Source organism: Embiotoca jacksoni, unplaced genomic scaffold (assembly GCF_022577435.1).
Source record: "Embiotoca jacksoni isolate LCO1_2020_lvr unplaced genomic scaffold, fEmbJac1.0.p SCAF_16, whole genome shotgun sequence".
Classification (NCBI taxonomy): domain Eukaryota; kingdom Metazoa; phylum Chordata; class Actinopteri; family Embiotocidae; genus Embiotoca; species Embiotoca jacksoni.
The window spans coordinates 4,787,787-5,073,660 of record NW_027185296.1 but is presented as its reverse complement, the minus strand read 5'-3'; the positions used below and the strand labels follow the sequence as shown (position 1 = coordinate 5,073,660).

At 40.7% G+C, this 285,874-nt stretch overlaps 18 protein-coding genes and 1 long non-coding RNA gene across 28 annotated transcripts in view; 8 read left to right on the top strand and 11 right to left on the bottom strand.

The window, feature by feature from the left end:
• The window catches only part of slc1a6 (solute carrier family 1 member 6), a 12,489-nt gene extending 2,582 nt beyond the window's left edge, over positions 1–9,907 (bottom strand). The window contains exons 1-10 of the mRNA XM_069150414.1: positions 9,647–9,907; positions 9,433–9,506; positions 3,472–3,738; positions 3,215–3,352; positions 2,680–2,887; positions 2,156–2,198; positions 1,826–1,954; positions 1,555–1,739; positions 934–1,167; positions 448–642 (exon numbers count right to left, since the gene is read on the bottom strand). Coding sequence (XP_069006515.1) covers positions 448–642; positions 934–1,167; positions 1,555–1,739; positions 1,826–1,954; positions 2,156–2,198; positions 2,680–2,887; positions 3,215–3,352; positions 3,472–3,589 — 1,250 coding nt within the window. The 5' untranslated portion in view covers positions 3,590–3,738; positions 9,433–9,506; positions 9,647–9,907. The remainder of the gene's footprint in view (positions 1–447; positions 643–933; positions 1,168–1,554; positions 1,740–1,825; positions 1,955–2,155; positions 2,199–2,679; positions 2,888–3,214; positions 3,353–3,471; positions 3,739–9,432; positions 9,507–9,646) is intronic.
• Positions 9,908–13,284: 3,377 nt separating this feature from the next.
• Positions 13,285–21,032, bottom strand: tax1bp3 (Tax1 (human T-cell leukemia virus type I) binding protein 3). The gene is made up of 4 exons (XM_069150413.1): positions 20,748–21,032; positions 18,588–18,707; positions 16,915–16,992; positions 13,285–16,748 (listed from the first exon to the last, which is right to left on the bottom strand). The coding sequence occupies exons 1-4, from the start codon at positions 20,784–20,786 to the stop codon at positions 16,599–16,601; spliced, it is 387 nt and encodes a 128-aa protein (XP_069006514.1). The 5' UTR covers positions 20,787–21,032; the 3' UTR covers positions 13,285–16,598.
• An 835-nt stretch (positions 21,033–21,867) lies between these two features.
• Positions 21,868–27,025, bottom strand: hsh2d (hematopoietic SH2 domain containing). The gene is made up of 5 exons (XM_069149938.1): positions 26,873–27,025; positions 25,778–25,867; positions 25,506–25,671; positions 24,918–25,178; positions 21,868–24,232 (listed from the first exon to the last, which is right to left on the bottom strand). Exons 1-5 carry the CDS (start codon positions 26,998–27,000, stop codon positions 23,780–23,782), a joined length of 1,098 nt encoding a protein of 365 aa, XP_069006039.1. The 5' UTR covers positions 27,001–27,025; the 3' UTR covers positions 21,868–23,779.
• A 2,721-nt stretch (positions 27,026–29,746) lies between these two features.
• LOC138198785 (ras-related protein Rab-8A) lies at positions 29,747–36,142 on the bottom strand. The gene is made up of 8 exons (XM_069150412.1): positions 36,006–36,142; positions 35,443–35,503; positions 34,498–34,558; positions 33,983–34,060; positions 33,738–33,827; positions 33,570–33,635; positions 32,109–32,159; positions 29,747–31,997 (listed from the first exon to the last, which is right to left on the bottom strand). Exons 1-8 carry the CDS (start codon positions 36,127–36,129, stop codon positions 31,908–31,910), a joined length of 621 nt encoding a protein of 206 aa, XP_069006513.1. The 5' UTR covers positions 36,130–36,142; the 3' UTR covers positions 29,747–31,907.
• A 757-nt stretch (positions 36,143–36,899) lies between these two features.
• LOC138198784 (small ribosomal subunit protein eS27-like) lies at positions 36,900–38,467 on the top strand. Of its 2 annotated transcripts, none has more exons than XM_069150411.1 (4): positions 36,900–37,018; positions 37,447–37,555; positions 37,663–37,773; positions 37,881–38,467. In XM_069150411.1, exons 1-4 carry the CDS (start codon positions 37,013–37,015, stop codon positions 37,907–37,909), a joined length of 255 nt encoding a protein of 84 aa, XP_069006512.1. In that variant the 5' UTR covers positions 36,900–37,012; the 3' UTR covers positions 37,910–38,467. The 2 variants fall into 2 exon arrangements, with proteins under 2 accessions (XP_069006512.1, XP_069006511.1); XM_069150410.1 differs by having other exon boundaries at positions 36,900–37,027.
• On the bottom strand, positions 38,205–61,409 carry tpm4a (tropomyosin 4a). Of its 4 annotated transcripts, none has more exons than XM_069150406.1 (9): positions 61,175–61,399; positions 59,059–59,184; positions 44,374–44,507; positions 43,515–43,632; positions 43,310–43,380; positions 43,147–43,222; positions 41,999–42,061; positions 41,181–41,250; positions 38,205–39,572 (listed from the first exon to the last, which is right to left on the bottom strand). In XM_069150406.1, exons 1-9 carry the CDS (start codon positions 61,286–61,288, stop codon positions 39,490–39,492), a joined length of 855 nt encoding a protein of 284 aa, XP_069006507.1. In that variant the 5' UTR covers positions 61,289–61,399; the 3' UTR covers positions 38,205–39,489. The 4 variants fall into 4 exon arrangements, with proteins under 4 accessions (XP_069006507.1, XP_069006506.1, XP_069006508.1 ...); XM_069150407.1 differs by lacking the exon at positions 38,205–39,572 and adding an exon at positions 39,610–40,441 and having other exon boundaries at positions 61,175–61,409; XM_069150405.1 differs by lacking the exons at positions 59,059–59,184; positions 61,175–61,399 and adding an exon at positions 54,056–54,639.
• A 17,248-nt stretch (positions 61,410–78,657) lies between these two features.
• On the top strand, positions 78,658–109,109 carry LOC138198780 (disintegrin and metalloproteinase domain-containing protein 10). The gene is made up of 15 exons (XM_069150403.1): positions 78,658–78,842; positions 80,161–80,308; positions 80,526–80,644; positions 81,150–81,305; positions 86,121–86,206; positions 87,112–87,234; positions 89,191–89,283; positions 89,610–89,778; positions 96,775–96,938; positions 101,533–101,704; positions 101,816–101,960; positions 102,291–102,474; positions 104,813–104,912; positions 105,347–105,567; positions 108,119–109,109. The coding sequence occupies exons 1-15, from the start codon at positions 78,782–78,784 to the stop codon at positions 108,221–108,223; spliced, it is 2,046 nt and encodes a 681-aa protein (XP_069006504.1). The 5' UTR covers positions 78,658–78,781; the 3' UTR covers positions 108,224–109,109.
• A 217-nt stretch (positions 109,110–109,326) lies between these two features.
• Positions 109,327–115,738, bottom strand: LOC138198782 (lipoprotein lipase). Its single transcript, XM_069150404.1, has 10 exons — positions 115,497–115,738; positions 114,383–114,582; positions 113,876–114,055; positions 113,194–113,305; positions 112,839–113,072; positions 112,198–112,440; positions 111,746–111,866; positions 111,170–111,388; positions 110,718–110,825; positions 109,327–110,634 (listed from the first exon to the last, which is right to left on the bottom strand). The coding sequence occupies exons 1-10, from the start codon at positions 115,594–115,596 to the stop codon at positions 110,613–110,615; spliced, it is 1,539 nt and encodes a 512-aa protein (XP_069006505.1). The 5' UTR covers positions 115,597–115,738; the 3' UTR covers positions 109,327–110,612.
• A 10,378-nt stretch (positions 115,739–126,116) lies between these two features.
• On the bottom strand, positions 126,117–134,126 carry lpla (lipoprotein lipase a). Its single transcript, XM_069150402.1, has 10 exons — positions 133,898–134,126; positions 132,754–132,959; positions 131,968–132,147; positions 131,257–131,368; positions 130,381–130,623; positions 129,757–129,999; positions 128,895–129,015; positions 128,420–128,602; positions 128,194–128,301; positions 126,117–127,575 (listed from the first exon to the last, which is right to left on the bottom strand). The coding sequence occupies exons 1-10, from the start codon at positions 133,995–133,997 to the stop codon at positions 127,524–127,526; spliced, it is 1,548 nt and encodes a 515-aa protein (XP_069006503.1). The 5' UTR covers positions 133,998–134,126; the 3' UTR covers positions 126,117–127,523.
• A 9,741-nt stretch (positions 134,127–143,867) lies between these two features.
• On the bottom strand, positions 143,868–152,957 carry safb (scaffold attachment factor B). 2 transcript variants are annotated; one of them, XM_069150400.1, is made up of 21 exons: positions 152,689–152,957; positions 152,278–152,374; positions 151,188–151,252; positions 150,822–151,028; positions 150,672–150,731; positions 150,540–150,579; positions 149,324–149,723; positions 148,958–149,001; positions 148,741–148,850; positions 148,472–148,621; positions 147,662–147,735; positions 147,381–147,430; positions 147,175–147,254; positions 146,770–146,912; positions 146,351–146,456; positions 145,910–146,145; positions 145,619–145,796; positions 145,277–145,359; positions 145,079–145,137; positions 144,816–144,870; positions 143,868–144,669 (listed from the first exon to the last, which is right to left on the bottom strand). In XM_069150400.1, the coding sequence occupies exons 1-21, from the start codon at positions 152,839–152,841 to the stop codon at positions 144,552–144,554; spliced, it is 2,508 nt and encodes an 835-aa protein (XP_069006501.1). In that variant the 5' UTR covers positions 152,842–152,957; the 3' UTR covers positions 143,868–144,551. The 2 variants fall into 2 exon arrangements, with proteins under 2 accessions (XP_069006501.1, XP_069006502.1); XM_069150401.1 differs by having other exon boundaries at positions 145,910–146,106; positions 152,689–152,956.
• Positions 152,958–153,138: 181 nt separating this feature from the next.
• malt2 (MALT paracaspase 2) lies at positions 153,139–161,021 on the bottom strand. Its single transcript, XM_069149937.1, has 17 exons — positions 160,857–161,021; positions 160,297–160,448; positions 158,822–158,988; positions 158,283–158,413; positions 158,040–158,196; positions 157,767–157,954; positions 157,440–157,536; positions 157,203–157,253; positions 156,795–156,878; positions 156,478–156,681; positions 155,964–156,141; positions 155,795–155,869; positions 155,487–155,614; positions 154,801–154,950; positions 154,531–154,688; positions 154,211–154,348; positions 153,139–153,895 (listed from the first exon to the last, which is right to left on the bottom strand). The coding sequence occupies exons 2-17, from the start codon at positions 160,431–160,433 to the stop codon at positions 153,452–153,454; spliced, it is 2,487 nt and encodes an 828-aa protein (XP_069006038.1). The 5' UTR covers positions 160,434–160,448; positions 160,857–161,021; the 3' UTR covers positions 153,139–153,451.
• Positions 161,022–161,898: 877 nt separating this feature from the next.
• mrpl54 (mitochondrial ribosomal protein L54) lies at positions 161,899–166,070 on the bottom strand. The gene is made up of 3 exons (XM_069150399.1): positions 165,887–166,070; positions 165,312–165,468; positions 161,899–162,787 (listed from the first exon to the last, which is right to left on the bottom strand). The coding sequence occupies exons 1-3, from the start codon at positions 165,996–165,998 to the stop codon at positions 162,655–162,657; spliced, it is 402 nt and encodes a 133-aa protein (XP_069006500.1). The 5' UTR covers positions 165,999–166,070; the 3' UTR covers positions 161,899–162,654.
• Positions 166,071–167,952: 1,882 nt separating this feature from the next.
• Positions 167,953–170,554, top strand: fam32a (family with sequence similarity 32 member A). The gene is made up of 4 exons (XM_069150398.1): positions 167,953–168,067; positions 168,853–168,997; positions 169,914–169,967; positions 170,167–170,554. The coding sequence occupies exons 1-4, from the start codon at positions 167,994–167,996 to the stop codon at positions 170,233–170,235; spliced, it is 342 nt and encodes a 113-aa protein (XP_069006499.1). The 5' UTR covers positions 167,953–167,993; the 3' UTR covers positions 170,236–170,554.
• A 47-nt stretch (positions 170,555–170,601) lies between these two features.
• On the bottom strand, positions 170,602–172,681 carry fh (fumarate hydratase). The gene has a single exon (XM_069150397.1). The coding sequence runs from the start codon at positions 172,636–172,638 to the stop codon at positions 171,139–171,141; it is 1,500 nt and encodes a 499-aa protein (XP_069006498.1). The 5' UTR covers positions 172,639–172,681; the 3' UTR covers positions 170,602–171,138.
• A 1,045-nt stretch (positions 172,682–173,726) lies between these two features.
• Positions 173,727–181,613, top strand: hdgfl2 (HDGF like 2). The gene is made up of 16 exons (XM_069150395.1): positions 173,727–173,959; positions 174,500–174,576; positions 175,649–175,790; positions 176,223–176,405; positions 176,835–176,957; positions 177,041–177,109; positions 177,223–177,403; positions 177,559–177,643; positions 177,759–178,056; positions 178,161–178,294; positions 178,397–178,464; positions 178,627–178,697; positions 178,798–178,899; positions 179,318–179,474; positions 179,585–179,702; positions 180,469–181,613. The coding sequence occupies exons 1-16, from the start codon at positions 173,888–173,890 to the stop codon at positions 180,566–180,568; spliced, it is 1,980 nt and encodes a 659-aa protein (XP_069006496.1). The 5' UTR covers positions 173,727–173,887; the 3' UTR covers positions 180,569–181,613.
• A 316-nt stretch (positions 181,614–181,929) lies between these two features.
• Positions 181,930–208,750, top strand: ap3d1 (adaptor related protein complex 3 subunit delta 1). Of its 5 annotated transcripts, XM_069150390.1 has the most exons (35): positions 181,930–182,233; positions 184,861–184,956; positions 185,892–185,972; positions 186,249–186,329; positions 186,454–186,561; positions 186,683–186,812; positions 187,454–187,593; positions 187,793–187,866; positions 187,995–188,044; positions 188,446–188,495; positions 188,890–188,938; positions 190,693–190,838; positions 191,352–191,500; positions 191,622–191,852; positions 192,990–193,221; positions 193,362–193,507; positions 193,726–193,867; positions 194,280–194,351; positions 195,144–195,219; positions 195,394–195,593; positions 196,151–196,224; positions 196,576–196,599; positions 198,362–198,530; positions 198,759–198,902; positions 199,340–199,393; positions 201,533–201,640; positions 201,945–202,100; positions 202,532–202,579; positions 203,286–203,306; positions 203,715–203,904; positions 204,215–204,303; positions 204,829–204,914; positions 205,252–205,373; positions 205,606–205,685; positions 205,830–208,750. In XM_069150390.1, the coding sequence occupies exons 1-35, from the start codon at positions 182,138–182,140 to the stop codon at positions 205,923–205,925; spliced, it is 3,810 nt and encodes a 1,269-aa protein (XP_069006491.1). In that variant the 5' UTR covers positions 181,930–182,137; the 3' UTR covers positions 205,926–208,750. The 5 variants fall into 5 exon arrangements, with proteins under 5 accessions (XP_069006491.1, XP_069006493.1, XP_069006495.1 ...); XM_069150392.1 differs by lacking the exon at positions 196,576–196,599; XM_069150394.1 differs by lacking the exon at positions 199,340–199,393.
• Positions 208,751–209,409: 659 nt separating this feature from the next.
• On the top strand, positions 209,410–224,220 carry cdc34a (cell division cycle 34 homolog (S. cerevisiae) a). Its single transcript, XM_069150389.1, has 5 exons — positions 209,410–209,860; positions 218,966–219,052; positions 219,254–219,351; positions 220,697–220,831; positions 220,996–224,220. Exons 1-5 carry the CDS (start codon positions 209,678–209,680, stop codon positions 221,219–221,221), a joined length of 729 nt encoding a protein of 242 aa, XP_069006490.1. The 5' UTR covers positions 209,410–209,677; the 3' UTR covers positions 221,222–224,220.
• A 6,775-nt stretch (positions 224,221–230,995) lies between these two features.
• LOC138198769 (C2 calcium-dependent domain-containing protein 4C) lies at positions 230,996–238,362 on the top strand. Its single transcript, XM_069150388.1, has 2 exons — positions 230,996–231,104; positions 231,991–238,362. The coding sequence occupies exon 2, from the start codon at positions 232,039–232,041 to the stop codon at positions 233,281–233,283; it is 1,245 nt and encodes a 414-aa protein (XP_069006489.1). The 5' UTR covers positions 230,996–231,104; positions 231,991–232,038; the 3' UTR covers positions 233,284–238,362.
• A 612-nt stretch (positions 238,363–238,974) lies between these two features.
• On the top strand, positions 238,975–277,607 carry LOC138198770 (uncharacterized). Its single transcript, XR_011178299.1, has 3 exons — positions 238,975–239,041; positions 256,474–256,637; positions 277,407–277,607. It is a non-coding gene; the product is annotated as an uncharacterized lncRNA (long non-coding RNA).
• The last annotated feature ends 8,267 nt before the right edge of the window (positions 277,608–285,874 follow it).

The window sequence follows — 285,874 nt, the reverse complement described above, 5'->3', positions numbered from 1 at the left end:
AAATAGACTATAGAAAAAAAGGAAAAAAAGCATGTCTTGTTCAAGACTTGTGCAGTTGTATACGAGTGGGATGTTCAGTGGGTTGTACAATTACTTTTTAAAAAAATAATATAAATACTGTACAGAAGCAAAGTAACGAAACGCAAGTCACAGTGAAGATTTCATCAAGTTAATAATATGCATATTAAGTATACATGTCGGTGAACAACATTCATTGATAGATCCGATACAAAACCGAGGACGTCTGACGGATAGTTCACTTTTAGTTTTTTTTTTTTGTTTTGAAAAAATGTGAACATTGATGAAGAAATTTTCATTGTCTTTTGCAAGGCTGACCGATCACTTTTAGCGGAGAAAAATAATAAAGGTATGCTATGCTGCTTGGACCCCTAATAAAAAAAAAAAAATCAGTGGACAACCAAACTACCAAAAACAGAGAAGTGTTACCTGATGGTGAGAATCTGACCAAAGTTCAGGTCCATGTCATTGACTTGAGCGATGAAGATGGCTGCCACGGCCTCGTAGAGGGCGGTGCCGTCCATGTTGATGGTGGCACCGATAGGCAGAATGAAACGCGTCACTCGCTTATCCACGTGGTTGTTTTCTTCAAGACAGCGGAAGGTGATGGGCAGGGTAGCAGAGCTGGAGTGGACAAAAAGAGAGAGACACATAAAGTGCAACAGTGAGGTGAGCAGAGTCACAGGTTTGAATTCACAAAAGTGATTTAATTGCATCGATATGTTTCATGTGTTGTTGCATGATATATATGCTACTATTATGCACAGATTTATTGCCCACGTCTCATTTTTTCATCAATTTAAACAGTGAAATTCAGATGAATGAATGAACTGAATAGGATACAAATGTCTGATAAGCTTTTGTGGTCACTGTCCCATACACGAGTGTCTGAAGTGTGCAGAGGTTGCGACTCACCTGGAGGAGGTTCCTAGGGCTGTGATGAGCGCCTGCAGCAGACCACCGATGAAGCTGTAAGGGTTCTTCCTGGTCACCAGGAAGTAGATCAGCGGCAGGACGAAGAGGCCGTGGATGAGGAGACCCACAATGACTGATACGGTGTACATCCCTAGCTGACCGCCCACTTCTGCCACATTCTTCATCTCTACAATTTTCCCAGCGATCAGGAAGAGGATACCCACTGGAGCATACCTGGGAGGTGAGACGATGGACATGCAGGAGAATGGAAAATGTGGACAGAAATACAAAGACATTAGGTTAGTAAGAGAGATTAGGAACTATACAACTATTTAAATCCCTTTGTGTTTAATGTTTATAGATCAGCAAAATCATTAAATACTGTCTTTGGTCACAATCATAGACTACTCTTTGAGTTTTTCTTCAATCATGTCAAAACCTTCTCTTACCATGAAACAATTTATTCTCAGTTACAATATGTTTTAGAAGAAAGATGTTGAACTGCACATAAACTCAGAAAAAGTCAAAATATAAAAAAAAAAAAAAAAAAAAAAAAAAAAAAAAAAAAAAAAATGGTGACCAGCATGTTTTATCTGTTGAGCTGGAAGTGTCTTTACTGACCAGATGATGATGGCCACCAGCCTCATGATGGCTTCATTCAGGCAGTCAAAGAAGTCTCGAAGAGCCTGGCCCTGCTGCTTCATTTTGCCAATGACCAGACCGAAGCACATGGAAAACACCACCAGGCCCAGAGCGTTTACTCCACCCGAGGAGCCAGACACTGGTACAGTCTCCTCCACTGTTTCCTGTGGTGGGAAGGTAAAACATTTTACAGATATATATATTTTTTTAATAACGGTTAAACTTCGATCAGAGGACGTCTTCCACTCACCTGTATGGTGTACAGCACCCTGCTGAGGTTCTCGCTCAGGTTGGACTCGGTCAAGTTGAGAGAGTCGGTGAGGTTGAGGGTCACTGTCACGTTCCTTGTGTGAACAGTCTTCTTGTACACAGTTTTATACTGCAAGAGACATGGAAATTAAACCCAGTTTTTAAGCAACATAATAACACAGCGACTGAAAGCAAGGTGTTTTTACATGCTTTGTTCTGTCTTCGATGAGTTATCTTTGTGGTTGATTAAGTCAAATTTGGAGATAAAGAATGGGATCTAAAGTTTTGTTTCTTTTGATCATTTCTTCTTGTTTTTTCAAATGTGCCTCACCTGCTTGAAACAGGCCTCCACCAGATTGGGGGGAAACATATTCCTGGAATAAAATGAAACAAGAACAAGTCAGAGCAGGTTGAAATTTTGCAACACACTCTATTAATCAATAACCAGGTAATAATCTTCAAGAAAAATCAGGTCGTGCAACTCGTGTTGCGAGTTACATGAAAAGATTGAGATCACTCGTAACACCTCAATATGAAACTATAGCCGATAGCCAGTTATTAACTCCATACCTGACTAATTAACACATTGGGTCATATCTTGTACCTTTCAAAATAAAAGGTGTAGAAATCATTATAGTGTCATCTGTAAGGCTATTTCTGGGATAAAGCTGAGCTATTTTAACTGGTTAGTAGCTGTGGTTTCATATTTAGCGTACAGATACGGGAGTAACATCAATCCTTTCATCGAATGCTCGGGATTTTCCAAATCGTCGGGACTATTCATTTAAATATGAAATTGTGACTGCATGTTCACACACAAATGAGATGAGCCAGGTAAAGTTTCTGAGGTGTTACCTGACAAGATCTAGAAAAGCATCAGCAGCCTGAACTGGTTCAATATTTCCACTTTTGGACAGAGGGCTGTCCCTGCTGCCTTTCCCCGGCTGGATGGCGATGACAATCACGATGCCGATAAACACAGCCAACAGGGTGGTGACCATGTAGTAGACCACAGCATGCACTCCCATCTTACCTGATGCTTTGCTGTCCAAGGAGGAAATACCTGAAACAGAGAACATTTATTTGAGAACGCGGTCTTCTTGCTACAACTTTAGATTTTGTCAGTCTTGTTAATTCACAACTGAATAATGAATGTGTTCTTTGTGAACCACTTTGATTTTCCTCAAGGCTGCTACCTAGACATCCAAGATAAGATCAAAACGTGAATGCTTGCATAAAAACAATCTTTGCATAAAACTGCAGTCGTTATCAAAGAAAATTGCAAGATGGGGCTAAAACAAAGCGAAGCGTGTCCTAACTGGTAGCCGAGGAATTTAACAAAATGAAAATCATTTTAGGGTCTGACCAATAATCTAGTGAAGAAGCCAACCTGTGACCAGACTGGAGACGATGAGAGGCAGCACCAGCATCTGCAGCATTCTCATTAGGAGCTCCCCGGGAAAGGCAAAGTACTTGATCTCCCTCAGGGAGAGGTTGTGGGGGCGTAAAGCAAAGCCCAGAATTACACCTGGAGAAATATGTGTTCACATACACACATAAAAAAAAAAAAAAGCACAAAAAATAAAAGTCAAATCAAGTTAGAGACATTTGTGTTACACCTCCACCAGGTTTCTCTTCTGCGCTCACCCAGAGCCACAGCGGCGACGGTGAACAGAACAAACAGGTTCCTCTTGAGGAAAGCTTTGACGGTGTCCCTGCTGACGGAGCCCATCCTCTCCTTCATGCTGCTGGCTCTCCTCTCCATGGCCCTGCGGAGGCGCCTCCTCAAGTCTTCTCTGCCCGGCAGGGGTGGTTTGCCGGCGTCTTCGTTTAGGAAAAGACTCGCACTGTTGGGGGGTTTCTCGTTTATAATCAGCTCCAGCACCTGGTCCAGGAGGCAGGTCTCATGAGAAACTAGGCAGAAAGCGGAGGACAAGAAAGATGATAGTTTTTCTCTTATGCAGTGTCTGACGGGAAAAGTATGACATTTTCTTTAAAAATGAAAAAAAAAAAACCATAGAGAATGATCACAAACTTTGACATTGTCAGGCAGAGGACATCAGCTCCCCAGAAACAGATGTAAACTAGCTGAGAGTAAACAGACGGGAGAATCATATGAAATGAACCAGGGCTGCTTTATTTGAAAGATTGAAGCACCTTCTTAGGATTGCAATTAAAAACCATGTAACCGCTGGAAGGTACCAAATACATGGCAACAGAAAAGTCATAGTTTATCATACTGAAATTATTTTCCTAAATTCACAGACAATTTATTTTTTTCTCCGTGGTATCGAGAGACTAAATGGAACTCTTTGTATATAGTTATAAAACTATAACTTGGATCATTATTAAGCAAAAATGTCAACGTTTACTGAAATTTTAGCATTTTTTTTTAAATCTTTTTGATATCCCCTTGGGTAATGGCTATTTTTCACAAATTTAGGATTTGTAAATAATTAACCCACGATCTGAAATAATAGTCAACAGATTAATCAGTAATGAAAAATATTAGTTGCAGCTCAACTTCAATCTGAAATCACCTGAACTAGTTGGAGAAAGTCATTACTCCACCATAACTGCAAGTCTGCAATGGAGGGAAGTTTAGTCATCAGTAACAATAGAAACCATATAATTTCTCCAGTCTACTTTTTACTGTGACAAAAATATATAGGCCCAATAAAAGCACTTGATATTTGAACAACCTAAACACTACATGTAGAAGCACTTTTCTATGTATGAAACTAATGGTCATTTTGTCTGAGTTGTTAAGCTTATGAACACATATTTTGTAAAGACAAAAAAACAAATAAAAGTGTGTATATCAAAACAGAATATATGCAGAGTTTGATCCTCTAGCTTGTCTTCTCCCATAACTAATGTAAACAAACCGGGTAAACTTCAAATCCCACTACATAGCCCTAAATATGTATCAAGCTACAAGTGTAGTTCTGGTTCCCTAATCACAACTAAAGCTGAGTTTAATGATCACCTTTTTAAGAAATAAAAAACATAACAATTAGAAACAATAATAAAAAATATTTATACTGGCAGAGAATAACTTATTGAACAATTTATAGCAAACAGTAACTTATAATGAATCTTCAAACAGACAAGGAGCTCTACGAATTTCTCTCCAATGGCCCGAAGGATTTCACAGAAACGGAGAAAATTAAGAAGTTCCAATTAAAAAATGGTGATTTCATCCACTGCGTATTGTGGAACATGCATTTCTACATAACAGGAACAGACATAGTCAAAATATTGGTTTGGAGATTTCAGAATGCCGGGAGACAGATTGTCTCTCTAAAGAAATTTGAGGAAGGTGTCTTTTCAGACCTAAGAAATCTCAAACCAGGCATCGACGCAACATTAGAATGTCCACGATCAGATTTTCTCGAGTTTCTTTATAAAAACGGCTGCATCCGAACACAGAAAAAACAAAAGGTGTTTTTCTGGTACTCCGTACCACACGATGCACTCTTTTGTGATGCACTTGAGAGGGATCTGCGAAGAGAGACTAATTTGTATGCATATTCCAAGTACTATAGCAAGGGGAACTACGCAACCATGCCATTCAAGCAGTATGGACTGTATGTGCCGAACCAAAGCATGCAACAAATAAACAGTCAACCACTTCCTGCCAATAATGTAGGCAATGGTATGGGCCTGAGCAATCAAATGATCACAGCATTTGTGATCATTTGTAAGAGTTTAAATAGAAAAGAGTTGTGAACAACACTGGTAGTCTTACCGTATTTCCCTTTCCTCTTTGTGTGTGTATCACATGGCTGTTGGTCTCACTTCTCCTTATCTATCTTGGCTACAGAGCTTCCTTTGAACCACCCTCTGAAAACACCCTAAAAGTCCCACACTTAAAGAACAATGTCCGACCTGTTTTTTTTTAATTTTTTTAATTTTTTTTTATTTCACTTTATTAATACCCGAGGGGAAATTTCTTCGCTACAGCAGGGGGGCTCTCAGGGGGGAGCTGCTGCAGCAGGCTGCCACTAGCGCGGTGCCAGGTAACCTGACCTGAGGTGCATGTTTTTGGATGATGGGAGGAAGCCGGAGAAAACCCACGCAAGCACAGGGAGAACATGCAAACTCCGCACAGAAAGGCCCAGGACCGGATTCGAACCTGGAACCTTTTTGCTGTGAGGCGACAATGCTAACCACTGCACCACCGTGCCGCCCTAAATTATCTGCTTCACACCAAACACGATCACTGGGAGCTCACACACCTTTGTATTTTTATTCTTCCTGGGTGACTCTGTTTGCATCATTCTTGCCTATTGGTTTTCTTTCGTCTATTGTTCTGAGGTTCAATACATCCTACATACATTGTAAAAGACCCATTGTTAAGCAGGCAGTGGGATGATCCTGGATAATCCAAGTCAGTCGTTTACTGTCACTGGGTATGTGTGTGTGAGTGAGTGAGTGAGTGAGTGAGTGAGTGTGTGTGTGTGTGTGTGTGTGTGTGTGTGTGTGTGTGTGTGTGTGTGTGTGTGTGTGACAAGAACAAAAAAGGAAACAAATATGTAATGTACTTAGAAGAGTTCTGATGGTTCTATTTCACCATTTCTGACTATTTATGGATGAGATTGCATGATAAAGCAGATTATATCATGCAGTTCATTATCTGACAACAAAATGTAACATCATTTTCTGTGCATGTTTAGTCATGGAGCTCCATAAAAAAAACAAAAGAAAGATGAAACCTCTGATGGAATCAAACAGTGCAAAGCATCAGCTGATTAATAAGCATACAGTACAATGCCGTGCTTATATATATATCATACTGTTGGCTACAACATTAAAGCAATTATAACTTCTGCAGCACTGTTACTTACTACTGCATTATTCAGTAAAAGCAGCTTTTGAGCAAACACATTTATTAATTTATAAATATGATATTCAACAATTTATTGTAATTGGTGAAGGTAATTGTAGCATGAAAATGTCCCTTTTTGCCAAGTGAATTTGGTTGACCCGAAGCTGACAAGCAGACATGCGGCAGTAGTTTCCCTTACAGTATGATCCAGTCACGCCACAGCTGCATGAGCCAAATGAGCCGGACCAGAGCCAACCTACAACTTCCAGCTGTGGCTCATCTTCATTTTCCTTTTCTTTCTTCTCTTAATTTTAAGTTTACAAATTCTGTGTGCATGCATGAAAAACACTTGTTAAAAACAGCTAAATATTAATCGGATGTAATTTTCAAATGAGCAAAAATGCTGACAGAATTCAAAATTGTAATTGTCATATTCCTATTTTTTTTGACAGCCTGAGTAAAAGCTGCAGTTCCAGCTGTGTTAACCAATGCTTCACTAAAACAGCAAACATTGTATCTAATGTCATCAACTCTCAAAGCTCAAAGTGTTCAGTCCTGCTCCGGCAGCAGGCATCACTTTATTTTTTGACAACCCAAGCATGCACCAGCAGATGAGCAAGCCAGTGATAAACATTTAAGCATTGGGAAAACAGAAAGAACAGAAAACTATACTATCATAGGAATGGAAAGTCTCATTAACCCTGAGATGATCAACAGGTATTTATTTGATACAATAATCGACAAAAGGTAACAAAAATATTAAACTTTTTTGTCCAAAACCCAAAAAGCACACTTTGACAATAATACATATAACATCTGATAAAACATGAAACAGTAGAAAATGAACTGACTGTATGTCGAGCTGGTAGAAGGGCATGCAGTTTGTGAGGCAGAATATATTTCACACCTCAACAGGAAGCCACTTCAGATTACGATGTTAAAACATACTGGGACATCTCACGCAGTTGCAAATGCCTTTTCAATACTATAATATACCTTCAGTTTTTCATATTTCTACACGACAAATAAGTTACTCAAAAAGTTTATTTGATTCATGACCGTAAAACACATCAAAGTGCATACATGTCGTATTCTTCCATAAACGTACCACAATCCCGGAAATGTCTTATTTATGTTTTTTATTATTTATTTATTTATAGATAAATCCTAACTACTATCAAGTACTCTCCTCATAATCAAAGAACAGAAGAAAGAAAAAAGCTTTTAAGCTTTCCAAATTTCAACCAACTTGTCTCTGACTACTCACCACTCATGGTTTTAACGTCTGTGTCAGACAGTCCGATAGACAGAAAACACTCTCGGCTTCCCCACCGTAGACGGGAGAGTCGGGACGTCGTGTGTGTGTGTGTGTGTGTGAGCATCCAGAGTTGGGCGGCACAATGACAGAATGTCTCTGCTCTGTTCTCATAAGCAGACAGACATGAAAAGGCCTCTCATATGGTCTGACCTTCTCACACCTCCACTCACACAAACACACAGTACAGACAACCTTTAGCGGTCCATGACAAGTCCAAATCCATCCACGTCGTTTCCATCCTCTAATCCTCAACACTCCACACAACCGCCTTCTGCACGCGACAAGGCAAACAGAATTTTATACAAAATGACATATTGCTGTTAACAACAAAACAAACCAGACCAAAATCTTTTAAAGGTGCGCTCTTCTGATTTTCCACGTGAAGGTCAGTTTACTTGACATACAGTGTGTCACAGCCTGTGATGAGTAAACAGCTGTGATGGGTCTTCTGTGGCTCTTAAAGAGCTTCGTGAAGTCAGACAAAATAACCCTGATGATGTCATTAGGTCATTTGCTGGTTGGGCTGGGAAATGTAAAATCTTTAACACTGAGCTGCAGAACCTCTGCTCACTTCAACCCTCTCATCCCAGCGAATGAATGAAGTTAGCATTGGGAACATTTCAGTTTCAGGCAAATGTCCTCTACTCCCATGGGAGTGACGACATGCCAACAAGTAGTCGCGCTCGCTAACATTCCTTCAGGAAACAGAAACATGGAGTTGAAATAAAAGAATTTAGAAAAAGGTACATAATGTTACGCAATGTAGCGTAGTGTAACGTAGCGTAGTGTAACGTAACGTGATGCAACGCAACTTGTGCAACAAAAACATTATTTGAACCCAAACCAAACCAAATTGGGACTGAATCACAACATTAACCTTGTGTTTATTGTACCATGACGACAAAGGCCCGAACACATATCACTGCTAGCTGCCATTGATCAAATGACCTATTCTATTTTTAGGTGCGATGACGTGTTGGTCCCACAGAGGGCGCTTAAAATGCATTCAAATATGACATCAGGAGAAAATATTATCCAATCAGACCTGATTATAGCTGCATTACCTTACAGTTCATCCAAGGCAGCAGATGTGTGAACAACAGTCAAAGTCAGGGTTCTCCGACTTTACGGAAGACTTTTCGAAGTACACCTTTAATTTGTAATCATTCTTGCTATTTGTACTCACAACCCCATTAGCAGATAGATAGACAGATAGACAGATAGATAGATAGATAGATAGATAGATAGATAGATAGATAGATAGATAGATAGATAGATAGATAGATAGATAGATAGACAGATAGACAGATAGATAGATAGATAGATAGATAGATAGATAGATAGATAGATAAGGCTTTGCTTACAAATTAATAGTTTCATTTTTGCAACATTCTTATCAAAATGTATCAGCTACATGAAACTGGATGCAAAGAAAACACCAACTAAAAACTCAAGTTACCCTGTTTCAGCCTTTTGGTTGTGTCAAGCTGTCATGAAAAGATTGATCCTTCCGTCTTTAACTGGTGGTCTTTCCTGCAAAACAGAGATTAAAACTTCACACAATCTTCCCCACAACTTTCACTCTGAACGTGTCAGGTTTGTCTCTAAAGTGATCTCAAACACTTATCAGCAGCACAAATGACAGGCTAATTACAAATAAAAACCTTACACACCTCCGTCTGTCCAAGACGATGCTCACACCGTCCTCATGCGGATGTCTTCCTCTTCACCGCGCAGCCGATAATGAATCAGTGTTGCCCACCCACTGTATCTCCTCCTCATCATCCTCACTGTTAACTCCCGGTTTTTTTTTACTATGTTGCTATGGTGCTTTTTTTTTTTTTTGGCGTTTCAGTGAAGCCTCCGGCGAAGAGGAGCGCCTGGGAGGTCTGCGTGGGAGGAGAGGTTAAGGATTCTTCAGGATTGGAAAAAATGTATAATCAAGAAACCCACAGGGCTGTCCGTCCGCACCAGTGAATCCTGTGTGAAACTCTTTCGCAAACACTCTCATTTCATCATTAAAATAATGTCACATGTTGAAATAAATCGCCGAGTTAATAATAACACGTTTCATTTACTGCATAATAAAAGCTCCGCATTAAACCCATTTTACTAATTGAATGCTGGATTTAGCTCCCGGAGGATAATATACACTGGTTATTGCTATGACAACATGCATCTGCTCATTGCTGAACTCTGGGGAGCTCGTGTGTTTGTAACCCGGTGACATCCTGCTGCCCAGCTTTTCACTCTCACACCTACGCATCATATTCAGGGTCACTAAAGTTACATCGATATGCCACAAAGTGGAGGGGAAAAAATCTGCAACACATTTGGACAATTTTTTTTTTTTTTTTTTTTTTTTTTTTTATCAAAACACAGTCGATCTGTGTATCACTTAAAGGAAATGATAGTCACAGTGTAGATTTGTGGGTTTGCACAAAGACAAATCAGCAGAAAAAACTAGTAAATAAAATCATACAAATGAGCATACAATTAAACTATGGTGCAATTCTCATCAAACAAACTTGAAAGCAATATCCTTGTGTATGTTGAAGAAAATTTCAAAAAGAAAATTAGCAGACTTCCTCAGTCATTTTAAGAATTTGATATTTTTGAATAAAAGTTCGTGAACAAACATTGTAAGGCATTTCATTTTTTTTTTTTTTTTTCCAGTGTGTATTTAAATTTACTGTATACAGTATTGGATGTCTTGCTCTAAAATGTGATGTCAGCTGACACTGAAAGCAGCTCAATTTGAAATTTGATCTGTACAACAAGATCATCTCCAGCAGATGCCCTTTATAAGCTATCATGAATTTATAGATGTTTACATTTTAATTTGTCTGAGGCACATCGAGTGTTATTTGTCCACTTGTAGCCTAAAAGACAACAGGACGAACTTCATCTGAAAAGTAATATCATGTAATGGGATTGAAAGCTCCAGTATATCTACCAAATAGACCTCATGATGACCAGCTACTGTTTGCATGATGAAAAATAAGAGGAAACTTTTTGTCCTGATTTATAAGCCAAAATGGACGACAAGCTGTTCAAGTATGGAAAAAAACTCACAATCAAACAAACTTTATCTGCTGAGGGAGACAGTCTGATAACAGTTCAGCTCTAACAGCTACTAATGAGCAAAGCGGTTCTTTTTAGTGTCCCGAGTCACTAAAATCATGAATCGTTCTCTTGCAGCGAAAGGATCTGAGAAAATCTGAGCAGCAGAAGTGGTTCTCTACACTCTCATACAGACCGGCCTAATATTTAAAGTTTGGGTTTATCAGGAAAACTGATTATCGTGTGCCGACTCCGGGCAACATTAGCCCCTCGTTCACAAGGTGAAGGAGTGTATCCCTGCACTTTTAATCACGACTGACTAAGAGCTCAAATTAACTGAGAAATGAATGGATCATTTCAGGAAGGGATTCATCTCAATTTGTTCCCCAAAAAGATTTCTTCTTTTAAATACAAATTCTAGAACGATTCAGTGCTAAGAACAGCTTGTGATTAAACTGTTTTGTTTGTTTTGTTTAGCTGCAACATAATTTCAAATGGAAATATTGTTTTACGTCGTTAGCTTTCTTGTTTTGTTTTTTTTTACATGGTTTTATCGTGACATGTTCAATATCTTTGAAAACTTTGGCATCTTGGCTTTCACATAAACGCCTGAGAGGGTAAACAATGCTTGGTCCCACAGCAGGTTTTTAAAGTAAGCTTATAAAGTGCACCTAAATAATAATAATAATAATAATAATAATAATTTGTATTCCCATGCTGAGTTATTAACCTCAATATTCAATAATCTCACTATAACAAAATATCTAACTTCTCTGCTCTGTATCACCAGAATGAAAACACTGATAGCCTCTACATGCTCGCACATTTCCCACCATCACTCAGCCAAGCACCTCTCCAGGTGTTCAGTACTCCTTACATATAGGGATGAATCTGAGGCTGTGGGTTTCCCTCTGGGTCCAATCTGGTGTAGAACCAAAGTGATAGCAGCAGATTGCATCGCCATGGCAACACAATCATCTTGCCATAACGTGGGAGGCATGGATCATGTATGATCCATGTTTAGATAGTGTAATTATTCACCCGCCTCCGGGAAGGAACATTTATCTCTTAGTTATCTTTCAGTGGGTAGAAATTGATTTCTTCTGGTAAATTACAAGCCGCTCATTTTGTCTGATGCGAATTCAGAGCTGCATAGCTTTAGTTTAATAAGTGTGTTAACTTATACCCACTAAATAGACTGCAATAGATTGTGGTCACATTGTTATCAAACTAATTAATTAAGTGAGCGCTATGGCAACACAATTATGAGGAGGAAGTGTAATTGGTAAGTGCTGATTAAATCATTGCACACAGTACATCCTGTAATGTCGTTAAATGTTCATTGCTTCCACTTGTAGCTTTCCATTAGTTACCTAGCAACATGCAACGTGTTAATGTTGTGGTATTGGTGAGAGAAAACTAAAATTGTGAGTCTGAGCATTGGTCGAGATGTTTGTGCAAACCACATTATTGGCTCCCAACATGGTACAATATCATTATGATGCCCAGGTAAGTGGAATGGGGCGTGCTGCCCTCTGTCCCTGGAATACAAATACAAATAACACACACACACACACGCACACGCGCGCACACACACACACACACACACGCACACGCGCGTGCATGCGCTCATCAATTATTTCTCAAAGGGGGGATTTTAGCTCAGCGTTGCCCTAAATCGACCCTCTCCCATGATGTGACCAGGTGGTATTTTAAGATTAAACATTACACAGCAAATTCAGCTCAACTGTGTTTGGACCTCACAAAACAGTAAATTCAATGGAAGTACATTACATGACACATGTCATCAAGAAGCTAATTACTAACTTGTTGGCCACAATTACATGAACTAAAATGAAGACAATGAAATACATTAAAACAATATGAATTAGGTAATATTTAAGAGTATTACACAGTGAGTTGGTTTCCGCAAAATATTTTCTTGTTTAACTGAATAATGGACGGATTTACTCACCGAGTCCTGAGTTCAAAGGCAAGTGATTGGTTCCACGCTCACATATTTAGGAGATGAAAGTAAAGAAAGCTCTCTGTATCAAAATGCCTTGGTAAATACAGAAAGGTCAGGAAATAGATTCTTTGCTTTGAAATGTCAGCTGATTACTTTATAACTGGCAACATGAAGTTATTTAAAGGGCCTGTGGAATAAACAAGGTTTTGGGGAGGGGGAAAAATAGTTTGGATCAGACTACATTGTTGCTTTCAAAATAAAAAAAAAGAGAGAGAAGAGTTTGATTTCAGTCTTTTTATATCTGAGAAACATATAATGTATAAACTGTATTCAGTCAGATGGAAACCCTTTGTGCTTAGTTGCCAGTTACCTTGAACAAAATCTGCAGTCAAACAAATAATTCAAACAGAAAATATTGCAGGTGACACTTTTCACTGAATGGAAATTCTGTGAAGCAGTGGTTCCCAACCAAAGGGTCAGGAACCTTAAAGGGGTCCCATGATAACTATTAAGGGTCCTAAGATGACAGAGGGAGTCCCAAAAATAACTTATTAGGCCTCTAAAATACTTTAAAGGTCCCATGTTAAATAACATTTTATTTCTATTTCCTTTTTCATTACAAAGCAAGTCAAGGTGACACAGACACAAAGCAGCCCGTTTTGAGAGTGGCTTAACAGAGATGTACAATTATATTGAGATGTTTTTTGGTACTTAAAACCACAAAAGTAGCTTCTTCTGAATATCAATACAGCAAATAAAACTCCAGAAAAGTGTGAAATATGGGACCTTTAAATGATTTTAAAAGGAATAAAATCCCGCTTGAAATATACTGTTCATACATAATATTAGCACTAAGGCCATAATCCGTGATAAAGGGTCACTTGTAGCTTCATTTTAAGGGCTCACAACACAAAAAGTTTGGTAACCATTACAGTCAAGTATCAAAAGGTTATATTTCAAAATGGTCAGTTGTTAAATTGACTCCAACAATTATATATTTGATCCTTTAAGGCCAGTTCAGACCATAGATTCATGAAACAAACAGTTTAAAAACATTGCATCAAAAAGCTCCAGCAGCGTAAACTGTAACATCTCAGCTCAACTCAAGCTAAGTGATGGCATTTGCCTGCGACCTATAAAACATTTATTTTTGTTTTTGAAATTTGTGGATATAATAGTAATTTATTATGAAAATATGTATTAAATCTCTAAAACTCAAACTATTCTAAATGGCAGAACTGCTCCGGTAAAAGACTACAAATCATATCCAGACATAAATGAGCCTGAAAAGCCGGCAGCTACAACTGCTCTACAGAGAGTTGTTGCTGTGGAGATGGCAGGTCATCTCTCTGGTATTTTTCGTGTGAAATGGCAGTTTTCCAGATGTTGCAGATTGGCAAATTTCATGTAGTTGCAAGTTTTAACTGCTCTCAGCGTGAGTCTTTGGTCTGAACTTAGAATACAGCATGAAACATCTTTTAGGCAAACTGTACTGTTAGCGTGCTTTTATTGTTATGTCAGCACAAAGCTGTTGGCAACCTGTTTTTTCTTTGTTGATTTTACAGTGGATGTTTTATTTTGGAATTCAAATTTATACTTTACAAACTTGATTATTAGGGTAAAAAGGCCATTAATAGTGTACAAATCAGTTTTATTGAATACTTAAAAAACATTATTTTATAATCATTCATATAACAAAGAGAGCCGATAAGGTCGCACAAAGATATAAGATTAATATCATCATGTCAGTTTTAGTACTTATGCTTTTTATGATGAGTATTTAATCATTCCTCTTCAGTGTTCTTTAGTACATGGTGGATCAGCGAGGCAGGATAATCACTGTACTATTCCTGAAACCACATGGTCAGAATGGAGAATGGAAACAAATCATTAAACTTAAGTGTTATTCATTTAAAGCTGCTGTGTATATTCCCAGTTCTCTTACAACATTCGCTCTTGCTTGGTTCGGGTTTACAGTTTCGACTGGGACATTTGGTCAGTTACAACAAACAATGACAGTTTGAGACAATTTAAATGTAGCCGAATCCAGTGAGACGCTTCTCCTCCAGCAAAACAATCTTTCTCTTGTTGAATAACTGGGAGTGATTGTAATAATTGTGATGAAGCACATGTGACGGTGGCAAAAATGGATCCAGCAGCTGAAATATTGTTTATGAGGCCTAATTATTGTAACATGGAAATAATATGGAGTTACTACTCTCGCAGATGCAGAAAGAAAGCGTGTTACTTTCCCAAACATGTAAATAAAGCTGGATAAATAGAAAAGAATGATGAATCAGTAGAAGGATAATTAGTGCTAAACATTTGAACGCATTATAAAAAGATTAGTTTTTTTTCACAGATTTTACACAATAGCCCATACTGTACCATTATTTTTCTTTAAAGATGGAAATGATTCTAGACATTGCATTACAAATACTGATTGCTTGACAGTGTGTTGGCTTTAACTTTGGCTTTTGATGCCAGTATCTTGGCAGTAAAATATTGTTCTTTTGATAAAAAAAATTTTAAAAAAAGATATGAAAAGCCGATACAAAAAACAGCAACAAACATTTAAAATCCAACTTTGGTCGGCTGAAGGCAAACGCAATCCAAGATGTTTTTGAAAAAAATAGCCTAAACTTTGCATCAAGAAACAACACTATTGCTCCCAAAGAACTCCTCGATGGTGGTCGACTTCAGGAGGAAGACGACGGCTCCACAACCACTGAGAGTTCTGGGAGAAGATGTGGACATGGTGGAGGGGTACAAGTACCTGGGTGTCTCCATGACAACAGACTGAACTAGAAGACCAACATCAACGCTGTCTACAAGAACGGGATGAGTCGATTCTTTTTCTGGAGGAAACTTCAATCCTTCAATGTGTGCAGCGAGATGTTGGAGATGTTCTACCAGTCTGTTGTGGCCAGTGAACTGTACATCCCCGTAGTCTGCTGGGGGAGCAGCATTGGAGCCGGCGACACCAACAGACTTAACAAACTGGTGAAGAAGGCCGGCTCCATCATCGGCTGCAAACTTGACAGTCTGGAAAAGGTGGTGGAGAGGAGGACGCTGAACAAACTGTCATCCATATTGGATAATCCTGACCACCCTCTCCACCACCTGCTGCAGGGACAGAGGAGCACTTTCTCCAACAGACTCATCCAGCTCCGCTGTCACAAGGACAGATACAGGAGATCATTCCTCCCCGCCGCTATCAGACTGTCCAATAACTCACCCCTGGTCAAATCCATCACCCAACAAAACAAAACAGTAGTAAATATAGTCAATATTAGGAGTATCCTGAAGTTGTTTATTTTTTATTCCCATGCTAAATTCTCACAATGTACTTCTCTGATCAGCTACACCTGGATATGCTACAAATCTGAAAGGAAACCTTATAACGCGACGAGTCTCATTTCTGAATAACTAAGCAGAATGTTTCACCTAAACATCAGATGATCTGTGATTTTTTTTATTTTTTTTGCTTGGGGTTTGTTTTTCTGCATTGATTTAGTTATAAAGGCCACAGTGCAACCATCATCTAAATTTGGGGGAAGTCTCTGTACTGTACAGTAAGAAGTGCTGCTACATTACTGTCTGGGGCAACTGCCCATAGAGTGTTTGACAGCTTCCTCCAACGACTTCCTGGTTACCAGTAGACGCACCACATCCTCTCTCTTCTTTGTTAGTCTTTTACGAGCCTGGTCGTGAGTCATCATGGTCATATCCCAGCCGTTCACCTGGGAGGAAAAAAAGGAATCTGGATTTAGAAAAGCTGGAGGAGTTTTCTTAAACTTTGGTGAGGACTGAGCTGTAAAACCTCGAGGTAAGCACTGCTTTTGATGCACAGCTTCTGCCCGACAGTCTAGGAAACACAGTGCCATCTTGTGGATCGATCATACACACCTGCATTATTTTGTCTCCCATCTTCAAGCCCGCAATTTCCGCTGGTCCTCCTGCAGATATCCTGGTCACATAGATTCCCTTTGGACAACACAAACACTGTCACTATTTCATGTTATCACAGCTGTATAACTCGCACACATGTCATGTTTAACAAAGATTATCCAAAAATCTAAAACGGACAGTAAAGGGGCAACTCAGAAATAAAATGATTACATTCAACAAATACAGAATATACCTGAAGTGCATTTTATGTTAGGAGATACAGTAGTTTAATACAGTAGCTATTTTTCAAACCTCAAATTATACTTACACTACATGTCCCATTTAATTAACCCATTGCTATTGCAAACCATGGTGAGCAGAAGCAGTGCAAAGTAGATCCCTCAGAGGATATTCTACATATTATCAGTATACATATATTAGATAATTATTTTAGTCCCCTTTACTGTAAGCTCAAGCTATCACAAACAAGTACACTCTGATTAAGCAAAGCAACATTTTGACTTTGGGGAAAAATCTACCACATCTCTGACAAGATGGTGTTACAACATATTTGATATCACAACATGGACAGTTGACTGTTTATTCAAGCATGTTCACAGCTAATAACTCAGGGTTTTGAGCGAATACAAGCACCTAAAAATCTCCAGCTCATAATGGATCTGTAGAGTCAGCAGGTAGGATGTGACATTGTGTAAAGAGCTTCCTTTTTATGAGTTAGATGAACCTGGTTTGTTCCCACCTGAGGCCACAAGTAACGTGTTCAGGCCTGCCCCGAAGTTGCAGCTTGACAAAGTACTGCTTGACTACCACTGTGCTTCAACACAAGAATGTGATCAGGAACACAAACCAGACAAAGTGAATGGAGGATTAAATACATCCTGCGATAAATCAGACGGTAGGTTTGTATTATAATTTTGTGTTTTATAATTACGATCTTGCAATCACAGTAATTAAAGAGAATTCAACCAATCTCCGCAATTATGGGGCTTGTAAACGAGCAAAATTCATCCAGTTCATTGCAATTAAAAAGTACTAAACAGAAGCTGTGCTGAAGGCATTAAAGCACAAATTAAACCTTTCCAAATAAAAGCCACTGAATCAAAAACAATAACTTCTCATTTACAGTCATCACGGCTTTTCAACCTCTCTTCTCATCGTCAAAACAAACTGCATCGGAAAAAAGGGCAGAATCAGAAGTGATGGGGGTTTGTGGGAAATGTTGTCTCATCATTAGTGTTAGTGGTTCCATACACGAGTTTAATAAGCATTTGTTGTTGTAAGAGACTGCACTTTGTTTTTGTACATACAGTACGTGTTCAATTAATATGATTTAACATTTTTATGAAGAAGTAGACAATGTATTCTATATTGCAGCCGCAGACTGTTTTATAAAGTTGTCACTTTTACAACTCAGAAATTCTTTTGTAACTTTCAGCCCATGTGACTATCTTTATTAGGCACTAGTTTAAAAAAAAAAAAAAAAGTTCTTTTTTTTTTCTTCCCTCGATTGCAACTTCAACTAATTCTTGCAATTTTACAGAAAAACAACAACATCAACTTTCACAAACTGCATCACAATTTTGGACAAAAGCATGTTCGCTTGCAACAACCACAAAAAAGCTACTTGAGGCATTGAATTACAGTACAAGACACATTTTTAGTAAACGTACTTTATCAGTCTTGTCCTCGGAGAAGGGGTTCTGGCCGGGGTCCTGATCCATCCCTCCTCCGATACTGAAGCCCAGGATCAGATTGTCACATTGTCGCAACTTCTTGATCTCAACTCGTTGCTATTTGACAGAAGAAAACAAAACCAGATGCTCACATGTCCCTGTTCGGGAAAACGGTGGGTAGGGGAAACACATTTACAGACAAGTTCCTATACATTACTGATGAGAGAAACTCTGGCTCTGTGAGAGTAACAATTAGATGTAATGGTGCAACATAAAACCATTGCTTCCTTTCACAGACAACAATAACACAACACCTTCAAAAACTCTTAAATGCAGTTTTTATTAATTACTGGGCCTATACTTAGTCCACACTGGGACAGAGAAACCCTCACGGGCAACCGCGGCAATCTCGAGTATAGCAGCTCGGCCGGGCAGGAAGTTTGTCAAGAAAAAAAAAAAAAAAAAAAGACAAAACTCATGTTATATTGAAAATGTTCAATATAAAACACCGATGTGAAACTCCTGGTGGTAAAAAACCCAACTAAAAACCTTTACTACATCACTGTCTATCCCCCGCAGTCTCAATTTGGACAAGAAATTCATTCTCCTCCTGCAACAAACACAGTATGTGAAGTAGTTACGCAATAAATAGGAGGATTCATGTTTTTAATGACTAAAACACAGCAGGCTCTATTAACTTTGTCTGTAGGCTGCAGCACAAAGAAATGACGACACTGACCACAAACGGACGGAAAAAAAAAAAGAAGCCGTATAACAATGTTCACCCACAATAGAAGCACAGAAATCAATGAAACATGGCAAAATGAGGAAGGACGATAAAACGGGCAGACAAAACGCTCCGAGTCTGACACGCCGCTGGTGGGCTATGAAGCCGTGCAGAGGACGGAGCAAAGTCGCATCGCACACGCGACCTGATGGACACGTCTTCAGTGGAAAATGCGGGTTCGTCGTCACTGTGATTATAGTCTGGAAACTAAAGTCACTAAAGTTGTTCCAACAATGGTAGTGGTGATAGTTTCAGTTGTCAAAGCTCTACGCAGATGGTTTCAATATTAACCCGAGGTCTACTCCCAGTGGGATGCAATGAATGGAGCAAAAATGTTAATGAAATGTGCCCAGACCCATATATGCACACAGGAAATTTGAGTGAGGTGATGGCAGACTAATCGGGCGTGGCTGGATGAATGAAAGAGGACTTTCAGGTACGATGCTGCCGTTTGTGTCCTGTGTGAAACCAACTTAGGGGCCTAATGTACATTAAAAACATTACGTAATGTTATATGTTGCTCTATGTCATATGTTGCCTTTTGGTTTCACACGGGACACGTATACAAGTACGTAACATTACTTATGTACCGAATGTAGCTATTTTAACCCAAATGAAAATCTTTTCCTAAACCTGGAAAAGTAGTTTTGTTACCGACACCAAACCACGACCATTACCCCGATGTTATTCATCTATTTATTCTTGTTACCATGATGACAGAGGTCCTTTACCCCTCTTTAAAATGATCAAAATGAACTATTCTGTGGTGTGATGAGGTGTTGGTCCAATAGAGTCCACTTCAAATGCTCATATCTCGTTTTGGGAGTCGGTGGAAATGGACCCATCGTGTCTTTTTTTTTTTTTTTTTTTGGGGGGGGGGGGGGGGGGGGGGTCACGCCCCTCACAAGGAACAACTCCGGCGCAGCAAAAACCCAGTGAACCATCTCCAGTCAGATCCATCACTACTCTGCACTGATCATAAAGCTACATACAGCACTTTTTGTTTTTACAAGGTTTTGTTGAGCACTGAAAGTCGACCAGGAAGACTGCTTCACAGCTGTGACGCCCATTTTTTTTTTTTTTTTAAAGTAGTCAGCCGTCGACGTGACTACGTGACTTTCTTTCTCACACGTTTCGATGACCAATATCCCGATGCAGTGATTTAACTCGTTATTTTGTTAAAAATAAATAAATAAAAAACAATAATAATTAACATAACTGACGTTATGTGGAAAGCTGCTCCCACGGTGTTGAGCTGAACAAAAGTTTGTACTGATACGGTTTCACGCTCATGTCGGACCAGCAGGCTGAACAATAGAGTCCCGTGTGTTTTTCACCCCCCGTGAAAACAGCCCGACTCCCAAACTTACCACCACAGCAGTCACCGGCTGACCAGGAATGAAAGACATCGTCGCACTGGGAGGTTGAGGCGAAGAAAGTTCAAACAACTGTTGTTGTAAAGTCGAGAGAAAGTAGAGGTTTCGACCGCAGGTCAACTTCACGGATTTCAATATGAGGAGCAGCAGACTGATCCCGAGCTGGATACCGACGGCTTCCCAAATTACGTCACTTCACCTCCCGTCTGTTCGCGTGTTTTACCCACCCTGGCAGCCGGGGAGGGCGGTGTTTACACAGCTGGCCATCGCCCCATTAACTCTGTGAAGATAGCGTACTATCCAGGGATTGTTGTTCCTCCTCGTGTCAGGTAGACACGGAGTGTTTCTCTTATCAGGAACTGGGAAACAGTGACCTCCTTCTGTGATCCGACGTGCTCAATTGCGTTTATTTGACAAAATATTCTAAAATATATCAAATAGCATGTGAAGAAGGCTATAATGAATCTGATCTAAGTTATTAGGCAAAAACAGCTAACATAATCTAAGCATGAATAGTGTGAGTAACTAACCTCCGTAATTTTTTTTTTTACTTAAGTAATCCCTCCAGATATGTTTTAAGAGAGGCTATACTTAGAATAATATTTGTGGCTAAAAAAAATAAATAAATCAATTAGCCTATCTTGTAAAAATCCTTAAAATAACAGATCTCTCTTACTTCACAGTGTATGGTCACGGGAGGTTTCAAGTTTCTGTCATACTTTTGTAAATTGAATTGGACCACGACTGACTTCCGAACTATTTATGATGTCACAAATCATACTTGTAGGCTCATCCATTGAAATCAGATTTTTAATGAGCACAGAGAAACTTCCCCTCTTAAGCAGTAGATGGTGATAGCAGGTTTTTACTTTTAAAGTCTGAACATGCATCATTCTGCACAGTTTTTGAGCAGGAGCACTTAGTTTGGTTGACTTTATGTTTGAGCTCAGTGATTTTATGCAAGCCCATTACTACCAAAACAAATTAATGAATTAAATAAATAAAAAAGAATTACAGAAATAAAATCATTAAAATCATTAGAATAAACATTTAAAAGTAGGCTACCTCATGATCTCGGTTCAAAAATAGTGAGATAATCATGGAAAGTGTCACTTTTTAATTCACATATGGTTACTTATTTATATTTTGTTTTTGTTTGGAGATTCTGTTAAAGCAGCAGTGGGACTCCTTAATTAGCCTATTTGTATTTCTGTTTAAGTTGATGTCAAAAGCATTTTTGCTCATTGGACAATGTAAAGCCAGTGAGGGAATACATTTGAGTGCAATTTTGTGGTGCTTTCTCTCCACTTTAGTTTTTAACATGTATTGTTGTTTTCTTTGACCATTAAAATAAAACATAATCAGGTTGTGAAAAATAGTAAAAGTTAAAAACTAGATTTCATATTGTGGTATAACATGAAAGACCTGATTTGCACTATACTCTTTGAGCACCTGATGCGGTTTACTGCCACTAGATGGCAGTCTATAATGATACAAATGCTTTCTATTAGTTTAAAAGAGAAGCCTCTGACCTGATTTTACTACATATGGTGTACACCACTAACATGAACTAATTCAGACAGAAATGACTGCGCTACAGAGGGATTGCCATGTCATAAAGGTTTCTGATCAAATCCAAGCAGATGCCGCCACAGCATTGGAAACTAATGCAGTCTGAACATTTTCAAGTGCTTTATTAGCTCAATTATTTAACAAAATTACATGCTTCATATAGTCATTGACTTAAATGTGAAAAATTGTAGCCATCACATGGTCTACATGCTTCCCAACCCTCATATTTACTATCAGTGTATGACAAAGGCATTCACGTATATACAATGAAATGTGTTTGGGGAATTTGACCCAACTGTATGGTCCTACTTGTGAAAGAAGTTTGACCAGTGTGTGGGTTTTTTCTCTCCTGCAGCTTCCTTGTCATATTACTGATAACAGATCTGCATCTGATGCTGCAGTATGCCTGCTGTATCCAAAGCCGCTGATATTTCTGATTTACATATGCTGCATGCAACTTCCTCATGCTACCTTTTTAGACTTCATTCAACAAAGAGGCATATAAAACATTAAACCTGAATTTAAAAGACTAAACAGGTGAAGATGGTGGGAACTTAGCGTCAGCTCAACACTAACTGTACAGATTTGTAACATTTTTTCTTTTTATGCAACAATATGTCGGTCTTAAATAAACAAATAAAATGAAAATAAAGCATATATCTCAATGGCACCAGTTAGTTACATGAAGACAGCGGTTTAATGTATTCTATAGTTTCTTCTCTTATTAAATACACATAAAATATTCCAAGCTCCTGAAAGTTAAAGTCAATAGTTTGATATTTTTGGTGAATACACTGGTTCTGATATCACTTTCACGTCTGTGACGTAAATATGAAGCTATATAACCGGCAGCCATTTAGCTTAGCTTAGCACAAAGATGGAAAACGTGGTGAAACAACCAGCCTGGCTCTGTGTAAAGGTAAAATAATCCACCTATGAGCACCTTTAAACCTTTATCTTGAAAGGACCATCAGGTTTCCAAGTCAAGATACAGTCTGCTGTATTAATCCCTGCAAAAGAGCAAGTTATTTGTACGCTTTGGTGGATTTATCAAGTAGATAACATACAATGTGTTGAGAATTAGTACATTTTAAAGGTGCTTTTGTCCTGATATTTCATTTGCTCTGAACACAGCGAGGCTATTGAGGTTTTATTTTGGTTTCAGTTTTTTTGGCTGGCTGGATACTTTTATCAGAAAAGCAAGCAATAAGCATATTTCACAAAATGAATTAGTGATCCAACTTTTTTACTTTCAAGCCTTTGTTTGTCAAACATTCATGTGAATATAGATCATGTGGGTTAAAACAGTGCATTGTTGCCCTGCGCTGCCCTACTGGGAGTGGATATGCACACTATCCCTCTTCTTTGGTTTGATTCAGTAACGTAACATAGTTCCAGGTGATACACAGTCCACATGGACATTATTTTCTTAAAGGTCTTCTCACCTCTGTGTATCAGTAACCTGGGGCAAAAGGTGGAGGTGGCAGGTACTCCTGAGGTAATACTTCAGTAGTCAGGCTCACATCAGTGCATGTGGAGGAAAGTGGTGAATCACCAAGGGTCTGCTCCCTGGGGATCTCCTGGTACTCGTTGTCAGTACTTCCCCTCCGTTCTGTTGCCTCCACATTAATCTCTGTGTATGTATTATCCTGCAAAGTGCTTCTCCGCTTTTGGAATTTCTTCCTCAGGTTCTTGAGGTTGCTGACAACTGACAGCTTTGCAGGGTGGTTGTTGGTACATAGTGGGTTTTCAGAGGTTGTGGATGCAGAGGGACTCTCAGGGGCAGAGACTGTTCTGATGCAAGCCTGGTTCTGCTTCAGAGGCACACTACTCCGTAAAGGGACTTCGGGAGGCTGGTTGGGTGGAGGGTTATCAGCTGTGTATCTCTTCCTGGTCATTGGCACCGACTACAGGTCATAAACATGACAAATTATATTTTCTAACAAGCGTTTATACTGTATGACTCCTCACACGTTAATGTTGAAGCTGCTGAAAACTTGGTTTCCAATTTTAATCTCAAACATTAAGGGATCCCAATATAATTAGCAACACTCAAGGTTAAATTTCGGGGGTAAAAATTATTTTATAATCGATACTTTAACAAGTTCAACACTGATATACTCAACTACTCTGCTTCATCTGCACTTTGTGAGGGTGTTTTGATCAGTGAAGGCAACACAGGGAAGCAACCCCACATTTCTAGTCAGATCTAGATTCAAAAATAGCTCATTGCTGATTGTGCATAAAAGTACATGACATCCACTTTTCCTATAACTGAACCCTGTCCCATTAAAACCTTAAATAAGTAACAGAAATAAAGAAATGTTTTCAGGGCCTTTAAATGTTTTCACTTTGTAGAAGATTTATAAGCAAACGTTTCTGTGATTTCAGTTCAAGCTATTACTCACAGAGAAGCCCAGCTTAGTCATCATGAACAAAGTCCCTTTCACTCTAAGATTTATACTTTAAATAATTTGAACCAGAATCTTATAAACTTCTGAGTTAGTGAAAACATTTAGAACCACTTTGATCAGAAAAAAATGTGGGTATCCTTTATTTAAGGATTTTTGAGTCTTTAATTGTAAGATTTACCGTGGCTGGAAACTGTGAGGTGATGTGTGGAAACTCATCTTCCAAATGAGGGTAAAGCCTGTTTGGTTGGCTGTTTGTGGACCAGACTGTGGAGTTCATCAGGTTGTTTGGTCGATAAGGGAGCGCAGGTGGGATGTTTTCCTCTGAATCTGGCTGACATATGGTGGGAAGCAGGGAGGTGTTTGGCAGCAAGCTGGTGTTGACCGGTGGATGTCTTTGAGGAAACAATAGTTCTGCGTAGTCGTTCTTGTCAAACGAGGACTTCCATAAGATCAGACAGAAGACAGAGAAGGTGTTGAATTCATTTTGTTATTGGTTTCATTGTACATGATGCACAGGTAGCTGACCAATTTGCAAATATTGTGGTTTTGAATAACAAATGTGACTGTTTCAATAAGAGCATGCACCATTAATGCCCAAAAAATAAGCAGTACGAATGTTTTATTGTAATTTACACAAGTAAATAGAGCTCAGTTTATTTCATACACTTAACAGCAGAGCTGCATAGAACAATAAATACACTTCAATGACCTAAAAACCACATACATCTTTAATGTATGCAGGCAGGAAACAAACACATTTCCTCACCTGACCACAAGCAATGGTCAGCAGCTGATAGAAAGGCAAGATGGGAGTCCTACGATGAAAGTCCACCAAGTCCTGCAGAAACCGGTGATGCCTGTTTTCCCCTACAATGATGTAATGGCCATCCTCCAGCACATCAATCATAAAATGTCTGCAGCGGTCCTCAGTACTGCGGAGTACACAATAAGTGAACGAAGCAGGACTTTGACCTATTGGACTGAGCGTGTGGGTGCGTACGGTCAAACAAAAGCTCCTTTCATCCTGCAAACACTCACCGATATGAGAGAGTGTAGCCAATCCTGCTCTCGCTGACTCTGATGAGGAAGTAGCCAGGAGGCTTGGACGAGAGCAGTTCCTCTGCCATCCTATACAAATTAGCACAAACAAAGGCCCCTTTCACACACACACACACACACTTTAATCTGTGAGGTTCATGAGGTGGGATTTTACATCAACTGCAGCTGGAATCATTTTTTGTTGTGACAATTTCTCCTGCTGATGTTTATAGCATTTGAATACAACTCACAACATTTTTTTCAAAGACATATCAGTCAAATAGAAAGGTCTGAAAAATACTGTGCATTATTTTCTAGTTAATAAATAAAATAGATACCCAGTACTCTATGCCAAATCACCCACATATGTCACACACTCTACAAAAGGAGAAATCTACTGCTTTAAATGAGAGTAAAGTCAAACATTAAAGAGGCTACTTACCTGACATATTTGTGATTAACATATCATAAGTAAAAGTGTATAATAAAGATTTTGGCCTCGTATCTGATGAAGTAAAGCTGTACATTAAAAGATGCAGGGGTTTAATGCTCAAATTCTATAGTCTTTTGTGATTTTGATTTTTTTTTTTAACAGAGCACATGTTTAAACAAGAAGCAAGTGTTTATGTGACTGTCTTCCTGAAAAATATGTCTTGCGTCCTGAAAATCAGACCTCCTGGATATTCAAGACTTTTTCCCGTTTCGACTTTCTTAAAGCATTATATTTTTACTCATTCCTTTCATATTGTGGCTGTATGCTATTTCATGCCTTATTTTTGTTATTGTGATGTAAATTTTGCTGTCCCGATGTCTGTCCCAGAAAGGAGCTACATAAATAAACGTTACTTTAACATTTTTACATTACTCTCCTAACCAAACATTAATATTATAGATAAGGTTGAGGAAAAACATCCCAAAGACGTAAATTATTGACAAAAATTATTTTAGAGCAATTGTAAACTTCAGCAGTTCAATAATTACTGCGTGCCGTGACGCTGCTATCTTGTCAGATTTTTAAAACATGACTATTTACATTCCTCTCTGTCTGCCACAAGACAACTGTAGTTGGCCAATGGCGATAGACTGTAAACTTACTTCCTGGAAATTATACCATGGAACCACTCTGGGACTAAACCGTTCCTGACCACAGACTGGAGCTGTGACTTTGTGAACCAGGTGACCGCATCATGCTGTTCTTTTAAGAACTGACTGCCCTCCATCATCCTGGGAAACAGTTCATTTATTCCTCTGTTGTGTCTGTTGGAAGAAAAAAAAAAAAAAAAATCACTGAGCACAAAGACATACAATTACATAATTTACATTTCTCTCACTCCATACATCAGATACATGAAGTACAAACATACAGTACAAACTACAGATGTCAGTAAATATCTCTTTTCAGTGCTCCTTGTTCCTCTTTCGGGTGCCTAGGCCTACAGTGAACATTAATCCACTCAAACCTGAACATAAAAAAACTGCCTTTAGCAAATCCTTTGCATTTATCATCACAAACATATAACAGGCTTTCCTTAAAATATAAGATTTTGCTAATTCGCATGCTTGCAGCACGACCACCTGTTGTATTAAATAACTGACGAAGATCTGTTTCAGTTTAGTTTGTTAATCAATCTTTAATTTGTTGTTCGACCTGCCAAGTAATGGCAAAAAAAAAAAATAGATTCAATGAATAAAAGCAAACCATGTAAAGGTCTCTTAATCAAGCATGGCTCAAAGCAAAGGTTACTTACCTTGGCAGTTCCGTGATAAAATGAGACAGCTGAGCTCACACCTGACAACCCCTGTCAGGAGGCGGAGACAAAACTCTACCCAACGAATGAGCTCTTTTAAAGTGACACACATTTGGAAAGTATGCTGTAAAGCCACATAATAAATTATCCAAATTGAGATGAAGTGTAGATGAAAATAAAACTGCAAGCAGTGACGTGCGGGCACTCGCACGGTGCACGCTGGCTCCCCAAGATGTATCTTCTCACCACGCCGGATGTATGTGTTGTTTATCACGAGATTTCAAGCGTCCTTTGACCCTAAACATCAACTTCCTGTGTCACGCCGAAACGTCAAACTTTGTCGCATTTTCATGGCTACGCTCTTCGACAAAGTCGAACGAAATTCTCAATATATAATCATCAACATGTTTAGGCTATTCTGACCCGAATTTAGGTTCATGTGATCAACCAGCTCGACGTAGCATGTGAAAGTATGAAAAGTGTCATTTCCAGTTGCCACCAGGGGGCGCTATGACAATGGTTGAATTTTACCACGCAGGGGTCTTCAGGGCCGGCCTGTTGTCATACATGTAACGTTTGGAAAAGGTCGGTCCACGTAAAAAAGATTTACAGCAACTTGTAGTTTCATGGCGAGACGCTCACAATGGCCGCCACGCCACGGACACACCCATCGACAAAACCAAATTATTTTGATAACTTTTCATCCCAAACATGTTAAGAGTGAACTGACTCAATTTCAAGTCGGTTTCAAATCTGTAGGAGGAGTTAGACACAGTACAACATGTGCGAATCACCAAAAATCATCTCAGCAGTGAAAATGAGGGAAAACAAAAATGGATTTAAAAAAAAAAAAAAAATAGATGTATGCATCCCGTATATACTTTTTGATTTTAGTTTGCAGATATTATTTCCCTCTGCTGAGATAAAAGCCCTCAGGATAATCTCCCAAGTGTTATCCAAAGGCTTCTACCTAAAGCGCCCTTTCAGATGGAAGGTGAAACACCTTGAAGAAACTCAAGCAATTTCCAGTTTCCTTCGGATAATACTTGACTGAACGTGACCTGAATGACCAAGAATCTTCACAGACACACACTGGCCCATCTGTCATAGCATGTGCAGTACATAATGGAAGAGATGGACATGACACATAACTTGATCCTAATTCAGGGCTTTGTTAAGCAGCGGTGTGCCTCGAAGGTCCTGTGGGAGGATTCAATCAACTCTACCATCGTTTACAAACTTAAAGAAAAATAAATCAAGACAAAAACACGGGAGATAGATCCTGAGGTGGAAAACACGTTTCATAGGTTTCCATTGGTCATTGTGTTTGGACCCCATTTTTCAATTTCATTATTCAAATTCTTCAACGACTTATCTTTATCAAATTATGTACCGTACTTTCCGGACTATTGAGCGCACCTGAATATAAGCCGCACCCACTGAATTTTAAAAAAAATAATTATTTTGAACATAAATAAGCCGCACATGTCTATAAGCCGCAGGTGCCTACCGGTACATTGAAACAAATGAACTTTACACAGGCTTTAACGAAACACGGCTTGTAACAAAAATAAAAAATAAATAGTGGTAAACAGTAGCCTACCAAGAAAGTCATTGGTCACTGTCTTCCTCCTCCTGTGCACTGAAACCACTGAAGTCACCTCCTTTGGTGTCGGAGTTGAACAGCCTCAGAATTGCTTCATCCGATGTTGGATCGTTTTCATTGTCGCTCTCGTTACTTTCATCCGGAGGCAAATTCCCCGCTGAGCTCATGCTGCCCTCTTCAACACGCAGCAGTGCAGCCTTTCGAAACCCGTTGAATCCATAAATTAACCGCATCGTCGTTTAAGCCGCGAGATTCAAAGCGTGAGGAAAAAAAAGTAGCGGCTTATAGTCCGGAAAGTACGGTATGTATATTAGGTTGGTTGTCTTAATATTACAGTAGGTTTCAGATAATACTGAATTTAACTTATTAGAAAGCCCTAATGAATAGAAATGTTTCATGTTTATATAAACATAATATATAAAATTGGTTTTGGATGAAAAGTGTCACCAATTGAAGAAACTCCAGTTTAGGACACTTTCTCTTTCAAATTCAAATATGACAAAAATAACAAAAGAAAAGTTTAAGGTAAACTTCCTGATATTGTTTTTCATATTTATCAGCTAAGATGAATGTGTTATTAAAAAAGCAAACAGAAGAATGTGATTACATTTTTAAGAATCTCATTTTTAATAAATCATCAAAAGTACACATATCTACAAAAAGTGTAGAGCAATAAGATTTATGAAACTACAGTACAATCATTGATCTTATTTACAATTGCTGAATTATTTAATTTATTCCACATGAAATCCACCAATGATCAATGAAAGAAATCGAAATTTAGTTGAGGAATGCTGAAGATACGTGAACACTGAACTGCCAGATTTAAAAGGGGAGCGAATTACAAAATACTCTGATCAAAAAGATAAATTTCCAGATCGAAACGATACCAAACTGAAGCCCACAAAACTCAAAATTTCATCGTGCCGAGATCTGATTTAGTCTGAGAGCCAGTTAACAGAAAAACTATGAGCAAAGACCAACAATGACTTTTTAAATCCACAAGACTCTCAGCACCACCAGAAATTAATTCACTCTCACTGTAAAACTTTTCAAATCAGATTTCAGTTCATTTCCTATTTTTATCCTCCGAACATCTCTCTGCAGGCAACGTTTGGAGTGACAGCAGAAAATAAAACAGCAAGGACCCTCTGCACATTTCTAATCTCAAATAAAGCTTCATAAATTACGTGTGCAAAGCTTTTTCCGTTTTTTTTTTCCACACACCCAGAATGCATAGTTCAGACGGCCACGACGCTTGGCCTAAATAATACAAGGAGAGCGGTCGGGGATGGGGGGGAGGGGGTCTGATGCAAACGTTTAAGAAGCAGTAAAAGAGAGAATATCGTTTTGATCAATAAGTAGGAATGTTCTGAAAAATAGGAGGGGGAATAATCTCTGAATCCCAGGCTCTCTGTGCATCTTCAACATATAAACTACTGAGGTTTCAGTACGCAGATGTTTTTAGGAAGCCCAGATCTGGAAATCTTGTGCATGAATATTCTTTGCTTTCAGTTAAAACTTGCAACAAACACAGTCAATACATGTTAAGAACTTTTTTTGTTTGTTTAAACAGAAAGGGGAAAAAAGAAAAAAAAAAAAAAAAAAGTGCATAATCAATAAGAACATAAAAGGTCACTTTGTCATTTTGGTGCTATGTTTTGTTTCACCCCATAAATACTGCTACAGCACAGCACCTATCCAAGGCCCAGAAAACAGTTGTGTACATGTTCCCCCATTGGAACTACAACAGGAAGAAGTACAGACACGGAAAACAATGATGTCATCATCGCTGCATAACTGACATGCCTCCAGGTGTTGGGTTTAGGTATTGCTACTCCATCTGTGGAGTTGCATGACTACTCATCCTTCTAACCACATCTCGTTTCTACAGTGATGAGGAAAGCACCTAGCCTTACTGCAACCGCGTGAATACTTGAGATAAATCATTTATACATTAGATTGCACATTAAAAGAGGAGTGGAATGTTTCAGCCGAAGAAATCAACAGAAAGACACGAGTAGAAAAGGAGGACAGAGGACATGTAAACCCCGGGGGTTGATATGATGAGTAAAATGCACTGACGTTACCGTTTCATAAAGTGAAACATAATCAATGATATATCTTTATATGATGCATTTACATGATGTAGATGTAAACAGAAATCTAGGCCCCGTCAGTACAAACATAGTACTAAAACAAAACAAAACAAAAAAAACAGGCTAAACTGGGATTGTAGTCTGATCACATCAGAGATGTAGGTGACATTGTTTGACTGATGGAGCACTTTAAATATTGAACACTGAGTGTAGTACTCTTATTCTGGAAGTATAATTTGGGCAGCTGTTGGTTGTAAGGAATGAAATAAATAAGACTTTACCAGGTGACACTGACAACATATTTGTAAAGATAATAACCCGTAAGTAAAAGCTAAAGATTGTGGGCAGAAAGGGTTCGATCGTTCTCGTCGTCCCACGAGGAGGCCGCTTTTAAAAGTGTATAAAATTTCAGGAATGAGGTTGGGGAAAAAAAAAAAAAAAAAATCAGATTAAGTGTAACAGAGGCCACAGTAGTAAGATCCACAGGTGTCAAGGGAAGACCGGTGAACCGAGGGAGCGGTAAACTTAGCTTTTTCATAATTAGATAATCACAAGACAAATCAGAGGGAGGAGGAAGACGAGAGAAGAATAAAACAGATATCAGGGTGTGCTCTGTCCAGTTCTGTCCAGTGGGGGACACAGTTAAGGCGATGGTGGATGCCGATGCTCCTGTAATCTCACAGCAGCGTGCAGCGGAAGAAACTGCTCTTCTTGGGCTGTTCTGTGATCTTTACTCCTTGATTGCTGCCCTGTGGGTTGTTGCCCTCCTGAAAAACACACATGCGTCAAGCCCATCAGATGATCACTGACACCACACATACTGTGACTAATGGTGCTAGTTTATAATCAATAATATTTCCACTTCTCTACACTCTTACCAGCTTCTTGTCCATTTTTGCTTTAATGTCTCTGGCGAGGGTTAAGAAGGCCTGCAGACAGAAACATCACATCTGATTAAACTGGGTAAATCCAAAGGTGCCACAGTCTCATAATATATACCCATAGTCAACCTGCAGGTTTACAGTGGCATTTCATTGTTACACTGTTAATTAAGCTTCATAAGTACCCCCCCCCACCCTCCCTAATTAAGGAAGTCTTAGTGTTGAGCTCATAATTTAGCTAGTTTTCTCGATAAACAAAAATCACAACAGGGTTGAAAAGTAGAAAAACCTGCCGGTCTTGGAAGTGTTTCCCCTTTTCAGTTTTCTCATTTCATTTTTTTCTCTTGTCTTTACTGAACACAGAAACACGTGACTTTATCATATAATATAACAACCATTGAGGTTTATGTCGTAGCCACCAGTTCTATACATTTCAACTTTGTATCTAAGAAATCATGATTTGTTTGGCAGTGAGTTGTTGACAAGATGCTGGATTCTATAAATGTTGGTGCGGGATTTAAGAATGAACTGATTTTGGCTGTAGATTGTGCTTCCAGTTTTGTTTTTAACATTACGACCCGTCTTGCCCTCCATTAGCAGCTCATGTGACACAGTTTGAAGATCGGTGATTGAATGCGGACTGGGAGTTTTACTCGACTTCTGCACATGGAAATTTTAAGTATACACACAAGCTTGTACCTTTGATGTTTTATCTAAGAAGATATTCTGTAATGTAATTGATAATTGTTAATGATGTGGACTGATGGTTGAACTAGGAGAACCTCACACCAATCCAAGTCAAACAAATGCTTCAACTGTAACACGTAAAAATTTCTAAAGGAAAAATTAATGCGATTTTTACTTCTGAGACCGGGTGCTCCAGCAGGAGTTCCTCCCACATCGAAACGCGATTAGAAAAAAACTTCTTTTGACCAGTTTAGTAAAATAATTAAAGAAATACTTAAATTGCAGTCAATAACATAAAAGAATAGGTCATAACAATCGGGTTCCCTCAAACAAAGACGTGTGCCTGGCCAAGAAATAGTCCCACACATAAATCCCTTAAAACTGTAAAATGTATTTGTTGCACTTTAATTTTTGTAGGCAGTAAACAATCTAGGTATGTTTTAATAATTGGGTATTAAGGGAACTTGGAGGAAGATTTTGTTCCCTTCTGATTAAGCCAGACTAGCTGTTTCACCCTGCTTCACTCTAAGCTGCCAGCAACATATTACGCAGGCTGATATGAAAGTGGTATCAATGTTGTTGACTAACTTTCAGCAAGAAAATAAATAATTTCCTAAAATGTTGAACTGTTCCTTTTATGACAAAGATTCTTCCTAGACATAAATGGTATCCTTTTCTACAGTCAAACAAATGAAGGAGCAACATTCGCTCCCTGTGGTGACACTTTTGTCTATCACAAATAAAATAACTATTGAAAAAGTGTGAACTCACATTCTCCACGTTGATGTTCGCCTTTGCACTGGTCTCCATGAATTTGATACCGTACTCCAGCGCCAGCTGTCAGCAGCAGAACAAACACAAAATCAGTGTCAGTGCTGAGTAAAGAAAATAAACACGAACCCAGAGAGAGTCAGATTCTGGATCACCCATCGTTCCCACCTTCTCTCCTCTGTCTTTGGACACCTGTCGCTTATCATTGACATCACATTTATTTCCGAGGACCATCCTCTCCACGTCTGATGAGGCATGCTGCAGAGAAGTTGTTGTCGTGGTGAACAGATGCTGGCAGTAATAAAATGTGCTGCACACTCTACAGCTCTTTGTAAAAGATCAGTAACAAAAATCAAACACTCTGAATGCACACATTGGTGAACAGAAAGAGTGGTAATGGTGTGAAGCTTTACCTCTTCTATATTCCGTATCCAGTTCTTGATGTTGTCAAAGGACTTCTCGTTGGTGATGTCATACACTAACATGATGCCCTGCAAAATTCATAGAGCAAAGTAGATTTCTTGCTAATTCCGGAGTCATTCCACGCAGACAAGATGTGTAAATTATGAGTCTAATGTGGTTTTCCGCTGCACATGTTGACCTTTATTAGTGACAAATCACATTATTTTGGAGCATCAAGCCAAAGCATAGCACTTGAACAGCAAAGGCAACACGGATTAACTGGGTTTCTAAATAACATAAACACTGGCATCCTGTTAAACCAGAACTAAAGGAGAGGCTAACAAAAACTCCACAGGGACGTACCGTATGTATTTCAGGTGTGTACAACATGAACATCAACAACAATGTGGGGTGTGGTGAAGTTAAAGGTTGATGCTGCAGTACTCACGATTTCCACTTCGCCCATTCAGTTCCCAGAGATAATCTGTGCTATTGTATTATTTGTCAGGCCGACAATGCAACTTACCATGGCTCCTCTGTAGTAGGCTGTTGTGATAGTCCTGAACCTCTCCTGTCCTGCTGTATCCCTACAAAGAAAACACATTTCTTAATATTCAGAATCTATACAAAATGGACCTCTCGACCAAATTTATCTCTTCTCATTGCTTTAAGGGTTATTCAAAAAGGCCCATTTCAATATAAATTTCACTCATGACTATTCAGGAAAGAGACTGGAAACAAGGCAAAAATATATAGGTGTATGTTTAGTAAAGTATTTTATGTATAAATGTTGATCTGAAAAGGAGCTGTAGTTGTAAAATGAACTACTTTACCTGTGAAATGTAGTAAAGTGTAAGTATATAGTAGCATCACATGGAAATACTCAAGTAAAGTACATGCACTTCTAAATTGCACAGCACTTGAGTAAATGTATTTAGTTACATTTCACCGCTGGTCACCGCTACATCCAAGAGGCACTTAAGTTTAAGTAGAGGACTCAGATGCTAAACAGGGAACAATTAATGACACGGCTCCAACTGTTCCTTAAACTATTAAAGACTCGCATGAAGCTCTAAAACAAGCAGTATCAACAGTAATAACAGTCGTATAATAATGCAGCCTAATACAGGAGTACTGCAGTAAACCATGACCTTAAAGGTATAATGTTTTGGAGAGGTGACGGTATAAATTAAACTTTCTCTGGAATTTGTAGTTTGTGAAACTGTTGGATTAAATGACATAATATTTAGAGGTGTTTCTATCATTTTATCTACTAACAGAGGGCCAGAATAATATTAGAAAAACCTCTAAATCTAAAGCAATGCTTCTCTAAAAACAAAAACATCAAACAAGGAAAGCATTGTAACCTTCGTAAAAGGCAGAAACAGTGCAGGCATGCTTTATTGTGAGACTGTCGTGGTCATCCGTCAGTCGTGCTGTCAAACAAACTGTATGTATTTGTCTATCTTACCATATCTGTAGCTTGATCTTCTTCCCATCTAACTCTATTGTTCTGATTTTGAAGTCAATACCTGAAGGAAAACAAAAAGTCACAAAATTCAACCAATTTTAAGGACACACACACACACACACACAAAAACAACATCAGTGTCGCCCAAAGAGACTCAACATTACACCGACATGGTTGGTGCTAGAAGCAGCAGAGTGTGTGGAGACAGTGAACTCAGTCAGTCTGTCAGGCTGCAGGAGCTCATTGAGGGAAACGACACTGAACCAACTTAACCAGCAGCTCTGTAGCACGTGAGCGCAGCCGGCTGTAGTTAACGTCGTGTTACATCACGTCTAAAGTAGCAGTTGAGGTATCCCACCACTGAGATCTTAACATACTGAGGGTCGTCTGCCTGTTCCAGCTGGTTTAAATGTCAGTAAAGAGCCCTCCGACCAGCCGGTCGGACAGCTTCCTGATACGAGATCAATGCTAGAAAAGTTAGCAACAACTTAGCACGACGGGATGGGCTGCTTTCTCCACCACTTTACAGCAAAGACAACACTGAAAACACGACTTGTACCCACCTATAGTGGAGATAAACGTTGAGTTGAAGGCATCCTCTGAAAATCGGAAGAGCACACAGGTCTTCCCGACACCTGAATCGCCGATTAAAAGTAGTTTAAACAAGTAATCGTAAGTCTTCGCCATGTTATTAACTAGCTTTACTACTGCGGATATCCCGCCCGGTGTGGAGAAGAAAAAAAACAACGTCACTGCTCGCGAGCCGCCTATTGGTCAAATCATCTGTCACTCTTCTCTGTCGTCGTGGCTCCGGAAGTCTTGTTGGGTTTGCTCGTTTTGAGATGTGTCGCCACCCGGAATTAAAGTTTTGTTTAATTAATCGTTGAACAAAATAAGTTACTAACTTGTTCTCAATAAAATAATAATAAAAATAAATTAAATAAAAATAAATAATAATAAGTCGGTAGTGGCGCAGTGTCGTCAATACAAAAGCAGAAAGTATTTAATGTTATAGGTGACAATGAGTCAGTTGCAGGGTGAAGGTAGTTTCTCTTTCTTTCCTTTTAGGAAGTATCTTATCAACTGATGTTATTCACTAGAAATAGTGTGACGGGATTTATGTTAACAGCATAAAGACATGTTGACGGTGTGTATTTATAAAAAAAAAAAATGAAACCAAACATTTTAGCATCTATATTTAAAAATAAAAAAAACACATTTGACTTTTTTTTTATTTGTATCCACGCCGCATAAATTACCTCTTCAACATCTGTCGTAGCTGTTACCAGCTGAAAATATTTAGGTAAATGTTTACCGTTTTTGACTTTTGTTTTGTTTCGTTGATAAAGTATTTACTAACATGTATTCAACATTGAAAAGTTCAGCCAGTACTGTCTATTTGCACCTCCCTTAAACACAGAAACCCCGCCTGCTCGGTGTCTGTTGGTACTTATATCTAAACGTTTATCAGACCTTACAACAAACTGGTGGCGCACTTGAACGCTGATCCCACACTAATTACGTCGTATTTGCTTTGGAAGAAAAACCTGGGTGATCTGAGTAAAACAAAATGCCTGTAAGTGATGTATGGTTGTTTTTTTTTCTTTTTCTTTTTAAAAATCTCTGGTTAGAAATGTTTGGACCTGAAGAACAGTTCTGATTGGCAGAAAGCTGCTTGAATAGTCTTGAAGTGAGAAATACAATATAATAATATATAAAAATTAAGGAATGAAAATAAGGATTAGAAAGGCTTATAACTGCACGGGGATACGGTATTAATTTTCCACAATATGGTAATACAATGTTATCTGTACATGTAGTATAGACCTGTTAGGAGTCATGTCTGGACTTGTCTGGAAATGGTTGTAAACTTCTTAGTAGTAAATCATTCACCAGATTGTAGGGTGAGTCAGGCTATAACACATATTGTTAAAGCTGTTATTACGTCACCGGTTAAATTAAAAACAGGACTAATGTTGAAGATTGCTCTGCTCTCTGTTGCAGCTGGCTAAGGATCTGATGCACCCCAGTTTATTGGAGGAGAGGAGAAGACATAAGAAGAAGAGGCTGGTGCAGAGTCCCAACTCCTACTTCATGGATGTTAAATGCATGGGTAGGCACTGTGGGCCCATACTGCACCACACATATCGTTTTAATTTGATACCGAAAGCACTTTTATGTTATGTTGCATATTCTCATTTATCTATAAACACTTCCCAGGCTGCTACAGGATCACCACCATCTTTAGCCATGCTCAGACAGTGGTACCCTGCGCAAGCTGCTCTATAATCCTCTGTAGGCCTGGAGGGGGGAAATGCAAACTAACTGAAGGTAGGGAGAACCTCACAAACTGTTATTTTATTTTGAGACAATTTAGTTCAGTGTTGAAGGTTTTTCTTGCAAAGAGATACTGAAATTATTGATTTTTGCCCATCTAGGCTGTAGCTTCAGAAGGAAACACTCATGAACAGTAATGTGCTGAAACACCCAATGACAGGCAGCAGAATGGACCGCTGAGCCACTCTGTCGTGAACCCCCTCTATTTATCTTTGTCTTGATCTGGCAGAGTGAAATCTCTCCCCCCCCCCCCTGAGATTAACCAAGAATCATTTACATGCATGCACATTCCTGTGTACTCTGAATGAATTATAGAAATGTCAGATGAAGACACGATGAAGCACTTAATGTAAATTGACTTTTGCTAGTTTTGTTGCACGAGTAAAATAAGTTTCATAATCATCAAAAAGTTAAATGAGTCATGATTTCTGTAAAACATTTATTAAGTTGACATGGAGGGGGTGGTGAATGAAAGTTTTCAAAATAATGGTCTCGATCAAACTTGAGGCGCTTTCCACGGCCACGGTATGAGATGAAACCACGATGACCATCACAAACAGAAATAAAATATTTGAAGAATTAATTGTCTGTGTTATGTGTGTTCTTTGGTCTTGAGAGTTCCCCTGGCAAAAACGAAGTGGTGTGGTGTAAATGAAAAATAATTAAAAAAAAAAAAAAAAAAATCAAAGCAATAGAACTTCTCACATACCTAACATTATTCTACTATATACAATAAGTATCCATGGTTGGTAAAACTTGACTGAGCTTCCAGTGGTTTGGGGTTTAGCTCGCTCATGTAATACAATATATTGTAAATCTAGTACATATTGGCTACATCAAGGCATATTGTTGGAAATGATCCAGATGTTATCAGTGGTCAGGTCAAACTTAAGGAAGGTACTACAGACACTATTCAGCTCTCAGGTTCTGCAGATTCCCACAAAGAAAAGATTTGATGTCAACCTCATGTTAATCAGAGTTTGGCCAAAGAGAAGTCAAATTTTAACTACATGTAAAGAAATCTAAAGCCACTGAGCAGCATGTGCCTTGATTGTTTATTTATGAATGAGACCTTTCCATCGGGCCACCTGTCCATCGTGCTATTTAAACACTAACAGATTTTACAAGGTACTGCTGAGAGAGACGGATTATTGAATCTGTTGATTTACAGCCACCTATAATGGTACAAAATGATGAGAAAAAAAAAACTGTTGACTAACTTCATATCACCACTGGGTGGCACTTCAGAGCCACACTAACTCAGACTGAGCAGAGCCCAATGCCATCTGTAGCCTATGTATAAAAAATATTCAGACAGAGGCAATAATGTATGTGCGCATAAAATGTAAGATTGAGCCAGTTTAAGTGGTTGAGTGACCAAATCTGAGGTTTCTTTGGGCGGATGTACTGCCAGTTCTTACTAAACAAGTGGTCAAAAATCATTTCTGGAAAGACTTTCTGCAATCACAGCTGGAGATAAAAAAAAATTTTAAAAAAAGAAGCAATGGGTTCAAAAATGATTTCCCATCTTTTAAAAAAGAAAAGAAAAACAAAGTTGTGCCTTAGAAAAAAAAAATTAAGGGACAGGCATTAAGTTAATCCCCCTTTACTTGGGAATAAAGATTTTACAGCTCGAAATGCGGAATGGAGTCGAACGTTTAATGGAATGTTAAAGACGATCTCATCCTCTCCAGCTTCCTCTCTGTGTGTTTATAAGTTGTTCAGCTCCAGCAGGGTCTGGTCCAGGACTTGGCACATGCCCAGATTCTCCTCTTTGGCATGTGATAGTTTCTCTGGAGAGAAGAAGAAACGTGACATGATGAACCCTCAACCACCAGCTAATAACACAGCTCATGTCATGCCAATTTAATGTCCTTAGAAGGTTTGTCAAACAGCCTCCACTCGGAAAACTGCTCAGTGCTGTTTTACTGGACAGATGTTTTGTATAACTACTTTGGTTAAGTTGTGCCACAAGCAAAAAAAAAATTCAACCACAACACAGTGTCTTTCATGCATAAGGTGCTGACTGCTAGAAGACAGTCAGTGGAAGAATACAGTATGGATTTTGTAGAGGACTGGTGTGCGCTGCACTGTGGAGTCATTAGAAGATCCTACTTTGTGTAAATAGTGTTTGTATCAGTAAAAACACACATATCAGAGCCTCTTAAATTTGTTAGATTTAAACCCAGGGTTGTTAAGGGTCACAAGGGATTGCAAACTGTATTAATTCACACCAAAACCAAAGTCTCACCAGAAGAGCTCACCTTGTATGACTGATAATCAGATGGAAAATGTGCAGTAGCAACCAATTGTACAATAACAAACTGTTTCTTGATTACATATTTGAAATTAAGTACTCAGCTGAGGCTACACATTATATTTGTACTATTCTGTTTTACTATTTTACACCAATAGTCAAGAAAAGAGACAAAAGCTGCAAAGTAGGGAAAAAAAAAGAAATTTAATTAATCATTGTTTGCATTGGAAGATTGGCAGAAGGCACATATGATCCGCAGAGAGGAGATGAAGAGTCAGAAAAGACAGAGGCACAGTGGAGGGGAAGTGAGAAGCAAAGATGTCTACAGAGATGTCATGTCATTGAGGGCATGGTCCAGCTCCTCGCTAATGGCCTTGTACTTCAGCTTCTGAGCATACAATTCATCTGGAGGTCAGAGGTCGACAGGAAGTACAGGCAGGTGGCAAGGACAGCAGCGACACAAAGAAGCCAAAAGCGGGACGAGAATGAGAGACAGATGGAGGCAAAGAGCAGAGGGAGGAAGGAGAAGACAAAAAAAAAAAAAAAAAATAGGTCAGCCTTTTTAAAGATGCAGAAATGCTTGGAAGAAAAGAGTGATGCATATCTAATTCAGCTTGCAGCTCTTTTGCTTTGTGAGCTTTAAGCATTTAAGCCCAATGTCTCATAACTCAGTTGCCGTTCATCAACTAAATAATGCCGACCTAAAAACGTGAGCACATTCTGTCCTCTTTGCAGCGCGGCTGACATGAAATATTTGTCCTTTGGAAACATGGGTATTTTATTGGTTTGTCTTCGGTGAGGAGTTTCCAAATATTTGGTAAAGAATTCCTTCTTTTCCACAGAAAATGTTTCCACTGATGCTGAATTAGGACACTCCTTCAGGGATCGGTCTCAAGTTGAACTAAGTGATTTTGCACGTTCATGTACTGGTGGTTCATCAACAAACACATCTCCTAATTTACTGAAACTGAATGCATCGTTAGGTGCAGATCATCTGTTGTTTAGTTGAAAGCTAGTCCCGCTATAGTCTGCATGAATATTTGTCTTCATGTTGCGTTTAAAAAAAACCCGGCATATTTTAGCACAACAACAAAAAAAGCTGTAAATCCACAAGATGTTAATGCGAGTGTTACTGATCTCGTACCTTCCAGGTCATCAATGGACTTTTCCAGTTTGGCCACTGTCCTCTCTGCAAACTCTGCGCGGGTTTCAGCCTGGCAAGAATTCAGACACAGTAAGTCAGCAGCTCTCAAAAGAATCCAACATGCAAGACTAGAATAGAATAATACAAAGCCTTTATGGGGTTTCTGAAGGTATTATAAAAATGACATTTTCATATGTAGGTGCATTTACATATGAATCTGATACAGAGCTGCTCAAATTATTTCCTACAAAGAGCCAACAACTGATCTGAATGGAGAATAAGTTTTTAGTCCCTCTCTAAAATGTGATAAATTTTGCACAAAATGGAATATTATAAATCTAAAATAAAACGACAGAATAATTATAACATCTATCTTTAATTTTCTCCATAGTAATTGTATTACTGTGCAGAAGCTATTGTCAAAAACATAAAGCATCCATATGCTTCTTTTTGGGTAACTATGCGTGAGCTTGTCAAATGCCGTGGCGTGCCAAAACAAAGAATGTGTGGGCCCCAATTTGGGCAGCTCTGATTTAATAAAACAACAAGCTAATATCATCAACTCGTGGAAATACAATGAGAAGTGGGCCATAAAAATGGACAGTGACCGTACAGTCCATTTTTATGGCCCATTTTTGGACATACGTGAAGGTCCCTTGTTGAATTTGATACACAGATGGTGAATTGTGATTCTAGTCCTTGTGTCTTTTTAAAGTTTCATAATTCATTATTTTTTTTACTATTGTATATTTACTGTACTAAAAATGTACACTATTTGCTCAAATATACCAAAGAGATTCCTATAAACAGCTTCTCACCTCCTTCAGTTTGTCGGTCAGAACTTTGATCTCCTCCTCGTACTTGTCTTCTTTTTCTGAGTACTGTTAACAGACAGAAAAAGAAGGAAACAACATTAGCAAATTGGTGTCAGAAACATAAATACATACTCACACTTGCATAATGTGAACACACACACACATTATCATCCAAACATTATATTTGCTCTATGAGCTTTGGTGCCACTCCCTCTAAAGAATGAGTGTAAGACAGGAGTTAGAGGCACGACACAGACAAGGTGTTGGCCTGGCCTGGGAACAAGTTGCAATGCCAACTCTAGCAGGTCTGACTGAACAAAGCAAAGGCACAGCAAATATTACCAAAGGAAAAGTAGTCATGTGGTAAACCTGGCATGCTGCTGTGCTGCATGTCTGTGCCTGGGGAGGAATGCAGATAACAGCAGGAATGTGCTGCAGGTCTCTACTAGTTGCTGGTTCACATTTACCCAAACACCTCATAGGGCCATTAACTCTGCGTATCAGTGGCTTATTTGTCATGTGGTGGATAAGTCATTGTGCAGGCATATATTTAAGCAGCTGCCTATCAAAGGAGTTCAGGTCTTGAACTCCTCCTTATGTTTTCATCCTAACCCAAGGGGAAAATAAATGGCTGTGTTGTAAACACAGCCTGATGATAGACAATTATAATGGAGGTAGTCCGAAACAATACTTTGGTGATGTGGTCTCCCTCCCCAAGGGTAGCTCTCCCAAATTACTGTCCACTGAGCCATGGGAGCAGCTCAAATGATAGGATACAAGAAGATGAGTGTGTGCTGGGTGCCAGACCTGCTGTTCAGTATGTATCGTTGTATATTTAGGTTGTTTGTGTGTGTGAAAAAGGACAAATGCAGCTTCATAAACTGTCAGTCTGCTTTGCCATAATAGGAGCTATTATAATAAGAGAATGAAGTTTTACCACTGATGCATTTTGACAGGCCAAAACATTGTGAGAGTCAGAGAAAGCATCTGGACTTGTCAGTACACTTGACGAACACGTCACATACTTATCTTAAACATTACTGGGGGAAACATGAAAGTTTAACATGTGGAAAAACTCCACAAATCCGGCACCTCAGAAAGCTAAAACAATAATTACTACTTGTAAATGTATTTCTGATATTGCCTCTCACCTTCTCAGACTGGGCTTCTAATGACTTCAGGTTGTTGGTCACATTTTTCAGCTCCTCCTCCAGATCACTGGCTTTACTGTGGAGAGATACCGGTGCATACTTGATGTAAGAGCGAGAAATGAGAGCATGTGTGTATTTTTGTGTGCGTGTTTCTTTGGTTTACCATTCTGAGAGCTCGGCCCTCTCCTCAGCTCTCTCCAGCTCTCCCTCCAGGATCACCAGTTTACGAGCCACCTGAGACAACAAACATTTTAGGGGGAAATTATTAGAACTTAAAGCATGAATAAAATCAGAAAAGTAGGTAGTTTAAGATCAAGTTAAGGAATTTCAGTCTTTCGCCTGACTAACTCACACTGTCAGAGCCTCACCTCCTCATATTTACGGTCCGCCTCCTCTGCGATGTGTTTGGCCTCCTTCAGCTGCATCTCCTGAATCTCCATCTTCTCCTCGTCCTTCATCGCTCGGTTCTCGATCACCTTCATCCCTCTGATTGGACAGAATAGAGTGAGAGAGAGAGAGACAGAAATACATAAATTTAAGTTTTTATCAGGCCATTAAGTTCTTCCTGATGAAGGCGTATGTAGGTCGCATCACAGTCATTTTTAATACATATTGCCATGGAGAATAATGTCACTGTAATTCAACACAAACTGGCCCCACCAACAGCTCATGTTTTGGATCTCTATGCTGTCCTTTTCTCTCTCTGCTCTCCTCTCACCCCAACCGGTCGAGGCAGTTGGCCGCCCACCCCTGAGCCTGGCTCTGTCGGAGGTTTCTACCTGTTGAGAGGGAGTTTTTTCCTTCCCTCTGTTGGAGGTTTTACCCCCTTAAAGAGGAGTTTTTCCCTCCTAGCTTATGTGGGAATTGTTGAATTGTTGGGTTTCTCTGTATAATGTTGTAAAGTTATGCTGTAAGAACTTTAATGTGTTAAGTGCCATAAAATATCCTGTGTTGTAATTAGGCACAATATGAATAAAATTGAATTGAATTGAATTGAACTGAAACCCTACACTGTGCTTTGGATGGTTTTGAAGAAGCTTTGCAATTTACATTTTGGATTGAGACCATATGCCACCCATGCAATGACCCTTTCACAAGATTTAAGTACAATACACCTGAAGCATCCACAGAGCACCTGTATGTAAACACCACAGAGACCAATCAGCGCCTCTACTACACGGTCTTCTTTTTCCTGATGCTTCTTTTATGTGAAAAAAAACAACTGACCTCTCGCTCTCATCTGCAGCCTTCTCCGCCTCCTCCAGTTTCTGCAGCGCCGTGGCCAGTCTCTCCTGGGCTCGGTCCAACTCCTCCTCCACCAGCTGGATCCTACGGTTTAGAGCTGCTACATCACCCTCTGCCTGAGAAGAAAAAAAAAAAAGAGGAGGGGAAAGAGAGAACTTTAGCCATTCATTCAACTTTAAAACATCCAAGCTGGTCTCTCCTCCCCCTCTCCCACCTGCCATAAAAAACTAAGAGAAGGAACAGACACAAAGAGGGCATTAGGGGGGAGAAAAGTAAAGAGTTCAACAAATAATATGAACAGAAACTGTAACATGTAGACTTTTTTTTTACTTATCTGTGAAGCAAAATCAGTTTACTTTCAAATTAGTGTAAAAATGAACACTGAACAATGTATATGAAGACCAAATCAAGCAGAGTGACTCAATTCTTTAAAATGAAAGACTGTAAATTCAGATTTTTTTTTTTTTTATGTTTAATTTGTAAGGTTTGCACAAATCTTTGGAAGGTCGTGTTGAAAATGTAATGAGAAGACCAAGACAAGATTCAAAGTTCATCGAGGAATCAGGTGTTCCCTGGTGACGGTTCGATGTCCTGTCTACACAGGCTGTATTTCCTTGACAACTACCGCAATCACGAGTGTCTGATACGAGGGAGTGTACCACAATGGTCACTGACCGAGTTCCTCATCTTATCAAAAGTTTCCACCAAACTGAGGAGTCATTTTTAACCACTTCTGTTGTAAAGAAAGAACATTTTAAAACATGATTATTTATTCTAGGAATACTCAGTAATCATTTAAAGGCCATTTACCCTCTTAAAGGGCGTTTTCACACTCTCTGTTCCCCTGCTTATACAAAAGAAATACATTACTGTATAGTTCAGATAAAAAATTAAAAAAAACGTGAGTATTTTTAGTGTTTCACCCATTTTTATCATTGGAAAGAAACTATGCGTCATTTTGAGGAAGAGGCAACTACACAAACACGTAGTACAATGTCCGTAGAGGACTCTTATTCTGAAAATACCTCTGATAAAAATATCTAGATACAATCACCTGAATGTAACCATAGTGCTGTGACAGGGAAATAGTTTTGCCATCATCATTCCGTCATGCTCATCCTCAGTCACTAACAGACTGAATCCAATTAAAGAACTGCAAGTGAGCTCAAATACTACAGTACAGAACAGTAAGTGAGATTCTGTAATCAGTTCATCATGCTCTCTGGGGTCGTTCATGTTTCACAAATCAATAGCTGATGAATAATACGTGAAATGGAGCCAGCTGGAGGTCCTCTGAGAATCTTCTGCAGCAGTGGGGCCTACCTGTAATAAACTGTCTCTGATGAAACACACTGCGTCTGCCTGGAAAGTGTAATCCCCTTTAATATGTGAAGATCGCAGGACTTTAGATCTGAATGAAACTTTTAGAAAAACTGAATTTCCGGTGATGGTGAATGGAGAATTGGGTCAAGTAGGTAGGACAAATGAGGTTCTTCTCATCTGCCCTTGGTAAACAAAGGCAGAGAGAGAAGTAAAAGAAAGCAAACAGACAACTATACAAGAATGTCCTCTGGAGGCCAGAGTTTATCCAAACAGCATTTCCTAGGGAGCCGCATTCAAACTGAAAACCAGTCCAACGCAGTGTCTTAATACAATACAAAGAGGCTGTCTGCTGTTATAATCTAAGACAACTAAAACAGCGACATAACTGCACTTCTGAACTGTTAGAAACCTTCACTGACACCCACAGTACTCACACAAGTTTACACCCTACTCTTAAAGCGAAGCAGCTGGGGATTTCTTAAACAAGCAGACTTTATTCTGTGTGCAGTTGCAGCGCTGCAGTTAGTAAGTCAGTGACTCATTACCCAGTCACTCAGGTCACTCAGTCCAGAAGTCAGTTTGCCAGTCAGATCAACAGTCAAAGTGTCTGCCATTCAGTTTACAGGTAGGTGAGTCGTTCTGCTAAACGTTCAGTGAGCTAAAAGCATGGAAAGTCTCTTTCCATGCTTTTAGCTAAAGAGAAAGGATTGTGAATGAGAAGGAAAAATAACACCACAGAGAAAGAGAGAGAACTCAATGAAAAGGAGTTATTAGGTCTGTTTATGGTGAGAATAAATAGACTTTCATACCAGTCCAGACTTCCATTCTGTCATAGACTCAATATTTCAGGAAATGAAAGCATGGTTTCCTGCTTGTGGGCAGCTGCCTCCAAACTTTTTTCTTAAATTCTCAAGATTTTATCCATCTTGTCTCCATCTCATCTTAAACTGCTTACTAGCCAGTCACTCTTTCCACCGCTCTTTCTCCCTCCCTTATATTATTTTTCGTCCTCTCCAAGGTCTCTTCCCTGCTGCACCCAAAACTAACAGGGGAGGCTACTGATACCAGACAGGAAATGTCTGTCTAACTATCGCTGACGTGTCTTAAAACAGCCAGCACTCAACGGAGGAAAACCTAAACCAACACAGAATGAATGAAAAATCATAAATCGCTCAAAACATCTTGAAATCTCATTAGCAGTGTCTCTTACACAGGTCTCTATCTGTCGACACTACATCTGGCTGGTGAGAAATGCTGCACAGAATTCAACCTGGAGCCTGAAATAACAGATATCGTTACTTCCTGTGTCCTGAATGAAGCAATGTGCTGTGAAGAATACAGTCTGCACACAAACAAACATGCTATTCATGTGCTTTAAGGTCAGCTACGCTGGCACATCAGACATTGTAAGGCACTTCCAGACACACACATGCTTTGCAAACATGCAAACCAGACACTCATTCTGCCAATCTCCAACAAATACACACACATAATTAACAGCAAGCAACTGGCTTGCTGTAAATGTTTACTGTCAAGTAACACACAAACACACAAACACACAAACACAAAAACCAAAGCCTTTGCAAATTCCACTGTGGTGGTCGTTTATCTCTGGTTACAATCGAATGTGTGAAACCTGGTGCCTTATCTGTCATCAGACTTTCACTATCAGAGAGGGGGGATCCCCATAAAGACAGAGAGAGCTTTGTGTCAAGTAAAAAAAAGCTCATGTGCGTGTGCATGCTCTCATGCCTCTAATTCATTGAGCCGTGACCAAAGAAGAGAAGAGTTTTTCCAATAAATCCTGAGGGTACTGCAGCTATATAAAATCATTTAACCAGGGTTGGTGCAGCTACGAGAATATGCAGAGGGTTTGGATAAAAATAATAAACATAACATTACATAGTTCACAAGGAGCAAGAACTAAGTGGAATGACAAACCTTTATTACAAGAATAGAGGCTAACGTCACTTTACAAATGAGGATCTTTAAAAAAGGTGACAGGAAGTCAGCTGCCTGGCACCTTCATTTCCTCCCTTTGATTTTTCTTTCTCTCAGAGCTGGTATTCTCTCTCCGTCTCCATGCCCCTTCCTTTAGCAACCACTTTACATTCTCCTGCCAGGGACGCACACTGCCTTATATGGTAAAACAAACTATGGGGAATGTTTGTGGTGGAGTGTCAGAAAGATTGTGAGGCAACGAGCACAGATGGGCATGGGCATGGGCGCAAGCACGCACCCATGCACACACACACACACACACACACACACACACACACACACACACACACACACACGAGCGCACACACACACACACATGCATGCACACACACGCACATGCACGCACACGCACGTTCAAAAGACAAGCAGTTGCCGTGTTGTCATCGTAGCTTAATATATAACACCAACTTTCTAAGAGGGGGAATGGTGTCAGTAACTGTTGTCCACTTAACAGCACTCCTGGACCAGTTCCTGCCCTGCTAACAGACATTTAGCTTCTTTAGATTCTTACAGCTTCATCCTCACGCTCATATCTGTACACTAAATTTCAAGCTACCCCCTGCAGCTTGTCAGTTTAAAGACAGGAAACAGGGGAAATATACAGCCATGCTCTGTCCGAAGAAATTTGCTTGCCAGCCAAACACACTATTTAACACATTATATCTTATTTGTTTAATCGCCATAATAACCTAAGTGTAAGAGGGTTTAAAAGAGCCTTGTGGTCTACAAACATAACATGTTAATTAGGGAGCTTATAGGGGCTGATTTTTGGTAGATTAAAGGAAGCTTACTGGCTGAAGCCAGTAGCTGCAAATGTACCGTGCAAACATGACAGTGCTCTTGATTTTCTCATTTAAAGCTCAGCAAGAAATCTGAGTGCATTTCCCAAAATGTTGAACCATTCCTTTCACAGCCTGTTCATCAGTAAGTGACACAAACCACAACACGTTGGAATACAAGGTTCTCTGATTGGTTGACGGCTTAATACACATTTGCCTCCACAAAGTAAACAGTCTCCAGCCTGACTTGAAGATACGGCACAGTTCTGCTGGGAGTGATATGAGAAATACCTGAGTGTATTAGATGTGTTAGAGACAGGACCAAGGACAAGTGAAAGAGGAATCTAATTACTGGCTGATTCCAGGACAGTGGGCTAATGAGCTGCACAATGCTGTTGGGGTTCAGGGTAAGTTATTCCTGACAGGGCTGCTCACTACTCTCAATGTGAAAGTATGTGTGTGTGTGAGAGAGACAAAGAGTGTCAAAAAGTATGTAATCTAATCCTATAAAAGCTCTGGCATGCAAACACAGCAGCATGAAGTATAAACCAGTCATTCATGCAGTATGATATGTAAAAGAAGGTCATTAACCACACAGACAAGCATCGCAGCGATATCTCACTGTGCTCAATGTAATTTGCCACCATGTACTCGGACTTTCTGAAGGATCTCTTCAGCTTTGAGTCTTCAGCTCAATGTGTCTAATCCTAAACAGAGGCTGATTGCAACCATTAAATAGTGATTTGCCCTTTCAGGAATCCACAAAACTTGCAAGGAACCAAGATTTTTCTTGAGATGTGACAGAACTGAGAGTTTCCCTTCTTGTACTTCTTTTGGTGGATTTTGGACTGATTTAAATACCTGCAGGTCAAGTAAACATCCTAGCAATAAAACTGTTTATGCGTTTGTTTCAAGCTAAATGAGCACCATTTCCTCCTCCTTTCACCAACACACAGGCAGCACAAAACTTCACTGAACTGCATCACTGAACCTCCAAGACCCAGTGGACTGCATTTAAAATGGTTCAAGTTCAAACACTACTGCATGCAATATAAATGCAACATAAAACTCTATTATTCACATTATAGCATATTTAGCTTTGCTAGCACTAACTGCTTGAACGAGATACCGCAACCTTGGCCTGCATAATCAGCGAAGCCACAAGCCACTAACATGGGAGTGTTCCCCTGAATGCCAGGGACTGCCAAAAAGTATCAGCATGTGGCAGTTATATTGGGAAAGTTGAGCTATTCCCAGGGAGAAGGTCCAAACAAAACAGTCAAACCAGGAAGTAATTCTTTCCACAGAATCTGGTGGAGACCGTTGGAGGCCAGGCAGAAAACTCCACAGCTCAGAAGCTCACTACAGACGACACATCTAGCTGATGTCGACAGTTGAGGAAAGTTGTCCGAATAACAAGCATTTTTTTCTGAATAACTTCCTGCAATTGACTTCCAATATGAGCTGTAAGTGCGGTGAAAAGAGTGCAGTATGTAAAAACAACTTCAGTGTCGACCAAATTCAATTTAAATGTAATTACGGTGCTTCAGACACAAAAACAAGGCAGCAGACATATTCTATATATAGAGACAGACAATTTGAGATCAATAGCTGACACGCATTGCTATACAAAAAAAATAAAAAAAAAACATGGACATTAAAGAAGTTTTAAACTGTCACTGAAGTTGTACACCACTGACTGGGCTCAACATTAAGTAAGTACAAAAAGTCCACCACACACTAATCTTCCTGTTGATCAGGGCTGGAGCTGAGGGACAGGAAGTGTTGGGAGTAGAAGCACAGGAAATGCTGGACCAGAGTCGGCAGGCGACATCCTGGGAGGGACAGTGGTGGGAGGGTGTGTGGGAGGATACCTCAGTGAAGGTTTGCGTCCAGCTTCCCTTTTTCATTTAGTTATAGAAATAGATCTGTACACTACAAATTGCATTTCAGCATGCTGTGTGCTTAAACACCAACTGTCAACATGGTAACTGTTTGTTGTGTGTTGACAACATGACTGCACTGAGCACAGCTTAAAAAATTTCAAGAAAAGAAACCGATATTTTAAATTCTGTACTTTTTATGTATCCTATCGATCATTTAAATAAATCTATATTTAGTAGAAATATGTCTGACAGAAGCAGAAGTGGTCTCTCAAATGTTTTTCCATGTTATAAAAAGCAGCTAATCTGGTTCATCTGTGCTGCTCACAGTTTACAGGCTCAGGAGCAAAGTAAATCTGATCATATTTGACCTGACTCTTAGTTTAACTGCTGTGAAAACTGAACAGCTCGTTGAGAATAATGGCTGTAAATATAAGACATCTAATGAATGCATCAACACTGTCTCGTCGCAGTGATCTGACAGAGCTTTAAAGCATTACTGAATAGTTGAGTAACATCTCCAGAAGTGTCAAAAGCACATGAAAAATAACATGAAGCAATTACTATTATTTTTAAGTGAGAGATGTGGCCAGTGTTTCTCTATTGCCTCCACATTTTCACATTCATTACGCTCAGCAAGGTTCCTGTTTTGATCTCCCTGTGCTCTGATGAAAAGAGTTTTTGTGCTGAGGAATAACTCCAGGTCGTCCTAATTATTCGCATATGGGACCACACTAACCTCGCCACACAAATGCATTGCTCTGTTTGACTTTGAGTGCACATGGAGGGAGAAATGTGGCATCTGAAACTGCTTGTACATGCTCAGTCTGAAAGGAATTAAATGGAAAAATTTGTTACAAAATGTAATACATCAATCCCTAAGATAAAGGAGAACTGTAGCTCTCCCCCCGCTTTGAGCTTTGATAAACAGTATAAAAATACTATAATGTAGCAGTAAGTAGATAAGGTCTTTATAAGTATTTATTGGTGCATCTGACAATAACTTGAATTCTATTTGTGAAGCATTCATAACTGGATGCTGGTATCTAAACTGATAATGGATGGCAACATAATATGAAATAGTTGAAATTATGTAAAGTATTAATGCTCGCAGAGGTTTCCATTTTATAAAGTAAAGTACAGTCATACGATATGACCTTTTATTTGCTAACTACATTAATTACGTGTGCTTTAAACAATTTGTTCTGGTTATACTGCTTATAAATGTCACATGGACCATTTGTAATGTAATAGCTCTAAGACACAAATATAAATTTGCCAGCCAAAACTCTGATGGTGCATGTTATGTCTCTCTCTTTTCTTTTTTTTTTTAATGGTGGATATACATCAACAATAAACTTTTTGATAAACAATTTTCAATCTGTAAATTTAGTTTTTTGTTCACAACTTTGTGGCTCTTAGCAGTTAGCACTTATGCCTTACATGTGATTGAAAACACTAGCTACCCTAGCTGTTTGTTTTAATTTTACAAAAAAAGAAGACAAATGAATACACTCTGCCAGAAATCCTACACAATGAATTTGCCCATTTGCTTTTCCCACTTCAATGTTTTACATTCAGTGTATGCTGCAGTTTAGACATACAGATTTCACTGAACAAAACACTTATTAGCCATTATATGAAGAACAGATATCATCCATCAAGCAATCACGACTAGGGCTGCCAATAACGATTATTTTCATTATCAATTATTCTATTGAATATTTCCTTCATAAAAATCAATCAGTTGTTTGGTCTTAAAAATGACAGATAATGATGGGAAATTTTGACCAGTGTTTCCAATAGACCAAGATGCAGCCTCAAATGTGTTGTTTTGTCCTGACCAACAGTCAACAAACAAAAAACATTTAGGTTATTATCATGGAGGACTGAAGGAACCAGAAACTATTCACATTTAAGACTGAATGTAGCTACAAGAAGCTGAAATTTAGCATTTTTTCTTAAAAAAAAAAATACACAAAACAATTAAGCAATTATCAAAATAGTTGGCGATTAATTTTTAGTCGACAATCAATCAACTAATCGATTATTGGACTGATTGTTGCAGGTCTAATCACAGCATCCCCATACTTTGTGTTCAAGTTACAATGCTTTATATATCACAATCATATAGCAACAAACAGACAACTATGAAATCAAACTTGCTGTACTTCTTTTAAAATAAAACGTACTGATGTCAGTATGTAAGTCCATATCAGAATGATTAGCCACAAGCAAACGCCCACTTGTCCAATTAAAAAGGTGCCCTGTTACCTAATAGGCAGTCTGTAACAAAGGGGTAAGTCCTACAGCAGGCCTTCTCCTTTCATGGACTCAGCTTCTATATCTTTACAGCCACACCTTCCCCACCCACTCTCCTTGAATCTCTCTACTTCTCCTGTCATTAAACCAGCTCCTATGCAAAGGATATGGCACCATAAGCCATAAAGCAGCACGTGAAACAAGTCAAGACTGTTACTTAACTGTACAGCTAAGCATTTTTTTTTTTGGTTTTTTTTTGTTGCTCCAGCCTATATCTTTTTCTTTGTGAAGTCATTAAACTCAGAGAGAGGCAGGTGACAGACATACATCCAAGCATCTACACATTTGTGGAATTTCAACAATGACTTGTGCTAATTTCAGCCAAAGTTGAGCATTGCTGAAACTGTTGAGAAGTGTTAGCTGTGTGCTGAGAATAGGGTTGTAACTAACACGTCTTTTGCTGACTTTGACTGATTAATCTACCAGTTCGTAGTCAGCAGACAACACAAAATGCTCAGAGGGACATATTCAAATTTCTTGTTTTGTCCAAAACCCAAAGACAATCTGCTTACTACCACAGACGACTGAGAAAACCAGAAAATAATCACATTTTTAACGACATTAAAGCTTAAGTGATAATCAGAATTCTTTCTTCTGTTGAGTGACAAGTTGACAAAGTGGCTAATCTCTCAGCTCTTGCTAAAAATAGCTTCTTTTTTTTTTTTCCATACTGCTCCTCTGAATCCCTAATAACAGAGGAGGCACACTTAACTCTGAGCCCTGCATTTTCCTATCATCTGTGGAGGCAGGGAGGCCTGATGGCAAGGGCTTCAACCAGACAGCTGCTGCAGGCAAAATACAGTTTGCTGAAGTGCCACTTCTAGATCTATGTCAAGATCTATGTCTTGACATAGAGTGTGAAAAGCTTAGGTTCACTATATTGTCCCAATAATTTTGTCAAATCCTTCAAAGCTGACAAAAACTGATTAATAAGTACTTACAATTCTAATTAGCATAAGAGTAATTTCTATGAACAATTAATTCTGTCGTTAATCACACAGATGAATTAAATTGTGCAAAATATATCTCCAATGCTGTCTACGTAGTCCACATTATTCACTAGTTTTACAACGGCCTGTAAACCAGACACCACTGAGCATGCGCAAAGACCTGCAGGAATCCAAACTTTTTTTCATTTGAGACCAACGCCTTGCATTGTGGCACAATCACGCCCGCGAATGAATCAATGACATCAACCGAGCTGAGACCTTTTTTTTTTTAATAGCCTGAGAGGTGAATAGGCAGAAGTTAACACCACCTAGTCAGCCTGACACGTGAAAAGCGGAGCGCAGCGGTGAAAGAGGAGGTTTTATGAGCGAGAGAAAGATGTGGAAAAAAAATAGTTGATTGTCTCACTTTCTCTCGGAGCTCCCGTTCACTATCCAGTTCTCTCTGTAGGACCTGAGCCCGGTCCTCTGCGTCGTCGGCCTGCTGCTGCAAACACTGAATCTTCCTCTTCACAGCATCCAGAGAGTTCACACCTGCCATTGTTTACTGATTTCTTACTTAATTTAAGACTACACGTAGAAAAAAAAAAATCAGTTAAGACTATCTGTGGGTTGTGCAAAAAAAAAAAACGTATGCTACTGATTCCTGCTTGTTTGGTCTATTCAGGATATAATAAAAAATAAAAATGACTTTGCTCGTTGATTTTTTTTAAAAAAAAGGAAAAACAAAATCGATCTCCGTCCGGGGCCAAAGTCTTTGGAATGTAAAAGGAGTCGTACAAGTGCAGCGAAAGTTATATAACAAGGAAGTGTGAGTGTCCAGGTGTTCTCCAAATGTTTCTTCTGCTCTGCTGCAATGAAAAGCTCATGGGCAGTATTGGAAGTTGTCCTCAGGAATGTGCGTAGCAGTTTTGGTCCGGACACTTGGAGTTTGAAGAGGATTAGAAAAGCTGAGCGGAGAGGAGAGCTGAGAGCGCCAGACTGTGTGCCGGAGGAGGAGAAAGATGATCGGGACGATGAGGTCAGAGAGGGCGGGGCGTGTGTGTGTGTGTGTGTGTGTGTGTGTGTGTGTGTGTGTGTGTGTGTGTGTGTGTGTGTGTAATAGCTTATCCCTGTGACCGATGTGATCACGGCGACGAGCAAAAGGAAAGCAAGGATGAATTACTTTCACTTATTGTAAAGGCACAGTGCCCATTGTTTAGTTGTCACACACAAACTTCAGTAAGTCCAAACTTGATTTGACAGTTAAATTTCCCCTTACAGTCTTATTGAATGTGGAGCTGGAGGCCCTATCACTGGCCCCAGGACCCTGGATCTGACCTGGCCCTGATGAAGGGTTTGAGTGTTTCCTCTCCCCCCCAAAAAACCAGTCAATTGTATTTAGTCTCGTTGTGTCGCTGACTTTAAATAAACATGATTAAAATGAGTGCAGTTTTGGAAAATACCCTGAATTAAGGTATCAAAATCTGTTTCGGGTAAGTCAGCGTTGTGTATCCCTTTCTGAGTGGTCAGATTGTGCTGCATGCTACACACATTATCAAATCTTTGGCTTTTCTTGGGAAATATTGGAGGTCATAGTCTTAAAACGCTGTTCAGATAAAACAAAGGGACAATCACTTTCCACTCATCCTCTCACCAAAGAAACATAACAGGTTGATTCCCACTGACTCTCAAAATGACACATTATGGCATTTGAAGCGCCCTCTATAGAAACAACATGTTCTCACCTGAATGACAGAATATATCATTCGACCATTGGACAGATTAGGCCTACCAGACCTTTTGTGGTCAAGGCCACAATGATAAGCATGTAATTAATGTTGTAGCAGTCGCAGTTTGGTTATGGTTTTGGAAACGATCACGGTTTATATCAAAACAACAACATTTGTTGTTACATTACATTGTGTAAAAAAGGTCAATGCTGACTTTTGTTTTTGGTCTCCTGGGTGAAAGTCAGTCCACCCAACCACCCCGACCTCCTCCCTACACAGACTTGTCACTCTTTATACTCCGTCTGACTTCTCCTTTGCTCCACTAGAGGTTTTTCCACTTCACAGCAGCTCATAAATATTCAATCTGTGACAACAAACGGAAAACAAAGAGGCCCTAAGCTGGAGTAATTATACAATATAAAAATATTTAGTTTTTAAATTCAGTGCATTATTATACTCCAGGTTTGTGGCTGAGCAGTTAAGTTTTTCTAGATGCATTGTGCATCATTTTACATGTACACATGCCAGACCCTGTCTGGTTAACAATTGTGGTGAGCTTTGTAATATTGACTGTATTTCAAATAAAGGAACGTGTGTGAGTGTTTGTTCTTGAAGCAAACAAACATCCTCTCCCTCCTGCCCGCTCGAATATGATGTGCATTGTGTGGGTGTAAATCAGATTTATGGTCCATCTTCCACGTTTCGCTGCCAGCCCTGCCTGTGTTTACCCTAATCGTCTCCTATTCACACAGTCAGCCTGAGAGCAAACATGTTGGGTGGACGGACGAGTAGGACAGCAGATTTCAGCTCAAATCAGGTTCAGCTCAAATTCAGTTCTGCTGTTCACAACAAGAGTCAGTCTCATGTGTCGATTGAGCCTCTCTCTCTCTGATTTGCCCCTTGCACCGGAAAAGCTGGAAGCATTGATTTCATTAGACACAGGAGTGTGGGGCTTTCTGTTTGCCTTGGCTGCATTCCTCACATACCAGAGCCCCCCCTGCCTGCTCTCCGCTTTCTCCGCCTGGCTGGCAACCGCAGACCAGCTTTCCTCCTAAATCTGCAACTGTTGCTGCTGTGAGTAGTGTTATCATTACCTGCACCAAGACACCACCTTTAGTTTTCTGCATCCTGTTGTAATATTGCGATCTAATTTTCCTAAAGACAGGCTCTCTCTGGTTTCTTGAGCTATAGTGATGAACAGTGATGACCTAAATATCACCACTGCTAGGTGCCTTTTTTTTTTTTTTTTTTTTTTTTTTTTTTTTTTCATGAATCATAACTGAGTGCTTTTGGACTGTTGGCTCGCTGTTCTGCTTCCCCATTCACTTCCAGGCCTCCAATCTGGTGTGAATTCAGATGTGTAATGACTTGACTGCTGCCTCTAATAAGTGACATGTGGAGGGAAAGTCATGGAGGTGGAGAGGAGCAGCTTTACTACTCGTGATGTTGGTGTCATTGTTACAGAACTTCACTGTAAATGTAAATAAATTTCACAGCCATCATCTATTTTTTTTTTTTACCAAAGCTGGCATTGCTTGAGTCCCCTTTCCACCCACTACAGGACACCCAAGAGTGGAGCTACACCTAGTCAGGCTCAAACCACAACTTCAACAAGTATGTTTTCCAGGGGCCCACTTGACCCACTTTACATGTGAGGCTTCTCAGAACTGTTCACAGAGTTTATTTAATCACTGTGTGAGGATAATCCAGCATGTCTCAACCTCCAACTCTGTGTCTCCAATGCAGGCACTTCCCTTCCCTTTGTGTAGTACAACCCTGCATTTCCCTGGGATATCCTCCATGAAACTCAAACAATACCACATCTTGGTGGAAGGTGGGTGAGTTTTTTCTGCATGACACTTTTCTCTCTGGGGTCGATTTGCTTTGTAATCTTGTTAAAATGACTTCCTGGATTCTGACTTGTTGTTAGCAAAATTTTATTTTATCTTTATCTTGGACATAATTAATTTCCTAGAACTTTGATTGGCTCCGACTTCATCTCTTTCATTCTTTCCCTCTCTCTCACGCACACAACAGCTATGCAAAGAGGAGTGCCAGAGGAACAACCACTGACAGATATATAGCCCTGTGGTTTGCGGTGTTGGCAACAATCTAAAACATGACCTGCAGCTGATTAGCCACAGGACTGTCAGTTTTAATGTTCTGCAACATTTACTGAATAATTATTTGTGTACACAAAAATGTTCTCACAAATTTGAAAATAGTTTATGAGATTCACGCAGGATTCTTCAGTGATGGAAAACCTATTCAGATCTTTCCTTAACAAAAAAATAACAAAGGTTTTTTTTTTAATAACCCTATCTTCATGTCTGCTTGATGCCAGCGGGTCAAAGCTACATTAAGGCCAATTCTTGATTTCCACATTTGCTGACCAATGCAAACTTTGAACGCGGACAGTGGACACATGGTGCTATTCAAACTACAATTTAAGGTATGCGTTGGTCTGCTACGTAGATGCGAGTTGCACAGTAGGTGAACATAGCACAGGACAACTCAGAGCTTCCCACTTTGTTTCAGGACCATCGATGAAACGCATGTAAAAATCAAAGCACCTCCACAGTCGAGCCGATTATCTCTTCACTAAGGTGGAGGTGGGAGCCTTCGGTCATGAAAGTGTTTGTGGCATTGAGGGGAGTTTAACGTCATCTGTGTGCTTCACTCTTTTAATGATTAACCAAAAAGGATGTGACACAGCAAATGTTAAAAAAATAATAATAATAATAATAAAAAAAAAAAGCTTCTTATAGAGGTTAACATCCATTGTATTCCTGGCGCATTCGTAGTCGGAGCACTTGGAGTGTGTACAGTCCACGAGGTTACAAATGTCAGGCCGAAGCATGGACCCTAATTATTAACTATAACCGTAGTTATCACATTTAATCAAATGTAGTTGATTAAACACAATGAAGGGGTATAGAATGGAAAAACTCAGGGAAGGTACAAGTACCTCAAAATTGTACTGATGATGTACAGTGTTTGGGTATATATTTAAGCCATCTGCAAAAGAGTGAAAAGCAAAATGACATATTTGTATTTTTGTCACACTGGTGTCATATAAAGCCTGCATCCATGCAAACTGTAGTTGTTGTCCAAACGAACACAACATACATTTAAATAAGTATAAAGATCCCTGAGAAATGACATGAATGTATGTTAGACCTGTAAGATGAAAACCGATGTGTTGTGATAATGCTCTCTGCTCTGGTTTGCTGGTTTGCAGGACCTGAGTGAGTGTGTGTGTATTCAGTGTGTGTGTGTGTATGTTTGGGTGAGGGATTACAGTTTAACCATGTGCTCATCTTTCAGGAGTGGGTGCACAGGAATGTAACAGTCGTCTCTGAAGTGCTCCAAATCATTCGCATTGGATCAAAGTGAAGCCACAGCTGGAGCAGGCTTAGAAACAGTCCAGCGGTGGAGTAATGGGCCGTAGTTTTCACGAGTGCCATGATAAGGTGTGTGATTGTGTGTGTGTGTGTGTGTGTCTGTGGGCACACGTGTGGGTCACAGTCAGAAAAACAAGTAACTGATGACAGTAGAAGAGGCCTCTTGTCAATATTCAGTCTCTCAGTGTGAAACAGTGCTGCATTGTTATTTTACGTTTCATTTCACCTTTTCGATCAGGTGATGTGAAACTGAGTAGACTGTGTTCGTATGTGTGAGTGTGCGGCCCGTCACTCACGTCGGCAGCTGTCTTCTCAGACAGTTCCAGTTTCTCCTGAGCATCTTTCAGGCCCTCAGAGAATTTGTCCAGTTCATCCTCTGTCTGCTTCATCTTCTTCTGGAGGTCCAGCAGCTCTTCCTCCATCTGCAACAGGAAAGACTGTTAGTTCTATTGTGTTCTACTTTTTCACCCAACACATCTCCCCACTTTACCCCGCTGGGATTAAAATTGAGTGTGAGATGCCGTCCTCGTTACTGCTAACGTACCTGTTCTGTTCTGTTCTATTCTATTCTATTCTATTCTATTCTATTCTATTCTATTCTATTCTATTCTATTCTATTCTATTCTATTCTATTCTATTCTATTCTACTCTACTCTACTCTACTCTACTCTATTTTATTCTATTCTACTCATCCAAACTGTTTTGACAGTGTTGGGTTGTATAATTTCGTGGCCTTTGTCAGAACACCGACAGAATTATTTGTTGAAAACTTCTCTTAATTTAGATTAATATCACTCTAACAAAGATAAAAGGATTGTTCTGAACCATTCATTATTTTTACTCTTACAACTTTCACCAACCTTAAAAAAAAGACTATTGAGTAAAATGTTGGATCAGATCCTTATAGTATTTTGTTTTGTTATTGTGTTTGTATTGTGTTTAACTAATGGCTCAGTCTGACAGAAGGTTATTGAAGCCGAGGTGTTTAACGTCAGGCGGCTGATAAAGCAGCGGTGACTGATTTGAGAGTCTAATCGCGTTTATGATATCTGGGAACATTTAAACGGTAATGGTTTACTATCAGTCTCCCCTGTCAAGAACGCTGCTATGCAGAGCCTAATCCTCTTTCTAATACACATACACACATGTGCACACTCACAGGGTTAAGTGCTCCCCCAATCAGTGTTCCCCTCTGAGCCCATGAAGTACATCTGATAATCCAGCTGAATTCCTCTCTGCCATTTTCTCCTGGTGTCTAAAAATACAGCTGTTATCTGTGAGAACACACAGTCACCTAGAACCAAAGGTCTGATATGTGTGTGTTTATTCTCCCATTTGTGTGACTACATGTGTCTGCATGCTTATTATGTGTGTGTTGTCTCCTGTGTGTTGGATACACCTGTCAAATATGCTTCATGACGGACGTTCACTCAAACAGATAATCCATTAACTTTCTTTAAACTGTTCCATTGGGGGGTGGATGTTACCAGATTTTCCTCTAATGAAGACCGAATCCTGATCCTGGCTGGTACCAATGTGAGAGTTAGTGATGACCTCTCTTAGATTTCTCTTTGAGCCTCAATGTAAATAGCTCTAATACTACTGTTCCTGTTCAGCCTTTTTAGTATTTGTGGATTGTGCTTTTTATAAAATGGTGCTCTAACTCTAGTTTGCTGCCATAAAAACCCATGTTTATGTGATTTTGTGCATCAATTAACCTGCATGATCGAAGTTTGTGTTTGCAGTTTGGGATGCTTGGATTTGTTCTTCCACTAATGGTAAACTTTAGCTGTAACTGCATTATTATCTCATGCAACACAGAAACTAAAGAGAGTGTTGCCTCAGCTTTTAGAAAACACTGAGTTTGTGTGTTTCATTTATTGTCACAAACATGTGTTAAATTTGCCATTCAGGCTCTGAGCCACTGCCAAAAAACACTCCCAGAACGTTCAAACATTTCCCAGCAGTGATAAGTAAACCAGTAAATTGGCTGAGGAGAGTAATATAAATAAATGTGAGAGGTGTTTACAGGCTGTTTCCTTCAAGTTATGTCTGGTATGGTATCAATGTTGTGATTAGCTTAAGCATTGGATAAAGAGAAAAGCCTTTAAAGAAAAGCACATGGGCTCGTCTTACACTGTGAGTGTGGTTATTTCTTTTTACATGAACAACTTTTTAATTTAAGATCTATGTACTTCTCCAGTTGCAACTAAATAGTGAGTCCTTAAACTAAAAGGTACTAATTTGTCTACTGCCCATCATTTTAACCTATACATGTTAAGTAATATACATTTCACATTTAGGTTTTTCAAAACTAACCAAGAGCCCCCTCCTCTAAATTCAATTTCTTGCATATACACCAGCATCACTTGTGACCCATCTGTCTGTCTCTATCTCTCTCTTTCCCCCCACCTGCTTGCATTTGTCCTCTGCTGCCTTCTTGTCCGTCTCTGCCTGCTCTGCCCGGTCGATGGCGTTCTCCTTGTCCAGTTTCAGCATCTGCATCTTCTTCTTGATGGCCTCCATGGTGGCTGCTTGTTCGGATTAACTGCTCAGAGATGTTGAATTGCACTTTCAAAAAGTCTTGCCTCCTGTCGTGTTGAGATGGAGGAGGTTCAGCCCTGCGTGCACTACTGGAGAGAGCCAGAGTCCAACAAAGCTGCAGAGAAACAGAGACAGACAGAAAGGGCGAGACAGAGGGAGGGAGACAGAAAGCTGTGAACAGAGATGAGGAGCTGAACCCTATATGGGTAGTTATTTAAACTGCAACAGAACCTGCCCCCAGTCTCTGGTGCCCCCTCCTCCTCCCTTGTTCTCACCCCCCTTCCCTCCATCCATCCTTTCTCTCCATCCATCTCCTCTCTGTCCATTCCTCCTTTCATCCCTCTGCTCACCACTCTGCGTCCACTCCATCCCAACTCCCTGACTATGACTCTCTCCGACACGTACTCCACCCTATCAACCCCCCCATCCAAGCTCTTTCTGAGGTATGGTCTGGCTGCTCCGCTCCTGTCGCTCACTCTGCAACCGTGGCTGATCTCCTTATTTGGATTGCTGTGTTTCCTCACAGAGGCAGAGAGCAGACGGGCAGGTCCTGTTTCCACGTTTAACCTCCTGTCAATGGCAAACAGGAGCTCACACTCGAGGCCTTTAAGAGTGTGTATATTAGACAATGAGAGAGAGACATTTAACATAGAGGGAGGGAGAAACTTAGAGATACATAAAAGAGGATAGAGAACGTAGGAGGTAGAGTTCCCATGTTGTGATTTTGCTGTCATCAGAGGCATTAAAGTTGGAGGTGTTGCCCTCTCCGAGTCCACTATTATATTGAGGAGACTTAAACTAGTCAAACAGAGACTCTGATGCTGTCTGAAAGAAAACTATAAAACAAGCTAGCATGGAAAACAAATGCAAACAAAGCTACTTAAGGATTATGAAATGAGTCATATTTTTTCAGGGATTCGTCTGTGTCATTCAGTCATAATACTCTGCAAGGTAGCATGAAGGTAAAACTTTGACACTCTGAAAATGTGTGCCTCGATAATGGAATCACAAAGGTCCTTTTAAGTCCTTAAATGTGTCAGAAGTTGTGAGAAGATACAAGACACTTTGTGAAATTTGAGCTCTGAGTTCTGCGCACCTGATATTTGAGTTTGATGAGTGAGGGATGAAACCAGACTGAGAAGTAGAGTTCACGTGAACAATGGAGACCAGTGTCCACAGTTGCTCATAGACAGAGAAGTATGCAGGAAGATGAACGGCCCCGAAGTGAGTGCACCTGTGAATATGAATGTGGGCACACACGCAAACGTTGATTTGCATGGACACATAAATGTGTTCCCCAGGACTGGATGGCACAATTTTAGTCAACCTATTGTCCTGAAACTACAGTGGCACTACGAGTCAAAACACAACCGTTCACAAAACACGACAACAATTCACAACACTTCTTGTTTATGATTGGACAGAACTCAAGACCCCTTTTCTTTCCTTTCAGATTATGTACTAGTGCAAGTAGTATGGGACATACTACTTCAGCATAAAAATGTGCCTTGAACTTTGACCCTCTTGGTCATATCCGTCACAATCCGCGACATTTGAAGTAAAAGAAAAAGGATACAGTCAAGTGACAACCAACAGTGACGTCACCCACTGGTTTGTGAACGGCCGTTACGAAGCTTCGAGTTCAGATTTTGGCCGTCGCTATCATGTTAGTTCAGAGCGGTGAGCAGGAAGTGACCATATTTTGATGACACGCCCCGAAAAACACTGCTTTTTGAGGCCTATTTCCTAATTAATGATGGGTTATTTTCAAATGGACTGCCACAAAACCAATAATAAGAAAATAATGTATTGACTTCATATTTCACGAGACAGGTTGAATGGTAGTCCATGGAGCCGGAGGCTTTTTAGAGCCAACCTCTAGCGGCACTTGGTGGTTTTGCAGCTTTAAGCACTTCCGCATTGGCTTCATATTTCAGACCTGGAAGCTACAGCCACTTTTATATCCATCTGTAGATGCAATTGGAACGAGTACATTTCCTGTTACTGCCCCTTCTTCTTCTTCTTCTTCTTCTTCTGCTTCTTCTTCTTCTTCTTCTTCTTCTTCTTCTTCTTCTTCTTCTTCTTCTGCTTTTTCTTCTTCTTCTTCTTCTTCTTCTTCTTCTTCTTCTTCTTTTTCTTCTTGCAAATTGCAACCAGTTGGCGCATTAGCATCACCAACTCCATTGGAGACTCAACCGATTTGACATATCTTCCTTTGCACAGAGGATTGTCAGTCATAACAGCCAGAGAAGCATGCTGGACTGCATTCTGCAGAATAAGACCGGATGGTACGTCACTTCAGTGGTATACACCTGCTATGTACTGATCCTTGGTGGTATCCTTTTACACCAGTACATACGATGTAGCCCAAGCTGATATTAGAGTTACGCTAAGGTAACAAAGCTAATGTTAGCCGAGCCACCATACCCACACTGACAAATCAACATTACGTTGGCTGAAATACATAAGGGACAATACTAGACTTTTCACTAGACCTCACTGTCCAACTTCAGCTGCTGCTTGTACCTCCAACACAAACATTGGAAACGTGCAGTCAGGGGTGAAGGTCTGTTAAAATGTATTAAAAACCTATTTATTGTTATATATGTTAAGACTGTGTGACATAACCACATTATTTATGCAGACCTTTTGACTTCTTCACCTTCTTGGTTAGATCCATCCAAAAACATCAGGCTTTTATTTAGAGTATCTGTTTTTTTTTTCTTCAAAGCATCCAACATATGAAACTTTTCACTTAATAGGGGAAACTCCTTTCATTTGCATCTTACTTGTAACAAATGATTGATGAGACCTGTTTGCATGTGTATTCGAATGCAGCGTTGTCTCTCAACAGCATGAGTATCTAATTGTTTGAATATAGTAATTGGATAAACATCCTTCGAAAAAATAACAGTAGAGGTATGAATTGTCTGCGGTCTTTTTCAAAAGAAATCCACTGAAAATTAAGGAGCCGAAGTCTTCTGCTCTGCTTTGTGAAACGGCAGCTGTAAGTCTCTTACACATACTGTATGAATGTCACCATGTTCCACCCAGCCGCTCAGCGAGCAATTCAAGAGTGTAATTTAGTGTCTTCAATATTTTCTCCTGATGTTCCAAATATGCTTTCTCTTACTGCTGCTCAGCCACAGAAATGCTGCGGAGGGGCCCAGACTAAACAAGAAGATATTTAACAAATGCAAAGTGAGTAGCCAATGGAAGAGGATGTTTCTCTCTTATAAATGATGAAGACCAGAGTATGCTGGGGGGAAGCAGTCAAGATGGATGACTTTCTAAACTGGTGATCTTAAGGCAAAGCCAAACTGACAGGCATCATGGTTTTTCTGCAATTAATGCTTCAGTCCCTCCATTAGAACAAGAGGTCTTCTTTGTATGTGTGCGTAAGTGAACTTCTGTGCCTCTAGGGTGGAAACATACCTCATGACTTACCGAGACAGTACACCACCTGGACTCTGGTGACACACCTCTCTCACACACACACACACACACACACACACACACACACACACACACACACACACACACACGTGTGGCACATCTTCTCCGGAATTTTTTGTCTGTACAGGCGGAAGCACGTTTCCTGTATGACGATCAGCTTCTGTGCTGCCTGCAATGATGTCATGACCCCCCCCCCCCACCCACACACACACCTCACCTTCCACACACACACACACACACACACACACACACACACACACACACACACACACACACACACACACCTTCTCCTCTGACATTTGTTTGATGTTTGGATCATAGCTAACCAGTCAGAGGTGAGTTTGCATGTCAGAACTTCTCTTTGCTGTGGGCCAAGTAAAGCACGTCATTGTTGCTGAGTCATGGTGAAATCACAAACATGCACACACAGCTTCCCAATGTGATGTCAGAGTACACACCTTTCACTTTCAGAAATTGCAGATTTATGACTGTATAGTGTGGCAGGTGTCCTGACGGATGTGTTGATATGCACAACGTGAATGTAATGAATCTCAATCTAAAGGACAAGTCTGTCAAGTTTTTGATTGATCTCAATTATTTCCACCACCTTTACAAAGATACTCCAGCTCAACAAGTCTATAATCGGAACACAATAAGTCGTGCGTTGACAAAGAGTTGTTGTTGGGCCACCTGGAGACTGAACCTGTAGCTCAAGTTCAGGTGGTGAGAATCAGTGAGCATAAACAGGAATCTGATTGCTTGCATGTGAAGTGGTGAGATCAGGGAGTGGGGACGTATTGGCTGCGCGCAACATGTCTGACTTTACTTTCTGCAAATCTAAAAATTACAATTGACGTACACTAGGTTGTATTTTCTACTCAGTCTTCATGTATCCCAACCTCAGCATTGTCAAAATAATCTATTAAAAATATTAAAATAAAGTTAGGCTCAATATTGAGATAACTAGCCTTGCAGGTTATTATGATTATTGAAAGTGTTGTTACACCATGGACCATTACACACTCTCTGTGAAATTTGTATTATGCAGAAACTTCCTGTGTGTTAAACAAGTGAGAACATCCCAGAATTTATGAATGTATGAATCACACAAATACCTGCAGAGGAAAAACAGGACAGACAGAGACGGATAGAAACAGACAGCATAGAGACGGGAAAGGACATTATTTTGTAATATTTACTCATTTGTTGCTCACAAGATACATTAATCAGCTAAATAATATTTTAAAATGTTTGGAACCATGACATGCCTTGTTGTCTTTGATAATTTAACCATTTTCAAAACAGTTCTTAAAGATGTCCTACGTATCTTATAACAAACAATAAAAAATAAAAAACAATTTGAAATTGCAGAAATAAAAGTAGTAACAGTCTGTCCATTCAATGAATCCAGTTTCAGTTTGCAGATGTAGACCTGTCCAGCTAATGATTGTAAGCATAATTTTCCAAATGATGTCGATCCCATTAGGAGACCACCAAAACATTTGAGGTTGAAGATCACTCTCAGCACTTTCTGTTCCCTATGCTGTCAGTACAGCTGAAAAATTAAGAAGTACAACTACAAGTTTTGGTGACTCCACAATCCAACACTATTTTGTCACTGCATGAAGCAGTACTTAATTATTTGGAACAAATTTGTTATTACACATAATGTCTCCTATCTGCTGACCTGTTGACCTTTCATGACCGACCTTTGGACATACAGTACTGTGCCCTTAAAAAGTCCACCATCCAGCCTAATATCTTATACAGTATCAACGTTGTGGTAGTAGTAGTAGTAGTAGTAGTAGTAGTAGCAGTTGTTAACAATAAAATGTGTGTGCTTTGAATATAAAAATATTGGTCCCTGCAGCTCTGATTTAAACTGAGACTGAGACTCGGACTAATAATGCCTGTGATCATACATTCATAAATGCAGACAACAGGAAAGAGATCAGTATGTGATAGTAATGATTTCATGCTGACATAGTGATGACACACCAGCTGCTGACTCTGACCCACAGTTCATCAGTGCAGCCTGGTTTACAGCACTACAGGCCTTATAAGGACAACTTCCCCTCTGACTCCTTTACTATCTGACTGACTGACAAACAAAATAACAAGTCCACTGTTTGGAGGGAGGATGTTGTAAGACGAGGCATTCAGTGACTTCAGATGATCTGAAGCTCAATGAGGTTGCGTTCATTATCACCGCTCCACACGTCTTCCCTGTCATTAATGCCTCTCGTTTATTTCCTGTCTCCTCCCCCACTTTAATTCCTGACAACATTTTCCATTCTTTCCCACTTCCTTCTCTTGCCTGCTTTCTTTACTTTGTGTCTCTCTCATTACCTTGTTTTCCTGTGTGACCGTGTTTTCACCTCCTGTTAAGTAAGGAGGTCAGTGTTGATCTCACACACATGGACACACACACACACACACACACACACACACACACACACACACACACACATCTGGCTGTAGCTGGATTGCACCACTTTGCTGTGAGTGTAACAGGGAAGGCGTGTGCGTGTAAGTGGGAGTGACTGAAACAGGCAGAGGGATAGAGGATGAGGATGGGCCCGGCCTCCAGCTCCACAGTGAGAGAGAGGAAAACCCTCCCACAGGAAACCAGCGCTCCACTCGACATGGCCTTTTATGGTAAAAAACTTCCCAAAACCCTGCTCACTAGGGAATTTGGCAAAGATATAGTCACATTTAAAGCTACAGAGGGAGCTGGTAAACGCAAGGAGGATGCCTGTGAGTTGGGAAGGACTATGAAAAGTGAACAAAATAAAACTTTCATTTAGAAACAAAACTTTAACAGAAGAATATCTCAGAACATCTCCCTCTTTTATTTAGATCGACTATGCATTAAGAGTCCTGTCATTTTCATACTGTGTGGTTAGTTATAACTCGACTTTACATAATATTTCACGATCTGAATCTTTAAGGAAGAGTCAGTGACCTGCTGCAGCCCAGTGATGAGAAACATGCACATCGACTGTCTGCTGTCTGACTCATGAAAAGGAGTGTGGGAAATGGACCCCAATGCATTTCTTCCACATGGGAAAATGATCAGCACTCTAAATGAATTGTAAACAAAAGATGCATCAATAAAGCCATTTTGGGACATTGCTGTGTATTGTCAAGAGAATTACAGAAGTTCCTATAATGTTACTGAAGGTTGTTATCTCTTTAATTACAACAAAATCTGTACATTTGGATTAAAGATCTCCAACACTACTAATGTTGCTCTACTAGAAGAAGGCTGGAGAAGAGTTTTAGTTGTCGACAGACAGAGTACGAGCTCTCAGTTAGTCAGTTATTGGACATGTTCACAAACTGACTGCTTCTATGTTATGATTTGCAATTGTGTAGGTTCATTCAGCTGTGTGAAAAGTAATAACCTCTGTACATACCTATTGAACTTTGTGTAGTTGTAATTCAAATGTGTGTGTGTGCTTGTACTAATCATGTTGTCGGGACATAAAATGGGGTTTACACAGACACACTGTGGGGACCTACCTTCCTTTTGGGACAACAAACAAGTCCTCATAACCTGAACCACTAAATGTTAGTGAAAATACTTTTGGTTTAATGTGAGGGTACGGCTTAAAGTTAGGCAAGTAGTGGTTATGGTTAGGGTTATAGTAAGTCTGCAGGAAATTAATGTAAGTGAGTGCAATCTCATCTGTAGTGATGGAAACATGACCTTATGAGTGTGTGTGTGTGTGTGTGACATTTTATTGTTTGACTCCTGCTCCCGGCACTGCCCCAAAGAGGCCATGACAACATGTCGACTCCCTTGGTTTCATTTATTGCTTTTACCACCAAAAAGCACTGTGCGTGCGTGTGTATGTGTGTATGTGTGTGTGTGTGTGTCCCTGCTTTGGTGCTACCTCATCTTGCCCTCTGTTATCTGGCCCAACATTTGCTGCTTTAACATTGCTTACAGAGGATGTGTAAATAAAGGTCTGTGGTTGAGTGGCTGTCCTGCACCAGTTATTCAGAGTTTTTATCACCTCATCACACTCATTCATGAGAGGAGGGTCTGACAGGGTGGAAGGAGAGGAGGGGAAATATAAAGTAGACCTTCTCTGATGACTGTGAACAGAGGAGATCTCAGCTGGTACCCGATATGGTGGACAAGAAAAGGTTCAGAACCTGACATGGCATCCATCCATTTATACCAGCTTTATCCTGAACAGGGTCACGGGGGACTGGAGCCTATCCCAGCTCACTTTGGGCAAAGGCAGGGTACAACCTGGACAGGTTGCCAGTCCATCACAGGACCAACACATAGAGACAAACAGAAACAAAGACCATTCACACTTAAGGGCAATTTGTAGAACCACCAATTAATCTGAGGTGCATGTTTTTGGATGGTGGGAGGAAGTCAGAGTACCTGGAGAGAACCCACGCGGGCACAAGGAGAACATGCAAAGTCCACACAGAAAGGCCCGGATTCGAACTGCAACATTTTCACTGTGAGGTGACAATGCTAACCGGTGGACCACTGTGCCGACATGACATGACATTTGGTTCATAAATAGAGGTAAAAACACGTGTTTAACCACTTTAACTAATGAATGAGTTGTGGTGAGTTACTGCATAAATGAATGCAGGATGTCTCATGAGTTCCGCTAACTCGGCTTAGTTAACACTCACATTAAAACTTGGTTTGAACTTAAAAACAGCTATAACTGACTCCAATTCAATCTTCTTTCAGTTGTTTTTGGGCTCATCTAACTCCTGAGGGAAATATCTGGGTCTTTACCATCTAAAGGCTCCACTGTGTTCTCCTACTAGCTTTCAACTATGTCTGTCTGCTATTTGGGGCTTGAAAGTTGAAAATAACAGTCTGTTGCTGCTGGAAATGATGTTGATGATCAGTAAGAAAGGACCAAAACAGTAAAGCTGCAGCCTGTAAGACCAGAACAAGTAGCCATAATGGGCTCTAATTCTGTAAAGAGTTGGTATAGGGACAAACCTTTGTGGGTTCATCACTCGCACAGTTTTAGAATAGACCTCATGTCTTTTTAAAAGGTGAAGTATCCGAGGGCGAAGCTGTTACCATTTAAACAAAGCAGTATTACAGAGGTTATCTAGGTGCCACACTTAAGAGCCCATGCAGGAAGAATATATGACGTTATCCGACATTCATTCTACTGATAGGCTGCTGATAGCTGCCAGCATAGCCCATTTAAGTGAAGCATGAAGTGCTACCACTACCAACATAGACATAAGAGGTCGAAGGTCACCATATTAGTGATCCACACCCTTCCTGGATTAAAAATTAAACAAAAAAAAAAGGAGACAGGGAGGTGTGGGGGGCTAATAAGGACTGTGAGAAAAGTCACAGTCCTATGCTGCCAAATCTCTCATTAAACAGAACAAATCTAACAGCTGCTACATATTTACTTTTTGAGTCAAGCTCCTTATCCAGACTCCAGTCTTTATTCTCCTTCTTGGATAAGCTTCACATTCAACAACTCATCCAAAATACTGAAGCCTTCCTCACTCTCCCCAGTCTTCTCACCCCCTCCTGTGCAACATCCACTCACATCAAGGCTAAATCCTCATACTGGAGGAACTCACCCAAATGTGCAGACCACGGCCAGCTTTCCTCTCTGGCGCTGCGTAGGCTCGGTTTGTGACTTCTGATGGTGGGCTCTTCCTGCCCACCAGCAACCTGGACTTCACACCACCCGGCCTGGTCTGAACCTGGGCTTCACTCCACCCGGCCGGGCCTGAACCTGGGCTTCACTCCACCCAGCAAGGCCTGAACCTGGGCTTCACACCACCCGGCCTGGTCTGAAATGTTCTCCCTCCTGGTTTCCCAATGTGGTACCGGACTTTCCACCCACGGCAGGGCAGAGGAGGGACTTCTTTTATACTTAACTTAACTTAAAGATTGTTTTTCTTTCTGTTTGCACCAATGTCTTTCTGTAAAATCACATTTTCCAATATTCCAGTCTTTGCTGATTTTTCTCTTACTTTGTTCCTTTTTTCCACATAAGTTTCCAAAGTTGTTGCTTCTATCCACTGTTCATTTTTACACTATGTGTGAGTATGTGTGTCTGGTGGACTGAGAAGAGGTCCATGTCCTTTTGTTTCACCCACATTGAACATATGGTTTCATTTAAAGACTAATGGAAGGGGGTCACTTGTCATCAGCAGTAGAAACAATCCAGGACACACCAAAAAAATGTATAGGTTGTATATCTTGCCATCATTATCTTGAAGCATCCCAACATGTCTCAAAATCATTTTATTTCATTTCAACTATATATTTTTTTAGCTATAGAAGAGATAGACAAGTACCACAAGGTTATACTTTTGTTGAGTCACACCCATTCTCCCTCTGTCCCTGGTAGGAAATACCGCTGGTTTCCATTTGTGGGGGTGTCCCCTCCTTTCATCACTAGTGGCTCACCAAGTGAAAGGCCCTTTACAAAAGAGCGTGAGCAGCTCCCCCTTCTGGTCTTGGCAAATGTCACAATGATTAAGCAGAGCAGCAGCAAAAAGACCCTGATTCCACCGATTTCTTTGAGGTTGTTTATATCTGACATTATCATGCGCCTGACCACTTATGACTGGATCTCCCTTCCCCTGATCTGTATGGAAATGAACACATACCACATCACGTAAATACACAAGTTATCAAATAAACAAATCAGTATACTGTAAACTGGAGGAGAGGAGTTGAAGCAACAGGTATTGAACACAATGGAACCTCACTTTAATGTGGCAGTATTTTTGAAATGTATGACATATTTCATGTTTAAATGCCTGAACACTAGAGTTTCAATGTGGCCCAGAACGCATTAGCGTTCACACTGGTGGACGAATGTGGCCAGACGCGTCCCAGACCCCCTTTAAATGTGGTCTGAGCAGATCAGTTACATTAGCACACGTACTAACCGCTTGTGATCACCCAGGATGGATGTTTATGTCAAATGTTAACTTCTTCTTTGCTGCAAGTGGAATCCATGTAGTAATACAGAGCAAGTACAGTATAGTCTTCACTCTTAGAGTTCAAAACTATGAAAACTAATGAAGATCATTGTTACAGCAGTCCAGTTTACCTTTTAAGAAAGTTACAGTTTACTAAAGTGCCATTTATTGCAAACATGCACTTTTTTTCCCACTCATTTATTCAAATTAACATCCCAGTGCCACTGCCTTTTTCATGATGAAAGGAGACCTTAAAGCCGACTTAATAATATGACCCCCTTTTTTTTTTTTTACCCAAAGACCTTTTGACCTGTCACTGTAGCGAAGGCACAGGTTTAAATAACAGAAAGACTTAGCTCCATTTAGCTGCAGGATGACATTGTGTATACTGGTTCATCACAGTAGACAGCTGTTCTGCCTACTGTTAAAAAAAAAAAAAAAATCTCTTTTGCATGCCTGATCATTTGACAAAGAAAATATATCCTTGACCAACTTGTTCAATATTAGATTTTTTATTAGTTTGTCTTACACGCACCAAAGGAATACTTCAGACGGGGAAATTCAGCCAGATGGTCAGTGAGACTGAAATTTTTCCTTTAGATAATTTAATCTTCTCAAAAATGATTCTGTGTCTAAAGCACCAATAAATATGGACTACAATGGTTGAATTGTAACCAAATTGCCCATTAAATTATATTAAAAGACAAAAAAAAGGAGTAAAATAAGAAACAGACTGAAGAGCTGCATCTGGTGGCAGGATATGAACAGAGTGGGTGGAGGCAGAAGCCACTTATATAGGCAAATCTCAAACCTTTATGCAGGGACCCTCAATTACTCATCAGGGAGCTGCACCTAGAACACAAACATGTAGAACACACACAAACACACACACACACACACACACACACACACACACACACACACATGCACACGCGCGCACGCACACACACACACACACACACACACACACACACACACACACACACACACACACACAATTATACATGACAGTTTGTTTCGCCACTTGCTCTGCCAGCATTCACTCATTCAAATATCACAGTCAGTAGTCACAACAGCTTTTTTTGTCAGAGTTTTAAACAGTACTAAAAACCAGAAGGTGTTGAATTTGTATTTGATTAAAAATGCTTACAGAAGAGTAAAAAGCAAAGCACTCAGAAATCAAATGCTTGGGTCAAAAATGTACACGTATGGTGACTTTGACAGTGATTGATATTATTTTATCAAAAAGGCAAAGAATATGTCTTGTTTTATGCCATCAGTGAAGAACTCATCTCTAGAACGGTCATCATCCATGCAAATAAACTTCTCTTGATTGATACTGATGAAAGTATCACTGACAATGAATACTGAGTCCTAGATGTAGGTGGATGCTGTGTTGCATAACAATAAAATAAATGTTCTCTTTTGGAAATAATTGTGTAGCAAAGGATTAACCCTTGTGTTGTCTTTGGGTCAAAATGACCCGCAACTGTGTTCAACCAAGTTCTATTTTATTTTCATATTTTTTGGGATCATTGGTGACAAGGAGGCTGTGAGGGTTTCTTTAAAGAATGATGACCAATGATCCCAAAAAATATAAAAATATAGAAATAAAATAGAACTTGGTTGAACACAGCTGCGGGTCATTTCGACCCGAGGACAACAGGAGGGTTAAAACAAATTTTTCGTAAAGCAAAAAAAAAAAAATCATCAAAATGTTTATACGACCTGGGAACAGCAGAGCTAATAATCTGGTTTGGTCATTTCTCTTTTTTTAATTAAACTTTGTTTGTTAAATATTTCAATATGACACAGACTGTAATGCATTCCTAAATGTGCCAAGGTCACTGGATATGGTTGAATATGGATATGGTATTTGTTCTTATTCAAGAGCCATATTAAATACAGTTTATCACCATATTAGTTTAATGGGCAGAGACTGTTCCTATTTCTTCTGATAGCAGACCTGCTGTTGAAAAGACCTCGTCTGCCCTTTTGTTTTGGGTACCTGTTAATGTCATGACTTTGGGTTCTGAGAAGACAGAAAACAAGATCTATGCAAGGTCTAAAATCTACAGAGTCTGACTAATCTAGTGAAATAATTTGAGATTTAAGATAGCTTAATTGTTTTTAAATGTCCTTTTCTTTTGTCTTTTTTTAATGGTTTTATGTAAAGCACTTTAAATTGCCTTCATGTTAAAATGTGCTATACAAATAAACTTGCCTTGCCTATGCAGCATTTGGTGTTTTACAAAAAATCACTAGTATATTGACAGTGTTCATATAGGTAAGTGAATTAAAGAGGAAATAATGGTATCAAGATTTAAACAAAAGAGGCAGTTGAACCCACAGGAAAAGTGAACAAAAGCTGAATCTGAAAAAACAACAACACCTCATGCAGTTTCATCATGTTTATGCTTTGTTTTCAAAAGCTTTCTGTAGGGGGAGGCATTGCATTGCAAGTGGACCGACATCTGCAGTAAAAGCAACAAACATGATAAAAATGCCATCAAATGACCTCCATTTATTTTATGTTAGCTCATAAGGAATTAAAAGTACTTTTGAAAAAGAAAAAAAAGCAACACAGCATAGAAACAAAGAAATTGTTTTTTCTTTCTGAAACAACAATCTGGATCCACGTTGAAACATTACGTGCTTTAAAATAGCTGTAATGTTTCATGCTAAGTGTTTCAAAAGTAAAAGAGGTCACTGTTATGTATGTAGATCAAATTGATTATCACAATGTATAAACCCACAGTTATTCCTACATGCACTGAATGTCACACTCTCAGCTGTCCAGGCGAAGACTTCAGATTACACACTGACAGAGATGGATGGCAGCTTGCCCATCTGCTAGGCTCAGATCTATGTCAAAATCTTGGATACAATGCACTTATTATAGAGTATGACAGACTGGACATTGTGCTGTGCCTGCACATAAAGAAAGGGAAAGCCGTGGCCCTTTGTGAATTGGGTCAGGTCTGTGAAGGGGTTAACACTTCGCTATGTCAGCCGAATGATGTGATTTGATAATTCCCATAGCCTATGAACCCTTCGAGAACCAAAGAAACCTGCTAAGGCCCGACAGTCCCACTAATTACCCCATGTTTCTTTGTCTGGCACAAAATACCAGACATTTGTAGGGTCAGATTCAATGTCATGAGTAGTGTTGGTTTGAATTACCCTGAAAGGCAACCAGAAACCTCAGTGAAATAATTTTAGTGAGGCAGCTCAAACTGAAAACCTCACGGGAACTTCACATCCTGCAACCCGAAAGGAAAAACGAGCATGAAACCTGAATGTATGTTCCCAGAACTGACAGGATCAATTAGAGCAGTGAGGCCTGAAGATAACTTATTTTTCATTTCTCTTTGTGAGCATACATGCAAGAGTTTGCCATTCATGTGACAAGAACTGAGATCCAAGCATGTAGGAAACACTTGGGACGGATTTATTTCACATTTAAATGCCTCCTCTGTGTCAAGAATCTGGTGTTGTAGCTCTTTAAAAATCTGCAAAATAAGGTGGTCTTTGAACCTGTCATGAAATGCTGAGACCAAATCACAACAATCCTGGAGTAACCTGTGCACACTTCAAAATAATAGTAATTAAAGGAAAAGTAAGGTTCCACTAAGCCTTTTCAGAAGCCTTTTACTGGTGCACACTTGCAAGAAGACTTTGAGCCTGTAACTCGTGGGTGTGTCTAAGTGTGTGATGTCATGGCTTGGATCCTCATGATTCCTTCCTGACCAATCAGAGGGAAGCAGGAGATTTTTTGGAAGGGAGGCTGTCGGTGAATGATTAAAGGATGGGGGAGGATGAGCTCAAAACCAGGCTGTAAAACATTGACCTGTTGGAGTAAGTTAGTGGTGATGGTGTAGTATGTTGTCTGTAGTAGCGTGCCAGGCCAAGAACCTGTCTGCAGCTGCCCGAGTGTGGAATCTATCAGGCTGATAGGGCTGGACAAGACCCAGCTGTCTTAATCCACTATTGTTGACAGTCAGAGTATTAATAATAGTAATAAACTTTATTCACACTATCAGAAATGAAAATGACAGTGATTTAAGAATAAATCATCTAAAAATAGATAAATGAATAAAAACATTTAAAAAAAACTTCATTAAAAGCTGTTTAATTAAAATGAATATTAAAAACAGGTTTAAAAGACTATGCTTCGTTAGCTTACTTGATTCCCAATACAAGGTTATTTGCTCCACCACCCTCCACTGAAACTTTCAATTTTATTTATATAGCGCCAAATCACAACACAGGTTATTTCATGGCACTTAACACATCAAAGTCCTTACAGCAGAACTTTACAATATTATACAGAGAAACCCAATAAGCTTTGCCCTGAGAACTGAGAGCAGAACTGGTCAGCAAATCTGAATGTACAAGCGGTGGTGTGAGGGGTGAGAAGGTCGATAATGTAACATGGGGCAAGACCGCTCAGTCCTTTAAAAACAAGCAATATAATATTAAAATCAGTTCTGAACACCACGGGTGACCAGAACATTAAGGTGGAAATATGGTAAGTGTGCTCTCGTAAGAAGCTGTGGTATTTTGCACAAGTTGGAGGTCGTTAATGGATTTCTGCGGCCAATCATGAATTACAGTAATGCAGATGACCAGAGACAAAAGCCTGAATGAGAGACAGTGTATTGTATTCATAGCTGTAATAGATCAATATGTTATGTCACTGACTTTATGACAGTCAGGTCACATGTGTCAGAGGTCAGGGCCCAAATCTTGTCATACCTCCTCAAAAGATCAAAGTGTGTGAACACACTGTAGTCATAAAACTTCAAAGATTAAGTCAAAGGGACCCCCAAGAAATAAAACAGAGCTATATATTACATAAACAACTGTTTAGACATGTTACTTTCAAAACTTAATAAATAAACAATATGTCTCCGTACACACAGCAAACACAGAAAAGTCTGTAACACTAGGAATACAAAAGATGCAATCATTTTTGCAGAAACAATACTGACATGGAACAATATCCTATTTGGGTAAACAAACAAAGAAAGAGATTATTTTTAAAAACACATCTGCTTAAACTGAATAATTGAACAATCTGGAAACCATCTTAAACCCATCTGATACGCTTGACTCTGAGGAGCTCCAGGATGTTCTTGGAAATCCTCCTTAGAGCTCTGTGACAGAAACAGAGGGTACAAATCACTGAACTTTTAATCAACACCAGCGTTAGAGAAGAGACAAGCTAATAGTATATGATCAAACTTTACCCCAGAGCATTATTTCTTCACAGCTTCTCAGCTCTTGTGCTTGAAGCATCTCAAACACTCAGCAGACGCAAAATGCTTGACTCTCATTTCTCATGGCACTGATCAAATGCACGAGGATTCTTATTAGTGTAAGACAGGAATGGCACAAAATTATTAAGTTATGTAACCTAATAGTGAATCCTTGGGATTCCTGTTAAACATGGAAAAAACAACCTGTGCTCAACCACCATCACGGCAAACCGAACTGTACTCGAAAGGAGAAAACGACACTTTTGCGCATTTGTATGTCAGATATATCCATATATGTTTTAAGAATTTTGAGTATTTGGGCTTTTCAGATTTTTTTTTCTGATCAGAACCACTTTTGACAACAGAAACAACGTCACTGTCAATGTACTTTTTAGTCCTTTGATCTAAAACTCATAGTATTGATTATTTTACAGAAGAAGCTTCTTTTTCAGATGCTGTTAAGTGAGAGTTCGGCCTCATGTGGGAGCAACAGTTTTCTGTGGTAATACTTCTGGCACAGCTTCAACTTTGCCTGCTATCTTGACTGTATATTAAATATGAGTTCAGGGTCCAATGAACTGCTGCAGCACAGACTCCTGAAGCATGTTCATCTCTCAGCTGCTGTCTATTTCTTATGCTGCAGTGCTTATTCAACTCAATGTAAAAACACATACAGATAAGGGGAAATGATGTAATATTCTCTATATAGTTTTTTGTTTCGCAAACAGTTGCAAACATGCTGCTATTTCTTCATGCAGAAGTAAAATAGGTGAATTTTATTTTCAGAAACAAAACCTTTGTTTTAATTTGCCTCATTTGCAGGTCATCTGATGTCACATTTCCTCTTTGTATGTTTTTGTTCCTTAAATTTCTAAAACTGTCACACTTTGTTGAGAATGAGGCTATAACGCACCTTTCACACAGTGCGAGTCACAGTGTGAGTCATGAAAATGATAGCTGCTTTCTCATATTTAAAACTTTTTTCAGCACTTTTTCTACTACAAAGCTTCATACTCACTCACAGGACCTTTTGATAGGATATTAAAAACAATTAATCATAGGTCAAGTATTTTTACCCTTGACTTATATTATCTATGACAAATAAATGTTTTTTTTTATATGTTACACAAGCACACTGTCTCTGAAGATGCATCACTTGTCACTCCGTCACCTAGTTTGGTGAACACTTTGATGTTTCAACAACTACATGGATTCTTTTACATGATCGCCAGAGGATGAAACAACCTCACAGGGCTGCAGAAGTCTTGTTCATCACTCTTAACCCATAAAGAGTTTAGTAAAACAACAAACAACTTTTTCACAAATATCTTGCTTACTTTCTTGCGCCAAAAAACAACTATTGTTACTGAGTTGTTGGTTACTGAGCAACTTCTTTTAAGCAAATTAAATTATAACATTGAATTTGATTCCTATATTAAAAGGTTTTTACACTTTAAGATGAGTTTATGTTCCGATCACTTTTCATCTTTCCCACCCACTCTTACTATTTCAGGAATTGATCATCCTCCAACTTTATTTCAAAGCTTTCCTGTAATTGCGCTGGTGACTCCTGGCTAACATGCCAACAAACAAGTCTGAATGTGCCTCTCCATCATGTCAGTGTTCATATCTGCATGCTGAGTTCTGGCTTGAACCTTCTAACTAGTTACATTCCAGTGTGGGAAGACCACAGGTACGAGGCTGGTGAAGAGAAAAGGAAAAATGTAAAGGGAAAAGAGATGAAAAAGAAAGAAAGACGTGAGAAAAAGCGAAAGAAAAAATAGTGAAAGGGAAGGAGACCATGGGGGTCCAACACTACTGGCTACTGCTGCTGCTGGTCGATGGAAATGAATGGATTACAGGTAGTGTGGAGGTGGAATGTGCTGATCTGTGTGTGTGTGTGTGTGTGTGTGTGTGTGTGTGTGTGTGTGTGTGTGTGTGTGTGTGTGTGTGTGTGTTTGTGTGTGTGCCTGCCTTTCTGAAAAAGAGGTCTTATCTCACACGGCACTCTGAACAAGTGGATTGTTTGTAGTAGCCCTGTGTGAGAGTCAGTCCACCTGGGTATGGGTGTACGTGAGTCTTTGTGTGTGTGTGTGTGCGTGCGTGCGTGTGTGTATTTGTATGTTTGGTTATGTTTGGGAGCTCTGATAAACTGGCCTCTTCTGGGCTCGGACATGTTTCAACCTATTCTCTCAGGAATGCTGCAAAAAGGAGCCTCTATGCAAAACTTGCCTCCACTGTAAACATAACATTTGTCTCAGTTGCGATTAATGATATGCACTCACTTATTAAAAGATTAGTTTAGCTAGATTCACACAAATATAACAACATCATGTACAGATCAGTTAAAGGGGCAGTCAAAATGTGGTTTGATGTTGCCAAAAGGATAAAATCTCTTAAAATAGTTTGGGTTGAGTTTGTTGGGTCCACTATTAGCATGAATGTGTTTCAGCAGATTTCATGTCAATATGATCCTATGTTTTTGTATTTTTTTTGTTTCCCAAGTAAAAATAAGTCCAATGAAGAATTCATAGTGCATTTGAAAGATTTACCATTTACTGTATAAGTATCTCTGTTCTCTACAACACTGAAGAGTATTTTAGATAAGCAGCAGCAACAGAGAAATACAATAGCTGCTTGGAGTAAAATTAGGACGTTAGAAGAGGAAACAGAAGAAGTGATTATCACATTAGCACTGAGTAATGGAGTTAAATATGGTTTTGATTTTGTATTTTTCTGTCATTTTTACAAAACAAACTTTTACATGTTATCCGTATTTTGTTCGGTGAGAATATCCAGTGAGTGCAGGTGGGATGGTCACATTAGTAAACAAATATTTAACTATGTATTTACCATCAACGTGTGCCATGAATCTTAAAAGAAAGAAAGAAGGTGAAGAAGGTGTTGATCAAAGAAATTGTTTTTTGTACTGCCATCTGAGGATCTTATAAGTATAGCAACATGTCATCTGTGTAAAAGCTTATTTTTTTGGTTTGTGGAGCTGCAGCAAGTGGTTCACAAGACAATATATATCCCAACAGAGATGAGTAACTATAAACTTAGAGCACACATTCACCAGTGACATCTCTGGAGAGGTAGTTCTACTGTGGAGTAGAAACACTTAGATTGTTTAAAAGCTTTGCCTTTGTCCTCTAACTGGAATGTCTTTCTTTCCACCAGGTGCTGTGAGCAGCATCAGTCCGTATATAAAGCATTATGAGGGCTTGTCGTACGACAGGGAGGATCTTCACAGGAAGCACTTGAGAGCCAGGAGAGCCACACAACCTCAGGAATACACACTGCATTTGGATTTCACTGCTTTTCACAGGTAAATTCACAATTCTCAAATTTACAACAGTATAGCTAATTATATATTATATTTTCTGTTTGCACAAAATCTTTGTACCTGATCCTAAACATATGTCACATGTCAGCCATGAGTTAGTTATTAGTCCATATTTGCCATATGATGATATATCTACTGTAGTTAACACTAGAAAGCATTTACCACATCTGTAAGGTGTTTGTGATTCTGTTTCCTTCAGAACTTTCCGCCTCCTTTTGAGACAACACGCAGCAGCATTTTCAGAAAATTTCACAGTGGTCAGTGAAAATGGTTCCGCAGCTGTTGACCTCTCCCACATATATTCAGGAACACTAGAGGGTGGGTATGACAGGAATAACCGGCCCCCTGCAGAGCTGGAAACTATCAACCTCTCAAGCCTTGGGCGATTTTTGGGGATATTTCAACTTTAAAAGAAAATTCCCATCAGAAACAGCTCTACAACTGTAATGCCAAAATGAACAATATTAATAACTGATAGAGCCTTGACCTGGTGCAGGGACCTCCAGGGTTAAAATCATTTTTAGTCACCAACCATTCACAAGCTTTTTTTTCTGGCTTGGATAAAACCTTTTGGATAAAGACCTTGCTTCAACACATTTCAGATTTCTCAAATTAAAAGAAACAAATAAAACTAGATTACATTTTATTTGTTTCTTTGCTTTCTATCTTACCTCAGATCTCTGTGTCTCTGCCTCCAATCTTCAGGTTTCTCTCAGGGTCCTATCTATTCACTCTATCGGTCTGTCTCTACTTTTCTCTTATCTCTGGTCATTTTCATTCATTCAACCCTGACAATGTTATCTCTCTCAATCCTGTCTTGCAGGTGAATATGGTTCAGCCTGCCACGGCTCTGTCTTACAGGGTCAGTTTGAGGGAACCATCCATACAGACAACAGGACGTATCACATAGAGCCGGTCCATAGATACACCAGCAACCCAACAGATCACCACTCTATAATCTACCACGAGGATGACATGGGTAAGACTACTTTATTTCTTTAAAAGGTTGTTTCAGCACTGGAGCTTCATCTGGCTGTATATTAACTGCTCCTAAGTGTGCAGGTTAATTGTTATCAGGAGGTTGAAAGTCTCCAAATGACCTACCATAGCCTCAGCTGGTTTTTATGGCGTTTTGCATACGATGAGAAACAGTACAAACAGAAACTCCTTGCTCTCCTTCAACAGTTTGATCCACGGCCCTCTTGGCCGTCTCACACAAAGATAAACAATCACAGGAAAACACCTGTTATTAATTCCCATTCCTCTTATCTTATACTGTATTTGCACCATAGCACCTGCAGCCTCCAGCTCTAGTTCAAACTCGGGTAACAAGGGGTCAATGAACCTTGTAGTATGAGAAGAGTTATAATGTAATAGAAGAGCCTATTTACAGCCCTAAACGTGTGGTGAGGCCCTTCCTGCTTGGGCACTGGCCAAAGGAAAGATAAACCGAACATGGCATAACTTTTGTAAGAGGAGGAGTAGGAGAGATGGGGGCTAAAGTAAGGAGGAAGGTATGAAGGTGAAAGAAGAGTGTGAGAGGATAATGGGGTACAGTACAGCAGCATTTGAATAACCTGTGGGGAGAAGGATGTGAGTTTTTAAAAGGAAAAAGAAGAGCACCATGTAGAGGGTTTTGCAGGTTTTGAAAGCCTTGGAGACAGTTTTTACGACAACAGAATAAAATGAACTCTTAGTTCACTTACAGTTATTATTTCTATTTGGCAGTCACCACAGATCCGTCCAAATTTGTGTGTGTGTGTGTGTGTGTGTGTGTGTGTGTGTGTGTGTGTGTGTGTGTGTGTGTGTGTGTGTGTGTGTGTGTGTGTGTGTGTGTGTGTGTGTGTGTGTGTGTGTGTGTGAATGTGTATTTCTATCTGCGTGTGGCTCTCTGGCTGCACGTGCACATTTGGATCGGTATTAGACTAATTCCAAGAAAGCGTTTTACTGGAAACATGGTGCAGATTGTAGCAGAACCCCCCCGGGGTTTATCCTTAAGTCTACACACAGACTCAGTGGCTGCCTTCCTCCCTGCTCCTCCCGCCATTTCTTCAACCCCTTTCAAAGCCGTAGCAAAACTCTACATTAGATAGCATTGATGCAGATAACATCCTGTGCTTTCATTCACAAGCCAGCATATCTGCAGGAAACTGTGAAAGATTTGGCATATGATAGTTCAGTAAACAATCAATGGTTCCATACAAAGTGGTAAATTAAGACACGAGGGGGTGACATAATGCGTCTACTTCTGTGTGTATTTCCACTTCCTGTGGTTGTTGTCTGGAGACAGCAAGGGTTGTATGAGTACCTTTCTGTCCCCTGGGGTACTGGATGTCCTGATGTCTATCAGATCTGGGACACAGGTCAGGCATTTTGCAACAGATACAGTGAAAGAGGGGCAATCCAAAAATATAAGTTTCCTCACTAATCAAAATCAGCACCTGAGTTTCATGTTTTTGTGATCAGTGGGACGTGCGCATGAAATTGGACTTGAGCAGAGAGCGCACATTACAATTTATGTTAAACTCAGAAGACTAGTAACAACGACCCTTGAACTGCTTCCGCACCAATGAAACAATTAGCTAGGAGAGGTGTTTTGAGTGACATTCGCAGTTTACAACCGAAAAAGGTGCGTCAGGTCAGGAGCACAATCAGAAGGGTTTTCGTTGACATTGGTGGAGTTTTGCGCCGTTAATTCGCCATTCAGGGTCAGACATTATCGAGTTCAATGCATGAGTTTCTCACCTGCAACAACAGAATTGTTGGTCTAAGACAACGTTACTCACCAGTTTTGACTCCCTGCAGCTTCTGTTCCCCAAATATTTGACACAAAAGTTAAAGTAGGCTCTGCTCAAGTTTCAGGTGCACAGTGAAATTGCAAATGTGCACATACCAGTGCTCACAAAACTAAGTGTACCTCAGGTGCTGATTTTGATCAAGCGAGTAAACTTACAATATTTACTCAAGATTTTATAGCTTCCACCAGCTCCGTGCACGTCACGGTGCTGCAGTCCGTTCATGTGCAACAGGAGCAGTCTCTGAACTTTCTGATTTCCTGTTGAACTGACATCATAAAAACGATCACAATCAACACTTTATACAAAATTAAGAACATGATTGTAGATACTGAATAATAATTCATACATGTTAATGGTATTAAGAAAGTTTTAACATAGTTACTCATAAACTCAGAGAACTACATAATTTGAGGTGGACCAGTTGAGTAGTAAACACTTTGCTGCCTTGATAATGTCAAGATGAAGTAAAGTCATTACTGTCAATATGACAAATTAAAGGTTCAGTTTGTATGAATTGTCGGGAAAAGCAGAACATAATATTCATAATTATGTTATGTCTGTGTTTGTGTCCTCGGAAGCATATCCAAACATGTGCGTTGCTAAACTTGTTTTCCTTATTTTTTTACCTTATTGACTTTCGCTCTTGACTAGGAGTGGGTGTACATCAGTTTTGTGTGTTAATTAGTTTGGTCTGTTTTATTCCACCCAGATTTATACTGTAAACAACACCTTCTGAATTCACTTTCAACTGTTTGTTCAGGGCAATCACATCAGTCTGAAAAGTGTGTGTGTGTGTGTGTGTGTGTGTGTGTGTGTGTGTGTGTGTGTGTGTGTGTGTGTGTGTGTGTGTGTGTGTGTGTGTGTGTGTGTGTGTGTGTGTAGTTCATGTGACCTTCCCTTTGAAGTTTCACACCACTATGAATGAAGGGTAACTATTAACTTCATACCTCAGTGAGATAAATTAAGAGCAACAAATATACCCACTTTAATTTAATTGGAAACCTCTTAATGTTTAACTTTTAAGCTTTGACAAACTAAAAGTCAACAGTGACCTCAGGGCAACAAATGGTGGTGACCCATATAGGATAGGATATATATAACTATGCATAAGAGCAGGAAGTAAAGTCGTGTGAATGTAAAGTGATTGTGTCGTAAGATTTTGAGCTGATGTGTCACTCAGGCAAACTATAAATGTTTTATTCAAAGCTGTAATGACACTTTAGGCTCTGCCATAAGTTTTCTACATTATGCTTCAGAGTACAAGTGGTTTCCAACAGCTGCTGGAAATGTGAGTCTGGGCTGAAAGTGCTCTTGTAACTGATTAGAAAGTGGCTGCGATCGTGCTGACCAGTCAGTTGTCTTTGCTTTTCAATCGGCAAAAGATTAAACAAGCAATTTCTTTGCAAGTTTGTCTCAGAAAGATTTATCTCTCGTAGAATAACCCAGAAGAGTGAGATGCATCGACAAGTTGAGAGAGAGAGAGACAGAGAGAGCGAGCACGGGCGAGTAGCAAAGATCTGGAAATAATTCAGTGGGTCGACGTCTGACATTTAGGCCCCTATATCCACTCCCACACCCACTCATGCCATGTGTAGAATGAATTACAGGCTTGTGATTGGCTGAGAGAGTTTTGTTGGATGGTGTGATCCAATCATGTGTCGCTGTCTCAGAGTGGGCCCATGTCGGATCCACAGAGACTGAGCTGGTGACAAAGTGTTTCACACACACACACACACACACACACACACACACACACACACACACACACAGTCACTCTCTCATGCAGATGAAATGTGAAAGTGATTATTATTTCATGTGACTCTACTGTAACTGGAATTCGTTTTTTATTTTGTGCGGTTGTGAAAAATCCACTGAAACATGTGTGCATGACTTTACATTACATTTACATTTACATTCTGTTCCTCCACATTAATATGCAGACTCCCCACGACCCCCGACCGCACCTCTAATACACTCTGTTGCAATACGAGGTCCTTTTGACTTCTTGCATTTTTGTGAAACTCTGTGGCTTTCTCAGCGCACCATGATGGGCCAATTCATGCAAATGCCATGCCTCCCATGAAGGCAGTCCCTTCATAGTTGCATCAGTTGGAGAGAGTCAGCCGTCCCAGAGGTATTGCAAATCGCAGACAGTGATGTTGTTTTAGTGAAATCAAATCTGCGGCTATCACAGTGTTTCCACAGGCTGCCCCCACGGCTCACACTCCAGACCACTGTGCAGATTTCCAAATGTGGGCCCTCTGTTTATAAAGTGTCTGAGAATGTGAATGTACATCAGCCCATGTTAGTTGCTGCTCACTTTAAGAGTCAACCTCAAACTAATGCACTTGTTGTTATAGACTGTTCTTTATGTGAAATTGTTAAAATGTAAATCACCGTTTAAGTCTGAGAAGTGAAAACTTCGGTTCAATAACCTTTCATGCTGCAAAATGCCAGAACTTGTTGAGTTTTGTGAAATCTTTGGTTATGATTAAATATCTATTGACTCTATGATGTGCCGGCAGTCATTTCAACAGTCTCCTATGTGGTAAGAACTCTATTTGCCAAATATTTCCCATATTTTAGCACAGGGTTCGGGTTGGCCCCAGGGATCCGCTCACTCGGGGAATGTTTCAAACCTCCTTTCAGCTGGAGATCTTGAAATATTCAGTATCTCTTCCCCAATCATTGCCCCTGGTTAAGCACACGTACAAAGCAACACATTAATTTCAGCACAAACAGATCAAGATGTTTCCAAAGACCAGACTGTGGCCCTGAACCACATCGCATCACAGTGTTGGTGTTCATTTGTGAGCTCATCTTTCACAATGTCTTGTTTGCTCCAACAAACAAATCCAACCTCATTACTGGACACATACGCACTGAATGAACATGTTCAAGGACAAAACTGCTCATGGCAGTGTTTGCTTGGCTGTAGATTAAATGTTCTACAGGTACGTGGATGAATCCAAATATCTGTGTTTGTTTTTGCGTAGTGCTGCCATACATGACATCTGGCCCCGATGAATTCTGTGGTACAGAACATCTAAACGCCCTCACCCAGAGCCTCAGACCCAGTCAGGTAGGACAGTCCAGACATAACCTCAGTGAGAACACACAACACAAAAAAAACCATGTAGACACTCTGCTTTATTTTCTTTTTCTGTCATCACTTTTAAGATTTCCTCCTCCGTAGTACACTTTATAGCCAAATAACTGCAAACCCATAAATGACACTTGGAGGAAATTCACTAATGTGTCTGACTCATCTGTTATAACTGATTTTTGATCCCACTCATTCATTTCGCCACTTTTATTGAGCCTGTTACATCACCAAAAACAAATTTCAGATTATAATTCCACAGGGGTGTTAAAGCACTCACAGAAAACATGTCAGGGAAACAAAAACATAACATGATAGTGACCTGCTAAAAGTTATGCTGCTTCTTTACAGACGACCTCAACTGTGTTGTAAAATCATAAAAACAGCTCCTATGAACATCTGTTGCATGTATTAAGCTAACGTCCCCCTTGGGCACCCTGTTAATTGTTAACCTTTGACCAACTGGGTGGTGGTCCCAGTATCTATTGTCAACAGTGGATGTTGGGACATTGGTATGGATCCATTTTTAACAACATGCCTGTCGGTGGGGATCATTTCCACCGTTGCATCATGAAATTGCCTGAACAGATGTTTTTCCCAACGGAGTACAAGTCGTGCTCCTGCTGTAACACTCTCATGGGGACACTAGTGCCAGCGGATACTCTGTCAATGTTTGCTTTCAGACTTTCATGTCTTGTAATGTTTGATCCAATGAGCTTTGATCTCATTGTGTTCCATATACAAAATAGGGATAGATTGTTCCATAAATCTGATCTGAGATTGGATTACTTTCTGGTGATTTAGCAGGTGACATCATGGGTCAGATCTGCCTCCCATCAGTCTCGCTCTCTTCCCTCTTCATGTCCTTGCGTTTTACTCCACAGGAGGTGCCAGTGAGCCGGTCCAGGAGAACAGTTGATGAGTCAAAAAACACCTGCTTGCTCCATCTCCATGTTGACCACCTCTACTACAAAAGGTTCAAGTCTGTCGAAGCTGTTGTGGCTCAGGTGATTAGTTTATCTCAGTTTAAGGAGACACACTAAAACCCAAATGTGAAGTACTTAAACCCTTTAGCTGGAAGTAGAGCTCACAAAATATAAAAATAAGTTATTATTTTAATAAAAGGCTCAGTACCTTCAGGGTGAGACACAGGACGCATGTTTCAGAGCATTTTCCAAAACATTTCCGGTGTCATGCAAACATCCAGCAGGAGCATCAGATCACCTGATTTTCTGTCCTCTTGGCTGAGCTCTGCATGCTATGTTTACAAACCTGTCCCTGAATTCAGTGTCCTAGATTTTGGGTACATGGTGCTGCAATTAAAGTGTCCTCGACCTAATTCTCTTCACTAAATCTTGAATAAACAAATAACTTCCTGTGGGGTTAGATTGTTTCCTTCATCGACTCAAAACTGAATAGACTTCAAAACAACTCAAGCATCAGTTTGCACTATATATATATATATATATATATATATATATCTTTATTATTTTTATTTGTGGGTCAAAATACTGCCAAAAAAGAGGATTGATTACAGAGTTTAGGCTTGTTTAATGCTGACTATCCCTTTATTTCAGTGAACTGGCCTTATATCACTCAGTGTGATCTCAGTTTGTGTCTGACATCAAATATCCCTGAGAATAATTTCAGGAATCTTATTCTAACCTCCTATTAGAGGCATTAGGGTGGCACGGTGGTGCAGTGGTTAGCATTGTCACCTCACAGCAAAAAGGTTCCAGGGTTCGAATCCGGTCCTGGGCCTTTCTGTGTGGAGTTTGCATGTTCTCCCTGTGCTTGCGTGGGTTCTCTCCAGGTTCTCCGGCTTCCTCCCATCATCCAAAAACATGCACCTCAGGTCAGGTTACCTGGCGCCGCGCTAGTGGCAGCCTGCTGCAGCAGCTCCCCCCTGAGAGCCCCCCTGCTGTAGTGAAGAAATTTCCCCTCAGGGATTAATAAAGTGTATAAAATCAAAAATCAAAAAAAAAATTTCCCCGGACTAAGATTTGGTCAGAACTGAAATATCTTTTGTCCCGTCTTGCTATAGTGACCAGCATCTAATGACTGACAGGAAAACAAGTTGTCTTGCAGTAGAGCCTTATTTACCATTGAGATATCCAACGATACTAAATAAAAGACCAAGCTGTTGCTGCTCAGAGGCTGAATAAAGGGCCAAATGCCAGGCGCACCCAGCTGTCATGGCACCGCACACGGCAAAAGTGGGGACCTTCGTGCTCTCCGAGAACATGGTGTCACATAGAGTGCAGACATTTAGCCAAATAAGGCTCAGTGCCAGGTGTACTGGCCTGGCCCAGTGCTCAACAAGCAGGAACAGTTCTTCCCCTCAGTTGTGACCCGCAGCTCCACCCTCACCATGAGGCAACAACTGAAAAACTGCCATGCCAGGGACACGCTGGAGCTGAGATGTTAAATGGATATACAGATAGTTGAAGTTTCCTACAAATTTACAAAAACACACCCTGATTTGGAGTGTTTTCTTGCATTCATTGAACTCCGTGAAATCTGAGGTGCCTTTTTGCATTTATATGTAAAACGTTTGTCCTTTGACCTTATTAGAGCAACAAAATGGCTGTGACGGCTGACCATCAGTGAACTCATTACATTCTGGGTCAGAAGCTGACTGTATTGCTTCAGAGCTATAACAGTGATTTAAGTGTCTGTGTTGAAGTTTTTCTGTCTCAACAAATATTTAGTCACAGGGGTTAGTAGGTCACGAGATGGTATCTTTATATTGAGTCGAGCCAGAGAATGATGTGAATTTTCAAATTCCTTTAAAATAAAACCAATGGATAGCATTTGTTTTTGGATTCTGTATTTGATAAGAGATGATAAGAGCACAATGTTTAATCTTATCTAATTATTTTATTTTCTAAAAGGTCAGAATCAGAAGATGTTCGTGATGATATATCTAACTGTTTTCTCATATAAACTTGCGTCTTTCTCAGATTGCCTCCTACATGCGGGCTGCAAATGACATCTACGACAAGGTGGACTTTGATGGAATCAAGCTGATCAACTTCAAAGTCAAGTCCCTCAGTGTAAGCTCCTTGTGCCCTGAAACAACGACACAGTTGATCCAAATCTTGGATTGACACACTTCAGATGCAGATCACTGATAACTCCTTACAACCAGTAATCCTGCCTTCTGCACGTTCAGGTTTAATTCAAAAACATGTCATGACCGCCTTGTTAAACTGAACAGATGGTTTTGCAAAAAGCCTTCAAGTGAGATAATTGGGATAATGCATCAGCTGTGCCTGTGTGTCTTCTTCCTTTAATGAGAATCAAAGTGGGACAGACTGTCAGCCCCAAAATTAGTTTAAATGATTGCTAACTCTTGGTATTTCTATCTGTCTCTCTGCAGGTGATAAACACAGAGGATAAAAATGATCCTCTGTATCCTCTTTACATCGGGCCTGAGAAGCTGCTGAGTCTGTACTCAGATACCAACTGGGGCAACTTCTGCCTGTCCTACCTGCTCACTGACAGAGACTACAGCGGTGTGCTGGGGCTCGCCTGGGAAGGAAAGGCCGGTGAGTCACTGTGACACATGGGTAAAGAAATCACAAACTCACACATTCAGATAAGCAGCACACAAAGATATGCAGCATGGTGGCTAAGTGGTTTGCACAGTTGCCTTGCAGAAATGAGGCGGTTAGATTTAAATAACAAGGAATACTTGTATGCGCTTTACTGAGTCCTGGTGCTGTACTGTGGGGATAAAGATATAACTTTGCTCTGAGGATGATGCCAAACAGCAAGCTGGATAAAGAAGAGTTGTGAGACACTTCAGCTGTTTAACTATTGGATATGACTCTCCTGTATCAGCCCTCTGAGTATGATCTAAAATATGATGAATGCCGCAAATATTTTACATGTTAGACATGTAGGTTGTTGTTTTTCCCTGTTTCTAGTCTTTGTGCTATGCTAAGCTAATTGCATGCTGCCTGTACTGTAGCTATAAACCGAATGAAGAGATTAGTGTTGATCCTTCCATGTAATGCTCAGCTGGACAGCAAATGTTTATTACTTTAACCAAATTTAACTTCAATATAACTTTTACCAACGACAACAACAAAACATTATAATTAGTTAAAGAAGAAATTGGTAGCATTGTTACTTTTTTTTAGATGTTAATAGACATGACAATATGTGTATCTAATAGATAATGCTAGAGTATCAGTCTGTCTTTATGCCTGCAGTATTATGAATTCAAAAGGGGTACAGTGTTTTGACAGTGCATAGAAATGTAAAAGATTGTGTCAAGAACGTCTGCCAGGCTAAACAGAAATGTGAAACATGTGTTGGTCCATGTTAAAAACATATATAAAACTTGGAAAATTAAATGTTTTCCTGCTCTGCTTCTCTGTGGGAATCACTGTTGATCTGTCAAAGCGCAGCTCCAACTCTAGCTCCCAGGACTCCCTGGGCTTGACATGACAAAAGCTTGCCTCCGTTCAACACTCCTACACACACTCACAGTTTCTAGAGCCGTGTGAATAATGTGACCCATAACCGAGGTAAGCTAGGAGTCATGGATAGTGTAGAATCAGCTTGAACTGAACAGCATTGGCATTGACAATAAAAATAAGGCTTTTGATGAAAAGTAACACATAGTAAAATTCAGTAAAACTTATATCAAAATATCAAAGCAGGTGTAAAAACAAATGAGTAAAATGTCTGTACTTTATTAGTGAAGTCAATTTTTTCAAACTGAAGTAAAATTGGATTCAAGCCTTATTTGGTTTTCCTGGATTGAATAATGTTGCGGCACACTGACCTGCAGGAATCAATTTAAATTTGTTTTGGTCGGAAAGATGTGAAAAGCAAAACACGAGTGGACCCCTCAATTAACAATCCTCAGTGATTTGCATATAAATCTGCTTTCCCCTCCACTGCCGCCCTCAACAGACACCATGATGGAAATGTTTTTCTTTTTTTCTATTATGACATGACAGTTTAAGAAAAAGAAGAGAGACAAACAAGCAAGTACACGACATCTTTTCTGTTGTTTTGTTTTCTCTTTTTATGATGACCATCATGTCCTCTGAACTCCCTGTTCATTTTCTATGATGTACCTGGATTCGCTCATACTGTTCAATGACCTAATTACACAAACTGATCAATACAAGCAGGGGGAACTAGCATTAAGCCATGTGACTCTTTCCTAACGCCAGCCAGCTCTGCTGACAGAATCTGTGTGTGTTGAGTATTATTGTTGTGCTGGAAGAAGTTTGACATATTGTCGTAGCGTGAGGTTCTTGCTGCTTGTTTCTATGACATTGTCTCACGCAGTTTTTGATTGGCTAAACTGAGGGGTGTGAGAGCAGACCACCATAATGACGTGATTAGGGTAGAATGAACCTTTGACACACACACACACACACACACACACACACACACACACACACACACACACACACACATCTCATACGTCTTAATGAGGATTGGTGACTGCATTCCACAGCCTGATTGCTATGGTGATATCTCACCTGAGAGCCCCCCTCCACCTCTCTCCCTCTCACCCCACTACCCACCACCCACACACACATTGTGGAATCACAGTGGCAGTGACATTGTTGTGACTTTACAGACTCATGTCATTGCCCCGAACAAACAGCAGACTGGATAATGTTTGACCTCCAGAAACAGATACACTGAACCTTCACATCTCCATAACCTGCTTACTCCTGTTTATTAGTGGTCTTGGGTAATAAAAGGCCTTTAATCACAGCACAATAAACGTAAAGACCTCCTGCAGCTACAACAGAATGCTCCATGCACACATATGTAGATATATGCAACCCCCATCCACCACACCAAACTCCTCCTCCAACCCCTCCATGTTGTGTTAGACCTCAGTGGAGGATTGGGGGTTGGGCCCCAGACGCCCCGCCCCACTCAGGCTTTGAAACCAGTAACTTCTCCTTCTGAGATAATAATTTTCCACACAATATGTTTGGAGTTGTGGAATCTTTTACGGTGGCCCAGAGTGGTCAACGCACTGCCAAAGAAAACACATGGAAATGGACAAAAACAAGCAAATTAAGAAAGAAAAGCTTAGAAAGAATGCTGCAAAGTGAGGAAACACAAGTGAATACATACACACTGAAGGGTTAACTGCACATACCTGTTAACAATAAGTGTGTACCGTTCGTGTCAGGGCGCATTTATCACATACCGTTTCCCCTTTATGAACAGGTGTTTTAAAACTAATTTCTGTTTTACTCGCAGCATTTCTGTACTTGGTTACTACTTTGCTGTATTTTTGTAAAAATTGCACTTTCTCCTTCACCGATAAATATTTCCAGGTTGGCTGTTCGTCCCATTTTCCTGAACGTGATATCTCAATAACACTTACATGGAGTTTCTTCAGATTTGGCACAAATTAACTCAATGGTGAACTGGTTAGGTTTTGGAGGTCAGAGGTCAAAGGTCAGAGTCCTCACGTCCATCGCATCCATTGGTTCCATTCTAGTGATCGGGTTGCCCCAAAAATGCCTCGAGGGATTTTCTTTAAACTTGACATGATTGTTCACTTGGACTGAAGGATTGGAAAAGTACTTAATGGATACCTTTGTTAGTTACTTGAAGCTTTGAGCTACAAGTTTGAATTAAAACTGCAAGCAGTGATATGCGGGCCCTCGCACGCTGCACGTCGGGGATCCGGCGGGTAGCACACGAAGGTTAGCATATTCCCAATCTTCTCGATCTTGTTCCTTATTCTTTTTTTTTTTTTTTTTTTTTTAAAAGGCTTTTTTTGGTGGCTTTAACATCTTCAAAAACTCATGAAAGTTGGTGCTTCACGCATGTGCAAAGTTTCATGAGGTTTAGAACATCATTTGACCTTAAACATCAACTTCCTATGTCACGGCAAAACATCAAACTTAGCCGCATTGCCCTGGCTATACTATATACTCTATACAATATATTTTTGGTGTATGACCTTTTTCTGAACTGACATGCATGCCTCAAGTTACTTCTCACTGTGAGAACAGCTGTAACCAGTGCACAATGAAAAAAAAAAGTCTCTTTTGGACTTTTTTGTTTGAATTTTGTATTGTTGTTGACCTTTGGTTTGGTATTAGTATGACTGCATGTACCAACCTGAACCTTTGTGGCTTACCTTTAGAGGGACTCATCCCCTGTGAACCATGTGGCTTACCCTTAGAGGGACTTGCACTCTGTGAACTGTGTGGCTTCTTAAGGGGACTCGCCCTCCGTTAACCATGAACCATGTGTGTTACCTTGGCGGGGCTCAAACCCGTGTCATGAGATTGTTTCCAGCTTGGAGTTGGCATCGTAGACCGCTGGACTATCTTCTGTGCCAGAGGACAGGTCCAGAGAAAGTGTTTCACGGAGTTCACTCAGAGCGTCCAGTGACTCAGCCGGTAAAAGATTCTACTTCACCATGGTTGCTATTAATGGTTCAGATTCCACATTGGCCTGTTGATGGTGATTCAACATTTAGTGACTGATTTGTCTGCGTCAAATTTGGTCGCATTTGAATGAATATTTATGGACGGTGGAGTTATAGTTTGCAGTGAGCCAAAGGTTTGTCACAATGTAAATCCTGGGAAGATAGATGGTTAGTGCTGCTGCCTCTCAGCTAGAAGGTTTGGGGTTTGATACCCCCCTTTGTCATGACAAAATAGTTTTTTGACTTTGAAAATGCCTGTCATTTTTTTAACATGCTATAGCATAACTTTTGTGTCATTTTTTGGCCGCCACGCCACGGGCACACCGATCGACGAGAACAAATTATTTTGATAACTTTTAATTCCAAACATGTTAAGAGTGCACAGACTAAATTTCGAGTTGGTCCAACGCACTTTGACGATAACGCACAGGCTTCTCAAAGTATCATCATCAACATGTTAAGGCTATTCTTACCAGAATTTAGGTTCATGTGATCAACCAGGTCGACGAAGCATGTGAAAGTATGAAAGATTTAATTTCCAGTTGCCAGGAGGGGGCGCTATGTCTATGAGCAAACATGACCATACAGATGTCTTCAGGGCCAAACTTTTATCAGGAAAGTAACGTTTGGAGAAGGTCGGTCCATGTACATAAGGTTTACAGCAACTTGTAGTTTCACGGCAAGAAGCTCAAAATGGCCACCACACCACGGGCACACCGATCGCCGAAAACAAATTAATTTAACAACTTTTCATCTCACAGGTTAAGATGGGGCAGTTAAGATAGGACAGAGAAAATTTCAGGTCGATGCGTCAAAATCTGTAGGAGGAGTTTGTTAAAATACAACACGTACGAATAGCCAAAAAAGGCAACTAAATTCAAGATGGCAGACTTCCTGTTGAGTTGACATAATGGTGCGATGTAACTTTTTTGCAGTGTAGGTGTGATAAACATGTCCACCGATTTTCGTGCATGTACGTAAATGTAGCCTTTTCCCACATTTCCCATATTAGTGCCGGTGACGTTTTCTGAGAACTCTGGCTGTTGTTAGTGCACAGTGTCTGCTTTTGCTGTTAAAGGTGTTATTTGGACACTCTGACTCCCCCCACTTACAGTAAGACAGGAAAGACTGTCCCCTTACTATTGTTTGTTCATATGAAACCCTGTGAAGAAGTGTTTGCTTGTGTGTGTGCTTAGTACGGCGTGTCTCAATGAGTGTGTGTGTGTGTACCTCCACATGTTTGCCCATGATGTTAATTGATACTGTATGACCAAACTTTTTTAAGGGGTGTTTCTGAAGAAGAATAAGTGAGTGTCTATGTATATATAAATATATATATATAAATATATACACTATATGCATGCATTTTTCCTCTGATGTTGTGACCCAGAGGATTGTTTGTTCCCCCAAACTTTGTTTATCCACCGAGTTAATAATAGGAGTCTTTCATTACGGCTTCTTTCTTTGGCCAGGACGAGGAGGAGGGGACAAAATCGCAGGCCCTCCGCTAGTGCTGCCAAAACCCACAGCACGGGCCTCCAAAGGGACAATCTTTCTAGGAAATCCAGCTCCTTAAATAACCCATCAGGGGGGCCATTTTAGGTCAAAACCAATGCATCCAGAATTCTTGATTAACGTGGCTCGGGGAGTCTCCCCCAGCAGCTTAGCATTTAGCCGTGACGGGGACAATAAATCAGGACTATAATAAATTTCATTTCCTTCTGCATTTTCCTCTCGACTTTAAAATTCTCAGTGAGCTTCCTCATTTCTGGCAAAAGCCCACGTGACATCAAATACTAAGAGATGAGATACTCTCAGGTTACTGTATCGTCTATCGCTCCTTCATGTAATATGATGGGAGAGTGACCTCATGTCTTTGCTCCCAATACTTACAGCACCCTTCTTGTTTCTGTAGTAGCAGAGATAGGTAGCCCTTTAGTTTTTGTTTTTCAAACTCCAATTGTCCCTGACCATTCCTGGACGTCACACTTACGCCCACTGTGTAACAAAAACATGCTGGTTGGAGATCCAGATGCCCGCAACTGGTTATACCAGTCCTCAGTGACATCTGGTGAACTCAGTTTTCTTCGAAACGGGGGCTGATATCTCTAGCAGATGTGCACCTCCCAAGCTTCGCCCCCAAAACTGGTACAACTGACTACATTGTGTAAGAGGCATTACATAAAACTCATGTGACTGCTGAGACCTCCAACCTGAACCACACATGGCCACACAAAGGAGGGAACCAGTGACGAGACAGGACATAACTGATTAAAAAAACTTGGTGGTTGCAAACATTTCTTGGGTTATTAATAATTTAAGGAGGTCCTCCAATGTTCAGTGTTCTGCTGGGTTGTTTTTTTTACCTGTATGTGCTGTGCAATAAGAAGAATTCACACTGTGAGATGGCACGGCTTTGATGAATGACATAGGTAAACTACAGGAACTAAAATCTTACTTTAACCCATCCGCTGTCTTGCCTCTTTATTATAGGTTTACAGCCTGACCAATAGGACTGGTTGCTGTAAAACTAACTGGACAGCTGGGAGATGATGTCACAGCCCTGCCATCCATTGATGTGAATCTGGCCACCTGTTTGTAATTGTAGGTATAGCTTTCAGGGTCCTTACATAACCAGGGACATTATGTACAGGCAAATGAGACCATTGCAGGCTGTGATGGGAAACCTGGGGAGCTCAGCAGGTCTGCTGCTCTGTCTGTCTGCACCTCGCAGACCCAAAGCCTCAGAGGTCAATAACACTACAGGAGCAAAACATTGTTGGTTTAAGGTATTTCGAGAGGCACAAGGTCCCTTACGCAACCACACCGCACTATGGAGTGACAAGGAGACATGTTTTCATCAGGTCTGCAGCTTATTTGGGCCTGTAGAGTCTGCATGATCGAAACTGTTAATTCAGCAGGATGTACAGTATGTGTCATCATGAGGCATTTTAGATTTTTAACAAAACCTATCTTTATACCGCCTTCTTGCAGTGCAATGTATATTGTAAACAAAGGTTGTAAACTATATAAACAACGAATTGTGAATACTTTCAATGAAAATCTAACTTCTAAAGTCCATGTTTATCATCTATTTTCTGTACTTCAGGTAACTGGGGAGGAATATGTTCCAAGCCCACCACCCTCCGTAACGGCCAAACCGCCACCCTCAACACAGGTCTGGTTACAATTCAGAACTACGGGCAGTTCCTGCCGCCTCGACACGTCCAGCTGACCCTGTCACACGAGCTGGGCCACAGCCTGGGATCCCCGGTTAGTAAGCATCTTAAAATTGTATTATCTGCACATAATCAATTATGATTATTAACAATCACTCAATCCACATCATTATTTAATTTGCAATACAAATGATACCAGCAAGAACAAGATGATTACAATATTGCATGCTATTATGATCAAGTTAAACCATTTGAATGAATATTTGCTGTATATAGTTGCAACTTTCTTGCAAATCACAACGTACTTCAAAAGGGAAAATCTTTACTAAATACAGAACAGTTAAACAAATTAGTTACCCGACTCATTACGCTGCTTTTTGGTTAGATGCCTTCAAACAATTTTAAAGTCTCAACTCTCGCATGTCACAACTTCTCTATTTAACAAAGCCAACTAAAACCTGGAAATGAACATTTTTGTTTCAACCAGCAGTCTGCCAATGTTTTGGAAGTCAAGAGCTAGCATTAACTTAGCCCGAGTGACAGCAGGACTCCACACACCTGAACAAAACCTAAATTTGCCAGTCGTTAGGCTTACTGCCCAGAGACAAAATGTTGAAATAACAATGTGCAAAAGTGATGCAACTTTTAATGTATTAGATTGCTCATGGCTAAAAATACATTCATATCACCCAAACTGAATGCTGCCATCGTTAATATCAGGAACACCTGTGATTTTCTTTCTTTCTTTCATAAAAAAATTATCTGAAGTGTAAAGTGTCTGTTTGTTGGACGTCTGATAAAATAGGTCATCCAGAAACATGAGGAGACTTTTCTTTATACGATTTGTACTTTTAATGGGTTCAGTGAATTTCGAGGTGTCTGTTAAACTTTACCAGTTTCACCTTGGATCCTTTTCCTGTTTACTTCAACATAAGACTATGTGGGTTGTGCACTGAATAATGATTCAACATGTGTTGCAGTGAAAGGAGTACTTTCCCGTTAGCGTTGGAACAAACCGTCAGTGAATGATTCACTTCTGTGGGCATTAGAGACCTTGGTCCTTATTGACTGGTTTATTCTATATAGACCTCTGGCTCAGCCTCACAGGAAAATCTCAAATAAGGGAACAGGAGGAGCTCTGATGTCACTCACTTTGTGACCTATGGTAATTCTCAGTTTATTTTTATATGCAAGCCCTGACAACCTCTAACACGACCACAATAATAGCGCACAGCTCACTGACACACTCAGATGCATGCGCCTCTCGCCATGTGTGACGGCTGCTAACACCTTCAACCTCTCTCCCACTGCACAAAATGCCATCAGCACTCGTCAGACTCTTTTCACCCTGCCCTGTTATTCACATTTCCACAGACCAAAGAGTCCTTGGACACGTTCTTAACTCTCGTGTTGTCCTTGAGTCAAAATGACCCGCAGCTGTGTTCAACCAAGTTCTATTTTATTTTCACATTTTTTGGGATCATTGGTGACAAGGAGGCCGTGAGGGTTTCTTTAAAGAATGATGACTAATGATCCCAAAAAATATAAAAATATAGAAATAAAATAGAACTTGGTTGAACACAGCTGCGGGTCATTTTGACCCAAGGACAACACGAGAGTTAAGCAGATTAGTTCTGCTATGTAAGACTCTGGAGGCTTTATATAAATCAACTATGCTAAGTTTGCCTAGGCTATGTCCCTACTCCCGTCACAGGAGGCATGTCTCGTTGTTTCCAGGCCGGACAGGCTGGAAGAAGCACATAAAGAGATTTGACTGAAGGCTTCACCTGAGATGTGATGTATTTTGGAGTAAACAGATGGGGTGGTCTGTGATGCAGTGTGAAGCCTGGGTTAAAAAGCTGCCATGACCTTTGACTTACTTCCCTTCCCAACCATGCATCTGCACATTGATTTTTGAAAATATTTGTTTGCTCCTTATGCACTGCTTTTCTTGAAACTGCATCAAGGGTATGTCTGTGGTGACAGCATCTGTAAAACCACTACAGGTGTTTAAAAAGTAAACAGGAAGTGAAGGAAATGCACAATGTACAGCGCACTGCTGATATTCACAAGTGTTTCTGAAGAAGTGCTGTCTTCAACAATTAGCTTTGCTTTTCCTTACTGCTTGTCATATGTTGGCAGCAATAAAGTAGGTAGCTACAGTTCTGGTGTACAGTAGTGCCTGTTTTTTGTTTTAATCTAAAGTCGGCCATCCTTTGAGCTGAGACACCACAAAGTGGTTTAAAACAGTGGAAACAATTCAAGTGGTCTGTCGAAAATAAGGTTTGCCAACCAAATGATACCAAAAAAAATTAAAAAAATAAAATCACTAGAAATAAAAATAAATGTTATATTTAAAAGGAAAACAGTAACATCTGCTGTGTCACATTGCCCTGCCAAACCCAGAGCTGCAGATACTGACAGTTATGGTGAATACTAGGATTAATCATCCTAGTTTATCAAACTAATAAACACCAGATGCAGAAATGTCCACGTGAACAATATTCATTTCAAGTCTATGCACTGGTCTCTTAACTCATCAGAGTTGGACATCCTGAGAAGATGAGTTACAGAGAACGAATACAAAACAAATACAGCAAGAGGAGCCCTTTGTTCTGTCCTCGACGTCTCACATGTGGAACACAACATTCCTCTTCAGGGACGTCAGATTCCACTGAAATCTTCTGATTTCTTAAAGATGCTGTAAAGTAGAAATTAAAATGAGTTTTAAGTTCATCACACCACATAAGTATGGGTTGTTAACTACCCATCCAAATTTTAACGAAAAAAAAACACAGACAAGTATTTTGTCTTTAGGCTTTGAAATCGTGAGAAAATCATCAGTCTTCTCTGCTCTGAGACTGTGTGGGCGTGGCCTGAAGGAGCTGAAGCTCCGCCCACTCGCTGGAAGGTGTTCAGTGTCCTGTATGACAGTCCTGTGGCTGCAGTTCTTTTCCCCACTAAGCGGTCCGTCTGACATCCAACCTCTCTTTATGCATGATGTCCCACTGGTACTCTGTCTCTCTGGTGGATGGAGCAGCCTGCTTTGGGAAAACAGAATAAAATTAGAATTTATTTGTCCAATGAGTGAAACATACAGATGCATATAAATGAAGCTTGTCCCCCCTGAGCTGTAACACAGGAATAAAACTGGACACCAGAGACAGCAGACAGTGAGACTCCAACTACTTCTAACGTAGCTGCATTACAATAGTGGAGATAATAAGAGAGGAGGACTTGATTTAGTTCTGTAACGACTGCAACATGCACAACGCTGCATTACATCACATCAATTCATTATATCACGTCAATTCAAACTTTGAACCTGCTTAGGTCTGCTGAAAGTCTTTCTCTTCCACTGATGTCCCTCCTCCTCCTCCTCCTCCACCTGCTCTCTGCAGCCTCCTGCACATGTAGTCGGGCTCGTTTATCCGGACCGGTACCGGTACATGTAACCGAGAGGGTCGGTGATTGTGACGTTACACCGGACTACAAAAACAACAACCCTCATTAATCGGGAGGACAAGATATCCTCTGGTCCATGTTTACCATCACCCCGAAACGTAAAATACAGAGTTACATATATTATAGTTCCTTATCGGAGCTTTATTGAGACGCACAAAATAATCTGCGGTTATCGGAGCATTTTCCTCTGAACTCTGCTCGGCTACGAGCTCAATAGAAGATAATTAGCACATTAAATACCATTTCATGAAAATACTGTTATTCTACACCGAGTAAAATCACGTTAGGGGTTTGCACCGCAGACTAAATATAGCAGAGTTACCTCTGGAAAAGTTATCTAGTGTAATTATAACAAGCACACAGAACTTACGCTGAGTGGTGAACTGCTGGTGGCGGCAGACGGCGCAAACTGCAAACTGTTTCAGACATGTATTTACATTCATGTTACCATCCTCTCCGGTTGGTCTGATGATAATAATAATCTATATTGTATAGCACTTTTCAAAACTTGAGTTATGAGGTGCATCACGTAAAGTAAGACATTAACACATATCTCCAGGGATCATCCGCTATGATTTACTCTCGAGAGGCAGGATTGTACGAGCCGCGGGGCTCTGACGAAATTCTCGGGCCTGATATGATGTGCAGGCTGCTGAACAGTCGATGGAGCGATTGGGTACGATGTTGCCAACGTGTAATCCCGTGTAGTGCAGTTAGGATTACAGCACAAATTCTGTTTAGATTAAGGTTTTACTTTACAGATGGAGTGAGGTCAAGGCAGGATTTTCCTTCCGAGCTCTGCATTGTCTGAAATGTTGCTGACGGAATCGGATGTGATGTTGATGATGAACGGAATAAGTGAACGGCACCGCGCTGCGCATCACGAGGTCTGAAAGGCAGAATGACGATATTTGAAGAAGAGGGCTGACAACTGATTGGCTCGAAAGCGCGGGCAGAGAGATCATTGGCCAGATAAGGTGACAACAAGAATATGAATGAGTGACTTGACAGCGTGGGAAAGCGGAAGTAACGCAGAATATAGCACAGCAGGATTAATTCAGAGGTGGAATCAATACCATGACGTGACATTAGAGATCTTCCATATTGAATTTACGTAAAATCGTCATTTAATTCCCCCATCTGTGATTAAGACAGACTCAAATCGATTTGGCATTTGCTTCCACCTTCACAAGAATATTTCTGTTGTTTTCTCCATGTTTCAGCATGATGAGGGCGCTAATTGCGGAAACCTCGGCTCTACCGGTGGAAAGGGCAGGTACCTGATGTTTCCTCATGCCACAGATGAGGTGCGTGAAAACAATGATAAATTCTCGCCCTGCAGCATCAAACACATCAGTCAGATCCTGAAGCTGAAGAAGGATGACTGTTTCATGGGTGAGGCACAAACAGCAGTCGGTGTTGCCTTCAGAGTTTGGACACCGTGAATTAGTCACCGTGAACAATTTATCTTGTGTGTTTACCTGCATGTCTGTTCATTTTGGTCAGTTAGTGATCAGCCCATCTGTGGAAACCAGATTGTGGAGGAAGGTGAGGAGTGTGATGTGGGTCACAACGACACAGACCTCTGCTGCTACAGTGCTATAGAGCCTGTGGAAGTCCAGTGTCGCCTCAAGCCTGGTAAAGCCTGCAGGTACTGCACACGTAAACACAGAGTATACACAGTGTGGATAAATGGAAAATTCCCATTTTTAGTTGAAGGAGAACTAATGATGCTGCATCTGTAGTCAGATTTGTTTTAACATTTATGGCTTTGTGTTTGTATTTTAAGTTAAAAATTCGTTCTCACTTGCATAATGTTTAATTGATGTGCCCACACCCCATTGTTACCAACCTTTCATCTGAGCTATTTTGTATATTTGATCTTCTACGTGTGGCTTTGCTTTGTTTATGTGTTGCTTTCATGTGTATCTGTCATCCCGACTGTATGCGTGTGACGTCTTTCCACTTGTCCATCCATCAGCCCGAGTCAGGGCCTGTGCTGCGGTCGGGACTGTGGGTTTAAGCCAGCGGGTCAGATGTGTGATGAGGAGACAGACTGTCAGAAAGACAGTGTGTGTACAGGCCTCTCCCCGCTGTGCCCCGAGCCGAATGCCAAGGAAAACCTCACCGTCTGCAGTCAGGGCACACGCGTGTGCCTGAACGGGGTGAGGCAGACACATCCACCACACCAGAGAGTGACTCAGTGAGTTTCAACTCCATTACCCAACGAGGCAAAGTTTGCAAGTTTACAGCAATGTTACAGTCTCATCATGAAGTTCATTTAGTAGCTGTTCTGGTGATTTCAATTACATCAGGTATTCTTTGGCAGCACATCCACTTCTTTTCAGTTGTAAACAAACATTTTTAGGACTTAAAAGATCCGCTTGAAATATCAGCTTATCACCAGTTGACGACCTGCAAATGTTTGCCAACCTCCACTGGTTTCACCTCGCTGCATTGCTGTAGAAGTGGACTGGAGGAAGTGTGTATCAGTACAGTGTGACATTACTGGTAGACAAGGTGCAACACAGCACACGTGTCTTAAATATATGGGCTACTGAGGGCTTATTAAACCTACCGGGCATTTGAAATACAAACATGTTGAACAGTCTTACATTTCCAAGAACACAAAACCTGGTCAACAGAGGTCGCTAGTTGGGAAATAAATGAGAAGCACTGGATGTGACATGAAAAAAAAAGGCAATAAAGTAGAGCACTTGGGTACTGCAAAGGAGGCAGTGGAAGAAAAACTCCCAACAGCCGCCCACTATGTCTATCAAAATGATTAAAAAAAAACAACCTCAAATTAAAAAAAAGAACTGAGCCCAAACAAACAAAATAAAAGTTGGGAGTCACTGGGAAGTAGAACTGAATAGCAATTTGAGGCAGGCTGAACAAAGAAAAACCATCAACACATCAAACACACAACAAACCAGACAGTCAATTAGAGATGTTGACCGCCCAGAGACACACCAAACTGACCACCAAACCAACCTCTTTATAACCTCCCAGCCAGGCTGATTGGCACCAGGTGACTACAAACATCACAGGGGCAACAAATAGCTCCTGATTTGCAAAGGTGAGTGAGCCTGTAACTTGGATCTCAGGATCCCTGGGCTTTCTGTTTTTGTATCACCTCGCACAAAGTAACAATCCTCTGGAGTCAATCAGACGATTCACCATCCACTCTGTGCTCACGAGTCACTTTACTTGAAAACAAATGGACCAATACAAGACAGAACTACTGAGGAAAGATCTTTTTGAATCCACTCCATAAAAGTTTCATTTTGACCATTTTCTCCAGTGTTGAAGACAGATGATACACTATACTCTGAGGAGGTAAGCAGGGGAATTCATTCCAGCTGCTCTGGATATATTACTCTCCAGATGTGCTAATTGTGGTAACCCCTGATGACCTGAACATGAAACACAATTACTGGAAAAAGCTTTTGGGGGTTGATGTGGAAAATGGTATATTCCAAGAAAAGGAATCCAAAAATGAAGGAATGTGTTTTGGTTACAGTTTTCAAATTGATTGTAAATCATTTCAGCTCGCATTGTTTCCTTCACTGAACCACATGAACAGAAAAGAGCAAAACAGATTCCTCTGACTAAATAAACACGTTCAGTTCTTCACAAACTGGAAATGTATTTCAGCCTTTGATAAAAAAAAAAAAAAAAAGAAAACGTGTGATGCAGATTACCCACTTTAACAAGTGGTGGCCAAAGATTTAACTGTTAAGATTCAGTCAGTAATTTAACATTTTGAACATATGAACACATCCTAAACCATATCAAATTTGAGAAAAAGATAAGGCCAAATCATTTTTATAATTTTTTAAAAAGTGTGTTGGAGGTATCTCAAGTTTTGTTCAGACTGCAGGCAAATCAGAATTGTTTCTCAATTCAGATATTGAGGACAAACTGTCTGGACTGCTATTTGCAAGGGTGCAGATCAGAAGAAATCTGATTTTAGCCACCAGAGCATCTGGACTGAAACCCATCTGTAGGAATCCAATTACAAATGTATTTCAGGAACCACCTCCACATGTGGTTGTTTTTTGGTGTCCAGGCTTTCCAAAATCAATCTGGATACAATCCGGATATGACAAAAAAAAACCTCATTTAAACTAGCAGTAAAGCCGAACTTTCTCAGCCTTATCCAGAACTGGTGTTTAAACACAGTTTATTGGTTGTGATTTAAACAGGTGCATTTTATTACCAATAAACGTTAAGTCTTAAGAGTGACCGAAGCTCCAGCTGAAAACCCAAGTTACCTTCTAATCTAGTTCATATTGAAGTATCAACAAAGTGAATACATATATGGAAGATCAACTTTGACTGGGTTCATGCAGTGTTAGCATACAGCTGGCTTCCAGATAGCTCTTCTTTCTCAGGTACTATCTCACTTTTGTATCTCTTTATTCTCCCCCAGCCTTTCTTGTCTCATCTTCATTTCTTTGAAGTCCTCTTCTTAATGAGGGTCTCTGGTTGTCTATGCAGGTCTGTGCTGAGTCTGTGTGTGTGAAGCACCACCTGCAGCAGTGTGACTGTCCAGGAGACTCCATGAAGGAGAAATGCCACATGTGCTGCCAGCAGCCCGGTAACCACAGGCCCATGTGTCCTCCTCTACTGAGGAATGCATTTACACTTTGTGCCCCCACGAATCAGCCTGTGTCAATTTGTACTGAGGTTACCCTTCCATATTATTGTTTTCCATTAGACAATCTCAAGTCCTTTGTTTGCGAGAAATGCGATTTACAATCCGCTGCAGTGCTGGATGTTTTGGTCCGTGTTCAAGACACTGCAACTTGGCAAATTCTACATATTTGCTTCAAAGACTCGAACTTTGATTCTATTTTGTCAATTTTCCCGAGTGCCATGCCACCATTGAATATATATACAGTACATCTGCAGTATAATGGCATGTCACTCCGTAAACTTGACTATACAGTATGTACTCTATACGTGTGTGTAATATCTTTAATCTTGAAACTTCTAATCTAATTTGACATTCTTTGTGTGTGTATATGGCAGATAAGCCTGAGACGTGTGCCAGCACCACCTCCTCCGTATTGTCTCGTCACTTTCAGAGAAAAGCGTTGCCCCTGGTGGGCGGTGCTCCGTGCTCTGGGAACCGAGGATACTGCGACAAATTCCACGTTTGTCGCCTCCTGGATGCGGACGGCCCCATCGCCAGACTGAAGAACTCCTTTCTCCATTTGGTTGACTTCGACGACCTGGCAGAGTGGATGAAGGTGGTTTCCTGCATTAAGTAGATGACACATACATAAGATAACAGCGTTAATGATGGCAGATGTCACCATAAATCTGAAGAACACTTAACATGGATGTTAGGTTTGACCCTAGATTTGACCCTAGGTTTGACCCTGTATCAGCTGTTTCAGCTGTTTCAGCTGGTACAGGGTCATTATTTGTTTGGGCCAAATAGATGAGAAGACCGATTTGTAATTTGAGTGTGTTGGTTTGTGGAACAACAATATAATAATAATAATAATAATAATAACTTTATTCATATAGCACCTTTAAAAACAGAGTTTACAAAGTGCTCTACAGAGAAGCAAAGCATAGTCATACGTAATGTCAATACCGGTAAACATTTAAGAAAACAGGAGGCAAAAAAGACCATACCATTAAGGTAATGAATACAAGAAAACCAAACAAATAACCAAAATGAGCAAATGGAATAGAAAACAAACAAATAAATAAATGAATAAAATAAACAAACAAAAACAGGGGAACAAAAGAACTGCATAAAAGGACGACATCACTTAAAAGCAATTCTATAAAAATGGGTTTTAAGAAGTGATTTAAAAGAAGTTAATGATTCTGCAAACCTTATCGCCTCAGGTAGGTCGTTCCAAAGTCGAGGGGCCCTTATGGAAAAAGCACGGTCACCCATGCCCCCATGGACCCATGCCGGTACTGGACTGTCATGCATTTGAAGGCTGGGGAACATCTGTTCACCATGTCTATGCCAGATGTTACAATATATTCAGATCTGATCCGGCCCAGTCATTCTTTGCTGTCAGGAGGTTAAAGAGGCAAAAGTACAGACAGCAATATGATATACAGAGTAATAGTAACAGGGAGAGGTGCAGGTGAAAGGGTTTATGGTAGTCAGGTTGGTTTATAAATTAATTCATTGAAATGTAATGACTGTGATTCAGTTCTTCTTTCATACTAAGAACATTTCTGTTACAGCAAGACTGTATCTTCAATAAATCTGCTTCATAAACATGATTACAGTAAAAAAAAAAAAAAAAAAAAAAAAAAGAGGGAAATAGCATTAGGAATCATAGTTTTTTGAGAGTTTTGATTTCAGTCAGAGGCTGAGCTGCAACGCAAAGACACGATCCATGCATCCATCTTTACAGAACTAATGTGCAGTTGTTACGATAAACTTCTGCAGACAAATAAACCAGATTTGTGCAAATTATACCCGATGAAAATTTACTGTCTGAACACACATCAACACGTGTAAAGTTGGAATCTCAAGCAGTAAAATGCACATTTATGAATAAACTGAATAATTAAATTCATGACTCTTCTCTACTAGACTTATCATAATACTACATTTAAGCATTTTCAGCTACCACTAGAGGTGCTGCACAGCAATGTATTACTGAGCATGTCCAATCTAAATCATGTGCCGAACGTTTAGGCCAGTTGCAAACGAAGAACACTGATGATGCACCTTAAAGGGACAAATGTGCCACTAAATGCATCCATCATGTTTGTTGGGCCTAAAAGAGACACAATGTAACTGTGTTGTTAATGAAAGACACACAGTGTACATCTAATGTATATTGTGAGAGCCCAATTCATCCTAAAAAAAAACATCCCTTAAGGAGATTTTTTATTTTTTTTATTTTAAAGAAAAGTTACTGTCTTGTGGTGGACTATTGTCACATAATAGTGCAAGAGTACATCTGTTTTGATCTGATTTCAATCAGTTTTTCATGTTAACTTACAGATGTCTTTTAGATTTGCATTTCAGGGACAGTGCACATTAATCAGCGCCACTGTAAATGTTTGGTTTTTTTAAACAGTCCCTGAGCCACATATTAAATTAGAGATTACGATGTGAGGACAGAGCAAAATGTTTGCCCAAAGTTACATCCTCAGCTCAGAGTGTTTGTTTAACTTTCTGTCTCGATGTTCAGCTGTCGTCACTGTTTCAATTGTATATAGCTGCCTTTGAGGTAAAGTTTCTCATGACAGCATGGAGAATCAGGAATGTACATTTGGGTTTAAGAGCATCTCATAGTTTCAGCCATCTGTCTCAGTGAAGACCGAAATGAGCCCTTGCATCATGAATTATTGTGTTGCTTCACTACAAGCGTGTTGACTTGATCTGAAATGAGAAGGTTGTGGATGTGATTAATTATTAGGAAAGCTTCTTCAGAAAACATTTAATTGGTTATGCTTTTAGCTTCTTAAGAGAACAGACATGGAAATTGTACTTAATGTGGAATATTCATTACAATAATGTGTTAGTAATCTCTTCAGTTGTTAAAAGGCACACAGTGTACTGAACCTGCTCTTGTTGAGTTTTTCTATAACACACGATCAAAACAGTTCACGTTTGTAAGATCACTGAAGACTATATGACACTAATAACATCTGTGTATTTAAAGCTCCTGTAGGGGTTTAAACTAAACTCTGTGTTCACAGACCGCATCACCTGCTGTATGTGGTGGACCTTTGGAGTTGATAGACACGATTGTTTTATGTTTATGTTTTGATCCTTAAAATCTTTAATATATTTTTGTTCACTCTCCACAGGCTCATTGGTGGGCCATCCTGCTTGCTATACTGACGCTGTCTGGAGTGATGGGCTGCACCGTCTGGCTCTGTGGCCGCAAATTGGACACCGATAACTTGGACTGACCTTTGAACTGATAAAAGATGCCTTTATCTGGGATTTTGAATTGCCAAGGCCACATTTATTCCACATCTCAAACATTCTGTGAGCTGCAGGCGACTTGGAAGACACTCAACACCTGCTCACTGCCTCTCACGCTGTATTGTTAGCTGATATCTTTCTACGTCATCGTGGTTCTGCTGTTTCTTTTCTTTGTGCAAGTTGCCTGTTCACATTTCAACAAGCAGTGACAATCTCCTGTAATTCATGTGTTGTGGAAAATTTTGCTGTTGCGGCCAACTGTGGGTCAGTGAGATCCCCTTCAAGAGGGGTCACGTTCCTCTATTGTGACAGTACACCCACGGCAATTTAAATCCATCTGTCATGCAACGACTCAAACGAGCTGAGCGTGTTGGAGCTTGAATTTCAGCTTTGATGACTGTCCAGCTTTCCATCTCAGTGAGACAACTGCAAATTAGTGCTCAGCTGGACATGACATTGGAGTATCTGCTGTTATTCGCAGGTTTACAAAGTTAATAAAGGGACGAATAAACGTTTGTCATCTCAAATAGTAACTGTTTACTAGTAAATGCAGCTACTGTATTAAGTACAATTTTGAGCTAGTTGTACTTTATTTGTACACCACTACATCTATTTAACAGCTACAGAAAGAACCTGACTATGATTCAGAATGAAAAAAAAAGCATATAATAATCTTATTTTATTACAGTGCAATGCACTGTGAAGATCAAACTCCTGGTTTCAAACCTTTTGGTCTTCTGACCCTGTACAGTTGTTTACACAAGTATTGTGATTCAGTCTGGGTCACCTTGACACAATCAGCCAAATGCACTGGCATCACAACTGAAAGGAAATTAAGCAACAGCACAGCTTGTTTTGGGTTATGTACAAATTCACTGCACTTTTCTATCAGAACCAGCTGTGAGAGTTTAAACTGTTGAAACTGTTTAGATCAAACACGCTTTGCTTTGATAAAAAAGAAATTGAAAAGTGGAACAAACAGCCTTGAGATGGTAAATGTGAGTGATAATGGTGAACATTTTTGTTATAGAGTAAGGAGAGGATAAAAGAAATTATCATGCTCCACTGTCAGGCTCAAGATGACCTCTCAGATGTCAGGTTTGGTTTATTAAAGACACAGTACAGCGACGTATTTACAGCTATGTACAAAGGATTACAGAAAGGCACATTTTACAGATCCATCCAGAGGTGAAATATATAACCAACAGTGCTTCAAACTACAAATTCTATTATCTGTATTATGGTATTTACATACATTTACTGTACAAGCAACTTGATTAGCAATCTCTTCCCCTGTTTTCAGTGCAAAAGTAAAACATTTCCACTTTTTTTTAAAGAAGATAAAAATGAAGTCACAATGATTACAGTACCGATCTCTAAAAAGCTGAGGTTTAGATATTGCTCACAGAACTGGAAATGTACTTGTGAATATAATAGCATTAGTAAAAAAAAAATTTTTGAGTTAGGGACAGAAGAAGTTGCATTTACAAAGAGCACAACACCATGAAAACACTAGTATTAGCTGTCTTCTACCTCACACTGAGCATCACATACTCGTTAAAAAAAAACAAAAAAAAAAAAAACAAAGCCATATAACAGAAGAATGCCTGGCACTTCTTTGAGGTGACAGCTTCAAAGTCATATGTCATCTTACAGAGGTGTAGCAGTAACAATTGAAAACAACAGCTTTTGCTGGTTCATGGGCCTCACACTCACGGAGGTGAAAAACAGCAAGAAAAGCACAGAAAAGTTCAGTTTGCAACAGCTTACTTTTGACCACTGTTTACAGTAAGGCACACTGATACAGGTCCCACAGTCACGTACAGTGCTGGGAGCCACAGTGGTGAATGCTCGGTTAGGTCATGCACTAGTTAGAAAATACAAAAAGGTGAATATATTGTACCCTATTGCCTAAAACACCTTAAGAAATTCACCTGTTTTTCTGAGGTGTCAGTTTGCAGGACATTATCTTTCACAGTGGTAGCTTTAAATACAAAGTTTAACTTGAGGTATTTTACACAATAGGACATCAGTACTTCCAAAGCCAAACATGATAAATCCAGTCCTCAGACCGCTCAGTGTGAGAGCATGAGCTGAATACATCCATCTATCTGGACAAAGAAGATCCACCAAAGATGACACCATTGTCTTTTAGTACAACAAAGAAGTTACAGTTACGTGTCATAAAAACGGCTTTTTACAAAATATATTACAGTATTCACATACACGTTGTTTTAAATACCATACATACTTCTGTTGATATATACAAGGTGATAAAGGTTTTATATATTTGATAAATTTACAGGAGTATAAATTATCTACTAAGTGCTGAAATGGTCAGAGGGGCATTCAACAGTATCTTCCTTTTCAAGGTCAGTAGTTCTCCAGAGTTACTCTACAGACAAAACCAGGTATATTGTTATTTATCAGATGTAAAAGTAATGAAATATTAATAAAGTAAAGTGGAGACTAACATACCTTTTTGGGGCTCGTTTTGGGTTCATCCTCCACGCATCCTTACATTTAACAAACGTGACTTCCTGTGACAGGTTGTGAACATCGGGGTCTTTTACACAGAACACCAACCTGTAGGAGAAGTACAATTCATTTGAATGAAATCCGAGTAATGGACACGTTTTGGACAGATTTTGACCACAATTAATGGGGTAATTGATTAACTGGCCCGAGTCTCAAGGAAACTCATCTAACAGTGACGCTTAAGAAACAGTCAGGGGTTAATCAAATCATTAGGATCCCTCCTCTGGGCACAACGAACTCTTATGGGGACCCATTCTTCTATTGGAATATTTCAGTCTGAACCAATTGACAGACTGTAATTGCCAGGTTACAAGTAGGACTAAAGATTTAGTTCTGTTTCTGTAAATACCACGTACATAATTTTCTGTCTTCGTCTTTACAGTGCAACTTACTTTTGCTGCGTCTCGCCGGCTCTGATGCGGATTTTGTGAAACTCCATGTTGGAGCTGTCCGAGTCGCCGGACCACCAGGAGGATACCATCTTCAACATGTTGGAGGCAGACCAGCCGTTTGTCTCCTCCCACTTAAACTTCAACATCAGCAGGTCCCCGATGTCTTTTTCTGTCACCAGCAGGAACGAATGCGTCTTATTGGTCATAATCTTCTCCTTCCTGTAAGGCATGCATATGGAGGAAAGTTAGTGCTCAAGTGCTCTCTTGTTTTATTGAGCAAAGACTTCTAAAGTATGCACCGTAAAACATGCCAACACAGTGGTATAACCAGATATAGTAAAGAGCCAACTTTACTGTATTTCTGTGTGTGTGTGTGTGTGTGTGTGTGTGTGTGTGTGTGTGTGTGTGTGTGTGTGTGTGTGTGTGTGTGTGTCCATGGTTATAAAACTGTTTATGGTTTCTATCACGAGCTGTTGAATTCTCTGCCACTGTTGCAAAACAAATTGTATAAATTGTAAGCTGCAAGTCACGGTGCAGTAATTCACTTTTATAAATGATTTTGAACTTCTCACTTACAGCTTAAGCTCCAGGTTTTCAGCCTCTCCGTTGGTTCCGTGCAGTGAGACGGTCAGTGAAGGCTCCATCTCTGAACTATTCACCTTACTGGAGAAGTGGATCTTCAGCTGGTAGTGGTAAACTGTAAGAGGAAGCAACAATAGGCATCATTTAGGAAACTTAAAACATGCGTGTAGGTTACTGTAATAAAACGCCTCCAATTCCGTAGTTTTATCAAAATGAATCCTCATGTAAACAGACTTTTGCATCCAGAGCAACCAGAATCTGAAACTCTACAGACCTCAGAAGGTCTTCATTTCCTTTTTAATCCCTTTTTCAAACATTTCAAAAGATGTTTTTTCAGTATTATACATTGGACCTTGTTTTTGTAATAATATTAGCTCATTTGGCTATGACCAAGTAGGAAAATATTGCAATAGTTTTAGTCGTTTGTGTTGATAAAGTCTGCTGACCTCTGAAAGGCATGGAGGCTCGGGTCTTGGTGTACATCTGAACGTCGCGTGCCCTGCGGATCTTGCTGATGTCATAGCCCACTGTGTTGCAGCGGCCTTTGCGGCAGCTCAGACACATGCCGCGGTCGAACATGTCATTGCTGCCGCACCTGTAGGCCTTGGCCGCTTCCTGCTCGTTCAGCAGCGAGTCGATGAAGAGGTGGATCGAGCGCTCATGTTCGCATTTCACTGCGTCGGTGATAGCTGATCAGAAAAAAGAGGAGGATGATCAGACACAGATAAAATTTCAAGTTCTTGGCTGAAAACATTCTAGATAAATGTTCACCTGCCGCCTAAAAAAGAACAATATTTTATCTGTCCTTTTCTCCGCCATGTTTACTTTAATGTCCGAAAATGTACCTGTAAAGCAATCTAAGTACTTCAGAAAACTATTTTCTATTTAAGAAGTGATTTATAGGTAATTCAAACAAAACAAATTATTATTCTCAGTATAAAAAAAGTCCCAAAATACAATTAAGAGTACAAAAAACAAGAAAAAAAAAAGTTGCATTGTTGTTGCATTCTGAAAACACAGTATAACACAATTTTGCACGTTTCGAGTTGAGTTAATCAAAGCTTCAATATTTTAGAGTTATTTTTACCAAATAGCCCAAAGTTAGCGATCCTCTCCAGGGCCCCTCTGAGGTTGCAGCCCGGCTGGAAGCTGCCTCCGTTGGGGTAAATGTCCACGTGGCCGACGGGCTGCTGGATTCCAATGCTGAGACCCAGGGAGCCACGTGTGAAGGTGTGGAGGACATCCACAAAGTGAGCATCATCTGGGGAGAGGCGCCGGTGGGCATGCTCGCCCTCAAAGTCAGGACCGGCTGGATCCAGACCTTAAGACAGAGAGGAGGAGCATCGCCAGATAGTTTATAGTCAATTAAACAGTCAAAAACGTAATCATACACTGCTTTATTAGTTTGTAAGATGTAGCATAAAATGGTCCCTTTTGTTTACCAGTTATTCTTCCGACTTTATTGGTCACATGGCTGCCAGCAAATCCAGCCACATGAGCTCCAAGGCTGTAGCCAATCAGGTGGATTTTGTCAAGAGGCATGTTCGTGGTTTCCTTTTAAATGCAAGTTACAGAAAACAGCATTAAAGAAGTCAGTAAAATATAAGATAAACTAAATAAACCATTATACAATAAACAACCTCTGATTTTGGAAGATCTTTTTTTTTAAGATAGGGACACATTTCTTTACAAATTGACTGGGGACATGGAAAATAATGTCACTGTGGAACACAACTGTATTCATGAGCTAGTTTAGCAGATGAATTAGAACAGTACTGTTTTATAATAATGTAAACTATATTATAATGATTAATAAATTATCTATAAATATTTTGGCTTGTTGTAAAGAGGAACAACTGGTGACTCTCCATTGTTTTAAAATACAGGTGGAAATAACTTTTTACAACTATTTTTTACAGTTCTAAATCTTCTAAATGTCCCTTTTGGTCCCAACAAGAGATCATTCAAACAGCAATGAATGACAGCTACAAGCTTCTACCAAGTCTGTTTTTTAATTAAAAAAATTTTTTAAAAAGGGAATTAAAAACGGTCTCCTCTTTAAAACGAACAGTGATGGGTAAAACACTTTTAAATGAAACCTCTGAGGTTTTGGATCCCACTGACCTCGATCCAGTCGATGAAGCGGGCGATCTCCCGCCCCACTGCTTTGGTTTTCTGAGCTGCCACCACATAGTGATTCTGAGCCGAGTTGAGCCAGTCCACCACGATGACGTTTGCCGTCTGCTCTCTTTCGTACAGCGCTGATACCAGCTTGGGCACCCAGCTCTCAAACATCCCACTCAACTGTGGAGTTGACAGTCAAAACATGAAACTTACAAGGTGACATTGCAACAAGGTCAAGTGGATACTGACACTGATAAACCTCCAATATCCACAATGTCTGAGCCCCCTCCAGATAAACTTTACAGCACATACTTTGGGATTAACTACAACCTACTGCTGCCTGTCAACAGCAGCTGATGAAGTGAGATTGGTCAAACGTGGTGGCATCAGAATTTAGTGAAATACAACCAGTCATAGGTGTTTTTTTTTCCTTTTCTGTGGCCTAAAGTGAACAAAGCTCCAGGAGGGATTTTAAAAGCAGGGCAAGTCACAACAGGCGTTGCTCACCGTCCATCCGTGGATTACTAGGAAGGTTTTGGAGGTGCTGTTGAAAGTGCAGGCAGCCAGGGAGTCCGGTCTGCCAGGAAGTATGTAGCACAAGTCGTCATCGGGATGGGATGGTTTACGGAGGGAGAATTTGGCAATACTTGCGTTCTTGTTGTCATCCTTGTGGTCAAGCAAATCTTTCAGAGGGTCGAGGAAGTTACCTGACAGAGAGATTAACCAATTAGCTGCATGATTTACAAGGACATTTTTCTCTTTAATTAACATTTAAGAAGAGCTGAGAAGAAGACGTTCCTGTGTCTCGCTGGTGTTTCTGTCAAATGTGTAAATCCTATCTAATGTTCTCAATGGGAGGTCTGAGACGCTTGACTAGCTAAATGAGTGACTGGCTGCAATAAGCCTCGGCCCCACGGGGCCCCCACAGTAAATGAGCCTCCACCTTAGAGAAGATCAGTGCTCAGGGGTTACAGGGGTTCACTTGGTCGGGACTGAGCTCCATAGAAAGCCCTGCGGGTTGTTCCCAGCTTTGTTCCTGCCACCTCACTGACTATAATCTGCCCAAATTTCAGTGGTCCTGAGACAGTCAGCTGACTCAACCCAACTGGGGGTTGTGCTGGTTTTCGGAGTTGGGGGTTGGGTGGTGGAGCTAAGTACCACATAGACATGCAAAAAGGATTACAGTGAAAAGTTGGAGCCGTTTAGGGGCCATATTGTAAACATAAATGCACATAATCACACTTAGACAACGGTTTCTTTTAAGATGACTTATTTCTCTGAATGTTTTCTGCACTGTGCACCTCAAATGACCACTGACTCTGTCAAGAGAGTGAAAAACCAACATTTTCATCTGGTCTCTCAGAGTGAATAGCAGTAACAAAGTTGAGTATTGGCCAAAGAGCACAAAGACGAGTTTAGTCATAGACACGTGATCTAAAGCATGTCCTATATACCCTTAATGTTATTGGCAGAGTGTAAACTACACAACATCCGGCTCGGACAAAAGCACTGCGCATACATTCAAACAGAGAATCTCCACCGCCTGTGTCTGCAGACCGCACAGTGCTCCAGAGAAGTCTGCTGATATCGGAGAGTAAAAGAAGTTCAACTGTAAACTCACCAAAAATAGAATCGGTGAGCTCTTCTTCCAGAGACGTCACATACTGCACAGCTGCGTTCAACACCACGAAGTACAGAAACCGAACTCGCCACGCTTTCATTTCTTTTACAGCGTATTCCTTTTAGAGAAAATGCCTTTAACAGTTAATCAGATCAATAGCGCACACCGTAGCCCGAGAGTGAGATATTCCTCTAAGAATAATCCTGCGCGTCCTGTTGCGCGCACAGCGCTGATGTATCTGAACCACCTTGAACTGGCTGCGTCTTAAATAGCACTTGTGAACTTTCTGACAAGCCATTGGCTGCTGACCCCCGGGCGGGGAATGGAAAGTATGGGTAAAGTAAATCATTACACTGCTTTATGGGGAGAGTTAGCAACACTGGTTGGCAGTGTGCTCTCATTAAAACCAGTAGACTGTTCTATTTGTGTTCTTAAATTAACTCAATGTATGTTTCTACCACATAACTCGCCAAACATGAGGAATTAATGAGTACTGCATGATGGGATTGTTTAATGGTTTTCTTGTGTGCCTATACGTTTGTTGACTGTCTGTGGTAGAAGAATTATTTGTACTTCTACTAATACTACTCAATGAAAATACTCCTCTACAAGTAAAGTACTGCATTCAACACCTTACTATAATAACAATATGAGCATTATCAGCTAAATTTACTTAAATTATCAGAAGTAAAAAATGTTCCCTGTCAGTGTTTTATGATGTTTTTGGATTCATATTACTGCTGCATCATTGTGTATTTTACTGCTATAGCTATTTAAGGTTGTGCTAATTTGACTTGTTTTATATAGGCCTATAGTATTGGATAGTTTAATCTGCAGTAATGCATCATACTCTACATGTTCATAGTGTCACATTCAACAAGGTCCAAAAAAGAACCATAAAAAAACACCTAAACCTCCAGGGGTTGATTAAGCTATAGAAAAGAAAACATTTACAACTTATAAAGGAAAACTTAATCATGTTGCCTATTGAAAAAAAGTCTGAGTGATTTAGGCTGAAGCAGGTCACAAGTGTTGTGCACAGTAGCAGACAAACTAATATACCTCACCGGTCACCTACATGGCTGACTCTTCGTTACATACCAGGACTCAGGCAGCCATAAAGACTTGAGGGGCTTCCCGGGGGCATTTTAGGGACTCTTTTACTTCGTTTTGGCATCAGAAATCAGATGAGTGTGACACAAACTCACAATTATAAATTACAACTTCTGTTCCTGAGTTAGGACATTATTAACATCCAGAAAAATGTTTTGAAGTTGATGCAGTGACGTTCTCCTTTGAACATTTGAATATGAAATGCCATCACTTCACTATTTTATCTTATTAAACATTTGCGTGAAATTTTGTCATAATTCTGTCTTAAGTCATGGCCACAAACATGTTTTGCGGGGTCACAGTGGCCTTTGACCTCTGACCATCAAAATCTAATCAGTACATTCTTGGGACCAAGAGAACGTTTGTGCCAGATTTGAAGAAATCCCCTCATGTCATTCTTGGGATGAGAAAACCTGAAAACATAAAGCCTCTGGTTGCCGCTGTTGGTGTCAAGAAGGCAATCGTAACATTGTTTTTCATTTTTAGGCAGTGTACATTTTTTCAATGATTCAGCTAATTAGTAAAATTTCTTTAAATGTTTTTTTCTTTCAAAACTTGTCTCTTCTTTTGTCTTCACTCTCCAGCTTCAAAGGACTGACACAGTTTGTTTAAGGTTTATATATAACACTTGTATTTGTTTTGCTTAGCATACTGCATACTCATCCTTGGGTGCCGTTTCACAAAACCTAGATAATGGTTTAAGCCGGGATTTTCCAGGTATCATGGTTTAATTAAACCTTGATTTGGTTTCACAAAAGCAGTTGCACATACATTACCATGGAGATTTATTCTGTGAAACTAGCCTGGTTCTGACCAGACAGCTATGTTTACTTAGTCCTGGTGCCTTTCAGTCAGTGTTTACTCTGATCAGAAACCTATTTCTTACAGTTATTCCCTTTGACGGGAAGTTTTGCGAGAAAATAAATAATAAAAGAAATTTAACTTTATGAAAACTACTGTTCATATTATTCCTTGAGGCTTCATAAATATTTTATTACACTTTTTGAGATGATTAGAAATGGACAATAAAGTTGCAAAGGAGTTTTAAATTAAGTCATGAAGGTAATAAAGTATTAGAAGATGGTTGTTTCTCCCTTTACAGTCACATGCTCTTGATGACGTCATCGATGATGAAATGCATACGGGCTTCCTGATGGAAAAAGGTATTTCTGGACAGGTCGGACCCCTCGATTTTTCTTAATGACAGCCTGCATGAGCGTTCCCGAGATTCAGCCCCACAGAGCACCGAGCCCTGACTGTCCTACAGATAATCTGTTGTCTGATGTTTTTCTTTATGCAGCAGAAGATGCTGAAAATCTGAGCAAAGCCACTATTTGTCGCTCTGTTAAAAGGTGTATTTGGCATTGAAACAATATTCTCACATCTTCATCATGTTTCCACATAAGTATGTGCTATATTGAGAAGGATTTTTACTAAATCGCAGGTACAATGAATTACAGATTACGCACAGAGGGAGAGAGGGCTTTGTAATATTCATGATGAATAATACAAGTAACATTAACTTCCTCTGCTCACTTTCAAGGCATTAATAACTGATAATTTGAATCAATAACTCCTTGAATTATAGAATTATGACCATTTTATTTATAGGAAACTACGCATTCGGTCAGTCCACTATGTCTGCCACACCTTATGACGCTCCTTAATTAAATCAGCAATGTTCTCTTTCACATATTGTCCTTTTCCTCCTTGTATGCTTCCATTAAGAGCAGTTTCTCACTGGGATTTAAGCATGTAACACATATCTTTTCAATTTCACATCAGTGAATCTGTGATGTACCTCCTGGTCTTTTGAAGACGGACGTAAATGCGCATTTATCCAGATATATTACACCTGGTTTGAACGAGCCACACCTGATCGCCCAGGCTTGGCAAATGTGAAACAGATTAAGCCAGGATGCTCTGACTGGGCTAGATCAAGCCTGGCTTTCCTCTGTTATCCTGGATATCTTAATTCTGCTTTTGTGAAACAGGCCCCAGGAGTTTCTGGGAGTAAATTCCTCAATGATGTAGCCTAAAGGAAGAAAAATTCTATTAGCTGTGCTCCACTTATTTTGTTGTTACATTATGGGAAGGATATTCTTTAACCCAAGTTGGATAATAAATCCTGACTCCTCTCTGAACAATACAATGCATAGTAATGTTGAAGTAGAAGCAGATGATACAGTTAAAGTTACACAGCATTCAATTCATGTTGTTGTTACCACTATAGATTTTTTCAAAGCCTCATCATATTTAACTTTTCATTTCTGTATAATAATGTAGGAAATGTGAAAAATGTACTCCTTTACAAGTAACAATGGCTGTAACAGTGTTCATTAATCGAGCAATCAGTGAAGTTTTTGGCTGACTTGATCTGAATTTGGCAGTCAGCACACAGCTATTATACCAAATTCTTAGTTTTCATTACTTCAAAAACTTTTACCTTTGACCTATCGCATAGAGCATTTTACCAATCAGGCAAAGTGAAATGTTGTTACAGGACACCTTCAGATTATGTGCTCATATTCAGGCAAGAGTTGTTGGCTTCACAGCTGCTGATTTGTTGCCCAAAACTCCAGCACAACATGCCAAGACAATCTGGGCAGGAGGCCGATGAGGTGATAGTTGAAGCATTACAAGATTGTTGCTGTGAAGGTCATTTGAACAGTAAAGTTTGCACAGTGACACTCACTACAACAAAAGAACTGACTCTGTAACCAAGTATCAGCTAACAGTGTGACAAATCCAGAGTGATTCAAGCAGAATAAATGTAAGAAAAATTGAAATGTTTTTGAATAGCTTTGGATAAAAGCGTTATGACCAGAACTCGACCTCGAAGAGAATGTTGAGGAAGTAACAAAACAAATTCACCCAAATCTTATACTGAGTAACCCAAAATGCCAAGAAAAGGCTACTGACACATTTTTAAAGTAACAAGTGTTCAACAGCAATATAACAACTAAAAGTGCAGAAATGCATGCAAGTAATGTCAGGGACTCCAAGGACAAGGCAATATAAAAAAAAAATTTTTAAAAAGTCTACACTAACTAGAAAATAAACAGCTCAATTGCCCTGCAGAAACAGAAGAAGCACAAACAAACTGTAAACTAAACAAAAGCAGCACCAACACAGAGTGGCCAAATGGACAGGAGCTCTCGTAATGGTGGTTGATGTACTGACAATCAAATGAAGTTCAGGTGTGAGAGATGCAAGCACACAGAGGGGCATGGAAAACCACAATGACAGAGACACATACAACGTAAAAGGTATAAATCCAGTTACTGCTAATGTCGCTACAGTTTTAACATCCATACAAAAATGACCGAAGTTACCTGATAGCACTGTATAAAACAACCTGTTATTATTCAGAATAAATCAACTTTGTTTGTAATGATAGACTTTTTATAAGAATATACTGTTTTCATTCTTGATTATAGTGTGGTTTTATGGATTGTGACTCTGATAGGTTTATAGGTCCAGACTAATATATCACATGTATTCAGTGCCCTCAAATTTCACATGATCAATCATGATCTCCAGAGGATCAATCTTGCTGATCTCTTAGCTTTTCTTCCCTCTGCAAAACACAATTCTAGTCAAATTGTCACGGGAGTTCAGGATAGGACCCAATAGCAGACACAGGATCAAGATCAGGTACAGATCCGAGGCAGGCTGGTGGAACAGCCGTGAGACAGACGTGCAGGAACCAGAGGCGGGACTCTGGGAGCAGCAGGCCTGATCGACTGTGTGGTTCCCTTGGTCCAACACAGGATGGCAGGCTTATGTCAACTGGGTGATCTCCGCGTAACGACACAGAACGGCTGGCAGGGTTGACGGCTGGCAGGGTTGACGGCAGGCTGCGAGCGAGTAGACGCAATGAACCGACAACCCAGGACTGCAGGACCAGGGCCGATACAGTGCCAGGTGGCAATCAGCAGGATTGCCAGCAGCTCTGCAGATTGATTAGGGGCGTGGCCATGGGAGGTGTCTGCAGACAGGAAATGGAGAGACACAGACCAAAACAAAAAGCACATAGCACACCACAACAAACAGGGGAATGACAAAACACACCTGAGAAGGAGATCAGGGAGACAGCAACAACACACAGGGTCAGACAGGGATCCTGACACAAATCTCCACAAGCCTCAGCTGCACTTTGTGTTTACTGCTAATTGGAAAATCTTGTAAACAGCCTAAATTAAGATGGTTTACCTATATTAGGCCCACAGAGCAGCTAACATGACTGTAGACTCGGTAGCATCTGGTTACATAAAGATATGTTTTAATGTTATACGCACATAAGTTATTGCAATTCCAGAGACACATCCTTAATAAACATTATTTTTCGTCCAGTCTGGCAGATTTGCAGCATCTGAAGTCTTTCTTGATTTGAACACAATTAGATGCTGTTTCAGCCAATCAGGCTCCAGAGGTCTGCCTGTGTGGACGTCTTCACTACTATTGTGAGAAGCAGCTCTTTACAGTGAATCACAAGGGTCCGTTCATTAAAAGATTCCTTCACTGAATCATTCAGACAACACCCATGTTCACAGGATTTACCTGATGTTGCTATTTAAGAAACCTTCAAGCTGCTAGACTTTATCGGAAAATAACATCATGCTGACTGTATGAGGTAAAACCTCTAACTCAGTATGTCCCTGCTACAAAACATACAGCCCACAGTGTGATGAAAGCTACACTCTTCCTCATCCTGTAACACACATGCACACACAGTCGAGATGTTGCTCCCACAGCAAACCATCTGGCTTCAGCCACGGTTAATCTTCTATGAATATGACAACATTTTCCTCGAAAAACAGTGACAGCATTTGTTTTCCCACCACAGCCACTGCACTCCTCGTCTTCGAAGGGGAAATACTCGGCCCTGTTGATGAGAAGTTGATGAAGAACAGAGTGTATCAGATGCCAGGGAGTCATTCCTGTATTCCCAGTGTCCTATATTTAAGTACATAATGAGAACCTGAAAAAGGCCAACTCTGTATTCACTTAGTACAACATGGGCGATTGTTGGTTTAGGTTAGGGGTTAGGTTCAGGCATAAGGGTTGAGCTGGGCAACATAGCTACACGTCTGATGCCAGACCTCAACAGCAGACATTTATTGGTTCCAGCTGATGGAAAGACAGCAAGCACTAACTCAAATGTCTTAAATGTTATGTCCTTCCAAGACTTCTTCCCTCAGCCTATTTCTAGGAATGGCACACGATCACGTGTTGCACATGTCCCGATCCCAAAAGATTGAAGTGAGCACATGGAATAAAAAAAAAGTTTTTTTTTCATGTGTTTCTTACGGTTACTTCACAGGGAGACTTACAGCAGTTAGAGAACGGTTTGATCCGGGCAAAAAATGTGGAGGAAAATATATTCCTGGTAAAATTTTTAGATTGATAAATCCAGAGTTTTATGGTCTTTTAGTTTTCTTGAACGCATTAAAGCATGAGTCTCTTGTGTTTTGATTTACTAATGATCTGAAGTCAGAGTCAGGCGGTATGTTGGTGGTCAGCAGGTCAGTGCAAGCAGCAGGGCAGGTTTGAAAAAGTAATCTGTGTGGTTTTCAACAACACATGTTCACAACCAACACAAAGTCATGTGGGATGCAGTGTTCACAACGAGAGAAATCTTTTATCTGTTTCTTACTTTTTCTTTCTTTTGCAACTGGCATCCAAATTCCTATCAAATTCTTTTTTTTTTTTTACTCCTCTTTTACACTGCTTTTATTATTGAAAGATATAGGAGGCATAAAGTCTTTAAAACTTCATTAATAAGGTTATTAATATGGGTTTTACATGGCAAATTGCATCTATTGACCAAAGGGGATGAAATTATGTTATTTCCTTGTGACAGTATTAAAAACATGAACTCATGATTTTTACAGAATATAGCCAAAATGTCCCAGAGATCTTTCAGAGTTGATGTGATCAAGTATTGTCCATTTTAGTAAACAAGGCATTTACAAACAAATCAAGTGAACATTTTTGTTTGGAAGATGTTCTCAATTGAGGATCTGATCAATTTTGAAAATTAAAACAGCTGTCAGCTGAGGGTTGTGCGATTCTGTGCTAGGTTATGTTTACAATAATACAACATATATATATGCCATATCATATTACTTATATATAGGTCGTATTATCAACTATTAATCCTAAGGGGTAGACGAAAGGCTGTGTTTGTGAATGAAGGTGTAGACAACAGGGTGTGGTTGTGAATGTGTGAATGAGAGTGAAAGTACTGTGCCAAACCAAAAGGTCACAGGGGGAGGTCTGCAACCTGTGGGGTCGCAACCTGTGGTTCTTTGAGGCATTAACAGGAACAGACGGCTGTCTGGAGGACTCCAGGGGGTGAAGGAAGACAACCACCACCTCCACCAACCAACAAAGGACACATCAATACACATGACTTTTTGGTGTCTGTACTATAAGAAGACTGGGTCAGGGAAAGTCAGGAGATCAGACTTCGTGAACTGACACACATACTCTGTTGCGGTCAGGGAAACATAGTCTGGACCCAGAGCTCTGTAAACTGATTATTCTGTTGCTGTTAAATAAATATCTTGAAGCCTGACATATTCTCCTATTGCCTCATTAAAGAACACGCAGGACTGGGGGCTGACACATATTGGCTTTGTACTAGCAGGAGCCCAAGTCCAACAGGGTCAGATTCGTCTTTAATACTCCAAACCACTAGAACAATCTAACAAGATGTTAATGATAATTTTTCACTTCATTAACTTTGTCGTGATCCAACTGTTTCTCAATGCCGCTCCTCCTTTTCCACAGCTGACTGGGAATCTCTTTCAGGAACAAATGCACACACTCAAGGAGTCCACAGATACAACATGCCGTTTCGTTTCACTCATATTACGGATTGGTTCACTGTTGTGCAATATGTTTAGAATTTTTAGCAAAACTGGCTTAGTGATAACAACCAGCTATAATCCTGTACAGGTAAAACATGTTGGGAGTAGGCTGCAAAGCTGTGAGGTAGTTCAGTCCTGCAATATCAATAACAATCTCATTAAAATGTCTGGCTATTGACCACTGCTCATTTAATTCTGTGTCTGTTTTTATCGTAGTGTATCGAGGTCCAGATGTAGTTTGAAAATAGACATTTGAGTGAACTCATAAACTTTTGGGTTAATGTGCGTATGTGGGTGCTGAAAGTATAATTTAGACCGGAGACTCAGGACCATGCCATTGTAACCCACTCTCTTCCCAGGGCGTCATATATTGTCATTGCCATCTCTAAAATACACACAAAGTGCCTGAGGTGTTGGCACCAAAAACCACATGAGCAATAGACTCACAGTTTCAGTCTTTGCTGCGATTATAGTCTGGAAACCTTGTTTGCATTGACGTTCAATCAGCCTCTCTGAGGGTCGACCAATCGGCAATCGGTCTCAGCAGTTATGACATTGGATTGAAGCATTAAATGTAGTTGCAGCGGTGGTCGAGTTTCGGACAGTTTCTGTTTCTGTTTCGGCTCATATGGTGGTAAATGCTGATTGGTTTAATTTAACCCAAGGTCTACGCTTATTAAGATGCAACGAAGGGGAATAATTGGGGCGTGGCCATCTCTGCAAAGATCATGATTTATGTTAAATGTGATATGGTTCAGTAACGTTACGTGCGTGATATAAGTTACTTCACATACATTATGTAAATAAAGTAAGTAACGTATACTGTCGTACTTAACTATGTTAAACTATGTTAACTTTTTCTTTCTCACAGAGAGGGGAAAGTCCTAACATCCTCCCGACTTTTACTTCGTTTCTCCTTCTACTTCATTGTTGACCCCCTTCTTCGACTTTAGTGGTCACGGTGCTGACGCCAACCGGCACCTTGTGTGTATCTCTGTTGTCAGTGGCTTTGACAAAACTGCAATATTTGATGGGAATGAGAGCAGGTTGGCTATTGTTGGCACGCTAGTATACTATGTGTGTATAATCTATGCTATATTGTATAGCTGAGGCTGATGGGATAGGTCAAAATTACAACGGTCAACTGGTCTTAAAACTTGACACAAACATGAAATCATTACTAAAGTCATAGAAATGTATCCACTGAGGACATGAAGTGTGTGGAGAAAATTTCATAACCATCCATCCGATGGACATTAACATATTTCACACTGGAACCAGATCACATTGTTACTAGAACGATGCCAGTGATGTGGTTAAATGCTGGTTAACATATGAAGTGAATATGTTAAATCAGAATATTGAAACATGTCTGCAAGCACTGAATGTAAACATCAAACGACTTTGGACGTGTCATGTAAAAGAAAGGATTTTTTTCACATCTGAAAGATTCATGCAGTACATTGTGTTCTGGTAAGACACAATTTGTGCAAATGAAAATGTGTTAACACTGAAAACCCCACAAGGTCTCTTTAACTCTCACTTAACACTGAGTTTTGAAACACTCCCATTTTAGAACATGACTCTAAAATTGTTTATAGCTTCATAAAACTTTTTACGAGACCATGCCTGTGTTTTCTATCATAATCCAAAAAAATCTATTCTATTCAATTAATCCTTAATTCATGAAAATGACCAAACTTTGATTTGTTCCAATTAAAATGTTAGCTCCATGCAATTTAGAATCACTAATCACTAATATTTAGAAATATTGCCGTTTTAGCGATATAACTAATAAATGTATATATATATAATATTTTATGTATTATACGGTGATAAGTCCATGATCTGCCATCAGGAGCAATGGGACAGAGACTCTCACTGGGCACTTTATGAGGAATAGTGTGCCAAGAGAACCATTAAACCACCAACACCAGCCGGGAATTATGACAGAAAGGAGGTCGACTTCACGGATTCAGATTGTCAACTCAAAATTCGGACCCTACCATCTGAAGCCTCAGCAGAAATGGAGATTCATCAGATGTCTTTAACTGTCCAGTTTTGCTGAGCCCGTACAGATTTCTTGATTGATAGGAACCCAATGTGGTTTTCTGCTGCTATAGCCTGTCCCCCCGTCAAGGTGATAAAGAGTGTAAAGACTGTCACAGTCAAAGTCACTCAGACCATATTTTTTTCCTATTGTTGTGTGAACACTACCTGAAGCTGACCTGTATATGCATGATTAAACACATTGCCCTTCTGCCACATTTGCTTGGCTGATTGGATAATTACATGAATTAACAGGACTGGTTGCAGGTTTTTCTAATTAAGTGCTTGGTTGGTCTGTGTGGAAGTTGCTCACGGTTGCTGTGAGAACAACTTCATCATCCAACACAGGGATGAAATAGAGCTCAAGAGGTCAATTCGATTTATATACTATATTTTTTATATTTTGTACTTTATTTTTAAGTATATTTCTTCCTTTCACCACAAATGCTACCATGTCAGGTGATGTTAAACCCTGTGGGATATTCTCAGTTTGACAGGTGTTCAGGCATGTTTTCCCACTCAGAGGTCTGAACTTTCCCACTTCCTAGTTGCTCGAGAACGCACCAATACTTAAGCATGATTATAGGAGTCCAAGGCTTTTTATTAAATGTTAAGTGACAGCTCCAACTGTAACAGGTCTACAATCATGATGGTTTAATTATTTAATTATTAAGTAAGGAATATTGTGATATGTGGTTTATTTCTTTATTCAACCGTCCTGGGCTCTTTCTTTAAACAATCAGTTCATAAACGTTGATGTACAGCTGGCATGGAGACCAATTTAATTGATCCTCCCAAAGCCTTGTGCATAAACACACAAAACACTTCAATTATAAAAATACAGATGACAATGGAAGCCTGCCAAAATATATTACAGCTTCATATACAAATATATAAATGTACAATCAATAAATACAAAATGAAGCATTCTTGAGATGTATTATGGCTATCATGTAGGCCAGTTGATCAAAAACTACAAAGGCTTGCATGTTGATTTTTTTTTTTTTAAAGCAATTTTGTAATGTTTGACCTTTCAAAATAAGGGCATGTTGTAGACTGAGCTTAGTCAGTGAGGTAAACTGCTTCAGATGAGACACTGATAACCATTCATTAAACTATTAAGGAACACCTAGCCAATAGAGAAACATTTAAAAAGTGATTGCTGTTCATTTTCAGGAAAAATGAATGTCTAGACTAAAGAATGCATATCCCTATTGGAGTGCAATCTTAATGACCTTAACATCTAAATGGCTGCAGGGGACAGAGAGTATTTTAAAGTGCCCAGTGATACAATAACCAACACAATCAAAGAACAAGTAAGGCTTCAAGAGATCAGATATTAACATATTACTCAAGAAAATACTGATACTGATTAAGGTATTTACAAAGACCGCTGTGATTCTATGCTCAGTAGATAGTAAATGTTTCTTTGGTCCCTGTCGATTGTTGGCAATTAGTGGTTAATCAAAGACAAACATTGGGCACAAAGTTGTCATTTTGTACATTGCTAAAACAAAGATGTGCCTAAATGATGCCTGTCACTCTGAATCATTTCTGCATTAATAGTAATCCAAGTTCACATAGGCACAAAAAAACACATCAGTTCAGAGCTTCAACATATATCAAAGTCGGTATAGGATACAAAAGCATAAACAATGATTAGTAAGCAGCAAAAGCTACTCAAAGTGTAAATTTGTAAAAAAACAAACAAAGGTGAGCACATTATGAAAAAGACACCTGTAATATTTTCCAGCAGCAGAATTTGCAAAGAGACTGATTTTGAGGCCTGTGGATGAGGTTGTATTGGTCGGCACTGGGAGGTGAAGAAAAAAAAATCATGAAGATTCAAAGAAAAAACAAAAATACAGCATTCATTACGTGTAAAGTTATTTGTGAAAGGCTTTTCCCAGTGTTGCTGTGTGCTGTCCATCTTTGGTTTTGTATTTAGTGATGGATGATGCGCATGGTGGGTGATCCAAGTGCAACTTCAAGCATCGTTCTGCCCAAAAAGACTGCCCTGCATTTTAAGCTTGTGCATCCTGGAAAGGAGAGAGGAAAGAGAAGACAAACAGTGAGCAGGGGAGTTTCTACTTGTGGTAATACAAAACAAGGCTCAAAGGACAGTTTCCTTCGTCTGGTATTGTAGTCATTGTGTGGTGTGCCTCACTCGAGTTAAGCCAAAAACGATATGGGATGAACTGTATTGGATATAGAGCGTGATTTTTTTAATGATATAGAATTTAGAATAATTGTAGCAATAGATATATTGTGGCTTAATGTGAATTTGAATATATTTGGCCCCTTTTATAAATCATTTTTAAATGCAACAATTCATTCATTTCAGCAGAGACATGTCCAGGAATATAAAACATATATAAGACTTGACATGGCTATTAGCTTGTAGGTTGAGGGAGCTACCAAAAGGTGAGTTGTCGTCAAAAGCTGCTCTGTATTTCTGTGGTTGAGGTCTGATTCATTTATTTCTCACTCTTCCTCGTCCTGATCTGTCAAATTGAGTGATGAAGGTTTTTGAGTTCTGTACCTCTGTCGATCACACATTCACAAAGCCGTGGTCATGTTTGGTTGAGCCATTCAACGCTGAAGGATTTTGTTTAAACTAAGAATGCTTGAGAGTGACATGTTTTTAAGTGACTTACAGTTTTTCTTTCCGGTTTATGGTCTCTTCTTTTGACTTGACAAAGATTCCATCTTCTCCTCCCCTGACGAGGTAAGCAAACTCTCCTTCCTTTGCACTGAAGATCACCCTAAAGTCACACAGAAAAAAAAGCCATTATTTTAAATATAATTAAGCTTTTACAACCACATGACTGTAGGACATAAATGTTTTGTTCTGTGTCTCTGTGGCGGCGACTAAAAACTTACTTGGACTGAGTCTCTCCGGACTTGATGCGAAGTTTTCGGACGTGAAACTTGCTGCTGCCCCACCAGTCCGACCAGCTGATGATCGCATCTTTCTCCCAGCGCAGCTTCACGATCATCAGGTCTCCGATGTCCACGTCGGTGGTGATGAGGAAGGACAGAGTGGTGTTACTGTTCAGCACCGGCCTGCAGGGTTCAAGGAAGAGAAACATTCAAGTTCATCTGCTCAGTTTGGACTCTCCTGTGAATGGAGGTCATAGAGGCATCCCTGGCATGTGTGCGTGTTTAAGGAAGTGTGACATATGCAGCATAAGTGACTGTATGGTCCTTATTTAGAACCAGGATCAGTGTTGCAGGTTGGAAACCCTATTGCTGACCATCTGTTTAATTTTTCTTGTAGTCTACGTGTGCACGTCTTTATGATTATGGTTAAATGTGATGGGTGGAAGAAAAAAACTGCACCGTTTGATGTACTTACAGGACAAAAGAAATGTCCTCCTTCTCTCCGTGGGTCCCATACAGGGAAATCTTCATCGGCTGCTCTGTGAAGCTGAGCTGATCCTTGCTGAAGAAATGCGCCTTCACTTGGTAGTGGAAAACTGTGAGTGGGGAGGAAGCACACAGTTTTAGACTTTGCACACTGTCTCTCAGAATCACCCATTCCCAACAACTCTTATCTCTCTAAAGTTTGTTCAACATAGGAAACGCAGTGATGTCACCTTCACATTTCTCTGTTTTCATGTGACTGCATTTAAACACAGATTTGTGCTAAATCCCTGCTGGTTTCAGTCGCACACCCTCATAGATCTAGCTATGCAACTCTACCATGTGAACATCCTTCACAACATTTCTAACAATAACACTGTGGACTTGTGCCAAACTGTAATTCTTCAATAAACTTTTCCATTGCTCGTGTAACACATGCAGAGGTGTCGCATTTCCTTAGCATTCCCTCCAGCCACCAAAATACCCATGACCTCCTCTTGTCCTGACCCCCCCTCCCCCCCCAGTGCTTGCTGCTTGTTGTACATTTGCATTAAGTGTTGCAATTTTACTGTCCACAAATTGTGTGTAGTCTATTTGTACCAATACTAACTGTATTAACATCATTTCCAGTTCCAAGCAGCCACATAACAACAGTAGCCCGTACACAAGAGGATTAATTTTATTATGGTATGTGCATGATCTAACTAAATTCTCAGTAATCCTCAGTTAAGTACATAAATCCAGACAGATTTTTCTGCAGTGGTTCAGTGTACGTCATCTCTTCTCTTGCTTTGCAGGGAACACAGAAACTGCAAATTTCCAAGTTATCAAATGTCCTTTTTCCTGGCATTTACCTTTGTAAGGCATCATGTCACGGGTCTTGAGGTACATCTTTGCGTTACGAGTCGTGCGGACCTTGTTGATGTTGTAGCCGAGCTTGTTGCAGCGGTTCTTCCTGCAGCTCAGGCACAGCCCCTTGTTGAAGGCCTCTTTGGAGTTGCAGCGGTAGGCCATGCTCTGCTGCTGCATGTTCAGCAGAGAGTCGATGAACAAGTGGATGGAGCGCTCGTGGGAACATTTGACAAGCTGGTCCATATCTGCAACACGAAGAGCAAAGAAATCGTGAAACTTGTCTCTCCGATGACGTTATGCACACCGGGGGAATGACTTCCTCGTGTCTGGCTTTTTCACGTTTTCACACATGGTGACCGAATGCTAACCCAGAGTGCATTTCTCACTTCGTTCTGCTTTGCTTAGTTAAAACACAACAGCTGAGGGAGTGAAGCAACAGAACATCAAGCGAGACTTTAATCTCTGCTTTACATTGCGAATCTGAAGCTGTGCATGTTATGACTGGAGGCAAACATGCTTCAAGACTGTAAGCTATCACCACAACATTTGCAGTATTCAAATTGAAACGTAAGCAAAAGCAGAAGTGCAGTGAAGGACAAACAGCAGGAAGGGGTTTTATTACATACTCTGGAGGCCCTTGATCCCTTCTAATGCAATCCCCAGCAAGGTATTCTGGATGTCACAGCCCGGCTGGAAGGTGCCTCCGTTGGGGTAAATGTCGATGTGACCCACAGCTCTCTGGATGCCGATGCTGCGATCCGGGGAGCCTCTGGTGTTGGTGTGCAGTACATCCACAAACTGGGCATCGCCTCGGGACAGAGTGCTCTGTTCGTCGGCGTGCTCGAAGGTGGGCCCGGCAGGATCCAGACCTGGGTAGAAAAAGAGCCGTGGAGGATTTGTTTTTATTCACTGTGGCCTCACTGGGGAAGAAGTACATGGAAGCAGACACTATCACTTCTACCGACTGCTTTATCGACAAAATTGTAGATTAAAACATTTGACTAAGTGCTTGGTTCGGCCTCTTTCTGCCGTGTGCAGCTCTGCAGAACCACTGAGGCTCAAAAACAATGTGAAATTGATTGCGGGCTTTTAATGGGCTGCTGCTCTCAGATCACAGTAAACACACCATTATTCTAAGCAGGTCAGAGAGATTTCAAAGCTGGATAAACTTCATAGTGACAAATAGGGGGAACAGGCACCGACTGGCTCACATACAATGCAGACCTGGAATTTAACGACTGACAACATTAGGTTTCAGTGGTGTGTTGTTTTCAGGCACATGGCTGGAAAGAGAAGTGTATGGTATGTTTACATGCATTGTCTCTGAGACTAAACGTATTTAAAAACGGCCGGTCAAAAGATCACGTTACACATGGTTATAACTGCACTGATGTATTTATGTGAAAAGGTGCACGTTTATTTAATTTACTCTGAGAGATTTAAATTAGATTCAACCAATCAGAGCTGTGAGCTGATGATGATCCTTTGGTTCAAGCTCTCACCTGTTATCCTACTAATTTTATGGTCGGTGAGATCTCCGGCAACTCCAGCCACATGTGCTCCCAGACTGTAACCCAGCAGATGAAGCCTCTCCCACGGCAACTGCAGCTCTTTCTGAAAGGGAACAAACAGGTGAGATGAATATATTACAGGCCTCAGAAAGGTTTTCCTGCGGACTCGCGGGCCGGATTGCAACTAAAAGTAGGTTGTACCTGTCAAAGCTCTGCAGCACATTCCCTCAAGTCTTTATAGAGTTTGGGGCAAAAAAAAGGATTATTTTGTGTAATTTTATGCTTTGCCAATTATTTGCAAACTTTAAACCTGGAAGTCATGTAAACAAAGAACAAACACATAGGAGCATTACTCATGCCAATGTCCATATTTGCCCTGAAGTGGTTCAAACAAAAGTGGCACTCCCCTAAATACTGAACCATGTAGTGAGAGATAGGTTGCTTTGAGAAGCAGACGCTGCCATAAAATGCTTTTATAGGCATTTAAAATCATTACCAGTAGGAAAACATATCCACAGAAGCACCGCTGGATATAAAAGCGTTACGTCATGGGCAACCAATTTCACACTTTGTTCTAATGTCTTTGCCAGCACATTAACAAGTCATTTGGTTTAGTCATCCAAAAGCAGAGGGCCAAATCCACTTGTTCATATCTAGGATGTGAAAAATGTGATCCAGCTGTCAACCAGGGAAAACACTCACTTGTATCCAGGTGACAAACTTGGCGACATCACGGCCCACTAGTTTGGTGTAGGCCGCAGAGGTAGGGTAGTGCTGGTTGGCGCGGGTCAGCCAGTCCACCACGATCACGTTGGCACTGGGCTCGCGCTCGTACAGAGCCGACACCAGTTTGGGCACCCAGCTCTCAAACATCCCCGTAACCTATAGAAATAACACACACAAACATGGTCACACGCGTGTGTGAGGTCAGCTGCAGTATGGCGTGATTTTTCCTGAACTTAGGCCTCTCTGTGTCTCCTGCTGGAGAGCAGCCAAGGCATCATCAGGTTCACATTTTACTGCATGACTGACTCTAAATCACATTATAGGAGAAGATGCATGGACTGTTTTCCCTGCCAACTCTCCCTTCTCAGCCTGTTTCCTGCTAAAAGTGTACTTATTGTTTTAGCCATCTCACATTACTATATGGATGATTATCAGTTCGGACTTCTCCCAAGATTGATGATCAGTTCGGTTGTGTTTCAACAGACTAAAATTGCTTTGGCAAAAAATGTTATGTTTATCCAACATATCATTCAATAAAATTATTTCAGCTGGTATTTGTGGTGTAATTTCATCACATCTTACAATAAATTTTATTTTGAAAGAAGACCAAACCATAACTGTGCACATAACCTTCATACACAACAGAATAATAGATACTTAACCAGCCAATAGAGACTGCAATAATACCTGTGATTTTTATATGATTTTCTAAAGCACTGATGATGACTTCATATGAAATGCAGCATGTTTAGTCTGTATTACCGTCCAGCCGTGTATCACAATAAAGGTCCTTGTCCCTTCATTAAACTGACACTCTTCGATGGTTTCTGGCCGGCCGGCCACGATGTAGCACATGTCATCATCAGGTAGGTCTGCAGTGCGCAGGGAGAACTTGGACACAATGTCAGTGTAGTCTGTGATCCATTCAGTTGTGGTCGGCAGTGGAGTGGCGGTGACTGTAGTGTTTACTGTCACAACACACACACAAAGACACAAACAAACAGACAGTGTGCAGTTGATTGTTAGATTGTTGTGGCATCACAGAATATGTAGAGGACTGCAGTCAGGTGAGACTCAGTGTGCTCAGTAATATGCACTCGGACAACAATCCTGAAGTAGTTGGAAATACTGATGTCCTGTTTTATTATAAATACATGTACTGAAGACAAAATAATCACTTCGAAATTAATCTGTTTACAATGAACAGCAAACTTTTTGTCATGCTGCTTTTCTCAACTCCATGAAGTGACAGCTAGTGTAAGCAGTGAACCAGTAAGGGCATAAAGCATGGCAGTGTCGCCCCCTTTTGTCTTCTCTGAATTTCTATCAGCACAAGTTTTATAATGGCTGACAATATTGTTTAGAACCAGGATTTAATTGATGAACATTCATTAAAACTGGATTTCAAAAAGTCACAATTCTTTCACAGAGTCACTTTTGTACCCTGCAAAATTAAATTAAATTGGAAAAAATAAATGAAATTAAAGTCTGAATGATTGTAGGCTAAGTGGGAAAAGTAGCATAATTTGAGGCCATAATGGTGTTTTTTTTCGTTATCGTATTTAAGATTCAAAAACAATGTCATTTAAAAGTGACTATACTTTTAAAAAAAATACCCTGTTTTTCAGAGTAAAAGTCCCCTTCCTTTCTTGTCCTTCCTCAGACAAAAGGCTTTGTAGCTGCGGCTTTTCTTCACGCACACATGGAGCTGAATGGTATGAAATGGGATGCAGACCCGCAGAGCTGAACTCTCAGAGCTTTTCACGGGGTTATTCTCGGTCAGCGCCCAACAACATGCATTCATTAACCTGCTACCTCATATATTTACTTCATCAGAGCTTCATCACTATAAAAATCTAAAACAATGTCTCTCAGAGGAGTAAATACAATCATAGGTCGGTCTTACCAAAAGCAGTGGTGGTGAGCTCAGGATCTGAAGAAAAAGTTGCAGAGATTTTTCCCAATATTATCCAAATAGCAAAAAAACTAATGTTTTCTTTTCCCATATTACAGAGAAGTTTTTTTTCTTGTATATCCTGAATAAAAAGTTCTCCAGCTGTTACTCGAACAGATATATATCCAGTCGATTATTTGAGACTCAGAACAGCGGTCACTAAGTGGTGTGGAGTTGTGGTTTCGGAGTGAAGTTTCTTATGGTCTGTCAAGTCATCTTTATGGGTGGCTCATTTGAATATTCAAACGGGATTGGCTCCAGGTCCGGGGGCGGAGACTAAACTTTGTCCCAGAAGAGGAGACCGTTCATAACCTTTCTTACAGGGACTGAATGCTCAGCAGGTTTCATTTACACGGTACGTACCATACGTGTCAGTTAGAAGTATAATTTAAAGTGATAGATTTAGAGGAAATTAAAGAAAAGTTGCCGGATTATGGTTTTCTCACCATTAAAATACAATGGTGAGAAAAGATTTCCGATCCTTTACTTAAGGAAAATTAGCAATACCTCACAGTAAAAACAAACAAGTAGGTCATTTACTGTAAGTATCAAAAGATGAAGCACGCAGAGCAGGAAAATGGGCCCTAATAGATATTAAATAGTCAGATACATGATATATTGATGTGTAAGAAGCCTTTTACTGTCCTTGTTTATCAGAGGGAATTAATGTGGTACACTCTTCGGTTGTTTGTTCAACATCAAGATGACATATTTGATGAAATTGACAAAAGTAATAAAATTAGTACTGCATATCATACTGAAAGAGTGACATCATGTGCAATATTAGTCTTTTAATATGATGTGTAATATTACATATATGACTTTTTTTCAAGAAAATTGCCATTATTACTACCATGGAAAAAGCGTGTACTTTTTCCATGATAAGTGTACTTATCTTTCTAAATTTATCTTGCTTCTACTGTTATTCCATGAGACACTGGTGTTAGTATTCCTTTTACACTTTTATATGTATTGCTCTATATTGTGTTTTTTTTTCTTATTGTGTTGTAGCTTTTGAGCGATCTCTGGCACAATAATTTCCTTCATGGTTAAAGTTAGGACTTTAATCATGAAAAATTAAAGATAGTGTGAAATGTAAAATTATGAAGCATCAATTGATATGGCTGTGAAATAAACATATAAAAGGTACAGTCGTGCCTGCTCAGCTGTGAAAGTAGAAGTATAAACTAATTGGATATACCCAAGTAAAGCACATTTTCCTCCACTCAAGATATTATGTCCAATGAATTTATGGTTCTGTTATTTGCAATTCAATTTTAGTTAATTTTATATTACAAGGATAATCTCGTGTCCTTGTGAAGTATACATTTTTCTTTCCGGGGAGCCCCGTCTACCTGAAAAATGAACAATAAAAAAAGACAATTAAAATATATATGATGCACTTTTCTCACCCTAAAAAGTCAAATTACCCCAACCCCTGATATAGCCCACTTTCTGTTAGATTCAAATTTGTGGTTGTTATGTCATATTGCAATCCTAAAAGTAAATGCTTGCATTAATGAGTTAATTTTGTTGATGGTGGTGTGGCTTTAAAAAACCCTGACTGAGGCCACTGATGCTTGTGGAATCCCCGACAGTCTGTGAATTAGATACTGAAATTCAGCCGCAGTTTTTGAAACAGCACCTCTTGAGGGTTCTGCTCCATTTGTAAACTGTCACTGAAAAAGATGCAGAGTAATTACATGCAGACCAAAGATGACGACAAAGATACACCGAGTACAACAAATAGACAGAAAGAAATAAAGATGAAAACAAAAAGAGACAAGAAACAACCACAAAAACGTGCAAAATGACCACAAAGAGATTCAAAATAAGTACAAACAGATGCACAACACCTTAATAAATGTGGAGATTTTCTCCTGTGCAGCTGAGGTAAGGGGGGCTTTTACATCCTTGGGGCCCAAGGATACATGTATCCCACATAGATCAGATAGATCAAAGGAGTGTGGGTGTGTTACGGAGCCCCCTTTCTCATTGGAGGAAAGGGGGTGAGCTGTCTGAAACTCACCAATGACAAAGCACAACTGGATGTCAAACGATACCACAGCGTCTTATCCCATGCCCTCTCACTGCTTGAAAAGTTAATAAAACGAATGAAAAGCACATTCCTGCTTCATATCAAGTCACTTAATGATAAAAAAAAAAATAAATAAATAAAAAAAAAAGGAGGACATGTTTACACACCCTGGGCACCCTTTGGGGGTCACTGAAGAAGAAACAATAGACAACTCAAAGACATGGTAGTTTCATGGAGGCATGTGAGAAATGTCCTTGTCTGAGTTTTATGATGATTTTCATGCCAAAACACCTGTGTGAGAATATTTTACACCTCTGTTATCTTTCCAGACCGATGGCAACAAACACCGACTGGCTTTTAACCCACATATCTCCCCAACATAATATTATTGTATTGTTTTCTGTGAGCGGAGGGTCACATCACGTTTGATATTGATGGTTAAAGTACCCATGTTTTTAAACATGATATACATGTGTGTTTTAAGGGAATTCTGAGTTGTTCATAGAAAGCTCCCCGCCAAGATGTTTAATCTACAGAAATATTCTTCTTCTAAATCTGTAGAAACACTGGAGGGCTCTAGGGGCTAGAATTACTGCCTTGAGTTTGTCTGCCTCCGCCAACCAGATATTCATGTCTGTGCAGTCATGTCATATACATTGTGAAGATTTTAAAGAATTTTGTCCAATAAATTCAATTCTGATAGAAAACAAAATTGTTGTTGCTGCAAAGAATAACAATATTTTCTCCGGACTCTCGCAATATAAAATCCTCAATTCAATATCTTAAAATAATATAATTTTATGACTTATAACAGCCACCAAATGAGTGAACCAAGACCCACTTTGTTGTGCTGAGCACTGCAATATTTTCAGAGTGAAAAAAATACTGATGAGAATCTTTTGAATCACCAAACACCCACGCTCTCTCTGAAATTAGAAATATATGCCTCTCCCATTTTCTTAAATGTTACTGATCTAGAAAGATGCTGCAGGCAGATGCTCCAAACTTGGAGGCAAGAGAGAAAATCAATCTCAGTGTGGGGAATGCATTTGATCCTCAGTTTTCTTGCAAGGCATGAGGACTTCGTGACAAGTAAAAAAAAAAGACATAAAAAGACCACGTCACGTCATAAAAGACCTACATTTCATGTACGATTGAACTCTAAAACTGTAATCAACTGCTGCTCTATTTTTGCTTGATCTAAATATAGCCCTCAGTTTCTTTTATCTTATAGGTTCAATTATATATATATATATATATATATATATATATACAGTATATTCCTGTGTATCTTTAGGTGTGTGTTGTGTGTGTGTGCGCCAGTGATTGTCAGGAAGGTGATGCTTATGGCCTAACCAGCCGGCCCAACCCAGCGATTAGGCAGAAGAGCAACGCCTATCCCTCCGCCTGTGATCTCCGTCTCCATCTCTGCTTCCACTGTGGTTACTGTAATTGACCCAGAGGGAGACACATAGTGATAAACAACAGGGCAGAAATGAATAAATATCCTGAATGAGTCATACCCAGAATGCACCATCAAAATTGTGTTTAGCTTCATGCGTGTTTTGTTTTTTAGAAAGAAATTGGCCTCTGTCAGCAGTTTGGAGGTCGTTAAGGATCAGGAATGTAAAAGAGGAATGTGAGATAAACAGAGGGACAGGTGGAGGAAGTAGCAGCTGATCAAAGACAGACATAAAACACAGTAATGACAAGCAGAAAGTGCACATTGCCCTTGTTTTCTAGCTTGCGTACACTTCCGATTTGCCGCGTTTTAATGTCACTCAGTCTCTCTGCACTCCAATTAGTTTGACTCTGACCCTGTCTGACTGCTGAGGAAATTAAAAGATCACTGCAGAGAGGACATAGAAATCCAGTTGGGGAGGAATTCCTTCACTTTCCTGTTGCTGCTCTTTCATCTGAAGCCCTGCAAACCTGAAGGCTCCACATTTGTTTCACATTCCTCTGTTCATGCTCTTTACATGAAAGCTCACAGCAGTGTTGAGCCACACGGACTCCTTCATAAACCTGCTGGATGTTGGCGCTCCAAAACAACTCGCAACTATTTAGAGTAGTGATTAATACTCTCCCTCTGTTTTTATATCTCTCTTGTCTTCTTTTCTCGCTTGTGTCCAGTCTTTACTCGTGTTTACAGGATTTAAACGTGCACTTTAGAAACCTTCACGCTCTGCAGGGGTAGTTACAGGTGTAACTTAAGTCCCTCTAATAACAGCATACGTGCTTCTCCGAAGTCCTTGAAAGTGAGACATAAACCTCATAAACATGCGTTTAAGCAGCCATGCATACTCACTTTCTCAGATACACAGCCCGAATCAAGTCCCCAGTGTAAACGTTTATTCTGATGACTCACTGAGAGGGACGAGTCTAGGAAACATTTTATTTTTTGGTTTTGCAGGAAGATGCAGCATAAATATTCTTGCTGGGCAAATTTGCAGGGGCCCCTTGTGTTTCAGAGAGGTCACACCATGTGTGTACAGTATGTGGTTTCCACACTACAGAGTCTGTTACATCCACAGCCATCAGACTGGAGAAGCTTCTGGTAACTTTTCATCCCACTGACCCTCCATCTTCTCCTCACGCTGTTCTCTTTTTTCTCATCTCCTCCATTCCTTCTCTCAGTACATCTGGAATTTTTGTTTCTTACATCCTCATGTCTGGCTGCAATGTGGTGGTGTGTGCGCATACCGAATACAGATTATTTGCTGTGTGCTGTCTTCACTTGATGCAGAACATATTGTTGCATGTGCAAGGCCACTCGTTCTGTTTTCATTGCCTCGTTGGTACTCATCACATTGTGTTCTACCGTATCTGAATGTTTCCACTAACTTTCAGTGCCATCTCTGTCCAGACACAACAGGAGAGGAAAAGACCTTCAGGAAACTCATCACATTTTATGTGTGGATTAAAAACTAAGTAGGAAACTCTAATTAGTTGGTACCACATTGTATTTTAAACCGCGACGCTCGTTCAGGAATCCATTAGAAGAGACACATTTCCTTGGCAGGACACAAAGAAAGAAAGCCACCTCAGTGGCAGTTAAGTCTTTTACGAGTCTCTAACTAAAGACACAATAAGGTCCTAAAAGAGCTGCAGAAAGACTCAGGGAGGAGACGTGTGGGTGTGAAGAGGACGGTATTTCATTCCTCTATTCAAGGGTGACATGAAGAGGCTGTGTTAAACACTTGTGCCGGGCAGTTTAATGAGGAAACTACTCGATGCATGAATTACGTGTGTGTATGTATGTTGAGATGTGTTGCATGGGATGTTTAGATGTTTAAGTTACATTAAGCTGTATGGTGGCGCGTGCTCCTTTTGTGAACCCTACAGTCCTCACTTTCCAGAAGGAAAAGAATCAGCTTTGCAAGAGGAAAATAACCTGCCATCACTGGGTCGAATTGTGTTATTTATGTTTTAGCCTTAAATCATGTATCAAGTGAAAAAGCTGATGAAATCGCTTTAATGGTACAGCTGTGAGCTTTTTTTTTCAGAGCATTTTTTTTCCTCCATCAAAACCCACTGACGAGGCATACGTTACAACTAGCGATGAGCTGGATGGAAGGTTAAGATAACTGCATGAGACCAGAAGGAAGCCAGAAACATCAACCTTCTCATATATCATGCTTGACATATATATGTACAAATTTTAAGGAAACTTTAATCCATAGCCAAACCCTTATAACTCATGAGGACGCTCTTCTCTGCTATTGCACAAGACTCGTGCTTGTAAATACAGATATAGTGTGTAAATGTATGTGCACGCACGTACTGAATGTGACTGCAGATTGATGACACTTCCTATGCTGAAAATGAACGAACACAGTGAAATATATGGGCTGCAACAGATGTTGCTGAAGCACACCTGTTTATTAATGTATAAGCGAGATCATATAGAGCTCACACTGTCCTTTTCACACCGCGTCCAGAACACAAATGCAAGCACGCATACATTACACCAAACTCTCACTGAAAGCCCCAATTTCATGCATGCATAAGCCGTTTTGCACATGTGTCTGGTTTATCTGTACATTATGAGAGGAATGCAGCCAACCATAAAGGCCTGAAGGAGTCCTATGTTTCACCCATGAAGGCAGCTGGTCACGCCAGTGTTCAGCCAGTTTAAAAGGAGACGTGGGCCACTGCGGGAGCAGTCTGGTCTAACTGGAGTTTCTCAAGTCACTGATGTCCTAACTCGGGAGAAAGAAGAGGTTTCATAACTGTTTGATTTCGACTGCTCCAGAGAATGCCAGCGTCTGGGTGGCAGCAGCGGTGAGATGAGGTCACAAATTTGAGCATGTATATGTTGGCCTTCAAATTTAAATGATTCTGTTATGTTGGAATCTATTTTATCTGAGTTATAGGTCTTTTTTATTTAATATTTGGTAGTGAGTATAAGTTATTGTGTATTTAGACAGGACTGGACAGGAAGTAAATTCATTTATGAAGCTTTTATCTCCTGACAGGATTTCTTCACACTGTAATCCCTGACAGAGGCCTCATCAGAGGAGGAAACAGCAACTTTAGCTGTCCTCTCTGCTGTCTGAGCCCGATGGTTTTGGCTGGCAGGACACATGGTTTGCATCACTCCTCTTATGCCACTGTCCAGCAGGCTGCCATGAGGCCTGCGTGTTCCTGCACGGGATGATTGTGAGAAGCTTGTTGTTTCAACATTGAGCAGGATCATCATGAGGGGACCTCATCCAGATGAGGGGTTTGCATTGCTTGTTATTAAACATCTGTCTCTGATTTCTTCCCAAATCCCCCCCCCCCCCCCCCCAAAAAAAAATCCTGTTAGAAAACAGTTTTAAGGATCATAAAACATACATATGATATGATATATACATGTGGGAGGCTGTGGCTCAGACGGTAGAGTGGGTTGAACACTAATCGGAAGGTTGGTGGCTCGATCCCCAGCTCCTCCTGTCCACATGCCTAAGTGTCCTTGAGCAAGACACTGAACCCTAAGTTGCTCCCGTTGTTGTACCATCGGTGTGTGAATGTTCTCCTGATGGCAGAGCCTTGCATGGTGATCTGTCTCAGTGTGTGAATGGTTGAATGGAAAAACATGTTAAAGCACTTTGAGACCAAAAGGTGATAAAGCACTATACAAGTACAGACCATATCATGACAGACCGTATCAAAGAAATTTCGCCTGCTGCAAAGCTGTATAGATATTTCGATGAAAGTGATTCTGGTGTATGGTTACATGTAGATTTAAAGGGGTACTCCACTGATTTTATACATCACAGTCTGTTTACAGGTTATGAAATGAAAATGGGGTGTGGGTTTAAAAGAAGTGAATTCAGACCTCTGTTGGCCACTATTCATTTCTTCTCCTGGCTGAAGGCTTCAGGTAGCCTCTAGTATCATAACGCAACAGTTATGCTGTCGAACTGCATTGTGGGTAGATGTAGGTACCAGTTTTTGACATGGTTCTGCTGCAGTGATTTAGATGCTTTACAAAAGAAGTCCTTTAAAATTGTTGAATTGAGTAGCTACTGGGTGTTGAAATACTTTTTTGGCCTCATTTTGAACTCTTATTGTTTTGTCAATTAAAATTGCTTTTAGTGGAATATGTTGTTTGGCAGGTCTTCTTGCGCTTCTTTGAAAAGAAATGCAATTTGATTTGACATTTCTTTTTAATCAAATGCAATTTTTAGGTGTACTTTTTTTTTATGGCCTGTGTAAGCAGTGCTCATATCTACATTTCTGCTTTTCTCTGAGGACTAGAGCGCTAAAGATCTGCAGACCTCCGTCTCCTCCTTGCAGGCTGCTGTTTGCTCTGAGCTCCACTTCTGTTGAAACATAATAAGGATGTTGTTTCAGCTTTGTTTTGCCCTCAGCAATCTGAGGAAGCTCCCGGTGGATCCACCTGTGGAGGTCTCAGGTCTGGAGCCTTTCAGACCAACACATAGATGGGCACTACATTACATTAAAACCCTGCCTTGGTTCTCCTGCTGCAGTGTCTCACATGCACTGTTTCTGCTTAACAGATGATAAACTGCCAAAGATCTGTCTGAAAACCGGTTATTGGATATGATGTGAATTCCACCATATTTGTCTGCTTCTCACATGCAGCCTCTGGTACCTGTTGTAGATTTCAGATTACACACTGTGCTGTAGCTCCACCCGTTATCACAGAACGAGAGAGACTCTTTTTTGTTGAATAATAAAATGCGGAATACAGCATGCTCGTAAAGCAGATAGCTGATCAGGATAGATAAGACCCAAACATCAGATCCATCTTTCGTTTGACAAATGCTTAAAAGCCCATGAACTTAAATAAATAAACCTCTGTGAAGGACATGAGCTAAACATAAAATATCTGTGCTAAATCAACAAGTTACAATCTCCAAAGAGACCAAAAATTTCTTGCAACAACTAAAACAGATCAAAGGCAGATTTTATTCACATTAATCACAAGTTGAACTTCCTCACCTGTTGACTCACTAAAACATCTGAGTTATATATTCGCAGCTGCAGACAGTGAGGCGTGTGTTTCGATGTAAGAAATACAGGAGAGACACAACAGTGTCACGAAGGATGCTCCAGTCAGAAGATCCATCTGAACAGACATCAGAGAAAATAAACAGTCATTTTCCAAAAGCCAAGAATCTGGGTGAATGATGTTGAACAGCACGGGGGTGACACCGAGGACCAGCGCTGCACGTAGGTGTGTGTGTGTGAGTGCATTCCTCTTACAATGACCTCTGTGTAAGTGTGTGAATGGGTGCTTACATCTCCCTTGTGTCTGTGAGGTGTTTGCAACCCTCTCAAGAGTCTGGCCAGTGTTTTCTTCTTCCCAGCAGGCTTTGTCTCGTTAATTTAAGCTGTTTGTTCTACATCTGGTCGACTATTTGTTGTTGAGAAGTGTTAAGTCAGGGTGAGAGGAGGCCCCGGTGGTGCATGTCCTGCTTTTATCCCCCAATAAACCTCTTCCACATGACAAGTCATGTCCTCTATGCCCCTGTCTTATCTCTCTTGTCTCCCTGCTTCCATTCATATCAGCATCCAGAGCACAAATGCAGTAACTGCAGCCCTCAATGTTGCTTATAGTTTACACTGTTACAGCAACATGCGTTACGGTTCATGATCATATTTGGGGTATTTAAGCTGTTTTTTGCACTAATTGCCAACTGTCAAACATACGATCAACCTAAAGCCATAATATAGAGATAGAAATGACCAGTTTGAGCTTCTATCTATGACGATATGATACCCTCTAGTGGACAAAATGAAAACATGAAAGAGAAAAGTGGGAAAGATTTTAGACCTGTACAAATATTTTGATGTTCTTAGATGTGTTTCCACACTAATCAGCTGTTTGGAATAGATGGTGTAGGGGTCAAGTTATGGGAATGTGATCTATAATCAAATCTAAAATTACATTTTACCAGCTAGAAATCCGTTCACACCAATGAGTACAAGATGAGTAAGTTTTATAAAACAAATAGGTAAAGAAAAGTATTAACTGAATATATTTGGCAGAAAGGAACAAAAACCAAGGAAAACAGTTCTGCATTTTTAAATGAATAGGAACTTTATGTACACTGAGAACTTCTATTGTATAGTGTCATAATAGGCTATAAATGTCACCGTAGCCTTTTTTTACTCCGAGCCAATATGAAGTGGACTTGGTGACAAAGCTGATGCAGTTTAACTGTATAAACAGCACTTAAGTATAAGTAGCTGCATTGACTACAAAAAGTTAATCACCAACACTGAGTCAAGATACTTTGTCTCAAACTTAAACTGCATTTTTAAAAAGGAACTTAACTGTCAAGAGCCTCTGAAAGGAACTTGAAAAAAGGTTTGGGCAATTTTAAACATGAGTCTGGGAGCATTTGTTTCAGTAACACCACCACAAAATGATGAAAAATCCTTTATTGTAATTTCACCCTATGAATTTTACAAGACACCATCTGTTCTGCCACTGAGCTGAGCATGGCATTAAAACAAGAAACACTGAACTGAAGTTAAAGGGGAAACATTTGAGTTACCAGACATTTCATTTGAGAATTTATCACAAATCTTGCTTGAAAAAGAAAAAGAAAAAGTCTTACCCATTTATACTCAAAATGTGACATTAAATTTAAAAACCTTTTCATCTGCAGTACAATATCACCAATGTTCTGTTGTAAAAAGAGTAACGTCAACAAGGAGCCTGAAGCTGTGAAGAAATGATTTGCAACAGAGGCTCTTAAAAGAGAACAGAACTCTTCCAAACCTTTCAAACAGACTGTGGTGCAGAAAGGAGAGTGGTGAGGTTATGTCCATCAACCCAGGTGTATAATAAACATCTGACTTTATTACACACAGCTTTGACACAACTCCTGACACAGGCCCATTCGCACGCACAAGACAGTCGTGTTAAATGAACAAGGTAGGACTGGATGATAAATACAAGGCAGCAGATCACTATGTCACGGGGAAAAAAATCTGCATTTCCAACAAAAATGGAAGGGAATTGAGGCAAAAAAGAAGTGTTTTTAAAAAATATACAAAAAATGGTCATATCCTTTAAGACGTGACCACCTGAAACAGTCCCTCGAATCAGTAACGTCGTCCAAATGCTCCACCCTGCAGCCCGCCGCCCTGCATCAGCTGGTTCTGTCTGTTCAGAGCGCCGGAGAGAGACTGGGAGGTTCCCGTGTTTATGTAGCCTCCACGGCTAGTGACAGAAAACACACACAGACACACAATCACTACTGTTGTAAAAAAAAAAAAAAAAAAAAAACGAACAAAAAACAACAATACTGCTGGCTGATCTTATGAGATCAAGTTTGAAAATAGACATCAGCATCATAACCTACTCACCCTGCCATTCCTCCACGCGCCATGTGGCTCTGGCCTGGGATGGCACCATCTCTACCTGGAGGTGAAAAGCTAAAAATCAGACACTGAACCACAGTACATACAGCTCTAAATCAAAGAGGACTTCAGGCCAGCGACTATACTTGCGCTATCTGCTAATCCAATCCTCAGAAGGCAAAACTACTGTACTTCAACATGTCTCAAAACCAGTCAGGTTGACTAACAGTACAGCAATGACACACACAACAGAACACGGGTATGCCTACCTTGCCAGGTTCTGTCTCCATCCATCTTCCTGTTGGAGTCCCAGTCACGGCCACCTTCCCTAAAAAAAACAAAAAAAAAAGAAACAAGACAAAAAAAAAAAACGTTTTCTCTTTTCCTTGAGGATAAAGGTCATCAGCAGACTGCACATGGGTTTTTATATGGATCGAACTGAAGCTACTACCAACTGTGATATTCACCTGGGATTCATACGCTTGTCGTAACCTCCGCCCCAGGAGTCTCGTCCGTCTCTGCTGTGTCTGTCTGACCGGTCTGAGAAGTGCTGCAAGAGACACACAACAGTTGTAACGCTCCCATGTCATACTTACATACAGATGCTACAAATTTCTGGCTTTAAAAGATTCATGTTTTATTGTTTTTAGGAAGTTATGCAAACAAACTAAACACATAAAACAAAAAAAAGCTATAATGTACATGTGCACTAATGTGTTCCTCACCAACTCTGGTGATTTTGTACTTGGATAAGTTTCTATATTGTTTTCAGGAATGTAATCTATGGGAGGAAGATCCATGCCTCTCACCTGGCCATCTCTGTCAGCACCCACACCACGAGCGTTATCCCGCCTGTCCATCATCATGTCGTCTTGGTAACGGCCCCGGTCACGATGATCAAAGTCCTGATAACGTTCTTGGCGACCAAAGTCTGAGCGGCCGTACCGGTCGTCCATGGATAGGCGCTTATCGGGCCAGTCATCTTTCCTACACAATGCAACACCAACCAGAATGAGGTTCATCCGTCTGCTTAAGCAATAAATCCATTCATCCACCTTCCTGGTCAGCGTGGACTCGCTGCATCACCTGATATCGCATACCTGCCGTCCATGTCATAGGGCCTCTTGACGGGGCGTCGGTCCTGCTCGTAGCGCAGCTGGTCTTGCTGCCGTCTCAGCTCCTCGCGCTCCCTGAGGATCCTCTCCTGCTCGCGCCGCCTCTCGTACTCTATACGGAGCCTTTCACGCTCCAGGAACTGACGCTCCATACGGTCAGCATCGAGGCGCTGCTTCTCGGCCTGCGAATCAGATCCGTCATCATGATCATCAACGGAGACCTCATGAGAATGTTTGGAATAATGAGAAATTAGACAAGTCGCTCGTGTTCAATAGAAGCAAAATATATATATATATTTTTTGACTATTATTTAAAATGAAAATAATACATGTTTTAGACTATCTAATAAAGAACGTGTAATGGTGGATTGTGGGTAGACACCTTGATAACACAGTAAGGGAGAGAGATATTCCTTGTGACAATACCTCCAACCAGTGTCTCTTCCGCAGCAGGTGTTTCCTCTCCTCTCTCTCCCGGAACAAACGGATTCGCTCGCGCTCGCGGTCGGGGCGGTTGTCACGATCGCGGTCACTGAAAGAGGATGCAAACGATCAATCCTAAGTCAACTTGATGTATTGACTGTATGTACTGTTTTAAACGCAGGTGATTAAATAGTTTAAAATACAAAATCATACTATACAGGCTGATTTCTTTGGCTCTCAATAGGAAACTATAGACCATTTATTCATATTTATTCTACAGAAACAGAGCAGTGATGTGTATTAAGATATTTCCAAATAGACCTCAATAAGTTTATAATTTACATAAATGATCTTGATCTCGTATTTTATGCTTTTTTAAGGGTTGAGAATGTAGTTTCCATCCCCGTTTGGATGATCCTTACGTGTATCTGCGTCTCTCCACCTCTCGGATCTCCCTCTCTCGTTGCCGCTGCCTCTCACGCTCCCTCTGCTCCTTGATCTGGTCAAATGACAGGATGTCTTTCTTCTCCTTACTGGGAGACTTGCGTTCCCGACTCTTAGAGCTCTGAAGAAAAGAAAAGAGTAGAAAAGAGTTAAGGACAGCATTATGTGCAAGTGAAAATACAAACCTGTCTACCACAGATCTAACTTTGAATTCTGGATATTGATAGGAGCCTTGTATGTGTGCATCTAACAGACCAACCCACGCTGCTGCACCTTCTCATGAGGAAAAAAAACACCACTTCATGTTACAATGGTCAACAATACAACTAAGAGACTTAGATGGGCTTCACAGTATAACAGTTGTAAGGTATACGGGTACATACCCTCTCCTTGCTTTTGGTTTTGACGCTGATAACGGGCTCTCCCTTGGACTTGTCCATCACCACAGTCCTCTCATTTCGTCCTGTCAAACAAACACAATCCATTATGTCAAATATGGAAGAAAATGTTTGAGATCGGTCTTTTTTTGGTTTGTTTTTTTAGATTAACTTGATTATACACGAGCTGGAAATCCTCCCACATTTCTCACCTTTGCCGTCTTTTCCTTCTCCCTCAGACTTCTCATCCTTTACTTCACACCTGCACACATTGTGACATCAGAGATCCATCCACAAACGTTTTAAACAGTTGTTTCATGACTGAGCTGATAGCTTATACTGTCTTGATTTATATATAGGATAAGGGTTTTAACAAAATACCACTGGGCCAAGCCATGATATTCAAAAGCACACTGGACCAAAATGACCCAGCTGCAGGGACATTTTTAGGAAGACTTCACTCAGATATGCGGCAACCTGCTGGCAGTCTTACTTGGAGTCAGAGGAGTGTCTCCTGTCACTGCTATTCTTGTCAGCTGGTTTCTTCCCGGCAGGCTCATTTTTGGCCTACAAAACATGAACATGTTTATTCAGTTGGATGAGCACATTCAACCACACACAGATTATACCATTCAAACAATGAACAATGCCTCTTTTTTGTTGTCGAGATTACTTCCAATCATTTCTGTCACAAAAGATGTTCTAATCTTTAATAAAATGTTACAGTACCCTTTTATGTGTAATCTGACACACCAGATGGTTTGTTACACAGAACTATATGAGAAGTCGTCTTTGGAAACGGTTTGGAAAAGTGCAGACAGAACCATCTGTCTGTCACAAGCTGACTTCAATCAGTTCGATTATTATAGCGCTCAAGCGAATAGCGGTTTCTCGCTGTTGTCACACGCCTGTGGGTCCTCTTAGGATGCCGATTGGCCCAAACACAGACACATGACTATGGTAGACCTGAAGTATTTATAAATACCAAGAAGTTCTGTAAAAACTGTGTCTTGAGTAAGAACAGCTGTTGTTGGAAATAAACCCTTCTTGGTTCTGCAGACCTCTTACTTATTACGTTTTGCTTGAAGCTACACAAACACTTTAAGATCATATACAGCCTCACACTCATCTGGCTTGCCTAAGAACTTTACAGGTTTCTTATTAGGACTACATGTCAAGTGTCGTCATGTCCATTACATTAGAGAAACTTCTAGATTTTATTCCACCCAATAGAATTCATACTTAAATTTTAAAAAAAATAAAAATGCTGTGTTAATAAAAAATATCTCCCTCCAACACTCACTCGCTCCACAGAGATCATCCGGCCATGCAGCTCGGTCCTGTGAAGGTGGCTGATACACTTGGTGGCCTCCTCTGTGGACGACATGGTGACAAAGCCATAGCAGCGAGCCCCGGGGCTCTTGGCATTGGTCACGACTTTAGCTCCAACAACCTGCAGGAAACATACAAAAGTATAAAACCGTTCAATAGTACTTATTTAATGAGTTTAAAAAAAAGAAAGAAAAAATATAGACCCTGGGAAAGCGATGAAAGGCTGTATTCAACACTAACCTTTCCATATTTGCTAAAGAGGGTCTTCAGATCAGTCGCTCTGGTTGTGGAAGAAAGACCACTGACCCACAGATTCCTGCTACTGCTTGCTGCAGCACCACCTCCAGGGGCTACATACAAATATCCATGTGCAATAAAAAAAAAAAAGATATAATAAAAATTAGCATGCATCCATTGAAAGTGAAACCACAGGACAGAAACTATTTCATTCACTCACCCTTTTCATCTTTTGACTCAGACGTGCCATCTTTATCCTCAGAGCTAGAGACAAAGAGAAAAAAACCATAAACATACAACAGTGAGGACATCTGGGGTCTCCTGACAGATGTTCATACTTTGACTTACAATGATCAACCCATCAGGCACCAGAGTGCAGTGATTTAACAGTGGATAAATGCAACAATCCCAATACATTACTCAGTAATGGATAAAGTGGGATAGGTGAGTGTAAGGAACGACATGAAAACAGACAAATGCACAGAACGTTTTTACCTCCAAAAGAGCATCCAAATTTTGCTAGCACAAAGGGGCCAATGCAACAGAGATAACCATTTTGGTTTCTAGTATACAGAAAGCAACAAACCTCTTTTTCTGATCATCGCCCTCTACAGAAGAGGACTCTTTCAGTGTCGAGGCAGCAGCTTCCTCTTCTGTCTTCTGATCCTCCTCACCCTTCTTAGACCCCTTTTCTGAATCAACAGTTTCACCCACGCCGCCCTGTTCGCTTACACTAACAGCCTGCGAGCTTTTGTTTTCAGAGTCAATTGTCTCTTCTGGGACATTCTGGGCGTCCCCGACCTCTTTGGCGTCACACTCCACAACATCCCTGTCGCTGTCCACATCTCCTGAGGCGGCCTTGTCGGACACACTGTCTTCCCCTGCAGCGGTGGCGGCTTGCTCTTCTTCAGGGCTCGTCTCGTGGCTCTGGTGGTGATCTTCGTTAAGCGGCTCAGATAAACAAGACCCGGCTACTTTGTCATTTTCTACGGATTTAACAGGAATAGAATGGCACAGAGTTTAATCACTTCTGAAACACAGCAATAGTTAACGAGGAACTGGCAAGGCCTGGATTAGGAACGTCATGACCACTGGACTGTGCTCTTAGAACTATGTTATTAAAACGATGAGGTAGACCCTAACGAGAGACTGGAAGAGAACCCAAAAGGCTGGAGGACAACCGAGCCACCATTGGGGCTAAAACCTTGGTTCATTTCTCAAGCTGAACCACTTCACTCTGTTCACCTGATCCAAAAGCACACAAAGAGTTCAGTGCTGAAGAGAGCCACGAGAACAGCCGAGCAGCAGTGGAGGCTCGCTGCAGTCCGTCTTCTTTCAGCCTTTGACTTTTCCAGTGTCCATTTGTATTGACCATAACATCAGCTCAAGTCCAGCAGTTTCATATCCAGCTGATTTCTGAGTCAGTGTCTTTAAAAAGTTGTTATCGTTGGTGAATCTTGAGGGATCTTCTTTGTCTTGATCTTCATGTAGCAACCTAGAAACACTGCAATCAGCTACAACAGCTCAAACCACCCCGACCTCGAAATGTAATTGCTGTCAGTGTGCATCAAAGTGTTAACCACAGCTTTTTCAGCACATTAGAACACAAACGGTAACTTGATCAAAATTGATATAAGGATGAATTATCAATCATGGTTGACCAAATTTCAACACAAAGCCAGCAATTCCCTTTGGGCTTCCAGTCTCTCTGCCTGGTTGAAACTAAACTAAGTGTTTGCATTTCCAAGCTCAACACTGTAAAAAGATGTCTCTACTTTTTGATCAACCGTTTTCTACAGTACCTGTTTCTTCTCTCACATCGTCTGCTTCTGGATCCTGACCCTGAAACAAAGAAAATTAAGGCTTTATGGAAAATACTGCTTGCAAAACATAAATTTTACCATCAATTCATAGGCTTATCTAGGGAAACATACCATACTGAAGGATGAATACGCCATATCTTCATCCTTATCCAACATCTCTGGTTCGTCCATCTGTTCAAATACATGCAAAGAGAGTAACATTAAAATTACTCAAATTAAAAGAGAACATTTAATAGACACGTTTTTAGTCTAGTCTCTCACCTCTGGACCTCTGGCTTCATCTTCTGACTCAAAAGTCTTGTAGTTATCAATGTCATTCAACATTGCATTTTCATCGCTGTAAAAATTCTCGGTGTCATCCTCATCATTCTCAGCTGGTATTGCATTGTCGTTCTCCGTCTCATCCAGGATGTTCATGTCGAGGATGTCCATTTCCTGCATGTTCTCGTGATCGTCCTGAAGATCCTCCTGATCATGCAAAGAAGAAATTAGTTACTTAACACAACAGTAAGGCGAATTCCTCTGCAAGTGGAAAGGAGTGATCACAATTTTGCAATTGAATTACATTGCAGCAGCACTTAAACATAAACTTGCAGTCAAATTAAGTACATTTTTCAACAAACTTACATGTCCATCATGAGAATCCTCCTCGATGGTGCCGTCCTCTGGTTCATCATTTTCTTGCCTGCTGTCTACAGAAAACATGCTTTGGTTCAGAACAAGTCTTCATTTGGGTGTCATATAGGTATCAAAGGAAACTTTACTGTGAATACCTTCTACAACCTGGAAAAACAAGGTGTTATAGGACACTTTTATAGTGTCAAATTAAAATCGACATTTTCATACACATGAAAGTAGCATTTAGTTGCAGGGCTATTGCTTGACACACGGCAGACAACTGACACCCATCCTTCCATCTACTGCGTCAAGGATTACTGTACACATGTTAAATTGTTTTACTTATTTGACTAAATAATGATCATTATATTTAACCTGTTATTCTGAGAACCCATAAACACCAGGGATATTGTTCTCCCTCGGTGTAACACCTCCAAAATCAACATTAATCTGAACCGACAGCTCTCCACACAGTTTAAACAAGCTCGAAACACAATATCATGAAGATGTAACTCAATACAGCAGCAAGCAAGTGTGCACCCATATACTGTACACTGCCAACATTAAGTGGAAATGTAATGCCAAACGACATGAATATATCCCTGCACAATGCTAACATCCGAGAAAATCTCTTCAAGCGCAAACATTTCCTGCTATTTTGTTAAGTAACAAGCATGAAATACCACAACATGGAGTATCAAGTGTTATTTTGGACAGTCCAGCTGCAATTATTAATGAATTCGTTGATCAATAGAAAATGAATTGGCCAACTATTTTGATAATCAATTAAAAGTTTTCAGTCATTTTGAATGAAAACAATGTTAAATTGTTCCGATTCCAGTTTATTAAATGTTAATATTTCCCGTTTAAAAATAAATAATTAGAATATCTTTTATTTGTGGGGTGTTACATTTAATACTGAACCTTTGACTAAACACTCATCTACAAAACCAAACAAATAATCTCTTAATCGAGAAAATAATCGACAGGTGAATCGATGCTTAAAGTACTCGTTACTTGCCACCTTACTTTAATAATAATAATGATAATAATAATGAAACAGATGTTTACATAAGTGGACAACATGTGCAGACTTTACCTCTTGCAGCCCGTTTGGGTGTAACATTAGCTTTTTTAGGGGCTGAGTCGGGAGCGACGATAATCTCGTCTGGATTTCCACCCTCGTCCTCAATCGCCTGTTTGTGGAGCAAAAAAAAAAAAAAAAAAGCACAAAGACTTTAGTAGACTTTACAAAATCAGGAAGTGTTTATTATTAGAAAAAAAAAAAACAACAACGCCATAAAAGCCCGTGAAAGCCGTCTGGCCCAAGTGTCCGCTAGCTGTTAGCGCAAAGTTCAAGTCAATGGGGCCTCGTCGGCTAACGTAGTTAGCTTTCAGTAAATATTTGACCGCATTTAAAACGGGAAACCTTCCGGAGCGCAGCCTTCGTAAAGCTTCCTAACACGACCACTCAGCGCCCGGCTGTTAAACAGGAGAGGAGATAGAGGACCTTTTTCAGACGCTCCGACAGCACGCTCTTAACGCCCGTCGTGTCCAGGTTACGTTTCTTCAGCTCGGCCTTCAGGTCGATAACTCTCAGCTCCGACAGTTTGCGCACCTCTGCGCCTTCGGGCACCTCCACGTCTGCTGATGGGTCAGCCATCGCGTTGTCCGTGGAAATATCTCTTCGCTTTTAAGTACGTCCCAAAAGAACTTTATTTACTGATGCTGCACCACGAATGGATGCAGCAAGCTTTGCAAAACTAATGCAAAATGGAGGACGACGTGAGCCAAGGTGACGTCACGGCGCAAGCGCAGTTCGCAGAATCGGGCGCTGAAGGGAAGTGCTCATATTTTTACACGCTTATAAGACGCTTTTGAAAATAAACACACACACACACACACACACACACACGTCCAGCAAGGAAAGCAAAGAAACACGCAAATTCAGTGATGGGATCAAATTATTTTCTCAGGTGTATTAAGAGTTACAAGAAGCTGAGAGAGCTGAAAGCGCTGATATAATTAATATTCAAAGGTTCATTGTTTTTTTTTTAATTGCTGTTTACGTTTCAGTGCAATAAAATGTTACAAATTCGTATATACAAAAGTTCATAAAACATGACCAAAACTTAATGCATAGTTAAGACCCGGGTCAGCTTTACTGAAATGGCTAATTCACAGGCTTTTCTTTCCGCCACATCTTTTGGACATTCATGATTATGTGTACAGCTGATTTATCAATATATGCTGGTTGAATCGTGTCATAATGCTTAGTGAGAATGGAAATTGTACATGTCACTGAATTTGTAGTTTGTGTCGTTCACTTGGCTGTGGGGCAAGCTTTTGGTGGCAACAAGAGGTTGAGGGTTTTCAAATAACTCCAGACCGTCAGTCTCCTCTGGTACATTGGCATTTCTGGACCAAGTTGGAGAGACAGCGTTAGAAGATGCGCTGTCAGTTTGTTCATAATATGACCATGTATTTGAGGCTGCACCAACAGAGGTCAATCCCTCAGCAAAAGTGGAGCAACCAGGGACGTTGAGGGAGTCCAGACTGATGGATGTGGAGGCAGAGGAGCTGCGAGCCGGCCGTGGTTCATGGAGATTGAGTTTGGAGACCAGGGGTTTGCCGACTGTTACTGGTTGCCTTTCTTGTACCTCTTCATCCATGTGGGAATAGGTGTAATGAAGACAAATGGTGAATGTGAGCTCCGTCTGTAAAGACAGTGAAGAGTAGAATGTGTTTTTTAGCTTCAGGCTTAAGAAGTTCCAACATCTTTCAAAGCAGACAATGAAATATGTCCTACAATCTGATAAAAATGTATGAAACATACTTGAAGTTGTCCTAATTACATAATTTGTTTACTTTATATCAACATAAACTTTAGCTAAAACAATCAAAACAGTGGCTTTAGCTTCATTTTTGACTGTACCAAATACTGTCTCCTGATGACACGTGTAATGGAAATTTTTTGGGTTTCCCAGAGGACAGAAATTCTAGAAAAACAAACACAATCATTAGTCTCTGACCCTGAGTCTCTGCAGGCTGCGGATTCGTGTGTAAAGACTGGGGACTTCCGGAGAGGGAAGATTTTCCTTGATTAATAATAAACTGCCGGCTTCAAGCAGAGTTTCCTGATTGCTCTTCTTCAGATCAACATCCACATCCTGGCAAAGAAACACAAAAACAGTCCACTACCATTATTAATTCTTGTGTGTGTTCATTCATTCCTGCTGAAAATATGGTGTTTTTGTACGGTGTGAAATCCTAAAGGATTTTAGATCACAAGCATGATGAGTGTGTGCCAGTTAAAATGTATTTCTGTCTTTAAATCTACATGTTAACACACCTCAGGGAAATCAGTAAGCTGAGCGGAGCAGGAAACGATTTCTTGGGGTTTTTCAAGTATCCGAGTGTAGATGACCATGATGTTGGAGAACTCTGCAGCGAACCCAAGCTGAACCTTCACTCCACAGTCAAACTGGAGGCAATGGCTCTTGGGTAGGACTATGACGAAAGACATATCAAGGTTGTGACTTCACGTCGAAGGTGATCTACAAACATGACAGTAACTTTTGCTATGTTTAATCATTTCAGTAAATATTTTTCAATAAAGTACCATGAGAAACAGCCCACTGCAGGTTTCGAGCTGTATAGGATGCAGAACAGTCGATGGTCTGTATGTGGTCAGTGAGGGAACGTCTCTCGGACAGATTGCTGCGTAGTTCCAGCGCCTGCCTCCCCCGTGTGATCGCACAACGACCCATATCTGGGAAGAATGGTGACCCTTTATTATACGGCATCTATTAATGAGTGCTGTTAAAGCGTGGCAGATCTTGTTAGAACCCAAAGACAGATGTGTTCTCAGCGTGTGAAAGGTATTGCAGTTTGACTTAGTGGAAATCAGTTTTTGGTATTCTACAACATTGTTCTCCATGTCCGAGTTGGTACTCTGTCCCATCCCGAAAGAGCAACATCTTGGGTGCACTCAAGGTGAAAACATTTTAAGTGTGTCTCTGGTTGAAGAAACCTTTTCACAGCATTCATGCACCAAACTAAAGAAAGTGGAGCAGACGTAAGGGATGGCTCTGTTATATCTGGGCGGGCCAGTAATCAATGTCACTGAGCCAACACAAATATTAGTATAAATTAACTTTTAAACTTTCGGATGGGGTGTAACATATAAGAAGATTAGCAGCTGCACACCTACACAATGACCTGATTTGTAAACAATCTCAGCAGAATGCATACAGAACAACTAATCGTGTAAATTTGTTGATGTGTGTTGTGTACTGTGTGCTCTACCTTCAGCGACTCTGTCGAGCATGACAGTGACCTTCTCATCTTCACAAACTCGCCGTTTGAGGAAGCTGATGAAGATGCCATTTGACACATCTTCCCTCTTCACCTCATATGCTTCAGCGTCAGCACATCTAAACACCGTAAGTTACAAATGAGCGACATCTTGTAGCCTAAAGCAGTAAGAGTCCTGCATAATTCACAATCATAACATTGGAGTTGAAAGCAAAAAAACCCACATGTAAATCAAAACAACAGCTGATACCAACATCTACTGACAATGACAATGAACATGCTGACGATCAGTAACTTACGTGGCATAACCAAACACTATATTTGCAGTCACCTTCAGCAGGCCAGGTTGTACAATGATATCATCATTGGGATTTCTAAAGAAACAACAACTTTTAAAGCACAATAGGCACAGCAGATGGTGTAATCTCAACATCATTTAATTCATTTAAAGAGAAAAAACACCTATACCTTTTGCGGCACATGTCCAACAGAAACACATTAAGTCCAGTCTCTTTCTCCTGCATCCTGGTAAGTATATTCTGCACACACAAACAGTGCTCTGATGTGTAGGAGGCTGGCGCATCGATGGGAACCATAAAACTGTTCCCATAGTTCTCATAGCCATGACCAGCAAAATACAGCAGGCCTGTGGAGGCAATGACAAAGAAGAGTTAACAAATATAAGGAAATTTTGTGAAAAGCATTTAAAAACCATGAAGAGCTAAAAAGGTGCCATGGATGGTTTCGAGCTCATTTCTTTCTTTTAAAAAATATTTCTGTTTTCTACAAGCATTTAGCTAATTTCCTACTATATTTTATTTTGTTAGAAATACATTTTGTAAAAACAGTCCTACATCCATGGTAATGTAGTATTACAGCAGTTAATAGCCTGTGTATCAGTCACTAAAAGTGGACACAGACCTGAAAGTTATGCCATGTTATGCACATTTGAACATATGGTACAGATGGACCAAAGACCAACCATAGACTCCCTTGTCAAGCAGCAGTAGGAACTCAGTAACAGCGCTGTGCATCTCCTGCCAGTTGAGGTCAAGCAGGGAAACCACCTTGAAGTCAATTTGTCTGAGGAAGTTTGTCAACTCGTGGACGTCAGAAATGGGAGCACACAGCTGAGTGTGGTAGAGATAGTTCATGTTGCCAATTAGGAGCGCTACTTTATCTGTGGCTGCGGAGAGGAAGATGAGGAACCATGAAAGACCCACTGATATGAAAAATATGTAATGTGCCTATTAACAGGTTATATTTTAATCTGCTGGTATTTCCTTGCATAACACTCACCATGGAAATTCTTGGCTGAAATTGGCATCTGTCGTAGCGGATGTATTTCTAGTCCTGAGCTGGACCTCTGGACTTCCTGTGACTCTGTCAACACAATATAAAAAGATTCAACAAAAAAATGCCCATACTGATATCTCATTTTCACTTCTGTAAAGTTTGATAAAAAATAAACACTGCACACTGCACACACCATAGCCAGGTTGAATAGGTTGAGGGTTACAACACAATCTACCAAAACCACACCTGGATTAGCAGTTTCAACAAAGAAAACCTACATCATGGTTTTTATTTTTTCACTACTGTATATAAAAAAACAGGAATCAAAGGACAGAAAAGTACAGAGGCAGTACTACCCTATTGTAGTTCCTGTTTCCCCCCCATAAATATTTGTCGAGAATTATAGAATACCTAAACCACGATCAACTTCTACCCAGGAGGCTTCAGTGATGGAAGTGGGTCCTGTGACAAAGTGCAAAACAGGAACAACTAGTACACAACAGGACTATACACATACTGTATACACATGCAATGTAAGACATATTTACTGGATATTCTTGTTAGCATTTAAATATTAATATCTCAGATTTGTTCTTCTCATTTATACATCAACATTTAAAATTATGAAAAAATGCCTCTGAATCCCACCAATGGTGACTGTTGCTGAGTTGCTCCACACCTCATGGTATAAATTGAACACCTTACATCTGTACTCTCCTCTGTATGCTGTGGTCACACACGGGATCTACATGGAATACAAGAGCACAAAACATTAACTACATATCGTACACTGACATGGAAACCATATAGGAGAATTGGTATTCAACTATGTTTTGTTTGAGAAGTCCTGTGTCCTTTCATATTTGTTTTATGAAAACAGTAATGTTTATTGTCTTGGTTGTGCAGCTTGTTCTGCTTTTATGAGTTTAAATCCAAAAGGTTTTCACACACAGCAGCCTCTATGAATACACTTACTTTTAGTGAACGCGTCTTGTGTTGTGGCATGGGCTTTGTGTTGTGGTACCACTCATACTGGGCGGGAGGGGTCGCCTTTGCGTTGCACTCCAGAAACATAGTGTCCCCCTCAGGCACTGCCTGGGACTGAGGCTGGTGGATGATATGCAACCCACTCACTGAGCCTTGAAAAAGACTGCTGCTGTAGCCTTAGGTGACAAGGTTCAACAATACGTTATATCGTCACATGCCATGAGATGAAGTAAAACACCAGAAAAGGAGAAGGAGAGGTACCTGAGCCAGAACCAGGAGAGTGGACCAGGCGAACATCAGCCCACTTGGAGAAGATACAGTTTTCTCCATGGTTGATCCGACAGATGTAGTGACCCTGGTGAGCTGGGCCTAACGGACACAGAACCAACTCTGGTGAAATCCCTGTTTCATCCGAAATCTGAAACAAGAAAATAATCAGCACATCCTGTAAAGAACAAATTATTATGGTTCCTTGTTATATTCATGAAAAGATGTTGGAATGACCTCCTCTTTGCGTCTGAACCACTGGTATTTGAGTCCAGGAGGACCGGAGGCCCTGCAGGTCAACACCACCCTGCTCCCCGCTGCAGCCTGCTGGGACTGCGGCTGCACTGTGATCTGGATCAGCTCTGCCACTGCGGCACAAACATACACCATGAACAATCAAATTCACAGACCAGAAGAAACAGAACACAGGTATTCTTATAGCGATGTGTAGCCTCAGAGGAAATATTTAATATACACTAAGTTAGTTATTACTGCTCGAGACAAAATCCATTCGGGGAAAAAACTCTATCTTTCCTCTACTTTGAAATTTATAGAAGAGCTGTAAACAATTTTTTTTCTTTTTGTTTACGAAAACATTTTCAATACATGTTTGAAAATGTCCATAATATGTGACCTTTAATTCACCCTACAACTAGATGCCGTATGTTATAGAAAACATGTGGCATAACTTAAGGCAAAAAGTACCAGAATTTAAATGATTATTACATAAAACACATATCCCAGAACCTTTGACACTCCATTCACTTCTACTTTACCTGTGTTGGTGAGGAACTGCACAGCTTTCTGGTGATTCATCTTCCTCAGGCAGCGGAGGAGGAAGTCCAGGGAGCAGGAGCGATCGGCTAGCCGAGCCAGGAGGGTGCGTCCTGGACTGCCTGCAGCACTCAGCACCTGCAGTGAGCAGCTGGTCAACTCCTTCTCACTGCAGAGACAAAAGGTCAAAAGGTGCTGTTGGCAGATGCGGTGACAGTGGATCTTCAGGGCCCAAAGCTGCAGTGGGCCCAAAAAAATTGATATGCAGTAGAAAAAAGGAAGGTCTTTGGGTACTTTACAAATGACTATTTCCATTTGATGCTACTTTTTGCTTCCACTCAACATTTCAGAGGGAGATATTGTACTTTTTCCACTACATTTATTTGACAGCTGTATTTACTTTTCAGATCAAGATTGGACACAATGGATAATATAACAAGCTTTTCAAGTACACGTTGTTGAAGATTAAACCAGAGGTTTCAAAACTTTCTGTCCTCTGACGTCTACAGAAATTAATGTGTAGTCGGGGTAATAGTTCAGATTATTATGAGTTGTTAATAGCTCCATCAAATAGTGTTTTTAATCTATTATAATTGCTATTTTTTTTACTTAAGTAAAGGATCTAAATATTTCTACCACCACTGACAAAATTATTGAGACAAACCTGTTTAACATACATGTCTCATCAGAGCAAGCTTTTGTAATAAAAGGATGATTCATGTTTGGTATGTGTCGGCGCGTTCGTTGATTTGTGAAAGAAGAACTACTCTGAGAATCGTCAACCTACAAGTTGATTTATTACAACAATTGGAGAGTCAAAAGTCATCCTGTACAGGGAAACCTCTCAGTTCGTGAGCAGCACACAGTTAAGCTTGCTGAACATCGATCCAGAGAAGAGTACCCATCTTACTGTTATACAGAGTTTTATATGAAAATGTGCTGTTATCTGTTGGTCCAAAAAACTGTTGGAAAGGGGCCGTGGTTTAGACTTCACTCTCTCTTGTTGGTGCACAGGCCAGTCCCAGCCTCTCGACACACGATCTCAGCCATTCCTGTGAGACAGCGCTCTAGGTGGGAGGAAGCCTGCCTAGTTTGTGGTGCACTTGTTTTTCTGGCCTTGGTGTCATGTAACTGAACATCATCTTCTAACTGCCATATCTTTGTTATCATGTGCGTGTATGCCTCCTTCCTGATGACTCAGATCTTTGGGTATGGTTACCTGTTCCTTTTTATCAGTAACATGTACACACACGAACATTGTGGGCAGTAATACAGTTCATGCACACAGTCCATCATTCTGATCCTTTATGATGTATAAACCTGAAGTTGCACAGTCGCATAAGAGCATTAGAAACAGTATATTTTATACAGTCTAACATATGAAAAACAGCTCTGGAAACTCGTTTGAATGACTGCTAGCCATATACTGTACTGTATACAAGGGCTGCACTTCGAGTGATGCCTTCAAGTGTCTCACCTGCAGTGGAATTCCGGGTACTCGGATGCCGCGTTGGCAAGCTGCCTCCATCCGCAAGTGGAGTTGTCCAACATCTTTGACAGCTTGTTTGACACTTCTTCACTGAAAGCACCCACGCTCATTTTCCACTCCTCCATGTTTGTGTCCGTCACCTCTAACAAAGTTGGACAGACAAGAAGATCAATCTAAAACTTTACAGACTCCACGACCCCGTCGCAGTGAGACACCGTGATCTTCCCCCTGTGGTTAATCTGACTGAGGAACTACAACACAGTCTTGATTTCTGAATGAATGTCACACTTCTACGAGGTGACTCAACTACTTGTAAACACAGTTTAGGTTTTCCCCGTACGGCCAGCTTTAGGAAAATCCAACTACAACTGTGCACACACGGCAGAGGGCAATTCATCTCGTTGGGTGAAATAAGTCCGATGACAGCGATGCCAGAGGATGGAAGTGAGAACAAATTAAACATCACGACGTAGATTAATAGCTTCGCCGCCACTTCCGCCACAAGCGCTTATACCGAGGCGTTCATCAAAGTCGTCAAGAAAACTTACCGAGTTTCCAAGAAGTAGCAGCCGGTGATCAGATCTCAGTGACGGATAAACAGGAACATTTGACCAGTACAGACGCGCCTGATGCGTTTAATACCCAATGGCCCTTCCAACGTTGCATGATTTGGTTCCCGAGAAGATTTGCTTCTCATTTCGGTTCCTCATTTCTGCCCTCCCCGGTGCGCGCGATCATTTGCATGAGGCGTTGTCATGGCAACACAATATCGTGAAGCCAAAAAGGTAAAGAAAATTATTAAATTTAGACCGGCAAGTAAAAGAAGTATGCAGGTCTTTTACTTAAGTAGGCCACTAGTACCATACTGTAAAAAAAAAATAATCCAGTATAAAAGTAACAGTCCTGTATTAAAAACTTTACAAAAGTATGTAACCAGCAACATTTACAGTATCAAAAGTACAATGTGCAGTAAAACATCCCCTGTCACGTGCTTTAATATTATATATGGTCCTAATAGATTAATATTGCTGCTGCATTAATATGTATGTTACATTTTAGTGCTGTAATTATTGCAAGTTGTTCTGTATGTGCTGTTTAATCTACAGTAATGCATCATATTCTACAAGATCATCATATGTCTGTAGTGTCACTGTCCTGTGAGAACCTTTGTATTTATAAAAAGTAAATAAGCTCAGAAAAACAGTCCTGTTTTCAGCACTGGAACGATGCTACGCAGCTACTCCAAAAGGGTTTTATAGTTTATATAGCTTAAAGAAATAGGAAAAGTCTTCATTTTAGAAACATTTTACAATCACCACACTGAGACACATTGTTTTCATTGGACAGGACAGGATTCAGAGGTAACTGGTAAATAGAAAATGATTCTCCTCTTGAGATGTCATTGATTAGAAGTATATGGTATCATAAAATGGAAATACTCAAGTAAAGACCAGGTACCTCAAATTTGTGCTGAGGTCCAGTAGTGATTCATATAAATGTACTTCGTTACATTCTACCACTGCAAACCAGCAATCCAACTTTTTTTCAGTGAGTTATGACTGATCTGAAAAGCATTTATATGACCATTAATGAAGCTATTAATCCCATTTTATAAACCATTTGTAATGAGGTGCCAGATTGAAATACATAATACAGTTCAAAGCTATGGGGCAAAGGCAACATTCAGATACTGATTCATATTTATTTATGATAAAAATGCAGAGTAACAAATGTGATTTGTGAATGTTCAAATAAATCCAATTCAATGCAAAGAACACTATTTTCTACGTTTTCTCTTTCCACATGAGCTATTTAGAAGCTGTTCTCGAGCTTTCCATCATATCATACACTCTTTCAAATTTTAATGACAGCTGAGCTCCAGAAAACTACAAAATGGACTTTGTTGTGAGACAATAGTCTACCTTGTAGTTTTTACTGTCATTTTGAGACAACAACTCTGGTGGTCCATTGGATCCCACTGCATTTTGAGTCTCAGGTTTTAAATGTCATCTCGAGTTATGTAAAGGGCCATCTGCCCCCTTTATATTAGACTTAACCAGAGCCGAATTTCCTGAAGATATCTCCCATACAGAAAAACATAATTCTGAAAGTTGAAACCTTTTTTCAGTTTTTCACCACAGGGCTGATGCAGGAATACCAATTCATACTCTGCATTGATTTCAGATAACCCAATGGATGAATAGCAAGAGAGAGAGAGTTAATCCAAAAGTCAGGAAGTTGTCCCAAGACTCTGAACATGTATCATGTAGCTGTCACGGTACTTCAGTCCAGAGTGTAAAGCCTGCCTTTATACAGGAAGAAGCCCTCTGTCAGTCCGGTGACGGCCTAAAACTTCTTCCCTTTATGTAATCTGTTGAAACGCCAGATGTTTTCCTTCCTCAGACGTTTCCAATACTCCCAGGTGTCAGACTCCAGCTCGTGAAGCTTTCTGGGTATCCCCAGGTTCAACTGGAACAACCTGAGTGAGTAATGAAAGAAAAGGGAAATCAGATCGTAGAAGACGTGACCTCAGACTGGAGTCCCCCTCGTATGTAACAGCTGTGTCAAACTAAAGGAAAACCAAAAGCACTGCGATATTTCTTCATGGTAGTAAACCTGTTCCCCATTATCTCCCCCTCTGACTGATTTCCAGAAATACCTACTGAAACATCATGCTTGGACTGCATCAGTATGTGTAAAAAACAACAGTAATAATGAGAGGCAGGTGATCTACTCAAACAAATGACACATAAAACTCACATTTTGATCTCGTTTTCATACAGGCAGTGTGGAACTTTTGTCTCCCCTTCTGCCAGTGAGAGTAATTACAAAAACCCAGTCGACACATGCTTATAGTAGGTAGGTAGGTATTTACTTTATTAATCCCCGAGGGGAAATTTTTTATGATAGAGGCACTGATGTAGCCTAATCTTTTGCTACTCATGTGGCTCACTAAGACCAAGAAAGTGGATCACATCACTCCAATTCTGAAGTCTTTACACTGGCTTCCTGTCTAACAAAGAATTTACTTTAAAATCCTGCTGTTGGTTTATAAAGCAGTAAATGGTTTAGGGCCAAAATACATTTCTGATCTGCTGCGACCTTATGAACCATCCAGACCCCTCAGGTTGTCTCCATGTTTAGTCAGAACTAAACATGGAGAAGCAGCGTTCAGTTTTTCTGCTCCACATATCTGGAACAAACTCCCAGAAACCTGCGGGTCTGCTGCAACCCTCAGCTCCTTTAGGTCAAGATTGAAGACTTTTCTGTTTGCTGCTGCCTTTAATTGAACCAGATTCAAAGATGTTGATCAATTTCCTGTATTTCTGCATTGTATTACTGTATTTTATTTCTTAAACTGCTCGGCAACTTTTATTCTATTTTTAGCTTGTTTAATGTTTTAATGACTGTTTTTAATGTTTCAATCAATGTTCTTAATTGTTTTTAAATTTCTTTTTCTTTCGCCCTACGTTTTGATGCTTTTAATGGTTTTATGTGAAGCACTTTGAATTGCCTTGTTGTTGAAATGTGCTGTACAAATAAACTTACCTTGCCTTGCCTATTAGACAATGGATAAATTGTAGATAAAATTAATAAAAGCCATCACAACCTCCACAAAATGACACATTTTACTATCAAAAATCTAACCATTTGCTCCAAGGAAAAGTCTACAAGTGACACGATTGAATTATTTGATCCTCATTCAGGTTAGCATAGAGCCAAGGTAGAACCAGAGGTGAGAGGGCTCATGCTCTGCCCATGCAGAATGTCACACCAGACACCAGATTTAAAAACTTTGTATACTCTTAAATACACGGATTTATTCAGTATCGTTGGAACTCGTTGGCAAGCACTTGAATCACGTCATTTATCACTTCCATGACCATAAAATTAGAATCAGGGGTTCCAGATTTGGTGTGAATGATTATGATCTGCTCAGGAAATGACAGGTATAATCTGTTTTATTCAAACCTCAGACATCTACAGGGTCTGGTTATTGAAGTGTGTGGTGTCATCATGCCGAGATTCTCTACGGCCTGCAGAAAAGAGGTTGTGGATACCTACGAGCCTAACAAGGTGTTTAAAAGATCTTGAAATTATTTGAAATAAATTATCCTACTTCTACAAATGACGTCGATTTCAAACGACTGCCAGTTTGTCCAGGACTGATCACCTAAAGAGCAGACAACTTGATATAAATATTTTCCAAGAAGCCCAACATTTCCTAACGGGACCTGTTGGTGTCAAAGTTCACATGTCTACAATCACAACGAGATTGCACAAATTTGACCTGCATGGGAAGTATGCCAAGAATAAGTCTTTCAATTTCAAAAACACCAGAGCAAAATTACAGTTAGCTGATAAACAGAGGGAAAGGTCTTTTCGAAAAATGTGCTCTGGACAGATGAAGCAAAGACAGAGTTGTTTGGCCTCAGTAACATCAGACATGTTTGGTGCAGATTTTCAAGACAAGAACCTCACACCAACTTTGAAGCATGGAGGTGGAAGTGTTATGGTTTGAAGAGTGCTTGAATATAATGTAAGGTCATTTGTCAGAAAGTTGAAGTTGAACAGAAGTGGACCTTTCAGCAGTGTAATCATCCTTTAAGCACACTAACAAATCCAACAAGGAATTGGCTGAAAAAGAAGAAATGTTAGATTGTGGAATGACCAAGTCAAAGATTTGAAGTCCATTATGATGTTGTGGGAGATTTGAAACTGGCAGTGCATGCAAGGAAATCCTACGATTCAGCAACTGAAGGGATTTAGCATGGAGGAGTGGTCAGACATTTCCGCAAGCGTTAGTGTTTGAGGCCAAGGGTGTACTTACTTTTTCAACAAAAGAGTTATAAATTTGTTGGTATTTTTGTTCAATAAATGACAGAAAAATAACAACACAACAAGTATTGTTCAAGTTTATCAGCTTGATCTGCAGGAAGTGTTTTAAACAGGGTCAAATGTTTGCTTGTTAATGCAGAAATTAGTGTAATGTGGGCTCTCACCACTCAGGATATTCCTCAGGAGGCTTCAGTTGGGGGTCTTCCCCTTGTTTGAGGATGTTGACTCCTACTGCATGGGATGTGAGTCTGACAGGGTCTTTACACACCTCTGGGCCTTTTAGCTCCTCTTTCATCATGCCTTTACCTTTTCCTTTGGAAGCTGAAAGACAGGGACATATAATGTCAGTATCAATATAAGGATGTGTTTAATGAACAATAACAATAATAATAATAATATAATAAGCACCTTTCACAATAAATGCAGCTCAAAGTGCTTTACAGCAAGCAAATTACATGCAGTGTTTCACATAAAAACAGATATCAAGGAACACTTAAAAATAGAAAAGAAATAAAACGCATGAGAACAAATAAAATGCATAAAATCAAACACAAGACAAAACATGTATAAAATAGAATAGAGTTAAACAATAGAATAAAGCAATAGTGAACAACCTCAACTCGTCAGCTAAGCTTGACATGCATATCTCATAAACAGAGTTGATTTAAAAAAAATGGTAGTGAAGTACACAGAAATGTACAGTATGTTTACTAATTGTAGAGATGTCCTCTGTACTCACCAACTTTCTTAGCATATCCACATGTCTGTATTCTGTTCAACGTGATCGTCGTGGCGCTGCTCGTGAGATATTTTGTAAACGGTGCTATCCGGAATAAAATGTACCCTGACATTTTTTTTTTTTCGCTGGGTTACTTAAAAACGGATCCTACCATGCTACGATTTGACATTCATAGTTCCTTCAACTTCCGTTTTTTTGTCTTCGTTAGGCTCTATGGAAATACTGCACTGCCCCTCTCTGACCGGGAGGAAACACTGCAGGACGACCCAAGTATCCCAGAGGCAGATCAGATGATTTAATGATATTATGTTCCGTAGATGATGAAATCCCGAAATTCTTTGCAATTTATTTTTAAATTGTTGCACTATTTTTCCAGGCAGTCTGTCACAGAGTGGTGAACCTTCTTCACTGCTGAGACTCTGCCTCTGTGGGACACTCGTTTTTTTTTATGCGCTTTAATATTAATGACTTGTTGCCACTTAACCTAATTAGTTGTGAGATGTTCCACCAGGTTTTGTTATTTTTTTTTTAGCATTACACAACTTTCCCAGCTTTTTATTGAACCTGTCCCAAATTTTTTTTGAGACTTGTTGCTGGCATCGAATTAAAAAAAAGAGCACATATTTCTTATAAAACAAGACATTTTTCTCCGTTTCAAAATTGTATATCTCAGACAGCAGATTACACAACCATATAGAGTCCCTTGTTTAACATTATTAATTGAAAACTCTGAATGGTCTGCCTGAGGGTCGCTCATGCTTGAAGTGGAGAACATGTGGTGGGTCAGCTGAAATTCTCTGTGCTCCTCTTAACAGGGACTGCTCATAGAAGGCCCGAGATGATTGGTAATCTTTCTTACCTCTGATCTGAGCAATAAAGCTAAATTCGGATTTTAACTGTGCTGAAAGCTTCCATACTGTATCAGGCTGCTTGATAAAAGAGAAACATTATTCTATCATTGACCCCATACACTCTGAACCTTCTTACAAATGACATCCTGTGCTGAAACCTTTAGAATAGACAGTCCGGATGTTTTCCTATTTAACTCCGGATGATAGTTGAAGCCAGATGAGATACAGCCTCTGCAATCAAGGAGCTTTCTGACGAGCTGGGGGACACAACACAGCGATTTTACATAAGATGGCATACTAAACACATGGATTTCCCTAAACTTGGCATACCTTATACATCAATGTTGATAGATAAAGTTAAACAGCAACAGCAGTAGTTATCCCTTAATTTATAACACTGAATGAGGACATTTCTGTCGCTTGTGAAATGATTAGCAATAGTTATTAGTTTACAGTGAGCCAGACAGAGTGATAATAATATCAGATTGATGTGCAGCATTAAGTTAAAAATGTTGTGACTCCAGTAGTAGAGAATATTTATTGTATAATATACCACAATCCCTGTTCACAGTTCAACCAATGCTTTTGGTCTGTTATTTTTGTGTGGGTCTCTTGATGGAAATGTGATGGCAGATAAAGCAGCAAAACGAGCTACGAACAGAGGGTGTGGTGAAATTTATGTAAATATAAGGATACCATAGGCAGAAGTGGTGATTAAGGGATGAATCAAAAATATTTGGCAGAATAAATGCAGTAATGACACTAAAGGAAGATATATTTTTGGAGATAAACCATTTGTTGGAAGAGCAGGGTCTGTATGACGAAAAAAAGGAAAGAGGGGACACTAGTTACAAGATTGAGGAATGGACATAGTGGTCTGAACAGAAGTCTCCATATGAGTGAAAAACAGAAATACATAGATTGAATTTTGTGGAAAGATAGAGCCAGTGGACCATGTGGTACTGCATTGTCATTAGTATGAATCTGGCAAAGATCCCTGTAGAATATTTAGGCTAAACAACACGAACAGATTTGGAGAAATATTAGCATTATTTATTTATTTTGTATTCTTGTGCTTCCTATTCCTTTTTTAATTTTTTGTTTTTTTTAATTACGTGTGTTGTGGTCGTTGATGGATTTTAGGTCATGAGTTCACTCTCCAGGTCAGTAGGTGGCGGTGTTGGACCCGGAAGCTGTTTGCCAACCGCCGATTAAAAAAATGTAAAGAAGAAACAGAGAAATCGCGTTTCTCCAAGATGTCGGAGTACGCCACGGTCCAGAAAAGTGCCCTGAAATTTAAAGGTGTAGGGGATATTTCAGCTGGGAAAAAGTGAGTCTTGTAGCGTTGGCATTTCTTTAACTATTCAGCAAAAGATAAAAGGTCGAAAAACGCTCTTTAACATCGAGTCTGAGCTGATTCAAGCAGCGGGTGGCTAACGTTAGCTTGTTTGCTATTGGAAAAACATTACAGCGCTTATAAACCTTTAAGTTTACTAAAAACATGATGTGGATAAGAGCGAGACATCTTTAGAAAAAAAATCACATTAAAAAAAATAGCATCTCACATTGTGAAACCACGCGTGACATTTGTTATGAAATACGTAATATATGTAAATATTGTTGTCCTCTTGGACACCACAGACACATGAGGTCACATAGTGACGACCAGTTCAGCATTTTTGGGAATATCCAGAGTCAGACCTCCGTTTATGTACATATGTTTGATGAAATGTGTATGCAGACGTGTCTTTCTTTGTTAATAATAATAGCAACAACAGACTTTATTCCTATAGCACCTGTAGATAAATTATCAAAGCATTAGTGTGGTTTTTTTTTTTTTTTGGCAGGTGAGCTATATCTCTAGTAATATTTCTTATGTGATAATTTATCACATTTAAATATTACATCCAGTTTTATGTGCTGATGTTATTTTTGTTCTTCTGGCTGGTTCTGCGGCGCCAGACTTAAGTCTGCTAAAGATGTTTGGTCTCCGTTCATTTGTACCATTTTCGAGAATTTCTGTTTTTCTTCATTTCAGTTTGCAGTTTTTCTCTGTCTGTCTGTGGGAGTAGTTGTCCTGACAAGCCACTGATTATTTCATTCTCTTGTTTTTAGGAAGAAGAAGAAGGACAAAGAGAGTAAGCATCGCCTGGAGCAGGTCGTGAGCAGCCAAAACGATGAGGAGATGAAAACCACGAAAGCGTACGTCGACAAACGGACGCCGGCGCAAATGGCCTTTGACAAGATGCAAGAGAAGAGGGTAAGTATTCGTTATCCGGCATTTAAGAGCTACAGTGATTGGATTGAAGGCTGAGGCATGGCTGATAGAAGTAGTTACATCAAGTCATCATCAAGCTGCTGAGTTAGTGACTACAACTACTGTAAAATCTTTGGCACAATGCCACATTAAGGCGAAGGCTATGAAGGTACCCACTGAAACACAACACGTCAATCAGCAAATCACTTGCACTGATCGGAAGCAAACAGGGGAGTTGTAGTAAGAACAGAATAAGTCTAAAATATTTATACACAAACAGTAAATCAATTGCTGTTTTGGGAAACTTTCCAGCTGTGATGAATGACGATTGTGCAGTTTGCCACCAGTAAGGCGGCAGTGCAACAGAAACACTGAATTATCCATATGACTCGTAGATGTTTAATTTATGTGGCGTTTTGAATTTTCCTGTTCTTCTGAAGGACTGATATTATCTCCGAGACCTCTGAGAAAGGGAAACACTCTCAGCACAGCAGAGTAAAAACGAACTATTACGCTTTCAAAATATTGATATTTATCTCGAGTGTAGTTTATGATGTTTGATAATCTCTGTTTGCGATCAAATCCCAATGTCTGTCGGTGTTTATATACTTAAAGGTCAAAGCTCATTTTGTGAACTGTTGCAGCATGATGTACTGTGGAGCATATAGATGGTAAATCATGACACGAACACAGTGTCTTCTCCTTATTAAATGGTTATCAACATGTCTGCTGCCCACAAACATGGGATGTCTATGAAGAACACGTGTGTTTAAATAGGGCTTTGTTTAGTAGTATGTTGTGTTTTAAAGATGTTTACAGTGTGTGTGAAAACACAATAATCACGTATGTTTTTTTTTAATCTTTTACATTCAATTCCTCTCTATCGGTGTCGGTCTTTCTTTCTTTTCTTTTTTTACAGCAAATGGAGCGGATTTTGAATAAAGCATCAAAGACACACAAACACAGAGTCGAGGTAAGTTGCGTCAGATGTGGGAAAGCTTATAGCTCCTTAGTCCAACTCATTAAGTACAGACTTGTCAATCGAGTGGCTGATTTCGTTTCCAACACGGTGTACTTAAATGTTATTTTAGAAGTCTGTTAAATCGATGTTTCAGTAGCAAATTAATAAAGTCAGGAATGATTTTATCTTCTGTCGTTTTGTCTGTTACCAGGATTTCAATCGTCACCTGGACACCCTGACAGAGCATTACGATATCCCAAAGGTCAGCTGGACCAAATAAAAGAGGAGAACCTACATTTTTTTTATTTTTTTTGTTTGCTTTTTTGTTAACCACTTGTACAAAGTTATTTTTTTATTGGTTAAACAAGAAAAACATGACATCACATCAAAAGCAGTCACCACCATCAACAAGTGGGACGAGGCACGCAATTACTGGCCAGATGTTTTTTTAATTTTTTTTTTAATTTAATCTTCTTTCTTGTGTTCAGTAAAACAGAGCTGCCCTTATAGTGATTGTGCCCCGGACGCTCTCGTCCATCATCTTTTTGAAATGTATATTTGTTACTTCCGGGTGTGTACCAATAAAGAAATGAAGTATACCTTTTGTGCAGTCAGACTAATGCGTGTAAAAAAGAAAAAGAAAACATTTCAAATCAGAATGTTTTTTTTAATTAATACATATTTCATTCAGCTGTAACACTAAATAAATGGCACACATACTGTTTACCAGAATACACGAGGTGCAGTAGTGCATTTTTGAGACAACTGGGATGGCACAGTGAGAACATCTGAACTGCGACGGTACCAACTAATAACTGAAGACAAATACACAAGCTCACCCGCAATACAAATTGTAATTGAGGGTGAAACTTTACTGAGATTATAAGCAACAGTTTATAAGTAAGACATGCCGGTGTAGGCCCTCAAATGTCATGTCGGCGACAAGCTGTTGGAACATATAACGCAGTTTAACACGACCAGTATGTAAAACGCTGAGTAAGAAGTTGCATCAAACAACGGTAGAGAATTCTCAAGGAGTTTTGTTTTATTGAGATAAGAGATGTTCAGGATTCAGGAAATGTTTTGTTCATACAGTTCGTCGGGTTTCGTTGGAAATACTCTTCTCTCTCACTGGAAAAGGTATTTGGTTTTGTTTTTGAAGTGTTTTTCGTGTTGTCAGAGTTTACTTTGGCCCCAGCATCTCACTCGGCTTCACCCACTGGTCAAACTGCTCCTCGGTCAAGTAGCCCAGCTCCACGGCCATGGCCTTCAGCGTGGTGCCCTTCTTGTGAGCCGTCTTGGCGATGGTGGCTGCCTTGTCGTATCCGATGTGAGGGTTGAGCGCGGTGACCAACATGAGCGACTCGTTCATGAGCTTGTTGATCCTCTCCGTGTTGGCCTCGATGCCCACCACGCAGTTGTTGGTGAAGGAGACGGACGCGTCGCCGAGCAGCTGCGCCGAGTTCAGGACGTTCTTGATCATCATCGGTTTGAAGACGTTGAGTTCAAAGTGTCCGTTGCTGCCTCCGATGGTGATCGCCACGTGGTTTCCCATCACCTGGGCTGCCACCATGGTCATGGCCTCGCACTGGGTTGGGTTGACTTTGCCAGGCATGATGCTGCTCCCTGGTTCATTCTCCGGTAAGACGAGCTCTCCCAAACCGGAGCGGGGTCCTGACCCCAAGAAACGAATGTCGTTGGCAATCTTCATCATGCTGACAGCCACCGTGTTCAGGGCTCCACTCAGCTCTACCAGGGCGTCATGAGCTGCCAGAGCTTCAAACTTGTTGGGAGCCGTCACAAACGGCAGGCTGGTGAGAGACGCGACAGTAGAAGCGATCTTTTCAGCAAAGCCAATGCGGGTGTTGAGTCCTGTCCCAACGGCCGTGCCTCCAGCTGCCAGCTCATACACCCGGGGCATGGCAGCCTTTACTCTCGCAATGCTGTACTTCACCTGCTGGACATACCCGCTGAACTCCTGTCCGAGGGAGAGCGGTACAGCGTCCTGAGTGTGTGTGCGCCCAATCTTGATGATATCTTTGAACTCTTCGGCCTTGGCAGCCAGAGCGTCGTGCAGAGTCTGCAGGCCGGGCAGCAGGACCTGGTGGACCTCTGTGGCTGCAGCGATGTGCATGGCGGTGGGGAAGGTGTCATTGGAGCTCTGACTCTTGTTGACGTGGTCATTAGGGTGCACGGGGTCCTTAGAGCCCAGCTTTCCCCCCATGATCTCAATAGCTCTGTTGCTGATCACCTCATTGACGTTCATGTTGGTTTGAGTTCCAGATCCAGTCTGCCACACCACCAGAGGGAAATGATCATCCAGTTTACCAGCTGAAACCTCATCTGCAGCCTGGATGATTGCATCTGCTATGTTTGGGCTGAGGCCGTAGTCCTTGTTCACCTCAGCAGCTGCCTTCTTAAGGATACCAAAGGCTTTGATTACCTGGATCGGCATTCTCTCACTTGGTCCGCCTATCTTGAAGTTCATGGTGGATCTGACAGTCTGGGCGCCGTAGTACTTGTCAGCTGGGACCTTGAGCTCTCCAAACGTGTCCCGTTCAATCCTGTACTCGGAGCTGGCCATCCTGGACGTGCAGATGGAGAGTTTAGAGTTGCCGTTGAGTCTTTGCAAAGTCAGGAGGTTGCAGTTAAACTGCTGGACGCCTCTCAGAGAGCGAAACATGGCTGCGCATTAGAGGTGAATCCGGGGGGAGGTCAGCGCTGCCTTCCACATTGTAACATGTCATTGGATGAAGAGGAAACTGATCGCAGGTCAGCCAATCGGGACGCTCGAAAGGCGGGACTTCCGCTGTAGTCGTCGTATCGAGTGGAAACTATCAAGCTGCTGCATCCGGATGAGTGAAGCGTTTTAAAATATTGTACGACTGTATTTCCGGTTTGACAACTATAGATAATTCACTTGGAAGAATAAAAGTCAATCATTTAAAAAAAAAGAAAGAAAGAAAAAAAGCCATTTAATTAACCCGCAAACAAACTTTTACATAGATATTGATATGAAATTTCGGACAGATGTGAGTTGTGTGATATTGGGACAAGAATATTTAACTAGGGTATATATATTGTATGTGTGAAGCTTTATTGGGTTGATGCTGAACATTAGTCATTAAAAGCCAAGCTCATAATCAGACATGGTCACCCAGTGTGCACCATTTCAAGAACCTGTTTATAGTTTGTATATGTAGGTTCTTTTCTTTATTTCTGTTTTTCTTGTTAAGTCTCCCTACCTTAAAAAAAATGTACAAATAAAAATAAAGTGATAAAGTCAATACCACCTAAAAGCATTTTTACAGTTTGAGTATACCGTCTAGTATAGAATATAGTATAGAAATTGATATGCCCTGGCAATTATGAAGAGGATTATTTTATTGGCTTTGCAGCCAGTAGGATTACTTTTTTTTTAATTATTATTTTTTTTATTATTATTATTCCCAGTATGGTGTTAGAGCCTCCAAGTCACAAAGGTATGTAAGGTACAAATTGAGTCAGCAGAGTATTTAATTGTTGCGTAGTGTGACTCTAAACTATTAAGACCCTGCATCCTGGGACTTACCCTACCACAGCTCTACACAGTTTTACCAAATTCCGTGACACTACATAAAGCACTATGTACAGTGTTTAACTGGTTTGATTGATTTTTTTTTTTTTTTTTTTTTTCCAATGTTTTGCTATTAAGTGGACAGCCCTTTATTTTGAAGCCCAACAACGAGACCTAACCGGAAGTGCCCGGTGCGTTAGGTTTACATTCACGCGGCTGTCTCTTCTCGCGGTAACGTTAGTGTACTGTTAGCTTGCGAGCTAACCCCATCGTTTCCAGGTTTCGTGTCGACCTGAAAACATCAAACCAAGAGAGACACGGAGAGACTACGCATCTCAGTACTTTTTAAATCCAGGCTGCACGGAGGAGCGGGACAATGCCACACAACTTCCAGCCCGGAGACCTGGTCTTCGCTAAAATGAAGGGATACCCCCACTGGCCAGCCAGGGTAAGCAAGTAACAGCAGCAAGCCGGAGGGGCGGAGGGGGTGGGCTGCTCTGCATGGGACGCTGGAGAAGGTTCTCTGGATCTTCGGCACTATCTCACGGATACCAGCAAACACATACATGACTTCATTTCTGGTGGGCTGACAAGCTGCCTTACGGGGGCCCTCAGTCAGTGTACTAGCGGCATGATTTGCATGAGATGCTGCCGGCCTAATCTACATGGAGACGTGCAGCAGCAGCGAGGCTAACGTTGGTATTTTGGAAAATAATTTTTTTTTCCAAAATTTTGGACGTTTGAGAGGATAACTGTGAATTTGTTTCTAGATAAGAAGCCTTCTCCTCCACGCCAGAGCTTGTTTGTGATGCACCATGTTTCCCAGTATTTTACATCAGTTAAAACGACTCCAAAAATGTGTGTTTTTTTCCCCCAGACGTCAGTACATGTTACAAACATGTTGGAGTCCCTGATCCACAGAAATATGCGAGCTATTTCCTTTTATTTGTCACTTGGTTGTTCCATTGAAAGCCCTGCTTGTTTACAGATTGAAGACGTGGCTGATGGAGCAGTGAAACCACCTCCTAATAAAATCCCAATTTTCTTCTTTGGGACACATGAAACGTGAGTACATCAGTCATTTCGACATTTCATGGGACAGTATTGTTTACACTTAGATGACTGCAGTTATTTACTATCTGTTTGAAAGGAGTAAACTAGATCAAAACATTGGCTGCAATTCATTGGTTGTGGTACATTTTCTTTTTCGTCACGCGTGGATTGTTTTTGTCAATTTTAAATTGAGGCCCTGACTCATCTTTTTTTTTTTAAGCCTTGTGTGCTCTTCGCAAGAGCAATGGTGTGAGACAGAAAAACAAATCCCTACTTCTGCCTATCACCACTGCTTTTCAGTCTTCTTAACTGAATTTAAAAGAGTTGGAACCAGCAGTCGGTTCTGTTTATTTATGAGGCCATTATGGGAAAGACACCAGTTTATATTGCGTCAATATTAGATTTACATTTATGCTTAAAGTCTTCCATGTACAATCTGAACTAAGGAAAACAGCCTGTTGTTTGAGTGCCCAATCTTCCTGGAACAATTATCAACGCTCTTTAAAAATCAATTCCCTGCTACCTCATGGCCAGTTTAAATCTATGATTACAAACCTCCCTTTCTCAACTCGTAACTGTTTTGTCTGATTATATTGGTGGCTTCTCTGTATGTGAGTGTTTTATTATACCCACTGGTATTGATATAAGTAACTTAATTAAGTCTTGTCTATAGTTTATGGTTTTAATTTTGCCTACTTTTTATTTGACTAAAGTTCTATTATTATTATTATTACAAATTTCTATACTCAAGTTCTATTGTAATAAATACATGTTTATTTATTTAATCTGTTTTAATTACGGCTCAGTGTAATCTCTGCACGACTGGGAATGAGGGTTACCTCAATGTATTCCAGAGAATTAAATACAGGTTGAATGAATGGTGTTGACAAGTTTGATCCGGCATAAGATACCATCTGTTTGACAAGATGGCACCTGCAGTATATTAATTCATCACTAGGTGGTCCACTGTGCTGCTCCAGACTCTCAAGTCATTGGAAACACCAGTGTAAACAAACATCCTGTTATTCAGTCATAAATTTGTTTCGAGTTTATGTCTTTTTTTTGTATTTTATTTATTTAACAGAGCATTCCTTGCACCAAAGGACCTTTTTGCCTATGAAAAGTGCAAAGAACGCTATGGAAAGCCCAACAAAAGGAAGGGATTCAATGAAGGTTTATGGGAGATCCAAAACAATCCACATGCCTCCTACAGCGCCCCGCCTGTCGTAAGTCACCTTCATATCTAACCTGAACCAGCTGTAGTTCAACATGAACCATGAAAGATCCTGTTCATGTAGACTTATAGGTGATTTTATTTGAAGGTGTCAAATTGTATATTTTTTTTTTCTTTCTTATCGTTCAAGCTGATTTGTTGTTCATTAATCCTCATTTTTGAGGAATTTTTGTGTTCCCTGTTTTAGAACTCACGAGCACTTAATTGCAAGATGTTAACTTTTGAAATGTCTGCTGTTATACAAATAACTTACCTTGCTTACTGGTAATACTGCAGTTCAGACTGGGGCATCTGTGTGTCTTGTGGTTCAAGGTGCTATGCTTATAGCAGCATCTACAGTTTAATTCTGACAGAGGAACTTTGCTCCATCTTTTCCTCTGTCTCTCTGCTTTATTTCATCATCTTATTACGGTTTTGTCTACAGCCGGCGAGCTCATCTGACAGCGAGGGCAACAATGCCGGAGGAGGGAGCGACGAGGATGACGAAGAAGAGGACGCCACGGTTCCCCGGAAAGTCGACTCTGGAAGTGAGGTTGACTCAGATTCTGGGAGTGAAGACAGAGGGAGGGGAGGAGGTGGAGTGAAGCGGAAACCACAGGCTCCCAAGGTAAATGTGCCGACATTCGGTCTTAATTTTCAGTGGAAATAAATCACTGCTGCACCTGCATACCCTGTTCAGTTATTTGGCCTATGATGAACTCCTGTTATCATGTTATTGAGCTTCATAGAAAAATGGTATCCTCAGTCACAGTTATGGGTAGGAAGTGGTTGCTTTTGACATAATACATGACTAAACTGCTATCATCACCAAAGTTGAATACTTATTGAGAAGTTGTTTGTTTATATAAGAATGACAACAAAAGGTAGAAAAGAAGACAACTAATTCCCGGTAGCTTCCTTTTTTTTTTTATATCAGAAGTTATCGTAGCATTGATAAAAGTGCAATGAGCCATGATTGTTTGACAGGTCTGATTGTCTCACACGAAAACTAACTGTTCAACTTTTTTACTTGCATGTTTGTGTGTTTGTGTTTTAGCGGCCTCCTCCTCCAAAAAAGGTTCGAGGCTCATCCAGTGACCGAGATGGGGAGGAGAGTGGATCCCCATCTGAATCAGAACCGACGCCTTCAGAGTCCGACTCCGGCAAAAACAGTGACCAGGTAATAACACACACAAACATATCATTGTGTGATTGTTGAGCGCTCTGAAACTAAACAGCGTATATGTTGATTTTCTTCGACAGGATTTTACTCCGGAGAAGAAAGCTGGTGGACGAGGAGGAAAGAAAGCAGGAGGCAGAGGGAAGAAAAAGGTAAACTATTAATTCCCTCACACAGGCATTAACTTGGGTATTTTACTGTCATGAAATCCAGTGTCTTCCCTCTCTGTTTCCAACTCAAACCCCTTTTCTCTGTGATGTTACAGAAGGCTGCCTCGGACTCGGACTCAGACTCAGGATCGGGGTCGGAGAAGAAAGTAGTCGACAGTGAGTCTGAGGACGAGAAGCCTCGGCCAGCTCTGTCTGGCTCAGAGTCCCAGTCTGGGTCAAAGTCCGACTCGGACTCAGATCCACCTCCTCGGAAAGGCCCACAGGCTCGCAAGAAAGGTGCAAGTTCAGTCTTGTTTGTATTTTAAATACTACTTCATTCAAAATCCTTGAAATGCATGTAGATGATGGGTCAAGAAAAGATTTCAGGCCCTTCTTTGCGCATTAATTTGTACCTGGTTGTTCATGTTCTGCACCCCCACCTGTATTTACAGAGAAACCTGCGGCGAAGCCTCGTGCCCGGAAACCCAAACCTGCCCCGGCCAAACAAGCACCTTCGTCATCGTCCGACAGCGACAGGTCAGGCCACTCAAAGGCTTTCTTTTCACCCATTCATTCACCACAGATTAATACTGTAATGTAAATTCCAGTTTACATACTAGCTTGGCGTAAAGGTTGCCCTGTTTTTTCACAGTGACAGTGAACCCGACCGTATAAGTGAATGGAAGAAACGTGATGAAGAACGCAGACGAGAGCTAGAGGAGCGCCGGAAAAAGGAGGAGGCAGAAGAGCTCCGCCGGCTACGTGAGAGAGAGAAAGAGGAAGATGAGAAAAAGAAAAAAGACAAGGATAAGAGTAAAAAAGGGAGCGACAGTGACAGCAGCAGTAGCTCAGATGAAGGCATAGATGATCACCCATTGAAGAAGTCCAAGAAACCCCCTCCACCGCCAATCCCTGCACCCTCAGACTCTGACTCTCCACCACCAACTGAGGTAAATCTGTTACTCAAATAGATAATATGTAATAGAAACACAAGTAATAGGATTGCAGGTGACTCTCTGTGCTGTTAATACATGCAACATTTTCCCATTAAAAGGCGAAGAAAACAACCAAGAAGCTTGACAACCAGAAGAAGGCGAGAGCAAAGAAAGAGAAGGAGAGAAAAGAAAGAAAGGAGAAAGAGCTGAAAGAGAAGAAAGCCAGACGGTCAGAAGAGAAGTCCAGAGCAAGGTGAATGCACAATGGGGAACAGACTAACCTATGCAAACCTCATTAGATGAACTTCATTAAACTTTCATATGCACAGATCACAGACTTCCCTCTCTCTCTTAGATCTAAGCCTGAAAAACCCAAACGCAAACCGGAGAGGCCGCCAGAGAAGAAAGTGGAAAAGAAAAAGGGTCAGTGACACTCTTTGTTTCCCATGCACTGTTGTTAGTCACTGCAGTTGGCTGTCAGTCATTGCCTGGAAACGTATTTGTACAGACTGAAACCATGAAACACAAGTTAACGAAATTGCTGTTATGAGGTAGAAAGTAGTAATTCATTGTGTCTATATGCAGAGCCGTCACCAGAAGAAAGGCTACAGAAACTCCATACAGATATAAAGTTTGCACTCAAAGTGGACAACCCAGTAAGTAACATCTATGATTCTCGTTAAATACAGTTGCCTTCAGTCTGTATTTTTATGCCAGCATGAACATTCATTTTTTACCTATTTCTGTGCTCCCTAGGACATAGAGCGATGTCTAGAAGCACTGGAAGAGCTCAAGGCCGTACCTGTCACCAGCCAGATCCTCCATAAGAACGCCGAAGTTATTGCAACACTAAAAAAGGTGCATTTTCTTTCCTCTTGCTTGACTACCCTTCGTTTTTATGTTCACAAAGTCGTCCCGCATTAAGATAGGAAAACCCACAGATAAAAAAAAAAAAAAAAAATGGACAAAAATAGGCATGGCAGCATGTTCTGTGGAAGTGTCAGGTATTTTTTGTTTACAATATATTCTGCATTAGTCCGAATACAGAAAACATATGTGGGGTCTCACTAGTGCACTAGTTGTTTCCCAGAATTATGATGACTGTTTAATGCTGATTTTTATCTTTACATTAGATTAATATCAGTAAGATGCAATATTTTGCCATGTCTACTGGTTTTTATTTTAGCACACTCATTTATTTTGTTCACTCAAATGTGACTTATAAGATCTTGTGTATTTCTTAAATTCTCAACGTTTTTGTTATTTAACTTCATAGATTCGGCGGTATAAATCCAGCACCGCAGTCATGGAAAAAGCCAGTGATGTCTACAACAAGTTAAAGCTTCGCTTTGTGGGCAAAGCAGAGGTGGCAGCTAAACCTAAAACGGAGGGTAAAGAACCAGAGGACGATGAGAAGGACACAGAAAACACAGGTAAAAAGGACACATTCGGGATTTTTCTGCTGTCTGGGGTCTAGATAATGGTTCACTTGGTTTACTTTTCCCTGCACACTCAAATAAATCTTACTTTGCCTTTTTTGTAGATTCAACTCCAATTAATGGGGAATCAGAGCAGAAAAAAAATGATACAGAGATAGAGGAAAAACCAAAATCACCTGCACAGGAGGAGAACAATGACGACACCGCTTCAAGTCCAAACAGGTGAACATGGCATGTACAGCTGACAGGATATGCGAGCAGGTGTCTGTGAATAACTATTAAGACAGGGATTTGTTTGGAAAAATGTCACATTTAGGTTTAAAGGTCCCATATTGTACACTTTGTACACACACCAGTGTTTTATTTTCAGTCTTGAGATCCATAAACAGATAGTTCTACACCTCCTCTTAAGCTTCTCTGTGGGGCTTTACCAAGAACAGGCTGTTTTGTGTCTTTAAGGTGCATTGATATCAGTTATCCTCATCTCTTGATTGGCTAACTTTTTTCTGAGTGACACACGCTCAGGCCAACCACAGGTTGTCTTGGGTGTTGTAGCTTACTTCCATGACAGAATGACTGCCTGGGGTTTTCTTCCACATAAAAGGTAGGACAGTGACCCATGCTAAGGGTGAACATATGACATGAATGTGAGTTTGTGACATCACAAACTTACTGAAGTTCAAACAACTTGTCCAAACAGCACAGTTGTTGAGAGTACAGGCTGCGTGTTTCTTGGTGGACCGAATGTTTTTTTTACACATTCACAGTATTTCTATATTACCTAGAATTGCCTTATAATTCAACAGGAATAGAAATCTGAATTTATATAATATGGGACCTTTTAAGCAGAGTCATAATATATGTTCACACGGCGACCCATTTGCTAAACATTATGGAACTTATGTGAGCATCTTTCCTGGGTTAATATACAGGTAATTGTGATCTAAGCACAGAGAGTATTGTTACTCACTGTGTGTTTTCTCTTTAGACGGAGCCCAGAAAGCCCAGCTGATCAAGAGACACACACGTATGAAGACGCAGACAACTCCATCTCAGCAGAGATGGAACCGCCTGCTATAGAAAGCTGAAAGACCCTTAACAACCACTGAAGTGGACCAAGTGCTAAAAGATGGTGGCCTCTATTTGACGTCACACAGTGCTCCCTGCCCAACAACACTGTAACACACACCCAGCATTTCCTTCAGTATCTGTTACGTCAATGTTGATGTTTTGGACATTTTGTACTCCCATGATATCGAACCAGAAAGCCCCTTTTGCTCAACCCATTTGGTCCATGATTTATCACAGCAAAAAGAGCTTATTAGTGTGATAGTTTGTGGCGCTGCGCAAATTTCTTTTGTTTCTGAAATGTACTTTTCTTTTTATACAACACTCAGCCCGTCCTGGATCCTCACCCCAAACCCCAGCTCCTGGCTTCTTTGTTTTTCTACCACATGAACTCTTACTTTGGTCTTTGTACTGAATGATCACATTTTTAACACTTCTAACAGGAAATTAGGCTGGGCTAGCGTGAGATGAAATTTAAATGATTCGTAAGGGGGAAATTGGGAAGAAATGGAGTCACGCTGTTCATTTCTTGCTTTGAAGATTTTTGTGCAACCCTTACATCTGTTGGCTTCATTTTATAAAGCCTGAAAAACATCACAAAAGCCTCTTGTCTGTGTGTGTGGCATTGTGAGAGTGGTAAAGTACTATTTGTGAGTCTTTTATGTTGCATATTTTTTTTATTATCTGGTCTTGATCCAGTTAATCCAGTCTGAAATGTAAAGAGTCACTTAAATCTGTTTTTCAACTGAGGTCCACTGATGTTTTTTTTTTTTTTATAGCCTTGTTTTCAGATAGTTACAGTTTTGTCTAAAATAATACTTGCTGTGGAGTTAAACACCGTGCACTCTCCTCTCCCCTTAGTGTCTGCTTTCAGCAACTTGCGTAACAAATGAAATAACCGTACAGATCGATAACTGCCCTTAAAAGCTATTGAGATCTCACGTAGCTGCAGCATATTTTGACATTTTCTTGTCATGTGCATACGACAGGTGTTTTTAGTGCTATGTAAATTGGTAAAGCATTTCTATCACTTAGTTGAGACTTGAATAAAAATCTCAGCATGTTTTTGTTGCCATCTCATTTCCCGGTGTGTAAAACTTGCTTTTATTTCTTTGGAAGTGTTACTGTAATAGAGGGACTACAGGGCACTCTGATGAGTGGTTAACATGTCAGTGGTCTTATTCTAATAAATTGTAGAATTAAGAGTAATTACAGAACAATCTTTCAAACTGACAGTGTCATTTGTCTAATCAAATACAGTGTTATTAGTTTTAAGTGGTGCCACACGGCACTGAAAGGGGGACTGGACCTTTAATTCCTCTGATTCCCACATGAGAATCTCGCATAACACTCCGGTCAGCTGACTTTCGACGCCATTTTGTCAGCCATTTCCTACACTGATCCACCGCCAGCGTCTCTGCACCGCACAGGACGCTCCGTCTGGCCTCAGCTTCACCTCCCCGGGCTCGGTAAACGGCAGCGGACCCCGTACACGCGGTACCCGGGTGGATGAGAGACGGTGCAACGGGTCGGTCGGCTCCCACTAAGACCTCTGCAGGACAGACGCGGTCCACACGTCCCGGAGAGACATGGCTCTGAAGATCGTCAAAGGGAGCATCGATCGGATGTTCGATAAAAACCTCCAGGACTTAGTACGTGGCATCAGGAACCACAAGGAAGATGAGGTAAAACACAAAAACAAACAAAAAAAACGAGCGAAACACCCGTTTGTACCGTTCACGCCGGTTTAACGTCGGTGAGTCGACGCGGAGCTCCGGTAACCGGCGACGAGCTAGCGGACGTTGAACCGCTACCGCCGGGTCGGTCCTCGTTAGCTCGGTCGTGTCCCCCCCCCCCTCCCCTCCCGCTAGCAGGCGGCCGACGAAACGCTCATTTCGCGTTGGTTAAAGCAGCCGACCGGGAACTCGTTCAACGTTTTACCGTGTAGGCGAGCTGTCGCTCCCTCTCAGGAGAGACGCTGACTGCCGAGGTTTTTAATCACGGAGGTTTATTATAGTGTTGTTACTGACCGCTAGCTCACCCAGCTAACAGCCTGGGAGAGGAAGCAGGTCGCCAGATTATCACTCTTCACCAGGAGATCACTCTTCACCAGGAGATCACTCTTCACATTCACTGGGGGGGGGAAATGAGCACACACTTAATGCCATTTTGACACTGGCTCAAGTAGGGGGGTGGGGGGGTGGGGGGGGGGAGAAGGTGTGCACCTATTTGAGATGAGGACACGACAGTGACTTGGTTTACTGATCAGGTGACCTGGACCAAGACTGAAGGAGGCCTGCTGTGTTCACCAGTTTAAAAAAAAAAATAAAAAAATGCAGCGACGATTATTCTGGGTTTTCATGTCAAAAACTTCAAACGAGTCAAGCAGCATCTCAAACTGGGAAGAAAAAAAAAAAAAAAATCCCATCGGTAATCTGTGACGTCATCCCCGTCACAGCTCTGTGGGTGATGACAGGCTCCTCACAGCATCAGACCTGAGTGGGATGGGAGGAGGGGGAGGGGGGGCATTAGAGGACACTGTTTGGGACAGCCACGTTTCCATCTCTCTCTGAGCTCCTCCGGTGTCTCACCAACGGGGTGGATCCCCGGATTGAGCTGCTGCCTTGTGTACACCTGCCCCAGGCTGGAGGTCCGGTGTGAAATGTCGAGGTGGTGTGTCTAACCTGCTTTTCCATTTTTATTTCTTTCCCAGTGTGGAAAATCAGCAATCCGTTTACAACAAACGGGGGGCTGAACCAGCAGATTTAATCATGTAGATGCACACGTTACTTGGATATTATGTCACCGACATTAAAACACGAATACGCTCGTCTGTTTTTGTGTTGTCGGAAAGTCAGGGTCGTCAGCGCTTGATCTCTTGATTCAGTGTACGGTCTGAGCTGCTCGGCAGTGGTAACCTAACCCGGGCTGTCTAGATAAGGTGATGGTTGCCCAGTCAACAGTGGACAGTTTGCTAAAATATTAATACTCTGTGCGTGTGCGTGCGTGTGTGTGTACACACCTGAGTGTGTGTTGACGTTTCCCCGGCCAACCCACAGTTTCTCATACACTCTGTTTTTTTCACGAGTGCAGAGTCCTTGCACACTTCATTCATTCACAGTCTCCCTCCCACACCTTTTGCAACAGCAGTCATATTGAAGAAAGGTGTGAGGACGTCTCGAGAGTAATTCAGGGAGATTCAGAGAGAAGTTTCGGCCCGTTTGTAGCTGCCGTCTGTTAAAAGAGAAATGTAGCACTGGTTAGCATCAGCTAACACTGGGCCCCCTCATTTCTTGCTCCAGCTCAGTGTGTAGCTCAGTAGAGCGGTTGTCCGTGTTGGCCTGGAGTCAACCATTTCAGTTATTTCAATGGGTCCTGAATTGGTAATTGAAGACAAGTGTGATAGAGGAGCACAGTGTGTGTCTGGTGACAGTGTTAAAAACCTACAGCCCTGCTAGCCACAGGCCCCTCCTCCCTCCTCCTGTCTCATGACCAGCACACATGACCAGCACACTCTCTCACTTTACAGAACTATATGTGTTTGTTTTCAACTGGGTTGCTCCTCTCAACAATGTCTAACTGACTGCGTGCATGCAAAGGTCTAACTTGGCTTGTTCCCCACTTCTAAATGAAAAGTCCTGTGCGCAGTATTTCAGGAAATCTGTTGAATTATAGAAGTGGTTGGACGAGCAACCGCTCTTCCACTCATTTATTCAGGCGTGAGGTTCCTGAACAAGTTCATTTGTTAAAATGTCTTGGTAGATGAGAGCACTGTGAAGTCACCCATAACCTTTTTTTTTTTTTACATCCACAAAATAACTTGTGTTTAAACTGTGCAATTAGAGCAAAAGAGATAAATCATTGGCTCATGATCTTAGTTCATATTTGTGGCTCTGAAGTCATGGACAATTTTCTCTTGGACCTGACCTTTTTGAACAAGCGTAATGTATTTAAATGTGATCGTGTCATCAGGCTGTTTATGATAATGTCACAGGCGAGTGATGCCATTTAATGCGTGTCAGTATCGGTGAGGAAATGTTTTAATGACAACATTTTTACCAACGCTGACTCATGATTTAAGTTGGACTTGACTGCCTGAAACAATAAGCGATAGAGAGAGGAAGAGGAAGCAGCTTGACTTGGTGGGACTCTAATCTCTACTTCCATTGTCGCTGTCTTAGATTCGCAGCAAGAGACAGACCAGGATTCTCCGGCTTGTTCCCGGTGCTCCGACAGCCTCCTACTCCAGGATATCACTCCACCTAATCTGATCTGGTGTCTGTTGTTTGTCCTATCCTTTGTCTGCCCTCAGGCCAAGTACATCTCCACATGCATCGATGAGATCAAACAGGAGCTCAAGCAGGACAACATCGCTGTCAAAGCCAATGCCGTGTGCAAGCTCACCTACGTAAGATCTCTCACCCCTCCACGGCTCTGTCTGTCACATCTGCGCTGCGCACAGACGCTCATGCACAGACGGATAAGCCACTGTGTATGACTGTCAGTGTAAGCCCACCTGTGTTTCCTTCGGTAGATGTGCACAGAGCACGTGTCTGCTAAATAACAATGATGCCAGTGTGTTTTTAATACAAAGCTCTAGGAGGTTCAATTCAATTCAATATTCAACACCCTTCAAAAAAGAAAGAAAATAACCAAACAAAACAGATAAGATTTGATCCATAAGCAGTAGATAATTATTCGGTTTGTTCCTTTGGAAGCAAGACATCTATTGTTATACACAGTATATATATGCCATATATTTTGAACAAGTAACAAATCATTTAAAACGTTTAGGCCTGCAAGAGAGGATGTCTTTAGATAGGTATTTAATTTGTAAATCAGGTCCGCTCACTGCCATTGTGTCATATTTTGTTGACATGCACACAATGGGAAATTGTGTCTGGCTGTGAGAGCTGTAGACGGGAACCACACAGGGACTTCAATCTTTGTATATTATCTTTCCTACTCAAACAGAATCGAGTTGAATCAAAGCCAAAGCAAAGTTTCTATCTCCATCGGGGTCAAATAAAAGGAGCCACCTAATGCATTTGTACAAAACAGATACAAAGCTGCATCTTTAGTTTCATTTGTTAGATATCTAGCAACCAGCACTTAGTGAGAACAGGGTGCAGCTCCTTTTTAAATGAAATCACTCTTTCTATTCATAGCCCAAGTACACATTTAGGTTTAGATGTCTTGTTGCAATTAGCATCTGTGCTCACTTTTCAGAACTTCCAACTCAAATCAGTTGGGCTCTCTGTGCACCACAGAGACAGCTTAGCTTAGACCCCCTCCCCTCCTTTTTTTTGTCCACCTTCTACCTCTGTCTCTTCTGTGTTTCAGCTTCAAATGCTGGGCTATGACGTCAGCTGGGCAGCTTTCAACATCGTTGAAGTCATGAGTTCCTCCAAGTTTACATACAAGGTACGACTAGAATATCATGATTGGACTTGAAAATCCAGGTTTCAGAACACAACAAATCTGGTGGTGAGATATCTGCAGTCTTTGGTAAAGAAGTTCAAAACTAATGACAGACAGATGCTTAAGGAAAGACTGTTTGTGAGATTAAGTCAGGTCTAGACATAGATGCTCACACAGAAATTGTAGAGCAGAGTACGCTGTATAGGTAAATCTCTGTGACGCTGCAGCAGGCTGTAAAATGGTTGTAATAATGTAACGTGTATTTGTTTCCTCCCGCAGCGGATTGGCTACCTGGCAGCCTCGCAGTGTTTTCACGAAAGCACAGATGTCATCATGCTGACAACTAATCAGATCCGAAAGGTCAGTGATGCGCTTGTTTTTGTGCTCTCTGTGAATGTCTGTGAACCGTTATGTCTCCCTCAGCCAACCTTTTCTGTCTTATTGACTTTTTTTCTCTATATTATTTTTATCCTTTCTCTTCCAGGATCTCAGCAGTCCCAACCAGTACGACACAGGTGTTGCCCTCACCGGCCTCTCTTGTTTTGTGACCCCTGACCTGGCTCGGGACCTGGCCAATGACATCATGACACTGGTGAGCTATGGAGAATATGTCAATAGGTTTACCCGGTAAATTGTTTCCCAGTACTTTCTCTTCTTTAGTTCAGTTTTAACAGGTGTTATTCCCTTTGCTTTCCCCCCCCCCCCCACCTTAGATGTCCCACACTAAACCTTACATCAGAAAGAAAGCTGTGTTGATCATGTATAAAGTGTTTCTGAAGTACCCAGAGTCCCTGCGCCCTGCTTTCCCCAGACTCAAGGAGAAACTGGAGGACCCAGACCCAGGTACCAAGAAAGGCACTACATTTCAGTCTGTTACACAGGAAATTCTGTCACTCAATTTACTGTAATGGGAAAAGAGAACATTATTTGCTAGTTTTTCTGTTTCTATGTTGATTTTGGCCCTCCACATGTACCTTTTTCTCATTCGAGGTAACTCATAGACCCGGCCGGAACTCCTGGGGACAGGCGTCTTCTGTCACTTTAACCCAATGAATTATTCAGAAACGAAGAATATGAGATTAAGGTTTTTCAGTTTTTAGACTTCCAGGGCTGTCAGGCAGTATTGTTGCAGACAAAATGATCCAGCAGGACATTTATCTGGCATGTAAGCAGGACTGTGCCAGTGGTGCCACACTTATTGTCTTTATATCAGGGAGCTAGCATTTACTGGTTTAAGATTCTGTGGTCGAAAAGCTCCTTTCAACTGTTGTTGCAAGTTGCTTTCAAATGGGATTAAGTTGAAAAAGAAATGTTAGCATTATTCTTTCATATCTTCAATTTCTTACCAGTTGTGATGGCACAAGGCGTGGCTGCATTCAATAACACACAGATAAACTTTTTAGTTACATTGAAATAAGTTATGTTTTGCACCTTCTACATTTTTTAAGATTTGTTGTTTTCTGATTATTTTTATTCTTGTTTAGGCGTCCAGTCAGCAGCAGTAAATGTTATCTGTGAGCTGGCCCGAAGAAATCCCAAGAACTACCTGTCTCTGGCTCCACTTTTCTTCAAACTCATGACCTCCTCCACTAATAACTGGGTTCTCATCAAGATCATCAAGCTGGTAAGTCGGCAGGATGCAGGGAACTACCTTTAAGAGGTGCCACATCAGTTTAGAAATGTAATTTCTTCCTTTGGATGGATGGATGAAAAGATGGACACTTATCAAATGAATTGAGCGTCATCTGTAATGTTAAAAAAGGTAGAACAGTATCTGCAATAGTCGCATTAAAAAAAAAAAAAATCACTGCTCTCTTTTACAGTTTGGCGCGCTCACACCACTGGAGCCTCGGTTGGGGAAGAAATTGATTGAACCGCTGACAAACTTAATCCACAGGTGAGATGAAATTCTCAACTATAATCTCTCCCATAGATGGTAAAATGAGTCCAATCTGATGAATACATGAAAAATAATCTGCACTCTCTCTCTCTGTGTGATTCATATCCTGCCCTCCTCTCTCACAGTACCTCTGCCATGTCTCTGCTGTATGAATGTGTCAACACCGTCATTGCAGGTCAGTAACGGTGTTCTGTGGGCAGCGCAGTGGTCTGACTCAGTTTAGTGCTTGTTACAGTAGTTGGACTGTGACTCATGATTTAAAGTTTTTAGTACTGTTGAGTTATTTTGTATTTATTTGATGATTTTAAGGCCTGTAAACTTGCCTTTACATCTAGGAATAAGCTCATAAGTTTGTTTAAATAAAAAAGAAGCAGTTTTGTATTTTATGCATTTGTTCTTTTTCTGTGCTATACTTGCTAAAACCACAATTTCGTAAACATTACTTGACTCGGTTAAACTGAATTTACCATTATTGACCATTAAACATCCTGCAGATTTGTCATATATAAATCCCAATCTTGAGCCTTTGTTTAGTTCACATTCAGATCTAATCGCTTCTTTTATCCTACATTGCAGTGTTGATTTCTTTGTCCTCTGGGATGCCGAACCACAGTGCTAGTATCCAGGTAAGTCTCTACGGACTACGCGTGATGTGGCCACATGTTGATTTGAACCCTTTCCACTCCAGTTGAATCACAATGCTTTCACAAGTCTGTCTGATCAAACAAATCCTCAGTAGACACACCACAACTCTCAGACAGGCTAGAAAGTCTCATAAATCTCTTCTTCTTTTTTTTCTTCTTTTCTCCACATTCTGTCCTAATGATGACTGTCAAATGCACAAGAAAGCTGTTTAACACAATCTAACATAGGCTTCATTTCCCCCACTTTTGTTTTCCTCGTTTCTTTTCTTTGAAGTGTGCTCATGTGACAAGACTGAAACTGGTGTGGAAAGGTTTACAGTGGTGTTAACGGCTGTGCCCTTCTCCCTCTGTTTTTCTTCTGCTCTCTGTCCTACAGCTCTGTGTGCAGAAACTGCGCATCCTGATAGAAGACTCGGACCAGAACTGTGAGCCCTCTGTCAATGCCTGCAGTGTGTCATTTTCTCATTGTCTGCGTGTTTCTGACTGTTGAACAGTCCACCCTTTTAGACGACAATAACGTAGAGCCCCTGACTCTGGATAACTCGAAAAATCTCACCTTTTCACTCCCAATTTAGGCGGCCTGCTTGGAATACCGTTATACTGATGTCACATCCAATCCTTTCACCACAGAAAGCCCATGTATGACACAGGAAATGAACAACTTACAGGGGTTTTCTCTGTTTGTTGCTTCAGTTTAAAAGGGGTAAAAGTTAGCAGGTTGCCTTTATCAAATACAGGACCTGGCTCTGTAATTACAGGCCCTTGCTGCATCCAGCTATTCGAGTTATCTGGACCTACATACATAGATAGTCGTGTATTTGTGTGTGTGGAATAGACTATAGACCACTGGTCTCAATAGAACAGACTGTGAGCCTGTGGTTTAAGGTTTTGTTTATCCTTTAACTGCACCTCTTGTTGAGCTCTTGTAGTCACACTTTAGGCATAATACTGTCCAGTAAAGCAGTGACTAAAGTGCAAAGCAGAAGTTAAAGTGCAGACTTTCCCTGGACTGGATTACTAATAAATTCAGATGCTGTCAAAGCCCATTTAAACTTCCTCAGTGAAATAAGGCAGTCCATCGTTGTGTAAAATACATTTTATTAATTTAAATTAAATTGAGATGGCTGAATGAAAGTCAGTTGACGTACTTTCAGCATTATGTTTAATCAAACCTGAGTCAGTGTTTTAGATGCTTTATGCTATGGCATTGAATATGTCCACTTCAACTGAATTCAGAAAGTGCACTTGTCTCAGATGCATTTTAATGAACAGAAATAATGTGGAAATACATCAGATGAAATACGTTCCTACCCTTCTCAGAATTTCTTGTGCAGTTATGTGTCTCTCACTGATAAAAAGCTGCACACAGTCTAAATGTTTTTCCACAACAAACCACTGAACTGTTACTTTTTCACTGTACAAGATTTAGCAGTGGTGTCCGTCATCGTCTCCTGCAGTTACGCCGAGGCCACATCCCTGGTCTTTTCCGTAATGTATTCGCTGCAGTGATCGACCTCACCTCAATCCAAGGTCACCACCACACACGTTCTATTGATCCAGAAAGCTGAGAGGCATTAGTCTCTGCTGAATTACATGATAAAACGCCATGATTCAGCAGATTTCCACATTTTTTTTGAAATATTCTTTGGTGTATGAGTAGGACGAACTGTGAGGGATACGACAAAAGGATGAAGCAAAACAAAACCACTGTCCCTGTGTGTGTCGTCCCATGTGTGTGTGTGTCTTTCCATCGTTCTATGTGTTTTGTGTTTCTTTCCTTTTTCTTATTTAGTTGATTTCCATGTGACTTTCATGGATTAGCCCAGTGAAGATGAGCATTGGGAGTAATTATTTAAATATGATTATTTATTGTTTATTAACACATTCATAGTTGTTGTTGTTGTTGTTGTTTTTTATTTTTATTTTTTTTTATCTTAGAGTAAATAGATGTAGGGACATACATCATGTTATACCTGTTGAGTAACTGCAGTAACAATAAAGCAAGGACAGGCAGATTTATGAATGAAATAGTATAATAATGATTAACTTTGGAGTTATTACAACGAATAATGTCAGGTGATACTGGAGTAAAATATATTTGACAAGGAGTGTAGATCTGAGGGCTGTATTTATGGCTGTTACGTACGCTGAGGTCATGTGTGTTTGTGTGTTTGCGTAGTGAAGTACCTGGGCCTGCTGGCTATGTCAAAGATCTTGAAGACCCACCCCAAGTCAGTACAGTCTCATAAGGACCTCATCCTGCAGTGTCTGGATGACAAGGACGAATCTATCCGCCTGAGAGCTCTGGACCTGCTCTATGGCATGGTATGGAGCACAAACCTTAGACTTTTACATCACTACAGCTGGGTTTTAGTTATTATTCCGCTAAAGTATTAAAGGTTTATAGAGCCAGATTATATTTGTTGTCAGTTTTTAGCAAATTAGTTCTGCTGAAGCTGCTGGTGAATGCCAGTGTTCGCCTGCTGCTCGGCGTGTTTTACAAGCTTACTTGATTTATTAAGTGCGGCATAATAGGTTTGCCAAGCAGTCACACACACCAAAGTGGCAAGTACAGTAGACAAACTAAGCAGCAAGGCAATTGTGCAAGTCGCGTTCTCACTATACCAGATTATGGTTTTGTAATAACCCTTTTAATATCGGGTGTCTTTCTACATCAAGTGAAATAAAATATATTGTCTTGTCTGTACAAATTTATGTAATTATCAGTGATTTAAACTATATTGTAGTAGGTTCTGGCTTTTTCTGCTGGAAGAAGAGACCGAATTTGAAGATTTACATTCATGCTTTACATCACTTTGGACTTCCTGCTCTCTCCAGGTATCTAAGAAGAACTTGATGGAAATTGTAAAGAAGCTGATGCTACATGTAGACAAAGCAGAAGGAACCACTTACAGAGACGAGCTGCTCACCAAGATTATCGACATCTGCAGCCAGAGCAACTACCAGTACATCACCAACTTTGAATGGTCAGTGTTAAAGAACACCGGCATTGTCTTGTGTTTCTCTCTGAATTCTGTTAGCTCTGTTTGATATTTTCCACTTGTTGGAATAGTATAGATCTTCTCCTTCTCCTCATCTGCCTGACAGGTACATCAGTATCCTGGTGGAGCTGACCCGATTAGAGGGCACGCGCCACGGCCACCTCATTGCCTCTCAGATGCTGGATGTGGCTATTCGAGTCAAAGCCATCCGGGTCTTTGCCGTTGCCCAGATGGCTACCCTGCTGGACAACGCCCACCTGCTGACGGGCAACATGCAGCGAAATGGCATCTGTGAAGTGTTGTATGCCGCGGCCTGGATCTGCGGCGAATTCTCAGAGTATGCCTATTTCTCTCATTGGGATGCACAAAGTAGGAATGGGTTCTGATAGTTTTTTCCATTTTGGATCCAGTACCAGTTTGGTAAAATACAAAGATATCTTACACTCAGTGGCCAACAAATCCCTTATTGAATTGTTCACATTCTCTGTTTAGTTACTCTCTTTTGCCTCTCTTCTTGGCACTACGGCCATTGGCAAAGGGAAAAAAAAGACAGATGCCTTATACAGACAGGATAATTCTGCTACTCTGTTGCTTAATATGACCAAGTCAACAAGACACCTGCAAAATGCAGCATTTGTGGGATGGTCGTCATGACAGAGGGGCACAACGGGTGTTGACATTTCTGATTACTTGAGAAGAATGAATAGTTGGCATCAGCCTCCCGCAGGTGTTGTGCCATGTTCTGTGAGCCATCACATTAGTTGCCTCAGATGTTGACCAAGTGATAAAGTAGAATTAAGATTATTTTAACTACGTTGCTTTTATTTACGTTTCTATGACTTCTTTAGCTGCAGGAACCAATTCTGTTCTCCTGCAAGACACGGTTAATGCAGTGATAAAAATATAGGGTGAAACCCTTCAGCATAGTAGATTGTCCATATTTTAGGTTTAAAAAGCAATTACAGTAGTTTGTATTAGTGTCACAATCATGCTTCTGTGATAATTGGTCCATAAATCACATTTAGAATCAGCTGTTGTGTAAAAATAACAAAATATCACCTTCGCCTGAGCTGCTTTAATATGAATCCAGAGCGACATGAATTAGCGCTTAATTCAGACACTACCTCCCACCTCTGTTTTCCTCATCTTGATCATCCAACTTTGTGTGAGCTGAGCCCTGACAGCCTAACTTTAGTGACATTTTATAGGATTAGCAAAGCAAATCTCTAGTTCTAAATTAGACTTGGTTACACTTGTATTATTTTTAAATAAATGTTAAAAGAAAAAAAACAATCGTAGGGTTCCTGTTGAAAGAGAAATCCCCCAACACTTGCTTCATTAGATAGGTTCATTACCTTGTTTAGCTTTTGTCTGCAGCAACCCAAATGTATAGCCCAGATACTGTGTACGCAACCTTCCTGAGAGTAGAGAGTAACCAACCAGTAATAACAGAAAATCTCCTCCCTCCTCTTAGACACCTGGAGAACCCTATGCAGACGTTGGAGGCCATGCTGCGGCCCAAGGTGGCCACCCTCCCAGGCCACATCCAGGCGGTGTACGTGCAGAATGCAGCCAAGCTGTTTGCCACCGTGCTAAAGAACCAGGAGGGAAACACGGACAGCACAACCGCACAGGAAACCAGCCAGCTGATGATAGAGAGGCTACCGCTGTTTGTGCAGAGCGCCAACCTTGAAGTGCAGGAGAGAGTAAGATAGATGAGGAGCAAATGAGTCACATTGTGACTTTTTTCCTAAAACCGAACCTGAGATGTTGACTTTCAACACTGTAAAGGTTACCCACTTCATGCAAATCGGATAGATAACGGAAATTTACTTTCTGTCGTCAGGCGTCTTGCATCCTGCAGCTGGTCAAGTACATCCAGAAACTCCAGCAGAAGGACATTGAAGTGGCAGAAGAAGTCAGTGCGCTGTTTGCCGGAGAACTAAACCCTGTGGCCCCCAAGGCACAGAAGAAAGTGCCTGTTCCTGAGGGGTGAGTTGGTTCGGCACACGAGGGACAAACATATTGATTTAACACTACATCGTTACATATTTTGACTGTGTTTGTAATCTTGTTGTGTAAAATCTATAGCTTTTGTTTTTGCCATAGTGGTATACCAGCAGGAGTAGCTGCAACTTCTTTCTATTCATACTGCATGTCTCTGTCAATGAGTCTTGACCAATGAGGTGCGACAATGTTTGTTTGTGTAGCCTGGACCTGGATGCTTGGATCAATGAGCCTCCATCTGAAAGCGAGTCTGAGGATGAGCAGCCCAAGGCGATTTTTTCCAAGGAGGAGCCCAAACACTCTCGGCCCCGTCACACCGAGGTGGATGAGAAGGAGCTGGCAAGGGTACGCTTGTCAATGATCGCTGCATTGATGAACTGAACAGAGCAGTAGCGTTTTAGGGATAGTTCAGCTCTATAGTGCTATATGTGGTTATACAAAAAAAAGCTTTTATGTTTTTAGCTCATGAATTCTGTTTGAAAGTTCTATCATGTTCTAAAAAACATTTTCATCTACATGAGGACATTTTATTTCACCCAATGCCAGTAAATATATGAACGAAAGATGCTAAAAACAAGACATAGGTTTTTTAATGTCACCATAACCATGTTGTCAGTGTCTCAACAAACTGTACTGACCTTCTCACAGTTCTACCTTTAGTTAATTTGGCTTTCCATGTCGATCCCTGCTTATGCTCCAGCTGAGGAAGGCTGTTTTTCATTGATTAATGGAATAATGTTTTTTTCCCCACCCGCAGAGGAGAGAAGCCAGAAAGCAGGAGCAAGCCAACAACCCGTTCTACATCAAGGCCTCTCCATCCTCTCAGAAGGTATGTGTACCAGTTTTTAGCAGTCTTTTAGTAACAGTAAATTTCTCAATGTACATAGTAGGGGTGGAACGGTTCAAGCAAGAGCAGCATTTAATCAGCCTCTTCGGGCAGATTCAGACAGGGCAAAATCCAGATCTAAAGCATTAGGGAAAGTTATAGCAAAATATATGCAGTCGTGGAGGGTGCAGGATCTCGGCATGTGATAAAGCACCTGAACTGCACTATTTCTCCTTCTGCTGCAATTTAAGCAAGGAAGTAATTTCTGAACTTTATGAACATGCAACGAGGAAGAATTGTTCAACACAACTCTTGCTACAGACGGGTGGACCTCCAGGGCTACTGAAAGTTAACTGGAAAAACCTACTGCATCAATACGGAGTGGGAGATAAAAGCTCTCTGTTGCCGACACCCCCCTTTACGAGAGACACCCAAGCAAGACTTTAATGTGGTTATTTTTATTTAAAAATAACAAAGCTGTATTTTTGGTTTGGACTAATTAGGAAACATGTTCCTTTAATTAAGATTTGACAATGAAGAATGTTTATGTTCCTTATGTACTTCATGAGTATTTGTATGAAGGCAAACAGTCGTTAACTCTTTTCGCGTAGTACATGGAAAGCATGTTGAAATTGGCAAGATCATGTTATGAACTGAGCCATAGATTTTGCAAACCGCTCCACCACTAGCACATAGCATTAAATAAATGTAGTCCTGGTCAGGTATGGACAATGTGCACCAGGAGACCGTTTTCAGTGACATTCATGTTTTAAATGAAGCGTCTCTTCTGTGTAGGTGTACCAGGAGACTGCTGGGGTGGAGCACATCCCAGTCGTGCAGATTGACCTCAGTGTGCCTCTCAAAGTACCAGGTGGGACACGCAGTCCTTGCATCACCACAAAACACTCATTTCACTGCCATGACTCTGTCAAGATTATACCAGAATGAAAATGGAGCACATTAACGTAAATCTTAACAGAACACATGATACTTACAATGAACGACGGGTTGAAGGCGGTGCTTATTTCTCCTCCCCGTCCCACAGGTCTACCTATGTCTGACCAGTACGTGAAGCTGGAGGAGGAGCGCCGGCAGAAAGAGCGAGCAGAGAAGAAGAAGAAGGAGAAGAAGAAGAGGAAAGAAAAGCGCAGTGGACGAGGGAAGAAACACGACTCGGGCCCGGAGAGCGAGGAGGACATCACGCCTGCGCACATGGTCGACATTGTAACAGAGGAGATGCCAGAGGTAAAGGGAGGATTCAAATTTGAACATTAAGACAAACTTGCTGAGATATAAACATGATGATGAGTGAAATATACTTGATTAGCAAAGTTACGTTTATTACAATTTATACGCTTGTACTTTACAAACTAGGATTTACTGTGAATTGAAAAGCTATCATGTATTTGTGGTATTATAATCCATAATTAAATGAATCATTAGAGAAAGAAAGGATGTGTAGGAAGGAATTTTTATGAATAAAATTTATTTCGAAGCTAAAAAAAAATTCTTTCTTTTTGGTTTTGTTTAAACATTTTTTTTTAAATAATTTTTCCTGATGATCAATAATTACTTTGAGCTCCTCATTTGCCCAAGCAAAAATAATTCCCACTCGCCGTATACCTGAATATGTATCATATTGAGAATTGAACACCACAATCGTTGATCAGTTTATTGATTTCTCGGCTCTGAGACAACACAGACTAAAAGTCAATATCTCAATGAATCCCATGCTGTGGTAATAGATTCATTTAGCAAGTTATTAACTCTGTTTTATTGCTTGTACCCTCTCTTCTCTTCAGAATGCCTTACCCAGTGATGATGATGACAAAGACCCCAATGATCCTCACAAAGCCCTGGACATCGACCTGGACAAGTGAGTTCACGCCATATAGGCTCCAATTCTCAGACCTCCATCCCTTTAACTCTTCATGTTCACGTTGCTGAATTCCCTCATTTCCACATCTTAACTAAACCAATCAACCAGTTATTGAAATCCTGATGTTCAAAGTCATTTTTTTAGCTGAGAAACCCTAAAACCTGTGTGTATTTGTTTTTAACCTGTAGTTCATCATTTTCTCCTGATTATAGCCGAGGCTCTTTCTGGGCACAGCACTAAAGCCAATGTCACTTGGCCCTTTTCCCTCCTTCTTCTCATGGCGTTCTGCTTTCTGCTTCCTCTTTTCTCTGCATACACACACCAATTACTGCCTCTTTGTGTGGGCAGTTTGGTGGAAGCGGCTGGGCGCAGGTGAGTAGCACCCCAGCCACAGGTCCTGGGCTCTGACTCTACACGGACTGCCTCTCTGTCTTCTTATCTTTGTTTCCCTTCAAATAGCCGTCTTGCTCTTTTCACTAATATAGCTGTTCACTCTTTACTCATTTGGAGCTTGCAGTACCCGCTTCCTCTTTCTGCTCTTCTTCCTATACATTTTCAATTATAGCTTTTGACTTACTGCAATATCAGTATCTATCAGTGTCCCTTTTCTCTTACCCTGCTTCTTTGTTCTTAACTTCACTTTACTAAGCTTGACAATATCAGCATCTCTGTTCCTGAACAAACTGTTCTACAATTTGTCTGACCTTAAAACAAGATATCTTTTTAGAAGAAAAAAAACAAGATTTCATAGAAGAAAGCATTTGTAATTGGCTGCTGCTGATGTTCTCAGGACTTAATCTTTCACCATCTGTCCTCCTGGGATAGACTCCATAAAGCATTGTGGTTTTTCTTGGAAAAGATTATCAGCATCAAAATGCTTTTAGAAAACTTATCGGTGGGGTTAGATTATTCTTTTGCTCACAGGCCCTCCTAAAATGAGTTCGGTGGACTTGGCATGCATCCAAATTGTTACCCACTCTTTTTGAGTGGATGCACGTTGTCTGGCCTCAATGGAGAAACAGTAACATGTGCCCTTAAACAAATGCTGAAATGGAGATAATTTTGTCTGTGAAGACGGTGATGGATTTATTAATCAGGCATAAAACAATCCGAGAAATCAGTGCACCTATTAGATGTTATCATAATTACAGTTCGAACTATATTGGATTTTTAGGCCCGATACTGATATTAGGAAGTAAAAAGATTCTGATTCTAATATATTGGCCTAAATGTGGTTATCAAACACCTTTGACAAAAGATATGTAATGGAGGCAGGATGTTTTACAGTTTAACAATAAACCTCATCATTAAAGATAACTTCAATGCATTGAAACAGTTAATCAATGTAAACAAATATAAATAAATAAACAAATAGAACAATTTATTAATGATCCCAATATTTTCTTTTCTAGATTATCTTTTCTTAAAAAAGAAAAAATAATCGTATAGAATAATATATACACCAATACCAGTATTGGCCAATATCAGCCAGTAAAATTGGTTAACAGATGAATCAATTGGGCCGAAATTAGTTTCCGTTTTGTTCTTACTGATTCAAGGTTACTTTAGCATTATGAAGTTTTTCTTCTGGCTTAATAACTACAATTAATTTAAAATGGTACAAAAAAAACCAGACTATTTACTTCAAGAAACTAGAAACTAAAACTGTAAATACATCTTGAAAACCAAATACAAACAATATAGAACAATAAATGTGTTATTGCCTAGAGATTGACAGACAGCGTTGTCTTTCTAGAGAATAGCCAGCAGAGGGCTACAGTGCATGTTGTTTCTTCTGAGGCTCCAGCTTTGAGGTAATAAACTTGACAGCTCTTTATTGGTGTAGTTTGTTACTATCTGAGAATGTTATTGTTTTGAGCTCTTCTGGACAAATGACTTAATTAAGTGCTTTGATTGAGACCTTCGCTGCTTCACAGTGCAGAATATGTGGCTGGGTATGGTGGATTGCTGCACCCTGCACGCCTTGTTCTCCTTCTCTAACAAATGAATCACTCACTTAAAGAATGCAGGAAGGTTGAAAATATATTTCAGATCATTGTTGGACCACAATCACCTCGTCAATCGTCATCTACGCCAAGTCAGAATGTTTTATCTGTCCATTTTGTTTGTCCAGACCGCTTGCAGACAGCGAGAAGCTACCAGTCAGGTCACACCGTGCAGCAGAGGTTGTCAAGAGCCCAACAGAAGATGGAGAGATGGAGAGCGTCGCCTCGCAGGAGCCCAAGAAGAAGAGCAGCAAAGAAAAGAAGGAGAAGAAGAAGGATAAAGACAGAGAGAGGAAGGTGAGGTGAAAATATTGTTTTAATCACTGGGATTATGCAATTTTTCTCACGGGAAACAATGCTCACCACCTGACTCGTGAAGCTGCTTCTTAAAAACAGTAAACCAAATTTATGGAGCAGTTTGAGTGAGGGGAGAATAAAAGCAAGCTGTCAACTACTGTGATGACTTCTGTGTTTGTGCTTCTCAGCCTGACTGACAGGGCAGAATTTCTTCTCCTGTTTTCACAGAAGAGCAAAGACGAGAAGAAGAAGAAAAAACACAAACATGAAGAAAAGGAGGAGGACCTCCTCAGGGGTCAGGCAGACGAGCCCGTGGTCCAATCAGAAGAAACCAGTGAGGTGGTAGCACCGCCCACTTCCACCAGTGCTGAGGTATGCCTTAAGAACATGTTGGAGCACGGCTGTTTCCTACCTAGCAACAGAGATTTTATTGAATATTTCGTTTGATTCTGAAACTTGATTAAATTATCTGATCTAGAATTTCTGATCAAAAATAGCCTGAGAGTGCCATTACATATAGTCCACCATTTCTTATAAAAGGTTACATGCAAACAGATATGTTTGATCATTTTCATTTACTCAACACTTCCATTGCTTCTTCCCAGCCTCTCTTTCAGTCAGCCGTAGTGATCAAGTATCAGTTTCCCCGTAGCAGACTGTGCAGCCTCTCGCCAAATACTTGATTTATTCATGAAATAGAACAGTGTAATCTCTGTATCCGTTTTCATGAATAGTAGTAAGATACAGAACCTGTTTGGCCTTCACCCCTCTCACCTCCTCGCACTCCTCTCCCTCCCTTCCTCTTCTAGGTTTCGGACCTGGATTTCTGGCTCTCAACCGCTCCAGTGCCCTCTAACACCCAGGTTGAGTCGCCCCCCTCTCTCTCTCTGTCTCTCTCTCTCTCTCTCTCTCTCTCTCTCTCTCTCTCTCTCTCTCTCTCTGTCCTGCCCTCATCTCCTCCGTTTTCTCTTCCATAACACTGTTTTACCTCTTAGACCTGTTTTTCCATACAGTCAGCCGTGATATGCATCACGTGTCTTATTTTTTCCTCATCTCACACCTTTTTTAGACAGCTACCTTCTCTTTCACAGGTCACATAACACGTCTTATTTTCTAGCATGTGTGTGTGTGTGTGTGTGTGTGTGTGTATGTTTCTCACAGTGCCAGTTGTTCTCTTCCTTAGCTTTTGTGTTGCTCGTTGGGTGTCGTGTTGGTCTTGAGGTCAAAGTGGATGTTGTTGTTGGTTGTTGTTGTTGTTGTAGTTGGAGGTGGTGACGAGTAAGCAGAGGTCACAAGGTTTCTTGGAATCTGGAGCCCGCTTCTTTTGTTGGTGTCACCACAGCATCGTCAAGTGCTCTCTCTATGTGCGCCCTCGGTGGTCTCATGTGGGGTCTTGCTTATCTATGTGTGATCTTTAAAGTGTCAGAATCCTACAGAAAGAAACAGAAAACGCCCCCAAAACATTTCCTAAAAGTCCAGTTAAAAGTATATAGTGGAGTATTTGATGCCTATGGACCAATGTTTCACTAAGGTCCTCATTTTGTTTGTATGTGCATGCATGCATACACAACAAGACTGCTAGCTATTGAACATGGATGTGAACTATTCAGGTTTTAAGATATTTCAAAAAATCATGCCTTCAACACATTTGACAGGCTTCAGGGATACACACAACTTTTTGTGGAATGAAAACCTGAATGTAAACAACTTTTCTTTGTTCACAACAAAAACCTCACGGCTTCTTTCACCGCTTCTCCCTTTTAATGATATGAAAGGACATTTTAAGGAAAAGACTATTAAATGTAAGAAAATCAGCTCTTTGATTGTTTGAGATCAAGAAATTGTTACTTTTGGAAATAGACAGGATAGCTGTCCCACCTTGTTTCCCTTCTTTATATGTGGAAAAACAAAGGTGTGGAAATGCAGCATAGTGTAGTGATATCTTTCATGGTAATATTGTGCCAATACATGAATTAATTTTTCAGGAACATGCAACATTTATGACACATTTTTATGACTGTGTTTATCAGTCTTTTTGCTTTACAATCCCATTTTGCTGCAATAGATATAATGAAAGGTTAACAGACTGAAAACTTTATTTTATTAGGGCAAACACAACAGACACAAAGTTTTTCTTTGGGGCAAATTTGCAGTTGAGTAGAGGTAATAAATCACAATATATGCCGTCACAGTACTTACAAAATTGCCATAATATTGTTTAATGATTATTATGTTATTGAGCCTCTGATGATTCCTGCTCAGCAGTTCAATCTTCACATCTAACTGTCAAAAATAAGTGGAAAAAGCGTCACACTGTTCCTTTAACCATACAAGTTAGCTTTTGACATTTAACCCAGATATGAACACAGCCGTTGTTTTACATTTACTTATCTGTAGATAGGTTCGGTTAAAGCAGGTCTGTCGGGCATGTTAGCTTTGGTTTTGGGGATTTCGGTTTTTAATCATTTGAGCTGTCAGCCCCAGAGTAAAAGCTGACCTAGAAAGATGTCTCAACATGTCTGTGTGGAAGACTTGTTTTTGTATTGGCTGTCACACTTGCATCACAGATCTGACAGTTGCATGTTTGTTGGCTATCACGAGGACCTTGTAAATCAGGCTCTTTGATTTTTGAGCTGCAGCTCGTGAAGCTGGTTAGCACAGCAGATCTAGTGATCTCAAAACTAAGCCACAGGCACACAAACAGAGCGTAGTGGTTGGTCAGGCGTTCATGGCTCATTCACCTGGTTAGTATTCTTGCATGTGCCACTTAGCAGGTTGCTGTTGGTTATGAGTGACTTTTTCTATGAATGACTGACTGAACTCACTAACTTCACTTACCTCTATCGAGACAGACGTGGCAAACGCTACTGTATGTTTACATGATGTGTTTGCTCTTGCTAATGTGTTTATTTGATGGTGTGTGTGTGTGTGTGTGTGTGTGTGTGTGTGTGTGTGTGTGTGTGTGTGTGTGTGTGTGTGTGTGTGTGTGTGTGTGAGAACAGGAAGCAGCAACAGTAGCAGCAGAAGTAGCCCCTGTGCCTGAGGCAGCCTCTGGCACAGCGCCAGACTCTGAGCCTGATGAGCCCAAAGACACAGAGATGGAGGAGACGGTGAGTCACCGCTGATGATGCAATAATTGCAAAGAACAAAGTTTGGCTGTAGTGCTCGAGATTCCAGTTCACAATGCCCCGACGAGATGCAGCACACTGGCAGCTCTCATTCTCACAAGTCTGTGAAAGTTATGTGGCGGAGACCGGCCACTTTCTGGGGTCTCTGGAGGAATATATCTACCATTTTCCTACATTCATTAACAATCTGCTTTCAACCTCTGTGATTATCAAATTTCAGAGCATTAATTATGCAAGAATTACTAATTGTTTGTCTCTCTCGTTCTTTTGTTTTTTTTATGATCAGAAGTCCTCCAAACACAAGAAGAAGAAGCAGAAAAAGGAGAAGGAGGAGAAGGAGAAGAAAAAGAAGAAGAAGCATCATCACCATCACCATCACAGTGACGGAGGTGGAGAAGAGTCGGTGCAGAACGGCACCGTCGAAGAGGAAGAGCCTCTGCCGGTCCGTGTTAAACACAATAACAACAGCTAGACCTGTGAACAACAACAATCAACTTCCTGAGTGTAGCCTTACATATTTTTATTTTGTGCATTGAAAAAGTAAAAATGTAATTTATTTAATTTAATTAGCATCCTAGCGTTTCTATGCCTGAACTCAACGTGCAAAAAACTCAATGTTGCAAGTAGACAGGATCATCTATCGCCATTCTTCCTTGTTCCCCTATTTAAACCCACTGACCGCTACACACACACACACACACACACACACACACACACACACACACACACACACACACACACACACACACACACACACACACACTCTGCCTTGCTTGTTATGCATCAGCTAGGTAGAGCGAGCTCCTGTTGCCTTGTTAGCATACTGAGTGACAGAGAATGCCTGATCTGACCCGAGCTCTTCTCTCCTTTCAGCCCATGTCCAATTACTGCCTGCTGGCTGAGAACTCCTACATCAAGATGGTGAGTGATGGTGCCTGGGATGCTGCTGCAGGACCAAATTTTACCACTCGGCATGGAAAATTCTCTCTTTCAGTTCACTGTCCTCCATTTGGCCTCATTTGTCTCATAACATTTAATTTCCCTTATTTAAAATCTCAGTATCTAGAGCCGTATTCATGCTTTTTTCCACCAGGATCGTTCCCACTGTAAACAACAAAGGACCAGATGAATTAATCAAACATAATCAGATTGCGTTGGGCATTCTTAATTAATTTGTTAATCATGTTAAATTAATTTACTTTATAATATAGGAAGATTGTGTAATGTTTGTTTTTGCTACATGACAACACACGCTTTTGTCTGGTAACTGAGAAGCATTTTGATAATCTGATCGACGACGTGATGTTTGCCCTGAATTGCTGCTGGTGTTGCGCTGTGTTCCTGCAGCTCCACATCCCCCTTATCACTGCAATAAGATTAATAAGTAAAATGTTAGAACAAGTGATCAAGTAACAGGTGAGCAAACAAGCTTGTGGAAACGTCTGAATCTTCTCTCCAGACTGACCCTTCACACTGTGTGTAAACAAATGTGGGAACACACATGCTAGTGTTCATGTTTAGGGTGTTGATAATAAAATGGAATTTATTGAAAACAACAGTAGCAGTAAAAAAAAAGTACCAAAAAAAATACAGATTTCTCCTTTTCTCTCTCTCTCTCTCTCTAAAGATGATGGAGGATGCGGATCAGGTATTGGTTAAAGTTCTGTCAGTGACAGAATATTATTAAAACTCCTCTCCTAGACGTGTTTCTCTCTGTTCTTGTTGCTCTTCGCAGTCTGGCCTCCGAGGCAGACAAACTACATTCGTGTTTCTGTAGCTCAGCAGTGTTGCTTCAGCTTCTGAGAATAATTCTGTTCTTGTGATTATCTCCTGGTGTTCAGACTGGTTCTTGGAAATGGTGACGTGTGCTTTAGTGTTGGGATATTCCATCAGATTTGCTGTTTACTCTGTGCCTTCTCTAAATAATCATTGCTCAGTTTTTAAGATACCAGATGGGACTGCTTGAGTTTGATCAGTAATTTCCAGTATGGAAAGATTTATTTTATAACAAAATTCTTTTCTCTTTTTATTTCATTTTTCATTTCCTCCCACCCAGGTGTGCGATATCCAGGGGAACCTGCAGGATGGCAGTCAGGTGGTGGTCTCAGTTATATTTGAAAACAAGTGTGACAGCTTCCTCAAATCGATGGAGTTCAACGTCCTGGACTCTCTGAACTGCAAGCTGCAGAGGCCAGAAGGTTCTGGTCCACACGACGGCCTCACCGTCCCCTTCCAACTTCCCCCTGGTCAGTGTTTATCTGCACAAAGCAGGTTTTTAATGGAATAGTTGATTACTATGGTAATAGTTGCAATAGTTGATGCAAAATACACATTTTTGTGGTAAGTGTAGCATTTTCACTGTACTGTTCTGAAACAGTGCGGATCTCACATTGCAATGTAATATTTTTGAGTCATCAAATGTCAAGTTATCACCGAGATTGGAACTGCACATGAGCAGAAGGTTCTTTGTATTGATGACACTGTCTGATCTGTTTAAACCTCACTTTGGGAAGTTGAGTCCTGTTATTTACAGTGATCTTGTCTCTTGTGTTCAAGGAGTGTCCAATGAGGCACGATTTGTCTTCACTGTGCAGAGCATCGTAATGCCGCAGAAGCTGAAGGGAACCCTCACCTTCATAGTCAAGGTTAGTAGAAAAACACACCCAGACACCATTCATACTACAATTAAAAGACATTGCAAGAGAATCACACAAATACACCTTATGAGGGGTATTTCGGTATTATATTTTAAACCTCACTTTGTCTCAGTCATGCTTTGCTCAGCTTTTTTTTTCAGTTTTTAGATGCTTTTCTGCATTTATTTAGCTGCTGCTTATTCCACTGTTAAGAGGTCAAAATGACTCGAAGGTGCTTGTTGAGTAACTAATAACACAGTTAAGATTGAGAAGGACATTTACAACCATTAGATAGTTGAACAAGTTCAAAAAAGGGCTGACTGCCCCCAGCCTATTGTGTGTATCCTTTAAACTCTATTTACAAACAATCTTGCCAGTCTTTAGAGAAGCAGAGTGGTAGATGAGTTGGATCCTCATGATGTTTGGTAATTTACTGTTTACTCAGACCTTTCCACAGGTCAGCGGCCAACAGGGAATCAGTCAGGTGCCATGTTACTTTGTGTTTTAATGGATTGTTGTGCTGCGTTCCCACAGAACGAGGACTCCTCCACTCACGAGAAACTGGACTTCAAACTGCACTTTACCTGCACCTCCTACCTAATCACTACTCCTTGTTACAGGTTGGTGATTTGATAATCTGTCACTTAGATTAAACCATTGAGTCATTAAACTTTTTTTGGGTGTCTTTGTGTTTCCACTTTGATCACAAAGTAAACGTTGTGACAACGTGCCTATTAGTGTAGGACATTTTGTGACTTTTTGGCTAAAGGACGGCACGAGAGAAGAGTTCTGGTCTTCTGCTGGGCTGCATAAATGTCTCATCCTTGTCTGCCCAGTTCCAAAATTATGTTGGTACAAAGAGGAAAAAGTATGATTGCTGAAAATCTACTGTGAATTTCACAATGGTATGTTTTTTTTGTTTTTGTTTTTTTTAATTTATTATTTCTGTTCTGCCAGTGATGCGTTTGCAAAGCTGCTGGAGTCTGGAGACCTGAATGGCAGCTCTGTCCGACTGGAGGGAATCAACATGCCCTTCCACCACCTACTGGCCAGGATCTGCTTCCACCACCACTTCTCTGGTACATATACATCAAAACATACAGATGTTTTATTTCTCTGAGTGACCCACTTGTCCTAAAACATTAAGACACCAGAAGGTTGCTCTATTTCACATACAGAAAAAAGCATTTATAATTTTTGGAGGAAACTTGTGATTGGTAATTTATCCAAAAATCTAACAATAATCAGAACGCTAATCATTTGATCTCCTGCATTTGTGTGACTGTGCTGACACTTGTGTTCCTTGTTCAGTTGTGGAGAGGATCGACTCCTGTGCCTCCATGTACAGCAGGTCTATCCAGGGTCACCACGTCTGTCTGCTGGTCAAAACTGTAAGTGAACCACTGAAATTCCTCCTTTATTCTCTTCTCACCAGTGGACTCAGATTTTTGTGGCCTAAATCTTGGTGTTACTCCAGTTTAAAGTAAAACACAGTAACCCTGACTTTGTCTCACTCCCTCTCTGTTTTTTTCCAGTCTGGACAGACAGTGTCCATTGACGCTAAATGTGACGAGCCGACGCTGCTTGGGAATGTGCTGGATGAGATCAAGCAGACCTTCTCGCAGTGCTGATTGTGTCCGACAGCCCCAGGGTGCCCCCCCACCTCTCCTCCCCCTGAAACACAACATAATGATGTTACGAAACACTGCGGCTGGCACTTCCCGTGTTCAGCCCTATTTATGAGTCCTCAAATTCGCAAGCTTTCTTTCCTCTTACCTTCTCCTCTGGTGCCCCTCACTTTGTTGTTCCTCTGAGCTCTGTGGTCACTCCCTCATACTTGATGTTGTTTTACAGACTCATTGTGTACATGCTCTGTGTTCTCTGCGATGCACTTTCATTTTTACTTCCTGGTTTTCGAGCAGTCACCCCCTGTTCCACCCTGACTCTGACTTTACTGAGCTCCTGTTTCTGGACACCTTGCGTCCTCTGCTCTTTCCTGCGTACCTTTCCACCCTCCGCTCTGTTGGCAATTAAGTCTGTGACAGTCATGTAATGTAATGTTGACAACTGGACTTTTGCTGTTGATGGTTGAATTGTATTTTTACTTTTTGAAGTTTTAAGTTTTTTTTGTCTTTGGTTTGTTCTTGTTTGTTGTTTTGTCTCTTTCTTGTCATTTTGTTTTTGTCTGAAGCCCGTCTGCGCCTTCGTTTCACCCCCTTCTTTCTACTCACTAAACACGAGTGTGCGTACTGCTCGTCTGTGCAGGCCCGGAAAAAAAACATGTGACTGACTCTTTTTGGTGGTAGCTGGAGCTCTAACGTGCCGCCCCACCACTGACCTGGTGCCTGGAGAAGACCAGACACTGGGCCACTGCAATGACAATAGAGCAGAGATGAAACCAAAGGTACATATAAGGCATGGGTTTTTAAACTTGTATTAGGGCCGTTGCCCCACTTGCCTTTTGGCAAGGCTCAGAGCAGATTTGCTGGTGTTAGTTTAACAGAATCCTTGTGTGGCACTACGGGTCATTTGTACAGTACTAAGTGGTTTTGCTCTGTGCCTTAGCCCTGCAGTCTGACCTACTCCAGCACTTCACGAGTCTTTTAGAGCTCCACCTCTCTCCCAAGTATATCTGCTTGCTGATCTAACTGTGCTAAACTGCAGATTAACACCCCTCCCCCTCTCCAAGACTTTCAACATATTATTATTTTCATGAATCAAATAAGATGATGGGAGTAATGGAACAAATTAATGAAACTATGGCAGCAGAGTGTACTGTGTAATGTGAGATTTCAACACAGTGCAGTTTTTCTGTCTGGTCAAAACCACCTTTCCTCCCCTCATCCACAACTCACAGATGGTTTGGTTAGTCATAAGAAGATGTTATATTACTCTTGATATACAGAAGGATGGTTTATTTCGCTGAAGCCACTGTGGTGCTCCACTTTTATCACCACCTGTTCAACTTATTTACAGAATAATGTGGCATTAAGAGAGCTGCCCATGTTACATCACTGCCCTGCTTGCTCTGTGAGAAAAAGTCCACATGTGTTGAGCTAAAGGACACCAGCGTTACACTATCAACCTGTCTCCAGTTTTTAAAACCAGCTGGTCTGCAGATCAGGTTGCTGAAGTGGTTTTCTCTTTAAGCAGATACTGTTAACTAGTCAGTGGCTCCAGGGTCCCTCTGAATAAGTATTAGTCAATGTGGTTTCAACTGTAAGGACACATCCACTCTGTCAACAGTCCGTCTTCATGTGAAATCATGTGAAAAGTCTGCGCCTGTGCCACTTTGATGTTTGCATCGCAGTAGCTCAAACCAAGCTGACTTGTACCCAGAGAAATCCTTGAGGTTTCTTCTTCCCTTCAGAAACTGCCTTGCCACTTTTTTTTGTGCATTAATGAGTTATGAGGAACAAGAAAGGTCATTTAAATAATATAATAATTGGCCTCCTCTTAGAAATCTCTCAGTGGTACGTGATGTTTTAATTTGGTGTCATTCATTTTTCAAGTCACTACCCCGTCCAGCGCAACTTAACCTTGTAGTAGCAAGATAAAAAACTGACTTGGTAGCGTCTCTTCATATATACTGGTAAGACCCCCCTCACATCTGTCTGCTAGTAGATAACAACTATGATAATGATGTCTGTGACCTGAAGTTCAGGTCAGCCATTCCATTAGATCTTCAGCCCAGTAGTCGAGTCTGTATACAGAGGTGATCAGCTGTTTTTCAGGAATGTCAATAGAAAATAATGATGTATGTATTCCCTGTTCCTGAAAATGACTGCTATCAGTGAAACCAAGAAAAAACTCCCTTAATCATACATTGTCCTAATTCTGATCATTCTGTGCATAATATTAGATTAAACTTTGTATATTGCATGATTATGATTAGGAATGTACTTTTTATTTCCCTCTTCCTGTTCCATGGACATGCTTACACAAACACTTGTCATTCCACTTTGTCCTTTTCTTTTTTTTCTTTAGTTTTTTTTTTTAATGAAGTTTACTTGACCATTCTCTATTTTTGATGGTATTGTGTTTTTATCTATTCTAAGGTCAGACAATTAAAAAAAGTGATATCATTGAATGTTTTAAATTATTAAACACAGGGGAAGGAAGGGGGTTCTGTATGGTGTCATGACACTGAGGGCATGGGGCTCGGGATAATAACTAGAACAGGTCACGAGAAGAAGCAGTGTACTGAGAGGCGACCCACTCTGTCTTAATTCTCTGTTGGTTCAGTTGTAGTGAGTTATTCTACCACGTTTGGCTTGTGACATTGAAATATACTCTCATATGACAGATTTCTAAAGGTCCTGTCTTCTTATTTCTCCATATTCAATTATGAAGCTGTACAATATCATGTTCTTAAGGGGACAACATAAATTATCTACATTCCCTTTCAAGAAAGTCCACCCAAATTAAAAAAAAATAAATAAAGGCTATAAGAAGCTGCTGTGGTCCTTTTTTTGTGTGTTGCAGTGAAGCGATTAACAGCCACACAGGCCAAAATGTGTAATATCTTTTCTGTGTGAATGAAGCGGAAGACATTCATATGTGCATGGAGGAGGTGTGGTGTTATATTTTATTACACAGAGGATGTTCTTGGCAAATCAACACGACATCTGATCAATACAGCGAGATGTATTGCTTTTGAACTTCAATTCCCAGAAAGCCTTGCTTGGCAAGAAGTAATCGAGACCTCTTCTGACTGACAGCGAGCAGCTGAGTTGAGAAAAGTTCAGCTGACAAGGCTGCAGGATTCTGGTTCATTATTTTGTATACAACTAGTTCATTTGAACGCAAAGGGTCCCTCGGCCGCGCTTCTTTTATGTCCGGCAGCAACAACAACACCCGAGATAGTATCCATGCTAGTTTTTTTTTTTTTTTTTTTGCTAACATCCCTTACCAAGCTAACCGGGACCTAAATCGCGTTTCCTGTGTGAACTTTCAAAATAAAGACGGAGCTTTTAACTGTTTTCTTGAGGCATTTAAAAAAAAAAAAAAAAAAAAAGTACGTTCGTGCTTCGTGGGCTTTTATTTTGAAATCTAAAACCGGAAGTTAAGTAAGTAACGCGTCTGCCTTGAGAGCAGCAGACGGTCGTTAGTCGCTGGGGCACAACAACAGAGGAAGGCGCACGAGCTCTGACCAGATAAAGCCCAGTCGGTTTGAGATCCTGTTTTGAACCATTTACACAAACGGAAACCAACGTCCCTGCGCGAAGAGCCTCCGTCCGTCTCTTGTTTTTTTTTTTTTTGTTTTTTTTTTTGGTGTGTTGTGTGCGCGGCGCCGAGCTCTCGCTTTGTCCTTTTCGCCAGTCGCAGCTCGTCTTGTCGGTGGGTCCGCTGGTATTATTTATTTTCCAACTCGTTGAGGAATATGGCTCAGCATGGACATCATGTAGCCAGTTCCCAAAAAGCACTCATGCTGGAGATGAAAAGTCTCCAGGACGAACCGGTCGAGGGCTTCAAGATAACTTTGGTGGACGAGTCGGACATGTACAACTGGGAAGTGGCGATATTCGGACCTCCTAACACGCACTACGAGGGTGGTTATTTTAAGGTGAGTAGCTAGTGTTAGCTAGCGGTGGATCTATTGTTCTTCAGCGGGTTTAGTTTCGCCGACATTTAAAGGTATAAAGGGTTAAAACATTAAAAAAAACAGCCTCCGTGTAACCGCTCACAACCACCGCAGGTAACAGTTACTAACGTTAACGTGGCTGATCCGCGCTTTACGTTTTCACGTCGCTGCGATAAAACGCAGCTCTTTGTTCAACTTTTAAATGAACTCTTAACTCTGATTTTTCTTTTTTATTTGTTTATTTTTTTTTAAGTTGGTTTTAAGGGGTTGGTTTTTGTAAGGCAGGCTGGTAGACACCGAAACTTTTTTTTTTTTTTTTTTTTTTTTTTGCTGTGGTAAATTTGTCCTACAAAGTCCAGAGTTACTTTTTTTTTATTTTTTTTTTTTTAATGTTAACATGAAACAAAAAAAAGGGCTGTTGGCGTTGCTCCTAAATAACTCATCATCTGGCGAAGTAACGCGATCATTTTCCTTTGTGTTCGTTATTTCAGATCAACAGGGTTCAATAGGCTCTTTGTTTCAGATTTACTCACCCCATCATTTTTTTTATTTTTTTTTTAGAAATGTACATAGACTCAGTCGCAGCTTGGACAACTTCTCGCAAGCTTTTAAATTTGTTTTCTTGCACCACTTCCTCTCCGGGGACTAAATATGTGTTGTGTTTTATGGATGTTGTTCCTGTTTCTGAGTGTTTGTGGCAGGCAGTTTACTCCACTAACTTATTAATGTCTCAACTGTGTTAGTCAAAAGGTATTCTCCAGCGCATAACTCAAAAACTTTTATGGTACCCAGGCTGTGACCCTTTGACCTGTTTATATTACTGGTTGTTGCTGCTGTTTTTGTCCTAAAAGTTGGAGCTACAGTTAGTGACTCACTGAAGTTCACACACCTACAGTGTAAATATACAATAGCCTCGCATTTGTTGGAGTAGCAGATAGTCTACTGTTGTTTTTGCCAAACCTAAGTAGATTGTGGAAAACAATCAACTTCAGAGTTTTCTAAACACTGACGTGATTTTTTTTTTTCCCAAGTCCTGTATTAATGCTTGTGTTCATCCAAAGAGCGCTTTGTCCAGCAAAGTCTAATGAACCCATAGTAGTTGTGCTTTGAAATTGGGCTTAGATGGGTATTTTACTATTCATCAGATAAAAGTTGATATGCCTTTACTCAAGGGGCATAATAGTCCTTTCTTATCGGAAAATAAAACAATAATTTTCTGTCTCTGAGCTCGTTGATTAATCGTTGCTGGAAACGTAATCAAATTCTACTTGTTCTCTTTACAACAGCTTTTTGTCATCATGGGATCATAATGTGAAGTCCAGCGATTGTTGTTTAGACACAACGGCAAAACCATATTGTAATCGGTAACGTCTCCCACTGTGATCACATAATCCAAGATATTATAACATGTCTAATATGTTTCTAAACCATCAGCTCGGCTGTATAATGCTTCCAGTTCTTGAAGTATGTTCATTTTTGATCTTGTTGAAGCCCGTGAACACGAGCGGAGGGCCGCGGCCAGGCTCCCGTAGACGCTGCTCGGTGTATCTGTGTGGGTGCTGTGTACAGGATTCCTTTGTCGGACCAGGAATGCACAGCCTGACTGTGAAATCCACCGCATGGTTGTGACTCATTGTTCTGTGCTCGGTTTCCATCCAACCAGTTTGCCATATTCTAACAAAGAAGGAGTTAAAAAAAAAAAATAGAAAAAAAAAAAAAAGACCACCTTACCCAAACAAACAAGCAGTTATGATGCGTTGCCGTGGCCTGTTCATCTGAAACAGGGAAGATACTGACGTCACACAAAACCTGGCTGAGTCAGGTACGAGTTTCACCTGGGTGTTGCTCTGAGTCGCACCATGACGAACGCGTTATAACTGTAGGCACAGTGGACTGGGACATATTGACATGTCATTCAGACAGTATTAGAAAACTGTCCTGGATCCACAGTGCATACGTGAACACGGTAGCATATTATAATCAATTGACCGTAGACCTGTAGGTTTCACATGCTGCCCTTCACTCACTGTGTCTCTTCTGCTTTGTCATGTAAATAATCCCTGCAGGCTCTGAGCTTCTGATGATTGCTGGCAGAGGACCAGTTTGTCCCATAGACGACTATGGTCCTGGGACATGTAGAAAGCGGAGCAGCTGAGTTGGCTGCTCTCACAGTACAGACTTTCAAAAGACAGAAACTTAACTTTCTGTGTTGTTATTGTACACATTCAGTTTGTGATATTTATTAAGTTTATTTAATTGTACGCATGTTTAATTGGAGCTATAAATATAAAAGAAGAACATTCTAATGTATAATTTCTGAGTATTCTTTTCTATATGTTTTAACTTAATTATAGAAAGACTGTATAGATTATGGACTACTATGATCGACGTAATTATGACCAAAACAATACAACTGTTAGTCCTTTTCTAGTAGGGCTAATGATTTTTTTCCACGACTTTTTAATCCTCCCTCTGTCTGTTCTTCGTTCTTCTCTCTTTTCAAATTTGTTTTTTCTCATAGAAGAGATTTAAGTGTTTGTATGAAATAACACTCGCACTCTACACAGTTAAAAACACTCTACAGCAATAACAGTGATTGTTTTTTGTTTTTTTTACGTGTGGGTCTCCTCACAAATGTATTTGCTGAGGAGCTCCTTGTTTGTGATTTGGATCTCCAGTCTGTCTCTTCAGGAATTTGCATTGTTTGCAAGTGCTTGCAGGTTTATCTGAATTAAATCATCCAGATGGAAGAATAGTCAAAGCTCTTTTTCTGCTTCTAATAATATAATCCAGAAGTGTTGTTATAACCTTGGTTCAGTTCAAGTCACTCCTCAATAAGCCAAAAGTAATTACTGTACTTTCCAAGGACCCCGGCAGTGTCCCTCCCCTAACGGACTCAACCAATAGGCTTTACCTTACATGGCATAAAGTACAGAAATGTATTTTTGTTAGTGTGTTTGAAGCTGTGATTTAGTCTTGCTGCCTATTGCGTCAATAATTAATTGAATATCTACACAAAACTCTTTTAACACCAGCTACACAGACAAAAAAAAAAAAAAACACATCTTTACTTTTGCTGAAACTAAATAGACAAATCACCATTTGGTTCATGTTAAACTCTCAGTTTCTCAGTATTGGAAATGTTTGCATATTTGTACTTTTTATAAATATATTTATTGCATATTGCTGTTACCACCTGTAAAACTTAAAACACCCCTTTCACATTGTTTTGTGTCTCCACGTTTGTTAGGCTATTATCATGTGACTAAAACAACAAGGACAGACATAAAGACTTGTGCAGGTCAACCGACTCCTCCTGGGATCCGTGACTTTGCTTTCTCTGTGACTCCAGAAGGTGTCAGTTCATGTTTGGTGAGATTAGACCTCTTCCTGCTCTGTTTTGTGTCGTGTACGGCAGAAAGAGATTATGAAGTCATCTCCCTACGCCTTGCAGAGAAGTGTAGTACGGTGACACACAGAAGGAATCATGCTGCGTGTGTAGTAACACAGTAATAGTGTTTAGTGGAAGGAGCTGCAAACTGGATGGATGTCCGTATCATCTTTTGTTGCTTGATATTATAACGTAAACTGTGAAATAAAATGCCCTCCATATCTCAGTCAAGTGCGTTTCTCGCCTGACAGACTACGTCTTCACAGCCGATATAAGAAAGAGGGGTGTTGCCTTTTGGTTTTGGCCCGGGCATGTGTGTCTGTTTTAGCTTTCTACAATCAGTTGACAGACACCCAGTCCTGTTGAGCAGCTGACTTTGTATGTGTGCCTGCCTGCCGTCTCGGGTGTATGCTGCATAATTTGTACGGACCCCATGTTAGCCTTGCGGTAGCAGTGGAAGGGAGGGCACAGGCAAGAGGACCCAACCCGGCTGGGCCGGACCGGGCCGGGCCGGGCGGAGCGGAGCTGCCGGAGTCATGTTTCTCCCTCTGGCTGTGTCACAGAAACAAGAGCAGGGCAGAGGGGGAAGAAAAAAAAAGAGGGAATCCTGAAACAGCCAGATGAAGAGCAGGCCGAGCTCTTCCTTGCACTGGTCCCCTTTTGAAAGGAGAGCCTGCAGTGACCAGAGGTGAGACAGTTATAACTGTCCCCTGAAGCCAGTGTGTTCTTTTCCTCTTCCTCTTTCCTCTGTTTGGGCCACTAGTGCGGTAATCATACCTCCCCAAACATGGCTGTGGGCTGCTTGTTTGAAATGTACATGTGGTACGATCACCTAACAATCAGTTTGAAGCAAAACTCAAAGTTTTTAATCCTTTTTCTTTCTCCTCTTTGTCCTCTGGGTGTTTGGAGGGCTGAGATAATGAGGCAGGGGCCTGTTGGGTATGAACATGATAATCTTTGGGACCTGTGTGTGTCTGTGTTGTAGGCTAAGGAATTTCCACTACACAAGGACCTTTTTAGTCTGTGTGTGTGTGTGCGTGTGCGTGTGCGCGTGTGTGTGTGTGTGTGTGTGTGCGCGTGCGTGTGTGTGTGTGTGTGTGTGTGATCTGTAGAGACAGTAAAGGGGTGGACAGGGAGAACAGAATGATTTGTTCTGTTCAGGGTCTTTGCATTGACCTGGTTTACTTCTTGCTGTCATTTTCCACAGGGTGGGCGCGTTCTCCCTCTTATTCCTGTTCTCTCTTCAAGGCAGCATTTTAGGTCACAATCCAACACCGAATTTCATAGAAAGAGGAAACTGATCTTGCGTTCTGTATTCTCGGTAACAAGAGAAGTCTTTCATAAGACTTTCTCTCTCTCTCTCTCTCTCTTTTTTTTTTTTGCATGCTTGGCAGGAAATTGGCTGCACTTCATGTCTGCTGCTCAAATGAGATGTTCAGAATGAGTCACCTTTTGACCATGGACGCTGTTAATTCTGCGCTCGGCCCAATTACGAGGCATGATGTGCATGCCAGCAGTAGCATGTTGGGGCAAATACAAATTTGCTCTTTGGGATGGGCTGAGATCTCTTTGAAGCTGCTGTATGTGACGAGAGAGAGCGAGGGAGCTACAGTAAAGGCTAAAGCTACCGTTGTGCTTAACACATTGATCATTACACCCCGCAAACTGTCTATAATATCTTTTAATACTCACATTTGAGGCACACTGGATTCAGCTGTCAAAAAATACAACCTACTGGAGTTGCAATGGAAGAGATCATATTCATGAAGCAATGGCGGAGGCTCTTTCACAGTTTCCTGCAGAACATCTCGTCCCCGTGCTCCCACGTTGATGGGTTTCCAGTCGACACGAAGCCTCCAGCTCGTCCTTATTGCATCTTGTGCGGCGTTCACAGCGTTGCGCCCCACGTCACAGGAAATGGGAGTTGCCCTTTCAGCCAAAACAACGTCGAAGAGCACCACGCGACAGCAGCAACGGCTTGACTTTTGGCGCGTGATGCCGTGCTTTAAGGGCGGCGGCGGCAAGCATCAACTCGGCCTAATAAATCAGAACGTACTAAGGACAGGAAAACCGATAAAGATCGATAAAATGATCTCTGGAAACTCAAAAGAGAAAGCTGATACGGGCCCTCTGAGACCGCGCTGCATCGGCGTCGCTCTTCTTCCACCTCCCTTCTTGTGTTTCTTCTTTTCTTGTCTGCTTGGTGCTGATGAGATGGGAGACAAGCTGCTCACAGCTGCAGAGCAAATGAGCCAACCAAGCAGCCCGTCTGTGTTAAGGCCAACTCCACTTCTTTAGATTAGATTAGATTAGATTAGATTAGACTTTATTAATCCCACGGTGGGGAAAATGTAGTCGTCACAGCAGCATGTACACGGTATGAACAAATTTACAAATACGCATATCCGTCTGTCCATCCTCTCCTCCATCTCTTGATGGACAGTCTGCTGTCACCCGGGCAGGTCGGGTGCTTCCATCCTCCTGATTATTCATCTATAGCTGGAGCTGCTAACATGTTACAGCAGGAGAACAGTTTCAAGCCTCCTTTTAAGCTGCATTGGGAAATTGCGCTCTTACCGTCTTACGGGGATCAATGCTCGTGCTTTACCCTTAATGCATATCTATTCAACTTTATTTATATGGCGCCATTTGACAACACAGGTTATTTCATGGCACTTAACACATTAACGTCCTTACAGCAAGACTTTACAATAGTATACAGAGAAACACAACAATTCAACAATTCCCACATAAGCTAGGAGGGAAAAAAAACCTCCTCTTTAAGGGAGAAAAACCTCCAACAGAGGGAAGAAAAAACTCCCTCTTAACAGGAAGAAACCTCCGACAGAACCAGGCTCAGGGGTGGGCTCCACCCTCCTGCAGGATTGTGATGAATGAGGCTGTTTTACGGCTGATGTTGATGCACAGGCCTCCCGGCAACAAGCTGAAAAGTGAGATATGGGATTCATTTTTATTCAGATATTTACAATTAAACAATTTGTCTACTTATTGAGAGGCAGAGGATTTTCCTGAGTTATTCTGATTAATACTCCACAGCTCGAGTATAACTTTTCTTGCACGTCTGATCACCTTTTGGTATCCAACGTATCTACAAAAAATAAACAAACAGATTTAGATGAAGATCGTTGGACAAATTGCTCTTTGCCAACAGTGGCGAGATACATTTTGATTGTGCTATTAGTTTATTTATTGTTTTTTTATTATCCAAAGACATCCAGGACTTAAGCAGCTTTTTAAAGAGTTTTTGATTCACAAAACTTTTATTTATTGTTTTGGAAAATCAAACGGAAAAATGTAACCCTTTAACCACTGAAATTTAAGCTTAATATTAATCCGCATGCCCTCTCGTTCTTTTTTGCAACATTTGAAATTGGACCAAATGTTTTCTGAAAGTAATGCCTAACGATGAGAGCGAGTGTGATTTATTTAAAACATCCTCCGTAGCTGTCGGTTCATTTAGTGGGCGGTGGACGTGAAGCGGAAGGAGTTGCGGCCGGAGAGCCAATTTTCCCAAATATACGAGCCGAGAGGATCCAGCGGGTAGATATGATCTTAACGCTTACATTGTTGTGGAAGAAAACCCAAGCACTCACTGTTGCTGCGTAGCTTCCCACCACCCTCCCCCACCCTCCCCCACCCCGTGGCTGGCTGCTATGTGTTGCAATGCTGCCAGCCTGTAATGTGTATACTGTTGGCTTGAACCCTGCACTCTGACGGGCCGCCAGCTTTCTGGCAGAGGCCGTCAAACCAGGGGATTTAGTGGTTTTTTTGTGGGTTTTTTTTTTGTTTTGTGTTGTTTTTTTCTTTCTTCCTTCCTGTTCTCTCAAGACTGTGTCAGTGTTTCCTCTCCGCTCTGGTTTTATACGCTTGGAACAGGTTTGTTCTGTTGGTTACGAGTCAGGATCGCTTTATATAGAACCACAAATGCTGATTTGATCTTATAATGTAGGTCAGGACATACTGACACGCAGCTCAATGACAACAGAGCCTTGAATCCAGGAGATTCTGTGACTAATAGCAGGTCGCAGTTTTACTGTTTTTTCGCTGATAGACGTGTTTGTTGCATAAACTCTGGTTAAGTTATGCAATGCAGTCAAAGAGGGCTAAAAGCTTAAAATATTATATAGAGGCCAACCCCTTTTATTCCAAGTGAAATCCCCCTTTCCTCCTCCTCCTCCACCACCACCACCTCCCTGCTCCCATGCAGCCGAGTCCCGCCCCCGCTCGTCAGTTCTCTGTGGTGAGGACCAGCTGACCATGCCGAATCAGCAAATATATGTGTGTATGTGTGTGTGTGTGTGTGCGTGCGTGCGTGCCTGCCTGCCTGCGTGTGTGTGTGTGTGTGTGTGTCTGTGTATCTGTGTCTGTCTGTGTGTCTGTCTGTCTGTGTGTGTGTGTGTGTGTGTGTGACAGGAGGGATCAGCCGAAGGTTTCATGCTATTAATCAGTCCAGTCGGTGTGTGTGTGCTCCGTCCCCGTCCCTGTCTCTCCCATGGCACGCCTTGTGGAAAGGGAGGAGGGGTCTTCTACACATAGGATTTACACTGTGTGTGTGTGTGTGTGTGTGTGTGTGTGTGTGTGTGTGTGTGTGTGTGTGTGTGTGTGTGTGGGAGGGAGGGGGGGGGTGTTTCAGTGTGAGGACATATAATAGCAGAGCATGGGTGTGAGTAGTGGATTGTCTTGGGTTGCAGTGACAGCTGGAGAGGACAAACACAATGTCTTTACACCACCAACCAACCTCCACCCCGCCACGGCCACCGGTGTTTCTCTGAGCTCCACGCTCTCTGCAGCTGAATGCACTGCGGGCCTCCATCCCTCCCTTCCTCCACACCATATTACATTACACCGTCATTAGCTGCTCCATGCTCAGCCACCTCAGTCGGGTCTGCAGTGACTCTACAGCTTCTATTTATAGGTTTCTCTCAATCACTAATGAAGCTGATCAGAACGATTGTGGAGATCTTCATTCTGCTTGTTGACACCAGTGCTGCAAATACAGGTCTTTGTTCAGCTTCCAGAATGAAGTCCTCTTCCTTGCCAGCTGTGTGTGTGTACGTGTGTGCGTGTGTGTGTGTGTGTGTACGTACGTGTGTGTGTGCGTGTGTACGTGTGTACGTGTGTACGTACGTGTGTGTGTGTACGTGTGTGCGTGTGTGTGTGTGTGTGTACGTACGTGTGTGTGTGCGTGTGTACGTGTGTACGTACGTGTGTGTGTGTACGTATGTGTGTGTGTGTGTGTGTGTGTGTGTGTGTGTGTGAAGACTACGTTAAGTGAGAGTGAGGACAGGATTCAGATTGAGGTCAGGGCAAACGTTTGGGTTTGACATTTCCTTGCGATGGTTAAGCAGGTTGACAACGCATTAATTCTTTGAACGTCCCGACAGCCACGCAGACACGTTCCCGTGTGTGTCAGTAGTTTAAGCAGCCACGTACGTGGATCCTCTACGCACTTTCAGAAAATGACACCAAGAGTGGGTTTAAATTAAATGCGTCTGCCTCGCTGCTGCTGGAGGAATCAGATCGTCGTCGTTGGTCTAACAGGTTCCCAAACAGCCATACTTTTAAGCGAAGTAGTTACGGCTTTTCTGTAGGTGAAGAAGAAGAAGAAGAAGAAGAAGAAGAAGAAGAAGAAGAAGCGTGCCACGTTGCTGATGCACGTCTTCTCTCGCCCCCAGGCTCGCATCAAGTTTCCTGTCGACTACCCGTACTCCCCACCGGCTTTCCGTTTCCTCACCAAAATGTGGCACCCCAACATCTATGAGGTGAGTTTGAAACAGTGCGTCAGAAAACATGTAGTATGTAACAGAAACATTACACGACTCCACGTCCAAGTTTATGTGTATTTTTTTTTTTTTTTTTTTTTTTAAGTTTAAAAGTTTTTATTTGTTCAGGACAAACTGTGAAAGTATCCCAGCCTTATATTTAGATTTTAAGTGTAACTTGCGTGTTGGTGCGTCCTGTAGAACGGGGATGTTTGTATCTCTATCCTGCATCCACCGGTGGACGACCCACAGAGCGGCGAGTTGCCTTCAGAGAGGTGGAACCCGACGCAGAACGTCAGGTACTCGCCGGCTGCTTCTTTTTCCCTCTCTCTCTTCTTTCGTTGCTCACTCTTTGTTTTTGTTTTTTTGTTTTTTTTACTTTGACCTGATTAAAACACCAAACTTTTTCCATTCTTGGCAATGATTGGACTGTGCAGGCTTTAGTCCCTTTTTCATTAGATGTCACATAACTGATGTATTTCTGATGTGTCCACATCCCCCCCCCCCACACACACCCCCCTACTTGTTTCATTGTCCGCCAATCAGCACAGACGAACGGCTTCACGTGGCATCATAAAATAAAATAAGCATTACCAGACTCACATTTATCAGTTTATAACTCCTGACTGAAAGGTTTTAGTTTAAATTGCTGCTGTCCAAGCAGTAAGTTGTTGGACTGATGGATTTACCAGCTTGTGTTATGACAGTCAGCCCTTCAGATATTTACTTGACACATTCATATGTCCAACCCCTGCAGCGTTCCCATTCTCCCCCTGTCTCCTTAAGCTTTCCCTTTTTTTTTTTTTTTTTAATGCATCATACACAAACTCTGATAACTGAATGTAAGTGTATCCACAATAATGGGCCCTCTGCTGCCCCGCAGCTGATTATCACAAAAGCAGAAACGGTCCCACGTTGTGGCCCAAAGGAGAGAGACGAGCTGGTGGGAGATCACACGCCATGAAAACAAGACAGTCGTTCGGCGGCGGGGGGGGGGGGGGGGGGGCTTTTTCTCAACTGCCAAACCAACGTGCTGCCGTTGAAATGCATCAAACATGATGTCTAATTCGCGCTCCTGTTATTTCAGATATTTACGCGACAAAGATTGAATTGTTCCATCCTGCCAGATTTTCTCTATTCTCTGTTTCTCCTCAGCTCAGACTGAATCTCTCACAGCTGAGAAGAAGTGTGCCTTCAGTAATGGGGCCTCTGCAGCCCTCCAGCATTACATATTACAAGGGCCTCATATTTTCCCAAGAGGACAGCAGTACAAGATGTACTTCATTACACCCTCTATGTGATCAATCTCTTGTTCAGTCCTACTCATTTATTTATTCATGTAAAAAATAATGAGTAGCACTATTGTCTGTTAATGTCTCTAATGAGCAGCTTGAATGAATGGATGTTCAGGGGTGTAACCTTCACCCCCCCCCCCCCCACCACCCCCCAGTGTCTCTCTTTTTGTCCATGTGACTCTCCTTCTGTCTCTGTTCACGTCTTTGTCCCGCACTCTCAATGTTTCTTGTCTCATCTTACCTTCCTCCTTGCTTCTCGACGCCCACGCTTCTCCTCATCCTGTATTGCTTTCCTCTATTTTAATCCCTCTCCTTCTTTTTCCCCTCGTCTGTCGGCCTCCCCTCTCAGGACCATCCTGCTCAGTGTGATCTCTCTGCTGAATGAACCCAACACATTTTCCCCAGCCAACGTGGACGCGTCCGTCATGTACCGCAAGTGGAGGGACAGCAAGGGCAAGGACAGAGAGTACATCGAGATCATCAGGTACCAGGAGCAAAAAAAACACACGCACACACACACACACACACACACACACACACACACACACACACGCACAGCATTCTTCACACTTCAAACAGACACTTGTCAGGCCAGCAGGGACTTGGAGTACCATCACTAAAGGTTTTGTTTTCCTTTTCATGTCACAGGAAGCAGGTGCTGGCTACCAAAGCTGACGCAGAGCGGGACGGCGTCAAGGTTCCCGTGACGTTGGACGAGTACTGCGTCCGCACCCAAGTCCCGCCCACAGACGACGGCTCCAACCTCTTGTACGACGACTACTATGATGACGAGGAGCTCGAGGACGACGACGACGAGGACGAGAACGAAGACTGTTGCTATGACGAGGACGACTCGGGCACGGAGGACTCCTGACCTTGCCTCCCTGTGACGTCACCCACCGCCACCTCCCTCGACCCCTGACCAGTTCTTGTTCTCACACACACACACACACACAAATACACACACACAAATACACACCTCCCTCTTCTGTCGTGGACTGAACTTTAAATGCCCCCCCTGCGCCCCCCCTCCGAGTCCTCACTTTCCCCTCGCCCCTCTGTCAATCTTCTGTCACATGTGCAGTCACAGCACGCACACTAAAACCTGATGCATTGAAGAAAAGAAAGTTGTTTTTATTTTGTTTCTGACATGTTTACTTTGGTTTTTATCATTTGTCTAAGTCGAGGTTACACACACACACACACACACACACACACACACACACACACACACACACACAGAGCACTAGAACTTGCATTAATACTTTGAGATTTGACTTCCTGCTTCTGTTCATCAGCACTGATAACTGAAAATGAATTCCCCAAAAATGACCTATTTCTTCCACCATCTTTGAGCGTAACAAAGCTCTCGTAATCGCCAGGTTTCTATTTTTTTTTTTTTTTTTTTTTTTTTTTTTATAAACGTGGCTGAAGAGTAGTGGCGCCTTTTTGTGATCTCATCCACAGGCTGGAATGTAACGTCACAGATCAGATCAGTGTCAAGCAGGAAGAGAGCGTTTTCAAAGGAAGCTAATTTAGGCAAATTGGCAAACTGTGTGCATGTGTGTTTCAAAAAGCTGAGTCATTTCCGCCTCTGAGCCGGGTGCGTGTGTGCGTGCGTGCGTGCGTGCGTGAGACCTCCTGTTAGCGGGCCGTTTGAAGCCCTGCCATGCTTCACCTCTGACCTTTCAAGCCCCCGGGGGCCCGTGCTGCTCCAAACAGGGAAGTCAAAAAGCCGTTCACACTCCCTTGTGCCTTCCCTCACTCCTCGATATCCCAGATCCGAATGACTGACGGGGGCCGACCGGAGAAAGCAAAACCCCTGCCAGCCGCTCGCGCGGCGGCGGCGGAGGGAGATATTCAGGCTCAGAGTGTCCCCGCCTTCACGTCTCAGGTGGGGACACCGCACCGCGCAAACAGCGCCGTCCTGACGGCGCAAGTTTCGACTTTTTTTTTTTTTATTATTATTATTATTTTTTTTTTATTCATAGCAGCACCTGTCAGATGTGTTCGGGGTGCGAGTGAGAAAGGTAAGATTCAACAGCTGAACTAAAGAATAGAATGGAGATCAGAATCCCGCAAACGTCCTCGGCCGACTGCCACGCAGCCTTCACCGTACAAGCACGTGCTCCCGGTGGCCCGGGTGCATTAAGAAACAGCTCGCTGAGCCCGCTGCTGCTCGTGAAATCCAATGTACTGTATTTACAACAACAACAACAAAAAAACAACCTATGCAGTCAGTGCTTGAACTTACTTAAATATGCAGTGCTTTAAACGTGGCAGTGAAGCTGAGCCTTGCGACGGTCTTGACCTGAACTCCAGCTCGAGTTTCACAAACCGGCTGCGTTGTCTGAGGGCTCTGGAGCGACTGCGTCCTCGGTCGGAGGAGGACACGTCGTCTGTCTTTTGTGCTTGTTGGTGGTTTGTGACTCGAACTCCAGAGTAGCACAAGTCTCCACGGCTCGCCCCCTAGCGGTGGCTGTGTGAATAAGCTCACCCCCCCCCCCCCCCCTCCTCCTCCTCTCCCCTCCACCACCACTCCTGATCCTGAAACGCTAAACTGGGGCTGCAGCCATCTTGACTCACCTGAATCAATGAGGCCCGTTACCTCAGAGGAGATCAGGTAGCAGCGCTGAGGGATTCGGAGGAATGAAAATGGTGTGGTGAATATATAGACTTGATGGAGGGGGTTTGTTTTCAGCCTGCCTTCTCCTAACTGCCAGGCGTGATCTGTCGCACACTCAAAAAGACACATTACAACCACCCAACAGTATTTCCAATGAAATTGTTACTGTCATAATGTTTCCGTTGTGCGTGCGTGTGCGTGCGTGTGTGTGTGAATATTTGCTGATCGTTTTTAAGATGTGCTGAAAAGCGTGGAGAAGAAGCGCAAAAGGGGGAAGGTACTGGGACAGGGTTTATCTTTGAGCATGACCAGGAGAATGTGGTTCTTCACTCGCATGCTGTTATGATGTGTTTGTGGTTTTAGATCTGCTGCAGGGGTTGGGATTATGTCCAAGATAAAAAAAAAAAAAAATTAATAAAAATAAGGTCCTCTAACAAAATTTTATCTAAAACTGTTGCATTGTTGAATGGGCTGAGGTTGTTTTTTTTGTTTTTTTTGGGCTTCTTTTCTGTTATGATGTAATATTTTTATTTCCAAATTGTGGTGTGAGCTGCAATGTCTTCTATCTTGTATGTATTAAGAATATTGACTTGATTGTTAAAAAAAAAAAGAAAAAAAAAAGAAAAGAAAAAACAGGGTCGTTCGTGGAGAAACGAATAAACTAATGTACCAACCGATGACACGCGAATTAACACGGCAGAAAAGTTGTACAGAACCAAATTGACACGCCGCACAGAAATAGGATCTAAACATGAATGCTCCACAATGAGTTTTAAAGCCTCAATAATTGACGAATTTCTGTTACATGTCCAATGATTGAAACCCACCCCTCCACCCCACCCTCCCCCGCTTTGATGTTTGGAAGAATGGGATTTCATTTATTTTGTCAGACTACTGTTTTATCGTCTTTCCTCCCCACTCGCAGCCCCAGTTCTCTGAGCTCTGATTGGTGGCAGCATCACTGAGGGAAAAACCCAGCAGTTTAGAAAACGGCAAGAACCTCAGGAAAAAAAACAACAACAACAACAACAACCAACAAACAAATCCTTTTTCGGACCGAGTGAACCTGATCCCGGAGAGTCTCGCTTTTTGGCTTCAAAGGACTGTTTACAATCTCTACCTTGATATGCACATGTGGATATTTTGACGATCACTTGATGTTTTTTTTTTTTTTTCTTGTTTATATTTTCTTTTTTTCTTATGGTTTGTAAATCTATTTAAAATCTGAAATAAAGCTCTTTATTAGATGTCGGCTTAATTTTTTTTTTTTTTAAACCTAGATTTGAACATGTAGTCTGTTTGAGATTTAATGGTCTTACTGGCTTCTACCTTTTCTGTGTTCTCTTCCAGACACTGAAATGCCATGAATGAATGAAACTCAGGGTTAGCTCTGAGAGGTAAGACTCCTGTCCTTCCTTTTCACTTCCACTGAGCACTTTTTTTTTTTTTTTTTTGAAGCCTTTTATTGGAGTTAAAGTGTGAGGAAAGCGAATGATGAGGTGTGTACCCAGTTGTCACCCTGTTACACTGTTACTCTGGAGACTTTAAAGGATTTCCTGATGTTTTCTCTGTTTACAAGAGGGAGTTAAGGACATGACTTTAATAAATGGTCGTGGTTTCTTTTTCTTTGTCTTCTGTTTCCTTCTTTCTTGTAGGAAATCTGAATCTTGGAGGACACTGAGGTAAGATGTTTCTCTGTTCTGAGGTCTGTTGTTAATTGAGCCGTGCTTTGCATTAATCAAACGCAAAGGATTCCTCTCTTGTATTTTCTTTTAACATTTTATGAAAAATATTTAAAAAAAATGGTGTTCAGCTTCAGCGGGTCTGCACAACTGGTAATGTTAAAGCCCGTGTGCCCAAACAAAGTATTACAATTGATGATTAATCAATACTTCCAGTCATTTGTCAAGTAAATGTGACAAACTTTTTCTGCCCGATTTGCTATATTTAAATTTTTGGGGCATTTTGAAGGTTTCGTTTCGTGATTATCAAGTAACTCCTCACTGTTTTTCTTTGGTGAACACATTTCTGATTCCTAGTGCGTCAAATACTGACATTTTATCCCGGCCTCACGTGGACGCACATACCGTGGCCCTCGGCGTCTAATGTGAGGCGCACGCGGTGCTTTACGTTTAGTCCCCAAAGACAATGTGATTAGGGTTCGGAAAAAAAAAAAATCATGGTTTGGGTCACTGAAAAGAAATCCACGTTAAGCTTTGCGTCGTTATTGACTCGAGCGTGGCTCTCCCAGATGAAAGTCCTGAGTTTGTTCCGTCCGACCACCCCGACCTTTTCCCTGTACAGAGTTCACCCCCTTTCTACTTTGTCACGTGACCTTTTTTTTTTTTAGCCTGCCTCGTCATGTTGAACAGCACGAGGCACCTTCTGCATACTTTTCTGATGCCAACAGCTGTGACTAAATGGCAGTATTTGACACTTTAGGAATGAGAACAGTCTGGATGGTCCACATACTGAAGGGGGAACTGGTTGAAGGGGGACTGGTTGAAGGGGGAACTGGTTGAAGGGGGGACTGATCTTTACTCATCACCAGCAGTACTACGAAGCATGTGAAAACTGTCGCGTTGTCTTGTGCAGCTCTAGAGGAGCTTTGATTGAAAACTTTGGTGCAGTGACTTCTTTAAGTCATTTCTATAGTATGTAAAGACATGTCTGCTTACCAGACAGGAGGATTTAATTAAAGACTATCAAACTGCCGTTGGAGATTCATGGGAAGTAAAAGTCAAGACTATCTCAGCCTCTACTGCAACAATATTTTATCTTTTTAAACCTGTCACTAGTTCCCCCACCTTTAATTGTTCATATCATACTGACAGACAACTTGTTTGGATTATATGCAGACTCTTCACTGACAGAGTTCAGAATTAATGTGTGGAAATCTTGGTATCCAGTAATGCAGTGTTTTGCACTGATTTATGGAAAGAGAATAACTGGGTGTGGAGAAAGAGGACTTCAGTCTGATAGAAAACAGGAGAGCAAATAGCAAATACCGGGAAAAAAGTAATCTGTTGCATTATTGCAGTTTACCTGGATGCTACTCTGACCCTATAGAGCCCAGAACATACCAGTTGATAAATAATAATAACAATTAGAGTGATTCACATATGATATACAGTAGGTGACTTAACTTATAAAGCAGTTCAAGCCTGTCCCAGGCTTCCTGATGTAGCTGCCTCATACAGTATTTGCTCGCCTTTCAGTGGTGTAATATGTCTCGGATCATGTAGCTCATATTTAGCAGGACATCTTTCAATGCCAAATGAACTGTTTCTCCATTATTTACCGAGCGTCTCAGGGGTCAGTGGACTGCATGTTTAATACAACAGATGCTGTTGCTCATACTATAAAACTTACAAGATGTCTTATGCTGTTCTTGAAAGGATTCCACAGAATTCAATTTTAGCAGACTTGAACAGACCATAAACGTGTTGTTGACAGTGAAGTGCACATACGCTGCCTGGATGAAACATTGTCTGTTTGTGCAGCTTTATTGAAGACAGAAAAGGAGGTTTTGTTTCACTTGCAGATCCAACTTATTGGACAACACAGACATTTTTCTAGAAAGTAATAAAGCTTCTTGTCACTGTGGGGTTTTTTTTGCTGACAGGTGCATTTCAGAAGGAATGTGATCTTGCACAAACACTGAGGTAAGAAAGTATTTATCTCTGAGGGACTGCACAAACACAACATTTTTCTTAATGGAGACAAATTAGCTTATGGGAGCGCTCTTATCTAAAATTCTGTTTTAGGGAAAATTACAACACTATTTTTTGTGTTAAATTAACTGCACCGCATTTTAATTCATGAAGGGGCAGTCCCACATTCAGTCACATCTAGAGGACTTTTTCTGTGATGTGTTGAAAGTGAGTGAGGAGGGTGCGTGAGGAGATCTGTACCCTGCAGTCACCCTCATCATCGGGGTGGTGGAGACTTAAAGGATTTCCTAATGCTCAAATGAAACTTTTTTTTTCCCCCTCCCAAGAGTTCATTGCGTTTCTGCTTCATACCTCTAGAGGGCAGCAACAGCTTGTTTCTTATTTGATATGTTTGTCAGTGGTCCTCAAACTCCTGAGTAACCACACAGATATCAGATGTACGAGTCCAAACAATATCTTTTTGTGGTTATCCAATAGTATAAATCTATTAAAGGACCTTTCCCCTGTTTTCTCAGCTCACATCTCTGTGGTCCTGCAGTCCACATAAGCTGGAGCCCTGAATGTTTCTCTTGCCTTTGTTGTCTTCCCCTGAAAAATACAGAAATATAAGGTACTATGGGCCACATACAGTCTTCCACCTTTTCATTTCAAAGTGTCTCCTCAGGTCATCTCCACTCTGACTCTGTGAAATGGGATGCCAGTATAGCTCATATGTGTTATAGGGGTGGGGGGGGGGGGGGTGGGGGATTGATCCAATTCGTCAGTGTATGAGATGTCTCCAAGGCAACAGAAGTTGTGTAAAGGGTGGGAACAGGTTGGCAGGAAGGAAGAAAAGACGGATGGCAGCAATAAGAGGGAGAGAGGTAAAAATAGACCACACACACACACACACACACACACACACACACACACACAGACAGTGCTGAAGGAACAAGTGAGCAAACCTGGAGAGACACTGGACTTCCCGCTGAGCTTTTCTGCTGCTCCTGCCCCAACTTCTCCTTCCTGCCTTTCCAGGAAGCCAATCGGACGTCAGCAGGGAAGATGCTGTGCCACATTGTGGCAACACTTTCTGGGTTTTGTCCTTTAAAGTGATTTTTTTTTTCACATATAATTGCCTCACACACCCCCTTGTGTGTGGCAACATGTGTCGGTCCACGCAGGGAACAAGCAAGCACAGCCACATGGACTCAGATCTTTATTATTAAGAGAATGCACCTAAGTCCATTCAGGTTCGTCACATTTTCGGACAGACAGAGTCGTAGGGATCGGCCGTTTGCTGAGAGCAGAACAGACACATTAACCTTTTCTCGGAGGACATTCAGATGCTCGTGTAGCCTATTGATCTTGTTATTTAGTAGGAGAAGCTGTTAGCAGTGTGAGCCTGGTGTTGTGCACAAAGTGATGTGACATTCAGATATTTCCCAGCAGATATTGTTTCAGTTTTAATAAGCTTTTATTAAAAAAAATAAAATTGGGGATCTTAATTTGTGTTGAACTGTTGAACATCCGAATATGAAATAATGAATTAGATGATAGACAGAAATTATGATAATCGGTTAATCATTTTCAAGACCGAAAATAAAAGAATAATCACTGATTTAAACTTCTCTTCAATTGCTTTGTTTTTTGACTAATTATTTTAGTAAATGTTTTTATGCAGTTTGGTTGAGGCACAGAAACATAAATAACAGTTTAAAGCACCGATACAGAGAATGTGGATAAAATAATAAAATACATACATTCATTTTCACCCGAAACTAAGTCATAATGTAAAGACCCAATGTCAGTATCCATCCACTTCTGTTTTCTGTCTGTTCTGTAATTTTCACATCTTTGGGTTTTGGGTTTTAGACCAAACAAAACATTAAAGCATTTCAGCTTTGGGATAATTGTGAGTTTTTAAATCACTGTTTACTGGCATTTTCTGTGTTAAAAACGTAATCAATTTGCTCCCCCAAAAAACGAAATCGGTAGATAAAATAATTGTCCATTGTCTCGTCTTTTCCTTGAAGAGGTTGAGTGTCTGACGGGTGCCGAGTGAGCTCTGGCTGCTGGCTTCAGGTGAGACACAGGCAGTGGGTGATGGTATAAAATGTGCCTCTGCAATGTTAAATGTTAAGTGGCTCCTTTCACAGGTTGATTACGTCAGACAAAGGCCTCCGCACGCAAGACGTGTAATTATCTCCACTCAGCTCGTATGGCCAACATGGTTGACATGCCATACTGTCCTGATGCGTGTCCTCGTCGCTCTAGGCTGAACTGTAACGTCCAGGGAGCTTTGTCCTCCTACAGACATGCTGGTCTACGTGGATTGGTAAATATTACACATCGTCATGCACTTTTTGTTGCAGTGTCCTTAAATTTCAAGATCGGTCCTATACGAATGGAATTTTATTTAAATGTATGTGTCCGAGGGTATGCATCTATACATTTGGATGCATGGATGCATACTATTCTGATTTAAAGAAGCAGTGTGTAGGATTTAGTGGCATTTGGTGGTGATGTTGCAGACAGGAACCAATTGAACACCCTCACCCAAGCGTGTCAGAGTTTGTATGTTCTGGGCTTCGGTAGAAAGATTGCAGTGTGCTCTGTGAAAGAGGCGTCACTGCCCCATCTGTACTGGAAACCCAATTTGTTCAACGCATGTTTTCTTAGGATGGTGAAGGCGTGACCCGGCCGACTGTGCCTGTGATTAGCTCATCCAGTTTTAATCGGGTTTCAGGTGTGGATCAGGTAACCACGACAGGACCCGCTCTCGGTGTAAATATGACGGTGTCATTGGAAGGAATTCTTTGTTTCAGATCATTAGATACAAATGAAAACACAATTATTAACATTATATTCTATTTCTGCCAATAGATCCCCCGTAAATCCTACACAGAAACTTTAAAGTCCCTGTAAACCTTGAAAGATGTGTGTGTAGCAGCCACTTTTTAGAGTTTGTAGCTTCTTTGCGGCAATGTGCATATTTGAAGAATCGTCTACATTCGAACAGCTGTATCGGCCAATGTGAACACGTATACGGAGTTTGACTCATTCATTTCATTCAATGAAAGACACTAAAACAGTCGACATACAACAGAATAACATAAATTCGAACAAAGTCTTTACTACATTTGAGTCTGGATAGATGTAAACTGCACTTTAGTTGTTTGACAGACAGACATACGAGGCAGTTATTCCAGTTTCTTCTGCCTTTTTATTGAGAAATACTTAAGACTTGACACTAACAAGATTAGATGGGCTTTAACAGGGGCTGACATTTAAATATAAGTTACATCCAGCAGCTCATTCACTATAAAGCTCTACCTGATTTGCTGCGTGAGCTCACAATTACCTGTGACAACACGATCCAAAACAATAAAGCTCATTTTCCATCAGTGAGGCAGAGACAGGCAGAGCTGACACCTATTCCAGGTCTATTCACAATTGATGACTTGTTTGTAAAGCTGCTGTCACTGTCAACAGACACTGATACTCTCAGCAGCTGAAATCTGCACATTTCTATGTTCCTCCCTGTGAAATCGATGCAGAGTTATACATACTGATCTCTATTAAAGCATGCTTATCTCATTCCTCAGCAGGCACTTGACTCAAAACCAGGCAATCTGAAAACATAAAGTGCCTTTTATCCTGCACATAATGAAATCAGTGGGGCCCATCCTCTTTTAGACAAATGTATATTTATTGCCAGAGCAAAGTTTCCAGGGAAACCAAATGGTCAGTTTAAACTTGATGCAGACAGACAGGAAAAAAAAAAAAAAAAAAATGCTGCTTTTAAAGTGAACTGGACAGTTGCATGTGCTCCATATTGTAATGTCTGCTCAGCGGCATTAGCTTTTTCTGGTCAAATATAGGATCAGTCTTAAATACAATTATTTACTGTCACTCAAAAGCTCAGTGCTACGTGCAAAAAACAAAACCTGGCCCTTTGAATGGGGCTTGAGCTGGCAAAGTGTCACGTATCTCTCAGATTTGAAAGATTTTCATGAGCTTGGTTTGTGATGCAATTGAGTGAAAATTAAAAAAAAACCTTTTTTGTCGTGAGGAGAGATAGACCAGGTACAACTGACTGTAATGCCTGTAATTATCGAGACCCATACGGAAAAACTGTGCTTTTACTGATAACAGCTCAAGTATTCACATAACAGATCATGGTTTTCATGCAACGGTGACTGCTGGGGAAACAACCTGTAAGAGTCCTCTGCCTTTCAGATGCAACCAGTGTGTCTCCAGCTGGTTCTGCTGGGAAACGCACAGTTTGATCTTATTGGCCAGCTGCAGCTCTATGTCGCCTATAAAACGCACGACAGACGCTCCGGAGCTGAGACCGTCTGAGGGCGCAGAGTAGCGCCGCGGAGCGCACAGCCTTACCCAGGGAGAACACCTATTTACTGACGGAGCAAATGCAAAGGAGTGTCTAAAGAGGGAGAGTCCGTTTCTGTAGTGCTGTAAGTATATTATTCATGATTTTGTTTTGTAGAGCATAGATAGGAGCCGTTTGTTTTCCAAGGTTTTAAGGCGACCTAACATTTTGGAAACGGAGTGGTGCGCAAAGGGAGGAAAGATTTTTGCACCTGTTGAACTGAATTTTCGTTTGTAACTTTTTCTCTTAAAATTGAGTTCCTCTTAAGAAGCAGAAACATAATCAGTTGTTAAATAATCTTTTCCACATTTGTGTCAAAAATCCACTGCGACAATTATTTTTTTTACAATATTTACAATCGCGTTATTAAAACTAAAACCTTAAATGAAATCCGATTTGCTTAATCTGCAAATACACAGTTTTCAGTTAAATCAATAGAAGGCACAAATAGTAAAATCAACAATGCGATTTTAAATTTAGCTCCTTTAAAGATGAAGAGTGGAAAGAAAGTATAAAAGTCTTTGTTGTTCTATTCTCAGGTTGGCTCCGTGTTTACACGAGTCAACGAAGCTCCTCTGATGTCTTAAAACACTAAATAGCTCTATTTTATTCGATGTAAACTTCATGTAGTTTAACACTATTTGATTTATTATCTTTTGCCAGTTCAAAGATTTCTCATTGTTGACTAATGAATCAATGTTACATGAATCAAAGAAAGCCTTTTTCAAGCTGAAGTGCATCTGTTTAGTGAAACTTTGCCTTTTTGCATCTGCAGACAATAAATCTACAAATTAAGCAAAGATAAACTGTAATATTTCCTGTTTACTCAGCCTTAATCCTGTAAATTACGGTTTAATCACAGACTGCGTTTCAGCACTCGGTTGGTATTTTTATCCTCCTTCTCCCTGCTGGAGTGACTCCTCTGATCATTTACCCTCCTCCCCTCCCTTACCACCTGTTATTAATTGCAGACACACCAGACTGCACCTTCTCCACACACCCCACTGTCTGGTGGGGCCATGTGGGTTCTGGATAAGATCCGCGGGTCGGTGGAGACCAGTGTGCTGCGACAGGGGGAGAACGGAGACAAGAAAGGTGTCACCCCGACATACAGCAACGTCCTCACTCCAGACAAGATCCCCGACTTTTTCATTCCTCCAAAGCTGGTCAGCTGCCCGGCAGAACCCGAGATTCCTCATGTAAAGCCCAAAGAGGGGCTGCAGCCGTGTACGTCCGAGCAAACAATCGGCAGTGGGAAGAAGATTAGCAGCCCGAGAAGCCCACGTCTGGTAGCCAAGATTGCAGGGGACACAAAGAACTTGTTGAGAGCAGCAAACCGCCACATCATTCAGATAGAGAGCGCTGATGATGTCGTGGCCGGAGACACCAACGCAGACCCCCAGTCGCAGACTGCAATGTCCCTGCCCTACGTTCCCAAGACTCAGACATCTTATGGTTTCGCGACCTTGAAGGAAAGCCCCCACACTCGCCGTAAAGAGTCGCTGTTCCACTGCGAGCTCACCAGTCCCATCACTTCCCCAAACGCGCAAAGGAAGACTCCGTGCAAAAGTGGCGAAACAGGAAACCATCTGAACCCAGCTGACATGAATCCTTACAGATACTTCAGCGGTGGAGAAAGTGACACCTGCTCCTCTGCCGAGTCCTCCCCCTTCAGTTCTCCTCTGCTTTCCCGCTCTGCATCCCTGCTCAAGATCTTCACACACGAGACACAGGCCAAGGTCGTGAAAGCCAAGCGGTCGTTCGCTCGCCACAGCTCCCTCTCCACCGACGAGTGCAGCTCGGCCGAGCCCAGCCCCAACATCCAGCGACGACTCCACGTCCCCTCCCTTCACGGCGGAGCCGGGGCGTCCGACCACGGGCTCCATCGACAGCACACCATCAACCTGCACAAAGGTGGCTCGGTGAGGATCAGCGCCAACTACGACTCCAGCACCTCCCGCCTGCTCATCCGCGTCTTAGCGGCGGAAAGCCTTTACGACAAGCACTTCGACATCAAGAGTATCAACTGCTGCGTGTCCGTCTACCTGAACCCTGGAAAGCTGCAGAAGCAAAGGAGCAACATCATCAAGAACAGCCGCAATCCCGTCTTCAACGAGGACTTCTTCTTCGACTCCATAAGCTCGATCCAGGTGAAGAAGCTCTTGGTGAAGTTTAAAGTGGTTAACAAAGGCACCAGCCTGAAGAGGGACAGCCTGCTTGGAGAACGAGAGCTGCCTCTGACAAAGCTGCTCGCTGGGGTTTAGAGCCGCAGAACCTGCAGGTCAAAGGAGGCAAAAAAACAAGGATACTGAACAAAACTTAAATTAGATGTTTGCACGGTTTTCTGTACAATCTGCTCTATTTATGCCAAGCACCAAAAACAGTGAATATAAAGATTAAAAGAGAGGAGAGTGAAGAGGCAAAACCGACTCCTCGAAGGAGGAGAGGCTTTAATTTGGAATCTGAAGATACACCGAGCTCCAATCAATCTCCCGATCAACGTGGACAGATGAAGGATTTATGGTGGTAAAGGTTTGCCTGGCTCCTTCCCCCAATAACGAATGCTCATTAAACCAAGCTGGGCTCGCAAGCAACAGATGACTCTGACAGATGAAAGGTTTCCTCCCAGCAGATGTCGTCCAAAGTTCGGACGACATCTGTGCTTCAGTCTGTCCCCGCGTTCTCACGTGCACAGCGTGGTTTTATTATTGTAATGCGACAGAAATCCACAGCAGCGCAGGATGTGATTCTGCATCAGCCGCACCGTGTGTTGTGCACAGAGAAGCTTTTGTGAATCAGTGTGAGCTTTGAAGTGGCACTACATCCTGATGTGCAAAAGACCTTTTGATCCCAGTTGCCATGGCCCAGCTCCTGCAGGGGAGGGCAGAGCAGCCACATTTACATGCACATCCAAAATACAATTATAATATGATTGATTAAATAAGACTAAAGTCTATGATCGATCTGATTGAGGATGATAGACAACAGAACATACAGATTATGTCCTGAAGCAAAGTTTCTGTCTGTAATTTTGTGCTTAAAGTTGCCCTGTGGAGTTTTCTTGTAAAGCAACTACTTTTTGTTGAGTATTACTCACCAAATTCCCCCTGTGTTATTTTTGAGGTTTAGAACTATTCATCGTAAATTAACCTGCTTTCGCTCACCTGTTGGTCAAAGCTTCAGTCTTCGCAGTGATTTTTAGTCTGGAAACCCTGTTTGCATGAAGGTTTGCTCAGCCACTTTGCAGGGCAGACCAATCAGCGACCAGCAGGTTTGGCTAAGTGCGATGACGATGAAGTCAAGTGCTTGTTTTGAATTGTTGGCCCGACCACGATGGTAGAACTAGATGAAGCATTACGAACAGTTGTAGCAAACCGAGCAAATATCGAGGAATTGAAGCGATGGTCGTTTACCGATGTGGCGTTGCACTCTGCTCACTTTGGAGTAGTAGAGTTTACAGCTTGGTGAGCACAACATATGTCACATGTTGGTCAATGCTGATTGGTTAAAGGCTCCTCCAATAGTTTCAAAATTAACCCAACGTAGCCACTCATTAGGCTGCAACGACTGGAAACAATCCAATGGAGCGTGACCAGAATCCTGTATGACCAAGCTACTTAATCAATGCCTTTTTGACATATTATTAAGTTTGTTGGTGCGTAACCGCCACTAACTGTCGAGTGAAACCACATGCGAAATGTTGAATAAGCTTGAACAATATAAACAAAACATGGACCGACTCGTAAAAACAACAACGACACGAGGTCCAAACATCCACAGGGTACCTTTAAATTTAATTCATTTGTTAAAAATCTGATTTTCTTGTTAAAAATCTGCTTGTTCGGTCAGAATATTTGAGCCTGTTCCCAGGACAAATCAACGTACTTTTCGGGTAAAGTAGTGAAACAAGTTTTCATCTGTATTGTGGTGCAACAATTAGACGCTCATTTTTAGGACAACCGTAAAACATCTGTATCTCCGGTAACAAGTTAAAATATTATTTTTGCACGTGCAGATTTCTTCATTTAAAAAGGTTTATAGAACTCAATTATAGACAGAAATTACTTCATAAAATTTGACTTCATGCAGTGTCGGGTACATTTCGGATTTTAATATCCTCACTTGCCTCCAGTTACGTCTTTAACAGCACGGATCCCAGTGCCGAGTTAATGAATGTGAAGCAACAAGGAGGAAAATGCTCCGTCCTTCATATGCTTGATATACATATTTATTTGGCTGATGAAAATCTCTTCAGCCTCGTGAAGGTGCCGTGTGCGACTGCAGCTTGTCGTCATGCCTCATCCAGTGTGGGCACCTTGATTAAATCTTGTGCAACTAAGCAACAGGCTCTCGCCAAATAGGCACACCAACGTCCTAATGTCTGCACTCAGATCGGCTGGTGATACCTTTATTCTCCACAGATTCTCAACAACAACACAGCCACTCAAACGATCGATTAAGATTAATGCACGCTCTGCTTCACTCACGTCCCTCGGGATCACTTGTTTCCACCAGATCTCAACAGAAAAGTCCAATTGCTCCGATGCTTCAGCCAAACATGTCAAATCCCTCTCTTCAATGTTTTTTTTTTTTTAAGGATATCATTTAACTGTAATTTTAACAGAAATGAGCTCTACACTCAGTTAAGTGCCCTAACTGCTTATTTAACTGCAGTGGGACAAGAACCGAGGTTATTAAAAGTAACATTTCTGATATCAGTCCATGTAAACAGAACCTAACAGTCAATTTATGCAACATGGCTGTTGCCTTAGTCACAATACTGGCAGCAGACAAACTGTTGTGTGCATGTTAATGTACTAAGTGTCTTATGAAGAGATTAGAGCACTGGTGTCACACTGAGTACCAGCTGCACGGCATGAACATGGCTCTGGTGTCTGCATGATGTGCTCAAAGTTTTATGAAGCCCTAAAGCCTTACGATGTGTGTGAGCGTGAGATAAAGAGTGTGTGTGTGTGTGTTTTGATCAGCATGATTTCGTTCAGAGTTGTTGGTTTTCTATGTACGACGTGGTATTTTGTAAAACGGTTTGAAATGACCTGAGACGTATGTTGGATTTGTACTGTATATACTTACATCTGTAGTAGGTTCTACATTTTGTCAGTGAAATGCTAATTATGCACCAGCCAGAGAGAAGTGGTGACGAGAAGCCCGGGGGGAGGCGAAGAGAGCGATATTAAAAAAAAACAAGGTGGCGAGGGAAACGATGTTATGCGCTTTAAACAGCAGGCCTCTCCTCTTTCGCTGTAATCTGCTGTCCTTCTGAGGAATTACAAGAAATTGCATGTGATTGCAGCCCCGAGTGCTCGGCGGAGGAGAGCGACTTCAGGGAGAGAAAAGAAGTCAGAGACATCAGTGATGCAAATTACTGAGGTTTCTTACACGCCGCCCCGACGCTGCGGTTTAATTCCACGAGGATTACTCTCACCTGGTGTTTGTAGCTCACTTGTAGCACCGCTATTGATGTGCTCTATGTACTTTATATCCAGTGGCTCTGCTATGGTGTGAATGTCGGTGATCTGTTGTAATCCCTGCTGCATTCAGTGCCTGCTCGTAATGTATTTCTTACTCAAACTTCCTCGACGGTCCTCAACCCTGGTGTTCCCAAACCCTTTCTGAGGCTCCTTCTATAGCATGACTACAATACTTCAGTAGCGTCAGTACCAAATTTCAGTGGATTCTTATTGTGCAGTTGTCGGTTTCCTTGTTCTCTGATTCTAGATGAGGATTTGCTGCAGACGCACGTTTATTTTAATGCAACTAACAGATGGGAGATGTGTTCTGCATCCTAGCTTTATTACTAATTGTTTAGACTGTTTTCACGTGGCTCGTCATTTAATAGGATTCAGTTGCAAGTGGAAAAAACGGTGGAGTCATCTGACTATGCTATCCTTAGTCAAACTGTGGCCTCGTCACGAGGTCATCTTCTGCATGGTGAAAAGTGCCTCGTGTCTGAGCAGAAACCTATCGGCAAAAATGTAGCTAAAAGAAATCCTCAAAGGAAAATAACAGCTAATGTTTTTAGTCTTAACTAATTAACACCATTTTTACAATTTCTTTGACTTCCTTTTTCTTACCAGAATAAGCAAAAAAATATTGAAGAAACCCACATCTAGCTTCTTATTGCCGAATGTTTTCATTAGTTAAAAAGTCGCATCATTTTTTTTTCTACCATAACAAAGGGATTTATTTAATTGGTTTGCTAATTTTTTCCCCCTTCTTTCAGAAAAGACAAGACAACCCGGCAAAGCCACAAAGGAAATAAAAGATGTTGCCGGGGTAATGTCATGTTGTTACCTAAAAATAACAAAAAGGGTTGATCTTCTGTACAGCAGGTACTTCAGGACTAAATCTGAGCGGATGTGTTTTGTACCGAGGTTCGGTGTGACTCCTGGCCGACAGGATTTTATTTCAACAGAATGGTTTGACATCAGTGGAATTATGTGCGACCAGTAGAGTGAAACTATTTCTTTAAGTATGATCTGATGTCATAAATTAACTATTGGATAAGAGAACGTTTTTACCCGTTTGTGATGTGTAGTAAAATAAGTGATCGGCAGTCACCTGCCAGATATTATGACAGTTTTTAGTCAGTAGCTGTCAGCATATTTCACTCCTGACCAGAGTGTTGAAAGAGTCGCTGCGCTTGTGCGGCTAAAAACAGGGTTGGACATTTTGAATACGAACCTTTATTTGATCTACAGAGGAATTGCCTGAATTAACTTACTGCAATTTAACTTTCCTGTTATCCAGCCTGCTGCTGAGGAGGAAATCACTCTGTATATTTCTGCACTCAATAGCTGTTTAATTAAATACAGGGCAGAGAGGCTTGACTGATAACATAAAAAATGGGAACAGAGGAAAGCATTAATACTACTGTGTGTGTGTGTGTGTGTGTGTGTGTGTGTGTGTGTGTGTGTGTGTGTGTGTGTGTGTGTTTGCGTGTGTGTGAGTGAGTGAGTGAGAGAGAGAGACAGACAGTGAGAGGTAGTAGTTGGATATTGTATTTTACATTGACTTTATTCACATTTAATTTGTTAAGATTTGTTTTTAAATATATTGTATATATGCTGGTGTTTCTCAAGTCTTCCTGTCTCGACAGGTTCGCTCTGAAAAATGAAGCTGAAAAGTGCCGGTCCGTTACTTGACACTCTTTAAGTTCTCTAGATAAACAGTGGAAGCTGGTTTCCTTGTGCGTTTGCTGTTCTCGTTGTGTTTTCTGGGCTGTACATAGATACCTTCCTACTGTGGAGCTTCAACCACCGACAGCTGCTCTCTATTTACCGTGTTTATGGGTGTGAAATACTTCAATTAAAGGTACATTTCAACGGAATCTCTGGTCGTGTTGTTATTGATTTACAATTTATTCCAGCACTAATTTATGTTGATCTGAATATATCTAATTACACCCCATTATATAGACTCTGCCTCTTGTGTGTGTAAAAACTTTTATCCCAGCCCAACCTCAATAGTTGTTTAGAGATCAGGTGCATTTCTGTGTTCTTCTAGATTACAAACAATTAATCTGCAAAACATGAATAAGAGAGGATGAAAACATTCGCATGGCCCTCTAGGCTCTGACTTTGACTTAATTCTCAACATTTTAAGTGAGGAGGACATCTCCAGCACCTGTCATCTCTAGCTACTCGATCCTTTCTAATTACTTCATTCACCCCAGTAATGTGACACTCCTGCTCCTCAGACTAAGCCCAAGGCTCATTAATAACGTTCTCCTTCTAAAAAAAACAACATCCAGCAGTGATTTCCGGCCTCCTCTCCATCTCAAACCGTCCCTCTTCTCCAATGCATGAACAGCATACACAAGGACAGACATTAAGCATCTCAACTGTGCCATGCTGTCTGTAATTGGCAGAGTAAAAACACTGTGCACTCTCCATTCACCCTAGGGAGGAGTCAGTCATGGAGCCGCCTGTTTGGAGAGAAAGTGCGTGGGAGGCGGCTGGAGACGAGAAGATCTGCTGCGCACATCACAAATAAGTTCTGGTAGTGTCACATTTCTATTCCTCTGCAAACGTATTTCTTTCTTTAAAAGCCACTTGAAAGCTGCAATAAGCAATACTTTTATATCAATAGGACCTCAGATGTCCAAGTGGTCGCTTGTTGTGTCGAACCTAAAGTAAGTTATCACTCAGATCTGCAGTTTCCTACAACTCTATGAAAAGTTGATCTGTCTTTAAGTTCATTATATTCACTATTAACATTGTGGATAACAGCAAACTCACGTTGAAAAAAAAGGTCAGCAAGGTCACCAATCACCAACATGAGAAGGATTCATCCTCTGAGGACCATGCATTTCTTAATTTCACAGCAGGTTATCCAATAGTTGCTTAAATACTTCAACCTGCAGCAGAGGAGCTGAATATGAACAAGAAAAAAGGGCAGAAAAAGCATTAAGAATAATAAGTCTTACTAAAACCACAGTTAAAATGATGAAAACAATATAATGGAGTAGAATAATAATAATATGTTAACATTGATTGGAGTAGGCCTATAAAAGGACACTTGAACGCAGGTCTTCCTAATCTTTTAATGAGAAATCTTTCACAGTGATGTGACAGAATAACAACTGGAACGGCAAAATAAAAAAGGTTTAACTCTATAATAAACAAAATTGACATTTGTTTTTGTGGCCAACATCAGTCACTGCCTGTCTAGAAATGTATAGCTCGATGAAAGGTTTCCAAGTTTCAAGGAAACACAGCCTCATACAATTCCTTAATAGCTACGGGAGACAGTGGCATTGTTGAAACGCGATGAAGTTGTGATGACAGATAAAAATGTCCAGCCTTCCTCCTCAGTGGATTAAAGGGTTACAGTTGAAGTTCAGTCAGGAAAGACTTTACTTTCCTTCCACCGTGACCTGCTCCATGCTGGGACGCGGCGAAGCTCATCGACCATCTGGTAAAGCAGATAATCTATTAGTTTGACATGGTTAATGTTTCATGGCGACGCTGAAGTGAGCTTCCGAGTTACAGCTGCTGATTCGGCACTTCAGGGGAAAGTTGCTTCTCAGGTCTGAGCTACCGAGTCTCTGTTTTTTGCACCTCTTAATGCTGTAAAAACGGATCAGACATTTCAGATTAAGCCGGAAGTCTGTCTGGAAGACACTTTAGAATTTGTGGAACCTTTTCTCGATTAGTGAAAATGCAGCAAAGGGACATTCCACAGCTTTTGTCGCACATAGCTGACAATAGACCTCATTCAGATCTAAAACCATGATATTTGTAGAGGTTAAAGAGTCTGTAAAACACAGTTTCTGATTTCTAAAACTATACTCTATTTGTGAAAAGGAAGCAAAGGGACATTTCACTGCTCTTTTCACATCTGGGCCACATCAGATCTAAAACCACTATATTTTTTGATTGGATTTTAGATTTAATTTTTTGACTTTATTAATCCCACAGTGGGGAAATTCGGTCGACACAGCAGCAAAGAGAAACAAAAGTCCACACAATATGAAAAAGTTTATAAATACGTATAAGATAAAAAAAGGAATACGATAGATACAAAATAATTCTTTTAGAAAATAAATAAATAAATAAGACAAATGGGGATTCAATTATCCCAGGGAGGCAAACAAATTCGGTGAAATCCAATTTCTGACTTGTGAAACTCAGTCTGATTGAGAAATCATATAAGAAGCTAAATTTCACTGCATTATACTGTTCAAGCCTACCTAAGTGTTGTGGTATTAAATGTGGACCAGGTCCAATGTGGTCTAGATGTGAACAGAACAGTGAAATGTCCATTTGCTGGGACAAATGCTGGAAGTTGAATGACAGGGTATGATGTACTGCCATTAAACCTTATTGGCTTGGTTTATGGCGGCATATTCTGTGTTGGTTTCATGCTAGATTAACCTGCTTTATTGTGACAAGCAGATAAAGTTGTCTTTGTACAAGAAAAAAACAGATACATATCCTTTTCTCAGGTCTGAAAGGATAACACAATTCATTGCGTACTTTTATTTTGTTACGCAACATGGTGTCACCGTAGTACCTGTATGAAGAGGCCACTCTTTTTGATAGTTGTGTGAAATATGTCCCACAACTCATGCACCACTGGGCATTCAAATTTTGTTTATCCCACAAGCTAAAATGGTTTGGATAGTGTACCAAAACCTCCTCTTCTTTTTGTCTAGTCAGGATGAGCAGGACAAGATCTTCATCAGTGGATGATGTTTTACTCCAAAGTCTGAGTGTCTTAAAAGTGGATTTGTAGACTCAGGTTGCATCCCAGAGCTTGATATGAAGTCAGAGGGACTTTTATAACATTTTAAGTTGTGACACTGTGTTAATACTGCGGGAAAAGTCTGTGACAGCAGATGTTTAAAGTGGTAGGTCAGCTGAAACTCACATTCACAGACTGATGGGTCACACAATGTCGTGTAACTGGTCTGACACACATTGCCAACCCTAGTGCTATTAGTGTATTTGTATTGGTGCTATTGCTAAAATGAATGAGTAATCCTTTTAAACAGACCCTTTTTGTCAAACATACAGCAGGTTGGAAAGTTGGCAGCATGTCTCTGTGGTCACAGGAACATAGTTTCACTGATGAATACCCTCAGCTTTTTAATTTTTAGTTGTCAGATGAGGTGAGAATGTCAGAATCGGTCACTTCAATAGATACACAACAAACTCACACACATATCCACTCATGTGAGCTGGTGTCAGTCTGACTCATGGAGAATCACAAGCATACGCACTTTTTTTTGTCCTCCACCATCTCATTCACGAATTGAGTTACCTTGAAACAACTTTGCCTTTATTATTCAGAACGCCACAAAAGGGACAATGTCACACGCTTTCCTTATTTCCGCCGACCTAATTCATCACCAACACGCGCATGCACACGCAAAAATGCCATTATGTTTCCTTTGCCAGCTGCACATGAGATGCTGCCACTGCAAACATCCGGAAAGAAAATGTTTTCCAATATCCTTCATCAGCCATTGTTCATTTCCATCTTCTGCCGAATGTCTCTCTCAGCTTGTAAATTGATTTATAATGCTGTCTTCTCCTGAGTAGGGGAGGGAGGATGGCGGAAACACAATGGAGGCTCAGGGGCCTGGTAATGGGTGGAAGGCTCTGGGTGTAATGAGGAGGCAGCAATGAAAACCTATACTTTTGTGGGGCAAATTTGATTGGGGCAATTTTCATCCTCGGCTTCCTTGATTTGAGGGAGGAAAGGTTTAGGGCTGTTATTGGCTTTGGGATTACTATGGCAACCGCACAGGAGAGTGCTCTCCGAGTAAAGGAATGAGATGAGGGAGAGAAGTTTAGCACGCTCGTGTGTGTCTAGTGGGGGTTTGAGTATTGCTGTTTAAATCTCCATCCTTGTAGCACGCTGTGTTTTTCGTTTCCGCATTCACCCTGAAAGATTTGGTGAAATCTTGAATTAGCGGTCCTTGCAGTGTTTGCAATGTTTGTATCCAGTCACAAACGTGATGTTTTTGTAATCCAGCAGGCTCTCGGTGGTGCTGCACAAGCTGACAAAAGCTACCAGAACGCTCCTATAAAACAGCACGCAGACCTCTGGTGCAGTGGTGTTATGTTGTAAAAGAGCTACTCCCTTGTATATGAGCAGGTCTATGAGCAGTTGTATAAACCTGACGACCAATCATCTGCTGGTGCAACTAACAATATTGATATTGGTGGCGCTCCACAGCCTCAGAAAAACAGGACATTAATGTAATTTCTTACACCTGTGCTCCTCCTGCTTTAAAGATCAAAATGTTCACTGTAAGAACATCTTGTTTCTACTTGTTCCCTTTCTAAAGTTTCACATATTACTGTATTTGCTGTGTCAGTGTTTTATTGTAGCATTTTTTTCCCCCCGACTTGTCTACTTGATGAGTTGATTCGTCTTACCAGCCCCGTGTATATTTTATTTGGCTCAGTAGGCAAATAATAGCAGTGCAGCATTGTGTGATGTCCATGCGGAGACTCATGCATTTTAGAAAGGGAAAGTGTAACCCAGGTTATTTTCTGTAGCTAGAATGTACAGATGTCCCCTAAGCGCCCCAAATGCAGACTTACGGTGGCCACTACAATTTACAGATGTTCCCTTAATGCCTCGTACGCAGGTTATTGGTAGGCGCTAGGTAGGCAGCTGCATACGAGGAAGCCTTTTGTCCCACTTAGTCAGTGCAGCTCACGCAACTCAAACAAGTGTGTGGCCAAAAGTGAGTTTGATTAAGAAGAGTGAAATCAGAATTTCTAATGGAAAATTTATTTGAGGTGAAACTGAGTGATTTTATCAATGTGGGCAGGTTTTAATCTACCTGGACAGGAAACCAACAGTACTTTGGAAAGATCTCTGAAACCTCAGGTGTAGGTTTTGTTGGGTTTTCTCACATAATGAGGGTGCACTCAACAGTGCGTAATTTGTTTATACTGTACAGTTAAAGAGTAAAAAGGAGGTAACTGTCAACACACGCATTGTTTTAGCAGTTTTAGCTCCTGCACAGCTACAATAATTACACTTATAGGTTCCACAGAGTGTCCGCGTTGTTGACGTCACCTACTCCAAATGTTTGTATTGTTCTCCATTACTGTACGCTCTGTTAAAATACTTAAAGTATGATTTATTTCACCTTTCCTCTAAAACGTCGAGCTGTTTTTCCCTTGTTCCACAAAGTCTAAACTATACCGATATTAAAGATGTCTTGTTGGTGGATCTGAAGCACGACACTGGCTTGTTGTGATCAGCGGTATGTTCACAGGTATGTGGTCAGTCTGTCTTCCTCAATGGCCTTTTACTAAATATTGATTGTCCAATTACAGCTTAGCAACCGTAACTAGACACATCACATCAGTCAAGCGGCAGAGCTTTGTCCAGGGGTTTACCGATGGGATGTGTTGGTGACAGTTGTGGATGCTACGGTAGCAGAGTTCAGGGTAATGGCTCTGCCCTGCTCCTTGTTAGAGGAGGCATCTCTCAGAGCCCTTCTTCAGACATGTTAAAGGTCAAAACAGGAGAAGCACAGTTCTAATTAATAACATTTTGGCAAACTAAAAACTATAAAAAAATTAAAAAAAAATAGAACAAACATCGAGAACTTTAGACACTTGTGCTTTACCTGCAGTGAAGTTTTAAAATGTCTTTTGGGTGCATAGAGAAATGTTTGCAAATTCTTCACTATCTATAGTGTCTATATACTGAAAACCTTTTGCAACAATACTAACATACAAATATTACACTCTTTTCTGGCTTGTTTGAGTCCAGTAAGCATTTAAATGCTTTACTACATGTCAAGGTTCCTGTCTGCTCCTCCTGTCTGCTCCTCTGTTTTGTCCCCAATCACCTCTCCTCATGTTTTCTGTCATTCCCCTGTCTGTTTGTTATTGTGTCCCCATGTGTTCTGTCCTCCTCTCCTTGCCTCCTGTCACCTCCCATGGCCACGGCCCTCACCGGTCTCAGCAGCTGCTACCACTCTCCCCAATCACCACCTGCAGGTGGCTGATTCCACTGATCACCTCACCAGACTATATCTGCCCGCCCCTGTAGTCATCGGGTGTCGGTCCATACTGCGAGTTCCTGCTAGTCACTGCCAGTTACTGCTAGACTCTGCCAGTCACCCGTCCGTCACCCGTCCGTCACCCGTCCCTGTTCCTGTGGTTGTGGCTGCTCCGGCTCCTGTCCCTACTCTCGTTCTGCAACCCGGTCAGTGCTCTCGGTAAGCACTACTGGACAACACTCCTGTCAGCTGTCCTACCCGCTGTCCGTCCACCAGTCCTGCCAGCTGGCCTGTCAGCTGTCCTACCTGCTGTCCGTCCGCCAGACCTGCCAGCTGTCCCGCCCGCTGTCCCACCAGCGGTCCTGCCAGCTGAGCTGTCCCACCAGCGGTGCTGTCCGCTGAGCTGTCCTACCAGCGGTGCTGTCCGCTGTCCTACCAGCTGTCCTGCCAGCTTTGCCTCCCCGGTGCGAGTCGGTTGAGTTGCCCTCCCGACTCGGGAGGAAATGGACTGTAGGTACCACCCCTGTGTTTCAATAAAGACTGTGTTTTGAACTGATACCCGAGTCTGTGTGCCTGCGTTTGGGTCCTGTTACATCTCACATCATAACACGACATACTGTACTTGCAAATACTAACAGTATTTAACATGGAAGTCAGGTTGTGAGGAGGCTTTAACAAGAGAAATGTAAATGTGTCCTGATGACAATGATAATCAGCTAAAGCTGAATTGTGAAGTTGAAATTTTAACTGTTGCCTGCCAAAAATCACAAGGCTGTTGAAGAGCCGATGTTCTTCCAAAAACTAAAAACATTTCAACGTGTGCTTCAACTGGAATTTATATCCTGACAGACACTGCAGCAGTATACAGTAAGTGTATGTTGCTTTGCTAAGAGTTGGTTAGTTTAGTCCTTCGTCACCAGTCAGACATGTAACAGGGTTGATCACACCAAGAGGCACATGTTACGACTGTATAAAGACGAAAAGGTATCCACGAGGACTAGTCTTGCAGCGTTTATCACCCCACAGCACCGTTAATGATCAGCTGCTGCTCATTTGTTGGCCTGACCTCCAGTGACCCCGTCGGCGTCCGCTCCAGGTGACCCCGGGTGGAGGCACCCCGGACCAACAACGCTGTGGCTGAAGAGACACTTCAGCTGTAAACTCTGTTGGGGTGAAAACTGGAGCCAGCCGTGCTGTCAAACCTGACCCACCATATCAGTGTTACCATAGCAACCAAGGGATGTTTGTCACAGGTGAGAGGGAAATGAAGATTGTGGTTAATGTAGCGGAGAATAGAAGTATTTGGAGTCAGTTGAAGCACACAGGAATGTGAGTTATTAGCGTGTGGAGGTCATCTGATGCAGAAATGAGTTTCTTGAAAAAGTTTTGAGCATGGTATCATATAGGGCTGCAAATAAAGAATAGTTCATTATTAATTATTGTCTTGATAATTGACCAGCTATTTGGTCTTTAAACTGTCAGAAAATGGTGACAAATGTTGACCATTGTTTCCCAATGCAGTGAAAGATGTTTGTTTTATCTCGACCAACAGCCCACAACTAACAGATATTCAGTTTATTATCACTGAGGACTAAAGGAACCTGAGAATATTCATATTTAAGGAACTTGAATCAGAGAATATGAGCAGTTTTAATGCGAAAAACTACATTTAATTATCAAAATAGTTTTCATTTTCTGTCGATCAACTAAAATCTAATAATTAATTAATTGTTGCCATAATATATCTCTAAATATGAATACGTTAGGGCTTTTAAGTACTGATTATTAATTACTTTCATAATCGATTAATCCAATAATTATATTCTTGATAAATCCATTTGATCTGAAAAATATGAGCGAATTGTGAAAAATCTAGTCAAAATTAAGTCCTCACAACTCATGGGGAAAAATATCTGAAATATTCATATTTGAGTGGCTGAAACAAATGAAACAAACTTAATTGATTTTCCTGAAAAAACAACAGCAAATATAACAATTATTTTAATTATCAGAGTAGCTGTTAATTAATTTTATGTTGAACGACTAATCAATTAATTGGCAAATTGTTGCTGCTGTCGAATGGATTGAATAATCAGTTCATTTTAAAGATATTTACTGCTCCTGTTGAGATGTTGTCTCATCGAACTATAAGATTTCAAATTCAGCTTCATCGCTAAAATATTGACTGAAAAAGATTAAGCCGTGGGCTTTGGCTTTTGAAAATGGAACAATAAATATTCATTGCCCCCCCTCCCCCCCGTCCACACACACACACACACACACACACACACACACACACACACACACACACACACACACACTCTACTTTTATTTACCAAAACATCGCATGGAAGAGGTGCAGTGATGGAAAAACAATTTTCACATTTCTCTTCCCTTATTTGTCATAAAAGACAGGAAAGGCCCAACACCCACATTGATTTTTATTATGGAAATAAAACTGCCATGGCTTCCCCCTTTCCACAGAAAAAACAATAAACTGTTAGAAAGGAAATGAAAGCAGTGACATTAACTAGTCGTCAACACCCTGCGAGGGCTATTTTCCTCCCCGGTCTCTTGTCATATTAGGATGATATTGAACGAAGTGCTGCACTGTTTGTTCTCTTACAAAGCATCAAATTATTCATGTCTTCCAACAGAGTGACAACATCCTGACATGATGTCCTTATCAACAAAAGCACGAGATGTTTTCATCTGTGAAACTCTTGTTCTCACCCTCAACCTTTTACCGCACGTCTCTCTTTAAGCCTCCATCTCTCCTTGTCGCAGCTTCAGATCTCAGCGCAATAGTAATAATAATAATAAAACATGATGTAAGGAGAGCCATTATAATAACGTCAAATAAAAATGGTGGTGTTCAGTCACAAAATGTCATAAATTTTGACTCATGCATACAACTTTGACATCACTAACCCATGACAGCCAAATCCAGCTTTCTGTGTTCCCACTTTCAAACAATACTTAAAAATATCTACAACAAACTTCAATCAATTTCTGAAAAAAAAAAACAGTAATAGTTCAACTGAGCATTAACGCTCACATTTATGTCGATTTGCTCTTCATGGCCTGAATAAACATCGAGGGGAGTTTAACAGCTCAGGGGCTTTAGTGCTCTTTCATGCACAAACCTTTACGGTTTGTTTACCGCTCAGAAAGCTTTTTAAAGTCAGACGTTTACCAGACAGCCTCAATTTCCTGTTCAGCAGAAATCATCAGCAGGTTGCCCACACAACGGCGAGCGTTCCTTGTTGTCCAGATTAATCAGTCCTGATAAAAGGGGGAGGATAAGAAATTATGTGCGTGTGTTACAGATTAGCTGGCTTAACTTGAGGTTGCCATGGTGACAAGCGGGCAGCAGACACCTGTGAAATTAACATTAGTGCTGCAGCACCAGGATCTTAATTAGAGACGCAGGGAAAGAGCAGGGCGGCCAAGTAATTCAGCACGTAATCTCGGCCCTTTATCAACACGCTGCTTCCATAAAATCAAAGAGAATTAGCTTTCAAATGAACAGGTGTCAGATAGATACTCAGCAAGAGAGGCATGGAGAGGGATTTTTACATGTACACAAACTCTGGTTGGTTAAATAAAATCCTGGTCCTCAGGACAAAATGAAGGGCTTCTTCCCCAGCAGGATGTTTTTTTTTTATTTTTATTTTTATTTTTTTTTGTCTCTGATTGTTTCTCGCTGAACCACATCTGCTTTATTCATGTTTAAACAGATAATGCCAGTGCTTGTGCTACTTCTGAGGAAATTTCAATACATTGTTGACTCACCAGTGACTTCCACAGAAACTGGTCACATGCTGTCATAGCAGTGTCATCGGATACAGGCTAAAACAGATACTATTTTCATACATTACATTTTTCCTAACTTATTTCTGACCTCTCTTCGCCTCCACATACCTTCTGTTGGCAGGATGTTGAAAATAATGAGGTCATCAGTCTTACCATCCTCATCACCTTGAAAAAACCTAAAAAAAAGTATGTCAAATTTCCTATTAATTTTAACATTTTACCATGTTCCCCTTTGTCATAAATCCGTTAGTTTCACTACATGATGGTGTAAAAACTGTAAAAGGTTTAATCACTAGCCCAGTAATCAGTGAATTCTGTTAAATCAATGAATATGTATTGATTTATGCAGTTATTTATGGACTTGAAAACAGCCAAAAGTAATATCACTTTGAGAACAAATAGTACTGTATGTGCCTTCAGAGAATATCAACTGCTCAGTGTAATTTATAATTCTAATGAAGTATAATCTGCCTCTGGATTCCCATAATTTGAAAAAAACATAAAAGCCTTAAACATGACCGTGAGGCACAGATCTGGGAAAGGGTACAGAAAAATCTCTGCAGCATTGAAGGTCCCAATGAGGACAGTGGCCTCCATCATCTGTAAATGAAAGAAGTTTGAAACCACCAGGACTCTTCCTAGAGATGGCCGCCTGGCCAAACTGACAGAGCTCCAGCGTTGCTCTGTGAAGAGAGGAGAACCTTCCAGAAGGACAACCATCTCTGCAGCACTCCACCAAGCAGGCCTGTATGGTAGAGTGACCAGACGGAAGCCACTCCTCAGTAAAAGGCACATGACAGCCCGCCTGGAGTTTACCAAAAGGCACCTGAAGGACTGTCAGACCATGAGAAACTAAATTCTCTGGTCTGATGAAACAAAGATTGAACTCTTTGGCCTGAATGCCAAGCGTCATGTCTGGAGGAAACCAGGCACCGCTCATCACCTGGCCAATACCATCTCTACGGTGAAGCATTGTGGTGGCAGCATCATGCTGTGGGGATGTTTTTCAGCAGCAGGAACTGGGAGACTAGTCAGGATGGAGGGGAAGATGAATGCAGCGATGTACAGAGACATCCTTGATGAAAACCTTCTCCATAGCGCTCTGGACCTCAGACCGGGGCGAAGGTTCATCTTCCAACAGGACAACGACCCGAAGCACACAGCCAAGATAACAAAGGAGTGGCTTCGGGACAACTCTGTGAATGAATACTTATGAACACGTTATATTTTTGTTCTTTATTTTTAATAGATTTGCAAACATTTTAAACTAACTTTTTTCACTTTGTCATTACGGGGTATTTTGTGTAGAATTTTGAGGATTTTTTAAAAAATTTAATCCATTTTGGAATAATGATGTAACAACAAAATGTGGAAAAAGTGAAGCGCTGTGAATACTTTCCGGATGCACTGTATCCGTCATCCCTGACAAAGATATCTGTTGTGTCATCTGGTAAATTATTAGTCATTGTCACTGTCAGCTTTTAATCATCTTAATTAACTTTTGCCCACATAGCTTTTCCTGAACATTACCTCTGATTCAGTGTTATTTGCCGTGACGTTCACGGCCTCAAACTCCAAAACAACTTCTTTCTTTTTTTTTTTTCTATGAACAAGACGAGCTGAAAGCAGTGAGAATGATGCACTTTGCTGGATTTACACGAGCAAACAACTTATTCTTATATTGTTCCATTATTGTTTTATTAATTACTTGCATTGTGGAGCAGAAAATGTCAGATTGGCGCTCCTTATCCTGCCGGTCACCTCTTTTAATGAGCCAATAAAGAAGGGTTTTTAAATTTACGCGAAAACTCCTACAGAGAAGGTTAACGCGGAAACTCTGGAGGGTGCTCAATAAGACGCTCTGTTTTATACAAATACTTTAAATAATTGTAAATACAGGGTTTTTTAAATGTATGTAAATTAAGAATTTGGAAAGGCTAAAATGTTTTTGCTGTATGGGGCAGGGGTTTTGAATGGGAGGAAGGGAGTTAGGGGTCTTTGAATAATAGCTGAATATTTGCCACTGAACATCAAACAGTATATTTTCTTAAAATGCCAATCCCTAATTGTAACATAATCAGATGTTACATTGTCAGAGAGCAAAGGGGGACTACGTAGTTCTTTAATTTGTGTCCCTAAAATACCTCCTTCATTCTGTAATTCTGTATATTTGTCTCAATAGAAATCCTTTGAATGGAAATTGTACTTGACTGTAGGTAGACAGTTTTAGTTTTATCTCCTAGTTTATACCTCAGTTTGATGATGTACGTTCAGTTTGAGCAGTCAAAACAAGATAACTTAAGCTTTATCAAAATAGACAAGCACATTGTGCAGTCATCCATTGTACTGATCTTCAGCCAAATGCAGGTAAAATATAAAAGCAGCTGGTAGATTTCACACACAAATGAGTAATTAATCTTTCAGTGGCTGGTGAATTTGAACATTTATCTGTCAGTGGCTGGTAACTGTTAACATTTTAAAGATTTAATTAATCACCCTGCTCCCCTCCCGTGGCACAGTCACTTATTATTGTCAGCGGTACTTGCAGGTGCAGGAGACCGCACTATGTGCCAGAGAAAATGTCATCAGTCTCTTTCTGAACACAATGCACATCTAGTTTGCTGTCAGCTTCACAGCATGAACACAGTGTCATGGTTGTCAGTTGTACAAAGATTTTCATTCTCAGGGTGCACTAGAGCGCAAACTTTTCCTCATTCCACAGCCGTCTTCTCTGTCCACATACATTTCTAGAAAACGCATTGTTAACTGTGGCTTCATTGTGGGTGCTGTGGCTGTTCTATGTGGTTGGGGGTGGCAGTGCAGGATGGTGATGTTTGCAGACTTCATGAGAACAGACACTGGGGGAACTAGCTTGTGAAGAAGTGAGAGTCTGTTCTTACATAATTAGCTTTTGTAGTTTGTGAATTGTGCTACATGTACAGAATTACAGCATTTTAACAATCACTTTCAACCACTATTGAATGCACTTCAGTTCATGTCAACTTTGTGTAAATATAACTTTTTATTATCTTAACACACTTTCACCCTCAGTTCATCAGCATGTTGATTCCAAGCTGTCACTCGTCCAAGCTGACACATTCAGTTCATTTTAAAACGAGCAAACACTGTATTTAAAAGTAATACCTAAATAGCCTATTTTTTTACGCCTAATTATGATGTTCCCGAGGCTTTATAAATGTGTTAACAAGCTTTAACAAGGAAGTGACATACTGTGCATTGCAGATTGTGGCTGTAGCCACGTAGACAACATTGGGGAGGACCAAATTTGCTGGGAAAGACATTTAAAATTTGAAAACTAATTTCTAATTCTTCTTCATAGACATAGACACATAAAGCATAACACAAACTATTGACACTTTCTGACGAATGTACCGTGATAAAGATATAATGGTGCATTCATAAGGAACTGGGAAGTGGGAAGGTTCCATCCTCTGAGTCAGAGAAATTCTCTGAATGTTTGTCAAACTGGGAATTTCCCACTCGGAAAGTCTGAGGTTTTTGAGAGCTCCGAGAGGCAGGTCTGAGTCTCTCCACATGGCAAGGTTGGTGGTGAAAGGTAAACATGTACTTGCTCTAAAAATAAGTCCCTTCATGGTTAATTTAGGTCCTACAAATTACAGCACGGTATTTTGCTGTTAAACAATACTAATTACTATGTTGACAGAGTGGTAACAGCCCTCCCACGCAGCTGCTACTTTGTTGCCATTAGTTCGCTGGCTGTTTTAAACGTTATCTGTTTAAAATGACATCTAGAAATGTTGTGTACAAATAACAATGACCTTCTTAACTCAATGTTGGCCCTGTGATGGTCTATATGGGTGATGATGAGGTTGTTTGTCACTTTTCTTTATCCAGAAAGCAGATTTCTTGGGGGCTGCCATGTTGCGTCTTTGTTGTTGTCATGTGGACGTTCTCAGCTGGAAAGTCCGAGGTTACCAAATCTGATTTTTCCCACTTCCCGGCTGCCTGAACGCACCATTAACATTAGTTAAAAATGCTCATGAGCACCATTGTCGGTCACAAGGTAAATCTGGGGCTAATACATTTTCCACGTAACTTATCTATGACAGGGAATGGTCATGATGGTTGATTGATCGGCACTTGCAAATCGGCCTGTTTTTATTAAAAACATTTGTTGCCACTATGCAGTTACTGACACGTTTTAGCAAAATAATATTTATTTCCACGATTACAGTTGCGGTGCAGAATGATGTTAACATTTTCGTGCATGTCCTGGCTGAAGTAAGATGTGATTACAGTTATGGTGTCCAATCAACAACTGATCGGACCATTAACAGATCCTAACTTCACACAAAGCTAGCAACTGCAATATGCTGAGATCACACAATTACCACTCATATTACAAGTAATGAAATAGAGACAACAGTTTTTGACAACAGTCGAGCAATGGCTTCTGCTGGGGTACAGCAAACAAGATAAGGGCAAAGGACAGCTTAAGTCTTAGAATCCCTGCAGTTGAAATTTGCTCTTTTCAATGTCAGATCTTTGGCCAATAAATCTTTTCTGGTTAACGATCTCATAATTGATAAAAGTTTGCACTGTATTTTCAGAGATGAAACATGGCTTAACAACACTACTGGTGAAGCAACACTGATAGAGGCTTGTCCTCCTAACTATAAATTATATCAGTCAGTTAGACAAAACAAGAGAGGAGGAGGGATCGCAGTCATCTTCTCCACACAGTTTGGGGGCAATGACGTTGACCTTGGTGAATTTACATTATTTGAATATCTTGCTCTTGAGCTCAAAGCTAAATCAACAGTACTAATCATCACAATAGGCCACCAACTGACTCAGCATTATTTCTGCAGGAACTCTCAGAGTTGATCTCACCAGGTATCACCAGATATGATAGGTTGACTCTGAATGGAGACTTGAGTATTCACGTTAATACAAAGAACAAACACAAAGCTATAGAGCTTATAAAGTTATTTGACAGCTTTAAACTGACCCAACATGTAAAGGAAGCTCCCCACCAGCATGGTAACACCCTGGACTTGGTGATAACAAGAGGGTTACACATGGATAATGTTTCAGTATGTGAATTACTTATAGTAATTTGTTAAGTTTAAGTATTATTTAGAATTTATATATGAATATATTGAGGGGGAGGGGGGGCATAGTGAGTATATTTGAATATTGGGTGGGCTGTGTCCTACTACATATTTTGATAATGCCCCTGTTACAGATGAGGTGACGACCTCAGTGAGGTGCACCACAGGCATTGATTTGTTCAGTGACAATACTGAGTTTGTTCAGTCAGATCAGCTCAAAATAATTTGTTTGTGGTGAATAATAAACACTTTTACTCTGGAGGGCTGTGTCTTTCATTTTTTGACCTTCCAAAATAACATTTAAGGGTTAAATAGCTCGCTTGCTGGCTACACTTCATGAAATCCTTTAGCAGCAGTCATTATTTCAGTCTACAAATTGGTGGGCATTTTTTTGTGTTTGTGTGAAATTATAGACTCAAAAATATTTCTACAAACTTTGAGTGTTAGATCTGACTGAAACAGGTTGACAAAATCAATCACTAAGTATCCTGTAATCACCTTTCTTGGATTATAAATTTACCCACCGGTGACTTGGGTTTCCAATCCAATTTTATTTGTTGCTTAAAATTGCAAGAGTATATTATTTTATGACATAAGCAGCTAGAGGTTTGCTATTTTCTAGCACAAATTATTTGTTTCTACATCAGCACACTGAACATCTAAACATGTGAGCCAGAATTAATAAATGTCATCATCAGTTAGAAAAAACACAGAGTCTTCATTTAGAGATCAACTGTGAGTGTCAAGAGAGAAGACGGCAAACAATAATCACTGATTTTCTATTTGTGTGAGCGTTGCATTTGACAATGGTGGTAGAAAAAAAAGCAGCACCTCGCTCGGCAGCGTTGATATGTACTCTTGGGACCGGGCTGAAGAGAGCCAAGAAAAGATAATGAGGTTTTGTAACAAAATGAGGGCCAGTGATGATAATGCTAATGCTGAAGCCCAGATGTCGTGAGCGTGATTACCACAACAAAGACTCTAATGGAGGGAGCAGTCGTGAATAGATCCTTCAGACGATCTGCTATACTTCCATCATCTGTACCAGAAACACATAATGTACGACATGTTCGTGACAACGGGTCTAAACACAGGCATCAGCCTTTAGAAAACATTGTCATTGCCCGGAAATAAGGTCGAGGCAGGCGCTGCAAGCACTCAGGAGAGTGTTTGTTGGTGATAATTGTTTGCATTTGTTTGTCCCACCCAGTGTGACATGGAAAGTTGACAATCATGTCCTGGCTGATGTGTATCTCCAGTCTCCTTCCGTGTCGTCTCTGAGTTGTAATAAGGAGGAGGCAGTCGTCATCAATGTAACCAAACACCCACTTGTCTGTTGACAGAAGGGAGTTCCTTCCAGATTAAATTATCCATATCTGGAGCATCCATTCACACACAAAGTGACAGGTGCTGAAGCAGAAGGAGGATATATTTCACAATAAAACCAAAACCAAACACGTGAAAATCTTCAAAGACATTTCTTAATCATACACGATCCTGTGAGATTTATGGAATCAAATGACATTTATCATTAAACAACAGGAGGGATTTCTCCTTTTCACGCTCACACAGAAATTCCCAAACAAATACAGTACATGGGCAGCGACAATGATTTCCGATTATTGGTGTATTTGTCTTTTTTATCATTCAGTTTTTGAAGGAAAAATTTGACTTAATATTGTGTTTGTTTAGGTTTTTATTTTATGATTTTTTTTTTTTTTTTTTTTTTTTTTTTTTTTTTATACATTTAAGCAACTTTTTAACTGACTTTCAGTTTGACATTATGTGTTTAGTAGGCTACTCTTTAAAGCTCATTTACAGTCTCTTTAATGTGGGGGTCAGTTTGCCTTTATTAGACAATTTTACAGAAGAAGACTGACAGAAAACATGAGACCTCTTTGATTTCATGTATAAATCTGGCCTCATTCATCAGGACTTCTTGTGGACTATTTTTGACATTAACATGGACTCAAATAGCTCATTGTGATGTAAAACTGTCGCTGTCATATAGTGAAGGAGCAGCGAGGTTGAAAAAACAAGTCTGAGTCCATCTGCAGTCCACGGCTGTTATTTACATGAGTAAGTCGCTATTATGGATGCAGGACTCAAGCAGCTCCTCTTCTCAGGCTGCACAGCCCAGTCTGTTTCACGAGAGCAGAGCAGTAAATGTGTGTCAGGACAAATGGCACAAAGGGGGATTACGAAGAGGCACCGTGGTCTACAGAGCACGTATGAACACTGAAATCTCAAATTTACTGAATTGACCGCTTCATTACTGAATCAGTATCTTTAGCTTTAGAGCTTCTTTCGCTGGTGACTGAAAACACTGTCAGATGAACAGTATGGTCCTTTTTGCTTCACAGCTTTCTAAAAGACTGATAAAGCCACAGAGTTCTGTGATACTGCGGATGAGTATTTTAAGAGCTATTAGACCTTTGCACACTGCTTCTTAAGGCCTTCTGCTAGTTTGGCACTGACTGGGTAAGACAGACTTACACTAAATGAAGGGCAGATATGTGAGAATTAAATATGAGGCCAAACCAGGTACATCAAAAATAAATGTTAATGTTTTGTGAAATTTAATTGAAATAAAATGTAATATATTTTAAAGAAAATCAACATTCAAAATCTGAAATACAATTTCAGAATAATCCAAACACTACTTTCTAATCTGCATCATATTTTGCAGAAATGATTGTCAAAAATGTCATCTGGTCAATTTTTTTATAGATTTTCTCTTGCTTCGATCTCTCATCCTGACGGGCAGCAGTCAGTGATGTAGGACAGACTAACAGCACATGAGCATTAACAGGAGAGAGAGAGAGAGAATACCATAACTCTTCATAGATGAGACATAAACCGATGTAATTTAATAAGTAAGCTTGATAGAATTATATGTGCATTGACATCAAACTCATATTATGTACTTTTTAGCAAATTGGACTGCAATGAACTACACAGTCAGTGGCTGTCAACTAATCTGAACAAAACAATTCACATTACAGATTCACTTCTGATTTCCACCTCTGCTTTCTTTAAAGGGGCAGAAGCCAGAGAGATGGGTGCCAAAGCCGTGTTCAACCTAGCAGCCGCCTGCGTGAAAGAGCACAGTCCTGATTCACTTGAACGGAGCCAGTGGTGGCACCAATGCAGGGGGCTCAACTTCTGCAAAGTCATCATCCAGCAAGGTGTTGGCCAGTCAAATGTAAGTGTTCCTTCATTGTGAATTATGTCACCTTGAACAGTGCATTTTTTTTTACAGTTTACCTCATGATCCTTGTAAAGTCCTGACTCAGTATTACAAACTTTGTGCAATGTTTGTGCTGTTGAACAAGCCTTTACATGCATTCATCTGTAACTCAAACTGCCACACCTGTAACATAAACAACACCACCAAAAATACAGTGAGCTGTTTTCAGTTTGAATTCCCAGTAAAGCCATCAGAGCTTTTACTGAAACCAGGCCGCAGTTTTTTAGTTTTATTTTTATATAAAAAAAGATGGAAGCATCTTAAAGATTTGTGACATGGTTTTCTGCTCAATAAGGTAACTTATGGATGACAACAGTACTGAATAAACATTACTTTTCAAAGTCAAAAATTTCAGACTAACTTTCCTTTAAATTTTGTTGTCACATGAGCATAATAGATTATAAAAGCGCGCCTCTCGTGCATCGCCCACCTGGGACAATATGATCCCAGGTATTGTCCCCTGCTCGTCATTGTCTGGATCTTTCTCTGCTCAGTTTAAGAGTTTTGCCTTCTAGCCTTCAAACTCCCTACCAGCTCGTGCAGCACGATGGATGTAACATCTGTGACGTCACCTGTAGGTTTCTGAGGGGACTTTTTTTTTTTTAAAGTCCTTTCAAGTTGCACAAAGGGTACCTGTCAAGAGGATGAAAGAAAAATCTCTCCTCCATATTCATTGTGGTTTCAGTCAGTAGGAGTCAATTACAATCCCAGCTGTGTGGGTGTTCCTAAAGTGTGCATGTCATGGTAACTTCACAGGAAGTGGAGGATGTTTCTTTGAGCCAATTGCAGCTTCGGCCGGTTACAGCTGATAATAATCACCGGGTGAACAAAGATTAGGTGGACATATTCATCCATCTTTGTTTTTAAAGCTGCACAGCAGGAGACGCTCAGTCTTTCTCTCTGTTTCTGGTGTTTTATTCGATTTCTGTTCATGAAGTAAACATGAGATTGATATTTTCAACCAGCCAACGGGTTTTGGGTTTTGTAATTACGCAGTAAACTGTTGATATAGCCAATGTCACAGCACAGCTGTTGTCGTTAACGTGTGTTTATGTTGATTTTCTCAGACGACTTTCAGACCATGAAGTAATGAGTAGGTCAACTGGTGGTGGGTTCCACTCTTTACCAGATTTTGGATGTAATGTGCATTTTCGTTGTTTGCTGTTCTCATGCTGCGTCACTGTGGACACAAGTCTCTCCAGTAACAACCTAGAAATGCTAATGTGGACTCAAATCATTTTCATATGAAAGCAGCCTTTTTGAAATTTAGATAGTCCCTCTGCTGTCAGTGGGAAGGCTGGATATCACCGGCACTGATCTCACAAATCAATTCAGTTTAGATTTTTGATTCACTTATATCAGATATACGCCAATACAGCATATGTTATTTCTCAAGGAACTTCCTCTTCTTCCCTTCTGTGTTCAACAAGTGAGCAACACTGTTGATTCCTTGAATAAAATTGTGTGAAATGCACATTATGGACTAAATGTAAACACATATCTATTTATGAAACTGCGCCATCAATATTTTCTTGGACTAAATGTGCAAAACAGTTGAGCAAGAATAAGGAAAGACTGCACTACAAGGCTGTCCTCATTATGCATGTTTAGAAAAATGAAATGACTCCCCTACAACTGCACATGAATGTACAGACATTCAATTGACTTATCACTTTGAGCACAGGCAGGGTGGAAATTCAAAATACTCACAAATGTTTTTTACTGAGAAAAGATGCAAATGCAAGATTAATGTCTAGATTTGAATCATTATCGAATAATCAAAAATATGGATTAATTAGGAAAACGTTATAGTATTTTTGATTCATTCCCTACTCATCACCAGCAGACAGCTGTGCTCAGTGAAAAGCGCTCTGTGTTTTTCCTCAGATGTTACTAGAGATCAAAGACAGCTAAATAACGGATGAATATGAGACATTGAAATCCGGAAATTCATCAGGTGGCCAAAGACACGACTCCAAATGAATGCCAGTGTTGTTTCATATTTGTTTGATGTGAAAATAAGTAACTGTTTGCTAACACAGTTGCCACAACAGAAACACCAGCCAATGACATTTTTTCAGTTTTGTATTTACATCCTTTTCTGCTGCTAGCGTGGCCTTAAAAGTAATCAATGCAACTTAAAATTATCAAAACGGTTGGAGATTCGTATTCTTTTGATCAACATAATCCTTTATTCAACTTCAATAGTAGCTAGCTCAGAGTGCCCATAATAAACTAGATCCTGATAAACACATAGACAGCTCCACTCGCTCTATTTCCAGCTGGGGCAATTTCATGACTTTGAGCAGGAAAATGAGCAGCCTTCTTGCTCTGACTATATTTGTTCATTCGCACCGAGCAGAGGGGCTTAAATATATTGATTGGTCACACAGCTGTGAGAGGCACAGATAAGAATCAGAGCTCCAGCTGCATTTGGGGATTGAATGTGATGGCAATGGCAGCCACAGCTCGCTGTATTTAATTTCTGTTTTTTGATTACAAAAGCCCAACACTGTCCTTCATCTATTTTGATACACTGCGTCTATTTTTATGATAGACTGGCGATGGGTTCAAGGTCTCTCCCTGTCTTCTCCCCATCCAGTTGTTGCACAAATCAATCGCAGCTTCTGTTTGGGGTTTTGCACATTTTTTCCAGGCTTCAGCGATTATTTTCAAATGGTCTCAATGTCTGTTGCTGTGTAATGTGCCCTCATCACACCGGGCCACATAACATTAACCTGAAGGAGGAAAGGAACACAGAGACATGAAGAATAGTTGGAGACCTAATTACTCCCTCAACAGCATGTGAAGAACACAGATTGGTGTTAAACTACAAAAAGGCCGAGGCAGCATTTCAATGTCCCCAAAAATCATGAACACATGCAGAGACAAATGGCTGCACAGTCTTGGTTCATCTGTTGTCTCAGAACATGGTGGATCAGACAAGTGTTGGTCTCTCCATGTGCCTAAAGTATGCCATAAGTGATTTTGATTATTTTTGACCGTGAAATGTTTTGTACTGGACATCTTAATATGTTAGCTTTACCTGGCAGAGTTTGCACTGCACCTCGTGATTTTTTTTTTTTCATAAAGAAAACGTTCTGATGTCTGTCGTCGTCTTTGCATGTTTCTCCTGTTTGCAGTGTAGCATTCAATCACACAGTGCCACACAGTTTTACCTGGCAGCTGGTAAACAGCTTTTAGGTGTATTACCGCCACCTTCTGGTGGTAGTTACGCATTACTACGAAAAACAAACGAAAGATGATAGTTGCACAAAGTAGTTGATTGTTTTAAAAAGATTTTTAACGATCATTCGAAAATGATAATATCAGTAGTATCAGTTTCTTGTCTTTTTGCTAACTCTTCTGTAGCCCACTTGTTCAGTAACTTCCTCCTTTGTATTTTCTACCCTGTAATCCTCCTCTTCTCACCCTCTTTCCTGCAGCCTTGTCTGGTTACACGGTCACTGAATGCAGATTTCGGAGAGCGATGAGAGGATTAGCTTTAGATTTGGTTTGCCTTTTCTCTTTCACAGGCCAATGTGCTTCTATAAGGCAGACAGATGAGGGAGTATAGATTTCTCTTGCGACCCAGCTTTATAGATCTGCCACTCTTACTCTGCTGCAGCGCCCAGCCGACACCTCTGTGCTGCAGCTTTTTCAAATGTCTAAAGGCAATGCATAATGTACTAACTAGTAATGTGCAGTATCTTCCACAATTACAAGTGCCATTAATAGAGATGAGACTGCAGAAGCTGAGGAACACAGATAATGAGCTGCACTTTCATTTTGAATTCCGTTTTTATTTCTGGAAGCAGCTCTTCAAAAATGTTTTCATAGTTGGCAATAGCCATTTTTTGAAGGTCACACTTTGTGACACTCTCACAAAGCTTATTGAAGTCTGTAAAATTAGTTGAAGTGCCTATTACCGAATTGTGTCTCAGCATTTCAGATGAAACCTCCCCGGATCAACAAGCCTTTACATCATACTGCCCCCTTAGATATTAATGAAACTTAATTGATTTTTGCAATCATTTTATTCATTCAATCTTTTCTGAAATGCCAAACAGAGGAAATATCCATGCTTAAAACGTTACTTTTAATGTGTCATTGAATCAAAATGAAGCTTGTGTGTGTCTTCAGGCTTTTTTTTACCATCGATCTATAGTTGGGATTCGAGGCAATAGAGTGAAAACTTCATTCTTAATATTGACTCTTGTCAGCTGCTTGACATTTCAGATAATTACATCAAAAACCCATGATGTTCATAAAGTCCTCTGGTCACTTTGATGATTGCACAATCCTAGTTAATTTTGCACCTTTTTTCTGCCATTTACTCCATCTGCCTATCCTCAAATTTCCTTTCATCAATCCGTCCGTCTCTTCAAGGGTGCTTTCACACCTCCCTTGTTTGGTTAGAGCCCAAATAGCATGTGGGAAAAAGGTTTTGGACCAAATTCCAGACAAAAGACTGGTATTTGGTCAGACCAAAAGAGGTGGTCTCGGTCTGGATCAAACTGAACTGTGGTTTGAATTTCTTAAAGTTTGATAACACTTTCTGGATGGTGCGGAATGAGGCAGCGTTTCATCACTCACTAAACAATAGAAGAACAAATAGAAACAGTAAAAGAAGTAAAAATAATAATACAGCACTTTTATGGAAATAAAATTTCCATGACTTTGAAAAACTTTCCCTGCTATTTTTGGGCTGCTGAGCTATTTTCCTGTAGTTTGACTTGCTGGGGAGTAAGATCCACATCAATCCACTGTGTAGGGAAGGTAATAAGAGAGATTGGAGACGTAAACTGCTGGTCCAACTATCAGCGGTGAAGCTGAACACACTCATGCACCCTTGGTAACATAGCTTTTGTCATGTGTTGACAAGGCGCCAAAATCCCTTATTTTCAACAACCAACAATGAGTGGTTATCAAGTGCAATGAACTGGGTAGGAAAGCTGTGGTTATTTTTACTGACCATTGATTGTCTCTGTTTATTTTGCTTTTATTTTTACTTTACTGCAAAGTTCATTGCTCTCTCCCACTGCTTGCAAACTCCCTGAATTGCAGTGTCCCGTCTTAAGATGTTTTATCAGACTGCTTGTTGTCAATTGTCATCATCACCTTATCTTGGAATATCTCGGACCCGTTGTTAATGTAATGTTGCTGTAAAGTGGTATCTGCTTTGTGTCACAGAAGTTTTATGATTTATGAGTTGAAGTACATGAGCGCAATATCAGACTGAACTGGTATCTCTATGAAAATAAGGATGAAAGTCCAAATATATTTGTGACCTCCATGATATGTTTGATGTATAATCTACAGGGACAAAAGACAAATAATAGAGCTGTGTGAGGTCACTTATTGAATATATAATATCAGAAGAATTTTGGCCAATAAGACTTAAGAACACCTCTCACCTTTCAAGCATGTAAGAGAATCTACAGTAGCCATGCGATTCTGGAAAAATAACAGAAGGACCTCAATAGAGCCAGAGTTTGTTTTTTCCCTTCTGGACTGCTGTAGAAACATAACATTGGAACATAGGGCACTCCAAGAAAGAGGACCTGCTCCTTATACACATATTAAGGGCTCATTCTAAGGCAATGAAACCACAACAATTCTTGGTTTCAAGTTTTGTAAATCATTGTAAATATTATATTCCATTTCTACCAATAGATTTCCCTAAATTCAACACACCTTTAATTACTTCAAAGTCACTGATATGTTAACATTAATTCATTTTCGATCTCTTAATCATCACAGAACATGGCAGTATTGCCAACTACTGTATTTGTCCTCATTGCATTTCAAATTCTCCCTATCTGTTTTTTAAGGCGGTGCTTTACGTCGTGTGCTACAGTACTTGTTATTTTACAAATTCTGTTTCAATGAGAAATGCTTCCTAAGAATAACGTGCATCAGTCAATCTCCATCTTTCTCTCCAGTGTTTAGCTCCACCATTTAGAGCTGTATTCATGTTCCCTTTGTGTGGTTATACATTTAAGAAAGGTATGGCGGAGAGACAGTTCGACATGCCATCCAGCTTCTCAGGTGCTCTATCCAACCCAATATTGTAGTGTAAAGGGTAAATGCCAGCTTGACATAGTCCTGACAAACACGCTGGGCAGTATTTCAATCTGACCTTGTGACCACGTGCTCAGTGTCAGGAAAAGGAGAACATGACCTGTGGTTTTGTATTTCATTTCAGGGTTTCTCTGCTTTTGTGGGTTGGAATTGGCTGAATCAGTTGTTTTATGCCACGTGACCATGAGGTGAAATCCAGCGCACTCCTACCTGTCAGTGGACTTGATGTTGGGCCATTTAGAGAAAAATTGGGATGATCTCATTGATGAAGGAGGAGTTGGGTCTCCAATGGGAATTGGTGCTGCCAATGCTTGGTAACAATAGAATCCACCTTTAAGGTCGAGAAGTGTTCGGCACCTCAAAATGACCCCAACTAAACCATTTGAGCACAAGAGAGAAGTAATTTAGTTTAATGATCAAAATGATGTGGCCCAGGCACTCTTTTCTATGTTATGCACACAGCACAAGTACACACCGAAGGACAAAACCTGGGGTGGGTTACCAAAAATGCAATAAATAATAATCGTAGTGGCAATATTACAACATTTTCATTGATAATTAGCAAAGGTACATTCAAACAAGGATCTACAAAATACAGCTGTCCATTAAGTACCAAAAAAGTAAATAAAAGGCAACAAAAATTGAAAAATTATGCTCTCTGGATGTCTGATGGATTTATATTTGCTATTGCATAAAGACACCACAGTCCTCAGATTTAGTTAACGGTTACCTATATTTATATAGAATGAAATTCTAAGGTAGCTTAATGTGTTAAAAACAAATGCCTTGAATATATCAGTGTTCTTCTGTTGCCTGTGAAAAGATGTGCCGGCAGATATGATGAATACCTACAGGCAGATTTTTCATTAGAAGCTAATACTCGTCTCTGTCCAGGTCCTTACTCTCCTCGTCTCTTTCCCCTGCAGGGAGCTTTATCGCTCTGCTTTCTCAACCTTGTCCTTCCTTTTTTGGTATATATCCCTCCATCTCTTCTTCCAGTCGCCTCTTTAATTTCACCTCTCATCTGCTGGCTGACACACACACACACACACACACACACACACACACACACACACACACACACACACACACACACACACACACAAACACACACACTATCTCCTTCCTGGGTCATTGATAGAGGGCATCTGTATTGTGTTGAGACGACATCATACTCTCATTTGGTCACTGTTGACTGTTGCCATGGTAACACTGTTAGTTCCTTGAAACACCAGGTGTTGTGAATTAGACACATCATCAGTGAAGAACCCACGGTCACAGAGTATTTGGGGTCTTAGATAATCAGTCACCCCCACCTGGGCGACCCATCCCGGGGTGATCAGTCCCTGGATTGTGTCCAACTCGAGCACGACACCATGATCACCCTTCTTGATCCACTGCCACCTTGACGCTTTTCTACCACTTTGATGATGTTCTTTGCCGCTCTTCTTTCCTGCAACCTTCTGATAGCAAGTAGAGACGTACCTGCAAAGCCTCTGCAGCAGGCCTTCCACCAATGCTTTATGCAGTCCTCTACCAGTTTCAGAAATCTTGCCTTCTTACACTTGTAGGTGTTCTCTATCCGGTCTCTCTGGGTTAGGACTGGATACCGAACTTCGATGCGTTTATGACACGACCCATTTGGTTTGTTCTGATACCTATGTTACATGTCATTGATGTCAGTGAGCCAGAGCAGTTAAAAGACGCAGCCTCTACTGGAGCAGCCCGCTCATGTACTTAAAATCACTCGGTTTCAATTTACAGCTTCAATCTTACATTTGAACATGTTATTGTGACACTGGTGCTTGTAATTGGTATTGAAAAAAGTACCGGAATAGAATTCAAGTTAATGGCACCAGTACCAAAGATTTTTGAACAATATCCAACTCTGCTCCAGGGGACAGCGAGTTCGAGCAGAACCACTTGCTTTGAAGAGCTAGATGTTACGACCAAATCTGGCTTTAGTGTCATCCTTCCAACAAGTTAATGAGATTTCAGCTGCTTCCTTTGGTCAACCTGCAACTGCCTGTCACAAGCTGAGGCCAGCAGCCTGTGTGTGTTTTATTGTGTTTGTATGAAAAGTGGTTTATGGATAAAGTCTGATTGAATGATTGATAGGTAGAATCACCTCCATGATGACAGGGATGACCAACAGTTGAGCATGACTATTCACGCTGGCTTTATAGTATCTTCTTTGTCTTTTACCACCTTCTTTTGTTATAGTTTAACCCCAATACGGACAAAAACAGCTTTACTGTCCCTTCTGTAGCACTCTTAAACTCGTGCTCAGCTTGCAATGTCCATCCTCAGACCTTATGTCTAAATGTTCTCCTTTATTACAGTCTGCAGCCCTTAATTCAGTCAGCTCCAGCTCTGCAGTCTCTTAGGTCTCAGTTCCCGACATTTCACGGCCCTGTACTCCCCTGCTGTTGTCTTCGCTGCAGACAGCTTCCCCATGCTTCACTGCTTGTCTGATAAGAGGGAGAAAGAGTGAGACTGACAGAGACAGGGGGGATGGAGGAGTAGAAAAAGCAGAGATAGAAAAAGATGAGAGTAGAAGGGGAGACATTGTGAAGGAAAATGAAAGAGGAAGAGACAATGGACCGGGCAGAGAAAGGCAGACAGTCAGTGACAGAGAAGGAGTGGGTGGACGGGTTTTGAAGGTGGTGGGTAGAAGGTGGAGGGGAGGGAGGCCAAAGCTTCATCATGCCCTCATTCACAATTTTATTGCCCATTTTATTCATCCGGGGAGGCCCATAGCTTTCCTCCTCCTGTGCATATCTTCAACTGAATTCATTGGCTCTGCTGGGCTCTGGAGTCTCTCCCCCACTTTAAAAGTTAAAATGGCATCAGTCCTTTTGGGCTTCTGAGTCAACAAAGGGTCAGTATTTGCATTGTTACAGCTCTTTTGATTAACAATGATTGGTGCGGAGCTGCTCTCCTCTCCATTACCTGTCTAATTATACCTGCGAAGATGAAGAGGAGCAGCGGAAACCTTATTATCTCTAAAAGCCTAATGTCATTCTGGTTTGGAGCTGCAACTGCTGATCGTGAGGATACGACCAGGAAAGTGTTGGTTTTCAGTGAGGCTATTTGAAAAATAAATAATTACTATACAGTGACAGTCTGGAAATAATTACCATAATATAACAGTTAGAAATAATTCTGAAGCAAAATTTTCAACATGTCACCAAATGTACCCATTCTTGTTTAACAAAATGAGCATTCTAAAAAAGTAAGTAGAAATCTGGTAAATCGTCTGCACTGCCATGCAAAGTGTTCACCTCCCATTGGGAGCAACTTAGGATTCAGTGTCTTGCCCAAAGACGCTTCAGCATGTGGACAGGAGGAACGAGGGATCGAACCACCAACCTTCTGATGAGTGGGCAACTCGCTTTACCATCTCGGCCATAGTCGCCTTTTTTTCATGTGAAACAACTTTTTGCATACATTTTTTTGCAGCTGTTTTACCAATATATAATTAATACGCATTTCATTGTTGGAGCAACAACTCCCACCAAGTGTAAAAAGTGCAAGAGGCAGGGCAGCCATCACACACGCCGGTCAATCACTCCATGTTTGATTCAGATCTTGAAGTTTGAGAAATCATTCTCACTCTCCTGGGGTAAAAAAAAAAAATACATTACATTAAAGAAATACAGTTTTGAAACTGAAGTGTGTTAAAGACTTAGCTCAGACTCTTAAGTTCGAAAGATTGTGGCAAGGTCTTGTCAATCCAATCCTGTCTCTACCAAGTTAACTTAGCTAACAGAAAGTTTAGTGCTGTAGTGACTGTTTGCAAATGTAACTAAACCCTCAGGTGGGAATGAGAGGGGGAGGGTACTGGAGCTATGCTAATTTGTTAACACTCCTGTTTGCCTTTTCTTCTTGATTAAAATATATGAGCTTTCAGCATTTGTTTCTCATCACGCAAGAGCTTTACACTTTTGTCAAGGCTCTAAATTTAATCTGAGTTGTATATGAGAGTCTGATCTTTGTTCAGAAGCATCTGAGCCAACTGAGGCCCTGATGGACAACTATCAACCTGTTAGTAGGCCAGGTCTAACAACATACCTTGTGGTGTAAGATTAGATAAGGAAGTCTACGTGCAGATCACACACACACGATAACAAAGTATTTCTTTCTGTTTCCATCAAGACTGGGGAGGAAGGTTTTTGTCATTTGACTGCTTTTGTGTTCATATGTCACAAAGACATCAGGACACAAGGACCAGTTCAGGTTGACTTTTTTCAGCAGTGAATATGCCGATGTTAAAGGGCTTGTGTATCACCTGAGTGGCCACATACAAGAGGGACTGACTAACTTGTGCGTGTGATGGATGTAAGACTTTTAACATCAAAGACATCCTTTTCATCTCTTATTTCCAGATATCATAGAGGGTGAATTTCACTCAGATAGCAATGAGAAGTGTCAGAACAGTCTTTTCCAGGTGAGGGAGCACACGTAACAGATGGATTTCTGAACATCACTTTTAACCTTATACAACATGTTTCTTTGACCACACATACTTTGCCTTTTTCATTCGGCCTAACCACCAATGATCTTCACTTAGAAGATTTCCTTGTTAGTGATCATAAGTGTGTTCTTTTTGATGTCACTTGTAATTTGGATCTGCTGCCTCGACTGGTGGGAATTTCAGGGTCTGCCTTGTATTGGGTCACAACTTATCTTGGTCAGAGGAGTTTTTTGGACACTGTCGGTAAGTTCATATTGGACAGAGCACCTCTGTCATGCGATGTCCCACAGGGTTCTGTTATGGGTCCCATGTTGTTCTCTTTATATATGCTTCCACTTGCACAGATCATTAGCTGTCTGTTGAAAAAGTTTCAACAGAACACAACCGTTTCTTACTTTATAACACCAGCTTTAAATTAGTAGGAATATTTTATGATATGCCTCCAGTCATACACAGTAAATCTGGTGCAGTAATACAGTTTTGAAAAATGTATTTTACACATGAGTTTTGACATGTGCTTGCTCTTGTCACATTAAAGCTCAGTGATCCAATCACAGCCATGATATCTGCCTTAATTGGTCCACAGAGGTTTGTTATAGTGCTGTTAGGGAGCAGGACAGGAAGCAGAGGAGAATATCTGCTGCTCTGCTGCCAGATAAACTCAGAAAGACAAAGTTAGAAGGAGACTGGTATCAGGGTCACGTGAGATAGCGAGGTACGTCTGTGGTTGCTCATGGATTTCACACTCGATATACATATGTGTGGGTTCATTTGCACAATCCTTGAAGCTGGCATTTCAGTGCTGCAGAGAGATTGGGCATTTCAGGCGAGCTGACAGCTGTATCCGTGAAACACTAGACATTCAGTGGCAACAGAAACATGACCTGAAGCCTGTTATCCAACATTCATAACATAAAGAGGATCCAGAGTCATAGTTTATCAACCAAGGACTCAGGTTATGCTCAGTTAATGAAAATGTGCCATTGGAGGAGATAAGATGCAAGGTGAGCGTTTTATGAACATAATAACAAGATGAACAATAAAATATGTGTGCATTTATTAAGCGCATGTGCTTCTCAAATACATTATTTCACATTGCAGTTACACAGAAAACAGGCTGTTCTCCAGATGAGGATGATGAAAATGTGCCTTCATAGTTTACTTTGGTATAACATTGGTTAAATCTTACAGTATTCTCACAGGGTCACACAAAATACACACAAATAAATAACAATGCCACAGGCTCTAGAAAATATTATTACAGTGTTATTTGGAAAGGGTAAGCGCTTCATAACATCTTATTTTGAAAGGTTGAGAGTGTGTTTAAAAACCCCAACCCTCTCTGCTCCCTGGAAATCTCAGTGTTTCTCCCTATATCGATCTGCCTTTTTTTTGGTCTGTCTTTACCTGTCTTAATCTTAATGCCTCTCTCTTTGTTGGTTAGTTGGAGTTAGCATGTCCATCAAGCGGAGTGATGCCATTGTTGTCCTAAGCTAGACTTGTTTTTACTGAGGTACACTTGTCACCGGAATAGTTTTATGACTTGGGAAATTTACTTTTTCACTTTCTGGCTGCAAGTTAGATAAAAAGATTGTTACCACTCTCATGTCTACGTGCTTCAGGTATTAAGCGAGGTAGCGATCAGCTTGGTTTAGGTTAAAGACTGGAAGTAGGAAGAAACAGCTGGCTCTCCTCTGTTTAAATATAAAGGTGTGTTGCGACCAGGCGGCAACCAACCGTGATGCCACCCATTGTTTTGTAGACTGTCATTTCACATTTTGGCTGTTGCCATTTTGAGTGTTTCAAGCAGTCTCGAGCCAGAAATGACCACATTTGGACAAGCTGGGCAGGAGCGAGCTGTGGATCAGACTCAATCTGACCGAAGACACTATGGCCACCCTACGATAGCGGAAACCTGACTGAAACACAAGCCTGTCAATCAGACACCCCCCAAAAAATACCACTTTTTGAGGCGTGATGTCTAATTAATGATGGAATTATTCTCAAAAGGACCGCCTTAAAAATAATTAAAAGCATTGATTTTCGCGATTGACGCCAGTATGACTTGTGGAAAAAATGTATTGACTATTTCATTAGAGAAGTTGAATGTCAGTCTATGGAGCCGGAGCACTTTTTAGAGCCAACCCCTTGTGCCCCTCGGTGGTATTGCACTTAATAGCACTTCCACATTGGCCTCACTTTACAGACTCGTAAGTTACGCCCACTTTTATACACAGTCTCTGGCTCAGACAGAATGCAAAGTGAATTTTTGCCTTTCATTATTTGCATGAATTTGACAATTTATTCAGCCATTGTCTCAACTGTACAAGTGTTAGCTATTGTGAGCTTTGATTAATGAAGTCCCAGAATAATTGTGAATTTTTCACTGAAGTTTAAGCTCTTTAAGCGTTAATAATCTTGTCTCTGCCTCAGTTTTTGTGAATTTGCAGCCAGTTATGACATTATCACTCCAACTTCATGGGCATTCAACATTTGCTCCACATGCTAATTAGTGGGCTTCAGAGGTTTTAGTAAACTTCTTTTTTTGTTGTTGTTTTACTTTGGACAGCGTTGTCAGTGTTGATCTTGCTCAATTTTTAATGACTCAAACTCTTCATGTCAAAAACTGTGTTCAGACAGAATGCAAAACACATTGTAAATGAGAGCAAAACGGAGAGAGACTGAAGGAAAAATATTCAACAGGCTCAGACGAACAGAAACACTGTCAGACACACTGGTCAGGCTTGCTACATCGTTAACTTACTGACTAGAGGCAGGTTCAGTCTAAAATGTGCTCGTTAGCTGGTAAAATGATGTGCGACAAACTTCAAGATAAAGGTGTTGGTAGGTGTATTTTTTCCACTTTTCGAGGGCCAGTTTTACTGCTTTTCTCTGCTTCCAGTTGTTTTCCAGCTTTATGCTAAGCTAAGCTCATAGTCTCCTGGCTGCAGCTTCATGCTTAGATCACATCCCCATCTGTTTCTGAACCAGAAAGCCATTTCCTTAAATTGAAGTTGTTAGGAAAGGTTCTGATTGTGCGTTTATGTCGGACTTTGATGTAAATGTATGTATATATCTGAGTGTTTTCAGCGGTCATAGTGTGAAAGCAGCCTCATCACAGCTCTCATACAAAAAGAAAAGGTTAGACTCATCCACCTCCTCTAATCAAAAACCTATTAGTATACAATATGTAAATCGGCCACCGAGCTCTGCATGTACACTGATGCATACAGGTTACAGCCCATCTGTCACAACCCTTTAATTTAGCCACATATGCACACACTTTCGTGGGACTCAGTTGCCGTGAACTTGCTCCAGCGGTGATTACACCCTTATCATCTATCTCTGTAATTATACCCTCGGCACCGTAACGCTGAACAGAGAACCCCCGTCTCAGTGAATCTAATGTTTTCATTTCCCCTGCAGGGATGATCAAATCTTTTTTTTTTTTTTTAACGCGGCGCTAAAAAGCACATCAGTGTTTGTCTTTGATTTACACGAGGAGTTTTTAATGTCAAACGTTGACCTAAGTTTTTAAAAGTTTTAAAGGAAATGTAACTGGAACAAATATTTTCTTTAGTAAGGGTCTGAAGTAATAAACAGACCCATTTAGTCCCTAAAGATGGCATTCATCTTTTTCACTTGATAAATCATCAGTTGGATAAGCATGATCGTTCTGTTATTTTCATGGATAGAAGTAAGGAAAATTTAAAATAATGTGCGCAACCAAAAAAAAAACCACAAAAACTCAAAACTATATTTGTTTGCAGTTAATCACAGTTACAGCATCATAAAAGGAAAAACTTCAGTTGAATTTCTTTGATTTAATTATTTAAATAGTTACACGTGACCGCTGGTCTCAAGCCGATCCGTTTTAATTCTCCCCAGTTACGTTAAGGAGTGTAGAATGTTAATATTTTTAATATTGACGGGAGCATTAAGTGTAAATGATTAGTTCAAGAACGGCTAAAATGGGAAAATCTACAATAATTTGTATTTTTACCGTTTCTGGCAAATGGATCGCACAGTGATTTTAGATACAAATCAAATATCTTTGCGTTTCACAATGTAGCTCTTGTATGTATGTATTATATGTAGCCATATTTTTGAATGATAGTGATTTTTGGGTTGCAGTTTATGTGGCATGTTTGTTACACCATACAGCTCTTTCTCTTTCCCTAAGTTGTACTAAGGATCTTTACGCCCTGAAAATCGTGTTTTTTTTCCCAACCTCCACAGTTGTTTAACTTCCAACCTTGCTGCAGCGATGTGCATCTGTATTTCACATTTCTGACCCCTCTCTGAGCTGAAACATGTCTGGGTGTATGGGTGGTCAGTTACTCTCAGACTGAATTTAAAAAGGAAATGTCGAAAACATTCACATCACCTTTACATGTTTGTTGTTGATGTGACTCAGTTTTTTCACAGGAGCCTGGTTGTTATTGGGTGTTGCTGCTGCTTGCAGATTAATTGTTCTTACATGTCTGTGACACTCAGTCAGCCTGAACTCTTCAAGACAACATGACGTCCCTGTCATACCACTTCTCAGCGTGTGTCACCTCAGTGTGTTTCTAATGAAGCCAGTGATAGTTAATTTCTTTCTCCTCGCTCTTCCTCATGATTGAACACATTCAGAATTGATCGAACGCTGTAATAGAAATATAAGCAGTGATTTGTGGAGTTCTGCTGAAGTCAGGATACAATATGTGCCTTCACGCCATTTGTTTTAAATACACAGGAGTGGCTTACTTTGTTCCAGGAAAAATCTTCAATTGGAAATGTTTGTTTTACATTTTTAAAGTGCCTTAAAATGAAACAAAAGAAGAACTTCATCATAATTAAGCCAACAATAAAAAGCTGGTGGACACTTAGAAGGGAAAATTGCACCAACAAAACAACCAGTTGAATTTCTCCTGGCTTTAACGGAGGCACATTTAGTTGCAAACCACCATGCATGTGTTCACAAGATGCGCTCAGAAAAACAGCACAAAGGACTCAAGACCGATGCAGATAAGTCTGTTAGAAGTGTTTAGTTCTTCCTGAAGTGTGATGGGTCAAATTATTGTTTATTATGTTTGTTGCTCTGGGATTTAAATTTTATTGAGGGCACTACAAACAAACGTTATTTTCTAGTTTGTAATAATGTGAAGGAAAATCACAAACAACTACAAACTGTCCACAACAACCAGACTTCTTCTCCTTCAACACGGCCATATACAGTAGGTTATCTTTGCAAGCAGCTTAATATGATCTATATTTACATTTATTGCAACCTCTACGAGTTGTAGTAAAGTGAGCAAAGGAGGAAGTCAGATGATGGAGAATAAAGCGCGACAACGTCCATGTAAGAAAGAGGTCTCGGGTGGTTGGATGGTTCAGTCAGGATCTTCACCCAGGAGACTATTGTTCATGTCCTGTGTGAAAAGAAATGTCGGCGTTAAGTTATCTTAACTTGTATGTCAGTTAACTTGCATATTTAACACAGATCATGTACGCAACGTAACTTACATCACATACATGATGTAACTTAACAAACACACTTTTCTAACCCCATGGCAAAATAAATAAACTTAGTTTGACTTGAGCGTGAGGTAATCTCCTCATGTTTGCCAATTTAGAGCACAAACCAACACCTTGATAGACAGGACAGTTAATACAGAGCTGATGAGGTGTCACAGCACATGTTTATAGTTACAGCTTTTAGATGAGGTGCAGCATCATAAAACATCGTCGAGTGAAGAGAGGCAGTGACAGTGGAGGCATTTAAACAGCCTCTGCACACTTAATAGCCACCTCTCATACGATGAACTCCAGTGTTTGATATCCATTAACTTGACATATAACCGCATCACTTTTAGTCATTTCAGATATGTAGTCAGCCAGCCATTTTTTCACTGTCATGGTATGTTTGTATTGCAAACAGTATGGTGAGTATGAATGCAAAATTGTCCTTACAAAAAACAGGAAGCACACAAACTTGACAAAATGTAGCATCACTAAATGATATTTTATAATTATAACAAACAACTCTTAACCAGCTGGTTTAATGCATATCGTAAAAAGCTAACAAAATGATTTATGATGTTTTGGTTATAAACATTTTTACGACATTAAACTATTCTTAAGCGCAATCGCAAAACTAACGCGTCATCAGTGAAGTCCTTTGCACGCCATTTAAATATATAGTACAGTTTTATACCTTTATGTTGATCTATAATTTTAGCTCTGCTCCACGATGGTGTTGTGGTGGTTTAGGAGCTGAGCCTAATACAAGAGATGCACTTCTCTTTACTGATACACAAACGATAAAAGCTTGACTCAATGCTAAGAGGCGATTGTGTAACCCAGCACTGCTTTCTAGCCTTTGACTCACCTCAGAGTGCGTATGCATCACACTGTGTAGGTGGCCAGTGTGAAGGACGCATCGTAATTGCCATTGTGCTCATATTCTAACCTCCTCCTAACCCTTTCCTGACATTGCCAGGGGACCTCCAGTCCAGATTCTATGATTACAAGCACAATGGTTCGCCCGAGTCTCCTGTGATGAGAAACACGTTCATTGTTCGCCGTGGTGGCTCTCTTCCTCCTTCATGAAAGCAAAGAGAGGAGGTTTGAGAAGATGAGATACAGATAGAGAGGAAGACTGACAAAGACAGAGATGGAAGAAGGAAAGCTCGGAGGGAGATAAACAGGTGAGAGGAAAACCAGTGGAGGGAGAGCAGAAAGAGCGTGCCAGCAAGAAAAATGATTGTCATAAAGCGCTGCCGCCGTGCCACCTGGGCCCAATTACAACGGCATTATGGAATTGCTATAATGACACATTATTTAGCGCGCTATACTGCTGCTCTGACGTCACACCTCTGGACGAGCGCCATTATTCCCCCTTCCTCTTGCGGCGGTGGACCCACACAAAGGATTCGAACAAAGGATGTATGTGGGTGCGACCGCCCTCAGGCCGAGAAGAAGAAGAAAAAAAAAAAAAACATCGTACAGTAATTTCACTTCTATTTTCTGTACTACGATGTATGTAGGGAGATCTGTACGGTTAAAATGACTTGCTCTACAAGTGGAGAGGTATTTACTTTGTTGGTTATCAAGACAAACATCCTCATACTGTGTGTTCCAGAATACACAAACACACCCATTACTTGAAGGGCATTTCATTTTTACTCACCCCTAATTTGTATTATAGCTTTTGTTTTCTGAATGAAAGAGGAATAAAACAAAGGAGCACACAGTCGCAAATTAGGACTTTATTTTGTCATATGTTCAGGACAACAATCCTGTCACTATTGCGAGACCTAATTTTCCCTTCACAGTCAACAAGCTGATGAGTTGAGATTCACAAATACATGTGAACCTTTATTAATGGTAGTGATTACATTTTTTTTTTTTTTTTTAAGTAATTCCTTTACTTAAGTGTGCTCATGATAGCAGAATTTTTTTTGTGTGTTATATAAAGTGACAACAGACTTTTTAATGTTGAGTGAATCTAAACATGTACATTTTGAAATTTCTAATTCCACATCTAATGCATGCATTTATGGCTATTGTGGAAATTATTATTGTAAAGGTGTAAATTACATGATACTTTCCTAAATTCGTTGTGATTTGTCCTTTTTCAATGGAGGCTCAAACTGTTGCAACAATGCACTGTTTTTTGGGATATGCTGGCTAATATTTTTTTCCAAAGTCAAGGTTAAAGTTTCCAAAGAAAATTTTAATAAGCAGTGGAATGGGGACAACGGGGAAATTAATGTATCCAGTAGCTCACACATATAAATCCAGATTTCAAAGACAGTACAACAAAATAAACAACCAATAAAAGCTTTTTCTAAAATGTAAAATTCAGCACTTCTCTGCAATAGTTTTCCTACATTGCCTTGTGAATGCCAACAGACACCATTTCATGATATTCACTAGTAAGTAAGGAGCTCTGCTCTAAAACAATACATGTAATCTCTTGTAGCAAATATTGTGGAGAAGCAGTAAAATCCGATGAACCAGTTGATGTACCTTTAGATATGTAATATCCAAATAGAAAGTCAGGGTAAAGAATATACAACAAAATACTGACACATCATGGAGGAAAAACTAAGTCAGTTGTGTTTTTCAGGGTTGAAATGACAAAATCCAGTTTGAAAGTGAAGAGATGAAGAAAGCAGGAAGGAGTCAAACGCAGAAGTAAATGCTGTGGACAGCTGGTTCTCATTAAATATTAAAGCCCTCAGTTCTGTTTACATTATGTTTGCGGTGCACATTCAAGAGACTTGAATCATTTTCTTTAATTTCTGCTGCAGGAGGCGCCAGGCATTGTGCCTTGGCGCTGTGCAATAATGTGGTGCTCAGGAAGATCATTACCCGGGGATCCAAAGTATGTGGCACACGCGTGGAAACATCGTCCTCCATCTGTCTCTGTAATTCTCATTACTCCTCTCAGAGAGGAGCCGCAGAACTCCTGCAAACTCCCAGCAGCTCAGAGGCTAAATAAGAAGTCACACACTGCGGCTGGCTCGCAGAAATAACACAGTGGAAGAGGAACCGACTTTCATTGGGCTCTTACTGAGCTGTTTTTTCTTTTTTCATTTTGGCAATTTGGCTTTATGGTCATTTTGCCTGATATCTGAGTCTTTACATATTATAAGTCATTCCTGTAAATCCTGCAGATAACTGGCAAGAGCTCTCAGCATATGTTACGTAAACTGAGGTGACATTAAAACAAGAGAACCAGTGAGCCTCAGCAGTCTAGATACTTTTCACCAGAGCTGCACCCAAGCGGCTTGCTTCATAAATGTGCTTGTAAACAAATGTGTAACTCAGGTGCTGATGTTGATCAAGCAACGAAAATTGGAACACTAAATCATGAAGGTTGTAACATTTTAAAATATATGCTTTATTTTAAAATTGTATTTCTGAAACTAAATTAAATAGTTAATACCGGTTTCATGTCTCAACACTTAAACTCCAGCCACGGGACAGTTAGGTTAGTATGAAGATGGGATGTCTGTCTCTGCCTCAAAGTAAAAAAGAAAAATCTGCCTCCCAGCATGGCTACACCAGCAGAAAAACTAAGAAACAATTTTTCAGTCAATACCACACACACTGAGAAATGTATTGTTTCAACTGACTTCATTTACCATCAACAGATTAAACTAATCAGTTAGTAAAACTTCAAGCCTGTCTAAAAGACATAAAGGCCTGGATGACCAAAAACTTCCTGCTTCCAAATTCAGACAAAACAGAAGTTATTGTACTTGGTCCTAAACACCTCAGAAACTCTTTCTGTAATCACTTAGTTACTCTAGATGACATCGTCTTGGCCTTTAGCACCACTGTGAGTAACCTTGGAGTCATCTTTGATGAGGATTTGTCCTTTATCCACCATATAAAGCAAATCTCCAGAACTGCCTTCTTTCGTCTACGTAATATTAATAAAATCAGGAAAATCATTCCTCAGCATGATGCAGAAAAACGTATTCATGCGTTTGTTACTTCTAGGCTAGATTATTGTAATTCCTTGTTGCTAGAATGTCCAAATTACTCATTAAAAACCCTGCAGCTGATCCAAAATGCTGCAGCAAGAGTACTAACGGGATTTAGAAAGAGAGATCATATTTCTCCAGTTTTAGCTTCTCTTCACTGACTTCCTGTTAAATCAAGAATAGAATTTCAAATTCTCTTGATGACTTACAAAGCTCTGCATGACCAGGCTCCATTATATCTTAGAGATCTTATAGAACCATATAATCCTAGCAGAGCACTTCTCTCTCAGTACGCTGGTCTACTTGTGGTTCCTAGAGTTTATAGAAGTAGAATGGGAGGCAAAGCCTTCAGTTTTCAGGCTCCTCTCCTGTTGAACCAGCTCCCAGTTTGTGTTCAAGAGGCAGAAACCCTCTTTAGCTTTAAGATTAGACTCAAAACGTTCCTTTTTGATGAAGCCTATAGTTAGGGCTGGCTCGGGTAGACCTGAACCAACCCTTAGTTATGCTGTTATCGACCGAGGCTGCTGGGGGACCTCGTTACATGCTGAGCTTCTTTTCTTTCCTCCTACTCTTTAACTGACTCATACCTCACCATCTTTTTCTCTCCCATAGTTTCTTCTTATTGTCTGTTGTCTCCATTCAGTTCCTTCGCTCGCGTAGTTTCTGTTCTTTCTTTTCCAGATGTCCCGTCATGGAGCTGCACGTCTCGGCCCTGCGCTTGTCGTCTCCACCAACAGTTCTTCTCTTGTATCTCTATGCTGTCCTTTTCTCTCTCTGCTCTCCTCTCACCCCAACCGGTCGAGGCAGATGGCCGCCCACCCCTGAGCCTGGTTCTGTCGGAGGTTTCTTCCAGTTAAGAGGAGTTTTTTCCCTCCTTGCTGATGTGGGAATTGTTGTATTGTTGGGTTTCTCTGTTTAATGTTGTAAAGTTCCACTGTAAGGACTTTAGTGTGTTAAGTGCCATAAAATAACCTGTGTTGTGATTTGGCGCTATATAAATAAAATTGAATTGAATTGAACAGAGAGTGAACGTCCCAAAAAAAGTGGCAAATTTTCTCTTTAATACATATTACATATATTTATACATGCATTGCCTATACTGATTTACATCTACTGCTACATACTATATACTGTATTTAGACATAATGTGCAACTGAAGATAATGTACCCAAGGGTTTAAACAAGCAAAACAACAACAAAGTATGAGCATAATTCAATTATTAACAAGACATGAGAAGAGGTGTAGTAGTAGAGCAAGTTGTGCATTTGTGATAAGATTCCCTAATCAAGAAATAAGTTTGCAAGGAGTGTGCGCCTGACAAAACACTCTACTGCAGACTCTTATTATCAGGAATTGAGTGACCGCTGGATCAAACCCCCGAAAGCATAACAAACACAGAATTATGATACTGGCTGTGTTTGACTCAGGTAATAGAAGAATTTAAGTCGAATTACTTCTGGAAAAGACTATCAACTAAAAGCCTGATGGCAGTGGCTTAATTGTGCTAATTTCTACAAATGAATATGACGCCATGTATCTACAAAGAGGATGGAGACTACGTGAGTTCAAAATTATGAATAATTACAGACTCGTAAAGGTTTGAGAAGTATTTAGGTTATGAAAATACTGTAAGTAAAACATTACAGTGAAAATAAAACGTGAAAATGTCCAGATACTGGCTGCACAAGGCTTTACTTGTGTATTTCATTTTTTCAAATGCTAAATTTGTTCTTTTTATGTAAATAAAGCATGCGCCATGCAATACAACATGCACCTGTGAAGAGCCAGACGTAGTTTTGTGCATTAAAGTCTTTACTCAAGAAGTGTCTCCTCAGCCTGTAATTATCCTGAACAGGCGGGCACAATCATTGTTGAAGAGTTCTCTCAGAGAGCCACTGTTACCAGCACTTTCTGCATGCACTGCTAAATGCCATAATTACCTTCATCATATTTTAGGAGACTGAACAGCACTCACACCCCGACAGATTTGCCATTCAGTCACACGTGTGCGTCTCAAAGGCAAATTACATGAAGGTGTTCACATAAGTAAACGTACAGGATGCACATGCAAAAACCTTTTTCTTTATTTTGTTTAGGAAAACCTTTTTATTCTGCAAGTGAAAAGTCAGTCTACTGCCGTTGTAGTCCGATGTTGGCTTTGCTGCAACATCTTTTAGTCACCTCTGTTTTACTAATAGACTCGCCGCTGATTATGTTCTGAAGCAGCCTCGGGTTTCACTTCATGACAGTATGGTAGAATAATTAATTGGCTGCTTGAAATGGACACTTTGAGTCTTTGAGAAGCTGAAACCTTAGTTTACTGCTGAGGAACGCAAGTAAAGTTTACACTAAGAAGTTACTGTGTAATCAGCTGACCATTTGATAAACGTTCTTCCCCTGAACAGCAATTTTCTCATGATGGGTGGACAACTGTAACTCAGCAAAGTGGGTCAATTTTGCTGCATTGAACGTATTAAACACTGTTTTTATGCTTTAATGTAAGTACGCAGCTGTCGTATGTCTACATAGCTAACACGTTAGTTTTTTAGGTTAAGTTATATTAGGAAGTCCCTTTCATGGCCACCACAGCTGGTGTTAAAGTATTAAGGTATACCACTGGAAACCTCAATACTGTTGCAATTATGCACTCTTTATTATTTAAACTGAGGCAGAGCTGCTTAAACATGATGTGTTGTAGCTCGACACACTGGCAGGCCGGCGATCTTAGAAAGGAGGAGTTTTCTTTGGACATTTTTGGGGTTCAGACCAAGAAGTAGGAAGCTGTGTCCTCTGCCTGCCACATGAAATACTCTGGGTACAAATCTGCATGTGTGCTTCAAGTGCAGCACCTGAATGTATATCCTCCACAGCGAAAACGCAGGATGTCACAATACCTGAAATGTATAATGTGATTGGTTGATGCCTTTACTCGCGGTGCAAAAGCTCATAAAAACTGACCTCTTCCCGAAAAAGTAACGAGCCGCTTTTTCACCACGTAATATTTCCGCTCTGTGTGAATAAACGTACTTAAAAATAATGAGCTGCAGTCGTCAGCTGATAAAATGCACTGGTGACATTTCTCAGTTTTGTCAATAGAACAGTCAACATGTTGAAATGAAAGGGCTGCTTGTGTTCACCTCTGTGAGAAAACAAGGACCCAGTGTTACAAAAAACATTGATTGTTGATCTGACACTGAAATTGCAAACTGCGTACATGCGGGTGTGAAGCAGCGGAAAGGTTGAGGCATGACAACAGGAGGGCAGGAATTATTGAACGGTTTTATATAATTAAAAAGTTACAGGGAATTAACAGTCTAAACAATTGGTGAAAAAAAGATTTCAGGAACTTATAAACACACATTTTTAAATAGTTCCTTCTTTTCACATTTCATACACTCTCCTGCACCACAGTTCCAGACAAACCAGGCTACTCCTTCAGATTACTACAACTAGGAGCTTTTAAAGCGTTTTACAGAGTGAACTGCAGCTGTAAACCAGAGCAGACCAGACAATGCCTTCCCTCAGGGACAGCAGTGGGGCCACAGAGACAAAACCTCTCCATTTAGAAGCACCAAGCTGCTGACCTGATGTGGATCTCATATCTTGCCAGCGTCCCCCACCCCCAAGCTACATATATATATGTGTGTACTTTTCAATTTGATTTGGGGGGAGATAATAGGATAAACAGCGTATAGCTCTGAGCGGCTGGTTGACGGGAAATGAAAAACACTTTTTGGAACTTCTCTGTCAAATATTTTCACAGCACGAAGAGGAAGAGAAGGTGAAAGGGGACTTTAGATTTCCACGTGTATTGACTTGATAATTCTGTGTGTTTGTGTGTGATGCTGTAGCATTAATCTCTGAGGGAGATAAGAGCAGATGATCTGCAGTTTGTCTTTTCCTTTTGATTTGTCTTCCATTAGATGAAGTGATCAGAGTGGCGTCATGCAGAGTGAAAAAGAAAATACAAAGAAGAAGACACAAAAGGCTGTCAGACATCACAGCGGGAACAACTGATGGCTGAGTGACAACAGTCTGATCACTTAATATCCTCTTAAACACTGCTGATGCATCTGAGGAGTATTAACAGGATAGGACCAGTGTGAAATTATTCTCATTTTTTCTTTTTTTTCCCTTCATTGTTTCCTTTTAATTCTTTAGAGTAACTTTTCTGTTTTACCTCTTAAGTTTTCTAAAAAAGGATTCAAATAAGACCTTGTCCACGCTAATACAGGATATTAGCACTCACACACACACACACACACACACACACACACACACACATACGCACACACACACACACACACGCACACACACACACACACAGCTACATGGTCTGTTTAAATGAGAATGCAAAAATGTGTCAGATATCAGAGAATAACATTATCAATATGCATAATGAGCTTTTTTTTTTTTTGTATTACTTGGAAGTGAAAAGTTTGATTTACATGTTTTTTTTTCCAATGCTTGTACACCTGTAATTGCTAGTGCTAACCAAATGTAAAGAAGCTGGTGTATTGCTGCAGTTGCTGTTGCTTCAGGCGCATGTTCATTACGTAAAGCGACAATGAGCATGCTCAAATTGAGATGTGATGTCATAGTTTCTCAAACGCTCTGTTTCACATGTCCACACAGATACACAGAGACTGGAGTTTTTAAATATCTGTACCTACGAACATTTTCACGTTAGTGACCTAAAACTGCTTGTGTGTGGAGGCCAAAATGGAGAGTACATTTTTGTTTATATCCATATTAGTATGGACAAGGCCTAAAATAAGGACTTGGTCATATCTAATAAACAAATCCAATGCAATCATGACTTTTTTTTTTTTTTTTTTTTTAAATCATAGCCCAAACAGCACTTTCATGACCTAAATGTGAGTCTGCTCCCTGTAATGTTCAGGCCTCTTGCTGCTTTTAGAAGTTTCAAGATTTCAATCCCTCCATGGTCTATCTTCAGCACACAGTTGCTATTTGTTTCTAGTTCTTTTGCATCACCTGGTCTAGATAGCTTTGGATCAGGCTCTATTCACCATTCACCTTACAGTGACTACTTTAAACCTCCACTAACGCTATTTTTATAATTTCGCCTTTCTGCATTAGGTTGTGTTTCGGCCACCTGTCTGTTTTTGACTGATTTGATTAATTTGTGTTGTCTTTACTGATCGAGGTGCTTTTTATTTGTATCATCCAAATGATTTGCTCCTTCTTTATATGGATTCCTTTTATCTCTGTGAGCACTTCGTAAACTTTATTTTGAAAGGTGCAATACGAACACATTTTAGTAGTATTATTATAAAAGGTTGAATGATGTGTTTTTAGATGCTGTCATGCAGGATAAAGTTAGTTTTCTATTGCCTCTCTATTTAGTTTTTGTACTATGAAACACTTTGTGACGTCTGAAGTGCTATCTAAATAAAATAGACTCACTTCAAAATGGTCTTTTAAAAAGGAGCATCCACTCGTGATACAACATTTGTCATGTGAAAACTTCACACCTCTCACTGTCACTGAATATTTAAAGAATTTGATATGAATTAATTGGAACGTAGGGAGTGATGAAATTCAAACTAATGTAAATGAGAATTCATGATATAAATAGAAACCTGAATGTTCACGTGTTGATTGTGTAATTCTGTCAGTTAAATTATTAGTACCAGATCACAGTACATGTGTCGTTCCAGGAAAATCCTTGGTAGTTATGTAGCATTAAATCTGATTTTAGGGGATGTGATGTTCTTCCTCTTCATTTTAATGCAACAGATTCTTTCCTCCGCTGTAAGTTAACGGTTGCAAGTTTTTTTGCGATCCCTTCCTTCATGGCAGAGCCTCATGGTTCTGGTGCACAGGAGAGCTCAGAGGGATGTGATGGGTTCAGGCTGCGACGCCGGGGGAGCAGCGAAGCCTTTAGTGTTTAATGACCTGTCTGTATGGCAGAGATTTAGAGACACATACTAAAGTAGAGCCACAACGGGGCCCCGCTGTTGCAATTCATCTTCATTTTAATTGGGAACATTTTGTGTTGCTCACTCCACCACATTAATTAAGCAAAGACCTACAGCAGTTTCTAAAAAAAAACCTCATGAATGTGCAAGAAGCAGTCCAGTACAGGTGTTTCTAAGCGGAGGACACACCAGGAAAGATGTTTGTCTTATTGTTTTTGTGATCTACCATCCATTTGTTCTTTCCTTCTCACCAATAATATCATAGTCATCGCCCTAATTCTTCTAATTGTCTTATAAAATAGTCCCATGAGTGTGATAGTCATGAACAGATGTAAACAGAAAGCCTTGCTAACTTCATTCCCGACTACCACTCAGAGACTCCTTGTCAGACCAGGTCAAGCTCTTGCAGGATTTATCGAAGCGCAGTATTAAGACGACCCCCCCACCACCACCACCAATGTGTGTGAAACAGCACGCAGCGAGGGAGAGGCAGGCTACAAAGGGCCAGCTGCTGCTGCTGCTGGAGCTGTTTTGGGAAACCGAGTGGTGATTCACGCTGGCAAATTGATTCATTTCTTGTCCTGATAAGCACCTTTTTTTTTTTCTCTCTCTTATTTTTCTTTGTACCCTCATGCTACACTGGCTTTGAAAGGAGCCGCTGAAAAACGGCAAAGTGAAAAGGAACAGGGTGGAGACACAACAACAGCAGCATCTTACAATATGCAGCGATGCAATACGGGTCAACAGCTTTGACCAGTTAAAGTAGCACCTTCCCCTGCGTTACAAACTTCACTTTACTGCAGGGTGTTGTTGTTGAGCTTCTCCATTATTGTAGCTATTTTTAACCACTAATCTCGACGGGTGATTGCCATGATTGGAGCTGTGCGAGAATCTGTGCGTGCATCTGTATATGTGGAGCATATACACGATAAGTGCACAGCAGGTGTGTTCCTGCTTTGAGCATTAAACATCAGTGGAAATGGAAAAAGCTTTAAGCGGCTCTTATCAGTAGCAAGCAGTCCATAGCAACGAACCAGGCAGCCAAATAGGTTTTAAAAAGGCCCACCGGCTAACCAGCCCCACACAACTCGACTCTGCTCCCTTGCTCAGCGGATCACCTGATCGGGAAGCTGCTGGACTTCTCACCCGTCACTCAGCACCCAGAAGAGGCAAGCACATGTCATCTGAGATTTACATAAACAAATCCCTCATTATTAGCAAAAGGTACCGAGACCCGGCTTCCAACCTGTTGTTAAATCCCTTCTCTCTCAGCGAAGCCCGTTTTTGGAGGCACGTCCCCAAGGAATCAATAATTTTAAATGTCAGCCATGCAAATTGGTTGTGGCCCAAACTGAAGTTCATTCTGTGAGCTTATGCGGACGATTCAAGTCAGTCACGGCAGCGTACTTCAGGTAGAAATAAAAACAAATCTTTTCTTTTGATAAACTAAATCAGATGAAGATTAAACAACAGAGTTCATATCACAAAAGAGGCCAAAACAAACGTTCCTTTAGACCCCGAACTTTCAGGAGCACACTGCACAGCTGCTGCAGAGTTCCTCTCAATCCTTCAGTTTGAGTGATGTCATGTGATTTGTGTGCACAATGGAAAACCAGCGGAATCATTCACATGAACCTCTGTCAGCTTTGTAATTCCAAGTCATAGATATTGGAAACAAATAACTGCTACAATATTTGTGATTTAAAAGTACATTTGTTGTTTAAATATGGAGTCACTTGTTGAGCTTATTATGTTTGGGTGCCTACCAAGCTAGCTGCGGGTTAACATAAGGTGTAAACAGTCTGAATGAAGTCAGGTTTTTTTTTTCTGTTTTCTGTCACTGTTATGTGACTGTAGCATCAGTGTTCAGTGCAGGATGGAGGACTGCTGACCCACTTCAATCCACATCCTGGTCTTCTGCTTTAATCGGTGATTAGAAAAGGAGTTTTTTTCTGACTGTAGTGACAGTGAATGTGTAATAACAAAATTCTATTCGTTATTATTATTTTTTATGACTTATTGACGTTTTTTTATTTGTTTATTTACTTATTCTTGATCAGCGCCTGGTAGTGGTGGTCGATATGGCCCTAAAATAATTTCAGGATATTTCTGAGATAACGATTTTCTTGAGGATATGACATAATACTGAAAACAATTGTATTATAAATTTCAAGATCATACAATTACATCAAAATAAGTGTTGTAGTTATATATATAAATATAAATATAAAAGTTCATCTTCAAATATTCAGTAAAAACTAAACAAAAATGATCTCTCAGCTGGTTCTTTTGTTTGTAAAAAACAACAGAAACTCAGAGTGAGATTTAGATTCTGTATAAAATGCAGCCGCTTTCAGCCGCACTTGTTGTTGCTGTGTTTAAGTTATGCAGGTAACATAATTCATACTGGTCCTCAGCATCACAGTACGATAGACGTTAAGTCAAGTAGTACTATTGCCTTCATCAGGATAGGATTTTTTTTAATTTTTTTTTTATCATGTTAAAGATTATAACGCACAGCTGGTGCCTGATTGTTTGAAAACATTTATCTGCCTTCTTCCTCCAGTTGTTTTCTGACTTGATCACCTGTGTAACACTGTCAGTGTTCAGAGAGCTCAACATGTACGATGTGAGAACTGAAAAGAACATTTGTGCCTGTAAAAGATTTTATTGATGGAAACGTGTCACTTCAATAATTAAATGAAATACTGCGGGAGCACAGCAATGTGCTTTTCACTGCAGTGACAAGACTCCTTCACTGCTAATAGGTCTGTGAGACTCAGACAGAACGGCTCATGTGGCCCTGTCACTGTCACTGTCACACACCAAACACACACACACTGGAGAATGTCAAGTCGCCTGGATGGAGCTGACAGTCACCGGGGCCTCAGGTTCACAGTCCGTGGTGCGGTGCTCTGACAGCCACAGTGTGTGTGGTTGTGTGCGTTACATGTTCATTGCGTGCAGTACAGTGAAATGTCTCCGGGATGTGCTTCACTACACGTCTTTGTGAATTTGTCATATGAACGTGAGAGCCCGGACAACACTGTATTTATTGGGCCAATACCAATATGCGGGAGTAAAAAAAGTCTGATACTGATATATTGGCCTATATTCTTTTACGCTTTTACTGTATATACAGAAGATATAAACACAAATTTTTGCAACGATCCATCAAATGTGCTCATTGAACAGTTTTAACA

Excerpts from the sequence above, each read along its gene's own strand:
- tax1bp3 (XM_069150413.1), bottom strand. The coding sequence starts at position 20,786 with ATGTCTTTCATTCCTGGTCAGCCGGTGACTGCTGTGGTG. Across the intron at positions 18,708-20,747 it reads AGCCGGTGACTGCTGTGGTG|CAACGAGTTGAGATCAAGAA; the intron begins GTAAGTTTGGGA and ends TCTGTCAAATAG. Across the intron at positions 16,749-16,914 it reads TGGGAGACAAAATAATGCAG|GTGAACGGCTGGGATATGAC; the intron begins GTGTGTATGATC and ends TTTTCCTCCCAG.
- hsh2d (XM_069149938.1), bottom strand. The coding sequence starts at position 27,000 with ATGATGGAGGGCAGTCAGTTCTTAAAAGAACAGCATGATGCGGTCACC. Across the intron at positions 25,868-26,872 it reads CATGGTATAATTTCCAGGAA|GATGGCAGAGGAACTGCTCT; the intron begins GTAAGTTTACAG and ends TAATTTGTATAG. Across the intron at positions 25,672-25,777 it reads GGCTACACTCTCTCATATCG|TACTGAGGACCGCTGCAGAC; the intron begins GTGAGTGTTTGC and ends TGTACTCCGCAG.
- LOC138198785 (XM_069150412.1), bottom strand. The coding sequence starts at position 36,129 with ATGGCGAAGACTTACGATTACTTGTTTAAACTACTTTTAATCGGCGAT. Across the intron at positions 35,504-36,005 it reads AACGTTTATCTCCACTATAG|GTATTGACTTCAAAATCAGA; the intron begins GTGGGTACAAGT and ends GTTTTCCTTCAG. Across the intron at positions 34,061-34,497 it reads CCTACTACAGAGGAGCCATG|GGCATCATGTTAGTGTATGA; the intron begins GTAAGTTGCATT and ends TGAATTTTGCAG.
- LOC138198784 (XM_069150410.1), top strand. Across the intron at positions 37,556-37,662 it reads CATGGATGTTAAATGCATGG|GCTGCTACAGGATCACCACC; the intron begins GTAGGCACTGTG and ends AACACTTCCCAG. Across the intron at positions 37,774-37,880 it reads GAAATGCAAACTAACTGAAG|GCTGTAGCTTCAGAAGGAAA; the intron begins GTAGGGAGAACC and ends TTGCCCATCTAG.
- tpm4a (XM_069150407.1), bottom strand. The coding sequence starts at position 61,288 with ATGGAGGCCATCAAGAAGAAGATGCAGATGCTGAAACTGGACAAGGAG. Across the intron at positions 59,185-61,174 it reads CAGAGGACAAATGCAAGCAG|ATGGAGGAAGAGCTGCTGGA; the intron begins GTGGGGGGAAAG and ends TTCCTGTTGCAG. Across the intron at positions 44,508-59,058 it reads CTGAGAAGACAGCTGCCGAC|GCAGAGGGTGATGTAGCAGC; the intron begins GTGAGTGACGGG and ends TTTTCTTCTCAG.
- LOC138198780 (XM_069150403.1), top strand. The coding sequence starts at position 78,782 with ATGGGGGTCCAACACTACTGGCTACTGCTGCTGCTGGTCGATGGAAAT. Across the intron at positions 89,284-89,609 it reads TCAAAGTCAAGTCCCTCAGT|GTGATAAACACAGAGGATAA; the intron begins GTAAGCTCCTTG and ends GTCTCTCTGCAG. Across the intron at positions 101,705-101,815 it reads GAAGGATGACTGTTTCATGG|TTAGTGATCAGCCCATCTGT; the intron begins GTGAGGCACAAA and ends CATTTTGGTCAG.
- LOC138198782 (XM_069150404.1), bottom strand. The coding sequence starts at position 115,596 with ATGAAAGCGTGGCGAGTTCGGTTTCTGTACTTCGTGGTGTTGAACGCA. Across the intron at positions 114,056-114,382 it reads TAGTAATCCACGGATGGACG|TTGAGTGGGATGTTTGAGAG; the intron begins GTGAGCAACGCC and ends TCAACTCCACAG. Across the intron at positions 111,389-111,745 it reads GAAAACCTGGAGCTTAAGCT|GAAGGAGAAGATTATGACCA; the intron begins GTAAGTGAGAAG and ends CATGCCTTACAG.
- lpla (XM_069150402.1), bottom strand. The coding sequence starts at position 133,997 with ATGGGAAAAGAAAACATTAGTTTTTTTGCTATTTGGATAATATTGGGA. Across the intron at positions 132,960-133,897 it reads GCTCACCACCACTGCTTTTG|TAAACACTACAGTCACCGCC; the intron begins GTAAGACCGACC and ends GTGTTGTGACAG. Across the intron at positions 131,369-131,967 it reads AGTTTGTCACCTGGATACAA|AAAGAGCTGCAGTTGCCGTG; the intron begins GTGAGTGTTTTC and ends GTTCCCTTTCAG.
- safb (XM_069150400.1), bottom strand. The coding sequence starts at position 152,841 with ATGGCTGACCCATCAGCAGACGTGGAGGTGCCCGAAGGCGCAGAGGTG. Across the intron at positions 151,253-152,277 it reads ACCCAAACGGGCTGCAAGAG|ACAGCAGGCAAGAAAATGAT; the intron begins GTAAAGTCTGCA and ends TGTTTTCTGTAG. Across the intron at positions 145,797-145,909 it reads CCCTATGACATGGACGGCAG|GAAAGATGACTGGCCCGATA; the intron begins GTATGCGATATC and ends TGCATTGTGTAG.
- malt2 (XM_069149937.1), bottom strand. The coding sequence starts at position 160,433 with ATGGAGGAGTGGAAAATGAGCGTGGGTGCTTTCAGTGAAGAAGTGTCA. Across the intron at positions 158,197-158,282 it reads GGTTCAGACGCAAAGAGGAG|ATTTCGGATGAAACAGGGAT; the intron begins GTCATTCCAACA and ends TTCTTGTTTCAG. Across the intron at positions 155,870-155,963 it reads TTGGACATGTGCCGCAAAAG|AAATCCCAATGATGATATCA; the intron begins GTATAGGTGTTT and ends TTGTTTCTTTAG.
- mrpl54 (XM_069150399.1), bottom strand. The coding sequence starts at position 165,998 with ATGTCAGGGTACATTTTATTCCGGATAGCACCGTTTACAAAATATCTC. Across the intron at positions 165,469-165,886 it reads TGGATATGCTAAGAAAGTTG|CTTCCAAAGGAAAAGGTAAA; the intron begins GTGAGTACAGAG and ends CCTGTCTTTCAG. Across the intron at positions 162,788-165,311 it reads CCTGAGGAATATCCTGAGTG|GTTGTTCCAGTTGAACCTGG; the intron begins GTGAGAGCCCAC and ends TTACTCACTCAG.
- fam32a (XM_069150398.1), top strand. The coding sequence starts at position 167,994 with ATGTCGGAGTACGCCACGGTCCAGAAAAGTGCCCTGAAATTTAAAGGT. Across the intron at positions 168,998-169,913 it reads ACAAGATGCAAGAGAAGAGG|CAAATGGAGCGGATTTTGAA; the intron begins GTAAGTATTCGT and ends CTTTTTTTACAG. Across the intron at positions 169,968-170,166 it reads CACACAAACACAGAGTCGAG|GATTTCAATCGTCACCTGGA; the intron begins GTAAGTTGCGTC and ends GTCTGTTACCAG.
- fh (XM_069150397.1), bottom strand. The coding sequence starts at position 172,638 with ATGTTTCGCTCTCTGAGAGGCGTCCAGCAGTTTAACTGCAACCTCCTG.
- hdgfl2 (XM_069150395.1), top strand. The coding sequence starts at position 173,888 with ATGCCACACAACTTCCAGCCCGGAGACCTGGTCTTCGCTAAAATGAAG. Across the intron at positions 179,475-179,584 it reads GAAGGACACAGAAAACACAG|ATTCAACTCCAATTAATGGG; the intron begins GTAAAAAGGACA and ends CCTTTTTTGTAG. Across the intron at positions 179,703-180,468 it reads ACCGCTTCAAGTCCAAACAG|ACGGAGCCCAGAAAGCCCAG; the intron begins GTGAACATGGCA and ends TTTTCTCTTTAG.
- ap3d1 (XM_069150390.1), top strand. The coding sequence starts at position 182,138 with ATGGCTCTGAAGATCGTCAAAGGGAGCATCGATCGGATGTTCGATAAA. Across the intron at positions 182,234-184,860 it reads GGAACCACAAGGAAGATGAG|GCCAAGTACATCTCCACATG; the intron begins GTAAAACACAAA and ends GTCTGCCCTCAG. Across the intron at positions 186,562-186,682 it reads CCAATGACATCATGACACTG|ATGTCCCACACTAAACCTTA; the intron begins GTGAGCTATGGA and ends CCCCCACCTTAG.
- cdc34a (XM_069150389.1), top strand. The coding sequence starts at position 209,678 with ATGGCTCAGCATGGACATCATGTAGCCAGTTCCCAAAAAGCACTCATG. Across the intron at positions 219,053-219,253 it reads GGCACCCCAACATCTATGAG|AACGGGGATGTTTGTATCTC; the intron begins GTGAGTTTGAAA and ends TGCGTCCTGTAG. Across the intron at positions 219,352-220,696 it reads AACCCGACGCAGAACGTCAG|GACCATCCTGCTCAGTGTGA; the intron begins GTACTCGCCGGC and ends CTCCCCTCTCAG.
- LOC138198769 (XM_069150388.1), top strand. The coding sequence starts at position 232,039 with ATGTGGGTTCTGGATAAGATCCGCGGGTCGGTGGAGACCAGTGTGCTG.